General features: G+C 40.7%; 1 protein-coding gene across 2 annotated transcripts; it reads right to left on the bottom strand.

The window, feature by feature from the left end:
* Positions 1 to 91667: 91667 nt before the first annotated feature.
* Positions 91668 to 219288, bottom strand: LOC126254853 (nonsense-mediated mRNA decay factor SMG9). 2 transcript variants are annotated; one of them, XM_049955344.1, is made up of 9 exons: positions 218928 to 219272; positions 205670 to 205854; positions 185126 to 185184; positions 184195 to 184390; positions 163533 to 163826; positions 137495 to 137642; positions 129988 to 130135; positions 104548 to 104668; positions 91668 to 91883 (listed from the first exon to the last, which is right to left on the bottom strand). In XM_049955344.1, the coding sequence occupies exons 1-9, from the start codon at positions 218985 to 218987 to the stop codon at positions 91805 to 91807; spliced, it is 1290 nt and encodes a 429-aa protein (XP_049811301.1). In that variant the 5' UTR covers positions 218988 to 219272; the 3' UTR covers positions 91668 to 91804. The 2 variants fall into 2 exon arrangements, with proteins under 2 accessions (XP_049811301.1, XP_049811302.1); XM_049955345.1 differs by lacking the exon at positions 163533 to 163826 and having other exon boundaries at positions 218928 to 219288.
* Between the last annotated feature and the right edge of the window lie 33738 nt (positions 219289 to 253026).

The following is a 253026-nucleotide window of genomic DNA, read 5'->3' as shown; positions in this document are numbered from 1 at the left end:
CCGGACAGGACCAAGGGCCGGGCATCGGATCCCCTTCGCAACTACCATGCCTTGCGCCTTCGTCTGTCTGTTCGTGAGGGTGTTGTTCTTCTGGCCACGGATGGCGCATCTCCACGGGTCGTGGTGCCAGCCTCTCTTCGCAAAGATGTTCTCAAACTATTGCATGAAGGCCATTGGGGGATTTCTCGGACTAAGTCCCTGGCACGTTTATTGGCCTGGTATTGATTCGGACATCGCCCACATGGTCGCTGCGTGTGGTCAGTGTGCTCAACAACTGGCTGCACCCTGTACAATGCCCTCTCCGTGGCCTGATCCGGCGCAGCCGTGGGAATGGGTGCACGCTGACTTTGCCGGCCCCTTCCTCGGCACTTATTGGCTACTGTTGATTGACGCCTTCTCGAAGTTTCCGTTTGCTGTTCAATGTCCGTCGCCCACCACTGCGGCGACGACGCTGGCTTTGTCCAAAATCTTTGCGCTAGAAGGTCTTCCATCCACGATTGTCACGGACAATGGCCCTCAGTTCTCTTCGCAGGCCTTCCATGATTTTTGTACTGGACAGGGGATTCATCATGTTACAGCACCGCCCTTCCATCCGCAATCGAATGGGGAGGTCGAGCGCCTTGTCTGCACTTTCAAAAGCCAGATGAAAAAATTCCTTAGTGATTTTTCCACAGATGACGCTCTGTTGCAATTTACGAGTTCTTATCGCTTCACGCCTCTGGGTGATCGCAGCCCTGCTGAACTCTTGCATGGCCGCCAACCGCGCACTCTACTGCACCTGCTTCACCCTGTCTGGCCTTGTACTGTGTCCCCTAGTGCGGGAAAATACTCGGTGGGCGCCGACGTGTGGGCACGAGGGTATGGATCTCGCCCTAAATGGATTCCAGGGGTGGTCCAGGCTCTTCGCGGCCGCCGGCTTTGTGAAATACGTACGGACGCCGGCATGGTTGTTTGCCATTACGACCAGATGGGCCCATGAGTGGTGGCCACGCCAGTGCCACCGCCCCTTCTTTCGTCTCCATCAGCCCGAGAAGCCAGTCCTGTTGCTGCTGCCGATCTTCCGGGCGTGTTGCTGCAGCCGACGTCGCTTCCGAGTACGCCGGAACCGGCCCCAGCCGCGACGCCGCCTTCTCCGGGACCCATCTCACTGGAGCACACCACCAGGTCCACGACACCTATGGATGCTGCTCCGGAGTTTTCACCCATCATCTCGTCCAGGAGGCACGTTCCACACGCAAGCTTCCGTCCTGGACACTTTCGACCATACTCTCGTGTTTCTCCGCGGGATCTTCTCGGGGCCTCCCAAGAGGCCATGGATGTCTCCGCACTGTCCGTGTCTCCAAGGAAGTGAGTGTTTTTTTTTTCAAGGGGGGAAAAGTGTTGTGACAGTGCCACGAGATTTAAAAGTGCCGCTACGTCAGTATGCGAACACGGCGATAGAGGCGCTCCGCAGCTCGGCCGAGCGCGGGAGCGCCACCTGGCTATGAACGGCGCCGGCCGCATGTCACGGCACGGCACGGCAGTCGAATGACAGATACGGAGTTAATAGCATGTAACCCGCTATTGTTTCTACTTTTGTATATCCACGCAATTTATTAGTGATTAAAGGTTATAACAGGTAATACTTGGTTCATTCCAGCAATCGGCAGAGAATGTCTGATTCTGATCAAGTGGAAAGCTTGAAGCACAAACTTTGAAGGTTATGTAACAAGCTAGTATACGACTTCCTGAACTTCTTCCATGTGGCTGAAAACTGTAGGATGCCCCAAAAAAGTCAGAGGTGTGCTAAATTAGACACAAGAAGTTGGTACCCTGCTGTTTGGCAGTGTGTGGAGTGCATACAAAACTTTTTAGAGTAGGTGACTACATCCAGTCCAGATAATGATTGCTGCAGTAAACTCCAAAGTATTAGCGTAAGGCCCAAAGAAATGTCCCCCTACTATCCACACTAAAACCCTAGTGATCAACTGCTGAAGTATTCACAACAAAGTGCCAAAGTTTAAAGCACAAAGGTAGTATTTATGTAATTCTAGACACAGATAGGTGCCTAAATCCTGAAACTGATGCAGTGAAATTTTTTGGGTAAATCTAAGTGTACATCAAAATCATAGGTTAATGTGAAATTGAGGGGTGTATTCACTGCAGTAGACAAAAAAATCAAATCTACTGAAACAGACAGGGAAGCTACACGTAAGGATGTTTGGACAAGAATCAGTGCCAAGGGTGGGCAGAAACCTATAATCAAAAACTTTAGAGAAACTCTTAACAAGCTAATACATTGATTCCCCAATCATATTGTCATCACTGGCAAAACCTTTAATCATCCAACAATCAGCTGGGATAATTAGTTTCTAAGTGGCAGGCATGAGAAGACGTGCAGCAAAGTAGTACTAAATGCCTTCTCGGAAAACTATGCCAAACAAATAGTTCAAAAACTCACTCGAAGTGGAAATATATTACACTGGATGGCAACAAATAGACTTGATCTCTTTGAGGACATCTACATTGAAACTGAGGCAACTGCAACACTAATGATTACTGAAGTACAAAGGGCAACTAAAGGAAATGAAGCAAATAAAGGGGCAGAGAAATGTGAAATACCTCCAGAATGAGATTTTCACTCTGCAGCGGAGTGTGCGCTGATATGAAACTTCCTGGCAGATTAAAACTGTGTGCCCGACTGAGTCTCGAACTCGGGACCTTTGCCTTTCGCGGGCAAGTGCCCTACCATCTGAGCTACCGAAGCACGACTCACGCCCGGTCCTCACAGCTTTACTTCTGCCAAATGTGAAATAATTGACTCTGGGCAGGAATACCTAGGAGAACTATGGTTAAAGTTTAAAAGAATCATAGACCAAACAGTTGATCAGAATGTGTTTAGTAGTGCAGTTCATGATGATGGTAGGGATGCTCCATGGCATACAGTCACTAAAGAAATAGACCACTGCTAATAGGTGTAAAACAAAAGCATAGGATTATAGATAAGAAAATCTGAAAGAGATGCATTAGTTTTTTAAAAGGGCAGTGGGTGAAGCCTTCACTGTTAACTGTGGTAGTTATGTTTCGAAAGATATCTTCCAAAATACAAAGAAATTCTGGTTACATGTGAAAGACTGTTGGTGGCGCCACAGTTAGTGTCCAGACAGATCTGAAAATGATAGTGTCTCGCCTCATTCTCTCGCAGGCATTGTAACACGTTTCGAAAGTACTATGAATGAAAAGTTTGTACCACTGACACAAATTCATGACAAACTAATCCTCAAAGTCAAAGAAAACTATCAGCATGTTTTGACATTTAATCTTACCTAACAAGCTTTCTTTGGTCCTGGAAAACCTTTTCCCACCCTTTGTGAGAACTGAACCTTGGTCTCAACATCATAACTATAGACCTACATCTCATTACCAGTTATGATTCTCTTGTGGAACATCTCGTTGTCATTTGTGCAATCTAAAAGCTCTTCACAGATTGTGGGGCGAAGGTGTTTCTGGTCTTGATTTGTGAGCCGTGGGACGAACTTGGTGGCAACATGATGCATTCCAAGTTGCTGTGTCAGGATTTCATGACATGATCCAACTGTTATGTTACATTTTTCTAAAACCTTTCGGACAGTCAGTCTTCGATTGGCACGCACAATGTCATTGTGTTCGTGACATGAGTGTCATCAGTAGATAGTGAAGGGTGTCCTGAATGTGAGGGTATTTTCAACTTCCATCCGGCAATTTTTAAACTGTGTGAACCATTTGTAACACCAAGTAGAGCTTAAGCACCTATCACCGTAGAATTCCTGCATTATTTGGTGTGTCTCTGTAAAGGTTTTCTTGAGTTTCACACAAAATTTAATGCAGGCGCATTGCTCCTCTAACTCTTTCCATCTCGAAATTTGCAAACTGTGCAATACAATGCAGCAATAAACAATAACTAACAGACGTGCAACAGTGAAACTTCGGGCAGCTACACGTTAAACACAGGTATGTGCAAGGATGCCAACTGCATTTTATTCCAACACACCATTGGTGCAAAATTACTAATGTTACGGATTTTTTTGAAGAGACCTTGTACTGGTGCCAGCAGGAAAAACAGCTGAAATCATTGAAACTGGACGAAGCTCTAGAGCCCTGATGAAATTGCTATAAGATTCTATACCAATTTGCAGCTGAGTTAGTCCCTGTTTTGAGCATAAAGTACTGAAGAACTTTGAATAAAAAAAACAGTGCCCAGTGGTTGGAAGACCCACATATGGGAATGATAGCAGAAGTGGTCCACAAAACTACTGTCCAATATGCATGATATACATTTGTTGTAAAACCTTAGAATATATTCGGAGCTCAGATATAATGAAGTACTTCTGAGTGAATGACCACCTCCGTGCCAACCTGCACACTGAAGCTATTGCATAATAAGTGTAAAACAAAGTATAGGAATATAGGTGGGAGATGGTGTGTTGGATTTTTATCAAAAGATCTCTCACAAAAGTGATTATGGAATTCTAAATAAAGAACTTCCAGGAATACACAAACTTATAATTCTATAATGAGTTCCACATTGGAAGAGTAAACTCCATTGTCTAGGCAAGGTTCTGTGACAACCAGTAATGACACATTGTTGGCATTAATAATGATATAAATGCATCAAATGACGGAAGAAGTTAAAGACTGATTCAAGATACCCACCAGAGAAACTAAATACGCACTTAAAATCTTTGGTTAAAGTCAGGCTGAATTTTGTGGTTCATACAAATACAACAAAGGAATTCAATAAATTACTTGAAACAAAACAAATGAATGGCAGTTAGAGTTTCAAAACAAGTAGCTGTTATAGCTGAAGTCAGAAGACAGCGTTCTGATCATCAGCCACAATTGATCTGAAATCAATCAATAACATTGCAGGCCAAATGAAAATGTACACTGTTGCACATATAACGTAAAAGTTAATTATTTTTGAAGTAAGGATGTGTTAGTTAAAATGGTCAGTGATGTCCACCAATTGTGTAAAAGTCTGGAAATAATTGTTCAAGGAATACAAAAACACTGTCCAATTTATCAGAAATCATAAGCAAATTATTACACGAAAAGGTTGATTCATTCTTAAAAAGTAAATGATAATTCTACATCTACATACAAACTTAGCAAGCAGCCATGTGGTGCATGGCAGAAGGGACCTTGAAGAACTTACTAGTCTCTTCTATTGCTGTTGCACTCATGATAGAGCAAGGGAAAAATGACTTCTTGTATGCCTCCATGGGTGCCTTCATTTCCCTTATCTTCATGTACGAAATGTACAACAAAGTTAGGAAACTACTGCGAAAGCAAAGAGAGCTTCACTCCAAGTTTAAACTCAGCCAGACAAACAGAAGCTAAACGATGTCAAAGTTAGCGTAAGGAGGGCTATGCGTGAAGCGTTCAGTGAATTCGAAAGTAAAATTCTAGGTACCGACTTGAAAGAAAATCCTAGGAAGTTCTGGTCTTACGTTAAATCAGTAAGTGGCTCGAAACAGCATATCCAGACACTCCGGGATGATGATGGCATTGAAACAGAGGATGACACGCGTAAAGCTGAAATACTAAACACCTTTTTCCAAAGCTGTTTCACAGAGGAAGACCGCACTGCAGTTCCTTCTCTAAATCCTCGCACAAACGAAGAAATGGCTGACATCGAAATAAGTGTCCAAGGAATAGAAAAACAACTGGAATCACTCAACAGAGGAAAGTCCACTGGACCTGACGGGATACCAATTCGATTCTACACAGAGTACGCGAAAGAACTTGCCCCCCTTCTAACAGCCGTGTATCGCAAGTCTCTAGAGGAACGGAGGGTTCCAAATGATTGGAAAAGAGCACAGGTAGTCCCAGTCTTCAAGAAGGGTCGTCGAGCAGATGCTCAAAACTATAGACGTATATCTCTGACGTCGATCTGTTGTAGAATTTTAGAACATGTTTTTTGCTCGAGTATCATGTCGTTTTTGGAAAACCAGAATCTACTATGTAGGAATCAACATGGATTCCGGAAACAGCGATCGTGTGAGACCCAACACGCTTTATTTGTTCATGAGACCCAGAAAATATTAGATACAGGCTCCCAAGTAGATGCAATTTTTCTTGACTTCCGGAAGGCATTCGATACAGTTCCGCACTGTCACGTGATAAACAAAGTAAGAGCCTACGGAATATCAGACCATCTGTGTGGCTGGATTGAAGAGTTTTTAGCAAACAGAACACAGCATGTTGTTATCAATGGAGAGACGTCTACAGACGTTAAAGTAACCTCTGGCGTGCCACAGGGGAGTGTTATGGGACCATTGCTTTTCACAATATATATAAATGACCTAGTAGATAGTGTCGGAAGTTCCATGCGGCTTTTCGCGGATGATGCTGTAGTATACAGAGAAGTTGCAGCATTAGAAAATTGTAGCGAAATGCAGGAAGATCTGCTGCGGATAGGCACTTGGTGCAGGGAGTGGCAACTGTCCCTTAACATAGACAAATGTAATGTATTGTGAATACATAGAAAGAAGGATCCTTTATTGTATGATTATATGATAGCGGAACAAACACTGGTAGCAGTTACTTCTGTAAAATATCTGGGAGTATGCGTGCGGAGTGATTTGAAGTGGAATGATCATATAAGATTAATTGTTGGTAAGGCGGGTACCAGGTTGAGATTCATTGGGAGAGCTTACAAAACACTCGTTCGACCTATACTTGAGTATTGCTCATCAGTGTGGGATCCGTACCAGATCGGGTTGACGGAGGAGACAGAGAAGATCCAAAGAAGAGCGGTGCGTTTTGTCACAGGGTTATTTGGTAACCGTGATAGCGTTACGGAGATGTTTAATAAACTCAAGTGGCAGACTCTGCAAGAGAGGCGCTCTGCATCGTGGTGTAGCTTGCTCGCCAGGTTTCGAGAGGGTGCGTTTCTGGATGAGGTATCGAATATATTGCTTCCCCCTACTTATACCTCCCGAGGAGATCACGAATGTAAAATTAGAGAGATTAGAGCGCACACGGAGGCTTTCAGTCAGTCATTCTTCCCGCGAACCATACGCGACTGGAACAGGAAAGGGAGGTAATGACACACCGTTGGGTGGCTTGCGGAGTATAAATGTAGATGTAGATGAATGTACATTACATGTACGTTATCAGGAGAAAGAACACTGGCGTTCTACGGATCGGAGCGTGGAATGTCAGATCCCTTAATCGGGCAGGTAGGTTAGAAAATTTAAAAAGGGAAATGGATAGGTTAAAGTTAGATATAGTGAGCATTAGTGAAGTGGCAGGAGGAACAAGACTTTTGGTCAGGTGAATACAGGGTTATAAATACAAAAGCAACTAGGGGTAATGTAGGTGTAGGTTTAATAATGAATAAAAAAATAGGAGTACGGGTAAGCTACTACAAACAGCATAGTGAACGCATTATTGTGGCCAAGATAGACACGAAGCCAACGACTACTACAGTAGTACAGGTTTATATGCCAACTAGCTCTGCAGATGACGAAGAAATTGATGAAATGTATGATGAGATAAAAGAAATTATTCAGGTAGTGAAGGGAGACGAAAATTTAATAGTCACGGGTGACTGGATTTCGTCAGTAGGAAAAGGGAGAGAAGGAAACATAGTAGGTGAATATGGACTGGGGCTAAGAAATGAAAGAGGAAGCCGTCTTGTAGAATTTTGCGCAGAGCATACTTAATCATAGCTAACACTTGGTTCAAGAATCATAAAAGAAGGTTGTATACATGGAAGAACCCTGGAGATACTAAAAGGTATCAGATAGATTATATAATGGTAAGACAGAGATTTAGGAACCAGGTTTTAAATTGTAAGACATTTCCAGGGGCAGATGTGGACTCTGACCACAATCTATTGGTTATGAACTGTAGACTAAAACTGAAGAAACTGCAAAAAGGTGGGAAATTAAGGAGATGGGACCTGGATAAACTGAAAGAACCAGAGGTTATACAGAGTTTCAGGGAGAGCATAAGGGAACAATTGACAGGAATGGGGGAAAGGAATACCATAGAAGAAGAATGGGTAGCTTTGAGGAGTGAAATAGTGAAGGCAGCAGAGGATCAAATAGGTAAAAAGACGAGGGCTAGTAGAAATGCTTGGGTAACAGAAGAGACACTGAATTTAATTGATGAAAGAAGCAGGCAAAAAGGAATACAAACGTCTCAAAAATGAGATTGACACTTCACTTGATCAGTACTGGAGAATGGGTCTCTTCATGTTCTATACAGATGGACTACACTTTCCTAAAATACTCGTACTAAAACGAGTCAACCATTTGCCATTATTTCCCTACTACCATTCTGTGCTCATTCCATTTCATCATAACACTTAGACACTTAATTGATGTGACTGTGTCAAGCAGTACACTACTAATGCTGTATTCGAATGTTAAGGGATTGTATTTCCTACCCACCTGCAGTAACATACATTTTTATACATTAAGAGCAAGCTGCCATTCTTCCCATCAGCTAGAAATTTTGTCCAAGTCATCTTACATTCTCCTACAGTCGCTCAACGAGGCAGCCATCCCTTACACTTCAGCATCACCAGCAAACAGCCGCAGATTGCTGCTCACCCTATCCATCAGATCACTTATGTATATACAGAATAAGATCGGCCATATCACAATTGTCTGGGGCACTCATGATGATACTCTTCTCTCTGATGTACATTCACTGTCAGGGACAACGTACTGGGTTCTGTTGCTTAAGAAGTCCTCAAGCCACTCACATATCTGGGAACCTATTCCATATGCTCATACCTTTGTTTCATTAGCAGTCTACAGTGGGGTGTCATGCCAAACACTTTTCAAAAACCTAGGAGTATGGAATTGTGAAAATAAACATCCTCTGGCACTTACCAAGCAATTTTGAAATACATCCTTCAGGTTGTACAATGGAAAATTCAGGATGGAATAATGACAATATTATGAAAAGGATAGATAACTGCTCACAATAGCAGAGGTGCTGAGTCACAGATAGGCACAACAAAAAGGACTGTCAAACAAGTAAGCTTTTGGCCAAAAAGGCCTTCATCAGAATTTGACAACACATACAAACACCAGTGCGCGCAAGCTGCCAGTTGGTCATGTGTTTGAGTTACATTTTGTGTGTGTGTGTGTGTGTGTGTAGTCTAATTCTGACGAAGGCCTTTCTGGCTGAAAGTGTCTCCTCTTTATGGTGAATAGTAATGTATCCTTTTCATAACACTCTTCAGATTGTCCTGGAGCTGCAAAGGATTGATGTTCTGAGTATGGCGTTACTTCAACTTGAATAAGAGAAAGACTTCATAAAGTTTTTTTTTTTTTTTTTTTTTTTTTTTTTTTTTTTTTTTTTATAACATAAAAGTCTGAGAGACTGAACCTTTCAGAAGCAAAAGGTATCCTGTTCCTCTGATTAGAAGAAAGACAGTTGATGAATAGATTCATTGTATGCTAGCTAATGATGGTTTAGGCAGTATATGTTACAATTCAATTCATGTCATGACAATAAAGGTGGATCTATCTGAACTGCATCCAGAAAGCATGAAATACACAGTCTTTTTGACAATGATAGATTCTTCCTCAAAATATGCATCTTAATTTATATATATATATATATATATATATATATATATATATATATATATATATATATATATAATTTTTCAAATGAACAAGATCAATTCACATGAAGACTGAAAAATTTTATCTAATAAGTGTAACATTTTTTATTATAATACAAAACAAGCTGCCCTTCTTTGAACTTTTTTGATGTCCTTCATCAATTCTATCTGGTAAGGATCACATACTATACAGCAATAATCCATAAAAGCATAGTGAAGGCAGTCTCTCTAGTAGATTTGTTGCACTGCTAAGTGATCTGCCAATAAAAGTCTTTAATTGATTCGCTTTTCCAATGACAATTTCTACATTATGATTCCAGTTTAAGCTGTTTGTAATTATAATCTCTAGATAAACACACACAGAGATAGAGAGAGAGGGGACTTGGCACTTCATTGTCCAAGGTAAATTTCCACTTTCCTCATCATGCAGATCTCTCGTCTAAATATTTTGTCATTTTTTTGACCTTAAGATGACTCTAATACTAGGTTGGAACAACATCATCATCTGCAAGCAATCTAAAAAGGCTGCTCATACTGTCTGCTGAATTGTTTAGACTAGAAGCAGCTAAGGGCCTGTAGTGGCCAGGGCTCAACATTGTTTGAATAGAGATTGCATTAAAGACAGACAGATTTGTAGTTCCTTCTGTATCTCTAGATATTTCTACATTCAAATCTACTGTTAGCAACTTCAGCAACAAAGTTGTGTACAGTAATACTTGTTCAAAATGAAATCACCTGGGACTAAAATAATTTTCCAAATTGGGCAAGTTTCCGGATTACACAAAACTCACTAGGCTACGTAAAATTTGTCAGGTACCATGCACAAAAGCACAGTAAAAATTTCTAGTTATGCATATACTGTATTTACATATCTTCACTACAGTGTAGTAGATGTTCATTTACTGTATACTTGACAATAGAACACTGGACTATTACACTAATTGATAAATAACACGGCATTTCTATATATTTATTTGAACTTTAAATTCGTTTATTATTGTCTGTACATACATATTATTCTCATGTTTATTTGCTTTACATTTCACTTTTTTCACCACAAATCAAGGAGGGAAAATTGTTTTTTCTAGGCAATTTTTTTTACCACAGAATAGTTACAAGTTGGGAGAATTTGTGTGTGCTGCAAATTGCATAACATCATTTATGCATGCAATGGCTTCTTTAGGCGTATTAATTTTTCTAGGGACATTATTTTGCTCCTCTTCTTCTTCCTTTGTTTCTTCATCATCATGCTCTTTGTTGCAGATTTCTATTAAATCTGTTGCTGAAGTGAAAGTGGAGTGAGTTGACAGAAAGTCATCACTTCGAATGTAATCATCTGCACCACATGAAATATTTCGCATTTTCATTAATTCAGCAATTGCTGCTGCATTTTCTGGAACTTCAATGGTCACAGAAGCATCTTGCTCGTGACCCCCAAACCCCGCTTTGCTGAAGCACTTGGTGATAGTTTCGGGTTTTATTTCCTTTACTGCCAAGCCAATCCAATTTACTGCATCCAGGACAGAAACTGATCCTGCAAGAGCAAACACACTCGGCTTCTTCAACACTAAGAAGAAGAGATTGCATCAGTAATCCTCTATAACAACATTTGAATTTGTAAATAACCCCCTGGCACATAGGTTGTGTGAGGCTGGTTGAACCTGGATGGAACCAAGCAAGTTTCATGTTTGATGGCGGCATTACTTGTGGGTATCAGGATGCATTGTCTAGGAAAAGGAGAATTGGCGATTTCCTTTTTTCATTTTGCCACTGAAAGAGCCCAGCCATTCTTCCATAAGACCACTCACCACACCTTTTTATTGCTTTTCCATGTGACTGGAAGCTTACTGATGTCTTATGTTTTTGAAATAATGTGGTTTTGCCGCCTTTCTAATCACTGTTGGCTTCTCCATTTCACCTAACATGTTTCCACACAATAGTAAAGTGAGTCTTTCCTTGGACATTTTTCCACTGGTGCACTTTTCACCTCGAATTGCTAGCGATTTTGAAGGCAGCACACGATAAAACAGTCCCATTTATCAGCATTGAACACGTCTTTCGGGTCATAATTCACAATGAAGTTTGACAGTACTGTCTTCCATTCTGTTGCTACACTTTTCTGCACATCCTTAGCTTCCTCACACACTTCATTCCACACCATGATGTGCGTAGCTTTGGAACTGTCCAGCCATCCTGCGGATGCCTTAAACTCTGTAATTCCAAGCTGTGTAGTGACTTTCAGAGACTCACTCTGCAATATGGGTTCAGATAAAGGTAAGTTTTTAGCCTGCACACTTATGAACCATTCCCACACCATTTTGTTAATTTCTTCATTTCTGGTCTACTTTGCCTTTCTTTTCATCTGCCCATTCCCTTTCATGCATTCATCTCGAATCTTATCTTTGTTTCTTAAAGTCTAATAAATTTGTGTTTTACCGCATTTGAAATGCAACATAACTTTGCGCAGAGAGAGTTTGCCTTTCTCACATTAGTCTTTTTGTTAAGTGTTAATGACTCATACTGCTTGTTCGACATCATGTTACTGTATCTGTTAAAAGTGCTACTAGTCAACTGAGACAGGCAGAAAATAATGATGTTGCCAAGTAAAACCATTGTTTAACTGAACAATACCCACCTGTTTCACTGTGCACATTGCAGCAGAATGTTGGTAGATGCACAACAATATTCCTGTACGAGCCAGCATGTGTCAATACTGAGGAAAACAAGAAAGCCGCCAAACAGAGTGCTGACAAACGAACCGTCTCCTTTTATGTGCTGTACCGACACTGAGCGTAATGTATTCATTGTTGCACAGAGCGGTGTCGTTTTAGGTCTACACCAGCAGCACTGTGTTGCACTGGACCTCTTTTTCTTGGTTTTGCGCTGCTTAACAGAGGTCATGAATAACTAATAAACTGTAATACAGAAGTACTGTATAGGCTCTTTTCCGCATTATACAATGAATTATTAAGTATGTTCAAAGATTCACTTTCTGTTTCCATGTTAGGCACATTCTGCCTTATATAAAAATGCACTGAATGCATCGGGACTGAAATACTTCTATGGTATGGGAGATTTCTGAATTATACAAATGCCGATTTGAGCAAGTTTTACTGTATTATTTTTACTATTTGATGTTAGACGTTCATGACCAGCGTCAGTTCCTCACTCCTGTATCCACTAAAGAACCACACAGCATGCAAAGGAAGAAATAACAATACCCTATGATAACGTCCACTATACTACATGAAATACAGCAGTGAAATATAGAAGTGCTGTTAATTTCCCTCACGGATACTACAGTGCCACTCCTGCTAGCACACAATAAGATTTGCCAAACTTTTCTGGAAATTGCACCTCATTTCAGTCACACCAAGGACAGGAAGAAGCCCGAAGACCATGAGATGTTCAACCCAAGAAGAGTATTGGTAGGTGATGGTCAGTTCTTAATTTTGAATAAATTTTTCCCCTCGTAGTGTCATATCATAGTCAGCTTCAACCTTCTTATCAGTGTCAGTCTAAGGATAAAAGACTTCTCCAAAATGAATACTTTATTTTGCAGCTAAGATAAATGAAACTGCAATTGAAAAATAGAGGGGATGGCTGCTACTTACCTTAAGGAGCCAAAGTTTGTTGTACTATCAACTGACAGACAACCAGCACAGTCTCCTTGGGGAAATCCATATTGACTTTGGTTCCACTTGCAGACTTCACATCAATTACTACAAACCATGATTCTTCTGACAGGTAATCACTAATCCATTCACACAGCTGAGACAATACTCAACAGACAGCGAAATTTAATGGAAGCCATTTGTGAGGATCAGTGTCAAATGCCTTCTGAAAATTTAGCAATCTACTTGTGATCCCCTGTCAATAGAACTGATTACTTCATGTCAATAAAGAATCAGTTGTGTTTCACAGGAACAGTAAATTCCGAAACTGTGTTGATTATCTGTCAGTTGGTAGTACAACAGACTTTGGCTCCTTAAGGTAAGTAGCAATTGCCAGAAAAGTTTGGCAAATCTTATTGTGTGCTAACATGAGTGGCACTGTAGTATCCATGAGGGGAATTAACAACACACTTTTATATTTCACTGCTGTATTTCATGTACTATAGTGAAGGTTATCATAGGGTATTATTATGTCTTCCTTTGCACGCTGTATGGTTCTTTAGTGGATACAGGAGTGAGGAACAGACGCTGTTCATGAATTGAGAATTCAGATATTAATTTATTCTACATCTAATATCAAATAGTAAAAATATACAGCAAAGTCCAGCTAATCCGAACCCCGGTAATCCGAACTTTTGGTTAATCCGAACATGAAAAATGTTAGTCTATGTATGGAAAACTGTGTGGTAAACTGCTGTACATACACACTATTTTAATTTACATAGTAAGTAAATGTGTATTAGAAAAATTGGCATGAAAAAATTAGGTCTAAACAATGCATAAGAGTGAAAAAAAGGTGTCAAACTTACTAAAATACAGCAGACATTTTACCCCTGCTTTTTAGATGACAAAAACTCAGTCATTGTTTTTTTGGTGTAATGAAGACAGTCTGTTATATGACGCATAGTTGTGCCATTGCCTCATAAACATCAAATCAGCAGGTGTAGCAGTGGGCCGTTGCTGCAAATAACGTAGCGCAGGGTCAAGGGCTTCTGCTGCATCACTGTGTGGCACCAGCTCTCCTGTATCACTTTCAGGCTCATTGTCACTTCCATCACAGTAGTCCACTTCTTTCTGGTCTTGAGTCACAGCAGCAACAAAATCAGCATCACTAAGGTTCTCCACACATGCCCCATCCGCTGCCATCCTCTCATCTGCGTCTCCTTCACTAGCTTCTTCACATCCAGGGATTGTCTGTATCATTTGTAGTAGATTTTCCTCTTCATTTTCAGCTAAGTTGTCCTAAAATTCAGTTTTTTCCACAATTTTCCCAGAGTATTTTCTGAAATATTCTGCCATGCCTCAGCGGCCCAATAAACAAAATCCTTCACATTGGTCTTTTTTATTTTGTCCACTAGAGGAATGCTATCATCTTGGATCAGCATTCTTAAAAATTGTTTTCTGTAAATCAGTTTTAATGTTTGCAGTATGCCCTGGTCCGTCATCTGTAGAAGTAGTGTAACATTCAGCGCCAAAAACTTTGCCACAACTTCTCCATCACATAAGTGCTGGGGTGAGATGGCGCGTTATCAGTCAAAAGGATTGCATGGGGAGACAAATTATTTTCCTTAGAAAACCATCGAACAGAGGGAACAAATTGGCCTTGAAACCATTCTTGAATAGCTTACCATCCATCCATGCTTTTTTCTGGTTGAGATAATATATGGGCAGGAACTTCATGTTGCAGTTTTTAAAAGCTCTGGGCCTAACAGATTTGCCAATCAGCATTAAAGGCAGCTTGTGATTACCAGCAGCATTCTTGTTGGCAATCTCATACAATTAAGGCCAGTCTTGTCAGCGTTATAAATTTGTTGGGGGGAATACTTTCCCTCTCTTATCATTTTTTCAAACTCACCCAAGTATTCTTTCACTGGTGCATCAAGGTCAGAAGAAAGCTTCTCTCCATTAATTATTAGGCGACGGATTCCATGACGTTTTCTGAATCTATCCAACCAACTCGTACTTGCACTAAAAGACTCATCACATTCATTAACTTGTTCAGTTAAACAGCCTTCTCCTGAACCAGTACTCCACTCAAAGGAGTTTTCCTTTTTCTTTCCTGTGTAAATCAAAGTAAAGAGCTTCATCCACTCTATTGTACTGGGACTGTTTCAAAGTCTGCCAAATTTCGAGTGTTTTTTCTGAAGACATTGCACAGGACTGTTCAAGCTTTACTCGGTTCTTCTTCCAACCACAAATGGTTGCTTTACCAACAACCAGTTCCATTGCCAGTTTAGATACATTCTCACGATTGTCTATCCACTTCAAAGCATTCAGCTTTTCTTTGAGAGTTAACATTGTATGTTTCCATTTACTCATGACAAAAATACGTACACCTCTACACCTGAACGAATACAATATAACTGTTACACATGCCAGTGATCGATAAGTAACATAACCAAGCACTTTGCGAGTCAACTGGCGCAGTACACTGACCTGAGACACTACAAAGGTCTCAACAATGCACAAAAATAAGGGCAGGGAGTGAGAGTGAGCCATTCTTCCCACACTTGTTCCCATTTGTTACCATGGCGTACCTACTTATCTGTTTGGTATACTCCATTCTAGAAACTTGTCACCATAATTTTGGCTAATCCGAACAAATTGGTAATCCAAACAAGGTCCAGTCCCAATTAGTTCAGATTACCGGGACTCTACTATACATAACTTTGTTGCTGAAGTTGCTAACAGTAAATTTGATGTCAAAATATATACAGATACAAAAGAACACAAATCTGTCCGTCTTTAATACAATGTCTATTCAAAAGATGTTGAGCAATGGCCACTATGAAAGTCTGTAAATGTTATTCAACTGGCAAACGCACAAAATGGGGTCAGTGCATGAAAGCTCAAATGTACACCCACTGCTTGAGCTCCGGAGATGGGGTGCTTGCATCTCATTGACAGCAGTGTAATTGTTTGTGGCAGCACCCTCGTGCCCTGTTGGTGGCTGTAGGAAACACAGCGGTGTAACTGACAGCTCACGTATTTGAAAGTAGGGCCGACCAGATAGTGGCCAATACTGCGCACCTCCCCACCCAACTTGGAAGGTACAGGAGGAGGCCTATGTTGTGGACAGTGATGAGGCTGATTGCTTGGCTGGGGGCAGAGCAGACCAACCTACCTCATGGCATTGCGCCTTGTGAGCACCAGGGAAACTGCCCTGGAAAACCTGGCATAGGATGCATCCAGCGACACAGGTTGGAGCATGGATGGTGCTGGCAACTAGCCAATAGTGACAGTGTCAATTTGCATGGGAGAGGCCACTTGTGGTGTTGGCGGCATCGGCGCCACACGGAGGGCAGGCGGAGACTTCCATTGGTGAGACAGCCGTGGGTGGAGGTGCCCACTCTGTAAGCTGCGCAGGAGGCTGTGTTTCAGCAGGTGGATGTGGTTGCATCACGGCAGCTAGATGTCGTGTAATGAAGAAATCTGAAACAGTTTTATCTACAGCAGGATCATTGAATTTACAGAGCTGTAGCTGATTTTGGTGGCAAAGATGTGTGCCCAGGCTGCTGTGAATAGTGTAATGTGTGCTGCCAGCTGATCTGAGAACTACACCAGATTCCCATAAATGTGGCTTCTTGTATACTCGATATTGAACTCTGATGTTCAGGTGAAACTTTGTGGTGAATTCTGAAGCTGGAGCAGAGCAATAAGTATGAAGCATGGTCTGATGGCATCTCTCAAGCAAACATTCTGCCGGTGAAATGTCAGAAGCAGGCAAAGTATGATATGAACTCAGAAACATCTGTAAAGCATCTCCATGTGAAGATGCCTTTTGACATTTGTATCTTGAATGTCCAAACAAAATGTTCAGCCTCGCTATTAGACTGTGGTGAGAATGGGGCTGTCCTGATATACTGTATCCCATTGTGTTTGCAAAATTGTGCAAATTCCTTTGAAAGAAAAAGAAGATCCATTGTCAGAAACAATTGTTTGTGGCAAGCCTATGAGAGAAAATACAGAAGTGAGCACCTTGATAGTGCTGGCAGCATTTGTCAAATGCATTGGGGTAACAGAAGGATGCTTGCTGTAGATACTGACAATAATCAACCGTGTTTGCCAGAAGGGATAGTGAAGTTTGTATGGAGGCATTGCCATGGAGTATCAGAATGTGACAGGAGAAAAATTCCTGGTGCAGAGCGGCCTGATTGTCCGTGCAAGCGCTTAAATGTGTCAACACATGTTCTGTTTGGTTATCTAAACCACACTATGTACAATGTTGGCATGACAGTTGTTTAGTGCAAACTGTTCCCCAGTGGTCACTATGTAGAAGACTTAACACTTCCTCTTGCAACGATGTGGGGATTAACATTCTTGTCTGTTAGGCATGTGAAGCAGAATCACATCATTCAGGAGAGATAAACTGTTGTGGTGCACAAAGTATCTTTGCACTAAGGGATCATGAATACATTTCTGAGAGCAAATGTAACTTTTCAGCAGTTGTAGTGATTGGTCATGCTCTATGAGTTGTGGAATATGTCATGAATCAATAGGGAAAGAATCTAGTTCATGCGAATAAGAAGAATCAATAAGCATACAAGAAACATCCGATGCATTGAATGCTGCATCTATGACAACAGGTAAACAAGACAGTGTACTGGCGTTTGCATGTTGTACCTTCAAGCGATACAGAATTTCATACTTGTAATTTGACAAAAATAGCAACCAGTGTTGAAGCTTTTGTGCCGTTCAGTTGGGAACTTCTTTCCATGGATGAAACAGTGCATTCAAGGGCTTATGGTCTGTGACCACGAAAAATTTTCTGCCATACAAGTAATTACGAAATTTTGTGACACCATATATTATAGCCAGGGCTTCCATCCGCAGCTGACTATAATTAACCTGAGCACTGTTCGAAGTTTCAGAAGCAAATGCAATGTGGCATTCTGTTTTGGCAATTTTGAGGGATGAAACTGCCTTGAAGCCATGGGATGAGGCATCGACTGCAAGCACAAATGGTTTGAACGGATCATGGTGCAAGGCTGATGAAGCAATGCATTTTTCAGTCTTTGAAAAGCTTGGTCACATTCTTTTGTTCAATGGAATGGAACATTTTTACATCTGAGGCAGTTCAGAGGCATGGCAGTTTGCACGTATTATGAATGAACATTATGTAGTAATTCAGTTTTCAAGAAAAGTTTGCAGTTTATGTAGATTCTTAGCAGATGGCAATTGCTGAATTAGTCGAAGGATGAGCACCGCTGGCATGGTGATATGTCCTATGTAGTCAATCATTGTTTTGAAAAAAAGACATTCCTACAAGTTATGTTTGAGGCCTGCCTCAGTTAAAACTTGAAAGAGACCAGATTTTTAAGGTGTTGCTCCAGTGTTTGTCTGGAGGCGATTATGTCATGAAGATAATTAAAACAAGAAGGCAAACTTGTTCAAGAAATTTTTGAAGCAATGAAGGCACTGAAACACTTCCAATGGCTAGGCATTAATATTCAAACAGGCCGAGATGAGTATTCACAACAAAAATCTTCTTTGTCTCCTCATCCAATAGTAATTGAAAATAGGCTTCTGCAAGTTCAATTTTTGAGAAGAACTCTCCTCCCACTAGGCGATCCAAAACTTCCTCTATGCAAGGATTGGGTAGGAAGCAATGCCTGTCTATGAATTTACTGTGCATTTGAAATCGGCACAAAGCTGAAACTTCCCATTTGACTTATGAATGATGATTAAGGGTGATGCCTACCAACTAGCTGAAATAGGTTTTAAGACACCAAGATACTCCACTCTCTAGATTTCTGCAGCCATGTTGTCATGTAATGAATACAGCACAAGCCATGCATGACAAAATTTTTGTTATGTTCAGCCCTCTACCTCAGATATGATAGATTCTGAACAATAGAATCATAAAGCATTTCATGGTGATAATTTGTGCCACTGACGCACTTGAATTTACAGTCTCTAGTCATGCCCTGCAATTCTGCAATCCATTCTGTATAGGACTGATCACAACATTGTTGCGTGCAGAAAAATATATATCATGCAGCAGCAGCATGTATCTGACTCTAAGAAAATTCATCTAATCTTGCAGTTATGACCTTGTGGGGCTAGGTTTGGGGCTCACTGAGGGGAAGCAATTTCACTAGGAGGCGGCAGGTGTACACTCCTACACATGAAAAGAAAAATGCACCACATGATTCACCATTGATTTTGTAGGCATTGAAACGTTGATGCAGCTGTGTTATGTATTCTTTCCATGTTTCCTTTGTCTCATCAAACTGTCAAAAGGGTGGAGGCGGCAGCTGAATTCCTTCTTTAGTTTCTGGCACCTTTTGCTGCTGGGCCACTTGCACTTGTGTAAGGCAAGAAACTGCTGACAGCAGTTCTGTTATTTGTTGACTGTGGAACTGAACAAGAGATGTAAGACGCTGCTCAGTAGTTAGATGTTGCTCTCCCTGGTTTGCCATGATTCCTAAAATAGCTTAAATATTTCAACTTAATATATGCACACACACACACACACACACACACACACACACACACACACACACACACACACACACACACACACACACACACAAAACATTCAATATAGGTAAAAAAGTTGTCCCGCTCTGCTGTCCAAAGTTCCTTGTTTCACTCTCCTTTTGCTTGTTGTAATCTGTTACATCTTCCTTTGCACACTGCATGGTTCTTTAGTGGATAAAGGAGCGAAGAATTGATGTGGTTCATGAACAGAGTGTTCAAATATTAATGAATTCTTCATCTTATACCAAACAGTAAAAATAATATGTAAATTTGTTGCTAGGTAGTATCAGTTACTAACAGCAGATCTGAATGCAGAAATATGTACAGATACAAAAGGTTTGTAAATCTGTCACTTTTCACTACAATGTCTGTTCAGAAGATGTTGAGCCCTGGCCACTGTGAAAGTCTGTAAATGCTATTCAACAAGCAAACACGCAAAATGGAGTCAGTGCGTGAATGTTCAAACTTAAATACACCTGCTGGTGGAGCTCTGGAGAGGGATGCTGCATCTCATTGGCAGCGGTGTAACCATTCATGGCAGCAACCTTGTGCCACTGTAGGAAGTATGGTGGAGTAACTGGCACACATATGTGAAATTATGAGTGACCAGATAGTGGCCATTATTGCAGGTATAATCCATTGTAGACGTTATTAGATTTAATGTGTCTAATATAAAAAAAGTAAGGAATCCATATCTTTTATTTTGTCTAAAGAATTTCTAGCCTGAGATACAGGCTACAGAGTATGGCAACTTACTTGACATTTTTCACATTTGTTTTTTGACAAAATACTAAAATGCTCTCTCTCTCTCTCTCTCTCTCTCTCTCTCTCTCTCTCTCTGGAATAATCATTCAAGATATTTTATTGTTTTTTACTTTACTTGAAAGAGAAAATTTGAAAATATTTCTTTTCCAGGAATACCATTGCTAAAAATTTTGATATTACATTCACTGACTCAATCAGCTATAAAGGTTGATGTTAGCCCAGATAAGAAATCATGGTCAGTTAAGGCAAGTCATAAAATCATAGGCATTCAGAAAGCATGTAGAATTTAATGAATGTGGATAATAACACCAAATAAATACTGACCACACTGTTCAAAGAAGAAATTTCATCTACAGAAGAAAATAAAAATATAATAGAGGGAAACATTCCACATGGGAAAAATATATCTAAAAACAAAGATGATGTGACTTACCGAACGAAAGCGCTGGCAGGTCGATAGACACACAAACAAACACAAACACACACACAAAATTCAAGCTTTCGCAACAAACTGTTGCCTCATCAGGAAAGAGGGAAGGAGAGGGAAAGACGAAAGGATGTGGGTTTTAGGGGAGAGGGTAAGGAGTCATTCCAATCCCGGGAGCGGAAAGACTTACCTTAGGGGGAAAAAAGGACGGGTATACACTCGCACACACACACATATCCATCCACACATATACAGACACAAGCAGACATCACTATTTTAGAAGGGCATTTTCTCTCTGCCTCACTGCCAACTTCACTTCTTCTAACAGACCAAACAGCTTTTGATTTGTTTTTTGCATTTGAAATGAAGTTATTATTCGCAGTACATTTTGCTAGTTTAACTAGTTTGTTGAATGTTTTTTTGTATGTGCTTACATACTTAAGAAATTCCGGGCTTCAATTTACTTTCGCCTCCGTATGCAGTTTCCTCTTAGTAGCACTACACACTCTAATTCCTTTTGTTACCCATGATCTACTTTTATGGGACCTGGTCCTCACTGTTACAAATGGAAGCATTCATTGAATATACCAAGAATTCAGTTAAAAAGTTATTGTAATTGTCATTTGTGAAAGTGTGTTTGCTGACTGTCCACTTGGTGTGGCTTAGTTTTGTACAGAATACTTCCACATTTTCTTGATTGAAATTCCTACATCTTTTTGTTGTGCAGACTGAATTTTGCTTTGGTAGTGATACAAACAGCACTTTATGGTCTGATACTCCTAAATCCAGAAGAAACTTTTCTTTTACATAATAATTATAAGTACTTACAATATTGTCAATACATGTTGCAGAGGTTGCTGTAATTCGAAATTGAGATTTAGCCCATTTGTGGCTACCAGGTTCTATAAGTGTGAAGAAAATTCGTCATCAGTCCTTACATCTACGTTGAAGTCAGCACATATAACCACTTGTATCTCTTTGTATTTTGTTTCCAGTTCTTAATATTTCTGCTGAAGTTCTTCATATTTCACATTTATAGTCATTAAATCATCTGTAAGCAGACTTATTATTTTTTTCTTTTGATTTTATCATGTCCATTACCTCGTTTTTCGTGTCACTCGCAACACACTGACGGCATTTACAGTCATGTTCATCTTTTATATATTTTAGAATCACTTTAACACATTTATCGTGATACCACAACCTACACTTGATGCAGAGGATACCTCTCTTTACCTTTTTTGCACAGATTTTATACACATCACTATCACATTTTAAGGAAACCGAGACATCGTTACAGAAGAAAGTTTCATTCAGCACCATCTTTTCCATTGAAACTTCCTATTTGGTTTGTAAAGGCTGCTGGTTTTTTTTCTGATTTCAGACAAAGAAGAATAACAGCCCCTTTAATTAAAGACAGTAACATACGTCTTGGCAGATCAGAGAAAGAAAAAGTTATATTAACTGCAGGAGCATACATGGAAAAGATTCACAACTAGTCATGCTTATAAATATTAATAATGCCTACTTAGTCCTAGAGACAGAAAACTGGCTGAAAGCAAATATTAATAGCAATGAAATTCTAAATTCTGACTGGAATGTAGATCACAAAGATCAGCTGAACACCAATAGTAGAGGCATATTTATGGCCATAAATAATGAGGTAATAACTAGTGATGTTAATACAGATTCTGAATGCAAATAATTTGGGTTAAAAGTGGATCAAACATGGTAATATGGTGCTTTTTAGAACCCCTACTCAGGAGAAGTACAGTCAGAACATTTTAGGAAAAATTTTGGGAAGGTTGAATGTAAATTTTGTGGCCATGTTGAGATCTCAACTTACCAGCTGTAGATGGGGAGACTCAAGTGATTATGGTGGGTAGTAAGTACAGGGAATCATCTGATATTGTTCTAATGCTTCATCTGAAAATTTCCTTCAGCAGTTAATCATATAATTGACTTGTGAGGGTAACATCTTAGATCCAGTAGGCTTTAATTTTTCAGTTTGGTAAACATTTTGCCTTCTATAGACATGCTCAATGCATTCTGTGCTGAGCACTGCTTTGTCATCACCTAATACTGCTACCTTTGCTGGAAGACCACATTACATCTACTGGTTATGCTGCACAGCCCAGCTTGCCTGTGCTGAATATTTCTGGAACACTCGGCATGAAAGTTTTGCCACCATCACTACAATTACTCTGACACCTAAAGTTTTTCATTTTAAAGCTCCTCTATAATTGAATTACTGCATACACAGACACGCATTTATGTCAATATTATTTTGTGCCAAAGAATTAGATCTTTGCTCTAATTTTTGGTAGGATTTTAGTAGCTTACGATGAATGCGATGTCTCACTTTGGATTCCCCTCAGTAACTTTGTATTCTTTCACAGTTATTATCTCATAATACCTGCTGTTCTCCATATATTTGTAACTATAATAACTCAAGGAAAGGATGAATACATCTGTGATATGATTGGTTCAGGTATGATACCAAACTGAACACTATTTCACAGGAGGGCAGATAGCATGCCCGTTGTACACTTTCATAGCCAGTTAAACTGTTTCATTAACGCACAGTTGCTCATGCCTCCTGTTGTCATTTGACAAATAGCATGTTAAGATTTTTTCTAACAAAGATAACTTTTACATCTTTGCTGTGTGTTTCACAGAAAGATACGTTTGTAGCAACACCAACCACTGAGATCCATATGGACATACAAAATCGATACCATGAACAATGTATGAGTTTATGTCTTTGAATATTCAGTTGACTTTGTTCTTCTCTCTCATTATTGTCTTGCTGTGTGCTTGGGTTATTGAAGAGTGTCTCTCTAATCGCATATTGATTCATTCAATAAAGTGGTGGCTTTTGTGGCAAATATCCCCATATTATTCTGTATACTCACCACTACAAAACTCCCACACTGGTGAACCTCGACAACTGTACATTTTCAATAAAGTCAGGAAACATGCTTTGCTGCCATCCTGCCAAGACAGTGGATATCATGGAACATCAGAGGCTCTTAGAACCTTTTCTTGCCAGTACTGATTGATTCTAATAGACTGCGTAGTGCAATGAACAATGTGGAGCTATACAAGTATGACTCTACTAGTGAAAATGATTAAACCTTCTCACATGTGTACAAAAATGTATTACCTACCACAGATATGACCTCTTTCCAACAGAGGAGCATTAGAGACTGATATCAGGAAGTGTTACTGGATTTACATAAGATTTTAGTGCCTAAGCACAACCTCGTGTTCACACTTCTCCCAGTTCGGCATATGCTTTTAATCTGTTTCTAACCTTGGTGAAACTCCACTGGCTGAGGTACACAAGAAGATATCCAAGTCTTCTACCTCATCATGGCCAATCTGGGATTATTTTTGACAATACCCCTGAATCAGCTCAGTTAGTGTTATTAGTCAAATTTCCAGCAATGTTTCTACAGTACAGTGTGCGTTACCAAAATCGCCTAAGTTCCTACCATAACCAAAACTTGGTTTAACATCATGAAATCTGTGTTTTATGTTCACAACATTAGTAACAATGCAGTGAAATATTCTGCATTAATATTTTACATAGGTGAGCACACTTCCATCGTAAGCTATGCAATCCTATCACCACCTAACTTTCACAAATTTGAGATGGCTAAGGTGGCTTTATTAGAACGATTATGCAAATCATCTTAGCAACAAATCCGCCAGATATCTGGATATTACAGAGCCCTTAATGCTTTATGGATTGACACCCTCACAGTTTTGGTGCTATCTACAAACTTTAGTGGATCATAAATTAACTTCAAACAATATGCTGTGCACCATATGGTTAGTAAAATGCCTCAAAGGATTCAGGTGTCCTTAATAACTAATGAAGGACTTATGCAAGAGGTTAAACTACAAACAGCTGACATGTTTTCACATTGGAAGAGGGACATACTTGTTACCCAGCAGCCACTAGTGGAACATGCACCCGGCAGCGATACTGTGTCAACATGGTAAGCAGCAAACGAACAGAGGTGAAATGTTTCCGGTGATTCACAACACGCTGCCATCTTGGCCTCCACCACATCTGTATCTACATCTATAATCTGCAAACCACAGTGAGGTGCATGGCAGAAGGTGCATCTCATTTTACCAGTTATTAGGATTTCTTTCTGATCCTTTCACATGTGGAAAGTGGGAAGAATGATTGTTTGAATACCTCTGTCCATGTAGTAATTATTCTAATCTTATCCTCACAATCCCTATGTGAGTTATACATAAGCAGTTGTAGTACATTCCTGGAGTAATCATTTAAAGCTGATCTTGAAACTTTGTTAATAGACTTTCTCAGGATAGTTTAGTCTTCCAGTTCAGTTCCTTCAGTATCTCTGTGACACTTGCCCATGGATAAAACAAACCTGTGACCATTCATGCTACACTTCTCGGTATAAGTTCAATATCCCCCGTCAGTCCTATCTGGTATGGGTCCCACACACTTGAGCAATATTCTAGAAATTGTCACATGAATGATTTGTAAGCAATCTTTTTTTGTAGTCTGATTGCACTTCCCCAGTATCCTACCAATAAACTGAAGTCTGCCACCTGGTTTACCCATGACTGAACTTATATGATCATTCCATTTCATATCCCTACAAAGTATTACACCCAGGTATTTGTATGAGTTGACCGATTCCAGCATTGACTCATTGATGTTATAGTCATGGGATTCTACGTTTTTTTCATTTTGTGAAGTGCAAAATTTTAAATTTCTGAACATTTAAAGCAAGCTGCAAATCTCTGACCACTTTGAAATCATATCAAGATCTGACAGAATATTTATGCAGCTTCTTTCAGATAGTACTCAGTATAGATAACTGCATCATCTGGAGAGAAAAAAACTGATTTTAATATTAATCAAGTCTTGCCTGTGTACAAGTCTTTGAAAGCAATAGACATTGCTCTTGCTGGCCAATTCAATAAGCAACAGCTTACTGGTGGTCCAAATGTCTTTTGTGGACTGAGAATAGAGTTCACATGTGATGTTACTGCTGTCTCTGGAGGCAGTACATGGTTGACCTTGGCTGTTATATGGGGGAACCATGCAGATTACAGTGACCTTGAAGCTTTCCCTGATGCAAATATTCTTTCATGGAAGACATTTTTTGTCTGGTGACGAGGCAGTTGGCTACCTGAAGAGAGCATACTTCCATGCCGCCTCATGGCACAGTGCCTCTAGTTTTCTGAGGCATTGCACATGCTATTGCTCTGGGACCAGAAGTAGAAAGCATCACAAATTGCTCTGTTGACAGCCACATGCATTTCATTCAGCATCTCTCTGTCAATAGCCCTATGCTTTGTTTTGCACCTATCATGAAGTAATCTCTGTTTCTTTAGTAGTTTCTTTACAGTGACTGCATACCATGGACGTTTCTTCCCTTATGAACTATTCTACTGGGCATATATCTATCCAATGCATGGTCAACTATTATTTCAAACTTGAGCCACGTTTCCTCTACATGGTGCTGCCCTGTGCTGAATGTTTCAAGTTCCTTATTGAGACACGACACTTCTGATTTATCTGCAAGGTCATTAGTATACAACATGAACAACAAGGGTCCCAACACACTTCCCTGGGGCACATTTGAGGTTACTTCTACATCCGACAAAGACTCACCATCCCAGATAACATGTTGCGTCTTCCCTGCCAAAAAGTCTTCAGTCTAGTCACAAATTTCACTTGATACCCCTTATGATCATACTTTTGACAATAAGTATAAGTGTTGTACTGAGTGAAATGCTTTTTTGGAAATCAAGAAATACAGTATCTACCTGATTGCCTTGATCCAAAGCTTTCAGTATGTCGTGTGAGAAAAATGCAACCTGGATTTCACATGATCGATGTTTTCAAAATTAATGCTGGCTGCAGTGAGGAGGTCATTCTGTTCAAGATACCTCATTAGGTTTGAGCTCAGAATATGACCTAAGATTCTACAACAAATCGCTGCCAAGGATATTGGTCAGTAGTTTTGTGGATCACTTCCACTACCCATCTTGTAGACAGGTATGATCTTTGCTTTTCTCCAAGAAATGGGCACAGCTTTTTGTTTGAGGGGTCTAAAATAGCTTATAGTTAGAAGAGGGGCTAACTCAGGTGCAAATTCAGTATAGAATATGACAGAGATCGCATCAGGTCCTGGAGCTTTGTTCACTTTTAATGATTTCGGCTGTTTCTCAGCACCACTGACACTATTACTTATTTCATTCATCTTTCCAGTGGTACATGGATTAAATTGCGGCAATTCTCCTGGGTTTTCCTTTGTAAAGGAACATTTGAAAATGGAGTTAAGCGTTAGAGCTTTTGCTTTGCTATGTTCAATTATAGTTCCTGTCTCATTCATTAGGGACTGGACGCTAACTTCAGTGCCATTAACAGCCTTTACATATGACAGGAAATTCTTTAGGTTCTGTGACAGGTCACTTGACTACTTGGCTACCTTACTGAATTTGCCAGCAAGATCAATGTCTATTGCTTTCAAAGACTTGTACACAGTCACAATGCGCTACCAACGGCAACGATAATAACATTGCCCAGGCTTTGCAGAGGTATGTTAACAATACCTGGGTGACATTATTATTGTCACCATTGGCAGCGCATTGTGCCTGTGTACAAGTCTTTGAAAGCAATAGACATTGACCTTGCTGCCCAATTCAATAAGCAGCAGCTTATTGGTGGTCAAAATGTCTTTTGTGGACTGAGAATGCAATTCACGTGGATGTTACTGCTGTCTTTGGAGGCAGTACAAGGTTGACCTTGGCTGTTATATGGGGGAACCATGCCGACTATGGTGGCCTTAAAGCTTTCCCTGATGCAAATATTCTTTCGTGGAAGACATTTTTTGTCTGGTGACGAGGCAGTTGGCTACCTTAAGAGAGAGGACTTCCGTGCTGCCTCGCGGCTCGGTACCTTTATTTTATTACACACTACGCACACTATTGCTCCGGGACCAGAAGTAGAAGGCACCATGAATTGCTCTGTTGGCAGCCCAATGCATTTCATTCAGCATCTCTCTGTCAATAGCTCTATGCTTTGTTTTACACCTGTCATGAAGTAATCTTTGTTTCTTTAATAGTTTCTTTACAGTGACTGCATACCATGGAGGTGTCCTCCCATTTGAACTACTCTACTGGGTATATATCAATCCAGTGCATGGTCAACGATTCTTTTAAACTTGGGCCAGGGTTCCTCTACATGCTGCTGCCCTTTGCTTTATGTTTCAAGTTCCTTATTGAGACATGACACTTCTGATTTTATATCTAGTTTACCAATCATATATACTTTCAGCTTGTTTTGGTTGTCCTTTGTACTTTGGTTATCATTGTTGCCACAAGTACATCATGGTCACTGATACCAGTTTCAATGTGGACATCCAGAAAAAGGTCAGGTCTATTTGTTGCCATTAAACCCAATATATTTAAATCATGAGTGGGGTTCCTAACTATCTGTACTAGGCAGTTTTTAGAGAAGGCATTTAGTAAAGCTTCACAGGCCGTCTTATCGCACCCACCACTAACAAACCTGTAATTTTCTCAACTGATTTTTTAGCAATTAAAGTCTCCACCAATGATTACAATATCATTAGGGAACTTACATACAAGTGAACTGCAGTTTTCCTTAAAGTTTTTGGTTATATCAGGAGAGAAGTGTGGTGGGCAGTAGAAGGATTGAATTATCACTTTATGCCCACTTCTGATGCTGAGTCTTGCTGGCAGTAACCAAGCAGGACCAAGAATTTCCAGCGATTCACAATGTCCACACTGTAGGTTAATGCCTCCTGGCTACTGAGATGCTCCACAGTCAGCTGACAATAACAAACTGGCCAGCACCACACATTACTCTGAGTGCTACCAGCAACTGACAGATCGCACGGTGGTGCTGGTTCCACATGCATTTCAGTGTATCTGGACACAAGTGCAAATCTCCATGTGAGCACTCAACCATTCACAATATCCATTAGGTGTCAGAGGTCATGAAATTATTAAAATGTGCCAAGCCTCCAGAAGTGTGAATCAAACTAGTTTGCACTGCAATGGCTACCTGTATGTACTTGACGTTAGTATCAACCAACATTTTCTGGTCATCTCATGTTCTAAGACAAGCAAAATCCCAAAAAAGTCTATCCTCATACTTCTGATCCCTTGCTTCAGGTCAATGTGGAAAATGCCTCAGTTAATTAGTTGTATGGCTATGCTACCCACAACATTGACTTTGTTCACTGCACAAAATTTGTGCTTTTCTGCCAGCAGATGTTAAAGAACCCCTGTTAGGGGCAGACATTCTGCACTATTTTCACTGATGCCCTGATCTGAGGGAGGGAGTACTTTTCAACTAAGTGTTGGCAACAGCATTCGAGGTACAACTGGAAAGCCTTCAAGCACCAAGCTGTCCATGGCATGCAGAAGCATTCAAATCTCCTGTACAAAAACTTCAATGGTTACAATGTTCATTTAATTATCAGCTGGCTGCAACAAAACAATTGTACATGGGCAACAAAAAAGAACATCTGGCATTGCAAGAGGAGAATTCCTTGGTGTGCGAGACACTACACAACAGGTGCAACAAACATCAGTTATCATCATTGAAAATCTCCTCATGTACCAAGATTAACCATCAGCCATCACTTGATTTCCTCCTCATGGGCATTTTGCAAACCATGGAAAATACAGACAATCATACAAAACTTTAACAATCAAGGAGACAGCACCGAATATAAAAACATAGATGAGTTGCCCACACAGACTTTATTGACTTTGGATGTGGCTGATACTAAAGGTGATTAGAAAATGCATCGTTCCCAAAGAAAAGCTGTATATACTATTCACAACTGTGTCACAACTGGAAGCATCATAGAAGACACCACCTACTCTTCACAACAACTTTCCTTTAAGATCAATGACACACTCACCGGTTAGCGACAGTGCACTCAGTGACAAAACCTCCCACATGTCTGCGCTTAGTGCTTCTCAACTCCTTACCCACCACAGCATTAATGGAAATACTATGAATAAGATAGAAACTAATGCTGAGCCATCCACCTTTTACAAAGCATAGTGGCTATGACCTGATAAGTTGCAGACAGTGAAAGGCGCTGTGGACAAATTGTAGGAAAAGGGCATTGTGTGTTCTTCCAACAGTACATGGGCTTCCCAATAGATTTGGTTCTGAAGAAAGACAGTTCATTGCAGATATCTGGATATTACAGAGCCCTTAATGCTTGGACTATTCCCGACTGGTGTCCCATACTGAACACACAGGACTTCTCTTATTCAGTATCAGGTACTTTAGTCTTCAACATCACAGGTGGCCAAAAGACTTACTTAAAGATACCCATGGCTGTAAAGGATGTCCCAAAGCAGGCTATAAATACCCCTTTGATTTGTTTGAATTTTTATACATGCAATTTGGGTTGAAAAACACTGCACAGACTTGGCAGAATTTTATTGGTACCACTCTGGGTAAGTTTTTGTTCTGCTTCCCTCACCTCGATGATGTGTTAATTTTTTCACCTTCACCCAACAGCATGAGAAAAACCTGCAGCAAATTCTTAATGTGCTGTATCAGTTAGGCACAGTGGTGAACCAGAAAAAATATCAATTATGCCAACAGTCAGTGACATTTTTTGCTCATTCCATGTTACATGCCAGGATCAGACCAATCGAAGAGAGACACAAACAAATACAACTGATGCCTCGGCCTACCACACCACTAAGAAGGTTTTTAAGAATGATAAACTTTTACAGGTGACATATTCCACCACTAACTCAATTCCAGGCACCACTAACCAATGCCCTGACTAAGAAAAATACTAAGGGAAAGCAATCTGTACACTGGACAATGGAAATGTTCCTAGCTTTTAAACAGTGCTTACAGAATGCTGTGGCCTTGGCCCATTCCTTACCCATGGCACATTTGTCTATTAAGGGTGAATTAATTAAGACTGATATAGTCACAGGTTTGCAACTGACAGTCAACAGTTCCCAACAACACTGTGGTCCTTTTCCCATAAGATGATGGAAACCGAGCACTTATGGGTTGCTTATGACTGCACATTGTTAGTATTATATGAGGTTGTAAAATACTTTAAAGAAGATACATAATCCGAGTCTGAGGTTTCCCCTTGTTGCTTCAGACATTTGGACTATGTTGCACTATTTACTACTGATATCCAGCATGTAAATGGGGTGCATAACTTATTAGTAGACAGCATGTTTCATATTCATGCCCTTATTGCACTGATCAACTTCAGCAAATTAGCAATGGAGCAGGAACGAGACAGACAACTACCGTTGCTCTTACAATATACCACCAGGGCTGTGCAGTTGTAACACATTCAGATTTGTAACTAGTACACATCTATGGTGCTTCTGGTGAAATTCTGCAAATACATCTGTGGCAGCTTGCATAATCTATTGCACCCAGCAGCTTGTCCACCACACTCATAATGGAGCATTTTGTCTGGTTATGGGTAAAAGCTGACTGCAGAAAATGGACAAGTGCCTGTCTTCCCTGCCAATTCAGTAAGACAGAATGTCACCCCTTTCCAACACAGCGCATTTTCAGCACATGTCCGTGGACTTGATTGGGCCACTACTCAAATCAAATGGTTTTGTATACAATCATATTTTTTTTCATTCTTTCCTTTGCTTATATATAAGCTACATGTAAACTGAATGAGTTGTAGGCACCGACAAAGAAAAATTAAAAGTTGTTTTGTGGCAAGGATAATGTTTTGATACATTGTTAAATATCTGTATGAAACAAAATCCTACTAATATTCAAATAAAGTTTGAAGGAGATTTTACTCTTGATAAAACTCCCGTATTTGTATGTTCTAATATTGAATATTTCAAAGGGGATGTATGGGAACAAAGGATTTGTAAATATTATTGGACTACATGGGATATAAAATTAGAAAAACAATTAAATCCATTTTCTTTGTACAATTTGTTTATTGAATATAAACTGTTACAAAAATAATACATAGTCTTTTATCGTAAATCCTCAACATCCTTTTCACCTAAAATAGGTGATCTACTACGATCACGATTCCTACCTTTTTTTTCTTTATTTTTTGGTACATTTAAATTACTAGAAACACATGCAGAAGACCCAGGTAATATATCAGTACTATACATTGTATTAGAATCAAAACAAACACCTCTAAAATCATCTACAAATGATTTAGTAGAAGAAGTCGTCCACATTTCGTCAGTATGACTTAATGTACGTGTTTGAGAATTATATGTTTCATAGTTAGTGCCTATAGTAATTCTAGTTGTCATCTGAATTACCATTTTAGCATTTACAAATGAATTTCCTTCTGTAGGAGTATTATTTGGTACAGGATTAATACCTAAACTGAAACTAGGTATTTGAGGTGCTTGATGAATTTCATTTAACTTACCTATTTCCTGACCTTTTTCAATACACTGGTCATACACAAATAATGTTATATTATTAGATATTGGTTTTAATTTTTCGTTTTCTTCTTGCATTGCAAAACCAGATGGACTTACATTTTTCATTACAGTTGAAAAAGCAGGTGTATTTATTGAACCTAACATATATGTATCATCTGCTAAACCAATACCATGAGCACGCTGTGCTGTTTTAATTATACCTATTTGTGGCTTGTAATTCCATGAAAAAATTTCTGAATTATCAACTGCCCGACTTGCTAGACCTTGTGAATATATTTTATTTAATAATACTGGTCCTCTTACTTCATTCTGTATACTCCACATATTCTTTTTTCCTGAACCATTATTATCAAATGGTATGATCCATGAATCATAATTAGGCCAATTACGTACTACTGTTGTACAAGAAGGATAATCGTTATATCCATCTCCCCACATAATTTTTGATACATCTTTCTTTCCCTTAATACCACTAATTAACATTGGATTAGTACATGTGCTACTTATTTCAACTATTTCATGAGCAACAGCTAAATTTCCACCTTTATTATAAATAATAAATGGTACATGTGTTATAGATCCTGATCCACTTAATGTACTACTTGTGGAAAATGAAGCTTCTAATCCAACAGGACTTAAATCAATAGATATAGATTTAACATAACAATAATCAGGTAAACTATGAAATTGAGCTTTAGATAAAAATTGACTTAATTGATTAGAAAACCATCGAGCTGCAGACGTTACATAACGTTTACCATAAATATTACCTTGAGCATCTTTAATATCTTGCCAGCTGTGTCCATAGCCCCATACTTGGAACAAATGAGTATTAATAAAATGTATATCACCATTTTTAATAACATCTACACTTTTCCACATAAAAAACTTTGATGACTGATCCACACTACTAGTACCACCATCAGTACCATTGTCACTATTTACAGAACGAATTTGTGCAGAATATTCTTCAGCCATTTCTATTTCGTTACCTGAAGTTTCCTCACGTGGTTGCTTATGTTCTGCTGAATCAGGCCGAAGATCTTCTTCTGCTTTCCGTTTTATTCCAAAATGTTTATCTGTTTCCTCAATAGGTGGAGTGTTTAATTCGCTACTATCAGACGCTTCTTGAATAACGTCTCGTGGCTCTTGTGGTTCGTCGTCTAAATTAGAAAACAAATCAACAATGGCGCCAAGCACCTCATCTGTATCAATAGCAGCACATGTCGCAGATGTAGCTGCTCTTGAACCATTAATTCTTCTTATTGCAGCCCACGGTAAAGAACGAGTTGCACCTGTCTTTTTGTCCTTCCATGTTTTCGACTTAGGCATTATGTTTCCATTGTCACTGCAATTCAACTGAACATCTTAGGTCTACTGCAGTCCTTTTATACCTACATCTGTTTGGATAGCCTTGACTGATCACTTGCCAACAGCAACCCACGACCCCCCCACCCTGCGGTTTCCAGTCAAAAGACCACTGAAAATTATTATCATTGGGATATATATCATAAGTTGTTTTTTCATTAACTTAACGAATGTGTGAATTAAAAACACATTTAGGCCACGTTAATTCAAAAGAATACACATCAGGTCGAGATGTAGTTCTATAGTTCAATGGATTTATACTTCGTATATCATTTGTACATTTGAAAGAAATATGTTTCAAACGTTCTTTTATTTGTGAATCAGTGATAGTTCTATTTGATTCTTCATCTGAGTGTGTAATAATATCATCAGATTCATCTGAATCCCATTCTAACATTGCCCTTGCGTCTGATATAGATGGAAGAGAATCACTCGAATTGGTGTCCAAAGTTTCTACAGCTTCAAAGGATGGATTGTATGACATTTCTAGAAATAAAATTAATAAATAAGTTAAGTATAGTAATAAATACCTGTTAGTGCTGTTACATAACATAAAGACTACTTGCCAGAAGAGATGGAGATCAGATTACTCCGTGATAGTAGTACTGAACATCTGCGGTCTACTGCAGTCCTTTTATACCTACATCTGTTTGGATAGCCTTGACTGATCACTTGCCAACAGCAACCCACGACCCCCCCCCCCCCCCCTGCGGTTTCTGACGTCAGCAAGTGTTCGAAGAACGTGCAAAGCAGCATTGCAGTGACAATGGAAACATAATGCCTAAGTCGAAAACATGGAAGGACAAAAAGACAGGTGCAACTCGTTCTTTACCGTGGGCTGCAATAAGAAGAATTAATGGTTCAAGAGCAGCTACATCTGCGACAAGTGCTGCTATTGATACAGATGAGGTGCTTGATGCCATTGTTGATTTGTTTTCTAATTTAGACGACGAACCACAAGAGCCACGAGACGTTATTCAAGAAGTGTCTGATAGTAGCGAATTAAACACTCCACCTATTGAGGAAACAGATAAACATTTTGGAATAAAACGGACAGCAGAAGAAGATCTTCGGCCTGATTCAGCAGAACATAAGCAACCACGTGAGGAAACTTCAGGTAACGAAATAGAAATGGCTGAAGAATATTCTGCACTAATTCGTTCTGTAAATAGTGACAATGGTACTGGTGGTGGTACTAGTAGTGTGGATCAGTCATCAAAGATTTTTATGTGGAAAAGTGTAGATGCTATTAAAAATGGTGATATACATTTTATTAATACTCATTTGTTCCAAGTATGGGGCTATGGACACAGCTGGCAAGATATTAAAGATGCTCAAGGTAATATTTATGGTAAACGTTATGTAACGTCTGCAGCTCGATGGTTTTCTAATCAATTAAGTCAATTTTTATCTAAAGCTCAATTTCATAGTTTACCTGATTATTGTTATGTTAAATCTATATCTATTGATTTAAGTCCTGTTGGATTAGAAGCTTCATTTTCCACAAGTAGTACATTAAGTGGATCAGGATCTATAACACATGTACCATTTATTATTTATAATAAAGGTGGAAATTTAGCTGTTGCTCATGAAATAGTTGAAATAAGTAGCACATCTACTAATCCAATGTTAATTAGTGGTATTAAGGGAAAGAAAGATGTATCAAAAATTATGTGGGGAATTGGATATAATGATTATCCTTCTTGTACAACAGTAGTACGTAATTGGCCTAATTATGATTCATGGATTATACCATTTGATAATAATGGTTCAGGAAAAAAGAATATATGGAGTATACAGAATGAAGTAAGAGGACCAGTATTATTAAATAAAATATATTCACAAGGTCTAGCAAGTCGGGCAGTTGATAATTCAGAATTTTTTTCATGGAATTACAAGCCACAAATATGTATAATTAAAACAGCATGGCGTGCTCATGGTATTGGTTTAGCAGATGATACATATATGTTAGGTTCAATGAATAGACCTGCTTTTTCAACTGTAATGAAAAATGTAAGTCCATCTGGTTTTCAGTTTAGGTATTAATCCTGTACCAAATAATACATATTCTCTTCAATTTATTAATTCATGTATCTTAACCCTTTTGTTTCGATAAGTGGTAGTGTACAGATTATGCTCGGATCTGTCGTACCAGCATTGTTAAATATGTGTATTTCAACTGTACACTAAAAGTGTTATAAAAAGTTATTAGAAAATTAGGTTACGTCATTGTGATTGTGCCATATACCTATTCAGTTTCCAATATATTTGAAATACTGTATGGCAAATGTTTGATGCTTCCTGTAAACTTCCTATTGCCCTCTGTGCTGGTGGCAAACTCAATGTTACCTTTGGTAAATAAGATCAGAGGCCACATAGCTCACATCCGTATACTACCTCCTCAAGCTCACTGTGTACAGCGAGTTTTTGTGCGTAGGGCACTAAGTGGCAGCACTATGATGCCCCAGGATAACTTCATCCTTGCTGCATTCCAACAACATTGTTGCAACCTCCTAAAGTACTCTGCTGTGGAGAACAAATATTTTCTATCTTGCTTCATGGTAAACCATCAATTATATCTGTCCAGCACCTCAAGCCAGCTTGTGTGTTGGGGGTCTGGAAGCTGACAACCTATCACCACTACCAGGAGATCCTTCCTCCACTTCTACAACAATCAATATGGATCTCTGACTGACCATCCTAGCTTCACCGAGGAATTGAATGACCAGCCATCACCTTCTAGTATCACCAACAGAGATTAATCCTGCTCTCCCGATGGCAGACCCCTCTACCCTCTCACCTTTCTGTAAGATTATGTTCAGAGTAGCATTCTCCTTGAGGGCAGCAGTGCCGTCTTTTACTTGCTCTTGAAAACTATGTTTGTGGTCACCCAGAAAGTGATAGAGAACATACTGACCACAGTTTCCAGTCTACAAGTCCACATTCTTCTTTGTTCACTGAAAGAAATGTTTCTACTCTCTGTTTACTCAGCAGGATCAGAAACTATAATTATAAATACAAGTTTGAGTTCTAACTGATCCAATTATATTCAAGAAAATTTCACATGCACAATGCAGCAATATTCCTGATAATGATAATAATAATAATAATAATAACAATAATAATAATAATGTCTATCATAAACAGCACAATGAGCAGTTCTACGATAAGTTCCCAATAAATGGTCTTTTGCCCTGACTTCTAATAATCTAAGTTAATTGCTCGCCACAAAAGTGGAAAATAACGTCACCACTTGCTGCACACCACACAAACAGCTACTTCTGCGAAATCTAAGTTCCAGAATGGTGTACAGAACTCGGGAATTCACTTCCTATTTGTGCCAAAAACATGTGTTTAGCCGCAGCATAGCTGTGATGCAATCCGAGGCAGCACATAAGCCAGTGTTTAACTGACATGGACCATTAGCTGGGTGCAAAGTAAAGTGAAGTCACACTGCCTGTCAGGCCATATTTATATAGGGGTGTGGCAGGAAACCGAAGAGAACACTTGTAATCATCTGCTCTACGCCTGGGTAGTAACCTCTAAATGGCCGCTTTCTTGGACACATATTATTTTATAACACTGTCATGAATCAATTTAGAATCTTCATAATTTTTTTATGAGTGGAGTTAAGTTGGCTTTAATCAACGAAAAAGTTTTAGCTCACCTGCTTTTTAACTTTGCCATCTAGAATTATTAGAATGGAACTGACAATAGAACATGAACTCTGAACTACAACTTTAAGAGACCTTGTATTGATGGTTTCAAAGTTTTGAAATTTATTATAACTTTATTATTTAATGGGTTTAATCACATGCCATAAGTAGAACTTTCTAGCATTGACATAATTGATACTTAATCTACTACAAATAAGGACAATTTTGTTCCAAATTTAATTTTCAATAAATTATTCAAAAACTGTTAGAGGTAGCTTAATGGGGTCACATAGTTTAGGTTTTTATCTCAAACTGCTGCTTCGTACCAATTTTTTACTGTCTAGCTTTATTATTTAGTGCCACTTGTTTTTTATTTAAAACGATGTATCTTAACATTTTGAACATTGATATACTGAAGCATGTGTTGACAAAGTTCGGAAAAGGTCCTTTAATTTTTAATTTAATCCTTAGAATATGGCGCAATAGTTGTATGCTATGCGCAGATGCTTTATAGTGACATGGCGCTAGTAGTAGTGAAGTGGGTTAAGTCCTGGCACACTCGCCTACTTCTGTATATCACAAATGAAATTTTACAGATCATGTACATAAATTACATAGAAACATGAAATAAAGGTATTGATTATTACAAAATTACTTTTTTATATTCTTTTTTAACTCTTTACCTGAAAGAGAAGCACACAAAATGTTCACTTTTAGTACTCACTTATTTATCACAATCGTAGGCACCACTGTGAGCATCCATACAATACTTTAACTAAACCAGTAGAGGTAGGTGGTTGGAAGTCGCTTCTTCATTATATTTTATTACAAAAAGGAAAAGGAAAGGGGAGGATTCACTGTAAATCATGTTATTCTCACCTCCTTTTCCACTATAGCTAGCAGGCTGCCTTTCATGAAGTCTCCACATCCCTGAGAAACAGGTAATGTAGCCTAAGCTTATGTTCTTACTTACATCTGAGGGAGGACAAAACACATTTTATAGTCTATTTTCCTTCAATAATTTAAATAAACAGGTAAGTAGTTACCAGAAAGAATTTCTTTTCCTTTTTTTTTTTTTTGTATTTGGAAAATTGCTATCAACATTTTTTCAAAATGATTGTCGGCAATATGTTACTTCATAAAATCATGACATTTTACTTCGTCATTGTTGTTGTTTTTGTTGTTGTGCTCTTCAGTCCTGAGACTGGTTTGGTGCAGCTTTCCATGCTACCCTAATCCTGTGCAAGCTTCTTCATCTCCCAGTACTTACTGCAACCTACATCCTTCTGAATCTGCTTAGTGTATTCATCTCTTGGTCTCCCTCTACGATTTTTACCCTCCACTCTGCCCTCCAATGCTAAATTTGTGATCCCTTGATGCCTCAGAACATGTCCTACCAACCGATCCCTTCTTCTTGTCAAGCTGTGCCACAAACTCCTCTTCTACCCAATTCTATTCAATACCTCCTCATTAGTTATGTGATCTACCCACCTAATCTTCAGCATTCTTCTGTAGCACCACATTTCAACAGCTTCTATTCTCTTCTTGTCCAACCTAGTTATCGTCCACGTTTCACTTCCATACATCGCTACACTCCATACAAATACTTTCAGAAACGACTTCCTGACACTTAAATCTATATGTGATGTTAACAAATTTCTCTTCTTCAGAAACGCTTTCCTTGCCATTGTCAGTCTACATTTTATATCTTCTCTACTTCAACCATCATCAGTTATTTTGCTCCCCAAATAGCAAAACTCCTTTACTACTTTAAGTGTCTCATCTCCTAATCTAATTCCATCAGCATCACCCGATTTAATTCGACTACATTCCATTATCCTCGTTTTGCTTTTGTTGATGTTCATCTTATATCCTCCTTTCAAGACACTGTCCATTCCATTCAACTGCTCTTCCAAGTCCTTTGCTGTCTCTGACAGAATTACCATGTCATCGGTGAACCTCAAAGTTTTTATTTCTTCTCCATGGATTTTAATACCTACTCCAAATTTTTCTTTTATTTCCTTTACTGAAGAAGGTGATAAAACTTGAAAGGGAAATAAAGTTTCATCGAGCTGGGACTGCACGGTACACCAAATTGTGTACCCGCCAAAGCGTGGCAGACTCCCTACAGAAACTAGTTACTGTTGCTTTTGAATTTCTTAAGATCTATAATGTTTCAGGTATTCCAAGCAGTATTCATTTGCATAAGTCTTACTTATTATCCTGAATGGTCCTTGATAAACATGCATAAAACTCTTTCTTAAATTTTCTTAGATTTTTCTTTACTTTTGATTAAGACAAGTTCACCAATGCTAAAACTAGTGGGGGAAGCTTTTCTTTTTCTATCCAAGGCTCTTTTATGTATGTTTGCCCTAGCCTGTGCCTTCTTCTCATCTAAAGAGCTCTGAGTTAGGGCTGGAAAATCAACCATGCTCAAAAGGATGTAATGGGGTTCCTGATTAAGTGTTAGTTCACAAGGAGCAAAGCGTTGGCATCATGTGTAAGATTGTGGATCATTCCTTCAAAGTTTTTATATGATTGGCACAAGTTGAATGCTTCCTGGCACAGTAAGTTCTACACAATCTGTTTAACTCATGCATAACTCTCTCGTTGATATTCCTCTGTAGAAAATACACCGAGACCCTTACATGGCGAGTTCCGGCCTGTTCAAAACATACCTTACATTTTTCAGGTACAAACTGAGGACCAATGTCTGATAGGAGACTCTTAGTGTTGCAAATCTTTACGAAACAGTCCTTTTATAGCTTGTCACCAGCGTTTGGCATTAGCTCTCTTTATTGGATATAATTTGACATATTTGCTAAAACCGTCAATCACCACAAAAATGTGGGTACATCCTCCTTTAGATGTTGGGAGGAGGCTAAAAAGAATGGCTGCACATAATTTCAGCGGTGCCCTTGACTCTACATTGTGCAAATCTCTGTGCACTATACCACTTACTGCACATACCTTCTGACATTCTTACTACTCTACGATGCATGTTATCGAAAATGACTTTCTCACTTAATTTGGAAACGCATTTCTTGGTCCCATAATGGCCATATCATAGATGCATGAAATCTATCAGCAGATCTGCATGTTGTGAAGGAAAAAATATTTTCCATTCCGCTGAATCTAACTTTCTTCTATGGAGTAAAATTCCTTTATGTAAGCAATAGTATTGTGCTACTTTTTATAATTAAGGACTCCTAAATGGCTTTTGACTAACCTCAACTGATCATCATTTTGCTCCCTTCTTGAGATTTTAAATATTTTCTTCGAGGCCCTTTCCTCCTTGAGCTCATGTATGGCCAACATTCTCACTTCATTCCTATCCGTTAACGGAATTTCTGATTCCCTGCACAGTTCAGCACTCCTTGATAACCCATCTGCTACCAGAGTGTTCTTCTCTTGAATGTATTTAATTTCAAGGTCGAACTGCTGAAGATACATAGTCCACCTGGTTAGTCTTGGATGTCTCAGTTTACAGGTTTTTGAAAATGTAAGTGCCTTGTGATCACTATAGATTATCACCTTGTGCCCTAACAAATAATGCTGAAACTTCTGCATACCAAACATGATGGCCAGTGCCTCTAATTCTGAAATTCCATAATTTCACCCAGCAGGTTGCAGTGAACGATAATGTATCTCTTGATTGCCTTCTGTTTCTATCTGAACTACTGCAATCCCAAAAAACTTGCATCAACTGACATGCAAAAGGGTTTCGAAAAATCTGGATGGTGTAAAAGCAGACTATTCATCAAACAGTTTCTTAATTCTTCAAAAGTGGAATGGAACTCTTTAGTCCTAACCCATGAGTTATTCTTCTTCAACAAGTTGAGTAAACAAGGTGCATTAAACAAATGATCTTTAACAAAACAGCGATAGAATGCAAATACACTGAACACTGGCCTGAGTTGTTTTTTATTTCTGGGTGCTTCAAATTTTTCAGTGACTGATAATTTGGAAGGATCAGATGATATACCTTCTATGCTAATTTGATGGCCCAGGAATTTTATTTTGTTTCTTACAAACTCAGCCCTTTCTGATTTTAATTTCATTTTCTACAGCTTCTAGCACCCTGTCTAGTAATGAAATGTTCTTCCCTTGTGGGAGTTGCCAATAGTATATCATCTACAAAAATAGTTACCTGATTAACAATTCCTGCCCCAATATACAAGCCATTACTCTTACAAAGGTGCACACAAAAATACTTAATCCAAATGGGATTACTTTATATTGGTAGCACACTCCTTCATACAAAAAGGCTGTATATTTAAGTTATTCTTTTGCCAGGGGCAAATTCCAGCATCCACAAGTTATGTCCATAGATTAAGATACCTAACTCCTCAGAACTTTTATATTAGCTTGCCCATATTCTGTGGACGGTCACTCTCTCTGATTACAATTTCATTTAACCAGCACGCGTCCAATACTAATTGAACACTTCTGTCACACTTAGGCACAACTACAAGAAGATTATTATATTCACTAATTGTTTTCTCAATGACACCCCATGCCAACATGCATTGAATTTCTTTCTTAACCACTGGCTTTCTTGAAATATGTACAGTCATACTCAAAAGTATCCGAACGACCTTAATTGCATTTCGCCTGATTCGCATGCAACCAGCATAACGCGGCTGTGTAGCAGGTCCTCTAATCGCTCTTTGGTACAGTCGTTGACTATTGAAAATGGTTCCAACATGTCACCACCAGAAAACACTGCTCTGTATTGCAGTAACTCAAGATGTAAAGTAATACCACGATGCTACAAATATCAGGGAACACCTTATCACAGATAAGACTGTCCTTAAGGCTTGTAAGCTCACATTTATTACAATAAATGACATACCTGAAATATTACCACTCTCATTATTACGTCAGATAGGTAATGCACGTAGTAAGTTCATCGTATTCATGATTTCCTCTTCAAAGTAACATACAGTACTTACTATTTAACACAAAATGACATTAAAAATTTAAGTTATCCACAAGCAGCTAGTTGAGAATTTGTATGAACTTCAAATGACACGACCAACCGTCTCGTTCTGCATATGGATTCAAACCCAGGTCAGGCAGACAAAGCAAAGATTTTGTGACTGACGCAAATTATTTTGTGACTGACGCAAACTAACAGTCATTCCTGATTAGGCGTACAGAGAGTGATATACCTCAATTATAGACAGTATCAGTTAGCAAATATCAACTTTAAATGACATAACACAAACCTTTTTAACAGACGCGAATTCCTGCCCAGCATCTATTGTCCCTGCTAGCGAACTACGAGAGATGTTAAATATTGCTTCTTCACAAGTAACTTTCATGAAAGGCCGTGAGGCAAAGCTGTGTGTTGGACAGGGATTCGAACCCAGAATCTAATCGGATTGATATCGAAGCACAACCAACTGTGACATATCGGATTTTCTTGGCAATAGCTAGATGTTTTAACTGAAATGATGAGACGAAACATTAATTTTTTCCTTCCCAGGACTCCAACCCGGCACCTATCGCTGTTATATTCTAGAGAAAACGAACGTTAAATATGGGGTTGTTGCACCAGCAGCAACATGTGAGCATGTTTGAACTAGAAATAATATGACGAAGAGTTCAGTGCTCACTGGGAATAGAGCCCCACACATATTGTCGTTGACTACGCAGAAATAGGCGTTAGTTACCGAATTTTTCTCCACCAGCAGCTCGGAATAACATCTTGAACTTACAGTGATCTCGCAAATAGTGTGTCCCAGTGTCCCACTGGGAGTGAAAAACGTCAGATATCATTAGTGTTGACAACGAATGAAAAAACATTAAAAATCAACATTATTATCCACCAGCAGATAGGTGTTCTCATGCTAGAGCTTGATAATACATAATGAAATCTTTAGTGCCGGGCCAGGATTCGAACTCATTCACACGTAATATGTGGAGATGTTGAGGAATCTGCAGTTTTGAACAAACAACAAATTGTAGCCGAGCTGTATTGTCACGAAAGGATCAAATTCCGCGTTAAGGGCGGTCTGAGTTGCATTCTCAGTTCAGAACCAATTTTATCAACATACAGAAGCTCAGATAAAAGATGGAATAAGTGTCCCGTGACCCTACATAGTGTTTGTTTCGTCACTAGAAATAAATAACTAGTATAAGAAAGGTTACTGGTGATAGAGTTTCTACATGTCGCCACTCTAAACTTAACTGTGGTTCAACCTAACGTCTACTTGGCAGAGAAGGAATATCATCTTTAATGTGAACTTCAGACCACACTGCCTTTATATCTTCTTCACTTAGTGTACTCAGCAGAGAATGGAATCTTTCTCTCCCTATCTAAAATCACTGACAGAAGTGGGAATCGAACCCAGACCATAGGTATAAGAACCTACCATCATTCCAACAGACCACCAAACCCTCTTTTCTGTGACTCATGTTTCTAGCATAATGCCATTGCGCCACACTGGATGAGAATTCTTACACACAGCCTCCCTGTAGTAAATTACCGCATGTTCAGTAAATTCATTCACTTGGTTGACCGAATCACCATGAACTAGCTGCCTCTGCTACCCAGTGCATACATTCGACTCTATTCTGTAAGCACCGAAATAAAATCAGGTAACTGCCACCTACACAGAACTGCCAACAGTGTAGGATGCAGAAATTTAAACAGGAAGTGTTACCTTCCACTTGAGCTATTCTATTGCCCTATCTGTTTGTAAAAAACGTGGTGCAGCGCAAAAGAAAAGTTGTAACTGTTTCTCTCAGAAGTCTAGACCTGGCCATTTGCATTATCTCGCAGCGCTGTGGTATGCAGAAGTTCTGGAGAACTTGTTGTTCAGCTCTGGAGCTGTTGTAGCCGTATGTTAGCGAGTAGCGTAATGGCAAGTGTCGTGCACCATAGATAAGATGTCGCGAGCCCGAATACATTTACTACTAATTTTTTTTAAAACGCAATTCTGCTGTCTGCTGAAGTTACCAATCTAATGGAACTTTGAACATAATTCCCTTCACTTCTCAACCCAAAATAGTCGCATGTGGAAAAAGGGCTAACTTCTGTGACATTTTGTTCTTTTCAGGTTTAATATACAGCCAGGCAGCAGATGCATCTCGAAGCTTTTTTATTATGTATGGGGAGAGCGCATCGTGCCCAAATACTTCAGAAAAGTATTTTCTACATTAGCTGTCGCGTGGTAGTGGCATTTTATTCTTCTTCAAACATTTTTTGACAGCTTTAACTCAGAACAAGTTTTCTACATGCATGTAATCAATAAACTGCACGTGCATCGTCAGACTGTTATAGATAACATCAGAGAATTCACATATATCGTTGATGATTAATTTCACTCTCATGTTTACTATTGTTTCAAAAACACTAAAGGAAACCTTACGAAAATTGTACACTGTATTATAAGAAATGAAATAAAACTACACACGAGAACCTTACGACGAAAGTCTGTTTTAATAAAACTGAGTATCTGTACACAAGCATGCCTCTATCGACACGAATTAGTAAAATACTACTCACTTAGATTTTGATTGGGTCTGTGTTTAATTGGTATGCTGTGTCATACTCAAGAGGTATGAAAATGTGGCATTTCATAAATAATAGTTATGTATTTCTAGAACCCAAAATTTGCTTGTCAGCAGCGGAAAGAGGCGTTACCTGTTACGCAGCATTGTAAGTTTTTCAGCATTGCACTATCAGCCGAAAGTATTTTCTTGCGATTGCCTTATTGATGTTTGATCTGACTACTTGTAGCTCTTTTGCAGAAGGGGTAAAAACATTGAAGTCAGTGAGACTGGAATTGCGAACCATAACAGACGCTTTTTCATAGGTCAGCACGTTACCAGAACTGGCGAAGAGGTATGCTTCTTGGCTTCCTCTTACGAGGCCAATAGTGGCTAGAAATCATAAACCGCTATTTAAAGGACGAGATTAGTTGCGATTTCCACCTGCAACGACTTTCCTGCGCTGAAAACCGTAAGTTTACAATCTTTTGTTACACCTCAAGCGATAATAACTGAGATTATTCAATGGAAATGACAGGTAAAAATCAAGTGAACTTTGAGGCTTAATTCCGTGCACACAAGGAAGTAAATCGTCAATCACAGAGTTGCCAAACATACGTTGCCTTGTTGCCAAATCTCAGTTACAGTACCAGCAGGAGAAGACGAACCAATGAGATCCTACAGCGGGCTGGGAAGTGACCATAGCTGGTGTCTCCAAGTCACAGCTGCTACGGTCTGGAATACGTAATGCGACTGATTCGCATTTCTGTAACTAGGTTTAGGGACTGGAGCATAGTTACTAATAATACTCAGAATTGACTGCAAACTAAGCATCATAAATCAGTAACCCTCATAGTTGTTTTTATATTTCTTTCGTAAGTGTACTCAAAACTAAGAAACTCATTCACAGGTGTTTTCGTGCCTCGCCGATAGTCGAGCACAACAAAAAATAAATAAAAAAGGAATGTGTGTGTGTGTGTGTTATATATATATATATATATATATATATATATATATATATATATATGGTTATAATAGAGGGAAACATTCCACGTAGGAAAAATATGTCCAAAAACAAAGATGATGTGACTTACCAAATGAAAGTGCTGGCAGGTCGACAGACACACAAAAATACACACAAAATTCAAGCTTTCGCAACAAACTGTTGCCTCATCAGGAAAGAGGGAAGGAGAGGGAAAGACGTAAGGATGTGGGTTTTAAGGGAGAGGGTAAGGAGTCATTCCAATCCCGGGAGCGGAAAGACTTACCTTAGGGGGAAAATAGGACGGGTATACACACACACACACACACACACACACACACACATATATATCCAATATGTGTGGATGGATATGTGTGTGTGTGCGCGAGTGTATACCCGTCCTTTTTTCCCCCTAAGGTAAGTCATTCCGCTCCCGGGATTGGAATGACTCCTTACCCTCTCCCTTAAAACCCACATCCTTTCGTCTTTCCCTCTCCTTCCCTCTTTCCTGATGAGGCAACAGTTTGTTGCGAAAGCTTGAATTTTGTGTGTATTTTTGTGTGTCTGTCGACCTGCCAGCACGAGAGAGAGAGAGAGAGTGTGTGTGTGTAAAAAATTGTTGTAAAGAAATTGAATCATGGTATGTAAAGAAATCTTTCATTTAAAATGACATGTTCCACATCATTACGAAATGTCATATTCATGATCTATGGAACAAGAACTAATCTAATCTAGTCTAATCTAATCGAATCACATCATATTGATGACTAGCCATGAAGAGTCATGAATTACCAAAATTTTTGCCAATACCAGTAACCAAATCTAAACTTGAAAATAAAAGACAATTTTTGTAATAAACCAGGACTCCTATCAAGACCCTTTTGTCCCTGTTAGCTAACCACGAAAGATGTCTGATATACTTCCATTCTGAAGTAACAAAGTGTGCAAGCGTTTAAAGATGAAGTGCATGATGTGAAGTTCTGTGACGGAGATATGAACCCAATAGGTAATCGAATTGTTAACTAAGAAAAATCAAACGTTACTTATCGATTTTTCTTATGAGCTGCTAGGTGTTTGAAACTAAAAGAAGGACACAAACTTTTGTGCCTAAGCGACAATCGAACTGCACACCTACCGTGCATCCATGAATATAGCTTAAGTATCAGTTGCTTACTCACCAACAGTAAGATGTGTGCGTGTTTGACCAGAAATAATGGGAATCTGTACGAGACTCAAATGGCGGTATGTTTGTACGATCCTCCTCCGTGAAAGATTTCTCAAATGCTAAATTTAAAATTTCAGCTTTCGTTTTGCTGTCTTCCATTGCCAGGCAAGACTGATCAGTAAGTGACTGGATGGAAGCCTTCGACCCGCTTACCGATTTTATGTAAGACCAGAATTTCTTTGGGTTTTCAGCAAGATCTTTTGCTAAGGTATGACGGTGGTAGTGGTTGTATGCTTCACGCATCGCTCTTTTTACAGCAGCATGAATCTCTACTAACTTTTGCCTGTCCTCATACTCCCAATCTTTCTTTTACTGCGAGTGCAACTGTCTTTTCTTCCTGAGCATTCTCCGAATTGTGCTGTTAAGAATACTCTCCTAGCTTTCTTGACTGACTTTTTAACTTTCATAACCATAGTCGTAATGACAACATCATGATCTCTAATCCCTGTCTCATCACTGACACCATCGATGAGGTCTGGTCTGTTCATGGCTACAAGATCTAAAATATTTCCATTATGCGTTGGCTGTCGATTTAGCTGCTCAAGACAGTTTTCAGATAATGTGTTCAAAAGTAATTCACACGACGGCTTGTCTGTACCACCTGTAATGAATCCACAGACATCCCAGTCTATACTAGGTGGGTGAAGTCGCCTCCGACTAATATAGCATGATCCGGGTACTTCTGCGATACAGAGTGTAGACTCCCTTTGAATGATTCTAAAACTGTCACGGTAGAACCTGGTGGCCGGTAATAACACCCAACAATTAATTTTATTTCTCCTAGCCCTGTTAAACATGTCCAGATAACTTCACAATCACACTCTACTTCGACCTCAGAAGACACAATATTTTTGTCAACTGCACTGAAGACACCACCTCCGATACACGTTCCAATCCTCACTAAAAATATTTCAGAACTTCCTATCTCAGGGTTCAGCCAGGTCTCAGTCCTGAGAATAATTTGCATGCCACACGCTTCCTGGAGGGTAGTAAATTCAGGAACTTTATTACGAACGCTCTGAAAATTTACTGCTAATATCTTGATAGCTGAAGTGTCTTTACACTGAGCGCGTCCTGATTTCCCTGCCTGCATGTCGACTTGTTAGTGTTCATCAGGACACCTCGCACTACTGCCTAGCATAAAAAAAACCCCATGTGCACGCCACAAATGACACCTGACAAATGACTTCTTATGAAAAAAAAATCTCTCTTGTCTGACCATGCATTAGGCAAAACATCCTCAAAATCATCCCAGAACTCTAACAGGTGAATTTGTTTGCCTGGGTCAAAATGTAAAACTGAAGCAACATGCTGAACAGTAATATCACAGGAACTATCAGAGATTATTCTATTTTCTGCGTTAGTAATACTAGTATATAGTTCTTCAGCTTGTAATTCTATTGCTTCCACCCTGTCAGAAAATCTTTTATCAACATCTTTACAAAATTTCACACAGTAAGATTTTACTTTCTTAATATCTTTCTGAGAAGCATTTACTTTAGTGGTTACTTCTTCAAATTAGTTAGAGCAAAGTTTGGATTCCTTGCCTGTTCCTTTTGACAACCTCCCTTCCAAAAGTTCATCTGCATCTTTGAATTCTTTGTGAACTTTTCCAGTTTTCATTTTATGCAATTTACTTAGTTGTTGTCCTACTTTCACATGCAGATCATGGTGGTTAGCATCAATTTTACAATTTAAACTATTCAGTTTTGAGGTCATTTCATCCTTTAATGCTTTATTACTAGACTCAATCTTACTTTTCATTTCTTAATTACTATCCTTCAGTTCTTTATAATGTGATTCAAGTTTAGCAAACAGTAATTGCATCCATTTTGTGCCTCTACATTACCACTTGGCATTTGCACTGATTTTAATAGAGTTTCTAGCATTCCCCGACCTGGCTGAACTTCAGACATTTTGAGCTCCGTTTCACGATCTGATAACTTTATTAATTCTACCTTTTCCTTCTTGACCTCACTTTCAATTACCTCATCATCAGAAAATGGTTCTAACTTTGCAGTACCAGTCAAATTCAATTCAGATTCTACTTTTGACAACTCGCACTCAAATTTTCAATTAATTACTTTGATGGAACCATCCTCATTAATTTCAGTTTCTGATTCTGAGGATTCATCATCAGAGACTGGTTCCATCTTAACTTTCACATTATTCTCATCAATATTTTCCATTTTAGTAGCCTATTAGCAGCAACTAACAAATACTTTAAATATTCTTGACTTAACTGCTGGACCTTAACAAATAATGCTGGCACTGTGTACCAGCAAACATGATACGACATGTCGCAACATAATGCAGGCAACAGCAGCAACAGTGGCAGTGAGGATAGTGGCGAGTATCGCCTACTACAGTAGCTTCAGGAAACGGAGAGGGGGGGGGGGGTGCCAGGCACCAGTGAGCGCTGTGAAGGGACAGCCTCCTCTATCACTACCTTTCCCTCAGCAGAAGCAGTCAACACCAGAAATTTTTTTTCAAATTTTGTACGGGTCAGTATTATCTCAGATGTTGCTGTTCTTTTTAAATTTTGTACACTGTGTATTATATTTCGAGCTAAAATCTATGAAAAGAAATTACTTTACTTTAGTTGTTACAATCAATGTGTACTAGATCTGAATGTACAGTTAAAATCACTTTTTTAGAAACATTTGAAATTACAAAATATTTGGCACACTTAAAATTTTTATTGTTAATTACACAATTTAGTACTGTCCATTATATTTATTTCTGGATTCATTTATAAAATAATAATAATACACTAACAGAAATTCATTTGTCAAGAAAGATTGTTAACCCTTTGGAATATTGTTATTACCATAGAGTGAAGTAGGAGTGGGCATGCCTCTGATGTGATTGGACGTGCTTTTGTATTTTAGACGAACAACGTAATTTAGGCTTTGTTAATGTGAAAATCCCCCCCATGAACCATTGACCTTGCCGTCAGTGGGGAGGCTTGCGTGCCTCAGTGATACAGATGGCCATACCGTAGGTGCAACCACAACGGAGGGGTATCTGTTGAGAGGCCAGACAAACATGTGGTTCCTGAAGAGGGGCAGCAGCCTTTTCAGTAGTTGCAGGGGCAACAGTCTGGATGATTGACTGATCTGGCCTTGTAACATTAACCAAAACGGCTTTGCTGTTCTGGTACTGCGAACGGCTGAAAGCAAGGGGAAACTACAGCCGTAATTTTTCCCGAGGTCATGCAGCTTTACTGTATGATTAAATGATGATGGTGTCCTCTTGGGTAAAATATTCCGGAGGTAAAATAGTCCCCCATTCGGATCTCCGGGCGGGGACTACTCAAGGGGACGTCATTATCAGGAGAAAGAAAACTGGCGTTCTACGGATCGGAGCGTGGAATGTCAGATCCCTTAATCGGGCAGGTAGGTTAGAAAATTTAAAAAGGGGAATGGATACGTTAAAGTTAGATATAGTGGGAATTAGTGAAGTTCGGTGGCAGGAGGAACAAGACTTTTGGTCAGGTGAATACAGGGTTATAAATACAAAATCAAATAGGGGTAATGCAGGAGTAGGTTTCATAATGAATAAAAAAATAGGAGTGCGGGTTACCTACTACAAACAGCATAGTGAACGCATTATTGTGGCCAAGATAGACACAAAGCCCATGCCTACCACAGTAGTACAAGTTTATATGCCAACTAGCTCTGCAGATGATGAAGAAATTGAAGAAATGTATGACGAGATAAAAGAAATTATTCAGGTAGTGAAGGGAGATGAAAATTTAATAGTCATGGGTGACTGGAATTCGTCAGTAGGAAAAGGGAGAGAAGGAAACATAGTAGGTGAATATGGATTGGGGGGAAGAAATGGAAGAGGAAGCCGCCTTGTAGAATTTTGCATAGAGCATAACTTAATCATAGCTAACACTTGGTTCAAGAATCATAAAAGAAGGTTGTATACATGGAAGAACCCTGGAGATACTAAAAGGTATCAGATAGATTATATAATGGTAAGACAGAGATTTACGAACCAGGTTTTAAATTGTAAGACATTTCCAGGGGCAGATGTGGATTCTGACCACAATCTATTGGTTATGAACTGCAGATTGAAACTGAAGAAACTGCAAAAAGGTGGGAATTTAAGGAGATGGGACCTGGATAAACTGAAAGAACCAGAGGTTGCAGAGAGTTTCAGGGAGAGCATAAGGGAACAATTGACAGGAATGGGGGAAAGAAATACAGTAGAAGAAGAATGGGTAGCTCTGAGGGATGAAGTAGTGAAGGCAGCAGACGATCAAGTAGGTAAAAAAGGCGAGGGCTAATAGAAATCCTTGGGTAACAGAAGAAATATTGAATTTAATTGATGAAACGAGAAAATATAAAAATGCAGTGAGTGAAGCAGGCAAAAAGGAATACAAACGTCTCAAAAATGAGATCGACAGGAAGTGCAAAATGGCTAAGCAGGGATGGCTAGAGGACAAATGTAAGGATATAGAGGCTTGTCTCACTAGGGGTAAGATAGATACTGCCTACAGGAAAATTAAAGAGACCTTTGGAGAGAAGAGAACCACTTGTATGAATATCAAGAGCTCAGATGGCAACCCAGTTCTAAGCAAAGAAGGGAAGGCAGAAAGGTGGAAGGAGTATATAGAGGGTTTGTACAAGGGCGATGTACTTGAGGACAATATTATGGAAATGGAAGAGGATGTAGACGAAGACGAAATGGGAGATAAGATACTGCGTGAAGAGTTTGACAGAGCACTGAAAGACCTGAGTCGAAACAAGGCCCCGGGAGTAGACAACATTCCATTAGAACTACTGATGGCCTTGGGAGAGCCAGTCATGACAAAACTCTACCATCTGGTGAGCAAGACGTATGAGACAGGCGAAATACCCTCAGACTTCAAGAAGAATATAATAATTCCAATCCCAAAGAAAGCAGGTGTTGACAAATGTGAAAATTACCGAACTATCAGTTTAATAAGTCACAGCTGCAAAATACTAACGCGAATTCTTTACAGACGAATGGAAAAACTGGTAGAAGCGGACCTCGGGGAATATCAGTTTGGATTCTGTAGAAATGTTGGAACACGTGAGGCAATACTAACCTTACGACTTATCTTAGAAGAAAGACTAAGAAAAGGCAAACCTACGTTTCTAGCATTTGTAGACTTAGAGAAAGCTTTTGACAATGTTAACTGGAATACTCTCTTTCAAATTCTGAAGGTGGCAGGGGTAAAATACAGGGAGCGAAAGGCTATTTACAATTTGTACAGAAACCAGATGGCAGTTATATGAGTCGAGGGGCATGAAAGGGAAGCAGTGGTTGGGAAAGGAGTGAGATAGGATTGTAGCCTCTCCCAGATGTTATTCAATCTGTATATTGAGCAAGCAGTAAAGGAAACAAAAGAAAAATTCGGAGTAGGTATTAAAATTCATGGAGAAGAAGTAAAAACTTTGAGGTTTGCCGATGACATTGTAATTCTGTCAGAGACAGTAAAAGACTTGGAAGAGCAGTTGAACGGAATGGACAGTGTCTTGAAAGAAGGATATAAGATGAACATCAACAAAAGCAAAACAAGGATAATGGAATGTAGTCAAATTAAATCGGGTGATGCTGGGGGAATTAGATTAGGAAATGAGACACTTAAAGTAGTAAAGGAGTTTTGCTATTTAGGGAGTAAAATAACTGATGATGGTTGAAGTAGAGAGGATATAAAATGTAGACTGGCAATGGCAAGGAAATCGTTTCTGAAGAAGAGAAATTTGTTAACATCGGGTATAGATTTAAGTGTCAGGAAGTCGTTTCTGAAAGTATTTGTATGGAGTGTAGCCATGTATGGAAGTGAAACATGGACGATAACTAGTTTGGACAAGAAGAGAATAGAAGCTTTCGAAATGTGGTGCTACAGAAGAATGCTGAAGATAAGGTGGGTAGATCACGTAACTAATGAGGAGGTATTGAATAGGATTGGGGAGAAGAGAAGTTTGTGGCACAACTTGACTAGAAGAAGGGATCGGTTGGTAGGACATGTTTTGAGGCATCAAGGGATCACAAATTTAGCATTGGAGGGCAGTGTGGAGCGTAAAAATCGTAGAGGTAGACCAAGAGATGAATACACTAAGCAGATTCAGAAGGATGTAGGTTGCAGTAGGTACTGGGAGATGAAGAAGATTGCACAGGATAGAGTAGCATGGAGAGCTGCATCAAACCAGTCTCAGGACTGAAGACCACAACAACAACAACAATGTGAAAATTCAAAAGACAGTGTGATATAGTGAAATGTGATTCAAATCAACATTAAAAAAAAATTCTGCGCAGATTTTCCTCAAATTTATTATTCAGATCAATTGGACCATGAGAACCTAAAATGTGAAAATTTCAGCTTCAAGAATCAGACCCTTAGACATGAAGAACTGGAGCCAACTACATGACAAAAGAAGTAAAAAGTTAATTGTAAATCTTATTCTTCTCGAATCTCATGAACAGACTTAACCATAAAGAGAGTTGCAACAAAAAATGGGTTTGGGCATCGTTTGGGATCAATTGACTAATAATGAAGTTTTGTCTGTTGCGGAACGGATGGTGATTTGTGTTATTTGCAGTTTATGTATGAATGGGTTTCCGATCATACGAAGCAAGAAGACCAAGGGCTTCCCAACGAAGCAAATCATAGCAACAGTGATGAGGTACTACCAATAATGACGGACTGGATTAAATGAAAAAGGACTTCACAACTGCAACCAGGAACATCAAAAAGGAAAAAAGTACAAACTATTTGTGAAGTTAATTTGTTTGTGGACTTGTGAGCTTGTTAACAAAATGAATAGGGACGAGGGTAGTCGTGAGGTAGAAATGAAAGTTGTAGTATCCAGTCAGGACATGTCCGAGCTGAGTGAAATCGTAATCAGTAAAGAAACAGTCAGTGGGAAACATATCACAGATTTGAGAAAAGTTTTTAAAATAAAGCAGAACATGAGAGAACCAAAAGTAAATTTTTGAATGGTCCTAATTATAGGAATAGGGATGGCACTTTGAAAGAGTTTTGTAAGAATCAACTTAAAAAAAGTAGCACACCTTGACCAACTATCTAACGAAATGACCTTGGTTGATGCACTTAAAAGAATATTACCAGAATAGTTCCAGTGAGATTTAGTACATGGACCTGACGATTGTCTTGAACAATTTTTACGATAGGAGGAAAGAGTTAAGAGAGAGAGAGAGAGAGAGAGAGAGAGAGAGAGAGAGAGAGAGAGAGAGAGAGAGAGAAATTTTGAACATCAGCAGGATAGGAATAATAGGGATAACCACGGGCATTTAATAGACAAAAATCATAGAAGTAACTACTTGGGAAATGGTAGTTCACCTCAATGAAGGTCCACAGTTTCAGGATGAGGAAACAACAAGCGCAGGATACCCAAGTAACACTTACAATTAAACAATAATAACAGTGTTAATGATATGCCACATGCATCTGAAACCAATCAGAAGGAATATCAGATTTATCATTTATGTTTTAATCAAAAGTTTTGGGATACTATGTTTAATTATGGTGATTTAGGTGCTAATTACAAACCAGAATGTGTGAGTAGTGAGAACTTTGGTGTAGTATGTGCTAATGATTTCTTCTCTTGGTCAGAAAACAGTATTATTGATGCGTGTAAATCAAGTGATGACTGTATTGGATCTGAACTAGGTGAAATATTTGATGTGGATGTAAATAAGAGCAGCGAAACAACTGAGTTTGGTAAGTCTGAGATTGGTGGCTTATTGCAAATGAATGTTGGTGAGGTAAGTGACTTTGATGGAGATGAGATTTACATTGTTAGTGATGTTATTGTTGAAGTAATTTTGGAGGAATATTATGATGATGATGATGATGATTATCAGGTATTTGTGGAGTTTAAGAATAATGAAGTTTCAGAGTTATTTGTGAATGATGTTGACAATACAGGTAAGATAAGTGATGTGTGTGATGATTTAAGTGAGAGTCATGGAATATCAGTCCAGTTAAAACAGTTTTTCATTAATGTCATGCAAAGCGGTGATCCAAACACTAAAGCTGAGTTATCTGTGAGCCTAGAGAATAAAGGTAAAAACTTTTTGAAGTTTCCAGAATGAGATTTTCACTCTGCAGCGGAATGTACGCTGATATGAAACTTCCTGGCAGATTAAAACTGTCTGCCCGACCGAGACTCGAACTTGGGACCTTTGCCTTTCACGGGCAAGTGCTCTACCTGATACTGGCAGAAGTGAAGCTGTGAGGACCGGGCGTGAGTCGTGCTTCGGTAGCTCAGATGGTAGAGCGCTTGCCCGCGAAAGGCAAAGGTCCCGAGTTCGAGTCTCGGTCGGGCACACAGTTTTAATCTGCCAGGAAGTTTTTGAAGTTTGTTTGGGAACAGATTGATCATAACATAGATAAATGTGCAGTCTGGAATAAGTTAGCTGCGGTTAGTAAGAATTTGTATCCAAATTGGTTGAATGAAGTAAAAGAGGATCTAAGAAGCAAGTGTAATTTTGACAGTAATGTATTTGTGTTCCTTCTGTAACAAGTGATGTTAGTTGTGCCATGGAATCCATTCATTGTGTTCAATATTTACCTGACAACTTGAGTAACCAAAGTAATGTTATGATACAGTAAAGTTGATAAAACCCTGTAAAGACAGTGTGGATGTAGCATTTGATGAAACTGAAAGCAATCTTTTGCATGAAGTGTCTGACAACAGAGAAGATGTTTCCGATTTTGGATGTCCTTATATTAAAATTAAGTTTGATCAGTGGGAAGGTAACTGTTTGATTGATACAGGTAGCCTGGTTTGTGGTATATCTGAACAATTTAGAGACAAGATCAAGTGTATAAGAATTTTGTGGAAATGTCCGTTGTACGTGTAAAGATAAGAGGAGCTACTGGTAAGCAAAGAAAATTGGTAAAATCTCAGGTACTGTTAACCTTTAGTATAGAGGACAAGACGTTTGAACATGGATGCATAATGATTCCTAGTCTGGAAGAAAATATACACTATGCTTGCAGATTCATACAACTATATAACTGTGTTTTGCTTGTCAGGAATGTAGTATTTAAGATGATGTGATTTCTAAAGTTCTGTCTTATCTATTGACTGAGTTTAAATCTGTGCTACATTATATTTACAGGTTCCTGCAACTATAGAAATTTATGTTTTGTAGTACAATTGTACTTTAGAATTTGATACATATAAGCTATGATAATGAGTAGATCTTTTTACAATTTTGAATGCCATTAAACAGCTAGCAATAAATTTTCATATCTTGTACTTCAAAAATTAGGAATTTTGAATGCCATTAAATAGCTAGCAATAAATTTTCATATCTTGTACTTCAAAAATTAGGAATATTATATTACTATATCTGTGTTAAATCACCTTACTAGTTCATTTTTTCATTGCATTTAGCTCTGTTTATTAAAGTTTCACATGTGAACACTTTTTAATCCTTTCTGATGTAAATCCCATATACTTGTTTTCTCCATATAAATAGGCAGAGCATATGCTGTGTGATTGTGAGGGAGGTATTGAATAGCACACTTAGCACACAAAACAATGTTTCAGTATTTGATGTGAAAGCTAGACAGGAAGTTACCTATCCATTGGAGCGTGTGATGTGAAATCTACAGAGGAAACTGAAAGATGTGGGTAAATCCACTCCCACACTCCTGTATGGCTCCACCTTTGCTGGTCCAGTCGATGTACAAGAGATCGTAGATGCTGGGTAACATACTCAAGCATCTGCCAACTACATCAGTGTTGTGACAGAGATTTACATATCTTTCGTTAGCCAATAAATTATCCTATATGAAGAATTCATTTAACTATTGGTTTAGAAATGCCTTCACTGCCATGTGCAGTGTTACTCCACGTAAATGTTTGGTTTTTCAAGTAGGGGATTAACTTCCCAATACATTATGTATTTTTTTACCAATTGTAAATGAATCTTCTAGGCCTCTATGTAATAATTAGTTTGTATGAACAATTAGCAAATAGTGTGGAAGACATTTATACTAGTATAGACAGTATAACAAGATGTATACATTTCTGATTTCACGCACTGATTTTGGTCCTCAAGCTACAATGTAATCTTTCAAAGCTATTTATGATTAATGGAAAATCTCATATAAAGATGTGAAACAAATACTAACAAAGAGATAGATGGGCTGACCAGTACTTACCTCAGCTCAGTACAGCTGATAGATAACACAAAACAGAACAGAAAATTTACATTCCTAGCTTTCGGAACTTTGTTCCTTCATCAGGGAGGAGAGAGGGGAAAAATGGGAAGAAGGGAAAGTGGATTTAGTTACTCACAACCCAGGTTATGAAGCAACAGGGAAAGGTAAACAGGGAGGGTAGCAAGGATGGAGGCATGGTTGTCAGAGGGAAGCCAAAGATATTCTACTGTTAAGTACTGTGCCAGCTTCAAACCAAAGAGGATGCATACAGAAGTAAAGAGGTATATAGCATAAAGATAAACACAACTATGTAGGATGAAAAGATGTGTGAATGGCTAAAGAGGAGAGGGAAAAAGAAGAAGACTGAAGAGTAAATGGGAGTGAGGTTGGTTCATGTAGGTTCAGTCCAGGGGGATGGCGGGATGAAAGGATGTGTTGGAGTGCAAGTTCCCATCTCCGCAGTTCCGAGGGACTGGTGTTGGGTGGGAGAAGCCAAATGGCACATACGTTGCAGCAGGTTCCCAGGTCCCTAGAATTATGCTGGATGGCATCCTCTGCTACTGGGTATTGCGTATCTCCTAGGCAGACAGTTCGTCTATGCCCGTTCATGCGCTCAGCCAGTTTAGTTGTCGTCATACTGATGTAAAAGGCAGTGCAGTGCAGGCATGTCAGCTGGGTTTCCATAGGCTTCCATAGACCTACTCACTCCACCTGAGCCACGTATCCCTACCTTCTACCTATTACCCAAAATCCACAAAGAGAACCATCCTGGCCGTCCAATTGTGGCAGGCTTCAAGGCCCCAACAGAAAGTATCTCAGCTCTGGTAGACCAACACCTCCAACCTGTCACCTGCAGCCTCCCATCCTACATCAAAGACACAAACCACTTTCTAGAATGTCTCAAATCCATTCCCACTCCCCTCCCACCTGAAACCTCTCGTCACCATAGATGCTACATCCCTTTATACAAACATCCCACATACCCATGGTCTCTCTGCCCTTGAACACTACCTCTCCCAACGACCACCTAAAGATCTTCCACCAACTTCATCCTCACCCATAATTACTTCACTTTTGAAGGCCAGACCTACAAACAAATCAGGGGAATAGCCATGGGAACCAGGATGGCTCCGTCATATGCCAACCTCTTTATGGGCCGCATGGAGGAGGCTTTCCTGAAGACCCAACAGCCGCTTCCCCTGGCCTGGCATAGGTTTATAGATGACATCTTTGTGGTCTGGACTCATGGTGAAGAAACACTCCTTAATTTCCTCCATAACCTCAACTCCTTTTCGAGTCTGAATTTCACCTGGTCCTTCTCCAAAACCCAAGCCACCTTCCTGGATGTTGACCTTCATCTTGTTGAAGCTCACATCCACACCTCTGTCCACATCAAACCCACAAACAAACAACAGTACCTTCACTTTGATAGCTGCCATTCATTCCACATCAAACGCTCCCTTCCCTACAGCCTAGGTATTCATGGCAAACGTATCTGCTCCAGTGACGAATCCCTCAACAATTACACCAATAACCTGACCAGTGCTTTCCTCTCCCGCAACAATCCTGCAGACCTTGTCCACAAACAGATCTCCCGAGAAATACATTCCTCCCCGTCCAACAACAATGTTCCTACCCCCAGACCACACACAAGCATCCCCCTTGTCACCCAATATTATCCTGGCCTCGAATACATCAAGAAATTACTCCACCAGGGATATGACTTTCTCAAGTCAAGCCCTGAAATGAGATCATCCCTTGACAATATGCTCCCCACACCACCCAGAGTTGCCTTTCATCGCCCCCCTAACCTCCGTAACATCCTTGTCAAACCCTGCAATGTTCCCAGACCGCCTTCTCTACCCAGCGGTTCCTACCCCTGTAACCGACCCCACTGCAAAACCTGCCCCATGCATCCCCCCACAACCACCTACTCCAGCCCCACTACTGGTAAAACATACACAATTCAAGGCAGGGCTACATGTGAAACAACACATGTCATTTATCAGCTGACATGCCTGCACTGCACAGCCTTTTACATCGGTATGACAACTACACTGGCTGAGCGCATGAACGGGCATAGACAAACTGTCCGTCTAGGAGATGCACAATACCCAGTAGCAGAGCATGCCGCCCAGCATAATTCTAGGGACCTGGGAACCTGCTGCAACATATGTGCCATTTGGCTTCTCCCACCCAACACCAGTCCCTCGGAACTGCGGAGATGGGAACTTGCACTCCAACACATCCTTTCATCCCGCCATCCCCCTGGACTGAACCTACATGAACCAACCTCACTCCCATTTACTCTTCAGTCTTCTTCTTTTTCCCTCTCCTCTTTAGCCATTCACACATCTTTTCATCCTACATAGTTGTGTTTATCTTTATACTATATACCTCTTTACTTCTGTATGCATCCTCTTTGGTTTGAAGCTGGCACAGTACTTAACAGTAGAATATCTTTGGCTTCCCTCTGACAACCATGCCTCCATCCTTGCTACCCTCCCTGTTTACCTTTCCCTGTTGCTTCATAACCTGGGTTGTGAGTAACTAAATCCACTTTCCCTTCTTCCCATTTTTCCCCTCTCTCCTCCCTGATGAAGGAACAAAGTTCCGAAAGCTAGGAATGTAAATTTTCTGTTCTGTTTTGTGTTATCTATCGGCTGTACTTAGCTGAGGTAAGTACTGCCAGCCCCTTATCTCTTTGTTAGTATTTGTTTCAAAGCTATTTATGAGTCTGATAACCTGTATTTATCCTGAGTACTGCAATATTGTATCTCATCGGAACTTGAGTTGTGGGCAAACTCGTGCCTAACTCTGTTTTGAATACCCCTCGTCAGCGAGACTGAATATGTGAACTTAAGGAGTCTGTGCAACTACTGATTGACGCTAAATGCTTCGTAAATTACTCTTTCCATAAGATTGAATTTATTGATATATGATTATGAACTTTGTTCATTTTGATGTGTCGAAACATTTTTGCTGGAGTATACCCGGTGTGGTTTGTATTCATGGGTCGGTCCCCACATTGTAAGCTTAGGCTCTAATATGTTTTCATTATTTTTTCCTTTCATGAGTCAACATATCCTTAAATACTCTGGTTTATGTGGCTACATTCCTACTTATGATTGAGTATATTCTTCTGACATTGAGAGTTTTTCGAGTCGGCTCACTCATTGTACACTTAGGCTCTGAATTTTTTTCTTCTCTTTTGAAGATTTTGAAGGTGTGATGTCACAGATGTAAACTTGTAATTTGTAATTCTAGTAATTTACATTGTCTCTACACTTATTTCCACAGTTTAGTGTTGTAAAGTTGTAGTTTTGACTTTGTATCATTTGTCTTGTGACAGAATATTCCACAGATTTGAAAATCTGAATGCCATCTCCTGATATATTTATAAATTATGACTAGTATAGTAGACATTTTTCTTATGTTTTCTTCAATATGTTATGTATCAGATACTTCTGTACATCTGTATTCTGTGTTTTGGCATCATTTTTTAACAAATAGTAGGTCACAAAATATTGTAAACGCATTGTTCCCAAATTTTGTGAGGGGGATATTATCGTAAAGGGACATCTTCCTCTAGCATTACTTTTCCTCAACAGAAGTAGCCAATACTAGAATTTTTTTCAAATGTTGAACAAGTCAGTATTATTGCAGCTGTTTTTTTTTCCTAAAAAAAATTCATATGACTTTGTACGTGATGTGTTATATTTTAAGCTAAAATCTATGAAAAGAAATTACTTTATTTTCATTGCTACAATTGATATGTACTAGCTCTGAATGTACAGTTAAAATAATTTTTTTTAACATTTGAAATTATGAAATATTTGGCACACTTACAATTTCTATTATTATGAGCAATTACGCAATTTAGTACTGTTTATTATGTTTATTTCTGGATTCATTTCTAAAATAATAATAATAATAATAATAATAATAATAAACTAAAATGAATTCATTTGTCAAGAAAGATTGTCAACCCTTTGGAATATTGTTATTACCACAGAGTGAAGTAGTAGTGGGCATGCCTCTGATGCGATCGGACGTGTTTTTATATCTTAGACGAACAAAAATTCGGCTTTGTTAATGTGAAAATTCAAAAGACAGTGTGACACAGTGAAATGTGATGCAAATAAAAAAATAAAAAAACTCTGTGCTTATATTCCTCAAATTTATTTATACCAATTCGACCATGAGAACCTAAAATGTGAAAATTTCAGCTCCAAGAATCAGACCCCTAGACATGAAGAACAGGAGCCAACTGCATGACAAAAGAAGATAAGTAAAAAGTTTATTGTAAATCTTACTCTTCTCGAATCTTATGAAAAGACTTAACCTTAAAGACAGTTGCAACAACAAAGGAGGGAAGGCTTGATCTAGTGTCGTTGTCTGCACTCCTTCAGTCACGATCAAGATCACTGTGGCTAACATTCCCAGCTTAGTTTCCACACTCGCAAGTAAATCTTATCACTGTTCTCGCACTGGTTTCTGCCTATTTCACTTCTGTATCCTGTTAGTGCCTACCGAGTTCATTGTTTTCTACTGATCACTTTCACTGTTCAATTCCCCGGCCAATGCACCATATGTGGGGCAGTAATGCCATTTTTTACTTGCTTCTGAAAACTATTTTGTGGTAAGCCAAAAAGCAATGGAGAACATACTGACCATAGTTTCCAGTCTGCAAGTCCACATTCTTGTTTTGTTCACTGAACGAAATGTTTCTACTCTCTGTTTACTCAGCAGGATAAGGAACTATAATTACAAATACAAGTTTTGAATTATAACTGATCTAATTATATTGAAGAAAATTTCATATGCACAAACAGTAATAATAATAATGATGATGATGATGGTGATGATGATGATAATAATAATAATAATAATAATAATAATATGTTCTGCCAGTCGTAAAAGGCGACGAAAAGAACAAACCACTAATAGGGCTAACCCCCCTTTTAGTGTGATTACTTGGTTCAGGACAGAACTAAAGAAGCCTCGGACAAGCGCCGTCATGGTCGGGGACGACGCTTGAACCCTATGCCCGCCCACAATGGTAATGGCGCTGCTAGCCAACTGGAAAATGATTTAAATCCAAATAGAGGTGTTTTGCAGGATATGCTTCCTGCAACCACCCTAGGAGGAAAACAAAGACAGAGGATGAGATGGTCAGATGAAGTTAATCGACACCTCATGTTCTGTTATTACCAAGCAACAAACCTAGGAACCAACACAACTGGATACAGATCACAAGTATACACAACATTTATTACCAGATACCCAGAATTAAAATTTTTAACAGAACAGCGACTAGCTGATCAGATCCGTGTAATAATAAAAATAACAGGATACCCCAGTCAGAATTAGAAAACATCAAACAACAAGTACAACAAATACTGGAACAAAATAATGTGCAATTAGAAGAAGAAGAAAATACAGTAATGGACTCAAACATCCCAGAGCAAACAAACAAAGAACAACATGCATCAATTAAACAATCACAGGAAAACGAAATCTTAAGACAGCCACCAGAACAAGCACAAATAGAACATGAAGTGACACATATGTTAGATATAGAAGAAAAATTTCAGTTGACATATATTGAATACAAAGACACAAATACAGATATTAGACCATTCTTGCATAGACCACCAAATAGCCCACAAGTCGAAACAACAATAAAAAATATCAACACAATCATACACAACAAAATAAATGAATACACAACTATGGAAGAGTTACAACTACTGGTTTATGTAGGAGCACTCACTACACTAAATATACACACTAGGCAGAGATCAGAACCAACCAACACACAGAAGAAACCCACAAAACCAGCATGGCAACACAGGCTACAGATCAGAATAGAAAAACTGAGAAAAGACATCGGACAGCTAACACAATTTATAAGAAATGAAATATCAGACAAAAAACGAAAAAGGTTAGGTAAAATCTCACAACAAGAAGCAATAGAGCAATTAGATGAAAAGAAGCAGAAATTACAAGCATTGGCCAAACGACTTAGAAGATACAAAAAAAAAAGTGAAAATAGAAGGAAACAAAACCAAACATTCAACACAAACCAAAAGAAATTTTACCAAACAATAGATAACACACACATAAAAATAGATAATCCACCAAACATAACAGACATGGAACACTTCTGGAGCAACATATGGTCAAACCCGGTACAACATAACAGGCATGCACGGTGGATACAAGCAGAAACAGACTCATACAAGATGATACCAGAAATGCCTGAAGTTATAATTTTGCAACATGAAGTCACCCGAGCAATTAATTCTACGCACAATTGGAAAGCCCCTGGAAATGATAAAATAGCAAATTTCTGGCTAAAGAAGTTCACCTCAACACATTCACATCTAACTAAATTATTTAACAGTTACATTGCAGACCCATACATATTCCCTGATACACTTACACATGGAATAACTTATCTGAAACCTAAAGATCAAGCAGACACAGCAAACCCAGCTAAATATCGCCCCATAACATGCCTACCAACAATCTACAAAATATTAACTTCAGTCATTACACAGAAATTAATGACACATACAACACAGAACAAAATTATAAATGAAGAACAAAAAGGCTGCTGCAAAGGAGCATGAGGATGTAAAGAGCAACTGATAATAGATGCAGAGGTGAGATATCAAGCTAAAACTAAACAAAGGTCGCTACACTACGCATATATTGATTACCAAAAAGCTTTTGATAGTGTACCCCACTCATGGTTACTACAGATATTGGAAATATACAAAGTAGATCCTAAATTGATACAGTTTCTAAACATAGTAATGAAAAACTGGAAAACCACACTTAATATCCAAACAAATTCAGATAATATCACATCACAGCCAATACAGATTAAGCGTGGAATATACCAAGGAGACTCATTAAGTCCTTTCTGGTTCTGTCTTGCTCTGAACCCACTATCCAACATGCTAAATAATACAAATTATGGATATAATATTACTGGAACATACCCACACAAAATCACACATTTGCTATACATGGATGATCTAAAACTACTGGCAGCAACCAATCAACAACTCAACCAATTACTAAAGATAACAGAAGTATTCAGCAATGATATAAATATGGCTTTTGGAACAGACAAATGTAAGAAAAACAGCATAGTCAAGGGAAAATACACTAAACAAGAAGATTACATATTGAATAACCACAGCGACTTCATAGAAGCGATGGAAAAAACAGATGCCTGTAAATACCTAGGATACAGACAAAAGATGTGAACAGATAATACAAATATTAAAGAAGAACTAAAAGAAAAATATAGACAAAGACTAACAAAAATACTGAAAACAGAATTGACAGCAAGAAACAAGACAAAAGCTATAAATACTTATGCTATACCAATATTGACCTACTCATTTGGAGTAGTGAAATGGAGTAACACAGACCTAGAAGCACTAAATACACTTACACGTTCACAATGCCACAGATATAGAATACATCACATACATTCGGCAACAGAAAGATTCACATTAAGCAGAAAGGAAGGAGGAAGGGGATTCATCGACATAAAAAACCTTCATTATGGACAGGTAGACAATTTAAGAAAATTCTTTCTAGAACTAGCAGAAACTAGCAAAATACACAAAGCAATCACTCATATAAATACATCGGCTACACCACTGCAATTTCATAACCACTTCTACAACCCTTTAGATCACATAACATCAACAGATACGAAGAAAGTAAATTGCAAAAAGAAAAAACTGCATGGCAAGTACCCATATCATCTAACACAGCCACGCATCGATCAAGATGCATCCAACACATGGCTAAGAAAAGGCAATATATACAGTGAGATGGAAGGATTCATGATTGCAATACAGGATCAAACAATAAACACCAGATATTACAGCAAGCATATTATTAAAGATCCCAATACCACAACAGATAAATGCAGACTTTGCAAACAACAAATAGAAACAGTAGATCACATCACAAGCGGATGTACAATACTAGCAAATACAGAATACCCCAGAAGACATGACAATGTAACAAAAATAGTACATCAACAACTTGCCATACAACATAAACTAATAAAACAACACATTCCCACATACAAGTATGCACCACAAAATGTACTGGAGAATGATGAATACAAATTATACTGGAACAGAACCATTATAACAGATAAAACAATACCACATAACAAACCTGACATCATACTCACCAATAAAAAGAATAAATTAACACAACTAATCGAAATATCCATACCCAATACAACAAATATACAAAAGAAAACAGGAGAAAAAATTGAAAAATACATCCAACTGGCTGAGGAAGTCAAGGACATGTGGCATCAGGATAAAGTTGACATTATACCAATTATACTATCAACTACAGGAGTCATACCACACAATATCCACCAGTACATCAATGCAATACAGCTACATCCAAACTTATATATACAACTACAGAAATCTGTAATTATTGATACATGTTCAATTACCCGAAAGTTCCTAAATGCAATATAACATATACCGTACAGTTAAAAGGAAGTGACGCTTGATCAAGGTCCGCGTCACTTTCCATTTTTAACCAGACTTTACGTCTGAGAAAGCAAAGAAATAATAATAATGTCTCTATCATAACCCGTGGAGGCTCGGGAAAAGAATAGGCCTTCGGTATGTTCTGCCAGTCGTAAAAGGCGACGAAAAGAACAAACCACTAATAGGGATAACCCCCTTTTAGTGTGATTAGTTGGTTCAGGACAGAACTAATGAAGCCTCGGACAAGCGCTGTCATGGTCGGGGATGACGCTTGAACCCTATGCCCGTCCACAATGGTAACGACACTGCTAGCCACACGGAAAATGATTTAAATCCAAATAGAGGTGTTTTGCAGGACACGTTTCCTGTAACCACTCTAGAAGGAAAACAAAGACAGAGGATGGGATGGTCAGATAAAGTTAACCGACACCTCATGTTCTGTTATTACCAAGCAACAAACTTAGGAACCAACACAACTGGATACAGATCACAAGTATACACAACATTTATTACCAGATACCCAGAATTAAAATTTTTAACAGACAACGACTAGCTGATCAGATTCGTGTAATAATAAAAAATAACAGGATACCCCAGTCAGAATTAGAAAACATAAACAACAAGTACAACAAATACTGGAACAAAATAATGTGCAATCAGAAGAAGAAGAAAATACAGTAATGGACTCAAACATCCCAGAGCAAACAAACAAAGAACAACATGCATCAATTAAACAATCACAGGAAAACGAAATCTTAAGACAGCCACCAGAACAAGCACAAATAGAACATGAAGTGACACATATGTTAGATATAGAAGAAAAATTTCAGTTGACATATATTGAATACAAAGACACAAATACAGATATTAGACCATTCTTGCATAGACCACCAAATAGCCCACAAGTCGAAACAACAATAAAAAATATCAACACAATCATACACAACAAAATAAATGAATACACAACTATGGAAGAGTTACAACTACTGGTTTATGTAGGAGCACTCACTACACTAAATATACACACTAGGCAGAGATCAGAACCAACCAACACACAGAAGAAACCCACAAAACCAGCATGGCAACACAGGCTACAGATCAGAATAGAAAAACTGAGAAAAGACATCAGACAGCTAACACAATTTATAAGAAATGAAATATCAGACAAAAAACGAAAAAGGTTAGGTAAAATCTCACAACAAGAAGTGATAGAGCAATTAGATGAAAAGAAGCAGAAATTACAAGCATTGGCCAAACGACTTAGAAGATACAAAAAAAAGTGAAAATAGAGAAGGAAACAGAACCAAACATTCAACATAAACCAAAAGAAATTTTATCAGACAATATATAACACACACATTAAAATAGACAATCCACCAAACATAACAGACATGGAACACTTCTGGAGCAACATATGGTCAAACCCGGTACAACATAACAGACACGCACGGTGGATACAAGCAGAAACAGACTCATACAAGATGATACCAGAAATGCCTGAAGTGATAATTTTGCAACATGAAGTCACTAGAGCAATTAGTTCTACACACAATTGGAAAGCCCCTGGAAATGATAAAATAGCAAATTTCTGGCTAAAGAAGTTCACCTCAACACATTCACATCTAACTAAATTATTTAACAATTATATTGCAGACCCATACATATTCCCTGATTCACTTACACAAGGAATAACTTATCTGAAACCTAAAGATCAAGCAGAAACAGCAAACCCAGCAAAATATTGCCCCATAACATGCCTACCAACAATATACAAAATATTAACTTCAGTCATTACACAGAAATTAATGACACATACAACACAGAACAAAATTATAAATGAAGAACAAAAAGGCTGCTGCAAAGGAGCACGAGGATATAAAGAGCAACTGATAACGGATACAGAGGTGACATATCAAGCTAAAACTAAACAAAGGTCGCTGCACTACGCATACATTGATTACCAAAAAGCTTTTGATAGTGTACCCCACTCATGGTTACTACAAATATTGGAAATATACAAAGTAGATCCTAAATTGATACAGTTCCTAAACACAGTAATGAAAAATTGGAAAACCACACTTAATATCCAAACAAATTCAAATAATATCACATCACAGCCAATACAAATTAAGCGTGGAATATACCAAGGAGACTCATTAAGTCCTTTCTGGTTCTGCCTTGCTCTGAACCCACTATCCAACATGCTAAATAATACAAATTATGGATATAATATTACTGGAACATACCCACACAAAATAACACATTTGCTATACATGGATGATCTAAAACTACTGGCAGCAACCAATCAACAACTCAACCAATTACTAAAGATAACAGAAGTATTCAGCAATGATATAAATATGGCTTTTGGAACAGACAAATGTAAGAAAAACAGCATAGTCAAGGGAAAACACACTAAACAAGAAGATTACATATTGAATAACCACAGCGACTTCATAGAAGCGATGGAAAAAACAGATGCCTGTAAATACCTAGGATACAGACAAAAGATGTGAACAGATAATACAAATATTAAAGAAGAACTAAAAGAAAAATATAGACAAAGACTAACAAAAATACTGAAAACAGAATTGACAGCAAGAAACAAGACAAAAGCTATAAATACTTATGCTATACCAATATTGACCTACTCATTTGGAGTAGTGAAATGGAGTAACACAGACCTAGAAGCACTAAATACACTTACACGTTCACAATGCCACAGATATAGAATACATCACATACATTCAGCAACAGAAAGATTCACATTAAGCAGAAAGGAAGGAGGAAGGGGATTTATCGACATAAAAAACCTACATTATGGAAAGGGAGACAATTTAAGAAAATTCTTTATAGAACGAGCAGAAACTAGCAAAATATACAAAGCAATCACTCATATAAATACATCGGCTACACCATTGCAATTTCATAACCACTTCTACAGCCAATTAGATAACATAACATCAACAGATACGAAGAAAGTAAATTGGAAAAAGTAAAAACTGCATGGCAAGTACCCATATCATCTAACACAGCCACGCATCGATCAAGATGCATCCAACACATGGCTAAGAAAAGGCAATATATACAGTGAGATGGAAGGATTCATGATTGCAATACAGGATCAAACAATAAACACCAGATATTACAGCAAGCATATTATTAAAGATCCCAATACCACAACAGATAAATGCAGACTCTGCAAACAACAAATAGATACAGTAGATCACATCACAAGCGGATGTACAATACTAGCAAATACAGAATACCCCAGAAGACATGACAATGTAACAAAAATAGTACATCAACAACTTGCCATACAACATAAACTAATAAAACAACACATTCCCACATACAAGTATGCACCACAAAATGTACTGGAGAATGATGAATACAAATTATACTGGAACAGAACCATTATAACAGATAAAACAATACCACATAACAAACCTGACATCATACTCACAAATAAAAAGAAGAAATTAACACAACTAATCGAAATATACATGCTCAATACAACAAATATAAAGAAGAAAATAGGAGAAAAAAATGAAAAATACATCCAACTTGCTGAGGAGGTCAAGGACATGTGGCATCAGGATAAAGTTGACATTATACCAATTATACTATCAACTACAGGAGTCATACCACACAATATCCACCAGTACATCAACACAATACAGCTACATCCAAACATATATATATATATATATATATATATATATATATATATATATATAAATCTGTAATTATTGATACATGTTCAATTACCCGAAAGTTCCTAAATGCAATGTAACATATACTGTACAGTTAAAAGGAAGTCACGCTTGATCAACGTCCGTGTCACTTTCCATTTTTAACCAGACATAATGTCTGAGAAAGGAAAGAAATAATAATAATGTCTCCATCATAAGCAGCACTATGAGCAGTTCAGGGGTGACCTCTAAGGTAAGTTCGCAATGTATGGTCTTTCGCCCTGACTTCTAATAATCTACGTTAATTGCTTGTCACAAAACTGGAAAATAATGTCACCGTTTGCCACGCGGTTTTAGTATCATTATGGGTAGCACACAAACAGTTACTTCTATGAAATCTATGCAATCCAGGACAGTGTAAAGTCCTTACAATTTCACTTCCTATTTGTGCCAAAAACACGCATTTATCTGCAGCATAGCTGTCATGTCATCTGAGGCTGTGCGTAAGCCAGCGCTTGACTGACCTGGAGCGATCAATAGCTGGGCGTGAAGTGAAGTGAAGTGAAGTGAAGCCACTGCCTCTCAGGCTACATTTATATAGGAGTGCCGTGGATGGCTGAAGAGAACACCAGTCGTCATTCGCTATATGCTTCAATAGCAACCTCTAAATGGCCGCTTTCTAGGAAACAAATAATTTTATAACACTGTCATGAATCAATTTAGAATCTCCATAATTTTTGTATGAATGGAGTGAAGTTGGCTTTAATCAAAGAAAAAGTTTTAGCTCGCCTGCATTTAAACTTTGCCATCTAGAATTTTTAGAGTGGAATTGACAGTAGAACATTACCTCTGAACTAAAACTTTAAGAGACCTCTTACTGATGGTTATTTACATCAGAGTTTTGAAACTTGTTATAGCTTTATTATTTAATGGGTTTAATCACATGCTGTAAGCAGAACTTTCTGGCATTAACATAATCTACTACAAATAAGGACATTTTTGTTCCAAATTTAATTTTCATTAAATTACTCAAAAACTGTTAGAGGTAGCTTAATGGTGTCACTTAGTTTTATATCAGACTGATGCTTCATACTAATTTTTGGCTGTCTAGATTTATTATTTAGCATGCCACTTGATTTTTTTATTTAAAATGATGTATTTAGGGAAACATATTCATCTGATCACTCTGAGATTAAACAATTTGAACATTAATATACTGAAGCATATGTTGACAAAGTTTGTAAGAGCTACTTTAATTTTTAATTTCATCCTTAGATTAAGCTGCAATACTTGGAGGCTACGCACAGACGCATTATGGTGATGTGGCACTAGTAACAGTGAACTGGGTTAAGTCCCGGCACACTCTCTCGCCTTTGTATCTCTCAAATGATACAGCGCTTGGTTCGCCACACACCCCTATCGTATCCCCTGTGCTCCTCACTGGAAAGAGGGGGTAGGAGTGGGGTTCAGGTCTGCGTTGACATAAACCACCGAGATTGAAATGGACATACAAAATGGATACCAAGAACAATTTGTGAGGTTGCATCTCTGTCTTTGTTGTACTCTCTCTTTATTGTCTTGCTGTGAACTTGTGTTATTGAAGTGTGTGTCTCTTACTGTATATCAATTCATGTCAATAAAGTGGTGCAATTCATGGCAAGAATAGCTGTTTATTATTCTGCGTACTCACCATATATTTATCAAGTATATTACTTCTTTATTACTACCAACACAATATAAATACATATAAACATAATATGCAACATATATATTGCTTACACTAAAAAAATTTCAAAATGCAATAGTTACAAACAGTTTATTATCACATACACAACATCTGGTGTAACAGCACCTCGAAATAATCATAATAAATGACCAACTAACGTTAACTTCAGTCCCGTTTTACTAACCTGAATCAGTTCCAGCTTCTTGTGATGCATACACATGGCAAGTAAGAACAGTAGTTTCTACATGTTCTTTGCAAATAGCACTGGAACAAAAATGGCAGCAATGCTGTGTGTATCTGATTTTCCTGCCAAGGCAGTAGTAACATAGTTTTTCTCTTGGTTCACTTGCTCCTTCTGCAGTAGGCAGGTTGTGGATATATACAAAACCTTATACCTTCTCCTTCAAGTGGTGCGGTACACTAGGAATTTATGTACGCTTGGCCATTTGTGCTTTTGTAAGCACCATACTCATTTCTGCCTGTGTTTTCATTAGGCCACATTAGTAGCAACAACACATTCCACACACCATTGGGTACTTGAATTAGATCAGCAGGCTGTTTGCCTGCATATACTTCCATTTTTAACAAGTAAAAACTTCTACCATCACAGAATGCATATACTTTTACATCATATTTTTTCTGGCTTATTTGTAGTATATTGCCTGAATCTGGAACTCCACAGAATTCTTCCAGCCTCTTGTCTATTGTTGTCAATGCTCTTACACATCCACAAACTAATCACATTGTAGTGGAACAAAACTATAGGAGAACATGGAGCAGAAGTCAGAGCCCAGAAATACAGTAAGCCTGCAGCCCGATAGCAGATGCCTATCACTGAACTACACGAACAGCTCCCACGTCGTCAGAACACAAGCACTGAAATCAGGCCGCAACACACAGACATCGGCAGCAGCTGGCCGTCACTCCTGCTTAATCGGCATCCCTCAGCAGCAGCAAGGCTTCTGTGAAACTGTCCTGGGTGTCAATGCCAGCCTTCAAGTAGCCACTCTGGCTTGATTGACTTCCATGTCATTGATGATTACGCCAGACCCCAGTCGTTGCCCTATTCCAGATGCTTCACAGTGGCCCACAAATGCAGCCCTTCTGTGAATTCAGTGCCAAGAGTCAGAATTTAAATGCTGGCCAGCCGATTACATCACATTCCCTTCTGGCATGGCCACACCTGGCACCTGCCATGTGTCAGGCGGGAACCCTTACTGTGATCTCTGGCACCACCAGACCTTGAAGGAGGGATTTCTGTCTGTCTGTCCAGCCTGGGCAGGCAACACCGCGCCATCCGCCCGCCACTGCTTCTCACCGTTGATCCAGACTTCGACTCAGTGCAATGTCATTGCAGTGCCACTGAAACAATGCAACCTTTCGCATTAGAGTAGACCTGGTGGCTGCACATGACTGCAGCACAACTGCATCCTGCCATCTCAGCTCACCACACATACCAGAAATGCCAGCATAGTGCTTTGTCTCCTGAGCAGCGCATTCACATCGCCTGCCCTACATCGTTCATCTGCAGCTAAAACATCGGAATATTATGAGGGAAATCTGAACCACACCAGAGAACGGAGCACAATCAGAAAAATGTCCGAACTGTATGAATTAGTAAAGAACTAATAAAGAGTTTTTTTATCTTCACCAGGACCTGCCTCTGCTGCTGTTCACATCCCCCATCTTCGACAGTGAACCCAGCCCACATCCAGACGGTCTACTGCTGTCTCACCTTTACATTGGTGTCAGACAATCTGTTGAAGATGGACATGAAGGTGGACAACCTGGAAGACAGCAGTCAGTACCATGGTTCCATAGAAACAGCTCTCTGAAGGGCAAAGGGAAGTCGATAGATGGAAGACAGAGATCTCAAGAATGTGGGACAGCAAGATATGTAAGTATCAACACAAAACTTTTTACTTTCACTTGTGGGACTCCCTACGTCCTTTAGTGTGACTTTTCCCTACTTTTTTCCATAATGTCACAGTTAGATACTGTTGTGGTGTTCGGTAACGGACTGAGGGCTGAAACATTAACTCCAGTAATATGCATCCAATGCAATTTACCTGAGCACTCCACGCTGCGCACTGAGACTCATCCCTTAGTATATTGGATTTGCCACAAAAAAGGGCATTACACCAGCCAGTGCAAAGAATGTGCCTGGCTGAGATGTGGAAGATGCTGTGTGCCCCGTACCTTCGGTGATTTCTTAAGGTTAAGCCAGAAGAGATATACAGCTTGTTGCTGTAAATAAGAAATTGTATAGAGTAAATGCTTTAGGATGAGAAAGGATGACAGGAGTAACACTTATACAAGTAATTAGAGATAAACGTCATGCAAGAGCCAAGATCATGGCTAAGCCAGGAATATTAGGAGATGTAATCTGGAAAATATGACGCCCAAAGAAAACAGTTAGCAGGTACTACTTATTTCATTGACATAGGTTGAAACTGTGGTACAGTGCCAATCAATTAGAAATAAAAATCTGCCAGGAAGTTTCATATCAGCACACACTTCGCTGCAGAGTGAAAATCTCATTCTGGAAACATCCCCCAGGCTGTGGCTAAGCCATGTCTCTGCTATATCCTTTCTTTCAGGAGTGCTAGTTCTGCAAGGTTCGCAGGAGAGCTTCTGTAAAATTTGGAAGGTAGGAGACCAGGTACTGGCAGAAGTAAAGCTGTGAGTACAGGGCGTGAGTCGTGCTTCGGTAGCTCAGATGGTAGAGCACTTGCCCGCAAAAGGCAAAGGTCCCGAGTTCGAGTCTCAGTCGGGCACACAGTTTTAATCTGCCAGGAAGTTTCATATCAGCGCACACTCCGCTGCAGAGTGAAAATCTCATTCTGGAATTAGAAATAGATTAAAGAGTCGCACAGATATTGTTTGGCTAGGTATCACTGTCTTCACATCACATGGCATTGTCTCAAAACAACCAAAGCACTGAAATACCATGTGGTGGCAAGACACATCATTGGCCGTGGGGTCATCAGTTAAACCACTCCTGGTTCTTGAAAAGCAACCTTCATGATAGCTGTAGAACCAACAGGAATAGCAAACTAAGCAAAAGAAGTGACACAGCGGGACAATCTATCAGATGTTGGAAGAGATGTGCATATAAAGGAATTAAAAGGATTTTTTATTGTACAGCACAGGTGGGGTTGATATAGAGCCTGTGGCTGGGAAGTTGAGAAGGACATCACAAGCGAGGCTGATATAGCACTTGTGGATGGGAAAATGTTAGGTTTTTGTACAACACAAGCAAGTCTGTTACAATGCCTGTAGCTTGATCAGTGGTATCAGAGAGCTCTTGAAGCGAGGCCACTGGATTAGCTGTTTTCTCTCGGAATGAGAGGTATCTGTTTGTTGAGCTACTGAGTTTTATTGTGATGTATCGGAGATTTATTGGAAAAATGAGAAGTTAGAATTCTAAGTATCATGGAGTATTACATACATTTATTGATGTATTGTGAGGAACTCATCTGGATAGATTCTGAAGTGATGATGTCTTGAGGCTGCAACTAAAGCAACATTACCATGGATCCCCTTCTGTTGTAAATACCGTTTTTACTCGAATCCAAGCCGCACCTGAAAAATGAGACTCGAAATCAAGGAAAAAAAAAAAATTTCCCGAATCTAAGCCGCACCTGAAATTTGAGACTCGAAATTCAAGGGGAGAGAAAAGTTTTAGGCTGCACCTCCAAATCGAAACAAAGTTAGTCCATTGTAATATGAGACACAATTTAGGTCGAATGAATGACGATACAGCTACAGTAGTTTGGTTCGAGTCGAAAGCTTAGTTATGCTTTACCAGGTAGCCATTGTTATACATCAGGCGCTCCGTCCGTATTTATACGGGTACGCTTCCTTTTTCACGTGCTTCGTCTGGTTTGAATCGATTGCTTATTTTTCTTTGATCTGATAAGAGCCGTTCTCTTTGTTATAGGTGCTTACGTCACTGTAAGCTGAAAATGCATTATTGTACTGTGTCATGCATTGTTTGTCGCCTTTTGATAACGAGTGTTTACGACCTGTCGCCGCTCGCGGCATGGCTTGGTTTTTGTGCGCGCTACCGCCGCTTCTAATTTAAAAAAAAAAAAGAAAGAAAAGAGATGAATCGTCTCATTATCGAAACAATGGCAAGAGACTGCTATTTATTGTTACTTACACTGCTGCTTTATTTGATAATAATCAACAAGAACCAAATAATAGACTGCGTGTGATAGAAGATGTTGGGAAGGAAAGTTTAGCGAAAATTTTTCTCCGTTTGAAAATGTTGGCAGACGCCTCTTTAGTACATTACATTCTGCGCATAAATTAGAGTCATCTTAGAATTAAAAATCTAGTCAGTTGTCGTGCTTCGTTTCTGACTATCACTATTCGGCGTAATAATAATACGAATATAAACATGGCATGATATGTATATTCTTCCGCGTTTGCTGTTGTCTCACTCCAGTTTCGCAGTTTATTAGGCAGACAGGATTTAAATGAGATAGCAGCAAACACGAAAGAATACATGGGAAAATGTTTATATTCGTATTATTCTTATGGTGAAGAGAATACTGCATGTGATTCACAATTCATAAAAGTTCCTATTAGCAACCATCTCGTCACAGGTAGGAAAAATTCAGAACATAGAGTTGGCCTTATTTACAATCGTCCCAAACAGTCTTGCCAGTTTTTCGTAGTACATTGAAAGGCTGTTACATTCGAAGGTGAACAATACGGAATTTGTATTTACTTCGTTGGATAACGTATGAAAATGCATTGGTCGAAACTCGGGGCGGAGAAAAAAATCTCGTCTTCCACTGTTTTTTTAAAATTTATTTACTGACGCAGAGGTTTCGGCGCCAGTATTTATCTTTGTGCCTGCAAAGCATGCCTCTGTAGTGCTACATATATTCGACGGCAGAAGTTAGTTGTGGCGGTACCTACCAACATTTTACAGAACTTCCACTTACGTTGCACTCGATTCTAGGCCGCTGGCGGTTTTTTGGTTTACAAAAACCGGAAAAAAGGTGCGGCTTAGATTCGAGTAAATACGGTAAACTTTTCTGAGTTGCTGAGTTGTAAGAATTTGGAGCAAAAGGACAGTGCGCAAATCAAGGAGTTCACACAGTTCAGTATTAACAAGCAATAGGGCAGTGCAAAAATCACTCTGTTTGCATAGGTCACTTCTGTTCCACCTAGGTTAGATTTCATTATTTGCTAGGTCACAGTGATAAAGTAACAGTATAGCTTAACTGAAAGAGAAGTGTACAGGTCATGAAGAGTGTGGCTTTTTAAATGTTAGCACTGAATAGTGGGTCATATTGTTTGTGTATGTTGTGTTATAGTTGAATGTGACATAACTTATAGGCGAATGTGCAAGACACGAATTTAGCATGCAAAAAGTAAAATGCCTTCCTGATTCTCATTATCCCCCCACATGAGAAAAGACATACCTGCTAACAGGACTGAAAATGAACTAATTTAACCAATGTGCAAATGAGAACACGTGGACTCAGTGGTTGTGAAAAAGTGTATTTAGTTGCTAGTGAAGGTAGGCAAATAATGAACCATGTGACACCATAAATGGAGGAACAAATATAAAGTGTAAATTACCTAGTGCTTTTATTTCAGTAAAATTCAAGGGCAAACTTTCTTCGCAGAGGGGAGGAGACTGTAATGGGACAAAACTACTGGAGAACTTAGAGCAGAAGTCAGAGCCCAGAACTGCAACAAGGCTGCAGCCAGTGAGCAGATGCTGATCACTGAACTATGTGATTGGCTCCCATGTTATCGGACCACGAGCACTGAAATCAGGCCACAAGCTATGGACGTTGGCCACAGCCAGCCATCACTTCTGCCTGATCATCACCCCTCAGCAGCAACAAGATGTCCATGACGCCGTCCTGGGTGTCAGTGCCCTGGCGCTAGCCTTCGAGAAGCCACTCACTCAATTGACTTGCACGTAATTGATGATTACATCAGACCCAGGTCACTGCCCTGTTTCAGATGGTTCGCAGTGGCCCACAAATGCAGCCCTCCCACTAATTCAGCACTGGAAACTACCATTTTAACACTAGCCCAGCCAGGTATGTCACTTTTGGGCATGGCAGGGCCACATCCAGCACCTGCCATATGTCAGTCAGGAATCTTCGCTGTGAACTCTGCTGCCATTGGACCACGAAAGAGGGACCTCTGCCTATCTGCCCAGCCCAAGCAGGCAACACCACACAATCTGGCCATCCCTGCTCCTCATTGTCAGTCGAGACTCAGTTCTGGGCAATGCCATTGCCATGTCATTGGCATGATGTGACCTTCTGTATTGGAGACCTGGTGGCCACACATGACCATAGTGCAGCCACACCCAGCCACCTCAGCTTGCCTCACATACTAACCGCAGTACAGTGCTCTGTCTCCCAAGCAGTATGTGCACACCGCCAGCACTTTCATCAACATCTGCAGCTACGATACCAGAATATTACAAGGGAACTCTGGGCCCTGCCAGAGAATGGAGCACAATCAGAAGAATGTCTGAACTGTATGAATTAGTAAATAACTAATAGAATTGTTGCATCTTCACCAGGTCCCACCTCTACTGTGTCCACAGCCTCCATCTTCAACAGAGAACCCAGCCCAGACCCAGAGAGCCTACCTCTCTTACCATTACAAAATATTTTATTGGTGCCATAGTAACTGTTTCCTTCTTCTGCACCCTCGTAGACTTGTCATCAAATCAAACAGCTTGGAGAAGAGTATCAAACATCTGTTTGCTTGTTGACAGAATAGAGAAGTCTGGTGGAGTCTCATCAGTGGCCCCTGGTTCATCAGTACTGAGACTCTTTTATACCTGCAAGATATAAAACACCAGAGAAAGCAGATAATTCTTCAAAAACTGGATGTGGCCAATCTCAAGCAGTTCATGAATAAGTTGCTGCCATTCTGTCTATACAGTCAAGTACGCTGTCTGTAAAAAAGTAGTTTGCAGCAATCCAAAACCGTTTTAGAACTCTTGTCTTCCCCCTTTACTCCTGGATCCTGTGTCACAATATTCTGAAAAGTGGTTTTTGCTGGAGAGGCTGAATGCTTGAACTATGTTGCTTTTCCATCCCAACCTTGGTACATATCACGATTTGCAGAAGCTGGAGCAACTATAGATGCCGTTTCAGTATCACTTTCAGACTGCTCCGTTGCTGTGTCAATCCCTTCAGGCCGACTGCGCATCAGTTCCTGAAGACATGCCCTCTATGTGGATATTCTCATCTAGTGGTTTCTCTTGCCATATCAAGAGCAGTTCATCTGACATGTCTCCTTTCTCATAAAATTTTACATATTTTCATATCTAATAGAGCACGTCATGTACTCAGTGCATGTAACTGCTTCGTTCAATAGCTAAAACCCAAAAACAATACTTTGTTTATAAAAGATGTAATATACTTGTAAAATGTAAACTTTAACAGCCAGAAATGTCACACTTAATAAAATGTTTCATGCTATTATGCTGTAGGCAAATGGATTTCACATTTAAACCCAATGTTTTGCCCCCACCTGTGGAGCAAATGCTCAAGGGGGATCTTAGCATCTCTGAATGTTCAATTCACATTCTGTCTCATTACCAGTTGCAGCTTCTGCATAGTGGCATGACATCACATTTTGGATACCCAAGTGCATTGGCTGTTGTCAATTGCTGTTGTCCACAGATGTTTTCATCCCAGGGTGGAAGACTGGTACACATCTTTTTCAGCACCAGGATCCAAATGTCATTCAGTTTCACGACCCCTTCCTCCCAACTGAAATTCCTGGAGTGTTTCACAGTCTCTATGGCCTCTCCATATAGCCTTTCATGGTATCTGCCTGTGGCTGCCAGTAGTTGAATCCTATCAAAATGAATGTGGTGGTCTCCTGGTTGCAAAGCACATTATTTCACGACAGCTGATTTGTCAACCTCCCACCTACTGCAATGCCCTTGTGCTCTACTAGTTGTTTTTGACTCTTCTTTTTGTAGTACCCACATACACCTCTCTGCAACCACATGGAATTCTATAAATCCCTGCTTTTTCCAGCAGTTTGCATGCATCTTTGGCCAGTTTTGGGTGATCTTGTATCTTCCGCGTGGGTTTGTAGATTACCGCAGTGTTTGGATATTTTCTATGCATTTGGTAACATCCTTAACTGAAAGGCAAGAGAACTTTGGATTTCACAGGTGCTTGTGCATCACCATGATTTTTGTGCAGAGGTCTTAACACACTTTTTACCTCAACAGATGAATAACCATTCTTGAGCAATGCATTGGTGAGAGTTTCAATTCTGCAGCAGCTCTGGTTCACAGATGTTCCTTGCTTTATTGCCAATGTGTTTATGATGCCTTGCTTTTGTTGTGGGTGGTGGTTCAAATCCCAGTGCAGGTAATTGTGTGCATTGGTTTTCAGTAATCTGTGTGGCCTATTCGACCATCTTCTTTCTTTTAACTGAAATGGAACATACACAGAATACATCCCGGAGAAAAAATAATCCAGTCACACATTACTATCATAAAGGAACACACTAGAAGAGAAGCATGGCAGTGTTTCAGGAAAGCACATAAAATTTCTTACATAATAACTCCTGTATCACACTGCTTCAAAGCCAATAGGAGCACATTTTACTTATGTTTGACTGACAAAAGACCCACAGAGTGCAGTTAGAGATATCAAAGAAAGCACTGCCATATGAATGCTTTAGCATCTTTAAAATATGTTGATATGTTTCAATAAAATCATGAACGTTAATTTTTTTCCTCGGGCGTGAGTGATCAGGGGTAAATTTCTATTTACTTTTTGTGCATCGGAAACAGACATCTGCTTGCAATTGACATCTAATGCAGTGATGCATAAGTCTTTAGTTTTCTTTAATAGAAGCTGTGAAATAAATGCTGTAGAGGTATAAAATACAAATTTTCCTGGGCTGGTACAATAGCTCTTCTGCAAGCAGAATTCTGTGTACTGGAGAACTCTTTGGAAGTTTACCATTGCATTTCAAGAACATGAATGCAACAAAATTTCTCTAGGCAACCTCCAAAACCAGGTAACTAAAGTTTCTGAATAGCTTTCTTTGGTGTCTCAATAATAGTTGCATTCTGGGAATAGGTGATTAAATATAATTTTCTTTCATTGATGGAATAAATGTTGTACTTTTAATTTTTCTACTTCTCGAACTAAATAGATATTATACCACCTGAAATCAGTGAGTGCAGTAATTAATCTGGAGAGAAGTTTCAGAGTCAGGATCTTTAAGTGTTTGAGTACCTTTCACACCTTCTGTCTATATTTTTCATTCATCGTTCAGATCCAGCTTTTGATTGGCACAGACGAAGTTAAAAACAAATTTTTGTTTATTTGTTTTTCTTTTTCATATAGTTTTAGAGACCTATCACTGTACTATAGTTGGATAATGCCTCAAAGTAATGCCCTCATCCTCAAAGCACCTTCCTCTGCCAACTTTTCACTATTCTGTGGCATAAGCTTCAAGAATTTCTCTATCATAGACAGATGAAACTCTACTTTGTTGCCCTGTTACTACTCGGTGGAGAGCATGAGCATTTATAATGCACATGCTGAGTAAGTGAAAAAGAAAACTTTTTATATAGCTTCACAGTCATCCACACTGATTTGACTGAACTCAGTAGCATGTCAGCATGGTCAACTGTCCCATGCTCAAGTTATAATGACAATACATTGAAGTTTCTTAATTCTTTCACTAGTACTTCTATCAGTCTTTGCAGTCTAAAACATTTCTGCAGTATTAGAGGTGTCAACATCCACCCTTCCCTCCTGTCACAACACTTTACAGCAAGCATTATATCAGTGGACACAAACTGGGTTTCTCCTTCTTTCAGGTCATCTTGTAGTTATGGCATGTTGTGCTTGTCCCTGCAAACAGTATCACATATTGTTATGAAACCAAAGGAACAGGTCTGGGCTTGAATACCAATTGTCAATATAAACAGTGTGTCCTCATTTCAATTACGGGTTCATGGGTGTTGCCACTTTTCCCCAAATTGTGGAAGCCAAATGCAGTGTTTTTCATATGGATGAAATGCACTCTGGAATGCTGTGAAAACTTCACCCACAAAGTTTCTAATTTTGAATAATCTGTCTCCTTCATTGCTGGCAGAGTTGTCACTAAAATGGAGTATTCTCAAAATTAAAAGAAGACAGTCTTTGGACATAACTTTGCTGAAAACTGGTGTGTTCAGGCAGTGTCCATGGGCCAATAGTACCTAATTTCAGCTTTCTCACATGAACCATGAGCAGACAAATAGCAAGGAAGGGAAAGAGTTCCTTTGATCCCATTTCTTTCTAACTTTTGACACATGAGAATGCACTGATTCTGGCATATTTGCCATGGTGTATAAATAAAATCTGTTTGTTTCATCTGCAATACAGTTCGCCAGGCTTTTTGTTAAAAATATCAACAAAAATGGCAGAATACTGGAATTCTGACCTAATCCACACTTGTGTCCTGAAGCTGAGTCATGATGCATGTACAAATGGATGAAAATAACTTTTTTTCCAGTCAGATATGTCACGAAAGCATGGTCTGCCAACAAACAATTAATTCATTCTCACCCTTACAGACTTCCAATTCTGAAGAATTTTCATCTCTTGTATAGACAGAGGGAGGTGTTGCACCTGGTGTACTTGGCTGAGGACTGTTTCTTCGAGATTCTGTTGAAGAGTCATCACTGTCATAGAGTTCATTGTCATTGTCACTTCTTGTTAGAATATCTGTGATTTCCCGCTCTGTACAACCACGACAAAGTGTCATTTTCTCAGTCAAAAATGAAGGTGAAAATGGTACGCCATAAAATCACAGCAGCACACGCACAAAGGCTAAATGTTGGAAAGTTACCAAGCACTCAAGGTGGCTGCTCTTCCTGACCATATGTGACTCGTGCATTAAAGCGTCCGGAGCACACACAGACCCAAGCATTAACCCATCTTCAGACTTCAGGAGCACAAAAGCACCAGCAAGAGGGTGCACACAAACATGTTTAGAGCATCTGACAGATGGAGTAAATGCATGCATAATCACATCCAGAGCAACTGGGACAGGAGCAGCAGTGCATGTTAACATGTTTATGGAGTCAAAGGGTTAATGGAGAACAAGGAATCAGTAATTATAGGGCTGTTATATCATCACTGAATATTACTGTAAATAGAAATGTGAAGATAGGTAAGAAGATATTTCTGCTTACCAAGCTTGAGATGAAACTGAATTCAGATTATCTAAGCAGGCAAAATGAGATTTTTATCTTCAAGACTGAAAATTTTGAGCATAAATGGATGCAATTGAGGAGCCACAGTTTAACAGCCATAACATAAATCTGCTACAATATCAAAGATAGCTTCGTTGCAAATTCAAACATAGTCAGTGCATCATAGACAAACAAAAACTGAATGAAGTCAATAAGCATAACAAGAGCCCCTGCATGAAGTGCTCAAAAAATTCAAAAGTAAAATTCTGTCTACAAATGTGACAGATATGTTGGTCATGTTAAATCAGTAAATAGATAAAATGTTAGTGAAGGATTGACAGGTGGCTCTCAACATAAACAACTTCTAAAAAAATTAGAAGCAGTCACATCTATTAAATACCTGTGAGTCTGCAACAGGAACTACTTAAAGTGGAATAACCACATAAAACTAACTGCAGTTAACATAGGCTCCAAACTGAGATTCCCCAGAAGAACCCTCAGGAAGTGTAGTGCAACCAACCTCATTCAACCAATATCAATATTTGAGTACTGCTTGTCAGTCTGGGATCTTTACTGTATAGTATTAATAGAAGAAATAGAAAACATCTTAAGAAGAGCACCATGTTTCATTACCAGTTAATCAAAAGCACTATGGAGGAGCTCAGCCAACTCCAGTGGCAGATGCTTAAAAAATTTCATTCTGTAGCATGGCATGGTTTACTGTTAAAATTCAGAGACCATACATATCTAGAATACTCAACTGATATATTGTTTCTTCCTACATATATTTTGTGGAAAAACCATTAAGGTAAAATTAGAGAGATTCAAGATCACATGAGGGCTTGCAAACAATCATTCTTCCTGCAGACCACTCAGAACTGGAACAGGGAAAAATTGGAGGGAGGGAGGGGGGGGGGGGGTGTACTGATGGTGATACACTAAGAACCCTCCACCACACATGATAGGATGGCTTTTGGAATACAAATGTAGATGTAAAATGAGCCAAAAGAAACAGTTATATTCCAGTGTCCCCTCCAAAGGAAAATATTTTGCACTATATATCATCTGCAAAACACACAGTGGACATTGCAACAAATCTGAGGAATGTAAAAGAATTGTTTGGAAAACTAGATTGTTACAATTGTCATTCTGTGAATTAAGGAAACCTACATATCACAGTCATTTTATATGAAAAATCAATGGGACTGTGCTCATCAGAGTGCCAACAAAACAAGACACCCAAATTTCATAGCCTGTGCTGATTTGAAACTTTCCAAAACTGCGTACCAGACCAGCACTCCAACCTGGGACCTTTATCTTTCACAGACAAGTGTTCTACTGACTGAAGTATCCAGGCAAGACTCATGACCCACCCTCACAGCCCACTTGTACCAGTACCTCATCTCACACCTTCCAAACGTCACAGAAGTTCTCCTACATATCATGCAGGACTAGCACTCCTAGCAGAAAGGATATTGCGCAGACCTGGCTTAGCCACAGCCTATAGGATTGCTCCCAGAATGAATTACGCCTCTGTAGTGGAGTGTGTACTGGCAATTAAAACTCTTTGCCAGACTGGGATCTGAATTTGGTCCTTTTGCCTTTTGTGGAAAAGTGCTCTACTCTTACTTCACTTGCAAATAGAAAATTCATTCTGGAAACAGTCTGCTAGACAGTGGCTAAGCTGTGTTTCTGCAATATCCTTTCTACAGCTCAGTCAATAGAGCACTCATCTGCGAAAGGCAAAGGTCCCAGGTTGGAGTCCCGGTCTGGCACACAGCTTTAATCTGCAAGGAAGTTCCAAAACCGGCACTATCACTAACGCAGTTGCAGGATGAAAAGTGATAAAAATGGAAGGTCACGTGTTCTGCAATATTAAATACTTTTTCCATATATAAGAAGGAAATACAATATTCCATATTAGATCAAAACGTTATGCCATTTGACTGAAGTGGGTAGTTCCACAAACACCCTTTGATGTGTATGTCTTTCTGCTTGTATATGTGTGGAGGGTGAGGGGGTGGGGGGAGGGAGTAGGGCATGCGTGTGTGCGTGTGCTCGTACTATGGAAATTTTAAACTTTTCACAGACTGAGTAAATCATTTGAAGACACGACCTTAGCTGGACACGTGAAATTGTTAGTAGTATGTGGTGTAGAGCAATAGACTGTAGAGCAACAGATCCGTTTCTTTCAGGAATGTGGTGACAACTGGGAAAGGGGGTATCACAGTACAGAATTTGGGAAATGAGCAGTGGAAGCAGAAACACACTAACACCTGAAGAAATTTCAGCAAAATATTGCAAAAGTGAAGGAATCTGTGGAAGCCTGAACAACTGTGTTTAGTGATTCACTGAGAAATGGTCTGTGATTCTGCACAGGAAGTGCAAGGTTATGATTGGAGTAATGTCATGTTCCAGTTTTTATCTGTATGGCATATTTCCAAAACAAGACCAAAAGTGTTGCAGTTATGAGTGAGACAGAGGATTTGACTCAGTACTTGCACTGTTAGCAATACATAACATTTTTCAACAGCTGCGTTCACAGGTGTAGAAGATCATCAACATCATTTCTGATGGTTACCATAATCACTTCAAAAACTGATACAATTCGCAAAGTCACTTGGGTCAATGGAGGGGACACACCTGGTCTTGGGATGGCGTCCTGCAATGGCACAGGTGGTCTGCTGAAGTACAAAGCAATTTTTCCAGCCCAAGTACAGCCGCTATTCAGAATGCAATGGATTTTACAACAATGTTGAAATTCACAACAATAGCTCTCATCATGTTGCCCAAAGAGGAAGTTAACATTCCACTAAAAGAAAACAGAAGAATGCTTCAATCAGATAACCCCTGTGAAAGGAATCCAGAAGACATGCATGCCTGGACTCAAAGTAACGGGCAAACTTATGTTGCCTGAACTTCAAGCAGATTATTCAGATCCACAAATTACAAAGAGGGATGTTTAATAATAATGGAAATTCATGGGTAGAATATAGGTGAGTGGTTTCTGTTTCCTTATTTTATGGACAGAAGGATGTCTGTGAATTGCATGTATAACTGTGACTGATAGATTGCAAATGTTATAGATGTCAGTGAAAGTTAAATGAAATCATCTTGAACATTATGCTACCACATAAACTGACTGCTGGATACAGATTTCCAGATACAAGACAGCAACATTACCACCAGTGCTCACTTCCAGTTATGTAACGTTTTGATGATTGTGTGTTACCACAGTTCTTACCAGTTCAACAGGAATGCATCAAAGAAATGTACTGATGTACCACATTGAGGAGGCGTTAAGTCGCAGACTGGCACAATGGAAAAGACTGTTCAAATATTAAAGCTTTCAGACAAAGTTCTTCTACTACAGGAGGAAACACACACACATTCACACAAGCACAAGTCAAATACACATGGTGCTTGGGCCCAACAGCATAACATACAGGGCGTGCAGAGTTGCCATAACTTATACAGAAAACAGACTGCAGTTACAATGGTCAAAGGACATGAAAGGGGATCAGTAGTTGAGATGGGAGTAAGGCAAGGCCATTGCCCATCATGAATGTTGTTCAATCCATACAATGAGCAAGCTGTAAAGGAAACCAAGGAGAAATTCGGAAAGGAAATTAAAGTTGAGAGAGAAAAAATTAAACCTCTAAGGCTTGGCAATGACTCTGTGATTCTGTCAACAAATGTAAAACAAGGATTAATGGTAACTTTTTGAATTACATCATGTAATGCTGAGGTAATTAGATTAGAAAATAAGACATTGAAAAAGACGGGGTTTGTTACTTGGGACATATAAACTGGAGATGCTACGATCTACAAATGTCAGTCTTAAAGTACAAGCCAAAGTTTGGCACAGATGCATCAGTATTATTTTATTTAGGTGTAAAGGAGACCTTTGCCTGTCGGCTATTCAAGATGTCTTCTATTCAGTAGAATTGTAGACATGTTGAATAGCCAACAGGCACACAAAAAATGGAAAAAAATTGCTAGCTTTTGGAATAAATCATTTGACAAGCTAGAGTACAAATTTGTACTCTAGGTCGACAAAGGATCTATTCCAAAAGCTAGCAGGTTTCCTTTTTCTTTTGTGTGGGCACCTGTCAATGACTCAATACTTCTGCTATTTGGTGAGCTATCTCCTTTCTCCCTAAATCATTTACATTCAAACAGAACTTTCCTACTATACAGTATTATTTTAGCATTGAATAAAAATGGATAATTTGTCACTGAACTGTCAAATTTTAAGGATGTTCACACAACCTACACTATGTATTCATGACTCTTGTCTCCCACTAATGTTGGGCCCTGTTCTTCATTTGTTCTTTGGCTATGCAGACATGCTTCTGGTTGTGGCAAGTGCTTCCTCAATTTTCACTTCATTATTCTCAAACAACTGCTGCGCTGTACTGTCCAAGTAAAAGTAGACAATGATGAGATGCATCATGAAATCCCAAATGTTGTGTTTAGCGACACGGTCAAATTGCTTTAGGCTCTAAACACTGTTAAGTGTCTGATGAGCATCTGACTCATTGATCCTTTTGTATCCAATGGTATCTTCACAATTTTGGCTGTAGGAGGAGTGTATTGTTTGCATTAATATTCTTGCCCATGAAGGTGACTGCTTTCACTCAGCCCTATTGGAGCCAATGCAGGGTTGCCATCAAGCACTAACACTTTTCTCTTACAGGATGTTCATTAAGCACATATCTACTAAGTACAGATATAACTGAAATGCTTGCTTCAGCAGAGTGCTCCTATTTATATGTATACAGTGATAATAAGTCCTAGAACCTTCCACAAATTACAAATCTTAAATGATAAATAATTGCAAGAGGCAGTAATAGAACTGAAATGATAATTAAATAGACACCCTAGCTGCAAGAAGGCGTTGATACACTTCATTGGGGACATGTTGAAAATGTGTGCCCCGACCGGGACTCGAACCCAGGATCTCCTGCTTACATGGCAGATGCTCTATCCATCTGAGCCACTGCGGGCACAGAGGATAGTGCGACTGCAGGGACTTATTCCATGCACGCTCCCCGTGAGATCCACATTCCCAACATGTCCACAACACTACATTCCTAGTGCGCCTAACAGATGTTTGCCCATCATACTCATTACTCGTGGCAGATTAATCTACCAAGTCCCGTACGAGTTCGGGCATAGCGTGTGCGTTCGCACAAGAAGGTCAATGGCCGGGAACCCATATTTTTTTAACTATATATATGACGGTAATATCTGTTCCCGAAAGAACAGTTACCGTGGATGACCATGCAGCTTTGCTAGAAATGAAATGATAATTAAATAGACACCCTAGCTGCAAGCAGGCATTGATACACTTCATTGGGGACATGTTGAAAATGTGTGCCCCGACCGGGACTCGAACCCAGGATCTCCTGCTTACATGGCAGATGCTCTATCCATCTGAGCCACCGCGGACACAGAGGATTGTGCGTCTGCAGGGACTTATCCCTTGCACGCTCCCCGTGAGATCCACATTCCCAACATGTCCACAACACTACATTCGTAGTGCGCCTAATAGATGTTTGCCCATCATACTCATTACTCGTGGCAGATTAATCTACCAAGTCCCGTACGAGTTCGGGCATAGCGTGTGCGTTCGCACAAGAAGGTCAAAGGCCGGGAACCCATATTTTTTTAACTATAACTATAACTATCCTCTGTGCCCGCGGTGGCTCGGATGGATAGAGCGTCTGCCATGTAAGCAGGAGATCCTGGGTTCGAGTCCCGGTCGGGGGCACACATTTTCAACATGTCCCCAATGAAGTGTATCAACGCCTGCTTGCAGCTAGGGGGTCTATTTAATTATCATTTCATTTCTAGCAAAGCTGCGTGGTCATCCACGGTAACTGTTCTTTCGGGAACAGATATTACTGTCATATATATAGTTAAGTAATAGAACTGGTGATCTGCACATCACCAGCCAGTGACTATAATTACTAAACCACCTAAATGACATTCAACATGTGGCAATATTAAAACAGTACAATGTAATTGTATGGAACAAATCCACAATGGACCACAGAAAATCCTTTGAAGTGTTGAATAAAATGCTCCAATACTTATGAGTGTATTTGAGTCTAACATGAGGCTCCTTACTAATATGATTGGGCAACTTTCATCAAATACTGGCTGCTTTTCTGGGATGATGAGCAACTAATCACAACACTTGACTATCTGACACCATGTGATGAAATCAAACTAACTACAAATATGACAGCACAAATCTTAGGAGCCAAAACAGCAATGATATATGCCAAAAATTTCTCGGCAAAGGGGGAGGGCACCTACCCAGTGGATAAAATATGTGGCCGAATTTTTTCTAGGGACTAAAAATAACATGGTCAATGACATTAATGAGACTGTCCCAAGGCCATGCTGATGAAAAAATTTGCATTTTGGTTGACACCCTGACTGGGGAAAACCAAAGTGAAACTTTTCTACTAAATTTTTGAATTCATTGAGCTTGTGCAGCTTGAAATGTCACTGCACTGTCTTAAACTGAAGACTGGCTTGCTGGTCATTTCACTGAAGAATTTGAACTCACCAAATATGTGCAAAGGATTAGACTCTCCAACAAAAATCTACAGAATAACATCATTGAGCCCAATATAATGAACAGTAAAGGAAAAGAGAAGACAGTATTTATACTGTGAATACCTTTAACCTTTATTGACTTGCCCTCGAGTTTTAAATGAGTGTAATTTCCAGTGAAGTTGGTCTACAGTATGACAATCAACAGAGCACAGGGCTAAACATTCTGATATAGCGGCATCAACTTGAAGGCATCATGCTTTTCACATGGTCAAAATTATGTCAGGTGCTCATGAGTTGGATCTCCTGAAAATTTATTCATTTCCATTCCCAACAACAATGCTGTTATTGACTGTGCAGAACGCCGTAGCCGGTAGACACTCATACAGCAGAGCACACGTGGGCAGAGCAGTAGTGGTGGGTGTTATGGGCAGGCGTTGTAGGAGAAATACCAAGTGCTGGAGGGGAAGTGATATTCTAAACTGAAGCCCGCACTCACATTTTTTGTAAAAATTAAGTGAGGACCCTTCACTCCCACACTTGCATGGTGACCACTCAAAAAAAATGTACTGCCACGCCCGCTTTCATTAATATATAAAAGGGTTCTACCGAAAATGCAGTGATTTTTTTGCCTGGTTTGTTAACCATATGTAACTTTCAGAGAAGCACCAGGAATGGCGAATTTTGAGTAAAACTTACACATTTCTCTGATTGCCATGTTAAAATTTGCTTCTTTTGCCGAAACACACCAGAGGTTATACAGTCGCACCTCACTAACATGTTGAGCAGACACAATTGAGAGAGAATTCTGAAACAGTGATTTATTAAGTGAGGAACTGAGAAAAAGTAGGGCCATTAGCTTGTGAAAAATCATATCCTTGGTATAAAAGTAAATGTGTAATGTCTTCACTTATGTTGTTCCAAAACCCAGAGCATTTCTCGTTTCACCAGCTACTGACGGCCCTTAAAAATTACATTCTTTCATGAAAAAAGTCTGTAATTATTGGAATAACATGGTAATAATGAAGTTTTACATAATAATGATATGGTAAAATACTCTCCTCTTTGTATGCTATCATTTGCCAAAATCTAATTTTGATATCTGAAGCTGTTTATGAACTATGAGGAATGTTGTAGATTTTCACTCTGGCTTTATCGTTTACATGACGTGATGATAAATAGTTGTTCTACATGAAATCAATTTGCTCAAGATTAGCAAGACAGATAACTCTACAGGGGTCTAAAGAAAAGCTACATTTCATACACAACAACATATTATGTAACAAGCACTAAACACAAAATCATAGCAACCAAGTATGAAGAAGAGCAGATAGAAGAGGTTGACAGTCTTAAATTCCTGGGATTACAACTTGATAATAAATTCAGTTGGGAGGAGCACACCACAGAACTGCAGAAACGCCTTAACAAATCTGTATTTGCAATTCGAGTGTTAGCAGACATAGGAGACATAAAAATGAAAAAGCTTGCATACTTTGCCTACTTTTCCATAATGTCATATGGTATAATATTTTGGGGAACTCTTCAAGTCAAACAAAAGTTTTCAGAGTCCAAAAGCGTGTAATACGTATTATTTGAGGAGTAAATTCACGGACGTCCTATAGAAACCTCTTCAAAGAACTGGGTATACTAACTACTGCCTCTCAGTATATTTACTCCTTAATGAAATTTGTCCTAAATAACATATCTCTTTTTCCAACATACAGCTCAGTTCATACATACAATACCATGAACAAAAATGATCTGCACAAGGACTTAAAAGCACTTACTTTAGTTCAAAAAGGGGCCCACTACTCAGGAACACACATCTTCAATAATTTGCCAGCAAACATAAAAAATTTTGTTACAAATAAAAATCAGTTTAAAAGGAGCCTGAAAGACTTACTAGTGGCCTACTTCTACTCCATTGACGAATTTTTTAATAGAAACAAATGATGTATTGTATATATTCATACTATTAGTATTGTTATTTCAGCTTAAAAAAAATTGACATGTTCCACATCCACAAGGATCTATGGAACAAAAAACTAATCTAATCTAATCTTACATGTAAGTATCACAATAACTATGATCATTAACAAAATGGGCACATCATCATGAAACTGACATATAAAGCAATTAGTAAAGCAAAATTGATTTTTTTTTATCGAATAGTTGCTGTAAAATTGTTTGAGAAAAATTTCAGGGCATGTGCCTTGATTCTGTCATCACTGAATGGGCGAAAGTTGGAAAACACTTGTCAGCCTCCCCTTCTGAATAAATGAATGAACTTGGGCAGTGCTTTGTACAAAAATTGGTCACTGTGCATCGGCCACTGTATCCTGCACAGGCTATAATAGAGTGTAAAAGCTTGTAGCAAAAATGTAAAAGAGTGACTGTGATGAAACAAAAATAACTCTTTTGTTTAATAACAACCAAAAATACTCTTCTTTAACAGTAACCCTTAACTCTACTCACACGAAACCAGGTACATGCTGATAGTTAGGTTAATAATAGCTATTTACGTACAGCAAAACTGAAAACAAATAGCACAAATAGTGCTGTCATACTGGTAAAAAATTATTTAATGATCTGTTAATATGACCTGCTCAGCAAGTAACATAAGTCACATAAATTCTTCCTGAAATACAGATACTGCCAAGTATATACATGTCCAAACTTCAATAAAATTATATCAAGAATTTCATGGCAAGAGCCTGTAATATTCCAGAAAGAATGAATTCTTTTTTATTACATCCCACATCCTTGATGCATACTGGAACCTACAAAAGAAAGGAAAGTAAATTTCAGCTGTTGTATGACAGTTACTTTTAAAGTAAGTTGTAACACAGATTTTTGACAAAATTTTGCAATGACACAGCTAAACAAAGGTAGCACAAAATGTTTTGTGTGTTGAATATCTTACTGATAGCATCTCACTATGATAAAGCATGCAAGCAGTCATTGAGACACTGGACATGTATTCAGGAGGAGAAAAATTTAAACAACTGTCTATCAACACACTGTAAGTTTTCTGCAGTTTCTCCAAATTAAATCATATTGCAAGAGAACGTACTATCCTTACTGATACTCTTTTAAAACATTTAAGTGTAAATCTGCTCTCTAAGAAAATATTAGGATATTTGAGTACTTATTTACTTGAGACAAGGAGCATACACATAGGATTCTGTAAATTTACAATTTTGGGTAAGGAGAAAGAAAGAATTTATACATATGCACACATACAAAACTGAAATCAAAAAGTCTTTACCCAGAAATGAGCAGCTGGTACAGCATTTTCTTGTGCCTTGAAAAACTTCTCCTCACTGCAAAAATAAAGGCAACATAAACACTGATGTTTCATTGTCTCTGCTTCTCCAAACTTCCACACAGTGGCTCTTGCAAGTATCCTGTTTCACTGGGTTGTCCTTAGATTTGCCAGCAGCTGCTCATAACCTGTCCAGTGATCTCCGTGTGGTCCAGTGCAAGTTGCGTCTAGCTGGCAATCATTCTGCTGGATTTACTACTGGTTGGAGATGACTTACTTTGGCTGCCAATACTTTTTCTCTGAGTTTCTTGGATGATGTATTTAGTGCAGATACTGACTGTAAAAATCTCTTCTTAGACTTCAACCTAGGTCTTGATTGAGTATGTCCATGCAAGGGTTGAAACTAACATTCTTTGACTTTTTTCCTTTTGGCATTTGGGGCTACGACTCGGGGTATGTTAGGAGGAGCATTGCCTGCCATACTGTACAATTTGTCAACAAGAGTTGGTTTCAAGCATCTAGTAATTAGCTTTGAAACTTCATTATGAGCTATGTCTACTTCTTTCATGTAGGTGGATTAAAACCATAATGGGCAGGCAAATTCACCAGCCAAGAAACAGTGCCACAGCAGAAATGCAGACCGTCTGGCATTGAACATCCCAACTACTACCAACAAGTTTCCAGATGAAGATGTTTCAGGCTGTCACCTTATATTTGGTATTAAGATAGTACTGCCACCAAGTGCGTTATCTGTCGAAGTGCCTTCAGTTGGTTCTCATTATAGTAACCAAAAAAGATTTTCAGAGCTCTTTCCGCCTCCTATTCTGCTTCTTCAAAATCATATGTCAACGCATATATGAAACTCTTGCATGTATTGAATCTTGGATGATCATCTGTGTAAATGTTGAAGACCATGACAGACGATAGAATTCCTTGCAGTACAATTTCTTTGGTTCCTCCAAGAGTAGTGTCTCAACACAGAATGTTTAATTGTACAGTAAAGTACCATTTATTCTAGTGAAACTGTAGTTCTAGATCAGACTGTAGATCTTTGAGTAAGGGCGCAGTATTGTCGAAATACTGGACGACTGAATGCGTGCATGAAGTGTGGATGGAGCACTGAAACACACACTCTGTTGGTGGATTCAGGAGGTTGTAAGATGCATGCTAGTGCAGTGAGAACTTAGGTACATTTCCTGAAAATGTTAGTTTTGAACTTTTTGATGGATAGACAATTATATCAAAAACATTGAATTTTTCAGTAAAGTTTGTGTTAATTAAACACAGATTAACAAGCTGCAAACAAAATAACTTTAACCAGCAGTAGTTACACAGTGCATAGATTCATTAAGCAGGCATTATTCTTACCACAATACATTGAAGAGCCAAACAAAATGGTACACCTGCCTAATATCATGTAGGGCCCCCACAAGTATGCAGAAGTGCCGCAACACGACTTTGTATGGACACGACCAATGTCTGAAGTAGTGCTGGAGGGAACTGACACCACGAATCCTGCAGGGCTGCCCATAAATCTGTAAGAGTACAAGGAGGTGGAGATCCCTTCTGAATGGCACACTGCAAGGTATCCCAGATAGCTCAATAATTTTCATGTCTGAGGAGTTTAGCGGCCAGTGGAAGTGTTTAAACTCAGGGGAGTGTTCCTGGAGCCACTCTGTAGCAATTCTGGATGTGTGGGGTGACACATTGTCCTGCTGGAATTGCCCAAGTCTGTCAGAATGCACAATGGACATGAATGGATGCCGGTGACCAGACAGGATGCTTACTTACATGTCGTCTGTCAGAATCGTATCTAGACGTGTCAGGGGTCCCATATGCTTCAACTGCACACACCCCACACCATTACAGAGCCTCCACCAGCTACCAGGTTAAACAGTCCCCTGCTGATACACAAGGCCCATGGATGCATGAAGTTGTCTCCACTCCCGCACACATTTGTCTGCTTCATACGATTTGAAATGAGACTTGTCTGACCAGACAACATGTTTAGAGTCATAAACAGTTCAAAGTCGGTGTTGACGAGCGCAGGCGAGGTATAAAACTTTGTGTCATGCAGTCATCAAGGGTACATGAGTGGGCGTTCAGCTCTAAAAGCCCATACTGATGACATTTCATTGAATGGCTCACACACTGACACTTGTTGACTGATGGCCCAGCACTGAAATCTGCAGCAATTTGTGGAAGAGTTGCACTTCTGTCACACTGAATGGTTCTCTTCAGTCATCATTGGTCCCTTTCTTGCAGGATCTTCCTCCGGCCACAGCGATGCCAGAGATTTGATGTTTTACTGGATTCCTGATATTCACAGTACAGTAATGAAATGGTCGAATGGTTGTATGGGAAAATCCTCACTTGATCACTACCTCGGAGATGCTGTGTCGCATCGCTTGTGCGCCCACTATGCACCACGTTCAAATTCACTTGAATCTTGATACCTTGCAATTGTAGCACCAGTAACCGATCTAACAATTGTGCCAGACATTTGTTGTCTTATATAAGCATTCCTGACTGCAGCACTGTATTCTACCTGTTTACATATCTCTGTATTTGAATACGCATACCTGTACCAGTTTTTTTGGTGCTTCATTGTATAACATAGAGTCAGATTTTCTTTACAACGTCAAATTTTATGAGTTGTGAACATTAAAAGAACATCTACAGCTAATATTTTTGCATTTTGCAGTTTATAATCTTGTAACTGTTTTACATGAGTAATTGTCAAATGCGATTGTTTTCAGTAGAGGGACTTCATATTTTAAACTAATATTAGAGGTACTTTGATTTATGAAGCTAATTTCTGTAGTGTACACCTATTAATAATATTTAAGCTGAGCAACATTACACACAAAAGCAATAGAATCATACTACCTGTTGTTAATTAGAGTTGGACATGAAGTGCCTCCTCCAAATTTAGTTTTATGCACCTTAGAAAGAAACTTGCACACAAAAGCTAAAGAAAAACAACAATAAGAAGAAATTTTACCATAGGAGGAGAGAGCTTACAAAGTGATGCTAGGCTAGTTCCTTCAGCAGGATGTGGAAGGGTTGTAAATTACAAGTCACGGGTAGAAAATGTATGTAATAATCATTTCTCAAACATAGTAGAAAGCATATGGACCAACAGTTCAGGAGAAAGATCACAGCTATATGTTAAAGAAGTAACCCTCACAAAATTACATCATACGTATGTACCACCAACTTCTACTTCTGAAATCAAGAGGGTCATACATTCTCTCAATAATAAAAGCTCTTCTGGTTTTGATGGTGTTTCCAATAGAGTATTAAAGATTTGTTCCCATATAATAAGTCTGGTATTGTCCGAAATATGTAATGCATCGCTAATGCAAGGCATTTTTCCAGAGAGACTAAAATATGCCATTGTTAAACCCGTCTTTAAGAAAGGTGATAAGAGAGATGTCAGTAACAACTGACCTATTTCACGGCTGACATTTTCCCAAATTTTTGAGAAGGTGATGTATTCTAGAATAGTATCTTACCTTGGCAACAATAATATCCTCAGCAAATCACAGTTTGGGTCTCAGAAGGGTTGCTCTACTAAGAATGCCATTTACATGTTCACACACCAGATATTACAAGCATTAAATAACAAAATAGCACCGGCAGGTATTTTCTGTGACCTATCCAAGGCATTTGATTGTGTGAAACGTAGTATAATCCTAGATAAATTGAAGTTTTATGGGATTGATGGTATAGCCAACCAATGGATCATGCTATATCTAACCAAAAGAATGCAGAAAGTTATACTTAGTAGTAATTCAATCAACAGAATCCAGGGACATAATTCTGACTAGGGAGAAATCGCGTATGGGATTCCCCGAGGCTCAATCTTAGCTCTACTACTATTTCTCATACAATGTATGTAAATGATCTACCATCTAATGTACAACAAGCAGAATTAGTTCTTTTTGCAGATGACACTAGTATTGTAATCACTCCCAGTATATATATAGGAGTGGAACAAATGGTGAACAAAGTTCTCAAAAGTATCATTGACTGGTTTTCTGCCAATAGTCTCACCCTGAATTTCACACAAAGACACATGTTCAGTTCTGCACCTGTTGGGGTACTGTACCAGTGATAAGTGTAGCACATGGTGATGAAATAATACCTTGTGTGGAAACTTCAAAATTCTTAGGTTTCCATATTGATGAGAATTTAAATTGGAGAAAACACATTTTGGAACTCCTAAAACAACTTAGTTCAGCCACATTTGCACTTAGAATCATAGCAAATTTTGGGGAGAGAGAAATCAGTTGCTTATCTTCATTCAGTAATGTCATATGGAATAATGTTCTGGGGTAACTCATCTTTAAGAAAGAAGGTCTTCATTGCCCAAAAACATGCTGCGAGAACAATATGTTCTGTTCTCCTGCAATCATTTTGTTGACATCAGTTTAAGAAGTTTAACATTCTGACTACTGCTTCACAGTATATTTATTCCCTCATGAAGTTTGTTGTAAATAATCCACTACAGTTCAACAGGAACAATAAGGTACATAATTACAATACTAGAAGAAAAAATGACATTCATTTCTCAACATTAAGGTTGTCTTTAGCACAGAAAGTGGTGCACAACACTGCAACAAAAATTTTTGACCCCTTACCCAGTGATATAAAATGTCTAACAGACAGCAACATAAAATTTGAAAATAAATTGAAACAGTTTCTCCTTGACAACTCCTTCTATTCTGCAGAAGAACTTCTGTTTTGTAATGTGTAAATGTAATGTGTAGGAATTGCTAACTCAATCTGCATATCCTGTTTTCATTTGGGGGATTTGCAGGGGGGGGGGGGGGGATAATTATATGGTGATGTTCAGAGCACAAATAGATGTACAAATTAATTTGCAATACGAATGTAAAATGACTCATTCCACATCATGATGATTTATTGTGCAAAATGATCCATGGAACATGACAGTAACTATCTAATTAGTCCTTACATGGCCATGCAAATGACCTGGGGCCTGTAAGGTGCAGAAGTTTGACCAATTACCACTACCAGCTAATGGACAGTGCAGACATGCCTGGGTTTGCAAAGGGCATGAAGTGTGACATCACTGGTTTTATGAAACTTTACAATTGCTTGACTCTGAACAAGAGTAAATGACATCAGACTTGAGGCCCACAAAACTGGGCATGCATGAACTAAATTGCACATGGAACAAAGAAACATTATGAACCACTAACAACACAGTGAAGGTCAGTAGCACCATGTTCAACATCTGAGAGAGGAGACCTCTCTGGTACAAAGAAGTTCTCTGAGTGATTTGTGGTTTGGTAATTATTGGCATCAGAAGGCATTAATAAAAATCATAAATTCAGTATAACCACTTCCACATAATGCAAATTTTATAAACAAAGTATCATTTGACTGCACCAGAGCAGTGTTACCAAATGACAGTTTCAAACACTGTCCCTTAACTAATTAGTTAGTTACAACTTCCATATGGACTAACCATCAAAGATTGTACCATATAAAAGATATTACTATTTAACATCATTTAATAATAGGCATCACTGAATAACAATTGTTTAGTTAGGAGTAAATCAAATTTTTATTAGTGAACCAATTAATTACCAGTTGTATACCAAATCCTATACCCAATCAAAAGTCCAAGAACACAATGTAAAAGCTGGCGAGAAAACAATCAAAATTCAGCTATAACACTTTCTGTAGCAACGAGATTTATATTAATTTCATTCAATACTAACCTTTTCCTTGTGGCTTAACTTGCTTTGTGTTTGACACATGTATTGCATACTTCTCCTTCACCCCCTCTATGTCCGCCTCTCCTGTCCTTGTCTCTTTTGTGGCTTAAATGTATGTTTGTAAGGGCCCGAAGTTGTTCAAAAATATGAAACCGTAGGATATAACAGAGTGGAAGAAGGAAAGCAGAGAATCTTTACTGTTCAGGAGTAACAGCATTGGAAGTTAATATTGTATTAAACACAACAGCACACACAGAACAATATCCTGAATATGATATGCCCAAGAAAGCTTTTTTATCTACCTAAGAATTAAAGAGCAATTATACAATTTTTACGTGATTCTATAGAAAAAGTAAAGCCATCATCAACACAAGGACTGTACAAAAATTTTTCCAGTTCACTTGCTGCATGAGAATCAGATATAATTCCAAGCTTTCAATGATATCCACCATCATCTTCATCAGGGACTAAAACTGATGGTGGATATCACCAAAAGCTTGTAATTTTATCTGAATTTGATATAGCAAGTGAACCAGGAAATTTTTATGCAAGGACTCCATCACAAAAAGCTTTCTGGCAACATGAACATCAGACTGAACACCACAGTGCATGATCCTACTGGAGGCAGTATGCTGTCGTCTTCCTCCCCTTATCCTGCTAGTTATGCGGGGTTGAACATGGACTCTAAAGTACATTTAGCATTCTTTTAATTACCAACTACTGTTAGAAGTGATAAGTGACTGATAGGAATCCTAAGAATGACTGGAGAAGTCATTTTTTTGAGCATTAGAAACTGCATGCATTATGGTTTGCTACAGTCAAGCAACAATCTGTTTTCAGTAAGGCACATGATATTACTCATTGAGCAATTTGCTCTATTGTTTACATATTTGGGTCATCAGCAAATGCATTTTGAGAATCAGCTAGGCTTTTTTGTGGTAGCCCACTTATATCACAGCAGGCAGTGAACAAACACCAGAACCCCACAGATTTTCAGTCAGATTCAAAATTGTGTCTTGCATGTAAGCATAGTGGGATAAGCTTCTGCTTCTCATTTTATTGAAATACGTGGAATCATTAGTGACCTATTTCTCAAGCTGTATAATACTCTGACATAACACGGTCCACACTATCAAAGGGTTATGTCAATCCAAAGAATATATTTATTGTTCTCTACAAGTTATAGTTTAGCTTTTGAAGAGCCTGACATGCCAAAGAATAAACTTCACTTCCAGATGCTCCTTCCCTAATATCAAACTGTGAGTCTACATGGAAGAGTAGTAACACAATGCAGTGTGCATAAATAAACCTTTGAAAACACAGATTGCAAGGAAAAATGTTTGTAATTGTTTCCACTATCTCTTTCTCTCTTTTTGTAAAGTGGTGCCTGTAATACAAATAACTCAGGTGCAGAGTAAAGCATCAGTATATGGTTTACTGATCTTCAGTAACCTGTGTGATATTCCATCTTACCCATGTGAGTCTATTCTTTAATGACTTAATATTTAATCCAGACTACTACTCACCTGTTTACTGTCATGCAACAACAGCTTGTAATTGTTCAGAATACTTGGCTGCACCAATAAATGGAATACGCAAACTGGCAGTGTACTAAGATTACTGAACTGTTTAATTGCATTTCACCCTTGATAAAAGTGGTACAGGGTGCTTTTTTATAATTTTTTTACTAACACCACCATAGGTTTGATGATGGTCTTGTAAGCTGAAAGCTGGATTAACTAAATAAATTAATCCTGTAGAATACAGATAATATCATGCTTTTCATTTATAGAAATGAAGAGACAGACACTGTGGCCAACTTTCAGTTCTTAGGTACGATCCTCTCTTCATATAATATCATATGCTGAGATATAGACAAAAGAATACAAAAAGTTTCCAAATTATGTTATGTATTAGGCCACGTGAAATGAAGTACCTCCATTCTTACATACAAATAAAGATTAAATACATCATAGAACAGATAGGACTGGAATGAAAACCTGCAGAAGATTCTTCAAGCAAAATTATTACAGTAGTATGTTCACATGAAGAGAATGGCTCCCCATACAACACTAACGTACACTTGCAATAAAATATTTTTAAAAAGAGATCTAGACAAAGACCCCATAAGGGCTAGATGAAGAAGACCAGCAAGGACGTCAAAAGTAAAGATGGCAAAGGGCCTCAAATACATGATCAAGAACCACACTCCTCCCTCCCTCCTGTTAAGGACTGATTACTGTGCCACCTATTTTGATCTGTGTGTAAATTAGGACTTTCTGCCAGAATAATTTCCGGCTTATCAGCAGCATTTTATTATTATCTTCATCAAGTATTAGTCTTGTTAAGTCAAAATTGGTCTCTATATCTTTTTTGTAGTCTTCCTCTACTAATATTTCCAAGGGCTTTGTATTTACAATCATACAGTATTTTTCTATGTATATTGTTGGTTACCCTTTTAAGATAATTTAACAATATTATCTGAATGTACTTCAGTTAATTCAAATATGCTCTTTACATCTAATGAGAATTTTATATCTGCATTTCAGATGCAACTGCCTCTTTTTTTTATCTCAAAGTGGAGTACAGAAAGTAGGTTTCCGATGGATGAAGTCTTCATTATTGTTTTTCTGTCAGGTTCGAATACCCTGCTATTTAAAGTATTGTAGAGACTACCATGGTTCAATAAAATTTTATCACTGACTCAACAATATAGCCTGATTAAAATTACTTGATAGTTGACGTCTGTCACTTGATGCAACAGTGTTGCCATATCGGCTGCTGGCTACTGCTCAGTCACGAATGTCACAGAAACATGGCAGGTCACTTCACAAATGCTGTTAATGTGTAACGCGGAGCAACGTTGGAAGCAGCCACCATGAGGTAATACAGAAATGAGTTATGTGACCGATGACTAAACTGCGGCAAACAAAGCATATTGTAGCCCTGAATTTTAACTCGTGTCCTAACCTAACCACAACCTCATGATTTGCAATGTATCTGAGAAAACAGTGGTCAACAATCTGTGGCAGAACTAAAATCATGATCTCTTTGTTCACAGTGATTAAAGCTAAACTCTACAAGCAAACTCAAGACAGAAAAATTTCAGTTTTAGCACTGAAAAAGAAACTGTAATTTCTCATTATCATTCACTGGCTACCTGAAACTATCCTTACACTGGCTAAATGAACTGTTGCTTTACCAGACGATGAGCAGTTCTGTTTTGTACTTGGTTGTAGATTGTACACAATACTGGCAGATTCCAAGCAAAACAATAATGATAGGAAGACAAAAAGATGGTGAACAAAAAATTAGCATAATCAAAATGGTGCAGCAAAGTAGTAGAAATTAAAAACTTGTATTAAAATGGATTAACTGAATAACGTAATAATGAAAGCCTTTTGATTAGATTCAGAAATGATACAATTTCGCTAGCTTTCACGAGTTTCAAACCTACGACCTTGTGCATGACAAGTTCACACGTTAAACGTTATGTTACAATACGACCATGCATCCCTTTGTTACATTTATGACACATATTATGGTAGCAATGATGAATCATAGCCTTCAAAAATTTGCCTTGACATAATGTTGTGTGAAACTTTTCTAATGTAAGAATCTCTGTGATTATAATAACTGTATATGTGATGCTGAATCGTGTCTTGTGCGAAAGGATCCAGTAGGATTTGGTTAGTTCTGTGTGTGAAATATGTTAGGACTGTTGATATTTTTATAAATATTGGGAATACAATATATTGATGTTTAAAAAAAATCGTAATCAGCCCACGATACATATATTAAAAAAATCATTGATATATCAATGGAAAAAATATCAACGTACCAGCCAAAAAAAACATTGGCTGCACAGTGTACATATACTGCCAGTTTTAGAGTTGTATATTTAAGTCTGCTTATCCCTCTTAGAGCAAGAACTGAAAGGAAAACGATGCATGCTCATAACTGACGATAATCACAATGCTAACAATGGTCTCGACTTCCCTGTTTTATCAGTTCTGCAAACGCCACCAAACTAGCAGTTGTGTCAGAATTGCATGCTGAAGTTAAATGTTGCAGTTTCTGTTGGTAGCACTCAGTGTCGATAACATCAGCATTTCCCCTTACATGTCTCTGCCCACCGCAAAGACCAATCTTGTCATTTAGATTTTTGTTCATCAGTTTCAGCACCTGTTTTTTCATCAGTTTCAGCACCTGTTTTTGCAGAATGCTGATGTGAAGCAATACCACAGCAGTTGCATTAAAAAACATGCAGTAATCGCTGTGCTACAACACTACCATACTTCATACTAAATTAATAGAGGGAAACATTCCACGTGGGAAAAATATATCTAAAAACAAAGATGATGTGACTTACCAAACGAAAGTGCTGGCACGTCGATACACACAAACAAACACAAACATACACACAAAATTCAAGCTTTCGCAACAAACTGTTGCCTCATCAGGAAAGAGGGAAGGAGAGGGAAAGACGAAAGGATGTGGGTTTTAAGGGAGAGGGTAAGGAGTCATTCCAATCCCGGGAGCGGAAAGACTTACCTTAGGGGGAAAAAAGGACGGGTATACACTCGCACACACACACACACACATATTCATCCACACATATACAGACACAAGCAGACATATTTAAAGACCAATTAATTTGAACCCAACAATTACGTTTGTTATTGTCACTGTTGCATTTCGAAATCTTTTCTGTCATCTTATTTTCTCTTTTTGTTTGTGCCAGTAGTTTCACTTTGTATTCACCTTCTCCTTTTTACCGTAATCTACTATACAATTTTATCCCGCCTATATAGACTCAATAATACGTCACCCACTTCCAATCCATAACCAAAAATTTTTTTCCGCTTTCAACACTACCACTGCTATAAAATCCACCATTCCAGTCCACAAACAGTTCATTTCACCTATTAAACAACCTTTTCGTCTAGTTCTGATAACTTTCGCTTTATTTCCATTTCCGTTCTTTCCACATCACTGATAATTTTTAGCCGCTTCCCACAGGTTTTAACGTCATTATTTCTTCGCCAGACAATTTTTAGCCTCATTTTCATAATCTGCCACCACAAAACCACTCTTTTTAATACATTTACACGCCGTTTTTTCGAAATTTTCCCAAATCTCTCCATCCGGTCTTTAAATATGTCTGCTTGTGTCTGTATATGTGTGGATGGATATGTGTGTGTGTGCGAGTGTATACCCGTCCTTTTTTCCCCCTAAGGTAAGTCTTTCCGCTCCCGGGATTGGAATGACTCCTTACCCTCTCCCTTAAAACCCACATCCTTTCGTCTTTCCCTCTCCTTCCCTCTTTCCTGATGAGGCAACAGTTTGTTGCGAAAGCTTGAATTTTGTGTGTATGTTTGTGTGTCTATCGACGTGCCAGCGCTTTCATTTGGTAAGTCATACTTCATACTAATTGTGTTAAAAAAATTTTTTAACGCAATTGGTGTGCTATTTCTTCACATCGGAAATTTTGTTATTCCATTCACACCGCCACCCTGCAGTTCAATTGGACTACTTCTCTGTGCCATCTATACTTGCTTCACACAGTCAAAGAGGGAGACTGGATGTAATGGAAACTCAAAAAGTAGTAAGACTCTTTCATATACTGAAAGTAAAATTATGTTCTACTAAAATTTCAAAAGAACAATTTCAAATGTTCACTGAAAATTGTGAAAAAAATATAATATAAAATAAAAATATAGGCACTCGATGTTGCTCTTTCGATATTGATATAAGTGTGTGTGTGTGTGTGTGTGTGTGTTTTTTTTTTTTTTTTTTTTTGCTTTCTGGTTATCACATATGGTGAAATAGAAAATTCAAGGGCCAGATCCATGATTTGGAATCCAAACACAACAAGAAAAAAAGCCAGACAAGGTGATCAGACCAAGTGCTGAGACAGTTTGGCCTTGACGTTGAGCACTCTGATTGGAGGAAACCCGCTCCAACCCATGAAGTGTCGGCTATCAACTTATTTTAATCAGATTATATCATCATCATCAGAAATTCTTTTAACTGCGCTGTGTAAACTAGGGAAAAATTTAATTATGGTGCCAATGTCACTGGAACTGTCTAAATCAGTGTCATTTTACCTAGAATTATTTATTTTGTAAGCAATCATTTGGTACATGTTGTCTTTTGGGTTGGTGTAACATTAAGGTTCATTCTATAAAATAAGACCAATAAGAGTCTTTATTGTGCTGGCACAATGATCTCATTCAAACACAGATTCACACTGTAGCTGCAGCTACGAAAGGTTATGCGAAACAAAAGGAAATGTGTCACTTAATCCATAGGCAGTGTATTGAATATCTACGAAACAATATCCGAGTGATGCTCTGGATGTTATAAATCCTACCCTTCACCTATATCCAGTTTATCAATAGCTTTATTTTTCTTAAATCTTACCAGTTTTTTTCCGTAAGTGGTGAGTGGGTAAGTGCATTGCGCTCCACGCTCAGTAGTTGACTACGTAGATTATCAATCAAGGTAGTGAGGCCAGGGTGTCCATGATACAGCAAACTTGATTCTGTAGAATTATGCAAAATCAGTTACCAATTATCAACATAGTTCAATGTGTCCTCATATAAGCAATACAGGCTCATCATTCCACCTAATTCTCACAGTACGACATACCATACAAAACAAAGGTGAAAAATGATTTTCATTTAACATTTTGTGAACAAAGTTAATTAAAATCAATGAAAAATTTTTTTATATTACGTAGATTCTGAACTGTGTAAGGTTTTAGTGAACAGAAGTGAATTTCAGATAACCTGAAGACACATTATTTCATTTGTTATATCAAAAGGTAGTAATAGATGCATCATGGGTGATTTACCTAGGAAATAGTGATGAGAAAAAGTTACTGAAAATCAGATAGTTATTATAATTTAAAATTAGCCTTTAATTAATTAAAAACATTCATTTGATTCTATTTTCATTCTAAGTCTTCAAAAAGTTTGTGAAGCGTTACTCTTTTTAGCACTTTGCATCTAGTATTTTCTATTACTTTTACTATCTTTAGTCTACCCACTTCTGTTACTTTCTAAAGTTCTCCATATCCAGAACTCTGTGACTTATGTGTTTTCTAATGGAGCTGTCTCTACTCACTCTCAACTTTCAAAAGACTGTAAATAGTGATATGCAAGTTATTCCTCATTTTCGGAAAATTATTTATGTATATTAGTGGAAAATGAGAAATGAATACCCTGAAGCGGCAGCTCCACACAAGCAAACTCTTATTCACACATTATACACATAGTACATCATAATCACACTTTTGGCAGATTGTCTATGACCACAATTTCAATCTAAAAAATGCAGTCCAGTAACTGGTCTCAGAAGATAGGTCCTAAACTATTATGTCCAGAGTACTTCAGTGTAACTATCCAGCACCAATGGAATGGAAAACATCCCAGTGACATCTATATGGCAATGTAATTCTGATCAGGCTTAGTCTCTGCAACTCAATCTTGCTGACAGAGGTGCTTACTGTGAGACTTCTGTAATACTGCATCACCTCTGTGTACATGTTTTCGGGACTTTAGCTACAAGGCACTAACCAGTTTCAGGAATCCAGTCCTGGTACAAACAGGATAGAAAAATTAGCCTGTTGGCACTTACATTGATTTTAGATTATGTAGATCATAAAATTCTACTACAGAAACTAAAATGTTATGGCACTGTAGGCATCTCCTTGCATGGATATAATTGTTTCATTAACAAATGATATTACAGGAACAGGAAGTGAGGCAACATTAAGTATGGAGTCCTGTAACATTCAGTGCTTGGCTCATTGCTATTCTTGACCTGTAAAAATGATTTACCTAGGATTTTGAACCACTCTTCAAAAACTGTGATGTCTGCAGTTAACACAAGGACACTGATAAAGGGCCCAAACATATCCATAACTCACACAGCCAAGAAAGATACAACTGGTTCACCAATCTGTTTAATTTTACAAAGACCACCTATAAGCTGTCCATATACCAGCAAAATGTGCTCTATATTGAATATTTAGAGTTATGGGTCCAAATATTCCAATATATTGTAAAGCAGCTAATGAATCATTCTTTTACTTTATTTTGAATATTTGATGATTGTCTATTTCCCATCTGAGTTCTGTTAGTAACCTGTCATACTGCATTGCACCAGCATACACTGATCAGCCAGAACATTCTGACCATCTACCTAATGCCAGTGTGTCCACCTTTGCTACAGACTACAGCAGCAACACGTTGTGGCATGAGAGCAATGAGGCCTTGGTAGGTCGCTGGAGTTAGCACCACATCTGCGCACACAACTCATCTAATTCCCATAAATTCTGGATTCGGAGAGGGGGGGGGGGAGGGGGGGGGATGAGCTCTGACACCACATTCAAAATCCCAGATTTATTTGATTGGGTTCTGATTTGGCAAGTAGGAGGGCCAGCACATCAGTTGGAACTCACCACTGTGTTCCTTGACACACTCCATCACACTCCTGGCCTTGTGACATTGCACATTATCTTGTTGAAAAATACCACTGCCGTTGGGAAACATCATCGTCACAAAGGGGTGTATGTGGTCTGCAACCAGTGTACGATATTGCTTGGCCATCATGATGCCTTACACAAGCTACACTGGATCCATGGATGCCCATGTCAACATTCCCCAGAGCATAATGGAGACACTGCCAGCTTGTCTCCGACCCACAGTACAGGTATCACAGAGCTGTTTCCTTGAAAGACAATGGATTTGCACCCTACCATCTGTATGACGAAGAAAGTATTAGAATTCATCATACTATGCAACACTCTGCCACTGTGCCAATATCCAGAGCTGGTGGTCACATGTCCATTTCAGTCGTAGTTGCCTTTGTCGTGGTGTTCACATTGGCACATGCATGGGTCATGGGCAGCAGAGGCCCATCGTTATGAATGTTCGGTACACTGTGTGTTCAGGCACACTTGTATCTTCCGAGCATTGATGTCTGATGCTAGTTCCACCACAATTTGCTGCCTGTCCTGTTTTACCAGTCTGCGTAGCCTATGATGTCAGACATTTGTAATGAGGGGTGTCGACCCAGTCCCACGACATCTAAACATGGTTTCAGCTTGGTTTTGCGATATTTTGAAGATGGTCACCACAGTACTACTCCAACAACCAACAAGTTGTGCAATTTCCGTAATGCTTGTGCTGAGCCTCCAGGCCATCACAATCTGACCTCAGTCAAACTCAGATAGCTCACTAATCTCCCCATTCTACATGCGGACAGCACATTCACTGATACTACATGCACTGTGTGTGTCTGGCTTGCAATTATTCCTTGCCAGATGACGCTGATATCACCTGGGTGGGTTTACGTTGATAGCAGGTTGGCAGTCATAATGTTCTGGCTGATTAGTGTATAAAACTCCAGTTTAAAATATAAAGAGGTATGCACAGTCTATATGGAAATCACTTTTATGTCTTATATTGTGGTTGTGAACTGCAGAGTCCTAAATAAATTCTTTTTTGTTATTAACCACAAGTATCTTTAGAGAATATATGTATTGGCACTTAAGTATAATAATCTGCAGGTTTCTGCGAGATGTTTGGTTATCAACTTTAAAAACAATATCCACATAGAACACTTCTGTAGAAGAAATACTTTTTTGATGTTAGCTACATTGCTCCAGAAGAATATGACATAGGAAAGTATTCAGTAAATACATACAAAGTATGCTAGCAATTCTGTCTGCAGGTCAACATATTGAGTTCAAAGCAGGCAGAACTGAGCTTTTCAGTTAATTTATCCATGTGTGGTGCCATTTCAATTTATTATCCATCTTGATGTCTACAGATTCCACATGTGGAATTCAATTCCATGTGTGCCCATTGATTCCTACTTCTGGTATCTGTGAATAATTTTGATTTGTTTAGAAGTGTAATGTAGGTCTTTAAAAGTGTGATAATGAATTGCTGGTAGTCCTTGCCCTCAGGAGGCTGTTGAAACACATATATAAGAATACATACACCAGCCTAGCATTCGGAACTAAGATTTTGTTCCTCAGGGTGGTAGTGGTGGTGGTGGTTGTGTGTGTGTGTGTGTGTGTGTGTGTGTGTGTGTTTTGTGTGTGTGTGTGTGTGTGTGTGTGTGTGTGTGTGTGTGTTTTATGGGCATTCAACAGTGAAGTTATTAGCACCCTTACAAACATTAATTGGAACAAATGTGATTAAAATGTCATAATACTAGGCAGAGTACGTCTTACGCAAATATACACACATTCAGGATCATCCATACCTGCACACTAGCTCACATCTATTAAGACAGCGTAAAAGTTGGCAGATATTGAAAAACTGGCAATTGAAGTTGAAAAAAGATAACAGGACAGTTAAATAATTACACAGGGAACATGACTGGCTGATCACTTACAAAGGAGCCCGGATGGGACAGCCACCCTAACACCACACTGAAAACCTCTTCCTAAAATTTTAGGTAGCAATTCGAATGTTTCACAAAACTTTAAAATTCATACCACATTCATTTGATTGTCAGTTAAAACAGGTGGCAAATCTGTTGGTAGATGAGCTACTGCTTTCTTGTCTGAAAATAAAACACAGTCTACTATATAATGTAATTGGAGAGATGATAAATCTTCTCACCAAGTGGCAGCAGAACAATACGCATATAGAGGTACCGTAGTTAGCAAGCTTTCGGAGCCAGTGCCTCCTTCTTCTAGCAGAAGGGTTGAAGGGAAAAAAGAATGATGAAGAAAAAGGACTGATGAGATTTAGGAAAATAGGTAGAGTTTGGAAAAGTTACCCTGAACCCTAGGTCATGGGAGACCTACTGGATGGGATGAAATGGAAAGACTGATTGTTGGGGACAGCACAGGACAAGGCTTGAAAACCTGAGAGCTTAAAGGTGGAAGATAGGGTAATACAGAACACAGAGATTACTGTCAGAACATCGTGCATGAGTTAATAAGAGCTGAAAGCTCAAAAGCATTGTATGTGATAGAGGTCGGAAGAGGATGGCAAAAAATTGACAGGTCTGCAAATGAAAGCTATGGGAGTAAAGAACAGCTGAGACCAAAGAAACTAATGTAAGAAGAATTATGTTAATTAAGAAATTAACATAAATTGAGACCAGGTACGTGGCAAGAAAATATGACATGTTGTGTCAGTTCGCACATGTGGAATTCTGAGAAACTGGTGTCTTAGGGCAAAGAATCCCAATGGCATGTGTGGTGAAACTGGCATCAAGGTCTCAACTGTCATGTTGTGGAGCATGCTCTGCAACAGGATAATGTATGTTGCTAGCAAACATGCTCTACCTATGCTCACTCATCCTAAATGATAACTTGATGCTAGTAACGCTGATGTGAAAGGCCAAACAGTGTTTACACAACAGCTGTTATATGACATGTCATTTCACAGGTGACTCTCCCTTTGATAGTATATGTTTTGCCAATACAGGACTGGTGTAGTTGGTAATAGGAGGGTGCATAGGGCAAGTCTTACAGTGGGGACAATCACTAGGTAGGAAGATAGGTGCAGAAGGAGCACAAGGTCTCGCAATAACATTGCGGAGACTGGGAGGGCAACAGGAAAATACTCACCACAACTAGAATGGCCTCAGTTTGTCATGAAAGACTGGAGGTGAATTCAGACCGATGAGGCTCTCGTGCACTTGACACAAAATTGAGGAGTTGAATGGTGAGTGGTGGTTCTCCAGCCTCATCACAGAGACTGGGTGTGGGGCTGCTCCTGTAAGCACCTGTGGTCAGTATTATCCCTTATTGGTAGGTATCATCAATGATATTCAGGTACGATGGTCTCTCTGATTGGTATACAACGCACCCATAGTCCAGCCACAATTGCACGAAAGCCTTATACAACCGGAGCAGATGCTGTATGCTCCCCAAATCTGTGGCTAAAGCACTTTACTACGAGGGCAGTTCAATAAGTAATGCAACACATTTTTTTTCTCGGCCAATTTCGGTTGAAAAAACCGGAAATTTCTTGTGGAATATTTTCAAACATTCCCGCTTCGTCTCGTATAGTTTCATTGACTTCCGACAGGTGGCAGCGCTGTACGGAGCTGTTAAAATGGCGTCTGTAACGGATGTGCGTTGCAAACAACGGGCAGTGATCGAGTTTCTTTTGGCGGAAAACCGGGGCATCTCAGATATTCATAGGCGCTTGCAGAATGTCTACGGTGATCTGGCAGTGGACAAAAGCACGGTGAGTCGTTGGGCAAAGCGTGTGTCATCATCGCCGCAAGGTCAAGCAAGACTGTCTGATCTCCCGCGTGCGGGCCGGCCGTGCACAGCTGTGACTCCTGCAATGGCGGAGCGTGCGAACACACTCGTTCGAGATGATCGACGGATCACCATCAAACAACTCAGTGCTCAACTTGACATCTCTGTTGGTAGTGCTGTCACAATTGTTCACCAGTTGGGATATTCAAAGGTTTGTTCCCGCTGGGTCCCTCGTTGTCTAACCGAACACCATAAAGAGCAAAGGAGAACCATCTGTGCGGAATTGCTTGCTCGTGATGTGGCTGAGGGTGACAATTTCTTGTCAAAGATTGTTACAGGCGATGAAACATGGGTTCATCACTTCAAACCTGAAACAAAACGGCAATCAATGGAGTGGCACCACACCCACTCCCCTACCAAGAAAAAGTTTAAAGCCATACCCTCAGCCGGTAAAGTCATGGTTACAGTCTTCTGGGACGCTGAAGGGGTTATTCTGTTCGATGTCCTTCCCCATGGTCAAACGATCAACTCTGAAGTGTATTGTGCTACTCTTCAGAAATTGAAGAAACGACTTCAGCGTGTTCGTAGGCACAAAAATCAGAACAAACTTCTCCTTCTTCATAACAACGCAAGACCTCACACAAGTCTTCGCACCCGAGAGGAGCTCACAAAACTTCAGTGGACTGTTCTTCCTCATGCAACCTACAGCCCTGATCTCGCACCGTCGGATTTCCATATGTTTGGCCCAATGAAGGACGCAATCCGTGGGATGCACTACGCAGATGATGAAGAAGTTATTGATGCAGTACGACGTTGGCTCCGACATCGACCAGTGGAATGGTACCGTGCAGGCATACAGGCCCTCATTTTAAGGTGGCGTAAGGCCGTAGCATTGAATGGAGATTACGTTGAAAAATAGTGTTGTGTAGCTAAAAGATTGGGGAATAATCTGGTGTATTTCAATGCTGAATGAAACAACCCCTGTTTCAGAAAAAAAATGTGTTGCATTACTTATTGAACTGCCCTCGTATGTTTAGTGCTTTCTGCACCCTTGCCTTCATGTCCTTTAGGTGTGGTAACCACAACAGTTTGGAATAAAAAAGATGAGTCCAAGAAACTTCACCAAGTCTTTAAAAAGGTAGAATGATGTCCTTCATATGGAAGTCAGATAAATTAAAAATTTGATGAGAATGAATAAAACTATAACACACTCATGCGCACGTGCTCCCACGCTCACCCCCAAGCATGTGCACACTCCCACGGTTGTCCTCAAGCGCGCACGCACGCATGAACACCCACACACACTTGCGCACATCACACACGCAGGCACTCACAAGCACACATCCATGCACGGGCACTCGCACGCACGCACAAACCTATGCGCGCGCGCTCACACATGTGCACACACACACACACACACACACACACACACACACACACACACACACACCTGTGTAAAATGTTGCTGCCCAATCCTCCAATCTCCTCATGTAAGTTGCAACTGACGAGTCACCATTCCTGTGATGGTGAAGGAACACAACACTGCAAAATCATCCACAAATAAGGATCACTGCACAGTGCTTCTTACCATACATTTTACGCTGTTTACGGCTATGGCAAAGAGGGTAAAACTTAAAACACTTCCTAGTGAACACTATTCTCCTACTCAAAACTATTCAACGGCATGTTAACAACTTGGTGCCTAAAAATGTGCTTAGATAAGAAGGACTGAATGAATATGGGGAAGTGGGCACAAATCCCCACGATGGAGCTACCCTAGGATACTGTATCTCCAACTAGTGTCATATATCTCACTAATGTGAAATAATATACCTATACAATGAGATTTGTGTGGGAAGCTTGCTGGATCGACGCGCCTCTAGCAAGGTTAGGTAGTCAATAGTGGATCGAGGTCTCCTGAAATCAAACTGAGAGCAGCTATGGAACTGTCTAGTCTCTTAATATCCAGAACAGATGATGGTTAATCTTTCACTCCAAGGTCTTCCCTACACAGCTTGTTAAGGCAACACTTTGATAACTACAGGAAAAGTTCAGTCTTTTCCTGGTTTAAGGAGAGGTATCAAAATTGCTCCCCTCAAGAATTGGGACATTGGCCTGTCTACCACATTGAATTAACCCACTGTTAGAGGATTTCCTGTGACACTGATTTCAAGTTTCACAGCACGTTGTACCATATTTGGTCATGAGCAGGCATATCAGGAGCCTCAGACATTGCTGATACCAGCTCCCGCATGGAGAATGGGCAGTTATAGGACTCAGAATTGTTAAACCTGAAGTCCAACTCACCCATCTCCATGGTGGCAAGGTAATGACAGAACTCTGGATCTTGGGTGGCAGTGGCAGTAGTCATCACAAAATGGTTAGCCATCATCGGCATTATGTCTCCGGGTGTTGTTCTGGGTGTGTACACAGACAAAATTAATTAATTAATTAATTAATTAATTCCCAGATTTTACCCGGAATTCCTGGTTAAATTTTTTTTTTTTCCCCACAAGAAAATACCCTTTTTCCATGTTAAGTGGTAATATACTTTCCCTTGGATCTGAAAAAAACACAAATCCTTTTAATGGTAAAAGTATTATATACCAGCACAGAACTTAAGGAAATGAAACCCACCAAAAAACAAAACGTTTTGGAAAGATCTTTCATGTGTGGCAAAATGTACACTGCAAATTTTTGTTTTACAGAAGTATAAATATGAATTCCACCAATCACAGCGTGGTAATTTCCAAAGTATTGAAATCGAGACTGTGATGCATTTTCATCAGCCAATGTCAGCAGATATTCAGAGCAGAGGACTTCTGATGTAGTCAGCCAATGGTAACATCACTGTTAAGTATTGCGAACACACAAACAGGAAAAATTAATGGTTTAAATTCATATACATTCAATTAATTCTGGTCATCAAAACTTCTTTGCTGTTTCCTCCAAGGGTGTGGTTAGGCTTGATCCTATGAGGAAAGCTTAAATTGCAGCAGCTGAATTTTCTGACAAGCCCGATTATAAATTTCACTGCTGTGCACCGAACATTTTGTGGGTTATCTGGCTGAAGAAAGTTCTGATGAGCACTTCAGCTTTTCTACAAGAAAGTCAGTTCCTTGTCAAATTTCTGAAGAATTCACCTTGCACTTTTTGTCAAGGATAATTATAGTTTCCGTCTTTGTTATTGCATAATTTTTAATTTTTGAAAGAACTAAAATAAATATGAAAAGCTTATCTTGAAGCTTGGTCTTTTTCAGCATGTTAACCTTTAAAATAATTCCATCAAACACAAATATGCTGCTAAGTTATAAATAATGGCATAAATGGCTGGTCTTCTGGGCCCAAAATTTTTCTAAGCAGCTGATCCTCAAAGTGTTAAACTTTGAATGAGAGTCAAATGCTCCATGACTTAAGAAATTCTTCCACGTAACATAAAACAACTTGCGTAAAAGGAAATTTACTTTGAAAGTAATGCTCCTCAAATGATCAATCGCATTATTTTCCCATGACCTGTTATAAAAGTAAACAACTGTGATGTAACGTTCAACAAAAGCAGTATTTTGTTATGAAGTGTTGCATAATCTTCATCCTACGGCCTTTGCCCCATCTTGCTGTTAGCAGACACTTGGATGTGCAGTTTGTTTTGTTGTAAATGGTGTATTTTCTTGCAACTGAAATTTTATTTTGGTGTTATTCTCTCATTTATGTTTCCTTGCTGCAGTAGTGCGGCAAAGTAAAATCCTTTGTTAAAGTACCAGTTATTACCAGTCAAAATTAGAAAAATTGGATGAAAAAATTCCAAGGTTTTTCCCCGGTTTCCTGGAGTTTATAACCCTGACTATTTGAAGGCACCCCTGTTTCAACACTGCTGCCATAGATAACTGATTGCTTCTGCCAGAAATTTTCCTGATGGCTTCCCATACTTCCACAGAGCAAGTGGAGTGGTTGAGAGTCCACAAACACTTGCCATGACCTTTTACTGCTCTCCTTGGTGCAATGAGCTTTGACTCTTGTTGATCAAAAGCCTGCGAGGTTTTCTGCCATTGGGCAGCAGAGCTGCAAGTTTGACCTGGATTGCTGAGTGGCACTCATTGGTCCACCATGGTACAGGTTGCCTCCTAAGGTGAGCTGAGGACTCAGTAATTTTCCACTGAGCCAAGTCTGCAAGGGCCAGGGAACAGAAGAAGAGCTCTACGGCTGAAGATGACCCAGTAGCAATTTTGAAATGAGTAGGATTCCCTGTGTTGAGGATGCACAGATCCTGAGGCATCATGAAGCACTCTAAAACTTGACTCCTGGCACAAGTAAAGTGTGAGCCCCATAATACATTACAAGCACTGGAGTCTTCCAGTTGGAGAAAAGGACAGGGGAGTTGCTCTATAAGTCTCAGAATATGTAACTATCTGTGGTGGTCAACAGAGAGCAGATTGTATTCCATTGACCCCGTCAGGAAGGTCGCAGTTCGTAGTAATAGACGGCAAATCATCGAGTAAAACTGAAGTGATATCAGGTGTTCCCCAGGGAAGCGTCCTGGGACCTCTGCTGTTCCTGATCTACATAAATGACCTGAGTGACCATCTGAGCAGTTCTCTTAGGTTGTTCGCAGATGATGCTGTAATTTACCGTCTAGTAAATTCATCCGAAGACCAGTATCAGTTGCAAAGCAATTTAGAAAAGATTGCAGTATGGTGTGGCAGGTGGCAGTTGACGCTAAATAACGAAAAGTGTGTGGTGATCCACATGAGTTCCAAAAGAAATCCGTTGGAATTCGATTACTCGATAAACAGTACAATTCTCAAGGCTGTCAATTCAACTAAGTACCTGGGTGTTAAAATTACGAACAAGTTCAGTTGGAAAGACCACATATATAATATTGTGGGGAAGTCTAGCCAAAGGTTGCGTTTCATTGGCAGGACACTTAGAAGATGCAACAAGTCCACTAAAGAGACAGCTTACACTATACTCGTTCGTCCTCTGTTAGAATATTGCTGCGCGGTGTGGGATCCTTACCAGGTGGGATTGACGGAGGACATCGAAAGGGTGCAAAAAAGGGCAGCTCGTTTTGTATTATCACGTAGTGGGAGGGGGGGGGGGGGGGGAGTGTGGCAGATATGATATGCAAATTGGGATGGAAGTCATTACAGCAAAGACGTTTTTCGTCGCGGCGAGATCTATTTACGAAATTTCAGTCACCAACTTTCTCTTCCGAATGCAAAAATATTTTGTTGAGCCCAACCTACATAGGTAGGAATGATCATCAAAATAAAATAAGAGAAATCAGAGCTCGAACAGAAAGGTTTAGGTGTTTGTTTTCCCCGCGCGCTGTTCGGGAGTGGAATGGTAGAGAGATAGTATGATTGTGGTTCAACGAACCCTCTGCCAAGCACTTAAATGTGAATTGCAGAGTAGTCATGTAGATGTAGATGTAGATGAACTCCAATGCAGGTCAGTAACCAGGGATGTATGTTTCCTGTAAACCTACACGTCAGGTGATGTTACTGAGATAGGAGTTTCAGTTCCTCCACATTTATTGGCATGTGTGTTTTAGCGGGGGGGGGGGGGGGGGTGTTACTTACCCTGTCTCTCCTGTGGGATGAGTGAGGAGTCTGCTATAGTTGGAGCCTCAGTCTGGTGACAAAATGGTTGCCTCAAGCAGAATTCATACTCCATTGACTCTGAAGCCCAATCATAAGAACCATCAAATAGAACGGGTTCTACATGGTCTGACAGTTTATGACCTGTCTTCTTCTGAGGCTGATGCTTCCTGTTTGGTCTGCTCACCACAGAAGGTGTTATAGCAACAAACATGAGAGGGGTAGTGTCAGTGTTGGTCTGTTTACTGGAGTCTGTCATTTTGAGATGCTGAAAGACCCTCAATGCCAGCAATCATGGCCTTTTCTGATGTTCTACGATGGAGCCATGGTTTCCAAAATAAGAGCCCTTTTAAAACAGCACTAACAAACACATGTAGTAGTACCGACATTAGCAACCTCCATTTATGTAGAGGCATTGTGTTTATAACATTATTGCATGGAATGATATACAATGTGCTACTTGATGTATATATTCATTCTTGGAATGACATGGTTATAGTGGGTGGGGCAGGTAACAGTATTGACAGAGATCCTGGGTACAGTATAGAGTGTGACCTGGCGAAGATTGCATCAGCATCGAAGCATACTAGTGTTGAGTTTGTATCTGTTCTTGGGCGCCATGACCGACCTCATTTGAACTCTTCTGTCAAGAGAGTTAATTTGGAGCTGGAACGGCTGCTCATGTCGGGTGCGGGGTCACACATTGGTGTGGTTCCTGTTGATTCTCTCAGTAGGTGGGATTATACTAGGCATGGCCTTCACCTCAACAGGAAGGGGAAGGGTAAATTGGCTGGGGAAATAGCAGGAAAGTTAAAGGGGGGAGGCACTGTCATGAGTGGTAAAATACCAGTGGTTATAGGATTCAGAAAAGACCCTTTTTTAGGGTAGGGAGGACAGAAAGAAAGCAAATTTTAAGAGAGGTTAGAACTGAGACAAATCTTCAGTTTGAGAAAGAAATCAAAAAACATAATTCCAGCTTATTACATCAGCATAAACAGCCATTGGTTAAGAATTTTCAACTGCCAGCAGATATTTTAACTCCACCCAATCTTAACTCAGTCAATGAGAAATGTCAGCTATCTTTATTGCATCAAAATATTCGAGGACTGAGAAATAAAATTAATGAATTAACTATCTGCATAGATGAATTAGAGTCTTCAAACCCAGCTGACATAATCTGCCTCTCTGAACATCATGTGACCACTGGTATAGAACTTTTAAGTGTTACAGGGTTTAGGTTAGCATCTCACTTTTGTAGATCAGAAATGGAGAAAGGAGGAGTTGCCACATTCATCAGGAACTGTCATAAATTTAAGAACATAGACATTCATAAATTTTGCCTAGAACAGCATGTGCATGTGCAACAGAATTAGAATTTCACAAAAAATCCTTCATAATATTAAGTGTATATCGAGCACCTGCAGGTAACTTTAATCTGTTTGTCAACCACCTTGAAGCTGTACTGGCCCATTTAACAACCAAAAACAAAGAAATAGTGGTTGCTGGTGATTTCAATGTAGATTTCCTTAAAGACTCTCCCAATAAGAACTTGTTTGAGTTAGTAACACTATCATTCAACTTAATTCCCACAGTAAAGTTCCCCACTAGGATAGCCACTTGTTCACAAACAGCCATTGATAATATCTTTATAGAAAAGTCCAATGAACAAAATTATATTACAAAACCAATAGTCAATGGCCTCTCAGACCATGACATGCAGTTCCTTCTGTTAAATGTTAATACTGAACAGGATATAAAATCTGTTAAATCTGAGCTCAAAAGGGTAATCAGTAAGCCAAAAATTGATTATTTTAGGACACTACTCAGCGACATTCACTGGACTGATGTTTACAGCGTTCATGGCATGAATGAAAAATATAACATTTTTGCTAATAAAGTGCTTACCTTATTCGAACACTGCTTTCCCCCAAAACTTACCAGGGTTAGAGCAAAGTCTACAAAGAAGCCATGGATTACTCGGGGAATAGGGGTATCTTGTAAAACAAAAAGAAAACTGTATCTGTCACTCCGAAACATTTCCAATGTCGATGCTATAGCACATTATAAGAAATACTGCAAAATATTAAAGACTGTAATACGGATGTCAAAGCAAATATATTACAAGGAAAAGATAGTCATATCAGATAACAAAATAAAGACAATATGGGATATAGTGAAGGAGGAGACCGGTAGAACCAGACATGAAGAGGAACAAATAGCATTAAGAGTAAATGATACATTGGTGACAGATGTGTATAGTGTTGCAGAACTTTTTAACAAACATTTTATAACTGTTACTGAAAAGATGGGGTTGTCAGGTTCGGTAGATGCTGCTATGGATTACCTTAGACCAGACATTTCAAGTAACTTCCTTAATATGAATTTGACCCTCACTACCCCAACAGAAATAATGTCCATCATAAAATCTTTAAAATCAAAAACATCTAGTGGGTATGATGAAATATCAACAAAGTTAATTAAAGAATGTGATTCTGAGCTAAGTAACATATTAAGCTATCTGTGTAACCAGTCGTTTATTAGTGGAATATTTCCTGAATGGCTGAAATATGCTGAAGTTAAGCCACTGTTTAAGAAGGGAGATAAAGAAATAGCATCAAATTTCCGTCCAATTTCACTGTTGCCAGCATTCTCAAAAATTTTCGAAAAAGTAATGTACAGTCGTCTTTATAACCATCTTATCTCAAATAACATACTGTCAAAGTCACAGTTTGGATTTCTAAAAGGTTCTGATATTGAGAAGGCTATCTACACTTACAGTGAAAATGTGCTTAATTCATTAGACAAAAAATTGCAGGCAACTGGTATATTTTGTGATCTGTCAAAGGCATTTGACTGTGTAAATCACAATATCCTTTTAAGTAAACTAGAATATTATAGTATAACAGGAAATGCTGCAAAATGGTTCAAATCTTATATCTCTGGCAGGAAACAAAGGGTGTTATTAGGAAAGAGACATGTATCAAGCTATCAGGCCTCATCCAACTGGGAACTAATTACATGTGGGGTCCCACAAGGTTCCATTTTGGGGCCCTTACTTTTTCTTGTGTATATCAATGACCTTTCATCAGTAACATTACCAGATGCCAAGTTTGTTTTGTTTGCCGATGATACAAACATTGCAATAAATAGCAAATCAATTGTAGTCTTAGAAAGATCAGCCAATACAATATTTGTGGACATTAATCACTGGTTCCTAGCCAATTCTTTGTCACTAAACTTTGAAAAAACACACTACATGCAGTTCAGAACTTGTAAGGGGTGTCCCAAGAGTATATGTCTAACATACGATGACAAGAAGATAGAAGAAGTGGACAGTGTTAAATTCTTGGGATTACAGCTTGATAATAAATTCAACTGGGAGGAGCACACCACAGAACTGCTGAAGCGTCTTAACAAATCTCTGTTTGCAGTGCGAATTTTGTCAGACATAGGGGATATAAAAATGAAAAAGCTGGCATACCATGCTTACTTTCATTCCATAATGTCATATGGGATTATTTTTTGGGGTAATTCATCAAGCCAAGCTAAAGTTTTCCGGGCACAAAAACGTGCAGTGAGAGTTATATGTGGTGTGAACTCAAGAACATCCTGCAGAAGCCTGTTTAGGGAACTAGGGATACTAACTACTGCTTCCCAATATATTTATTCCTTAATGAAATTTGTCATTAAAAATATATCACTTTTTCAAACCAACAGCTCAATTCATGGAATCAATACTAGAAATAAGAATAATCTTCACAAGGATTTAAAGTCACTTAGTCTTGTACAAAAAGGTGTGCATTATTCAGGAACACACATTTTCAATAACTTGCCAGCAGCCATAAAAAGCTTAACAACCAATGAAATTCAGTTTAAGAGAAGCCTAAAGGATTTATTGGTGGCCAACTCCTTCTACTCCATTGATGAATTTCTTAGTAAAACCAACTGATTTGTATATAAGTACAACATAACTTCTGCACAATTTCAGTGCAGTAATGTGTTCATTGAAAATTTGTGTGTGTGTGTGTGTGTGTGTGTGTGTGTGTGTGTGTGTGTTAGTATAATCTAACTTCTGCACCATTTCAGTGCAGTAATGTGTTCATTGTAAATAAGTATTACAGTAGTTGTATTACCTTATAAATAAATAAAAAACTTTTTTATTTTAAATTCAGTGCATTAGTATTTGTAAAATGACTCTTAGTGTTCATTAAAAAATGACGATCATTCCACTTGGGACCTGTGGAATGGTACATTAGCTTATTTGTTTTAGTTGTAAATATTTGTCATGTATTGTTGTTTTTCTGACATGTTCCACATCCTGGAGGACCTCCTCACTACGGATCAATTGGAATGAAAGTAAATCTAATCTAATCTAATCTAATACAATTGTACAAAAAATGACGATGTCCAAAACTGTAAAGTTAACATGGACAAATAAACATTATTATTATTATTATTATTATTATTTGTATATGCTGATAACAGTCCTCTTTCTCAAGAACATGGTGCACAATGGTGAATGAGGCTCATAGTTTTATATGAAACTTTGATTATCTCAAATGTATTTGCTACTTGGTAAGTGGTGTCCTGGCAATCTTTCATGCACATTTAATACAAAGGAACCAGTGTAAACTGTTATGAAGTTTGTTAATGTAATGTTTCTGTGGTCATGTAATTTTTAAGCTTTCACTGTTAAATGAGTTAAGTAATCATACAAAATAAATGAATATGATTGTGAGCTGTTCTGTTTAGTTGACGCAAAAATCTGTCCACTTCTTAATAAATACCAGTAGTTACTTCTAGTTGGGCCTGCTGATGCCTGCCCCATTCTAATCACAAAATACCTCGCTGACCACACAGTTGTAATTATATGACTGAGGCTTCCACAGCCATATTTCACCAAATTTGCAAGATTTCATTGTTGCCAGGAGCATGTCAAATGTGTACCAAAGTTTCCTACTCTCTATTAGTATTCATGAATGATAATATGACACAGCACAGTTAAGTTGGCAGATATTTTTCTCACTGAGTGCAGACAGTGTGTTGTTTGGTGTTGGGAATGAGACAGTTATTTATTTTCTTAGGGCACTCATTTTGATTAAAAGATGAATACTTGTTGGCACTGTAATAAAATGGAATCATAGATCAGGCTTCTAAGGTATTACTTTCCAATGTATTTGACAATCTACTGAACAACATTAAGTGATAAGTTCGCCTGGTTCAATTGTGATGCCACTGTAGTTAAAGATTAATTTGACAATGCTGCTACTGAATATATACAGTGGCTTTGCTTCATGAATGCTTTTTCAATTCCAGTCACTCCATAGTATTGTGACTGCATGTACTAAGCAACCACTAACTAATAGGTCATGTTTAACTGAAACAATACCACACTGTCAATATACTCTCTTGGAATCTTCTGTTACAATTACTGTGATGTCTTAGAGAATTACATATTAAAAGTAAATCAAACAATGGAAAATCCAGGATGGAATGTAACAATATTGTGAAAAGGAAAGTTGCACCGTATAGTGGAGATGCTGAGTCACAGATAGGCACCACAAAAAGACTGTCATAAATATTGCTTTCGGCCAGTAAGGCCTTCGTCGAAATTAGATGACAAACACACACATACACACTCATGCAAATGCAACTCACACACACGGCTGCAGTCTCAGGCAACTGAGGCCACACTGCGAGCAGGAACACTAGTGCATGATGGTAGTGGCAACTGGGACGAGGTAAGGACGAGGCTGGGTCAGGAGAGGGGGGGTTGGGGGTGGGGTGGGGGTGGATAGTAGGATAGGGGTGGCAAACAGTGACGTGCTGTTGGGGACCACTTAGGAACAAGGTGGAAAGAGGGTAGGGCAGCTATGTGCAGTCACGAGGTTACATGGAGGGGAGCAGAGTGGGGGGTGGGGGGGGAGATAGCGTAAAATGAGAGAAATAAAAAGACTGGGTGTGATGGAGGTATGAGGGCTGTGTAGTGCTGGAATGGGAACATAGAAGGGGCTAGATGGGAGAGGACAATGACTAAATGAAGGTCGAGACCAGGAGGGTTACAGGAACATAGGATATATTGCAAGGAAAGTTCTCACCTGCGCAATTCAGAAAAGCTGGTGTTGGTGGGAAGGATCCATATGGCACGGGCTGTGAAGCAGTTATTGAAATGAAGGATGTATATTTGGCAGTGTGCTTGTTTCTTGGCCACAGTTTGTTTGTGGCCATTCATGCAGACAGATAACTTGTTGGTTGTCTTGCCCACATAGAATGCAGCACAGTGGTTGCAGCTTAGCTTGTAGATCACATGACTGGTTCCACAGGTAGCCTTGCCATTAATGAGATAGGTGATGTCTGAGACTGTACTGGAGTAGGTGGTGGTGGTGGTGGTGGTGGTGGTGGTGGTGGTGGTGGTGGTGGTGGTGGGAGGATGATGTATGGGACAGGTCTTGCATCTAGGTCTATTACAGGGGTAGGAGCCATGAGGTAAGGGGTTGGGAGCAGGGTTGTGTAAGGACGAGCATGTAGGTTCGGTGGACGGTGGAATACCACTGTGGGAGGGGTGGGAAGGATAGTGGGCAGGGAATTTCTCATTTCAGGGCATGACAGGAAGTAGTCGAAATGTAATTCATTTGCTCTAGTCCTGGGTGGTACTGAGTTACAAGGGGAATGTTCTCCTGTGGCTGGACGGTGGGACTTTGTGAGGTGGTGGGAAACTGGAAAGATTGGAAAGATAAGGCACAGGAGATTTGTTTTTGTACAGGTTTGGGAGCATAATTACGGTCTGTGAAGGCTTCAGTGAGGCCCTCGGTATATTTCAAGAGGGACCTCGTCACTGCAGATGTAATGACGACGAGTGGCTAGTCTGTATGAAAGGACTTCTTGGTATGGAATGGGTGGCAGCTGTCAAAGTGGAGGTATTGCTGGTGGTTAGTAGGTCTGATACAAATGGACGTACTGATGTAACCATCTTTGAGGTGGACGTCAACATCTAGGAAGGTGGATTGTTGGGTTGAGTAAGACCAGATGGAGCACATGAGGGAGAAGTTGAGGTTCTGGAGGAATCTGAATAGGGTGTCCTCATCCTCAATACAAATTACACAGACGTTATCAATGAATCTGAACCAGGTGAGGGGTTTAGGATTCTGGGTGTTTAGGAAGGATTCCTCAAGATAGACCACGAATAGATCAGCATAGGATGGTGCAATGTGGGTGCCTACAGTCGTACCCCAGATTTGTTTGTAGGTAATGCCTTCAAAGGAGACAAAATTGTAGGTGAGGATATAGTTGGTCATGACGACTATGAAGGAGATGGTTGGTTTGGAATCTGTCAGGCATTGGGAAAGGTAGTGTTTAATGGTGGTAAAGCCATGGGCATTAGCGATGTTAACACGTTGCCATCCACGCATCTCGTACAAACTGATTCACCTGGTGCCGGCAGCACTAATTCAGATTACTTGGTTTGTCGCCGGCCGTTCTTGACGTTATCGGGAGATTATAAATTGTTAAGTGATACTAATCTCATAGTTAGTTCTCATAAGTTGTCAACCCTGTGCCCCTACTTTTGTGGAATTTCGAAGATATTCATAAGTAAATAAATACAAAAATTCTTTGGTCAAATATTTGTTTATTTGAACTTTTTGGAAAAATAATCAATTACGAATTGCATTTTGAAAAGCCAGTCGGGATTATCCAGTTTATTGTTGTTGTCGGAAAAATGTAAAAATGATAATATTTGACTGAATCGCATGCGGGACATAGTTTTGCGAAATCGGTGTGTCTATCTATTCATTGACCAATAATTATTGATCCTTGCCTTTTTTACAATTCCCATACAGATAGCAAGCCCAAACCATTTTCTATGTTCGGGTGCCGTAATGTCGACAAATTTGGCATTTTTTATTCAGTTTTCTTCTATTGCAATTTTGACTGTAGTACTTGTTGGTTTCGTTGCTAATATATTCAAATAGATTGTTCCTAATATATAATTTTATGATATCCTCGACACTCTCTGTATCTTTGGGAAATATGTTTGGACCTGAAGATCCTTCAAATTTATTATTGGTTCTCAGTAAATCAAAGTCTAAGCACTGTGCACTGTCTTCTTTGTCTGAATCAACTGAATCAGTTGGCAAGCGTAGAGTTTGCTGAATTCTTCCTGGACATATTTCACTATCTTCCAACGCTTCTGCTTCACTTTCATTTTTTCAATATCCAATGTCTTGTTCCCAATTGGCCAAGTCGTCCAGAACGTCAGACAAGATGTTCACACATTCATCGTAAATAATCGTATTGTCTCTTTCGTCTGCCATTATGAAAGGGCACAACTACTTATAAAAACAAAAAACTTGTTGATGTGTGTAACTTATTGTTACCTAAACAAAACATCAACATAATGCAAAAGATACTAATGTGCTGTCGCCGGCCACTGCACGATACTATGCTCACGACACCACTCTGGTGTCGCCGGCCGTTGACCGCTATTTCGCGCACGAGACCACTATGGTGTCGCTCGATGGCATAATGTTAATGTAAAGGTGGTGGAATCAATAGTGATGAGCAGGGCATCATGTGGTAAAGGGACAGGAACTGTGGAGAGTTGGTGGAGAAAATGGTTGATGTCTTTTATACAGGAGGGTAAGTTCCAGGTAATAGGTTGAAGGTGTTGGTCTACAAGAGCAGCAGAGATTCTCTCAGTAACTGGCCACAAAGGGGCATCCTGGGTGGTTGGGTTTATGAACTTCAGTAAGCATGTAGCAGTTGGGAGCGCAGGGAGTGGTAGGGGTGAGAAGAGGGATGGGCTCCTGGGAGAGGTTCTGGGATGGGCCTAAGGATTTGAGGAGTGACTGGAGAACCTGTTGGATTTCTAGAACGGGGTCACTGTGGCAAGGTTTGCAGGTTGATGTATCTGACAGCTGGTGGAGTCCTTCTGCCAGATAATCCTTGCAGTTCAAAACAAAAGTGGTGGAATCTTCATCCGCAAATAGGATTATAAGATCAGGATCAGTTTTTAGATGGTGGACTGCGGTTCTTTCAGCGGATGTAAGGTTAGTTTGCATGTTGAAGGATTTGGGGAATGATGGTGAGGTATGGTTCAAGGTTAAGAAATTCTGGAAAGTTATTTTCAGGGGGAGATTTGGGGGCAGGGGGGATGGACCACGATTGGATGCAGGAGTGAACTGAGTTAGGCAGGGTTCAACATTGGTCCTTGGTTGAGTCTGATTGGTAGGGTTGGTGGCGAAAGAGTTTTTCCACTGTAGGGACCGGGAGAAGGAGAGAAGGTCTTTAACAATCCTGCATGATTGAATTTGGTAGTGGGACAAAAGGCGAGGCTTTTGGAAAGGACTGATATTTCTGTGGGGGCTAAGGATTCTGGAGGAAAGGTTTGCGGCTGTGTTTCAGATCTGTTTAAGTTCTGGATTCTGTGTGGTGGTGGGAGGAAGTTTTGGAGGGTTGGGTAAATGTAGTATGTCTGCGAGACAGGGTTTGTCAGCTATTGGGGGGGGGGGGGGGGATGTGGAGGAGGTTTGGAGGTTGTTGTAAAGCGGATGGACAGTGGTACTCCAAGACAGGAGTAGGAAGTGAGCAGGGTGGAGAGATTTTTGAGTTGGCCTTGTAAGTAGAAGCAAAAGTATCTTGACCCTCTCATGGCTCCCAGTACAGTGCGATGGAGTATTTTACTCTATCCTTTCTTGCATTATTTTGCAAGGGTCACTCCAAAAGAAATGCACACTATTTTTTTTTAAATCCATCTTTTATTCTACATGTTTGAAAGTTTTACAGTGTGTAGATACATCCTTTAGGAACAATATTTTCATTTCTCCACACAATTTTCATCCGTCTCAACTGCCTTATGCCATCTTGGAATCAACACCTGTATACCTGCATGGTAAAATTCTGGACCAACCTGTTGGAGCCACTATTTGGCAGTGTGCACAAGGGAGTCATCACCTTCAAACTTTGTTCCATGAAGAGAATCTTTCAGTTTCACAAAGAGATGATAATCACATGAAGCAGGGTCAGGACTGTAAGGCAGGTGTTTCAGTGTTGTCCATCCAAGATTCGTGATTGCTTCCATGGTTTTTTGACAGACATGTGGCCATGCATTATCGTGCAACAGCAAAATATCCTGCTTTTGCTGATGAGGTTGAACACGACTCAGTCAAGTTTGAAGCTTCTTCAGTGTCGTCACATATGCATCAGAATTTATGATGGTTCCACTTGACATGATGTCCACAAGCAAGAGTCCTTCGGAATCAAAAAACACCATAGCCACAACTTTTCCAGCGGAAGGTGTGGTTTTAAATTTTTTTTCTTGGGTGAATTTGCATGATGCCACTCCACTGATTGCCTCTTCATCTCTGGTGAAAAATGATGGAGCCATGTTTCATCACCCGTCACAATTCTTCATAGAAATTCACCTCCACCATTTTCGTACTGTTCCAAAAGTTCGCTGCATACCATTTTTCTTGTTTCTTTGTGAGCCACTGTCAACATCCTGGGAACCTACCTGGCACAAACCTTTTTTAACGTCAACACTTTCAGTATTTTGCAAACACTTCCTTCTCCTATCCCAACGTAGTGTGACAATTCGTTCACTGTGATGCGTCTGTCAGCAGTCACCAGTTCATTAACTCTCTGCACATTGCCTGGAGTGTGTGCAGTATGAGGCCTGCCGCTGTGGGACAATTCTCAGTATCACGTAACCTGCTTGCCTGCCGGCTAACTGTACTGCGATCGACAGCAGCATCACCATACACCTTTTTCAACCTCATGTGGATGTTTTCCACTGTCTCGTTTTCACAGCACAGGAATTCTATGACAGCACGTTGCTTCTGATGAACGTCAAGTGTAGCAGCCATCTTGAAGACACGCTGTGACAGTGACACTCACAGGAACAGGTTGAACTAAGTTTGAAAACAAGTGGGAAGGATGTATCTACACACTGTAAAACTTTCACACATGCAGAATGAAAACTGTATTTTTACAAAAATAGTGTGCACTTCTTTTGGAGTGACACTCGTAGCTTAGTTTATTCATGAACCACCAATATGTCATCACCTTCAGAGCACTGAGTGAGTGCCCGAAATGCAAGTGGTTCGAATTTTTTAGGCAGTCAGAACACTAACAATCTCCCTCCCACCCCTCCCCCTCACCTCTCTCTCTCTCTCTCTCTCTCTCTCTCTCTCTCTCTCTCTCTCTCCCTCCCCCCCCCCCCCTCCATCTACCACCCCCAAATATTGCTGAAAATACTTAATATTGCAATAAATGTCTACACTATTGTTTATTTCACAGAGCTACTTGCACATGGATCATATTTTTCATCATTGGGTAATTCCGTGAGAGGACACAGAACTATATTTTATTGCAGCAATTATTTTTAAGGTTATGTCCAAATATAGTATAGCGTTTATCACTGTCCTCATCCCACAACATGTTACAAGGAATTTTTATTGTTCACTCCACATCTTATTCGGCATAATTAATCTGAGACAGCAGACACAAATTGTATTATAACATAATATATTTGCAATTTTTGAGGATTAATTTACTTAAATTGTTTTACAAATTTTAGTTTTGTGACACGAAAATGCAAATTTTTCTCCAACTTGAACAATCTATAATTTACTAAAGACATTGCATTCTCTATATGTGGTTTCGATGCTTAAGTACTGAAAAAGGGTCTAGTCCACAGTAAACAAGGCCCCCTTGTGTGTGACGGCTCCGTGACATTACCTAATACCTGTTACACAAGTGTCCTAAACCTGCAATCCGGTCTCCTCATCGCCGGGACTCATCAAACCACACTACCATTACACGGGGCCCCAAACCTCTGCACAAGCAAGAAATAACCATTATCTTTTAACTCGTTACTAATTATACCATCTTTTTGACTAAATTATAGGATTGTTGAATACACTTAATATCCCCAGCAGTAAGCCTCCCCACCTCATGGTTCTTTGGAATTGTAACTTCATCCTACCCCCAGCTGTTCTGTGATCTTTAGGTCCCCAATTTGGACAACACATCTCTACATGAGTGTGTCATAATCTTTCGTCAATGTAGTCACCAGTTCCATGGAATGGGGAAGCTTTATACAAGCTACCATGCACTTAGTGGGTTACTAGGACTAGTTCACACATAATTAAAAAACAATCTCACTACTGGTTTTGCAGTCTATACCTGGCACACTTTCCGATGGACTAAATGCCAAAGTCACCCTGTGTTTAAGGCTAGAAGCAGTTAATTCTAGTTGGGGCTGCTGACAGGCAACACTTTTCCAAGTAATATCTGTAGGCAACCATAGGATGTGTGGGAAGTGACTCATGTGCTGTCTGCAGTGACATGGTCATAGCAGCCAGTAAGAGGAGCTTGGTCCTTCTGAACTTGGTTTCCAGGCTGGCAGGATGTGCTTCTTCCTCTTGCTCCTTTCCTACTTTTTAGACTTCAGTCCATCTCCGTACAGCTGCAATGGCTCTTCCAGGTGGTTTGTGGCTAATGTACCTTCCCTAGGATGTGCCCCTTGCATTCTATCTGCTGAATATATTAAGATTTTAACTGTCAAAATTCATGTTTAATTTTAATAGAATTTGGATGCCTACATCCTTCAGTATGCTATCAACTATTATTACTCAGCTCCCCATGCACTGGTTCACTAGCAACAAAAACTGGAGTGTAAAATCTGACCCACAAACAAGGAAACAGCTGTATATATGGCTGTTTCTGGTTATGCTTATTCAATACAGATGCAGATATCAATGAGTAGAACAATGGTACTTTGCTGTGCACCATCATAATAAATATGACAGTAACTACTGATTGCTAAACTGGAATACATATTCAACAGATTTTTTAAAGAATTTAAGAGAAGTGGCCTAGGGCAGTGCTGTATGGAACTCTTTACACCACATTCATGTTCCTGAACACAAAAGAGCTTAAGCATGCCAAACAGCGACCTGTGATTTCTCTTTCTTATGGAAATGAAATGATTGTGTGGCACTGTCGACTGGGAGGCCCTATCCACAGAAGTTTGGTCGCTGGGTTGCAAGTCTTATTTCAGGTGACGCCACATTGGATGACTTGCGTGTCAGTGATGATGAGATGATGATGATGATGACAGCATAACACCCAGTCCACAAGCAGAGAAAAATCTCCAACCTGGCCAAGAATCAAATCCGGGCCCACTGCATGACACGCAAACATGTTACCACTCAGCTAAGCAGGCAGACACTTTCTTAGGGAAAAAAACAGTTCATAGTTGGGAACCATTTGGAGTCCTCGGAATAAGCTATGAAGGACAGAATCATTACATTGGGTGTATCAGGAAGGACTTCACAACTTTGAAAATTCATACAAACTTATTCATATGACTTACAGCCTTAGTCTTGGTGTCATCCTGAAGGAAAATACATCAAGTTTTGATTCATGTAGTACCCTAGTACAGAATTTTGTGTCTCAAGTGGTAGCGGCAGTTGCAGCAAAGACGATTGCCTCTAACATGCCCAAGCATGCTCACTGTGTGTTTTGGATTAGTGTGCTCAGATATGCTGGAAAACCTAATGCTGATGACCAAGAATTGAGAACACAAATCGTGCAAGATGTAGAACTCCACACTACCTCTCTAAAGTCCGGGATTTCCTAAATGTTCGCTTTCCAGGCCAAGAGGGCACCAATTGCATGGCCCCCCACAGTTACTGGACCGAAAAATTTGACTTTTTCTTTTGAGGATTCATCAATGATACCATGTTTGTTACCACCCTTATCGGCTTCTCTACCAGAGATCAGAGCTAGAATCTGTCTTGCAATTGAACAAGTCATGCCTGACATGCTGCACCAAGTTTGGCAATAAATCTGCTTCAGATGGTAGGTGCACCACATGACCAGTGGAAGTCACACTGAAACTTGATATATTCACTATAAAATGACAATAAAACTATTTCTGCAAGTTAAATGACTAAATCAATATGAATTTTCATAGTTGTAAAGTCTTTTTTGACACAGCCTTCATAATTAAAGTATTACCTTCTTCACCAAGATCTGGCAGAAGAAACATGTTGATTGGTTCCCCACAGACCTCAGGAGACAGTATATTGATGACGCTTCCATTAGCAATACCCAGGCCACTCTGCAATTGTAAATTGGACCTGGCAAAGGTTTGGCTGTATACATCCTGAAACAAAAAAAAATGTGTATGTAGGTCTTTAATTTTCAATATTCTTTTCTGTTCAGTAGCTCAGTGCTAGAAAACAGAACCAAGATTAGGGGTTCAATCCGAGTCACTCTAGAATTTTCCTGTGTCATTTATCACTTATTTCACCTCTGGTAATGTTTATTAATGTGAAAAATTCCCAGTTGCACCACAGTTTGGAGTTCACATTATATCGTATGTCTCTCTACCAATGGCACAATAAGTCAGTTCAAATGTCAGGGGGAGGCAATGGCATACCATTAGCTAAAGAGCCACATCTAGTAAAGCACTGTGATGTTCAAGCCAACCTTCAATTTGATGACAGATTTACTTTATACAGAGATGCTTCACTCAAACATGAGAGAACAGATATTACTGTCTATTTTATGGATCTAGGCTATTTGTATGCAATTCATTTATTTATGCCTTGAGCTACTAACCTCCCTCTTTTTTTTTACACTGTCTAAATTACAGTCGGTACAAACAGTCAAATTTCCAAAAGTACTGCACTAATGCCTGGCACAGTATTTTCTCCTCCCTCCACCTATACTCCCAAATAGTATTTCTGGAAACTCTTACTAAAATTAAAATAATATATAATATAGCATTTGTAGTACATGTATTATGTTGTAAAATTACATAATTAACCTTCATTTCCAACATATATCTACCACACATTATTATGTCAAACAGTCAATATAGTGATAAAATTGGTGGAATTGTGTAATATGGTAGAATCCATGGGATCTGCATTGAAAAGTTGTTCTTTTCAATCAACTTTTTTTCCTCAGTGCAGCTTCAGTAACCTATGCTGCTATTATTATCTACATCACTATATCAGAATGTTAAAAAGTATGTAATAAGTCAAGAAAATAGATAAACCTGTTCACAACTCAAAGTCTAGTTTGAACATTGCAGTACTTTACTAGGTTTCATCCAAATAGAAGTGGTACCCAAGATGCCACTACTTAGATAGTAAAGTGAATTTACTCCCCCACTTTTCATGGGACATTAGATGATAAAGGTAAAAAGAAACACAACAGCAGAGCTCCTCAAATTTCCTTGTCTTGTGCAACATCAAAATGAAACTGCAATGAAAACTCAATGATTATAAAATGTAAGATTGTGACATGTGATGTGCATATAATCAAAGTTAAAGACATTGAAACTACTCAGTTGTTGGAGAAAGTTGTCCTCAGGTTTATGAAGGATGACTCTTTTGTCATCTGTGGTTGTTAAAATGATGTCATTATCAATGAAGGTTTCCATGCTGTTAATGCCTTAAGAAAAGCTCCACAAAACTGAAACATACAAATGCAGTTTTTGACATGCTCCACAGTATGATGTAATTCAAACTCCATGTGTTGACAGGGCAGTAATAATCGCAAAGAAAACATTTTTCAGGTATCTCCAATAGTTTTTCAAATTTTTAGTTGACAGATATACAGAAATTTAGTGGTGAACTTCACACTAATCATAGCCTTCACCTTACAAGGCACAGAAAAAACTTAATTAATTTAGGTAACAAGTGTCTCAACAGTAAACATGTTTTGAACAGATGGCTCGTCAAAAGTCAAGAAACTTTTTAGAAAAAGGCAAGCTATCTTGGACAGGTGGCTAATGAGAAAACAGTGTAATGAAACTTTTTACCATTCTTCCACTACATGCTAACAGGCAATTTCAACAAATGGTTGACAAGAAAAAATAATACAAATACCCCTCTCTAGTCACTAATCGAGAGTTTTGTTTAGAACATTAGAAGCATTTGCAGTAATCTCAATGAACTTACAATAGATGTCAATGTTCAAGAAGATTTTGATTGCACCCATATTCTACATTTCAATGAGCAACACGTTACTCATGGTCTAGGAAAATTAGCACTAAATACTTCCAACATGACAACTTCATTCTGTACAAAAACTGAAGAAACAGATGGTGTTGCTATTTATGCCAGGAACAGTAACAAGTGTAGTGCACAAAGAGCAACATTTCGAAGTGTATGCCATATAGCATACAAATACTCTTATTTACTGAATGTAATAGTGTATGAGACACTTTCAAGACATTTTAGCCTCTTTTTGAAGCAATTAGACACACTACTTGTGTGCATGTATAGATGTGACAGGTGTGATGATTCTTGGGTATTTTGTTGTCAATTTTCTCACACATTCCAGTGGCAGATCAGACTCAGAAAATTTGATGTCCACATTTAACCTTACTTCCACGGCCAAATTGTATACCATAATGTAACACTGTGGTACACGAATTGACACTGTATATACAGCTAATGTAAGTGTTAGTCAAGTTCTGAAATGTCTTTCTAATCACAATGGACTAAAACTCATTATTAATTATGTAGATATTAGGAAGAATCTAACTGAGCCTACTGGAACATAATATGGAGGATAACTGAGGAAACTATCCAAGCCTTTAAATCATATATACAAGATGCATATTGGATGCTTGCATATGATGAACACAATACCAGTTCCAAGTACTATTTCTTCAGTGATTAAATGGCATTAATACTTGAATGCACTTTTTTTCAAAAAGGATGTGCAGGGTACAAACCAAAGAATCCACAAATAAGTCAGGGAAGAATACAAGAATACAGACTTCACATATAAGAAAGTAGGATGTGAATACCAGAGCAACAATTTCAGACAATCCAGCATAGCTAAATCACTACAAAAAGTATTGCAAAATACTAAGTCAGGTTATTAATATATCTCAAAGTTTGTATTTAAGCTGAAAAATAAATAACTGTATCAATAAAATCAAAATTATATGTAAGGTAATAAATAGTCAGATTGGTGCTGCCCCTTTAAAAAGAGGTGATGCTGCAAATGTTACAAATTATTGTCCTATCCACCTTCTTGCAGTATTATCTAAGTCCTTGAAGCATAGCTGTATTCCATGATTATGAGACCTCTTGACAGCTTAAACATTACTAGTAAAAACCAATACAAGTTTCAAAAAGCCATCTCTACAACTGAAGCCATAAATTCATTCAAAAATGATGAGCTGGAATGCCTAAACAAGCAGGCATTGCCAATTTGTATATTCTGAGATTTTCCAAAAGCTTCCAACTGTGCTGGTCATAGGATATTTCTTGAAAAAACAGGTCACTTCAGATTCAGATGACATGTGGATAACTAACTAAATTCTTACCTGCAGGACAGTCAGCAAACAGTAGTTTTAGATGTAAACAAACTGATGGAAGGGTAATCTGACTGTGGAATGGTACTTTTTTTCAGTCCCACATGGATTTGTCGTTGGTCCCCTACTATTTATCATTTATGTTAACAGCTATCTTTGTCCTCCAACAAAGCACATAAGTTTGCAATGTTTAGCAACAAAATGAGCATTGTGACTGACAGCAAAATATTTGCTAACTTAAAATACCACGGACAACCAACTGCTTACTAATATTCAGAAGTGGTTTACAGTACATCCACTAGCAATAAACCTATATAAAACTGATTACATCTAGTTCCATTCTGACCATAAAAGCTCCCAGAAGACTGTTATTGCACATGGACATCAGCAGACACAGTGAGCATATTGTTCAAAATTCTTAGGTGGCCATATAGGTAGCAAACCTTAGCTGAGACATCACATCGTATCTTGCAAGGACTGGGCTCATCAATATTTGCGATCAGGTTAACATCCAGTGCAGGGATTTCAGTATCTCAAAGACTGCTTCTTTTCATTAATTCCACCCACTTCTGAGAGATTGTCATAAAGTTTTAATCATCACCACAAAAAATTAGGCTGAGACCGTGAAACATGATGATAGTGTTAGTCATGCTACATGTTCACCGTTCAATGCAGCACATCTTTTGCAATGATGGACTACTTGATGGAGATCTCAGCTGTGGAAATCTATGTCAAGGCTGTTCAGGAAACGTTCCATCGCAAAAATCACCTTGTTCTCGAAATGCCTGCTACATGAATGGTTTCTCCATACTAGGAAAGAGAGAAAAGTTGATGGGTGCCAGGTCAAAAGAACATGAGGAGAAAAGACTGTGTGCTTTGCAGTAAGAGCTGGGGAATTATTGTTGAGCAAAAGCAACCCCTTGGACAGCTTTCAATAACCCTTCATCTTGATAGCCTTCCGTAACGTCATCAGGAGATTTCAGGAGCATGCTACTGTGACGTTTTGCCCCTTGTGAGCATAGTCTGTTATCATTACATCATGGCACTCACAAAAAATACTCAGAATCAATTTGCCTGATGATGGTTGGGCCTTCATGTCTTTGCTGCTTGTGAATCCACATGTACCCATTGCTTGTTTTGCTCCTTGTCTTGGTGTCATAGTGATGCACACAGCACTCGTCCATGATGATTAGGTGGGGGCTAAAGAAGTCATTTGGATTGGTGTGACGTTTCACTGCTGCTTTGCACCCTCCCAGACATTTTAGAACTACTAGTGACAGTTTCTTTCATTTTTTATCATCACGGAAAGGTTATCCAGCAAGGAATGATATAAGATGCAGACAGAGGTACAAGATGAAACTTCCTGGCAGATTAAAACTGTGTTCCAGACCGAGACTCAGACCCTTTCATGAGCAAATGCACTCCTGATTCAGCTACCCAAGCATGACTCATGACTTATCCTCACAGCTTTAAGTTCACCAGTACTTAATCTCCTACCTTCCAGGCTTCACAGAAGTTCTCCTGTGACCGTTGCAAGACTAGCACTCCTGGAAGAGAGGATATTGCAAAGACATGGCTAAGCAACAGCCTGGGGCTTGTTTCCAGAATTAAATTTTCACTCTGCAGGTAGGGAGGTAGGAGACGAGGTATTAGAGGAGTTAAAACTGTGAGGATGGGTTATGAGTCATACCTGAGTTGCTCAGTTTGTAGATAACTTGCCGACAAATGTCCTGAGTTTGAGCCTCGATCCAGTATAAAGTTTTCATCTTCCAAGAAGATGCAGAGTGAAAATTTCATTCCAGAGATACGAACTTTTGACACTCAGATCTGCATTTTTATCAGAATAATGAAAGTTCTGCCTCCAATGGTTATGAATAATTATTCCAATACATGTATGGTATACAGCTAAGCATTATTGTGCATCTGATGAATGTTTTCAAAAACATGGTTATACTGACTGCGGCACACAATTCTACGACACATTTGTGTAAATAATATTGGATTTGGGCATGCATTTTATAATCAACACTCACTGCCTGCCGCAAAAACACAATACTTATGATCTATGTTCCAATACATTGTCACAGCATTGTCTTTTTTGACAACATGAGTACTTTTACTCCACAGACTTGCTTTTCATTTTACTTATCAAGGACCACATCAATGTCCCATTCCTCACTAACAACATGATCCAACAATTTGTAACTATGAAACTTAAAACTGTGTGCCCGACCGAGACTCGAACTCGGGACCTTTGCCTTTCACGGGCAAGTGCTCTACCATCTGAGCTACCGAAGCACGACTCACGCCCGGTACTCTCAGCTTTACTTCTGCCAGTACCTCGTCTCCTACCTTCCAAACTTTACAGAAGCTCTCCTGCGAACCTGCAGAACTAGCACTCCTGAAAGAAAGGATATTGCGGAGACATGGCTTAGCCACAGCCTGGGGGATATTTCCAAAATGAGATTTTCACTCTGCAGCGGCGTGTGCTCTGATATGAAACTTCCTGGCAGATTAGACGAGATACTGGCAGAAGTAAAGCTGTGAGTACCGGGCGTGAGTCATGCTTCGGTAGCTCAGATGGTAGAGCACTTACCCGCGAAAGGCAAAGGTCCCGAGTTCGAGTCTCGGTCGGGCACACAGTTTTAATCTGCCAGGAAGTTTCATATCAGCGCACACTCCGCTGCAGAGTGAAAATCTCATTCTGGAAACATCCCCCAGGCTGTGGCTAAGCCATGTCTCCGCAATATCCTTTCTGTCAGGAGTGCTACTTCTGCAGGTTCGCAGGAGAGCTTCTGTAAAGTTTGGAAGGTAGGAGACCAGGTACTGGCAGAAGTAAAGCTGTGAGTACCGGGCGTGAGTCGTGCTTCGGTAGCTCAGATGGTAGAGCACTTGCCCGCGAAAGGCAAAGGTCCCGAGTTCGAGTCTCGGTCGGGCACACAGTTTTAATCTGCCAGGAAGTTTCATATCAGCGCACACTCCGCTGCAGAGTGAAAATCTCATTCTGGAAACATCCCCCAGGCTGTGGCTAAGCCATGTCTCCGCAATATCCTTTCTTTCAGGAGTGCTAATTCTGCAGGTTCGCAGGAGAGCTTCTGTAAAATTTGGAAGGTAGGAGACCAGGTACTGGCAGAAGTAAAGCTGTGAGTACAGGGCGTGAGTCGTGCTTCGGTAGCTCAGATGGTAGAGCACTTGCCCGCGAAAGGCAAAGGTCCCGAGTTCGAGTCTCGGTCGGGCACACAGTTTTAATCTGCCAGGAAGTTTCATATCAGCGCACACTCCGCTGCAGAGTGAAAATCTCATTCTGGAAACATCCCCCAGGCTGTGGCTAAGCCATGTCTCCGCAATATCCTTTCTTTCAGGAGTACTAGTTCTGCAGGTTCACAGGAGAGCTTCTGTAAAATTTGGAATGTAGGAGACCAGGTACTGGCAGAAGTAAAGCTGATAAGTGGAACACAGTATATTCTCTCAATCTGTCCTACCCAATTCTCACTCACTTCTGATAGCACTTAACATACATTTTTATATACTCAATTAAAAGTTCACATCCATTTACGGACTAATGAGCCACTAAATACCTCGTCCTTGTAAATCTCTGATATTTGATGAAAATTTCTGTTTATCACGTATTTTACATATTTTTTGGTTCATATTCACAAAGACACAATCATTACACATTGCTCAAACCTACATGTAAATAGTGTATAGTTCTTGCCAAAACATTCACTTCTGTGTGGCAAATGCCCAAAATGGCAATCCTACTGTAGTCTCTCATGTTTCTTCAGTTGTATTAGCATCACTGATCTATTCTTCTTGAATCTTTTTGAGGTGATTTAGAACAAGGGATGGTAATCTCAGTCTGAATGGGAATACTGCCACTGAAATCAATACACTCCATATGACCTACCAAATACAAATTACAAGCATTCATTGGATTGGGGAAATTAAAGAAAAATCTTAGATATTCAAAAAGAATCAAGAACAAAGATTTCTCAAAATAAACAGTTTTTGAGATACAAAAAAATTAATTAAATAGAAACACACAAACACACACACACACACACACACACACACACACACACACACACACAGTGTAGTTCTGATTCATGGTTGATCCATTATTTAAGTACAAACTAGATTCAGAAAGTTTTGTGAGTGGCACATGAATAAATTGATTATTACCTGCATCAGGCTTACATTCCCTGGATTATAATCATCTGGGGATGTTTTTGTATGAACTAGCAAGAGATGAGGATAATATTCTACTAGCTCATCATCAGCATTGAAGACTGTTGTTGAAGGTTTGAGCATCTCTGCTGTCTGTATAAACCTAGAAATATAAAAATCAGTACTGCACTAGAGGTATAAGAAAATATTAACTGAAACATTTAATTTTCATTTATAATGATAAATACACTGTTCTGAAAAACTTAAGGACGAGATAGATAAAGTAACATAACACACTAATTATTTTCTGGAAATGAACAAAAGTTTTCGAGTATGCTGCCAGAAGTCTTCCAGTCATGTACGGATAGCTGGGTGTCACATGGTGTGAGATGGACGTGTGTCCACGTGTGACTACAGCACCAAATGGGGCTGGTCCCACAACACAAGGCAGATGAAGGAATGGGAAAAGACAATGGGTGTAAATTAGTGAGAGGTTTTGGTGCACTGGGGTAGTGTTCTTAACTACAACATTGCCCGGAGACAACATATGGATGACTTCATGTGGGGAAGAATCATAGAAAATTGGTCACAATAAATTCCATGGTATACAGTCACTGTAAAGAAACTTCTAAAGAACCAGAGATTACTGCATAATAGATGTAAAACAAAGTGTATGGCTACAGATAGAGATATGCTGAATGAAATGCATTTGGCTGCCAAGAAAGCAATGCATGAACCTTTGTATGACTACCATAGCAGAATATTGTCAAATGATCTTTCATAAAAGCTGAAGAAACTCTGGTCATATGTAAAGGCTATTAGTGGCACTAAAGTTAGTGTCAATACACTCTCAGACAAGGCAGGAACTGAGATTGAGGGTACCAAAGTAAAAGCAGAAATACTTAATTCTGTTTCTAAATGTTCCTTTACAAAAGAAAATCCAGGAGAATTGCCCCAATTTAATCCTCATAGCAGTGATAAATGACTGAAACAAGTGTTTGTGTCAGTGGCATTGAGCAACAGCCAAAATCATTAAAATTGAGCAAAAGCTCCAAGGCCTGACATAATTCCTATCAGATTCTATACTGAATTTTTGCCCATGATAGCCCCTCTTTTAAATATAATCTGAAATGACCCAAGGTAAAGAACCACTTATGTGCAGGGTGGGTTGCGGCAACGAATCATGGCGAGGGTGCAGCCATTGTTATCTCACAAAAACAACATCATGAAGTTAAACATTTCATTGAGATACATGTTAGTACATTCGCAGCACTGCAATGTGGCAGCGATGCCCCCTTTTGCACTTGGCATGGTTTACTCTTGTTGTGCTGCAATTGCCAGCTTTTGGCCAAGAAGCTGACGGTGATGTCTGTATCCATGAATGCTGATGCCCAGAAGCCCACTTGGCAGCAGGTGCCCTAGACAGGGCAAGGTGTGGCTTCTCGCAAAAGGTGCCAATGGCATAGAAGCCTGCTGGGACTCTTGCAGGGGATCACAGCCTCCAGGAGAGGAACTTGCCCCTGCGAGTGAAGGGGCAAGGTGCCAGGTTACCCCCACCAGTATAGGAGTGTGGCAGCTGTACCACCACGAACTCAATCTGCTGTCCCCCAGGGCAGGAGACTGGCTGCTGCTGAAGTAAGCCTGGAGGCAGCTCACCTATAGAAGGCACCACGAGTAGTGAGGACGACTTGTGCTAGAAGACAGTCTGGGAGTGGCGGAAGCTCAAACTTGGGATGGCTGTTAGCTCACCCATTGCACTTTGGTACCTAGCATAGTCCTCTCATCATAGTAGCTGCTGCAGGATGATACCTCTGTGAGGATTGAAGCTTATTTATACTGGTCGTGTCAATGTACAGCTTCCAGCCACAAACGAATTACAAATCTGTGGTTTGACAGAGTAAAAACTGCTTGACCCATCCTTCAAGAGCCTCTCCTCTGCATCAACAGGATTAGTGCTCAGGCTGGTGTGCCTTGCAGTGCACAAACAGCCTCAATTCTGCAGCCAGCATATCAACGCTATGGCGTCAGCTGGCTGCTTATGGCTTCTTCAATTGTTGTGTCTGAGCTGCCATTTTCCACAGCAATGCCCAAAAAATTATGATGGCACTACAAATCTGTTGCAGATGCCTTGAACAAAAAACTGTGTCCTGTAGTTGGAAAAAAATACAGGTCACACCCATTTGCTAGAAAGGTAGCAGAAACGATCCACAAAACAACCATCCCACATCTTTGACATCTGTTTACTGTGACATCTTAGAACATATTCTGTGCTCAAACATAATGAGGAATCTGGAACAAATGAGCTCTTCCATGGCAATAACAACTCAGACTTTTCAAAGATGATCAGTTTTCTACAACAAAGTACTATCTGTAAGAAGGTGCATAAATATTCAGTCAGATCTTGATAAGATTTCAAAGTGGTGCAAAGATTGGAAACTTGCTTTAAAGGTTCAGAAATGCAAAACTGTCCACTTCACAAAATGAAAAACATAGTATCCTATGACTATAATATGAATGAGTCACTGCTGGAACTGGTCAACTCATACAGATAGCTGGGTGTAACACTTTCTAGGATGCAAAACGGAACAGTAACATAGGTTCAGTCACAGGTATAGCAGGTGCCACACTTCGGTTTATTGGCAGAATACTACGGAAATGCAAACAGTCTACAGATGAAATTGCTTACAAATCACTTCTGCAACCCATCCTAGAATACCACTCAAGTACGTGGGACCCATACCAAATAGGACTAGCAAGGGATACTGAATATATACAAAGGGCAGCAGGAATTGTCATAGGTTTCTTTCACCCGTGGGAGAGTGTCACAGAGATGCTGAGGAAACTGAATTGGTAGATTCTTGAAAATATATGTATACTTTCGCTCCGGTAGGGATTGTGAGGACAAGATCAGACTAATTCCAGCACATATGGATACAGCTATTCTTCCTGCACTCCATATGAGAATGGAATTGGAAAAAGCTGTAATAACTGCTACAGTGGGATGTACTCTCTGCCATGCACTTCACAGTGTTTTGTAGAGTACATAAGTAGCTGTAAATGTATGACTTCTTAGTCTTTCCCAGCATAATAAGTCTTGAAAGTCTCAGAGGATTTGGGTTTGCTGCTGAGTCCTAAAATCAAATCGATTCAATATTTTGGCAATCCAACTGTTCATCATCTTCAGGACAATGCTGCTGCTGCCGCTTCTGAGTGCCACCGAGAACTGATCAGTTCTCAGTGGGACCCCACAGCAGCAGCAGCAGCATTATCCTGAAGACGATGAACAGTTGGATCACTGAGTATTGGATCGAGTTAATTTTAGGATCCGTCAGTAAACCCAAAGAGACTTTCAAAAGCTGTGGATGTAGATTTAGTTTCACACAAGGGGCTTTTATTAAATCTGTGCTGATTCTTTGAGAGAAGTCCGTTTTTCTCCAGGAACCTCATGATGTTTGTGCTTAGAATATGTGCTAGGAGCAGCAAACACTTTGATATCAGAGCTGTTGCTCTGTAATCCTGTGTATCTAGTTTTTACCTTTTTTTGTAAACATGATTGACCTGAGTTCTTTTTCAGTCACATTGAGTATGGTTCGTCTTAATCAGAACATCATTTATTCTGTTAGTATGAGATTGGTGCATAACTTCACTCTGTTTTTAGTTTTGCATGTTGGTATTCTGGCTGCTATGAATTTATTTATCAATTGTAGTTCACTGTTGCTATTTTGGTTTACATATTGTCATTTTGTCACCTGGAGATAGTGAGTGGAGCTATGGATGCTAGAAAATGGAGAGCCAAATAGAGAAATCACAATATTTCTGCGTATTTTTCTATTTGAGTTCAATAGAGGAGTGACAGCAGCGGAGACAGCCAGAAACATTTGTGCTGTGTATAAGGATACTGTTACTGGAAAGAGAGCATGGCAAGGAAATGGTTTACTCATTTTGAGGAGGAGCATTTTGACATTAGCGGCTCCATGTTCAGAAGACCTTCACAGTTTGATGAAGATCATTTAAACACATTAATCCACAATTATCCACATCATTGTACTTGAGAACTGACAAATGTGATAAATCCGCCATTGTGTGTCATCTGCATGCAATGAGAATGGCTCAAAAATTGGGTGCATGGGTGGCGCATGCTCTAAGCCAAAATCACAAAAATCTGTGGGTGGTCATATGTGCACCTCTGTTTGTGCATTATTAACTGGCTTGTGGACAATACCGACCATTCCTATCTTGTACCATTACTGGTGACGAGAAATGGTGTCTTTAGGCTAACATAAGGAAAAGAAAGAATGGTTGAGCCCAAACAAAGCAGCAACTACCTGCACAAAGACCTGTGAACATCCACAAAAGATAATGTTATGCATCTGGTGAAACAGCAATGGTGTGTTGTACTATTAAATGTTTCCCCAAGAAGTAACCATCACTGCTGACATTTACTGTCAATAACTGAGACATCTTACAGACGCAATCCAAGAACAATGAGTAGGAAGACTGCGTGAAGTGATGCTACTCCATGATAACACCTGCCTGAATTTGGCTAGACCAATGAAAACCACTATGCAGGAGTCTGGTTGGGAAGTCATTCCACACCCACTTTATTCATCTGATCTTAGGCTCCATGATTTTCACCTTTTCCACATTCTATCAAACAATCTTCAAGGAACTTCCTTTCCAGATGAAAATGCTCCCCAAACATGACTTGATGAGTTCTTGCCTCAGAACCATGTGATTTGTACAGTCACAGAATCAAAAACTTACCTCAGTGTTGTAAACAGTGAAAGAGAATATATTATTCATGACTAAAGTCTCTGTCATGTGTATTAAACTTATAGAAAAAAAACTATGAACTTATGCACAAACTCAATATAATATTGTATTTGCGCACCAAGATTAAGATTAATGCTCTTAGGCAGCAATATAGATTGCTATTGTGGTGAGTAAGAAAGCAGTACACACAACTGGAATGATGGTTGCTAGGCTGGCAATACCATATGGTGCTGAAAGTATGCCAGTGGTATGGAAAGACTATGCGACTCGTGATGGTGAATATAACTTGGTAAGTCTAAATGTTGGGGAGCCATCGAGACTTATGTGCGGTGCTGCTACCTTTCTTAGAGAGTGACAGTTATTGAACCACACGAAAAAATGTAAATTAGTTACAAACTACGGTGTGCACATGCTATTCAACATGTAAACAACACTATACATATTCAGATTTTGGTTATGACATGTTCAATATGCCTGCCATCATTGGTGATAATTGGTGCAGACAAATAGCGAAATTCTGCATGACCCGCTGAAGTGTCAGAACATCAATGCCGTCAATGACCTCCTGAATGGCGGTTTACAGCTCAGCAGTGGTTTTGGGGTTATTGAAGTACACCTTGTCTTTAATATAGCCCCACAACATGGAGACATGTGTTCAGATCCGGAGAATAGGCAGCCAATCAAGGCCCATGCCAGTGGCCTCTGAGTGCCCCAGAGCCAGAATGCGGTTCCAGAAGTGCTCCTCTAGGACATCATCAAACACTTTTCTGCTTTGATGGAGTTGACCTCCGTCTTGCATGAACTACATCTTGTCGAAATCACCGCCACTTTGGATAATGGGGCTGAAATCATCTACCAAAACCTTCATGTACTATTTGGTAGTCACCATGCCATCAAGGAATATCACACTGATTATTCCATGACTGGACACTGCACACCACACAGCCACCCGTTGAGTGTGAAGAGACTTCTCGATCGTGAAATGCGAATTCTCAGCCCCCAGACGCCAATTTTGCTGTTGACTAACCCATCCAAATGAAAGCAGGCTTAATTGCTAAACCAAACCATACGCAAGTGCATAATAATTCCCATCATTCCTCATGGTCAACCATGCAGTTTTTTATTTCATAAAGTTCAATAATTGTCACCCTGTATGTTAAATGTTGTTGGAAACCAATACTGACATAATAATTGTTACGTGCAGTCCTAAAGTGATTAAAGCTTTGCTTCTATATTTTTATTATGCAGTAAACTATATTAAGAAGCAAATGATATTTAATATTCTACCAACAATGTACAAATAATTCCTAAGTTATGCAAAGTTTACTAGAGCTTTCTATTGCAAACCAGGCATTTAAGTCAGCAATAGGAGATCTGATATCTGTCTCTCCAGTAGGGAGGGGGGCATTCCCCAATTTTCCATTATCTTCGAGATTAACTGTAACAAACTGTGTCATTTTGTTATATTTTTACAGTGTGTGTTAATAAATGCAGCAAAATGGCATTCCGGAATATTATTTAAAGTAAAGTACTGACCTGATTCCTATTAATAGTCACATAAGCAGACTTTGCATCTCTGATTGACTCCAATCCACTATAAGATTTGCTTTGGGAGGCTACATCTTTAAGAACAATGCACAGATTACGTGGGAAGAAGTCCTACATGACAATTCACTAAGGTAACTCAGGGAAGATTAGCCTTAAAACTTCTGGTTCCAGGTGAATAACACTGACCAGTTCCACTGTACATTGTCTCTGTCACCTCCTACAGACATGTAGTTAAACTGAGAATTATTTACAGAGGTTTAGCATGATTGGGGGATCCTGCAACACAGCACTGACTTCAGGAATAATTTTCAAAACATCTATCTTTAGGATAGGGGATGTGTTTTTAAAATACTTATGCTGAAGATAAGAAATACGAAAAGTGTCACAATACATTGGAAAGTTAGGACTGTACAAGAAGTGAACTTTGAATTAAAAGTGAATGTAATAGATGGCTTGCAGGCAGAAACACAAAAAAATAATGGCATGTGTCACGGAGTATAGTACGTTCATGTTGCGAAAAATTTAAGTTCATGTGCAAGGGTTATGAACATTTTGTGGATGAAATATCATGAACAATCATCATGAAGGCAACATGAAGAAGAAGACAGATAGCAGCAGCAGATGTGGTGAAGCCAGTCATGGACCCTGAGGTAAGAATCACATTTTGTAGAGACATCATGGAAGGTAGTTCAAAGTCAATGAAGAGTCACATGGGGGTGCACATGAGGCACATAATGCAGAGAGCCGGCATGCAGGCATGGTGCCGACACATCCTGAACCAGCTACTCCACCCAGAAGGTGCAAAAACTTACTGAAAGCGAGTCAAGGATCATATTAGTCACAAGAGGGGATTAAATTATTAGAATTAGATACTGTGGCATATGCTCTTACTCGGAAGATCTAAGAGGCAAAGGGGACACAGGATGAGTGATTTAGAGTAAACTGAGGAACAGGATGGCAGAAGAAACCGTAGACTCTACAGAAAACATTGCTGAAGCATGTACTCAGCTAGTGAGTGATGGAAAGGAAACTAACAAAAAAAGAAGGCATAAACAGTAACTCGCAGGAAATGTTACAAGCTCTTACGAGTGAAAAATTGACAAAATAGAATCATCTACCAGGAAGACTAACAATAAATTGGAAGATCTTTTAGGGACACTTAACAGCAAATCTGATGAAATAAGAAGGGATATCAAAGATAATAATGACGCAGTTTCTCAGGATACGAGCAGCAAATTGAACAAAATGGCAGCACTTCTCACAGGGGAAAAATCTTCAAGGGAATACTAACAGTAAAATACATAACATGATTGAAGAGCTTATTAAGAAAACTATCAAAGAGTTTACAGCATTAAATGAAAGGATTTAATGGCTTCATGGAGGAACAAAAATAGTTACTAATGAGTTATCCAATAAAATAAGTTCAGTGATGTCTTTCTAATTAAACTTAGTACAGATAAGATAAATTTAGAAATTCTTTAAAACCTACTTTCAGTGCGGAGACAGAGAAATGTGAAAAGACAGTCTCTGAAATTCATAATTAGATACACACAGCTAAATCCCCACTATTTGTCAAAATACACTCCTGGAAATTGAAATAAGAACACCGTGAATTCATTGTCCCAGGAAGGGGAAACTTTATTGACACATTCCTGGGGTCAGATACATCACATGATCACACTGACACAACCACAGGCACATAGACACAGGCAACAGAGCATGCACAATGTCGGCACTAGTACAGTGTATATCCACCTTTCGCAGCAATGCAGGCTGCTATTCTCCCATGGAGACGATCGTAGAGATGCTGGATGTAGTCCTGTGGAACGGCTTGCCATGCCATTTCCACCTGGCGCCTCAGTTGGACCAGCGTTCTTGCTGGACGTGCAGACCGCGTGAGACGACGCTTCATCCAGTCCCAAACATGCTCAATGGGGGACAGATCCGGAGATCTTGCTGGCCAGGGTAGTTGACTTACACCTTCTAGAGCACGTTGGGTGGCAGGGGATACATGCGGACGTGCATTGTCCTGTTGGAACAGCAAGTTCCCTTGCCGGTCTAGGAATGGTAGAACGATGGGTTAGATGACGGTTTGGATGTACCGTGCACTATTCAGTGTCCCCTCGACGATCACCAGTGGTGTACGGCCAGTGTAGGAGATCGCTCCCCACACCATGATGCCGGGTGTTGGCCCTGTGTGCCTCGGTCGTATGCAGTCCTGATTGTGGCGCTCACCTGCACGGCGCCAAACACGCATATGACCATCATTGGCACCAAGGCAGAAGCGACTCTCATCGCTGAAGACGACACATCTCCATTCGTCCCTCCATTCACGCCTGTCGCGACACCACTGGAGGCGGGCTGCACGATGTTGGGGCGTGAGCGGAAGACGGCCTAACGGTGTGCGGGACCGTAGCCCAGCTTCATGGAGACGGTTGCGAATGGTCCTCGCCGATACCCCAGGAGCAACAGTGTCCCTAATTTGCTGGGAAGTGGCGGTGCGGTCCCCTACGGCACTGCGTAGGATCCTACGGTCTTGGCGTGCATAGGTGCGTCGCTGTGGTCCGGTCCCAGGTCGACGGGCACGTGCACCTTCCGCCGACCACTGGCAACAACATCGATGTACTGTGGAGACCTCACGCCCCACATGTTGAGCAATTCGGCGGTACATCCACCCGGCCTCCCGCATGCCCACTATACGCCCTCGCTCAAAGTCCGTCAACTGCACATACGGTTCACGTCCACGCTGTCGCGGCATGCTACCAGTGTTAAAGACTGCGATGGAGCTCCGTATGCCACGGCAAACTGGCTGACACTGACGGCGGCGGTGCACAAATGCTGCGCAGCTAGCGCCATTCGACGGCCAACACCGTGGTTCCTGGTGTGTCCGCTGTGCCGTGCGTGTGATCATTGCTTGTACAGCCCTCTCGCAGTGTCCGGAGCAAGTATGGTGGGTCTGACACACCGGTGTCAATGTGTTCTTTTTTCCATTTCCAGGAGTGTAGATTCACTTCAAAATTTTGTTGATAGTAACACAAAGGAGATATTTGAGAAGGTAAATGGTATTCAGCAAGAGGTCAGTGATTTTGCTAACAGTGGCACTGATATTACTGCTGAAAACATAGAGAAGAAATTAGATTAAAAAATAAGAAGTATGGTCATAGCAAGTAGTAATACTACTGGAATGTTGTCAATGGGAGCTACTAGAGTGTGTACTTTCCACAACTTTGTTGCAAAAAGGAAATTACAGGAACTTTTATTAAACAATTTAACAGATTATTACCAGAGGAATGGATGGTAGGAGGAAGGTAGGGCGTTTTATCACTCGGTTGGAAGGTGACACTCTGTCTTGGGGAATGCCAGGAGGCGATACTTGCCACTCCTGGAGAGGGAGAGGGGGGGGAGAGAGAGAGAGAGAGAGAGAGAGAGAGAGAGAGAGAGAGAATACTGGTTGAGTAGTACTTAAGGTAATGTCTAAAACAGCATTTTTCAGGGAAGAAACTACTCAAATAGTGGGTACATACATAATGTTGGAGGAAAGAGTAAAATAGTAAAGAGAAAAGTGTTATTCAAAGTGATGAGTTTGGAAACATTGATGGAGTGATGGAGGTTTCTGCCACGGGTGTATCAGATCCATGTGTAGGTTCTTATCATAGGAATAGATCTGCTGGTAAATCACGTGGCTATTACAGATTTTGAAAGAGGTAACGTGACCACGACAGTAAGTGGTACCAGAAATGAGATAAACTTCTCCTACTCAAAGTTCACACTCACGTAGAACTTTTTGGGCATCATATTCACCATTGACTGAAGAAATTATTTATTTCACAGCCTTTGGACCATTTTCAAGTGGTATAGCAAAAGAGTTTGCTTCGAAATAAATAATTTCTACACTCAATGGTGAATACAATGTTCAGAGACAGAGACAGAGAAAGGGGGGGGGGGGGGGGGGAGACGAGATAAAAATAAAATTTGTTAATTAAAAATACTTCATGAAGAACCACTTGTTAGATGTTACTTAAAGGTGAGGCATGAATGTTGTCAATGGGAAGCCAATAACAATGAAAGTGCCTCATAGAAAAGAAAGAGTGGTCATAACAATATTGAAACTGAAGTGGTGGGTGATGAAATAAGGTCTAAGGTAAGCAAAATGAAAGTAATTAATAAAAGACAAAAAGGAAAATTTGAAAATTTGGTTTTGAATTATTAGAAAGTGTTTTCAAATAATCCAAGCTTAATGGGAAATAACCGTTTCAAATTCAAACTGCACCAACCTTTTAAATTAAAACTTTATCCAAAACCTTTAGCCAAAGGAAAGAAAACTCAAAAATGCTGGACTTGCAAATAACCAAAAGACTGACAAGCCAAAACTGCACACTGTTAGCATTTGCAACAAAAGGGTGACTCAGTAAGGGTAATGCCAGATGCTAATGGCGTAAATAAGACGAATGGAACCTCAGAATGACAGGTCAGAAGCTCTTGAAAAGTTAGGACAAAACTTTGAAGGAGTTAGCATATTATCCAGTCCTGACCTAACAACTTGTTATTGGCAAATTCGGTTACCAGAAAATTGCTGGTAATGCATAGCTTTTGTTTATGGATACGGGTGCTACCATTTCAGGGTAATGCCTATTGGAAAAACATCTTGGTGTCAGCATTCATCAGGGTGCAGGATTTTATACTGGGGAAAGAGCTGTTGGGTAAAATCACAGTTTATGTTGAAAACATTTTAATTGCTTCCAGTGATTGGCAAGAGCATAACAGGATTATGGACACAGTATTGACTGCTTTCCAAAAGGGAAATGTTACTGTCAATCTGGCCAAGTCCAAATTTGAAAAAAGTGAGATCCAATTCCTATAAACACACAATTTCAGAAACAGTGTTACTCAAAGTTAAGAGAAACTGGAAGCAATAGGATGATTTCCATAACCAAAAAATAGGTTTATGTAATTCTGTAGGAAATTCGTAAATGAACAATTTTGGAATGCAACTGCTTTCCTTAATTTAATGAAAAAGGATGCTCTGGGAATATGGATGGAACATTATAAGAATAATTTGAAAAAATTAAGGAAGCCCTGTCTATGGGGAGTACATTGTTTCACTCTAAATTGAGTCAATAATTTTGTCTATGAGTTGACAGTTCAGAATTTGGGATCAGAACCCACATATTCCAATTAATAGAGATGGATGAGAGGACACAATACAGAATGATCAGTTTCATGAGTAGAATGTTGACCAAATGTGAGAGAAAGTATATAGTTACTGAGAGGGAAGCATTAGCTATTGTATGAGATTTCCAAATATTTCAGTATTATCTGATGGGTGGGAAAGTCGTGTAACATAGCATAAAGCCTTAGCTCTCGTAAAGAATTGTTAATTGATACATGGTAGGCTTATCAGGTGGGCTATACAGTGTTACAAGAATACCAGTTTGATCTACAGTACAGACCAGGCAAAGAAAACGTTGTAGCAGATGCAGTACATCATCTACTAATGAGAATGAGAAAGAGAGTTCAGGTGAGTTCTGAACCAAGCGAAATCCCTTTACTCTACATAAAACAATTAGAGCATGGAGAGTGTATTAAAGAAACTATAATAAACCTCAAAAACGAACAGGAACAAGACTGAATTAGCAATGATCAAGCAAAGTTGTGTATTGTTTTATACCTCAAGAGGATGGGAAGTTGGCCGCTGTAGTTTTATTCAGGCCACTACCAACAAGCAGAGAAGGTTTTAGTTGTGTTTCAGTGATCAAGGAAGCTTTTTGAATCTTTTGAGAGTCTATCCCTTACAGAAAAGTACTGGGACTAGTCAACTGAGGAAAAATTACTTATCCACTGTACACAAACCTATGAAAATAATTAGTGATAATGGGCCTCAGGCTAAGTCCAAATCTTGGAATGACACGCTGGAAAGGTTAAACATAAAGGCCATATACAAGTAAAATTAATTCAGCTCCATTCTTGTCAGGTGATACAGTAACTATTTTGAATTATTTAAAATTGAAAGATTGTCTGGATTGCAAAGTTATTTAATTTCAATCACACTTTTGGGGTATCATCAGACTGTGCAAAAGTAACTGGTTATGAAACCTATCCATCATAGAGTCAAAAAGAATGAGAGGTGGACCTTAAGCACACCAGCAGACACTGCCACAACAGCACAGCCCACGACCGCTCTTACAAAGGGATAAATGTTGTATCAGCTGTGCACATCGCAATTGATCCATTTAGTAACACAAATGTGACAAATATGATAGCCTAGAAACACAGAAAAAGGCAAGGCCCCATGACGAGATGACTGTGTGTGTGTGTGTGTGTGTGTGTGTGTGTGTGTGTGTGTGTGTGTCAGGGTGGGTAGAGGGGGAATGCTTGGGGAAGGGGGGGGGGGGGGAATGCCTTCCCATGTGAACAGGGTGGGTAGAGGGGGAATGCTTGGGGAAGGGGGGGGGGGGGAATGCCTTCCCATGTGAAATTTTATGTGTGTGGCATAAAAACCACTGAAACCAAGGGCACTGTGGGTGATAATTTTGTGTTTATGTGTAATAATAGTAGATTCACATGAATTACTATCAGACAATACCCTGGCCACAGAAAAATGTGAATGTAATGTTCGTCTGCAATTATAAAGAAAGAAAGAAATGAAGGAAGATTAAGGATAAATGTACTATGATAATGAGGTCATTAGAGACTAAGCACACGCATGTACTGTTTCATGGATGAGGAAGAAAACTGGCGGTGCACTTTCTTAAAAGAAGCATTTCAAAATTTGACTGGAGTGATTTGGGAAAAATCACAGAAAACTTAAATTGAAAACCTAAATCAAGATGGTAGAATGTAGATTGGAGCCATCGACCTTCCTGATGCAAGTCCTATGTGCTAACCACTGTACCATCTCACTTGGTTCTGCAAGCATAAAAGGGTATCTAGGTAAAGGGTATTGTGTTAATGGATGAACTTGAAATACTAGATACTCTTTGTTATTCTCATTATATTATTTGTTTATTATGCTAAATTATGGTAATGGATATTAATATTGTGAAAGCATGGTAAACAGCAATTGAATTTTATCATAATCTGAAGAAAAAGTAGTTAGTTTAAATTTATGTATTTTTGTAATTTTGGAAGCTTTGGTTATTTTGTAGCAATGCACCAAAAAAATAAATTAATGAAGAGTTCATGTTCAAGGAAATCAGTGGTGAAAATCTACTTCTTAATTAACATAATTCAAGGAGCAAGCAGAGAGTTTCATTTAAAACTGTTTTTGATGCTTGGGAAACAAAGTTTGCTGCACAGAGACAAATGACAAAAATATATACAGTGCCCTATGTACCATAATTCAATGACCATACTAATTTCAAAATTGGAATTTGATATCCGAAATCTCAATTGTGAAAAAAGGGGATATGTTTTTTTTCTCCTATTTTGAAAACCTTTTATTTTGTTAGTTCAACACTGTATGTGAGCACTACGGTTAAGATGAATTAGTCACTCTCCTAATCAACAATAGAGATTATGCTATGGCAAGTAAGAAAGCAGTTCCCATGACTGGAATGCTGGCTGCTCGGGTCAAAATGCCATAGGGTGTTGAAAATATGCCATAGGGACACTATGCGACTTGTTAGTGCAAATCTAACTTGGTGAGTCTAAACATTGGGGACCCACCGACATTTAAGCGTGGAGGTGTTACTCTTCTTATATACTGAAGTGCCAAAGAAACTAGTACAATCATCTGCATTCAAATACAGAGATATGTAAACAGGCAAAATACGGCACTGCTGTCAGCAATGTCTATGTAAGACAAGTGTTGGCACAGTTGTTAGATCGTTACTGCTGCTACAATGCCAGGTTATCAAGATTTAGTCAGTGCATGAGCAATGGGACACAGCATCTCAAAGGTAGCAATGAAGTGGGGATTTTCCCGTACAACCATTTCAAGAGTGTACCGTGAATATCAGGAATCCAGTTAAAACATCAAATCCTCAACATCGCTGCGGCCAGAAAACGATAGTGCAAGAACGGGACCAGAAATGACTGAAGAGAATTGTTCAACATGACATTAGTGAAACCCTTCCACAAATTGCTGCAGATTTCAATTCTGGGCCATCAATCAACAAGCATCTGCATGCAAACCATTCAACAATATATCACTGATATGGGATTTCGGAGCCGAAGGCCCACTAGTGTACAATTGATAACTACATGACACAAAGTTTTATGCCTCGCCTGGGTCCATCAACATCATTTGACTGTTGATGACTGGAAATATATTGCCTGGTCAGACGTGTCTCGTTTCAAATTGAATCAAGCGGATGGATGTGTACAGGTATGGAGACAACCTCATTAATCCATGGAATCTGCATGTCAGCAGGGGACTGTTCAAGCTGGTGGAGGCTCTGTAATGGTGTGGAGCATGTGCAGTTGGAGTGATATGGGACCCCTGATACATCTAGACACGACTCTGACAGGTGACATGTACTACGCATCCTGTCTGATCACATGCATCTATTCATGTCCATTGTGCTTTCCAACAGGCTTGGGCAATTCCAGCAAGACAATGTGACACCCCACATGTTCAGAATTGTTGCAGAGTGGCTTCAGAAACACTCTTCCGAGTTTAAACACTTCTTTTGGCCACCAAACTCTCCAGACATGAACATTATTGGGCATAACTGGGATGCCTTGCAACGTGCTGTTCAGAAGAGATCTCCACCTCCTCACACACTTATGGATTTAAGGAGAGCCCTGTAGGATGCACGGTATCAGTTCCCTCAAGCACTACTTCAGACATTAGTTGAGTCCCTGCCATGTCATGTTGCTCACGGGGACCCTATTCGATACTAGGCATGTGTACCAGTTTCTTTGGCTCTTCAATTCACACCGTGAATTCATTGTCCCAGGAAGGGGAAACTTTATTGACACATTCCTGGGGTCAGATACATCACATGATCACACTGACACAACCACAGGCACATAGACACAGGCAACAGAGCATGCACAATGTCGGCACTAGTACAGTGTATATCCACCTTTCGCAGCAATGCAGGCTGCTATTCTCCCATGGAGACGATCGTAGAGATGCTGGATGTAGTCCTGTGGAACGGCTTGCCATGCCATTTCCACCTGGCGCCTCAGTTGGACCAGCGTTCGTGCTGGACGTGCAGACCGCGTGAGACGACGCTTCATCCAGTCCCAAACATGCTCAATGGGGGACAGATCCGGAGATCTTGCTGGCCAGGGTAGTTGACTTACACCTTCTAGAGCACGTTGGGTGGCACGGGATACATGCGGACGTGCATTGTCCTGTTGGAACAGCAAGTTCCCTTGCCGGTCTAGGAATGGTAGAACGATGGGTTCGATGACGGTTTGGATGTACCGTGCACTATTCAGTGTCCCCTCGACGATCACCAGTGGTGTACGGCCAGTGCAGGAGATCGCTCCCCACACCATGATGCCGGGTGTTGGCCCTGTGTGCCTCGGTCGTATGCAGTCCTGATTGTGGCGCTCACCTGCACGGCGCCAAACACGCATATGACCATCATTGGCACCAAGGCAGAAGCGACTCTCATCGCTGAAGACGACACATCTCCATTCGTCCCTCCATTCACGCCTGTCGCGACACCACTGGAGGCGGGCTGCACGATGTTGGGGCGTGAGCGGAAGACGGCCTAACGGTGTGCGGGACCGTAGCCCAGCTTCATGGAGACGGTTGCGAATGGTCCTCGCCGATACCCCAGGAGCAACAGTGTCCCTAATTTGCTGGGAAGTGGCGGTGCGGTCCCCTACGGCACTGCGTAGGATCCTACGGTCTTGGCGTGCATCCGTGCGTCGCTGTGGTCCGGTCCCAGGTCGACGGGCACGTGCACCTTCCGCCGACCACTGGCAACAACATCGATGTACTGTGGAGACCTCATGCCCCACGTGTTGAGCAATTCGGCGGTACGTCCACCCGGCCTCCCGCATGCCCACTATACGCCCTCGCTCAAAGTCCGTCAACTGCACATACGGTTCACGTCCACGCTGTCGCGGCATGCTACCAGTGTTAAAGACTGCGATGGAGCTCCGTATGCCACGGCAAACTGGCTGACACTGACGGCGGCGGTGCACAAATGCTGCGCAGCTAGCGCCATTCGACGGCCAACACCGTGGTTCCTGGTGTGTCCGCTGTGCCGTGCGTGTGATCATTGCTTGTACAGCCCTCTCGCAGTGTCCGGAGCAAGTATGGTGGGTCTGACACACCGGTGTCAATGTGTTCTTTTTTCCATTTCCAGGAGTGTAGATTCACTTCAAAATTTTGTTGATAGTAACACAAAGGAGATATTTGAGAAGGTAAATGGTATTCAGCAAGAGGTCAGTGATTTTGCTAACAGTGGCACTGATATTACTGCTGAAAACATAGAGAAGAAATTAGATTAAAAAATAAGAAGTATGGTCATAGCAAGTAGTAATACTACTGGAATGTTGTCAATGGGAGCTACTAGAGTGTGTACTTTCCACAACTTTGTTGCAAAAAGGAAATTACAGGAACTTTTATTAAACAATTTAACAGATTATTACCAGAGGAATGGATGGTAGGAGGAAGGTAGGGCGTTTTATCACTCGGTTGGAAGGTGACACTCTGTCTTGGGGAATGCCAGGAGGCGATACTTGCCACTCCTGGAGAGGGAGAGGGGGGGGGGGGGGGGAGAGAGAGAGAGAGAGAGAGAGAGAGAGAGAGAGAGAGAGAGAGAATACTGGTTGAGTAGTACTTAAGGTAATGTCTAAAACAGCATTTTTCAGGGAAGAAACTACTCAAATAGTGGGTACATACATAATGTTGGAGGAAAGAGTAAAATAGTAAAGAGAAAAGTGTTATTCAAAGTGATGAGTTTGGAAACATTGATGGAGTGATGGAGGTTTCTGCCATGGGTGTATCAGATCCATGTGTAGGTTCTTATCATAGGAATAGATCTGCTGGTAAATCACGTGGCTATTACAGATTTTGAAAGAGGTAACGTGACCACGACAGTAAGTGGTACCAGAAATGAGATAAACTTCTCCTACTCAAAGTTCACACTCACGTAGAACTTTTTGGGCATCATATTCACCATTGACTGAAGAAATTATTTATTTCACAGCCTTTGGACCATTTTCAAGTGGTATAGCAAAAGAGTTTGCTTCGAAATAAATAATTTCTACACTCAATGGTGAATACAATGTTCAGAGACAGAGACAGAGAAAGGGGGGGGGGGGGGGGGGAGACGAGATAAAAATAAAATTTGTTAATTAAAAATACTTCATGAAGAACCACTTGTTAGATGTTACTTAAAGGTGAGGCACGAATGTTGTCAATGGGAAGCCAATAACAATGAAAGTGCCTCATAGAAAAGAAAGAGTGGTCATAACAATATTGAAACTGAAGTGGTGGGTGATGAAATAAGGTCTAAGGTAAGCAAAATGAAAGTAATTAATAAAAGACAAAAAGGAAAATTTGAAAATTTGGTTTTGAATTATTAGAAAGTGTTTTCAAATAATCCAAGCTTAATGGGAAATAACCGTTTCAAATTCAAACTGCACCAACCTTTTAAATTAAAACTTTATCCAAAACCTTTAGCCAAAGGAAAGAAAACTCAAAAATGCTGGACTTGCAAATAACCAAAAGACTGACAAGCCAAAACTGCACACTGTTAGCATTTGCAACAAAAGGGTGACTCAGTAAGGGTAATGCCAGATGCTAATGGCGTAAATAAGACGAATGGAACTTCAGAATGACAGGTCAGAAGCTCTTGAAAAGTTAGGACAAAACTTTGAAGGAGTTAGCATATTATCCAGTCCTGACCTAACAACTTGTTATTGGCAAATTCGGTTACCAGAAAATTGCTGGTAATGCATAGCTTTTGTTTATGGATACGGGTGCTACCATTTCAGGGTAATGCCTATTGGAAAAACATCTTGGTGTCAGCATTCATCAGGGTGCAGGATTTTATACTGGGGAAAGAGCTGTTGGGTAAAATCACAGTTTATGTTGAAAACATTTTAATTGCTTCCAGTGATTGGCAAGAGCATAACAGGATTATGGACACAGTATTGACTGCTTTCCAAAAGGGAAATGTTACTGTCAATCTGGCCAAGTCCAAATTTGAAAAAAGTGAGATCCAATTCCTATAAACACACAATTTCAGAAACAGTGTTACTCAAAGTTAAGAGAAACTGGAAGCAATAGGATGATTTCCATAACCAAAAAATAGGTTTATGTAATTCTGTAGGAAATTCGTAAATGAACAATTTTGGAATGCAACTGCTTTCCTTAATTTAATGAAAAAGGATGCTCTGGGAATATGGATGGAACATTATAAGAATAATTTGAAAAAATTAAGGAAGCCCTGTCTATGGGGAGTACATTGTTTCACTCTAAATTGAGCCAATAATTTTGTCTATGAGTTGACAGTTCAGAATTTGGGATCAGAACCCACATATTCCAATTAATAGAGATGGATGAGAGGACACAATACAGAATGATCAGTTTCATGAGTAGAATGTTGACCAAATGTGAGAGAAAGTATATAGTTACTGAGAGGGAAGCATTAGCTATTGTATGAGATTTCCAAATATTTCAGTATTATCTGATGGGTGGGAAAGTCGTGTAACATAGCATAAAGCCTTAGCTCTCGTAAAGAATTGTTAATTGATACATGGTAGGCTTATCAGGTGGGCTATACAGTGCTACAAGAATACCAGTTTGATCTACAGTACAGACCAGGCAAAGAAAACGTTGTAGCAGATGCAGTACATCATCTACTAATGAGAATGAGAAAGAGAGTTCAGGTGAGTTCTGAACCAAGCGAAATCCCTTTACTCTACATAAAACAATTAGAGCATGGAGAGTGTATTAAAGAAACTATAATAAACCTCAAAAACGAACAGGAACAAGACTGAATTAGCAATGATCAAGCAAAGTTGTGTATTGTTTTATACCTCAAGAGGATGGGAAGTTGGCCGCTGTAGTTTTATTCAGGCCACTACCAACAAGCAGAGAAGGTTTTAGTTGTGTTTCAGTGATCAAGGAAGCTTTTTGAATCTTTTGAGAGTCTATCCCTTACAGAAAAGTACTGGGACTAGTCAACTGAGGAAAAATTACTTATCCACTGTACACAAACCTATGAAAATAATTAGTGATAATGGGCCTCAGGCTTAGTCCAAATCTTGGAATGACACGCTGGAAAGGTTAAACATAAAGGCCATATACAAGTAAAATTAATTCCGCTCCATTCTTGTCAGGTGATACAGTAACTATTTTGAATTATTTAAAATTGAAAGATTGTCTGGATTGCAAAGTTATTTAATTTCAATCACACTTTTGGGGTATCATCAGACTGTGCAAAAGTAACTGGTTATGAAACCTATCCATCATAGAGTCAAAAAGAATGAGAGGTGGACCTTAAGCACACCAGCAGACACTGCCACAACAGCACAGCCCACGACCGCTCTTACAAAGGGATAAATGTTGTATCAGCTGTGCACATCGCAATTGATCCATTTAGTAACACAAATGTGACAAATATGATAGCCTAGAAACACAGAAAAAGGCAAGGCCCCATGACGAGATGACTGTGTGTGTGTGTGTGTGTGTGTGTGTGTGTGTGTGTGTGTCAGGGTGGGTAGAGGGGGAATGCTTGGGGAAGGGGGGGGGGGAATGCCTTCCCATGTGAAATTTTATGTGTGTGGCATAAAAACCACTGAAACCAAGGGCACTGTGGGTGATAATTTTGTGTTTATGTGTAATAATAGTAGATTCACATGAATTACTATCAGACAATACCCTGGCCACAGAAAAATGTGAATGTAATGTTCGTCTGCAATTATAAAGAAAGAAAGAAATGAAGGAAGATTAAGGATAAATGTACTATGATAATGAGGTCATTAGAGACTAAGCACACGCATGTACTGTTTCATGGATGAGGAAGAAAAATGGCGGTGCACTTTCTTAAAAGAAGCATTTCAAAATTTGACTGGAGTGATTTGGGAAAAATCACAGAAAACTTAAATTGAAAACCTAAATCAAGATGGTAGAATGTAGATTGGAGCCATCGACCTTCCTGATGCAAGTCCTATGTGCTAACCACTGTACCATCTCACTTGGTTCTGCAAGCATAAAAGGGTATCTAGGTAAAGGGTATTGTGTTAATGGATGAACTTGAAATACTAGATACTCTTTGTTATTCTCATTATATTATTTGTTTATTATGCTAAATTATGGTAATGGATATTAATATTGTGAAAGCATGGTAAACAGCAATTGAATTTTATCATAATCTGAAGAAAAAGTAGTTAGTTTAAATTTATGTATTTTTGTAATTTTGGAAGCTTTGGTTATTTTGTAGCAATGCACCAAAAAAATAAATTAATGAAGAGTTCATGTTCAAGGAAATCAGTGGTGAAAATCTACTTCTTAATTAACATAATTCAAGGAGCAAGCAGAGAGTTTCATTTAAAACTGTTTTTGATGCTTGGGAAACAAAGTTTGCTGCACAGAGACAAATGACAAAAATATATACAGTGCCCTATGTACCATAATTCAATGACCATACTAATTTCAAAATTGGAATTTGATATCCGAAATCTCAATTGTGAAAAAAGGGGATATGTTTTTTTTCTCCTATTTTGAAAACCTTTTATTTTGTTAGTTCAACACTGTATGTGAGCACTACGGTTAAGATGAATTAGTCACTCTCCTAATCAACAATAGAGATTATGCTATGGCAAGTAAGAAAGCAGTTCCCATGACTGGAATGCTGGCTGCTCGGGTCAAAATGCCATAGGGTGTTGAAAATATGCCATAGGGACACTATGCGACTTGTTAGTGCAAATCTAACTTGGTGAGTCTAAACATTGGGGACCCACCGACATTTAAGCGTGGAGGTGTTACTCTTCTTATATACTGAAGTGCCAAAGAAACTAGTACAATCATCTGCATTCAAATACAGAGATATGTAAACAGGCAAAATACGGCACTGCTGTCAGCAATGTCTATGTAAGACAAGTGTTGGCACAGTTGTTAGATCGTTACTGCTGCTACAATGCCAGGTTATCAAGATTTAGTCAGTGCATGAGCAATGGGACACAGCATCTCAAAGGTAGCAATGAAGTGGGGATTTTCCCATACAACCATTTCAAGAGTGTACCGTGAATATCAGGAATCCAGTTAAAACATCAAATCCTCAACATCGCTGCGGCCAGAAAACGATAGTGCAAGAACGGGACCAGAAATGACTGAAGAGAATTGTTCAACATGACATTAGTGAAACCCTTCCACAAATTGCTGCAGATTTCAATTCTGGGCCATCAATCAACAAGCATCTGCATGCAAACCATTCAACAATATATCACTGATATGGGATTTCGGAGCCGAAGGCCCACTAGTGTACAATTGATAACTACATGACACAAAGTTTTATGCCTCGCCTGGGTCCATCAACATCATTTGACTGTTGATGACTGGAAATATATTGCCTGGTCAGACGTGTCTCGTTTCAAATTGAATCAAGCGGATGGATGTGTACAGGTATGGAGACAACCTCATTAATCCATGGAATCTGCATGTCAGCAGGGGACTGTTCAAGCTGGTGGAGGCTCTGTAATGGTGTGGAGCATGTGCAGTTGGAGTGATATGGGACCCCTGATACATCTAGACACGACTCTGACAGGTGACATGTACTACGCATCCTGTCTGATCACATGCATCTATTCATGTCCATTGTGCTTTCCAACAGGCTTGGGCAATTCCAGCAAGACAATGTGACACCCCACATGTTCAGAATTGTTGCAGAGTGGCTTCAGAAACACTCTTCCGAGTTTAAACACTTCTTTTGGCCACCAAACTCTCCAGACATGAACATTATTGGGCATAACTGGGATGCCTTGCAACGTGCTGTTCAGAAGAGATCTCCACCTCCTCACACACTTATGGATTTAAGGAGAGCCCTGTAGGATGCACGGTATCAGTTCCCTCAAGCACTACTTCAGACATTAGTTGAGTCCCTGCCATGTCATGTTGCTCACGGGGACCCTATTCGATACTAGGCATGTGTACCAGTTTCTTTGGCTCTTCAATGTATTAAATATTGGTAGCTACAAGATAATATTATTTCTCAATACATGTGGTATTTATATAAATATCATTCACAAGTCTGTCTGCTGGTGAAACATTGGCTCAGAAGTATCCTCACACATAAATACATTTTTAAACTTGGTATTTAACGTTTCTGATTTTCATCTACTGTATTCAGTTTAAACATCAGAGGGATCCACAAGAGATTGAAAGGAAGGTTTAAACTGATTCACTGACCTTATATACACTCCTGGAAATTGAAATAAGAACACCGTGAATTCATTGTCCCAGGAAGGGGAAACTTTATTGACACATTCCTGGGGTCAGATACATCACATGATCACACTGACACAACCACAGGCACATAGACACAGGCAACAGAGCATGCACAATGTCGGCACTAGTACAGTGTATATCCACCTTTCGCAGCAATGCAGGCTGCTATTCTCCCATGGAGACGATCGTAGAGATGCTGGATGTAGTCCTGTGGAACGGCTTGCCATGCCATTTCCACCTGGCGCCTCAGTTGGACCAGCGTTCGTGCTGGACGTGCAGACCGCGTGGGACGACGCTTCATCCAGTCCCAAACATGCTCAATGGGGGACAGATCCGGAGATCTTGCTGGCCAAGGTAGTTGACTTACACCTTCTAGAGCACGTTGGGTGGCACGGGATACATGCGGACGTGCATTGTCCTGTTGGAACAGCAAGTTCCCTTGCTGGTCTAGGAATGGTAGAACGATGGGTTCGATGACGGTTTGGATGTACCGTGCACTATTCAGTGTCCCCTCGACGATCACCAGTGGTGTACGGCCAGTGTAGGAGATCGCTCCCCACACCATGATGCCGGGTGTTGGCCCTGTGTGCCTCGGTCGTATGCAGTCCTGATTGTGGCGCTCACCTGCACGGCACCAAACACGCATACGACCATCATTGGCACCAAGGCAGAAGCGACTCTCATCGCTGAAGACGACACATCTCCATTCGTCCCTCCATTCACGCCTGTCGCGACACCACTGGAGGCGGGTTAAAATGGTTCAAATGGCTCTGAGCACTATGGGACTCAACTGCTGAGGTCATCAGTCCCCTAGAACTTAGAACTAGTTAAACCTAACTAACCTAAGGACATCACAAACATCCATGCCCGAGGCAGGATTCGAACCTGCGACCGTAGCGGTCTCGCGGTTCCAGACTGCAGCGCCTTTAACCGCACGGCCACTTCGGCCGGCCTGGAGGCGGGCTGCACGATGTTGGGGCGTGAGCGGAAGACGGCCTAACGGTGTGCGGGACCGTAGCCCAGCTTCATGGAGACGGTTGCGAATGGTCCTCGCCGATACCCCAGGAGCAACAGTGTCCCTAATTTGCTGGGAAGTGGCGGTGCGGTCCCCTACGGCACTGCGTAGGATCCTACGGTCTTGGCGTGCATCCGTGCGTCGCTGCGGTCCGGTCCCAGGTCGACGGGCACGTGCACCTTCCGCCGACCACTGGCGACAACATCGATGTACTGTGGAGACCTCACGCCCCACGTGTTGAGCAATTCGGCGGTACGTCCACCCGGCCTCCCGCATGCCCACTATACGCCCTCGCTCAAAATCCGTCAACTGCACATACGGTTCACGTCCACGCTGTCGCAGCATGCTACCAGTGTTAAAGACTGCGATGGAGCTCCGTATGCCACGGCAAACTGGCTGACACTGACGGCGGCGGTGCACAAATGCTGCGCAGCTAGCGCCATTCGACGGCCAACACCGCGGTTCCTGGTGTGTCCGCTGTGCCGTGCGTGTGATCATTGCTTGTACAGCCCTCTCGCAGTGTCCGGAGCAAGTATGGTGGGTCTGACACACCGGTGTCAATGTGTTGTTGTTTCCATTTCCAGGAGTGTATGATCAGCACTTCCTACAATTTTTGACAGATCTCTCACCAAGATCTGAGTGTCAATGTGAAAATTATTGTAAGTGCAGATAAGGAAGCTTGTGCGTGCAAGATTTATTCTTGTGCATCTGCCACTCAGGACCTTTACTAAGTGGGGAGTAGTGACCTATTCTTACATACACTGTTTTGTTTGCAATAAACAATCTGCAGCTCAGTGAATTTTCAATGTAGGTCATTAATGTAATGAATATGAGACTGTATCATCACCTGCAACCACAAAAGAGAAGTCCACTTAAACTTAATACTACCTGCTCAGCTTTCCTTCAGTGCTAAAGGCCCTTGTTCTGGAAGGTTGAAGTTTGAAGATTTGGGTCCACTAGTGTTTCTTCTCCACTGATAACGTGTCACACAATACTGTGTGCAACACCATGTAATGGATCTGGGAGATGTGTTATTTTCTACCGAATTTGTCGACACCAAATCTAATGAGGGAGGTTGTAAATGTTTTTTTATATTTTTGTCAGAATATATATATATATATATATATATATATATATATATATATATATATATATATATATATATATATATATTTTGTGTGTGAATTGTAATTTGCCTTATTTTATGCTAATTTGCTTATATGTTTGAGAGTGACAGCATATTGATTAATATTAGGGATGTGACGAAGAATATCAAAGAGACTGGTTACAACTGGAAGTTTGTGTGTTGTGTGAAATGTCTTTGACACTGGAGTCGTCTTTGACCATAGTCAGTCGGCAGTGAACTCTCGGTGTGTGTGACAGTGGAACAATGTGCAGGTCGCCGTAATAATAATTTGCTATTGAACAGGAAAAATGAATTATGTTACTAATTTTTTTTATATAAACATCAAGAAGGAACCACATTCGAAGAAATGGTATTTGAAGCACCAAAAATGAGGCAAATGCATTGAACCAGGTCATTTCTGCAGCCGAAGAAACAGCATTGTGGAATCATACTTTCACTAGACGACTTAAGCCAACACAGAAAAGTCAAATATCATCTTATAAACATTTCACGGAAAAGTGAGTACTGTCACGAAATATGCTAAATTCAAGTATATAAAAATAGTGAGCATATTTCAACCACAGTTATAGCCATTATGAATGCTGTGTTGTGGTGTCAAATTTTCTTATGGTGAAATGTGTGATGAGACTGCCTTCTGTCCATTGCAGGTGCAAACAACAACTTCTTTCCAGAGAAGGAAGTTGTTATAGTAACTTTCATAGATGATCAGTTCAAAGAATAAAATGTAATTATAGAGACTGCTCTGCTGAAGGAAGACAAAATTTTCTCCATTCCCAACACTTGCTTCTTTGCTGCAGTGTATATGCTGAATGGAGCTTGCTTCCTTCAATCTTTGCACCTATGCTGTTCGTGCTCAAGAAAAAGATAAACACATAGTATACCTTTTCCTCTTTCATATGTTTATAACCACTTTCTTAGATCTACAAATGCAGGAGGAACTGTCAGACTTTATTGAGGTTTGATGTGGCAGTTTGCTAAACTAAGAACATGGGTAATTTGAAGTAATGTATTCAGTATGCTCCTAGAATTGAGGCAAAATCATACATTTGTTTATTATGTGTTATACCAAAAGTTTATTTCTATACTTTTATACAAAATCCAGAAAATCTGAGAAAATAAGTTATACTACAAAGAGTACAACAAAGAATTAAATGAGCTTTTTAACTTTACAAAAGGATAGAACATTATAAGAAACATTTTCACAAACCTGACAACAGTTGGATCAAAGAACCAATCTTGAACTAAAATTACAACATGGCAGACAGTCATTAGAAATGCCGTAAGCTGCAATGACTGTGTCTCAACAGCACCCTCAGCTGAGATGAAATCATGTCGTTTCGTAGGATCCTGTGCAGCTAAACGATCTGCTGCTGCTGGTGATAACATTGGTTGTGTGTCAAGAAGAATAAGACGATCTGGTGTAACAAAGACATCCACTCCAAGTGTGCCCTGTCCACCCAATTCTTGCTGCTGAATACGCTGTGGTGCAAATGGTTTTGATCTAAAGTACGGAAAAAAAGACAGGCAAAATCTATATTCAACACAGTAACAGCACATTGTAGGCACATGTAATCATCTCATATGTTGCTAGGATACCATCATACTATTTTTCAAATAGCCAATCCTGTAGGTATGAATAAACATCCACCTGAACAAGGGAACCCACCCTGCATGCTAGAACTTTGTGGGAACTTACTCTCTCTTTGGTTTCAAAGTGTGAACCATTGCCTAGAAGTTCCTGAGTCTGAGACATCTTACTATATCCGTATGTTATCACTAGTTGCTGTCAGTCTTCAGCCAGCTGCCTAGCACTTCCTCTTAACCTTTACCTGCTTGCCTAAGTGAGGCTAACACAACAAATTAATTGCTTTAACTGACTCCATAGAAAATGCAAAATGGCACAAATGTACCATTTCCTTTAAAGTTAAGTAATCTATGAATTGCTTTCATGATCCCTTCCTCACAACACTGTAACTCCAACAGTGAGGCTCACCTTGATCAAGACTTCTGATGTCTGAATAACACTATCATTAAGAGGTTAACTGAAACTAAAAAAATCATCATCACATTCCTCTTTCACTATATGGAACCAAATGAAAACTAGAAGTGTTGTTAGCAAGGTGTATAAAGTGTATGTCATGACAAATCTGTACTGCAAGGACCTCTGTTCAATAGCAAACTGCAATGCATCTTCTGATTACCAAAATTTACCATTCCATCCATCTTTTGACTATTTGATAAAAGGGGGGGGGGGTCTTTGGGATCAACATATTGTTTGGAAACATTCATCTGACATTTCATTCTTTTTCATATTTTCTGCAAGATTCTGAAAATCCACTTCATATCTTTGACTTCAAAGAACATTAATTATCCTATAAAATTCCAATTGTTCCTTTTATGAGTAACAAGAACAAATTTTAGTATTTTGCATTATTTGATTCCATTCCAAAATTATGTTAAAAACAAATAATGATAATTTTTCTATATTTTTTATATACTGAATACTGTTTTCTTCATAAATGTTAACTCAGGCTGGCAGTGAAAACATATCACTGATGTTCAGCATCATGGAGTTATAATGTCTTTGTTTAGTTTTTCAAGGGATGGTTTTCAGGCAGTTGTGTTGAATCAAGTCCTGTCAATGACGTGGACTGGAATTTTACTTTTTGGACTGATTGCTGTGAACACTGTGTGTAACATGAATGTCAATTTTTTACAATCCTACAACTATGAAAAGCAATGTCATCATCTGTGAGACCAATGTCTATTAAAAGGGACTCTCCTCCTCAAGTTTACAAAAATTTAAAACAGGAAGTCAGTTGTTGGAAAAGTTGAATAACACAATGAACTATTGTGTCTTTTTAACTGCAAATTAATATCTTCACTGAAACTACACAAACCTGAGACCCCTAAAGAATCATACCCCAAAATACATTTTCACAATGACCTGGGCCACAGATTCTTCAAATGATTGAGACAAGTATTAAAACTGTTTATGGTTAAGATAACAACCATTTTGGAATTTCTATTCTACAATGCCGTTTCCTATCACATACTGTTATACATTCACATGTCAGATAGTTCTGACAAATAAATTCAAAAACTTCGATTATATCATTTTTATATTTTCTTGTTGACTGGACAGTTGGGATGGGGCTGTTAGAATGTCTTCAGCTCAAATACAAATCTCTGATTATTTGGCATAGTGTCAGGTGCTTTCTTTAGAGTGATTTCAGAAATGTACTCTCACCACATACCCTCTAGACTGTGGTCACATGTACTGTGATCACACATACCTCAAACATGACAGAACTTGATTTCATCATTTTACTTAATGATAACAGACTAAGATGGTGTTTCATTCACACACACTGTCTTACAGACACATGTTCTCCACAGATGTCAGATTCTGGTTAAATCATGGGGAAAAATATTTATATTTCTGAAAGAGTTAATTAATGTCACAGGCATCACCTAGCACTGGTTTTCACCACTTTCTACAACAAATGTGTGGGTCAATAGTCATTCTACCCTTGGAAAGCTATCACTTTGTTTTGAAAATACTGCAGTAGCATTCTCTCTTCGTATTATAGTGAAATAACCAGCATCTATTATGTAGTAATGAAGGCAGGAAATATTTTTGAGTTGGCTATTGGCTCATGGGTTATCAATTCAATGCAGAAAAGTAACATTTTCAACCTGACCATCTCAGATTTCTCTCAAACTTGTTGCATCCAGTGAGACAGACAAGAGATGCAAAACTACCAATTTGCAGATGTATATGACAGTTGTGAAGAAAGTTACAGGTCTGCAAAGTTTGGAAATTGTTTAAAATTTACATGTGTCTCTCTCAACATAAGTGACTACAATTCTGGTTCTAATCCACATACAGCAATGAAACTTTTGTCATTGAAAAACTTATAAGTAGAGCTTTACATTAATATGCAACATGGTGGATTTCTAAGAATTTTCACAGTCAACGTCACAGATCTTAACCCTTGATCTCAAGTACTTCAAACAACCTACACTCAATTTTTTCGGAAAAAAAGTATTGTATTGCTCCAATGTGCTACTATAAACATGGTAAACATCAAGATGGCACATCAAAGGCATCCTGCCCAAAAATGTATTTTATCAACACCAGTGCACTATCAAAATCCAAAAGATAGCACAAAAACAAAGAGCACAGGAAAAAAAAATTGTCCACATAAACAATTTGTTCAGGAGAGCAATTTTAAAGTTTGAAACTGGATTTCATGGATACTAATGGACAAAAGTAATGAATACAAAAGTCATTTGGAAGGATATGTAATACACATTAAATTTTATATTAAATGATGTGTTAAATATTTAAATTGTGGTTTTATTGGTATAATATTTAAAGTTATTTCATGCATCACCCAGAAAAAATGTGCTACTTTTATATAGCAGAATAGAAGATACTGCAAGTAAAACTGTTTTTTGTTAAATATTATGGGTCAGATTATTTTGTAATGAAAAACAATCTTTGAAACAATAAAGATACTTCTTGATAAGCAGTTTCTCTTTGCAATTTTAATTTCATGTGATAAAATGCTAAAAGAATAAAGTACAATGTCACTTTGTCCCAACATGCAGTTCTCTGACTAGTGCTAAAAGTTTATATAAAACAATCTAGTTTCTTGTCTGCAATACTCCTTTAAAACCTGGAGGTACTGATACTTTTCTTTTGATGCTGCCACAGGACTCATAAAGACAAATTACTACTACTATTATTATTATTAAACATCATCATCATCAGCAGCAGCAGCAGCAGCAGCACCAAGCAAAATTATTCTAAAATAATATTTTATTGTATTTTTTATGTTTTACCTCTGTAAGCTGGGAATTGATATTCTCCAGGCTGCTGCTCTTGAAGTCTCTGTTGAACTCCCACTACTGATAAAACTCAAGCTCCATTATTAGTTTCTCAGTACTGAATGAGGCGGGGATATTTTTTGTGATGACTATCTCTCTGATGGGCCTTGTTAGGAAAGGACTTTTCCTCAAATATTTCTTCCTCAGAAATCATATCTTGATTACCCACCATAACATCAAAAAACTTAGGTTTACATCAAGCCTCAATCACAATCTCCACCCAGTCCACTGGAATGACTGTTACTGCTTAGGAGTTAATCGGTCCCATATTATTATCACAACTCACAAGAGTGTCTTCTAAAAGTGATGTTACTTTCACTGCCTCCAAAAATTTCAGTTCACTCACAAGACAATTAAGATACCTTGGTACAGTGTAATTCTTGTTCTGTGTTGAACACAAAACACAAAAAACTTCTTAGAGGTTTCACTTCCTTGTGTAATAATTCTGTCACAAAGTGATTTAAAAAGGAAACAACTTGATTGGCCCCTTTTGTTCCAATATCTTGAGTATAAATGTAGTACACTGAAGTTGCATTTGAAAGTTGAATAGTGAGAGAGCAAACAGACAACTGCCTTTTGCAATAGATGTCATTAGTACTTATATTTGGCAAACATGCATTTTTTGGAAGTCAATGCAGATTGCTTCTGTTTATCAGACTTTTGGCTTCTTAAATGAGCGTTTTTCTTTCTGGTATAAAATGTTTCAGCTTTCACTTTGTGTACTTTCTTGTCAATGGCAACCTTTCTAATTTCTTTCAAGATTTGTTTCTTCATGTCATTGTTTAAATTTGAAGATAACATTGCAATCACGACTTTTATCTCAGCATGTCGACCATGTATCATTCCTTGGATACTCCAAAGCTATATTGAATTTGGTGTTGAATGCTGTTCTATGTATTTCTTATGAAATGAAAAAATGGGTATTTTTCATGGAACATTTGAGGCAATCTTTTTCACAGAAAGTTCTTCTGGGAGATAGTTCTTGGTCTTGTCGTTGCTGTAATGACTTTATCTACCCTTAAATGAATGCATGTGATCATGAACTGCCATTCCTACTGCTTCCTTAATTTTCCGTGACCTACTTCAATGCTTACCCCTCCACGTACTGCCCTGCAGGCTTTTCTGCATACAGACTTTGCATGTACGATTTTGTCACCTTTTATTCTTACTCTGCAGTTGAAATTACACTCTTTAAGTTGTGCTTCATCTTTATTATTTCTTGGTCACCATCTGAAGTAAAAGTATTGTAACGAGGCCACTCGGATACAGTGATTGCTCATTCCAGTCTACCATATCACTAAATTTTTGTAGCATGTTTGATCTCTCTTCAGCACATACTACCGCAATACACTTTAACTTACATTGCAGTCTTCTCAAAGTCCATGTGACTGAACCATTAATTTCTTCATGACTGTACTCATTCACCCTTGTACACACCTTTTCCTAACACTGTTGGAATCTGCAGGTCTCTGTCTTCCAACCTAGATGAAGTACTCATCATTCAATGTAAATAACAAACTATTAAAGATGAAATGAATTACTTACAACATCTGCATTACTAAACATAGTGTCTCAAACTAAAGTTCTCACTAGTACCAACATTGCACAGTAAAGAAACATTCTCTGTTCCTTTGCTTCAATATTGTTTGCCAACCCATAAGGAATCTAAAACTCAATACACTACATTAGACAAAATAAATTTATTCCCTGTAGCAGAGACATTAGCACATCCTTTCCCTGCACGCCTATCAAAAAATGGGTTATAGAACATGGGCTATTCATATCGTCAGACTGGCTGATTAACAATTTTAAACAAAACAGAATCCTACATTGCCAGGCATACATACACCATTTTTGAAGGACAAAGCACTTTCTTTTCCTCTACTCTTCAAATATGAAACAAAAATTGTTCAAATATACAATTAAGTAATGTTGCACAGAAATAAGTTTTATATTACTGTAGGGATCGGTTGGTAGGACATGTTTTGAGGCATCAAGGGATCACAAATTTAGCATTGGAGGGCAGTGTGGAGGGTAAAAATCGTAGAGGTAGACCAAGAGATGAATACACTAAGCAGATTCAGAAGGATGTAGGCTGCAGTAGGTACTGGGAGATGAAGAAGATTGCACAGGATAGAGTAGCATGGAGAGCTGCATCAAACCAGTCTCAGGACTGAAGACCACAACAACAACAACAACAACAACAGTGATATTATGAACCATTTACAGTGTAGCTTCAATGAAAGGGCAATAAAAAGTGGCTACATCTTGTTTCACAAGTCTCCAATTAAATCGTTAATATTCACCAGATTGATGCAAGGAGAGAGTATGTCCTTCCAGAAGGTGTCACTCTATTCAGTCTTGTGGGAACGTCACACCTTTCAGTAACATAAGTGACAGGTTTGGCAGAAGAAACAAATTTTGAAGAGGGTCCATCTAGATGCAAGAAGCAGGCCTCCACTTTATCTGGTTCTTCATAAGTTTGTAAGACATATGCTACCTGTCAACCACAGTCATACATACAGGCAACAAGTCCATTTTTGTCTGTTAACAGCACTTCTCTCTACATAGCAATCACTGATTCCCCTCTGCTCACTAAAGAAGCAGAATATGTCTGACTATACCTTTGTTAATATGTATTATAGAATGAAGCTTATGAGTACATGGACTCAGTACTTGTATCCTTGAAATGTTGCTTCTGCTTGACAATATATAAGTCACAATAGAAAACGGATGTATAGTCGAAGACACATGAAAGAGTTCAAGTCTCAGTCCAGCACACAGTTTTAATCTGTCAGGAAGTTTCATATCAGCGCACACTCCACTGCAGAGTGAAAATCTCATTCTGGAAACATCCCCCAGGCTGTGGCTAAGCCATGTCTCCTCAATATCCTTTCTTTCAGGAGTGCAAGTTCTGCAAGGTTCGCAGGAGAGCTTCTGTAAAGTTTGGAAGGTAGGAGACAAGATACTGGCAGAAGTAAAGCTGTGAGGACGGGACGTGAGTCATGCTTGGGTAGCTCAGTCGGTAGAGCACTTGCCAGCGAAAGGCAAAGGGCCCGAGTTCGAGTCTCGGTCCGGCACACAGTTTTAATCTGCCAGGAAGTTTCAACTGTCATTGTGTCAAAATATGGTTTTCATGAGGTCACATGAGCCTGACTAGTGTGGCTGGTCTCTTCATAGCCACTGCACCCACAGCACAGGGTCTTGTACCATGTGCCACAGCAAAATAATGCCATTCAAAATCTTCCTGATGGTAGAACAGATTCATGAAATGTTTTCTGTTTTGTTACCAGGCAGTAATTGCATCCGAAATGTGGTAAATGTACTTTGAATTTAGAAAGTGACATTTTAAAAAACTGATGAAATTGTACTGGAAAGTACACACACACACACACACACACACACACACACACACACACACACACACACACACTGTATAATGAAGAAGGCAATCATATTTCCACATACAACACATGGAGTATTTAATTATTATTTGTGTCTCTGTACTAAGCTACAAATGGGTGGCTTGTAACCTGTGAATTATTCCAGTGAAATAACTGTACTTCATCCTGAGTGGTGAAGGAATAATTCTCTACAAAATCACAGACAACAAACTATTCATTTACTTTGAGTTCTTCTTTAGTGATTTTAAAGATCTGTGACTGCTGCTGAGTGATAAATTAGGGTGATAGGAGCTGCTGTAGACTTAACGCAAACACTTCAATGAAATCGTCTCTTGATTTTGGCATAGTCTCTGGGACTATCCTGCCTGAAACTAACCAACACTTCCCCATAATTTCATCAACACAGTTCATACCAAACAGTTTGAACAGACCATCATCAGTCTTACCAAACTTGTACAATAGGGACATGCGCAGGGATGCTTGTAGCAAATGCTACACAGTACTTATATAACTGTAATATGTGTTCTTCATACTTTATTAGTTCTTTCAGTTTAGATCTTTCAACCCATCATCATAAAATTCTGGTGTGCGACACACAAAAGGCATTTATCCTGTTGGCATAGACAAGAACATGGTACTTTGGCCGCAATTCACAAAATTTTGGGAATCCAATATTAACAGCTGGGTATGTATTTTTTAAATATGCATGCAATTCATTGAACAGTTTTTTCCACATTTCTTACCTGGATTTAGACTTGGTATCACTAAGAACAATAGACAGATACCTACATATTTATGCCACAATGGGAAAAGCACCACTGATATTACATTAACTAGAGGAGAAATAAAAGGAAGTATTCAACCAATATGGCATGACTTCATCATTCCTATACGAAAGCACATTCCAATGAAGATAATAATAAATAACGTCACATCACTGCCAGCAAGAAAGACCCACCAAATCACAAAGAAAAATAGATAAAGGAAATTAACAAACCAGCAAGAACAAATAACACTAATAGAAACTTTAATACAGGAAGGAGACCTTGAAAAAGCAACAGACAAAATAGAAGCCCTCCTAAAAAATTCAGTGATACAAACAAACCAAAAAACAGGGACAGCAAAAAGATGGTTCGATGCTGAATGCTACAGCAAAAGGAACACTGTTCTAAGAACGGTCCACAGATTAAGAAACCAGCATGACGAAATATAGAAACTGTATGCAGAAGAGAGGAGAATCTACAAAAAACTAATAGAAGAGAAGAAAAAAGAATACACAGAAAGAGAGGCAAAAAGAGATGCGGATGAAGCAGAGAAAGACCCACACATAGCAGCAAGACCAAGAAAACTGGCTCATACACCAAATATAGACATGAAGGAATGGGAACACCATTTCAGTAAGATACTGAACAAATGAGGAATCAAAACACCCCCAAAGAAAGAGAAACAACATCAAACTAAGGAAAAAGACAATGTATGGGAACCTCTAAATGAAGAAGATGTAAAAGAAGTAATAAAAGCACTGAAGAACACGAAAGCAGCAGGACCCAAAAATATGTACAATGAACATATAAAAGATGCAAAAGAGGCCCTCCAACAGGTATGGATCAAATTATTCAACAAATGCCTGGAACTTGGAAGAATTCCGACCCAATGGAGACACTTGACAATAAAAGTTCTCTACAAATGTAGAGGAGACCCAACAGACCCAAACAAGTACAGAGGCATAGCCTTGGAAAATACTCAGTTCAAGATGTTTTCAAAGATAATTACACAAAAAATCAAAGCCTGTGTGGACAGTCATCTCACAGAATGACAAATGGGCTTCAGATCTGGAAGATCAACACATACGGCAGTCAGGCTTCTTCTACACAACATCGATGAAGCACTACGAAAGAAACAAATGTTCTACACATTGCTCATAGACTTTACCAAAGCTTTTCACCTACTGGAAAGAGATCTTATAATCCAAAAACTGGAAGTAGATAGCATATGGGCAGGAATAATTAAGTCAATTCTCGAATACAACTTAATCAGAATATCAGACAACCTCTCTTTTTCTAACCTCATTCTGCAATCGAACGGAATCTTACAGGGTGGCCCAATGAGCCCTTTGCTGTACATTCTTGCCACTGAAGAAGTACTGCGAACTGGAGAAAATGAAGAAGATGTACACGTATATGCATACGCTGATGACATAGCCGTAGGTTCAACAGATATGCAGAAGCTGCAGAAAATCATTGAGAAAATAGACAAGTGGTGCAGTGAACACAAACTACACATAAACATAACAAAGACAGAAATGGTGATTTTCAGAAAAGGATGCAAAACACCCAAGAATGCATAAATCAACATCAGAGGACAAAAAATAAAAATCTCATCAGATTTTAAATGCCTAGGGGTGACATTGCAACCAACAGCCAAATGCTTCACAAACACATACAACAGAACGTGCAGCCCAAGCAATAATAGCAATACAGGACATCAAAAACATCCGCCTACTCAGTCTAGAAATGGCCATGAAATTATTCAATGCAAAAATCTTGCCAATCCTGGCCTATGGGTTCGAAGTTATATGGGACCACCTGACAGAAAAAAAATCTCGAAACATTAGAAAAGATAAAATCGACTTATTTACAAAGAGTACTAGGTCTCTCAAATACAACAAGTTCTAGACTAGTGTACCTGCTAGCGAGAGAGACATTGCTAATTGAAGACATCAAACTTTGCTATATGATGCCACACACCAGGGCTTAAAGAAATCAACTGAAGATCATGGAGGACAAATGAGAAAAAGTATGGCCGGAGCTCTATGGCACCGAAGCAATGACAAACCACTCATGGACAGCACCAAACTTCGAACTGCGACATGTCATAACTAGATTTTCTATTCATGACTTTCATCATCTAATTTGCAAAAACAAAACTTATCACAACCCACCACAACATGTGTATGTGACCTGGGTAACGAACCCTGTGAACGATATCACATAGAAATGTGCAGTGAAAGAGTGAAATCGATAAATGAATATGCAAAAATGTAAATGTAAATGTAAAATGTTAAGCAAAGTAACCGTATATAGCTATTTGGCTGCAATTTTATTAAATAAAATAATATATCATGTTCTGCTATTAACTGTTTTGCTCTTTATACCATGTATCATGAAGTGGAAAATTATTTCACAGTTTTCCTTATACTCCAGCTCTTTGGAAGTAATGTCAAAATTCATATTTTGTCACACATACATTCTATGTAGTGAAACTTAATTTCATTTTGGCTATCATTTCTCTGTCTCCAATTCTGACACACTTTTTTTTTTCAGTCATGACCATAAGTGTGCTCCAACACTCAGACTACCTTTTTCAATTTTTGATCTGAGTACTTTTTCTCATACTGAAGCCTGTTTCTCTTCAAAGGAGATTCACCATAAAACCGAAGGCTAGTGCTTAAACAATCCAGTGCAGGTCCAATGCTATTTCATCTTCACTTAACATCTACTCGAGAAGTACCTAGCTGAGGAAACATCTGCAGGGATTGATGGCTTTTGTGATACTTGCTTTCTAAATTTACTGCAATTTTTTTTCCACCTGGCATTACATTAGGACACTTTTTTCACCATTCACTCTTGAACGTTCCTTAAATTCCTATGTAGACATGCATGAGTTTCTCCTTTAAATGGATTGCAATGGTACAGTTCTGACTTGAAATCCAGTTTTTACAAACTCTTGCGGAATACTACACTGCACACAAACAGTGCAGTTTGAGTTAACAAGGAACAGCCATGAAACAAGCTAACAGTATTTTGGTTGAAATAAAAGTATCTCTGATTACCTGTTAACAGCTAGAAATTTTCATCCATTTGTCAGAATATTAACTACTATTATCTGCAGCTCTAAAAAAATGGATACACAACTGCTTACTGCATTTTGTAACTGTAGTAATGCAGACAAAATAAATTTTTGGTCATGATGCCTTTGGGCGTCATCTTGATATTTACCATGTTTACAGTAGCATATTGGAGCAATACAGCACATTCTTACAAAAAAAATTGAAGGTGGGACATTAAGAGATATTCAAGGTCAAAAGTTAAGGTCAGTGACCACAAATGTGGAAATTCTTAGAAACCACCATTTTGCTTATTAATGTAAAACTCTAATCATTAACTTTTCAATGACACAAGTTTCATTGCTGTATATCAATTAGAACCACAATTATAGTCATTTATGTTGAGACAGATGCACATCAATTTCACACAATTTCCAAATTTGCAGAATTGCAACTTTCATCACAATCATCAACTACCTCAGCAAATTGGTAGCTTACTGTCTCTTATCTGGATCACTGGATGCAACAGATTTGAAAGAAATCTGAGATTGTCAGGTTGATTACTACATTAAACTGACAAACAATCACCTTGATACCAAACCCTGAAATAGTGTCACACTCCTGATAAGGAACCAGGAATGGAGCTTTTACTACAGTTATCATGTGACATACAAAAGTATCTCAGGAAGAAAATTATGATCACATTACATCAGCAAGAAGTAGCTCTGAGTTTCAGTTTAAAAACTATTTTGGAAAGTAGCTAGTGTTTTACTTTAACTTATTGTGTACAGAATAAATCAATAAGCCAGCAGACTTACTCAATACATGACTTGCTTTTGGGCCTGCTCAGCAACCTGTAATCCACACTCAACACTTCTTAGGTGCTAAAGAGGTAGCCAGCTGACTTGCTAGCGACACATTCCCATAAGGCAAACCTGACTCAAATGCAATTAGAAGCTGTAAATATTTCAGAAGTTAACATAATCTGGATGAAAACCATTCAATTATAACTAAAGTGGGAGCAACATGTTAATGGACAGTTAAGAGGTTTGCAATGGTTTATACCACATCAGAAGAAGTGGCTTAGCAAAGAAAGAGCAAATTAATTCCTAGTGAGCTACACAAGCACAAGTGAGCACCACAATGATGGGAAAGAGGATTTCACAATGAGGCCTAGAAGATCAAAAGGTTACACCAAGCAAATATCTGAATGCTTTACAAGACACTTCAAATTTTTAGGTTTTAAATCTTTAGTGACTATTAATTCATACTACAGAACCAGCTGATTGGCCACTGTTAAACTGTGGCAAAGCACAAACGTGATCATGCACTTGCTGAAAAAGCTTAATGACTTCAACAGATGCTTCACTACATGGGCCATTTGAATACTCCTTTCCATCACAAGTTTCTCTGGACGATGTAGGTGAAAGTTGTCTCTCCAGCATATCCTGCACTCTCGCAATCCCCCTAGCGTAAATCTCCACTAACTTGTTTACCACTACCTTACCTTACCTTTCCCCATCCACCACTTCTTTCCTCTTGTGCCTATACCAATCCTTTCCCATCCAGATCATGTACTGCCTTCTCCCACCTTTCACCGTTCCCATCCCCCTCTTCCCCTGTGCACCCCCCCCCCCACCTCTCTCTCTCTCTCTCTCTCTCTCTCTCTCTCCCTCCCTCCCTATCACCACCTTCCTTTTCTTTCCTACGCTGTACTCCCTCTCTCTGTCCCTCATATGCTCTACTCTCTGAACTGGACTCCTTTCACCTTGTTGTGCAGCAGCCAAGTGATCTGGAGAAAGACATGCCTCACACTACCTTGCTACTGCCTCCTTGCCTCATGTGTCCTTTTCCCACCAACTCTTCACCTCCATCTACCCAGGCAACTACCTTTGATGTTTGATACCAAACAATCAATCTCTTCCTCCTCATCAGCAGCTTCCCCTCCTTTCCTACCTCCCTCTCCCCCTCCTCCCTCTCTCTATCCCTTATATACTCTTACTCTCTGAACTCCTTTCATTTTGTTGTGCAGCTGCTGAGTCATCTGGGCAAAGACCTGCCTCACCCGACCTTGCATCATGCGTCCTTTCCCACCCGCTCGTCACTTCCATTTACTGAGGTAACAACTTTTGATAATCGACATTCAATAATCAGTCTTGTACATTTAGGTAGCTTGTGTCGTTCTGGGTGTGTAAATGTGTATACTCTTAAGACCAAGAGAGCTAGAAAGTTAAATGTTATCTATTATATGTTTCTGTGTGCCACACACAAGTCCTCTATCAGTAAGTGGTTGCCTTTCCCTTATTTTACACAACTGCTTATGTTAATATTTTACTGAGGTTCCCCATTATAGTGAGACAACTAGTAATTTCATGAATGTGATACATCTAGGACTAGAGTTATTGAATGTGAAAAGTGTATACAAATAATGTAATATAACAATAACACAGTTGGCAAGTTGCTGCCCATTAAAAACAACCGATAAATCATAAAAAAACCAAACAATGGAAAATCCAGGATGGAATGTAACAATATTATGAGAGGAAAGTTGCCACTCACCATATAGCAGAGATGCTGAGTCGCAGATAAGCACAACAAAAAGACTGTCACGAATAAATAAAGCTTTCGGCCAGTAGAGCCTTTGTCAAAAATAAAGGACACACACACACACACACACACACACACACACACACACACACACAAATGCAGTCTCAGACAACTGAAACTGTGAGCAGCAGCACCAGTGCATGATGCGAGTGGCGACTGAGTGGAGCTTATTTGGCGTGCTCAAGACAGACCATTCAGAGCTCCAGACATCGCGGACCTTGCGATGTAGGGCTAATCGGAGGTCTCTTTCCATGAGACCAAGCTCCAGGGGTGGCAAAGAAGTGGCCTGCTTGGCCAACCGATCAGTACGTTCATTTCCTGGAATGCCGATGTGGCCCAGGGTCCACACAAACATCGCTGAACGACCACACTCAGTGAGAGCAAAAACAGCATCTTGAATACCATGCACCAAAGGGTCCCGAGAAAAACACTGATCAAGTGCTTGCAATCCACTCAGGGAGTCACTGCATACGACAAATGACTCCCCAGGGCAGGAGGAAAGGTGAGCGAGTGCATGATAAAGAGCAACCAGCTCAGCAGTGAAAAAACTGCTCCCACAAGGCAGGGAATGCTGCTCAATGTAGTCGCCATGGATGAAAGCAAACCCAGTGCATCTATCGACCACAGAACCATCGGTGTAGACTAGATCTGCATCGCGAAACGAGGCAAGAAGAGCCAGGAATTGTTGACAAAGACTGGCAGGTGGAACAGAAGACTTGGAGTCGCAGGACAAATCTTAGCAAAGCCGCAAAAGAGGGAGGGACCAAGGAGGGGTAGAAGAAGAGGGCAGAAGGATGGAGGAAGGGGAAATGACTCTAGTGACGAGAGAAGGAAATGAACGCAGACCCCTATCGGGAGACCCGACCTACGCCGCTGTCGTGGGGAGGGGAGTGCAGAAGATGGAAAAAGGAGCCTGCGATTTGGGTGGTCGGGCGAGGCATGGACGCAGGCGATGTATAACACAAGCAACTGTTGTCAGCGGAATCGTAGGGGAAGGATTCCAGCTTCCACAAGAAGGCTAGTCACCGGACTAGTGCAGAAGGCACCTGTTGCCAGTCTGACGCCACAATGGAGAATCAGGTCGAGGATCTGCAACATTGAAGGTGCTGCTGAGTCGTATACCACGCTCCCGTAGTCGAGACGGGACTGGACTAAGGCCTTATAGAGCTGTATGAGGGTTGTTCGTGCAGCTGCCCAAACGGTGTGGCTGAGGCAGCGAAGGATGTTGAGGTGCCGCAAGCACCGTTGTTTAAGCTCGCGAAGATGAGGTGTCCAAGTGAGCTGAGCATCAAACAGCATGCCAAGGAAGCAATGCATCTCCTCAATACGAAGGAGTTCACTGGCAAGGTAGAGCTCTGGATGGAGGTGGACCGTTCGACGACGACAGAAATACATCACTCAGGTCTTAGATGCTGAGAACTGAAAACCATGGTTGGATGCCCAAAAATGTGCCTTGCGGATAGCTACCTGCAGCCGCCATTCGGCGACACTGATGCTTGGGGAACTGTAATAAAAACAAAAGTCATCGGCATATAGAGAGGAACAGACTGATGAGCCCACTGCAGCCGCAAGACCATTAATCGCCACCAAAAAGAGGGGAACACTGAGAACCGAGCCCTGTGGGACACCGTTTTCCTGAATATGAGCAGAGCTAAAAGATGTGCTAACTCTAACCCGAAAGGAGCGATTGGAGAGAAAATTCCGTAGAAAAATCAGAAGTGGACCCCGTAAGCCCATTCATGCAGTGTAGCAAGGATATGATGGCGCCAGGTGGTATCGTACGCTTTCCGAAGATCAAAGGAAACAGCAACTAGATGTTCTCGCCGAGTAAAAGCTGTACAAATAGCCGACTCTAGCAAGACTAAATTGTTGATCACTGAGCGGCCCTGACAGAAGCCACCCTGTTGCTGGGCTAGGAGGCCCTGAGCTTCGAGGATCCATATGAGCGCTGACTCACCATCCGTTCCAGGAGTTTGCACATAACGATTGTAAGGCTGATAGGGTGATAGCTATCAACCACCAGCGGATCGGCACCAGGTTTCAGCACTGGGATGGTAACACTATCTTGCCAACGAGTTGGGAAAACGCCCTCCGTCCAGATGCGGTTAAACAGGGCGAGTAATTCACCCTGACAGTGCACCGAGAGATGGCGAAAAAACTGGTTGTGAATTTGGTCTGGGCCTGGAGAGGTATCAGGGCAAGCTGTAAAGGCACTTTGGAACTCCCATTCACTAAACGGGGTGTTTTATCGTTCCCAACGGTGCGTGCGAAATGACAACTGCGTATGCTCAGCCTGCTCTTTAATGGCACGGAATTCTGCGCTGTGGCCTGCTGTCGCGGAAATACGAGTGAAGTACTCTGCCAGATGTTCGGCGATGGCGATTGGGTCAGTGCAAAGTGTACCCCGAAGAGAAAGGCAAGGGACAGACGCATGAGGGCGAAAGCAAAAAATGAGCCGAACCCGCGACCACGCCTGAGATGGGGAGGTGCAAGAATCTTGGTGGCAACGTATCGTTCCCAGCAGTACTATTTGCTCTGCCGGATTAACGGCCGAGCCCGGGCCCGCAGCCGTTTAAAGGCAACCAGATTCTCTAGGGAAGGATGATGCCGGAGTCATTGCAGGACTCACCGGTGGTCCCAAATAGCTTCTGCAATCTCTGGTGTCCACCAAGGGACTGACGTATGCCTTAGGGTACTTGAAGAGCAGGGGACAGTTGCCTCGGCAGCAGAAACAATGGCCATAGTGACCTCGTCCACTGCCAAATCACTGTCACCAGGAAGCGGAGCAATGGCCATAGTAGTTGAGGTGTAGGCTACCCAATCAGCTCCATGAAGAGACCATCGTGGCAGCTGGTCAGAGGGTTGGGAGTCAAGAAGAGAAACCAGAATAGGAAAGTGGTCGCTACCACAGAAGCCATCGTGGACCCTCCCTGAGGTATGGAAGAAAACCTGGGCTACTAAAAGAGAGGTCAATGGCCGAGTATGGGCCATGAGTCAAGCTAAAATATATGGGAGCACCAGTGTTAAGGAGGCAAATGTCCTGCTGTGCCAAGAGAGCCTCAACGTTCCTACCCTGGCCCGAGATCTGGGCCCCACCCCATAAAGGGTGGTGGGCATTAAAGTCCCCCAGAAGGAGGAATGGCGGGGGGAGCTGAGCGAACAAGGCAGCTAGGTCGGCAAGACGGACAACCTCATCTGGCGGAAGGTAGAGGGAACAGATGGTAAGCTCCATTCCTGACTGGATTCTAACAGCCACAGCCACAAGAGCCGTGTGCAGTGGCACTGGGGCACTAGTAACAGTGGCAAGAACATAATCACAGACACAGTCAGACACACTGTCGTATTCTACATGGTTCTTATAGTAACCCCGGTAGCCATGGAGGGAGGGGGTCCGCCTAACAGGAAACCAAGTTTCCTATAGGGCCAGACAAGTGGCACAAAAGCTGTTTCAACACAGCAAGGTGGTGGAAAAAACCACAGCAATTCCACTGAAGGATAATGGTATCCAACTGTGAAGACAAGAAAGAATGTGTGTGCGTGGGGGGGGGGGGGGGGGGGGGTTAGATTATGCCATAGAAGTGCTCACCGCCACCAATTGCGAAGTAGCCTGATCAACTTCCATAGGAGCTGCGGGGCGAGCAACATCTAGCTCCTGAGGGGACGCTAGATGCTCCACATCATCTTCAGGGGCAGTGGTGATCTCCTTTTCTGTCTCTATGTCCTTCTTCTTTTGCTTTTTCTTCTTTTGGTAGGGTCCCATTTGTCCTTCAGTTTATCAGGCTGGGTGGGCTTTTCCGACCCAGTCTCATGGACCGAGGAAGACCTGGAAGCCCTACGGCCCTCAGGTGGTGGCTTTTTCAGCCACTGGGTGACATCTGGAGGGGCAGTAACCGTGGAAGGGAGGGCACCAAGTGATCCCTTCCACGCGAGGGGAGCCGGAGGAGGCAGGCACTTCTCCGGCTCAGAGGTGGGGACTGAAGTCCCCAAAGGAGGAGGGATTGTTACTCCCAATGTTGATAACAGGGGAGCAACAGAAGAGGGTGTTTCCCCAACTACCTGGGGGGCAGAAATAGACGGCCGGGCTGGAGGGTCCACAAAAAGCAGCTGAGCTAGGGGGCTCGTTGCCAGGGATAGCGGCATCGAAGCTGCTGCAGCAAACGTCGAGGAAATGCGCACAGAGTGAAGTCGGTCGTACTTGCGTTTAGCCTCTGTGTAAGTGAGCCTGTCCAAGGTCTTATACTCCATAATCTTCCATTCTTTTTGATAAACCGTGCAGTCTGACGAGCAAGGTGAATGTTTCTGTCCGCAGTTGACACAAACAGGGGGCGGCGAACACGGGACGTTGGGGTGGGAGGCACGTCCACAATCCCGACAGGTAGGGTTGGCGTCACATCTCGATGACATATGCCCAAACCTCCAGCACTTAAAGCAGCGCATGGGAAGAGGGACGTAAGGCTTAACATCACATTGATATATCATCACCTTGACCTTCTCGGGCAGGGTGTCTCCCTCAAAAGCCAAGATGAAGGTGCCGGTGACGACCCTACTATCTTAAGGTCCCCTGAAGACATGTCGTACAAAGTGGACACGGCGGCATTCCAGATTTGCACGGAGCTCGTCGTCAGACTGCAACAACAGGTCACCATGAAATATAAGTCCCTGAACCATATTGAGGCTCTTATGAGGCGTAATGGAGACTGCAACATCACCGAGCTTGTCACAAGCAAGCAATACCCGTGACTGTGCTGGGGATGCTATCTGTATGAGGATTGCTCCAGACCTCATTTTAGACATGCCCTCAACTTCTCCAAACTTGTCCTCTAAGTTTTCCACAAAAAACTGTGGCTTAGTGGTTAGAAATGATCCCATCTCTTCGGCTGCAAACCAGAAATCGAGGAGAATACGTCTCACCAGGTAATTTAGATCGCCGTTCCTCCCCTGGTGTGGACAGGGAAGGGAACGATTGGGAGTCATACTGTAAAGCATTGAACTTTCCTTTCTTAGAGACTCGTGCTTGCGCACTATTCGTATTTCATTTCATGGTGGTCCCACAAGCACCTAGGGGGAGGAATGTCCACCCAGACAGAGCAGTCAGAGCCCTGCTTACCTGGGTAAGCCTAATACAACCGGGGGGCGGCAGGTTCCCCAGAGGTCGCCCACTAGCAACTGTTCTACCTCAACAGCCATGCGTCTCCTCGGTGCGCAGCACACCTTGAGATTGAGGTTTTTTTTATAGAGGTTTATACCATCCTCGCAACCCAGGCAGTTAAGCCAAGATCCCCGGGCTCTGTACCGTACAACGTTCCACCGTTGCGCCCTACGGTGGTTGTTGAAGCAGGCTCAGAGCTTACGGTATTGAGGACTGGTGGCGCTTCCCAGTCCCCAGCTCAGGGACCCCGGGGTCGCCAAGCCCATACCCAGCAACTAAATGCTGAGCCCCCTGAGAGGGTGGGGGTGGGAGGGGGGGGGGGTGAGACAGAGAGAGAGAGAGAGAGAGAGAGAGAGAGAGAGAGAGAGAGAGAGAGCGGGAAAGCAAAGGGAGGGGGAGCTAATGCAGATAAGGACATAGAAGATATATCCTTGATGGACAACACCAGCAACACCTCAGTACTACATTGGCAACTACCTGCCTGTTCCATCAGCACTATTGTTCAACCATACCAGAATACTGCCAATTATAGCTGCCATATTGCAGCTACATTGTTGGCAATATTACTATGGCCACAAATTGCCGAAAAATAAGACCACATAAATGCACCTTTAATGGCTTCATGATGGGTGAGGAGCGGATGTTAAAGTATGTGCTACATGCACTTAGTATAGTACAAACAGAGTTTTGGAGATCCACTATCTGAAGCAGAAACACTATTTTCATCAACAGCCTGTAAGTTCAAGGACATGTTACAAAGGATTAATAATGGGTTGTCAGATCACAAAGTTTTAAACCTGGAAACAAGGTATGAAAGCCTAAAAAATAAACTTATACAAAGAAAAAGACTGCACAGCAACATTATCATACAAACATCTTTAGATTAATTTGTTCGTATACATATTAATCCCACAATATAAAAATTATAGTAAATTCCATAAACTGCTGAAAAATTATTGTCCATTATCTACTAATCACTTCTCGCAAATCTAATCAATAAGTGTTTCATTACAATATGATACGTTAGCTGCAGACAAACTACAATTCTTGATGACAGTGCAAGAAAGAAGTCTTTGTTTTTGCACCACAATTGTGGGTTGGGTTGTTTGGGGGAGGAGACCAGACAGCGAGGTCATCGGTCTCATCGGATTAGGGAAGGACGGGGAAGGAAGTCGGCCGTGCCCTTTGAAAGGAACCATCCCGGCATTTGCCTGGAGCGATTTAGGGAAATCACGGAAAACCTAAATCACGATGGCTGGACGCGGGATTGAACCGTCGTCCTCCCGAATGCGAGTCCAGTGTCTAACCACTGCACCACCTTGCTCGGTGCACCATAATTGTGCTTGAAATCTTTATTATTTGTAAATTATATCTAAAAACAAAGATGATGTGACTTACCAAATGAAGGTGCTGGCAGGTCGACAGACACACAAACAAACACAAACACACACACAAAATTCAAGCTTTCGCAACAAACTGTTGCCTCATCAGGAAAGAGGGAAGGAGAGGGAAAGACGAAAGGATGTGGGTTTTAAGGGAGATGGTAAGGAGTCATTCCAATCCCGGGAGCGGAAAGACTTACCTTAGGGGGAAAAAAGGACGGGTATACACTCGCACACACACACACACATATCCATCCACACATATACAGACACAAGCAGATGTAAATTACAATTACGAAACTCACCACGCTATCAGAATTATTTATTTATGATAAGCAGTCTCGTTGTGATCTTACTTAGTTGCTATCAATGAACTGGAGATCAAATTTTTGGTACACCTTATACATGTTTCCTTGCAAGATATTTATTTATTTATTGCACACTATTATATGGTTCCCAGGCATTTCAGAGCTAAATTAACAATTCTGAGAAAAGGTTATTGGTACTATATTGTAGCATAATGTAAATAAAGTCTCACAGCACATCATGATTAACACATATGAAACTAAATTAACTCTTTTAATAAAAAAAAATCTGTCACCTACTGTCCACCAGCTAACAGCGACATGAGGGTAGATTTACCAACACCCAATGATCCCACAACACCTACAACAAGGAACTCATTATTGCCCTGGTCCAAAAGATATTCCAGTATGGCATCCTGCAGTACTTGCAAATTATCATCCAATAACTTCACGGACCCTCGCATTTCAGGAGGCTGAGATAAAGTATTGCTTATGTCTGAAACAAAAATAGCTTGGCAAATCAGAGACACTAGACAAACTTGTTACACGAAAAAGTGATGCACTTCTAATTCAAAAACATAATTTTATTTCCATAGGTGTTTCAAACTGTTGTGTTTGTAAAAGACAAATTACATCATATGCCATAACAGCAGTAGTAAAGTATTTTATAATACTGAAAGTAAATGAAATATATAATGATCACTCACATCCACACTATATGTTGTTTATCAAGGTAAACTGAAACAACAAATTATTTCTAAGAACTAATATCCTAAATCATGAACCACAGCACCTGTCGTAATAGTTAAGAGATGAATTATGAGAACTTACAATACTGAGTAAAAGCAAGTAATAAATAAAATAAATATTGAAAATCTAAAATGATTTAAAACCAAAACAAGAAAGTTTGATAAAGGCAACAGAAGAACTGTTCTAACTAGGAACACAAGGAAACACATGGCCATAAAACAGGTACAAGTTATTGGGGCACAGACTGACATCCCCAAGAATGTAATGAAAGTAGTTTACATGTCTCAAATATATTCAACAACTGAGGTCCCGGAGGTATGTGAATGCCCATTTTGAGAGCAATTGCAACAATGCTTATGATCATATGAAAGGTTGCTACTGTATTATCAAACATGAAAGCAGGTTTCAAAGGCTTAATTTACAACATTATTTACATAATGTGATTGTAATTTATGCAATTCTACCACACAAAAGAACTCACTTTCTCCTGGGGCATGTTTTGCAGCCAGCTGGTACAGCGGTTGAATTTCAGTTTCCTTTCTGCAAAGCATAGAAACAACATAGTCAAGTGCAATCCTTGTAATAAATGAAATGAACAGTTTTATAATTATAAAAGAACAAGTTAGAAAGAGAGTCAAAATTAGAGTATCAAAAATACAATGATGACAAGTGTTCTTTTGAACACACAGTCTTTATTCTCCATTTAAAAATGGTCAGTTAACACAGACAAATTTACAACTAATACTTGGGATGGAGGGCTGCTGATATGTATAATTCTTAAATTTGAATAAATTTCACTGTGGTCATCTTGATCTGAAACCCTGCTCAACCATTCAGCTAGGGATGCAAGTGATATTGCGCACATCTCAGAAGTATCAAAAAAATCTTCTATCCCTCAAGAAAATAGAGGTGCATTACACCATGCACCTGCACTTGCATCATACACAGAAAGAGGCATATATTCTCTCTCTCTCTCTCTCTCTCTCTCTCTCTCTCTCTCTCTCTCCATCTCGTCCTCCTAACTCTCTCTATAAATCTCATCCTCCAGCTCTCCTTATGCCGATACCAGCATCCCCCTCTCTGTCCAGCACTTCCTCCCCCCTCACTTAGAGTCCCTCTTTTCCTCCCAGTTTTCTCTGTCCACCTTATCCTCCCACCTCTCTCGCTATCCATCTCCTCCCCTCTCACTGCTCAGCTGTAGTTATCTGGATACCTAGCCCCTGCACGCAGTCAAATACTACCCGTACAAAGCAACTTTCACGCAGACCAGCCTAAATATCAGGGGTAGGAAACACTTTTTCCCATATCTCTGCTCCTGTCAGAGCTATGTTACTCAGCCATCTCTCTGTCCACCTAATCCTCCTCTCTCTCTCTCTCTCTCTCTCTCTCACTATCCATTCCCCCCCCCCACCCCCACCCCCACCCCATTCCACCGTCTCCATCCACATGTGTAGCCCCTGAAAGGCCCACACAACATGCATCCTTCCCTCCTATATCTGCAGATTTGTTGTAAATGTCTCCACAGAAATGTGGGTAATACAACGGATGTTTCTATTCTCATATTACACGCCCCTTTGAATAGCTGACTACGTGTTAGGGACAGAAAAACCATTGTTTGCCTGAACACACACACACACACACACACACACACACACACACACACACACACACACACACACACACCCCTTTCCTCCATCGCTTCGCTTGCATACATGTTCGACACACATTTTGCCCACAAACCCTTCTCAACTTTCTCTCTGTCCATCTAATCTCTTTACCTCTATCTGTGCATCATCTCCTACCCCCTCCCTCCTTGTCCATTTTCTCCAGCCTCCTCCCCAATTCTCCACCTCTTCCTGCCAACATCTCACTTTCCATCTCCATCCTCTCCCTATCCACCTCCTCCTCCCCACCTCCCTCTATTCATCTCCTCCTGTCCATTCCCACAATCTCCTCCTGCCTGCATTTCCCTATCCATCTCCTCCTCCCTCTTTCTTTATCCATTGCCTCATCCCTCCTTTCCCTATCCATCTTCTCCTCCTGTTCCTCCCTTCTTTCCATGGCCATCTCCTCCTCCCTCCCTCTTTCCCCACTTCCACACTCCCCCTCTCTTCCTATCCATCCCCTCATGCCCCATTGTCTTCGTCCATCCACTCGTCTATCCATCTCAGCCTCCCCCTGTCATTCCATTTGCACGTGCAGTGGCCGATATTACTTTCACAACATGCCTGTCATTCCGTGCAGCCTACACGTCCGGGCTATCAAAACTCTTTCTTGCCCATGACATGTAGGATACAATGCTTTTAGGCTATAAAGCAGACCAATACTACTCTCCCCACAACATGCCTGTTGTGCAAGCCAGCCTATACAGCAGGGACAGTGTTTAGAAAGGATAGATTGCATGCAACCGGTGGTGGCGTGTTTGTCACTGTTAGTAGTAGTTTATCCTGTAGTGAAGTAGAAGTGGATAGTTCCTGTGAATTATTATGGGTGGAGGTTACACTCAACAACCGAGCTAGGTTAATAATTGGCTCCTTTTACTGACCTCCCGACTCAGCACCATTAGTGGCTGAACAACCGAGAGAAAATTTGGAATACGTTTCACATAAATTTTCTCAGCATGTTATAGTCTTAGGTGGAGATTTCAATTTACCAGATATAGATTGGGACACTCAGATGTTTAGGACGGGTGGTAGGGACAGAGCATCGCGTGACATATACTGAGTGCACTATCCGAAAATTACCTCGAGCAATTAAACAGAGAACCGACTCGTGGAGATAACATCTTGGACCTACTGATAACAAACAGACCCGAACTTTTCGACTCTGTAAGTGCAGAACAGGGAATCAGTGATCATAAGGCCGTTGCAGCATCCCTGAATATGGAAGTTAATAGGAATATAAAAAAAGGGAGGAAGGTTTATCTGTTTAGCAAGAGTAATAGAAGGCAGATTTCAGACTACCTAACAGATCAAAACGAAAATTTCTGTTCCGACACTGACAATGTTGAGTGTTTATGGGAAAAGTTCAAGGCAATCATAAAATGCGTTTTTGACAGGACGTGCCGAGTAAAACTGTGAGGGACGGGAAAAACCCACCGTGGTTCAACAACAAAGTTAGGAAACTACTGCGAAAGCAAAGAGAGCTTCACTCCAAGTTTAAACGCAGGCAAAACCTCTCAGACAAACAGAAGCTAAACGATGTCAAAGTTAGCATAAGGAGGGCTATGTGTGAAGCGTTCAGTGAATTCGAAAGTAAAATTCTATGTACCGACTTGACAGAAAATCCTAGGAAGTTCTGGTCTTACGTTAAATCAGTAAGTGGCTCAAAATAGCAAATCCAGACACTCCGGCATGATGATGGCATTGAAACAGAGGATGACACGTGTAAAGCTGAAATACTAAACACCTTTTTCCAAAGCTGTTTCACAGAGGAAGACCGCACTGCAGTTCCTTCTCTAAATCCTCGCACAAACGAAAAAATTGGCTGACATCGAAATAAGTGTCCAAGGAATAGAAATGCAACTTGAATCACTCAACAGAGGAAAGTCCACTGGACCTGACGGGATACCAATTTGACTCTACACAGAGTACACAAAAGAACTTGCCCCCCCCCCCCCCCCTTCTAACAGCCATGTACCGCAAGTCTCTATAGAAACGGAAGGTTCCAAATGATTGGAAAAGAGCACAGGTAGTCCCAGTCTTCAAGAAGGGTCGTCGAGCAGATGCACAAAACTATAGACCTACATCTCTGACGTCGATCTGTTGTAGAATTTTAGAACATGTTTTTTGCTCGCGTATCATGTCGTTTTTGGAAAGCCAGAATCTACTATGTAGGAATCAACATGGATTCCAGAAACAGCAATCGTGTGAGGCCCAACTCGCTTTATTTGTTCATGAGATCCAGAAAATATTAGATACAGGCTCCCAGGTAGATGCCATTTTCCTTGACTTCCGGAAGGCGTTTGATACAGTTCCGCACTGTCGCCTGATAAACAAAGTAAGAGCCTACGGAATATCAGACCAGCTGTGTGGCTGGATTGAAGAGTTTTTAGCAAACAGAACACAGCATGTTGTTATCAATGGAGAGACGTCTACAGACGTTAAAGTAACCTCTGGCGTGCACAGGGGAGTGTTATGGGACCATTGCTTTTCACAATATATATAAATGACCTAGTAGATAGTGTCAGAAGTTCCATGCAGCTTTTCGCGGATGATGCTGTAGTATACAGAGAAGTTGCAGCATTATAAAATTGTAGCGAAATGCAGGAAGATCTACAGTGGATAGGCACTTGGTGCAGGGAGTGGCAACTGACCCTTAACATAGACAAATGTAATGTATTGCGAATACATAGAAAGAAGGACCCTTTATTGTAGGATTATATGATAGCGGAACAAACACTAGTAGCAGTTACTTCTGTAAAATATCTGGGAGTATGCGTACGGAACAATTTGAAGTGGAATGATCATATAAAATTAATTGTTGGTAAGGCGGGTACCAGGTTGAGATTCATTGGGAGAGTCCTTAGAAAATGTAGTCCATCAACAAAGGAGGTGGCTTACAAAACACTCGTTCAACCTATACTTGAGTATTGCTCATCAGTCTGGGATCCGTACCAGATCGGGTTGACGGAGGAGATAGAGAAGATGCAAAGAAGAGCGGCGCAATTCGTCACAGGGTTATTTGGTAACCGTGATAGCATTACAGAGATGTTTAGCAAACTCAAGTGGCAGACTCTGCAAGAGAGGCGCTCTGCATCGCGGTGTAGCTTGCTGTCCATGTTTCGAGAGGGTGCGTTTCTGGATGAGGTATCGAATATATTGCTTCCTCCTACTTATACCTTCCGAGGAGATCACGAATGTACAATTAGAGAGATTCGAGCGGGCACGGAGGCTTTCCGACAGTCGTTCTTCCCGCGAACCATACATGACTGGAACAGAAAAGGGAGGTAATGACAGTGGCACGTAAAGTGCCCTACGCCACACACCGTTGGGTGGCTTGCGGAGTATAAATGTAGATGTAGATGTAGACTAATAAACACATTTTTGACCTATCTACGGTCCTATGAGAGATAAGTGGTTATGAAACTCTTAGTGCTAATACTCATAGAATTTGCTGTTTGTGTGTCAAATTTAGTTTACACAGATCCAGGGCTTTGGGAGGAGATCCCCCCCACACACACATTTCAATGTGCATCACCAAGTGGCTACGTGCATATGTCCACAGATGTGCTGTGATCAAGAGCTCGAGTACCTCAAATCAATTTGCCACAAATATTGATCAGTTGATATCAAGAGACATTATAGCTGAAAGAAAAAAGGGAAAAGACTATAAGTTTTCTGATAGGTATCTCCCTGGGGACTTTTAAAGTAACAGTTTGTTTAAAATGTTTAGAAAATCATCCATTTCATCAAATGGATACTTTATTTCTCCCTCCATTAATCAATGAAGAAAATGTTATGCAGCATGTAAATTGTTGGTGCAAGATCAGTTTATGTATCAAATCAAGAAACAGAGGAATGCTTTTCTTTGCTGAAATTTAGAAAGTCTTTCCACAAGGACATTTTAATATGAGGAAACTTTGTTATTTGCAGAAACTACATTCCTTGACAAAGAGACAAAATTGCACATTGTGCCAATGGCGAAAAAAAGAAAGGAAGGAAGGAAAGAAATTGTGCATATTACTGTGTGAGTAGCACAGCTACAGGCAATTAAATTTGGTTTCATTATGATAATATTCCAAGCAGATTACTACATAAGTAGATAAGGATGCACGTTTCCAAATTTGAAAATTCTAGTCTTTGAGGAGAGAACAGAGACCTTATTCTTCAGTGCAGTAAGTCAACAATTTGTCCACATTATTTTCCTTTAGAAGGCCTCCAAATCCTTAAGAACTACTCCTACAGCTCTGTTGTCACCACAGGTGACTGACTTGTTTTCACATAAAGGGACTGCAATCAATAACAATCAGCAGAATATACGATCTGTAGTAATTTTTTACAGCCAGAAGATGAGAATTTATTTCACACATGCATACAGACATCAGTGGTTGCTAACTGACATTACAATAAATTTAGTCCAGAAAGATGCAATAAAAATCAATAATTTTGACTATTTCAATAAAAACTGTGTAAGAATAAAGTCTGTAAACAATTATGTATGAAATGAGACAAACAATCAAATACTCAATGAATGTGAAATTAAAATGTGCATTTGTTAATGCCTAGTGTAAAAAACTCATGTAACAACGTTTGTATTGTACAAATAACAGAGTCCACTGATGGTGGTGCAACAGTACTGAAACACTTCTGAATGTTAAGAAGAATTTTCTTACAAGTATAGATACGTTTACACTGAAGAAACTGCAGTGGGTGATGGTAACATGTTGCCAAACCAGTTTTATTAGGTGGTGGAGGTGGTTGTAGTAGCAGCAGCAGCAACTGTGATAGGGTTAAGTGGCAATGACATTTGTGCAGGTGGTTAGGGCCTCCCGTCAGGGAGACCAATAGCAAGATGCCACCCCGCCAACACGTGTGTCAATGAGGATTAAGTGATTATGAAGAGAAGACAACACAACACCCAGTCTCCGAGGGGAAAAATCTCTGACGTGGCTGGGAATTGAACCTGGGCCCTTCACATGGCATTCTTCCGTGCTGACCACTCAGCTATGGAGGCGGTCAGCACTAGCATATCAAATGCACAAATATTTTTGATATTAACAATGTTCCCCAAGCATTATTCAGAATCAATTTCACAAATACTAGTATTTCTTTTATCTGCGAAGTCCAGTCCTTGCCTCTTAATGAGCATTTTGAGCAGGAGGTAGGTGGGAATGAGGGAGAGTGGGAGGAGGCAAGAGGGTTCAATATGGTCATGTTCCTCACAGAGATCTTGTAGTTGAATCATGAAATTATGTAAATACATTATGCAGATAACTGCAATAAGTGCTTGTGCAGATCAGTGACCTACTTGTGACATCATGAATTGCAGACAAAGAAACGGCAAAATTCAAACAACTAGACACTATGAGTAGATGCCTCCTAAAAGTCACCAAATGGACCAATGGGCTCAACATTCCCCTACGACAAATGAATCACCCTCAATAGTTTCTTACGTCCTTAATCTGCAGCAGACTTCATAAATATTTGGATTTTAGTTGAATACTGACACAAGATTTGGTGAACATGACTTCTCCCCTTCCCTATAAAATTCACATTAGAGGTTTATTTTCACTCTGAGGATTTAGAAAACCCACTTCAGTGTTGAATATCACAATTATTTAATGAGTCTGGGCAAGGAAAGAAAGTTTAGCCTCCAATAATGATACAAATTCTGAGGCACTCCTCTGTTTTTTACAGTTGTAGAATGAGTATGATTCAAACATAGCATTAACCTATTTTAATGTTTTTGATGACTAAGAGTGTGTGAAGTGTATGTGCAAACTCCCCACTTCTCTTACACGAGTTGACTTATTTGCGAACGTGCAGCCGATCTTCTTCTCTGGATGCCGGCTTCTGGAATCTCTACAAACTTCTTCTCTGAAGAATGATGCTAGTCACAGGAACCTTTAAGACTCTCTCTCTCTCTTTGTGAAATAATGAGGTACTCGAAGAATACTTTTCAACAACTATCGGTATATTTGAACTTCCACAAAGAACAAAATTCACACTTCTCACATAAACAACTGACTTCTTGTAAGTCATCCGTGTCATCTCACATTAGAAACAATTACGTTACATTTACAACAGAGTTGGCTTGATAACCACGACTCCATTACACAGGAATCATACACATGTCTTGCCTCTAGCAAGTTCAAGTTAAAAGTTACTTAAAAGTCTTCTCAACTAAAATGTGCTTTTGTCACTAACAATAGTCACAGTTATTAAACAGCACAGAATAACACAGAAGTTCCTTGGTTCTGCCGTGTGCTTTCATTACAACTTCCAAGGCACGATCAACAAGTACTTGTCAGTGCCATTTGACCGCCGTATCTACCATCTTCTCAAGATAAACCTCGGACCTGCACACACAGACAGGTGACACGCAGTAGATAGGGTTCCTTTCTCCCACTCACATCTAAAATATCACGTGTTTGAGATGGTGGACGGCCAAGTGGTTCTAGAATTTATGCGGAAATTCTCGAAACACTACATTCCCCCCTCCCCCCCCCCCCCCTCCCCCGATCGGACATGCGATACTTTATACATAACCACACTCACAACATTTCATATCATAACAATATACTTTCCTCATAAATGTTTCTACATACATCTTTCACTTCAACAACAATCTTTTTTTCTCTCTAGAACAATCTTTAGCTGAGTGTTCCTTTATTCTATTATTATTTCACCTTGACATCAAAATCTCAACATTTTTTTCATGTTTTTAGTCATCTTTTCTAATATTTAAGAATTTTGAGGACTCTTTCCCTATTTCCAATCGTAAACTGCAGGTGTTCATGACACTTGAGTATTCTATAATTTCTATCCTTTGTACTACCTTTTCTTTAGTATGTACTAGCTTCATTATCTGTTGTAGTTTGGAGGAACTCTGAGCAAAATGAAAGTCTTCTTTTTGACACTTGTGAACTTACATAAAACGTTATAATGCTTGTTGTGCCTAGAATTCAAACTTTCCAGAATAATCCCTACAAAATTTTGTGACTTTTGTCACAATACTGTCCCTTTCCCCTAGGATCAGTACCTATACCTTGCCTGTGGGTTGACCATATGAGAGGAGTTCCTCTTTCCATTTTGGTAGGTAAGCCTCTTTACAAAACATTCCTATATTTTCAGGCCACATTGTCCTATCTCCAAATAGGTACGCCTGCCCCATGATGTTGTTGTTGTGGTCTTCAGTCCACAGACTGGTTTGATGCAGCTTTCCATGCTACTCTATCCTGTGCATGCTTCTTAATCTCCCAGTACCTACTTCAACCTACATCCTTCTGAATATGTTTAGTGTATTCATCTCTTGGTCTCCCTCTACGATTTTTATCCTTCACGCTGCCCTCCAATACTAAATTGGTGATCCCTTGATGCCTCAGAATATGCCCTACCAACCGATCCCTCCTTCTGGTCAAGTTGTGCCACAAATTTCTCTTCTCTCCAATGCTATTCAGTACCCCCTCATTAGTTACCTGATCTACCAATCTAGTCTTCAGCATTCTTCTGTAGCACCACATTTTGAAAGCTTCTATTCTCTTCTTGTCTAAACTATGTATCGTCCACGTTTCACTTCCATACATTCCATACAAATACTTTCAGAAACGATTTCCTGACACTTAAATCTATACTCAATGTTAACAAATTTCTCTTCTTCAGAAATGCTTTCCTTGCCATTGCCAGTCTACATTTTATATCCTCTCTACTTCTACCATCATCAGTTATTTTGATCCCCAAATAGCAAAACTCCTTTACTACTTTAAGCGTCTCATTTCCTAATCTAATTCCCGCAGCATCACCTGATTTAATTGGACTACATTCCATTATCCTCATTTTGCTTTTGTTGATGTTCATCTTATATCCTCCTTTCAAGACACTGTCCATTCCGTTCAGCTGCTCTTCCAGGTCCTTTGCTGTCTCTGATAGAATTACAATGTCATCGGCGAACCTTGAAGTTTTTGTTTCTTCTCCAAGGATTTTAGTTCCTACTTCAAATTTTTCTTTTGTTTCCTTTACTGCTTGCTCAATTTACAGACTGAATAACATCAGGGATAGGCTACAACCCTGTCTCACTCCCTTCCCAACCACTGCTTCCTTTTCATGCCCCTCGACTCTTGTAACTGCCATCTGGTTTCTGTACAAATTGTAAATAGCCTTTCGCTCCCTGTATTTTACCCCTGCCACCTTTAGAATTTGAAAGAGAGTATTCCAGTCAACATTGTCAAAAGCTTTTTCTATGCCTACAAAGGCTAGAAACGTAGGTTTGCCGTTTCTTAATCTATTTTCTAAGATAAGTCGTAGGGTCTGTATTGCCTCACGTGTTCCAACATTTCTAAGGAATCCAAACTGATCTTCCCCGAGGTGGGCTTCTACCAGTTTTTCCATTCATCTGTAAGGAATTCGTGATAGTATTTTGCAGCCGTGGCTTTTTAAACTGATAGTTTGGTAATTTTAACTTCTGTCAACATCTGCTTTCTTTGGGATTGGAATTATTATATTCTCCTTGAAGTCTGAGGGTATTTCGCCTGTCTCATACATCTTGCTCACTAGATGGTAAAGTTTTGTTAGGCCTGGCTCTCCCAAGGCTGCCAGTAGTTCTAATGGAATGTTGTCTACTCCCGGGGCCTTGTTTCGACTTAGGTCTTTCAGTGCTCTGTCAAACTCTTCACGCAGTATCATATCTCCTATTTCATCTTCATCTACATTCTCTTCCATTTCTTTAATATTGTCCTCCAGAACATCGCCCTTGTATAGACCCTCTATATACTCCTTCCACCTTTCTGCTTTCCCTTCTTTGCTTAGAACTGGGTTTCCATCTGAGCTCTTGATATTCATGCAGGTGGTTCTCTTCTCTCCAAAGGTCTCCTTAATTTTCCTGTAGGCAGTATCTATCTTATCCCTAGTGACATGCGCCTCTACATCCTTACATTTGTCCTCTAGCCATCTCTGCTTAGCCATTTTGCACTTCCTGTCGATCTCATTTTTGAGACGTTTGTATTCCTTCTTGCCTACTTCATTTACTGCATTTCTATATTTTCTCGTTTCATCAATTAAATTCAATATCTCTTCTGTTACCCAAGGATTTCTATTAGCCCCATATATTTAGCAAATGCCGGGTATGCCCCACTATCCTGTCTGAGTAGGCTCATTACCACAGTATACGTTCCTATGTATACTATAATTAAATATTTTCTGGTAAAGTTACAAATCTACTCTACATCTCGCATATACTTCTTAGAACTTTATCTAATCCCTAGAGTCCTCCTCTACTTCTCAACTTCTATACTTCCAGTAGATACCATATCTATAAACACTATTCAGTAGATAGTATGCTTACTTAGGCAATTCAAGTCCCACTATCCTACAATTCGTCACTTTATCAGAGTATTTATTACACTGACTTTTCTTAGATGAGTACCATGACCAATTCCACAGTTGCTGGCATTTATTTATTTTTTATTTTTTTTTTTCCACCCACGCCTCCTTCTTATGTATACTCCGTGCAGAATTGCCCTAGTTTTTAGATACTTATGTATATGCATGATAGTTTTTTTTATATATATTTCCCACATTGCAACAGGTTTCTAGTCTGTAATTTCAATGTTTATGTTTAAATGTCTTCTTGTGTGTATGCAGATGTGTGTTCACGTAGTCTGATCTGATTCTTCAGCCTTCTTATCTAAAGATAAGATGTATGTTGAAACCACGGAAACCAGGAAGGACTTCAGCAATAGAAGTTAGTGAAAATGGAAAGATAGGTCCTCAAATGAGAAGTAAGACAGGGAAAAAAAAAAAATAGGTGTGGTTGCTAAGATCGAAGAAGAGAAAGGAGATAGCCTCAAGGACAGGAAACCCTTCCCGCCCCCCCTTCCCTAGGACCCCTACCTCGCAGGTACTTGAGTGAGACGCCAGAGGAGGTTCGGTGTTGAATCATTTCCTACAGAATGGGTATTCCTACCTTTACCCTTGAGGTCCCTGAAGGAAATCTTAGCAACCCTATGGTTGGTTGGTTTGTGGGGGTAGAAGGGACCAGACTATAAAGGCCATCGGTCCCTTTTTCCATGACCTGAAACACCCTTAAGGATGAAAAATAAGCAATGGAGATGACAAGGGATGACACAGAACAAGAAAGACGTAGACAAAGACCAAAAAACACACACAATGTTACAGTGGTTGGCTGACCATGGAAAAAAAATCCAGCCACCAAGAGAGACACTAGAAACCCCAATCTAAAACTGTAGGCCAAAGGCCACACTCAACACAAAAAAGACACAAACTCTCAGATCGAGCAATAAAAGCCCCCTGTGCGAATAAAACTCAAAACTAAGCCTGCCATGGCAGCATCATCTATTAGAAGTGCAGGGAGAGTATCAGGCAGTGCAAAAGTCTGCCTGAGCGCAGTTAAAAGCAGACAGTCCAACAAAATGTGGACCCCTGTCAATGCTGAACCACAGCAGCAGAGAGTTGGATCCTCACGGTGCAATAAATAACCATGCGTCAGCCAGGTGTAGCCCATGTGTAGCTGGCAGAGGACAACGGAGTCTTTGCAAGAGGCCCGCGAGGAGGAGCGCCACATACTGGTATGCTCCTTGACGACCCATAGTTTGTTGGGTGAAGGCAGGGTGCGCCATTGAGCACCCCAGGTACCAAGGACCTTCTGCTGCAAAACTGACTGGAGATCACATTCTGAAAGGCCAATCTCCAGGGCTGGTGCACAGACAGCCTGATTGGCCAGCCTGTCAACCGTTCATTACCCGGGATGCCGACATGACCCAGGGTCCACAAAAAAAACCACGGAGCAGCTGCAATGGGCAAGAGTATGGAGGGACTCCTGGATAGTCATCACCAGACGAGAGCGAGAAAAACACTGGTCGATAGCTCGTAAACTGTTCAGGGAGTCACTACAGCTCACCTGGGCAGGAGCAGACATACTCGAGGGTGCAAGAGATGGCTACCAGCTCTGCAGTGAAAACACTGCTGCCATCTAGTAACGAGCATTGTTCAGAGCGATCCCCAAGAGTGAAAGCATAACCAGCTTGACCAGCAACCATTGAAACGTCGGTATAGACTATGACGGAGCCGGCGAATGCAGTAAGGATGGAAAGAAAGTGGTGGCGAAGGGCCTCAGGAAGGACTGAATCTTTCGAAATTTGCACCAAATCCAGCTGAAGACATGGACAAGGCACACACCACAGGGGTATACAGACATGGGCCCAGAAAGGAGGTGGGACAGGGAAAAACTCAAGCCCAGAGAGAAGACACTGGACGCGAATCGCAATCGGACACCCCGACTGGGGCCGCCATTCCAGAAGACAGGCGACCAAGTTGGGGAACAGGAGACAGTAATTGGGATGCCTGGGCAAGCTACAAACCTGCACAGCATAAGAGGCCAGCAGTCGTTGGCACCGGATCAGCAACGAAGGGACACCAGCCTCCACAAGTAGGCTGGCAACAGGGCTCGTGTGAATAGCTCCAGTGGTGATTCGGATGCAATCAAGAAACTGCAACGCGGAAGGCGATGCTGAACCATAAGTCAGACTCCCATAATCGAGACAGGACTGAATCAAAGCGTGATACAGTCGGAGAAGGGTAAACTGATCGGCACCCCAGCTGGTGTGACTCAAGCAAGCAAGAGCATTAAGATGGTGCCAGCACGTTCGTTTAAGCTGCCTAATATGAGGGAGCCAAGACAACCAGGTATCAAAAAGCAAGCCTAAAAACCAATACATCTCCACTACGGCAAGAGGCTTGCCATCAAGATAAAGCCGTGGCTTAGGGTGAATAGTGCAATGCCAGCAGAAATGCATGACGCAAGTCTTGGCAGCCGAGAACTGGAAGCAAATGTCATACGGATGGCAGACTCCAGGCAGACCAGATTATCGGTGGTAGAGCGGCCCTTACGGAACCCACCCTGAGACGGAGCCAGAAAGCCCCGAGACTCAAGTAGCCAACTCAACCTCCGGCTCACCATGCATTCGAGCAACTTGCACAGAACGTTGGTGAGGCTAATGGGGTGGGAGCTGTCCACCTCCAGAAGGTTCTCGCCAGATTTCAACACTGGCATGACGACACTTTCCCACCATTGTGATGGTAACTCGCCCTCAACCAAGATAAGGTTGAAAAGGTCTAGGAGGTGTCACTGGCAGTCCACCGAAAGGTATTTGAGCATCTGATAGTGGATGCAATCTGGCCCGGGAGCAGTATCAGGGCAGGCGGCTAGGGCATTTTGGAATTCCCACTCACTGAATGGAGCATTGTACGATTCCGAGTGGTGCATATGGAATGAAAGGCTCCGACATTCCAACTGCTCTTTCAGGGAGCGGAAGGCCAGCAGGTAATTCGTAGAAGCAGAACTCTGAGCATAATGTTCTGCTAAGAGTTTGTGTCTGATTCAGTACAGACTGCTCCTTTCAGGGAAAGCCCTGGTACGCTGATGGGGGTCTGATATCCATAGAGTCGCCTAATCTTGGTTCAAACCTGCAATGGAGACGTACAGATGCCAATGGTGGAGACATACCTTTCCCAGCACCCCTGCTTCCATCGGCAAATAAGGTGACGGGCTCAGGCACACTTAAAGGTAATAAGGTGGTCCAGGGATGGGTGCCTCTTATGACATTGGAGGGACCACCTGCGATCTCGAATCGCCTCAGAGATCTCCGGTGATCATCAAGGCACAGTCCTCCGCCGAGGGGACCCGGAAGAGCAGCGGACTGCAGATTCCGCCACAGAAACGATGCCAGTGGTTATTGTGTGAACCATTACATCAATGGCGTCATGAGAAAGAGGCAAACGAGTCCCAGTCAGCCTTATTCAAAACCCACCCGGGGAGGCACCCAGAAGAATGACGCTGAGGCAGCGACAGAAAAATCGGAAAGTGGTCACTACCACACAAGTCGTTGTGCACCCTCCAATGGACGGATGGTAGAAGGCCAGGGCTGCAGACCAAAAGGTCGATGGCCAAGTACGTGCCATGTGCCACACTGAAATGTGTGGAGGCATCATCATTTAAGAGAGAAAGGTCGAGCTGCGCCAACACCTGCTCAATAACAGTGCCTTGGCCCGTTGCCATCAGTCCACCCCACAAAAGGTTATGGGCATTAAAGTCGCCCAACAACAGAAAACGTGGTGGCAGCTGGGCCACCAGCGCAGCCAATACATGCTGCAGGATATCACCATCCGGTGGAAGATAAAGGCTAAAGACAGTAACAGCCTATGGCATCCACACCCTAACAGCGACAGCCTCTAAAGGTGTTTGAAGAGGGACAAACTCACTGTAAAGAGATGAATAACGTAAACGCAGACTCCACCAGATAACCTCTCAGAAGATACCTGATTCTTATAATAATGCCAATAGCCACGAAGGGCGGGGGTTCGCAAAACCGGAAACCAAGTTTCCTGGAGAGCAATGCAGAAGAAAGGGTGGAGGCTGAGAAGTTGTCAGAGCTCAGCAAAGTGGTGGAAAAAACTGCTGCAATTCCACTGGAGTTGGGTTGGGGTTGGGTTGTTTGGGGGAAGAGACCAAACAGTGAGGTCATTGGTCTCATCGGTTTAGGGAAGGATGGGGAAGGAAGTCGGCCGTGCCCTTTCGAAGGAACCATCCCAGCGATTTAGGGAAATCACGGAAAACCTAAATCAGGATGGCCGGATGTGGGATTTAACCATCGTCCTCCCAAATGCGAGTTTAGTGTGCTAACCACTGCGCCACCTGGCTCAGTAATTCCACTGGAGGATGACACTGTCCGCAGCCGAAAAAGGCGTGAAGGAATCAAGGAGGCAGATTACACCACTGGGTAATCGACTGCCACTGAAGGAGAGCCAGAATCTAGAATCAGTGCGTCTGAGGTAGGGCGAGATTGAGGTCGTCGGGGGCACCAAAATCTGCAAATCGTCCTCAGACTCAGAGCTGGTAGGAACAGGGAGCACACAGGCAACCTGAACCTCGCCCATCTGACCCAGCATAGTCTTCTTCTTCTTCTTCTTCTTCTTCTTCACCTCCTCCCGCTGCTCCTTAGGAGCAACCTGGGAGGGAGACTCGTAAGGAGCATCAGGAACAGACGAAGAATGGGAAACTCTTCGATCCGCCACTCATTGCTCCTTGAGCCACTGACTGATGTCAGCTGTCGCGCTGGATGCAGCCTTAGAAGGCAGACTTCCAAGGGACACTTCCTGCGTGAGAGAAGCCGGAGGAGGCTGGTGTACCTCCGGCTCGGGAAGGGGGAGGGGTTCCGATATCCCCATCAGTTTGGGGGGTTGGTCTCCTGAAGGAGGTACCTTGGGAGTGCCAGAAGAAACAGCATCCCGCAAGGAGAGCTGTCGCCACCGGGGGCAACAAAGTTGCAGTCGCAGCATACGATGTAGTCATCTGCACAGGATGAAGTCATTCATATTTCATCTTTGCATCCTGATAGGTGAGCCTGTCCAGAGATTTTACTTCCATGATTCGTCGCTCCTTATGTAGAACAGGGCAGTCAGGCGAGCAGGAGAAGTGGTGCAGCCCACAGTTGACATAAGTGGAATGTGGTACACATGGAGTGGTTGGTTGGTTTTGGGGAAGGAGACCAGACAGCGTGGTCATCGGTCTCATCGGATTAGGGAAGGATGGGGAAGGAAGTCGGCCGTGCCCTTTCAGAGGAACCATCCCGGCATTTGCCTGGAGTGATTTAGGGAAATCACGGAAAACCTAAATCAGGATGGCCGGACGCGGGATTGAACCGTCGTCCTCCCGAATGCGAGTCCAGTGTACACATGGAGTGCCCGGGTGCAGATGACGACTGCAATCCCTGCATGTGGCGCTGGAAATACGATGAGAAGACATGTGATCAAACTTCCAACATTTGAAGCACCCCATAGGGGGAGGGGCTTATGGTTTCACGTCACAACAATAAACCATCACCTTGACCTTTTCAGGCAACGAGTCACCCTCAAAGTCAAATATGAAGGCACCAGTAGCAATCCTGTTATCTTTGGGTCCCCTATGCAAGCACCGGACAAAGTGGACACCTCCTCACTCTAAGTTGACCAAGTTAAGGCTTTTATGGGGAGTAATTGAGATGGGGATATCACCCAGCTTGTCACAGTCAAGCAACGCCCGCGACTGGGCTGGGGAGGCCGGTTGGTACAAAATCGCCCCGCTGCACATTTTAGACAGCACCACCGCTTCCTCAAATCTATCTTCAAGGTGGTCTATGAAAAACTGGGGCTTCATTGCCTGAAAGGTCTCTGCATCAGTCCTGCAGCCGAGGCAAATACGGCTCATGAGACTGAGTCACCCTACGGTCCTCCCAAGGTGTGGACAGGGAGGGGCACGCTCGAGAATCATAGGTCACAGTATCCAACTCATTTTGTAAGTGCTCTGAGACTGCTGGGGCCGAGCGACCACCAGCTTGAGTCTATTTAATCCGTTTCATTGCGGGTCATCCTCTGAAGCCACCCACTCCGATCAGGGGCTCTCCCCACAAGTGCCACCTAGCCGCAGCAAGGGCAACCTGGTAGGATGGTCATTGCCGGGAGTCCCGGTGCCCCAGAAAGGATGGGCACCTACTCATTGGCATATGTGGGGAGGTCGCAGCTCATGCATCAGCGGTGCAATCCCTGTGTTGTCAGGGGACTACCACCAAGAGGGTACTGGACAACCCCACCACAATGGACTGCCTACCGCACTGGATTTCAGGTGCCAAAATGGTCCAGAATTATTGGAGGCGTAAAGGATGCTACGGCGCAAGAGACGAGAATTAGGCAACCTACAAGACTGAGGGGGTCAAGCCTGCCACATGACAATAAGCAGCATGCAAGATCTCAGCGCATGATGGACAAACAAAGAACACCATGTAAGGCGTCGTTCTCCAAATGGCACGCACTATCAACAGAAATTTAGAGAAAGTGGAGATCAAACCCAAGAGGGGACCATTACAGGAAAGCCGAAATGTTGGAGACTCCTTTTAGTCGCCTCTTACGACAGGCAAGAATACCGCAGGCCTATTCTTACCCGGATCCGCAGGGGGTAACAACCCTATGGAAACGGCAAATGGTGTAGAATCAGGCACACTTGTTTGCGAGGGTTGTCTGTCTGTGTGTTTTGTGTTAGTAATGATTTATCTGTTGGTGTAAATCATGCTTTACAATACCCACCCCTTTCAAAATTGATACAAACCCTCCCATTTACATCACATCTCATAAAAAGTATCAAATATTCTATACAAAATATAAAAATCTATATGCTACTGTAAAATAATTATTTAGCTCTTCACATTATATTATATTTTATACACATATAAAATACTCTATTCATGTCACTTCATTTCTATAGATCACTTTCTTCCTTATTCTGTGATTCTCGAAAGTTGTAGTCATATCCAGTTTTCTAGGTAATAAGATAATTGAAGGGAATTCGGTGTGGGAAAACTATTTTGGAAGAAACACCAAAAACAACTCAGGATCCAACAATCATCACTCCGCCCGTTAACTCAGAATGTCCCTGGGGGATAAATGCCTCCGCCCGGATCCCATGGACCTGATATTAACTTCACTTGAGCACTTGCAGACCAATACTCTTTAAATTTCTTTTGAAAATCTCCCCAAGAGGAAAAGTTCTCAATATTTATGGTTCCCCATTCGGATGCTTCTCCTAGAAGGTAACCCACAGCAAATTCAAACTTTTTAGAGTCCTCCCAATTTTTTGGCAAAGCTTGGTTAAACCTCTTCAATAAATGTGTTGGGTGCACATCTCCATCGGGATTGAATTTAGGGAATTCTCTCGATAACCCTGAATTCGCACCCCATTGCAAATCATTAACTACTTCACTGGTTAACACAACATTGGACGAAGTTACCCGTTTTTCCACTTTGTCCTGGATAAGTTTAAATTCTTCCTACAAGTCGTCTATAACCTTTCGGGTATCTGAAAGTTGAGAAGAAACAATAGGCGACATGTTCTCAGATGTTATTCTCTTGTCGACTTCTCGATCTATAACCCCTTCAAATTGTTCCTCCAAACTACTTATATTTACTATATCAGAGTTTGCTACCTTCTCTTGGAAGCTTCTTTCTACATTATCCACTTGTGTACTTACACCTGTAATTTGTGATTGGATTATTGGCATTAACTTATCTTGCTTTTCAATACTCTCTTTTAAAGTATTCAATCCCTAATTTACTGTATTAAACTTAATGTTACATACATTTTCAAATGATCCCAACTTTTCATTAATTTCGGATTCGATCATATCAAATTCTAATTTTTTTGTCAAATTCTGAAATTGATCATTCTGTTTGTGATTAAAGTCAGTGAACAGTTTATTTAATGAATATCCAAGGTATTGGTTAATTCCTTCTCTAAGTGTTAATTTCAAATCCTCTACTTTACTATTTAAGGTGTCAAATTCAGTCCTTAAAGCATCCATCCCTTCGCATAGATTACCAAATTCTTTGCTCTGTGAGTCCACTTTGATATTTAACAAACTTGGATTTGTTGCTTGACTATTCAAGGTGTCACTCTGGTTATTTAGAACTTCACTCTGAGCATTTAAACTAGAATGTATCAAACCTATTTTTTTTTTTTTTCCTTACAGTTTCATTCTGAGCATTTGACTGCTGACTCTGGTCATCTAACTTAGCATTTAAAGTTTTACTTTGATAATTTAATCGACAATTCAGTAAGCTTAATTGTATACTCTGAGCTTTGATCAGATTTACTAATTCAGACCAGTCATGCCCTTCTTTAGAATTTCTCATAGACATGGCCGGTTCTGACGCCTCTCCAATTTGCTGAACATGACCCATGATTTTACAAGCTTCAGACCTTGTGAGCATTTAAAAATTAACTGTAAGTGTAATAACTACACTAATGAAGTCCATTAAATGGTTTGTATCACTTATTTCTACGGTACTAAAGTTTTGTTTTGCGCTCACCCGGCGTAGAATTCTTGCAGCTTAGGTGAGCGGATATGATGGCAGGTCAGGACCGGTGAAAAGCAGCTGGTGCTGGCGGCGTCAGTTGTTGGTTTCCATGTAGGTGTCGGTGAGTGGAAGTGGAAGCAGGTCAGCACCGATGAACAGCAACTGTCGCCGGTGGCATCACATGTTGGTTTCCGTATCTGCGTCCCCACGATGCATGTGAGAGCTGTATACTTCCTACGCCAGATCATCTTAATCAGAGTGATCTCGGCGTATTTCTTCTTAGAGAAACACACTGGAATCTTCTTCACTATTTCTCAATTCAAATTTTTCTCTTGTGAATAATTGGTCATGTTCTGATGTCTCAGAGCAAATTTTTTATCACGTTTGGTTTGGTTGCTATGACAACATACAACATCCACCTTTCTTGTTTTTGGTCTTAAAATTCCTGTTTTTCAAGTCTTTTTTCACCAGTCACCACGTTCTAACATTTTTGATGACTAAAAGTGTGTGAAGTGTATGTGCAAACTCCCCACTTCTCTTACACCAGTTGACTTACTTGGGAATGCGCAGCCGACCTTCTCTAGATAGCTGGCTCCTGGAATCCCTACAAACTTCTTCTCTGAAGAATGATGCTAGTTACAGGAACCTCAAAGACTCTCTCACCACTTGCGAAATAATTCGGTAGTCTAAGAATACTTTTCAATAACTATTGGTATATTTGAGCTTCATAAGAACAAAATTTACACGTCACACATAAACATTTAATTTCTTGTAAGTAACTCGTATCGTCTCACATTAGAAACAGATTTAAGTGCATTTAGAAAAGAGTTCGCTTAACAACCATGTCTCTACTACAAACATATCGTAAAATATGTCTTGCCTCCAGCAAGTCCAAGATAAAAGTTACTAAAAATCTTTTTTCACTCAATTGTTCTTTCATCACTAACAATAGTCACAGTTACCAAACAGCACAGAATAACACAGAAGTTCCTTGATGCTGCCATGTGCTTTCATTACAGCTTCCATGGACCAACCGACAAGTACTTGTCAGTGCCATTCAGCCGCCACGTCGACCTTTTGCTCAAATCTGATTTGATTTCACACACACACACACACACACACACACACACACACACACAGACATGTGACGTGCAGCAGATATGGTTCCTTTCTGCCACTCACATCTAAAATATCGTGTGTACTGTTCGAGACAGTGGAAGGCCGAGTGATTCTAGAATTTGCGTGGAAATTATTCTTGAAACACTACACTACTAATGACTTTCTTCCAATGTGAACTTAGGAAATTAAATTAATCATTATAACAGCATATTATTCATTTTGTAAAGTTAAATAAATGTAACAAAAAAAACTCAATGAAAAAATAAATAACAAATATTCAAAGCTACATCAGTTACTTCAAACAGGACAATGCTGTATTGGTGACCGTTGTTACAAAAAATTCATACCTTACAGCGTTGCTGGAACTGGGTCGCTGGGTAGGAAATGAGCTACCCTCCCTGTTTCGAAGAATAATTGTCGTTTGATGCTGCTGTTGTGTTGGCTGCTTATTTTTTTCTGGCACAGAGTCCCGATCAGGATTTGCCAATATAATAGGTGATCTTCGTATTCCTGGTCCATATTCACGTTTTTCCTATTACAGGGACAACATTGATTCACAAGAATGCACTAATACTTACAAAGAGAAGACATAATTACACATTAAACAAACATTTTTAATGTACACTTTAAATACGGAAAGCATACACAAAGCGATTTCCATCAGATACTTCTACAACATAGCTGATTCTATATGGGGTGCACATGAGGTTTGTTTCATTTTTATACACACTTTTTTTTTTTATTAGGCAGCACTCCATCCAGTCCTGATAATGACAGTTGTAAGAGACTCTGAAGTATTAATGTGATACACATGGAACAGCTGTCCACAAATAAGAATATTTAAATTCTAGAGATCAACCAGTGAGGTACTTGCAGTAAAGTGGCAGAATATGGAGCACAGCTAAACAGCATGGAGCTCACTTAATACTAGATACGGAAGACAGACTAAAACCCAAAATTGATAGAAGTAAGCTTTTTTGGTAAATGTAAGCACATATGGACATAATAGGATAATGCGAAATGGAAGTGGTATATTGTTTCAAGCTGTACTGCATCTGTTGTGGAGTAGTGGTTAGCGTGCTGTGGATCACCAGTTCGAACCATATCACCAGTAAATATTTGTTATTTAATTTTTATGATTTCCAGAAAGTTCCTGAAATTTCGTATGTTGTAACATTTGCATATTTTGGAATATTCCATGTCTGAATAAAAAGCAGCACTCCCCAGCCAGGAATTCTGTTCTGGCTGTAAGTTGATGGCATCTGTACTAAGTTTGGTACTTTACTGAAGACAATGCTTTCAGATTAGGACTCAATTGTGGTTATGGTGTGACACTGTTTGGTGGATAATTGGGTACTTCAAAATATCTACATCACTGTATCTCCAATTACGCAATATAAAATCCATCACTGACATGAGCAAGAACTGGAACATAAGCAGTATATCATTCCATTGTTCCACACATTCAGGAGACCAATGAATTTCAAGCCAACAGTAAGTCAGCTGTGCATCAGGAATCCGTCAATATTTTCCAGAGGGGCTAGTCAGGATGCGATGAAATGGCTGACACGATATGATTAAGTCACCAAATACAACAGGCAAATGTGTACTGTTACTTAGATGGCACAGCCCAGCAATGGCTCGAGAACAATGAAGAGAAGCTCAATGTTGTTGTTGTTATTGTTGTTGTTGTTGTTGTTGTCTTCAGTCATGAGACTGGTTTGATGCAGCTCTCCATGTTACTCTATCCTGTGCTAGTTTCTTCATCTCCCAGTACCTACTGCAACCTACATCCTTCTGAATCTGCTTAGTGTATTCATATCTCGGTCTCCCTCTACGATTTTTACCCTCCACGCTGCCCTCCAGTACTAAATTGATGATCCCTTGATGCCTCAGAACATGTCCTACCAACCGATCCCTTCTTCTGGTCAAGTTGTGCCACAAACTCCTCTTCTCCCCAATTCTATTCAATACCTCCTCATTAGTTATGTGATCTACCCATCTAATCTTCAGCATTCTTCTGTAGCACCACATTTTGAAAGCTTCTATTCTCTTCTTGTCTAAACTATTTATCGTCCATGTTTCACTTCCATACATGGCTACACTCTATACAAATACTTTCAGAAACGACTTCCCGACACTTAAATCTATACTCAATGTTAACAAATTTCTCTTCTTCAGAAACGCTTTCCTTGCCATTGCCAGTCTACATTTTATATCCTCTCTACTTCTACCATCATCAGTTATTTTGATCCCCAAATAGCAAAACTCCTTTACTACTTTAAGTGTTTCATTTCCTAATCTAATTCCCTCAGCATCACCCGACTTAATTCGACTACATTCCATTATCCTTGTTTTGCTTTTGTTGATGTTCATCTCATACCCTCCTTTCAAGACAATGTCCATTCTGTTCAACTGCTCTTCCAAGTCCTTTTCTATCTCTGACAGAATTACAATGTCATTGGTGAACCTCGAAGTTTTTATTTCTTCTCCATGGATTTTAATTCCTACTCTGAATTTTTCTTTTGTTTCCTTTACTGCTTGCTCAATTTACAGATTGAATAACATCAGGGATAGGCTACAACCCTGTCTCACTCCCTTCCCAACCATTGCTTCCCTTTCATGCCTCTCGACTCTTATAACTGCCATCTGGTTTCTGTACAAACTGTAAATAGTCTTTCGCTCCCAGTATTTTACCCCTGCCACCTTCAGAATTTGAAAGAGAATATTCCAGTCAACATTGTCAAAAGCTTTCTCTAAGTCTACAAATGCTAGAAATGTAGGTTTGCCTTTTCTTAATCTTTCCTCTAAGATAAGTCATAGTGTCAGTATTGCCTCACGTGTTCCAACATTTCTATGGAAAGCAAACTGATCTTCCCCGAGGTGGGCTTCTACCAGTTTTTCCATTCGTCTGTAAAGAATTTGTGTTAGTATCTTGCAGCTGTGACTTATTAAAGTGATAGTTCGGTAATTTTCACATCTGTCAACACCTGCTTTCTTTGGGATTGGAATTATTATATTCTTCTTGAAGTCTGAGGGAATTTCGCCTGTCTCATACATCTTGCTCACCAGATGGTAGAGTTTTGTCAGGTCTGGCTCTCCCAAGGCTGTCAGTAGCTCTAATGGAATGTTGTCTACTCCCGGGGCCTTGTTTCGACTTAGGTCTTTCAGTGCTCTATCAAACTCTTCACGTAGTATCATATCTCCCATTTCATCTTCATCCACCTCCTCTTCCATTTCCATAATATTATCCTCAAGAACATCACCCCTGTATAGACAATGACAGGGACAAATTCCAGGCTGAAATTATGGAAATATTTGCTGAAAATCTACAGCAAGTCCACTTAGCAGAAAAACAACTGAAGAACAGGGCCCAACATCACGGACATCATGGTGAAATGACACAGTCTATAGAGAATGTTTGGGATGTGTGCAACATTGTGAATCCAAATTTGACGGAACCCAATAAAATCTCATATTTGATGAAGAATAATTGTACTAAGCTCTTCTCATAAATAATGTCACAACAGCAGAGGAATTCATCAACTGGCACTAGTAAAAGACAATTCAACAGAAAGAGTCAGACAAAAGAGGTATGATCCGAGTCCCAAAAGTTGTCTCTGTGGCAGTCATGGAAGAGTACCATGACCTTGCCTCTCCCATGGACTAAGTAGTAAGAGAAGAGGTAGAGTAGTTTATAGCAGCCAGAAATGTAAGAGCAAGAATACAAGAGATAGATGCCATGAATGTTGACCCCATATATCAGCAGGTAATGGAGAATGTCAAAGAAGAGGTGCATCAATCTTCAGCACCAATCTCATCCACCAGTTGAATCTGCTATGAAGAATGGAGTCTGCCAACTCAAACTTGTGCTACAGCCACCACATGACAATCCAGGTTGTGACCAATGCAAGTAAAACCAACACAATACAACCAACTCCTCTGTCAAATGTAATGCACCATCAAAGGGCAGACATTTGGAGGACAGAGAATAATATTCCAGTTTGTTTCAACTGTGGATGCCCTGGATATGCTGTGTACTGCTTCACAGAAAGAAGACAAATGTTCAACGACTATTATGCCCCGAGACTTCAACCATCACAACCGCTCCATTCACACCAGCCAATTGCCGATGATTATAATCAACCTGTGGGATGAAGCCCATTCTTGTACCCTGGACGAGGTCATGCCCCAATGTGCCATAACTGCATCCTGTTATCATGCAAAAGTACCAGCCACTCATGTAGGTGCTGAATTCAGGAAATCTAAACATGAGGTGAGGCCACCACAGATGATAATCCACCTTGGACAACAGTTAGTAAGCTATCAGGAAATCTCATTGAAATTATCATCAATGGACATCCACCCCATGTGCTAGTCGACTCAAGGGATTTCTTTTCTCTTAATGTTGAATGCTTATGTATCACCGGCTACAGAAAACTACGCTCCATGATATGAAAGTAAGTATCATGGTAAATACATCCAACTGACAGGAACATACATTGCAAGGATAATTATCAATGACAGAATTTTGTCATTTTAACAGACTGTAGTCATAATGTTGCTCTTGGATGGGACTTCTTGGAGGTGTCACAAGCAGTCATAGACTACAGAATTTCAGAGCTCCACATTGATGAAGCTATTCCAATAAGAACATGTAGCAAAGGTTCCGCTAGGCATTTCTTTACCATTGAGGATGACGTTACCTTGCCATCATCAATGAGGCGAGTTATAGCCATCAATCTAGATACTCAGTTAAACTGTGAAGCTTTTGTTGACTGAAAAGAGCTACTCAGGCTCACAAAAAAAAATCTACATACTACCGATAATCGGAAGTATTGCAAAAGGTTTTGGAGACCCTTGTATCACTAGCTGCCATGACCAGCCACATCTCATTCCTTAAGGTATGTGACTAAGAACACATGAAGTAGTCCAGGATGGGCAGCTCAGTGCTATCAATGAAGAATTGTGCTCAGCAACCACTACAGACAACACAGTGAAGAAGCTACTATCAAACTATCAAACTGTCAACTAGCTCTGGCTTCACTGAGGAACACTGTTGGCAATTGTTAGCCAATCTTCCCCAATTTTTGGATAGTTTCTAATTTGGAGTGGGGAAAAGACACACCAAGTGTCAAAACATAAAACACCAAATCAACAAGGGGATCATCCACCAACTAGCCAGATTTTGTATAGGATGTCACTGGCTGAACAACACTGAACTCGGGAGGAAGTAAAGAACATCCTGCAAGGTGACATAACTGAAACTTCAGAGAGTACTTGGTTCTTCTCTGTGGTCCTAATGAATAAGGACAGAAAATGGCATTTCTGCATTAACTACTGACAGCTGAAGAAAAGCATGAAAACAACATATCTATCAACTGCTGTGCAATGAAGACAGCCTAAACAGTTTGAAAGGGTCTAAATATTTCTGAACTATCAACATGCAGACAGGCTACTGGCAGAGTGATGTTGATGCAGCAAGCCGAGAAGGACTGCCTTCCGCAACATCTGAAGCACTCTATGAGTTCAAAGTCACACCATATGGACTATGTAATGCCCCAAGCCACCTTCAAGTGTACGATGGTCAACTTGCTCCAACATTTTAAATATGTGATTGTCTTTGTTATCTTAATGACACTGTCATTTTTTCCAAGACATCTGAAGAATTTTAAGAACTGAATTATGCAATACATAGCTGTAACAGCATATTTTATTAGAGACAATCTATTTTAGTCTAGGATCAGACCATAATTGGTTCCATTGCACCAAAGAAAAATGTGATGATATGTAAATGCTCTTTATAAATTTGGTATGGTAGAATAGAGGCATCCTTTTCAGTAATATAATATATAACTCAGTACTATGATAAACAGAAAAGGTTCTAGAATTGTCAGTTCTAACAATGAAAATTGTTAATAATGATTATTAAACTATGTATCATATGTGAATACGTATCCATGTGGGAGGCATAAAAATATTTTTTAAAAAAGTAAAAAAATTAATTTAAGTTTTAGTTGACACTGCATGTCATGACAATGTTATCTGCATGACTAGTACCTCTATTACTTCCAGAGTTAGTTAGACGTGTGTATGTCAGTTTTTCCATTATTATTAATGCTGATGTTAATAGATGCATTTTGTGTTTGTTATTATGTGTAACATTAACACCTGTGTGGTACGGAGAGTTGATCTAATCAGTAACGGGCATATCTTTGCAATGCTTCAAATGCTTTAGTGAATAATCATTGAACTACTCTGTTCAGTACATAAGTATACACACATGAATGTCAGTGAGGTTAAATGGATATAATGTTACATACACACAGTTACTGTCAGTGATGGAACAATGTACTTCTGATATCACAAACAATAGAAAATCCAGGATGGAATGTAAAAATATTATGAAAAGGAAAGTTCCTACTCACCATATAGCGGAGATGCTGAGTCACAGATGGGCACAACAAAAAGACTCTCACAATATAAGCTTTTGGCCATCTAGGCCTTTGTTGAAAGCAGATGACACACACACACACACACACACACACACACACACACACACACACACGACTGCAGCCTTCGGCAGCTGAAGCCACAACTGAGTTGCATTTTTTTGTTTTTGTGTGTGTGTGTGTGTGTGTGTGTGTTTTACATAACAGCTGCATACTATAACAGTACACACTTCGTTATTAGTGTTTTTGTTCCTCTTTGGTACAGGGGATCCTATGATGGTCTGATCCTAGACCGAAATCAATTGTCTCTAATAAGATATACAGTCGTGTATTGCATTATGCATCTCTCAACATTCATTAAAGCGGTACAACACCACCTCCATAAAATACAGCTGAAGAACATCTAAGCAGCCTATCTGAAGAACATGTAATCAGCCTGTCAACAATGCTGAAGTGCGTTTAGATTGCAGGGCTTTGTATGAATCCAAAAAAGTGGCCCTTCATCATCCAACAAATAAAAATCTTGGGGCACCTAGTTAAGGGCAATGGATTTGGCCTCAATCCAGAGAAAATAAAAGCAGTCATCGATTTTCTGACTCCCTGGTTCATTTGACGTGTGTAAAGCTCTTTCTGGAAGTGCTAGTACTACTGCCGATTCATAAAGGGCTTCTGTACCAAGGCATGTCCCCTGCAAGAACTACTGCAGAGAGGCACCAAGTCTTCCTGCAACAAGGTGCAAGGAAGTTCATTCCCTGTCCTTAAGGAGGTACTGGCATCTTTCCTAGTTCTAGCACTTTGTAATGAGAATGCCGAGACAGAACATCACATTGACACTAGCAGGTATGGGATAGGTGCAGTTCTAGTATAAATTTAAGAAAGTGCTGAAATGGTGGTAGTTTATGCTTCCAGAGTACTCTCCAAGTCAGAGACGAACTACGCTACAACCGTGAAAGACTGCCTTGCAGTTGTTTGGGCCATCCACAAGTGCCAGCCATATCTATTGATCGAACCATTTACTGTTGTATTGGGCCACCATCCTCTAAATTGATTGACTAGCCTGAAGATCCATTGGGTCAACTGGAGAGATATGTACTGAGGCTTTGGGAGTATGACATCACAGTGGTATACAAAAATGGATGCATACAACAATAAAGCCACCTGCTTTTCAAGGAAACCTTGGCAGCACAAAGCATCATGTACGAAACCTCAGTCATTGCTGCATTAAATGATGATGTTGCTGAGCAGAGCGAATATCATGCATTGATGAAAACTGTAGTGGCCTTGAAGGAGGCTTTCCACGACTGTCCAACATCAGGTCACCAGAGATTCATACAGACTCTAGACAGAATCAGACACAGGTATCACAAGTCAGGTGTATTGTGATCTATCAAGACACTGTGTGAGCTAATGTACGGAATGCCAGTGGCAGAGGCATGTGCCACTATTACCAGCGGCGCACCTGATACCAATTCAGACTGCAGCAGTGCCTTTTCACTGGTTTGAAAACGACCTCTTGGGGAGATTCCTGAAGTTGACAAATGAGAATTGATGGATATAGTCTCAATTTACTACCTGACCTGCTACAGTGTCACCGAAACTGTGCTTACGGATGAAGCTCTGGTAATTGAAATGTTCCTTGCAGAAGACATCACGGAGCACCGTGTATGGTGATCTCTGACTGTGGCAAAGTTTTGCTATCAAGACTAGTGTCACAGATAATTTCATGTTGTGACACCCTCCACAGGACAGCAACTCCCAACCACACACAGAAGAATGGCCTCCCAGAATGCTACAATTAGACTTTGGCAGTTGTGCTTCCAATGTACGTTTATGTCAGACAGAGAGAATAGAATACAGTACTGCCCATAGTGGCATTCACATACAACAACAAAGCAAAACACTATAAGTTTCATGCTGTTCTTTCTGCTCGATGGTTGTGAAGCCAAAATGACAATGGACACACTGTTCCTGTTTTAAATGGATGCTACTCTGGATGACTCCACAAAACACCTCATCACCAGAAATGAAGAAACAAGACAGCTGGCTTACATACAATGTATTACATATTACATACATCAGATCTACTGCACACAAACAGGGTTGAACTCTTTGAGGATGTTCACACTGAAACTGGTATCAGTGAAAATGAGGCAGTTGTACAGATAATGATAACCTAAAGGACAACTGAAAGAAATATAAAAAAAATTGTTTGTTCATTCAGCTTGACAAACAGAACTGTCATGTCTCAAGGAAGAACTCATAACATTTACCTTTGGCCACAAGCATGTAGAGTTATGGCTTAAGGTTATAAAATAGTTGACTAAGCACTGGAAATGTATTATCTGGGGAAAAAGTCATGATGGGAAGGATGCTACATGGTAAATGGTCTTTGCAAAACAATTTTTAAAGCAATAATAACTAATGCTCAAGGTGTAAAACAAATTTAGAGTTATAGAGATATAAATACTAAAAGTATGAACCCTAGTGAAGCAGAATTTTATCAAAAAAACCTCTTATGTAATCCATCTAAATTTTTGTCATATGTTAAGTGACACAGTTTGTGGCCAGGCACTTGGGTGCAGCAGGGATCAAAATTGAGGAGAGAGTAGCAAATGCTGTAATGCTGAATGTCATTTTCAAATTTTCCTTTACAAAGAAAGGTCAGAAGTACTGTAGGCCCCGCCAGTTTAATTTTCACAACACTGTGAAGATGAGTGATACAAATAGTGTCTCTGGCACTGAGAAAGAATTGAAACTGATAGAACTGAACAAGGCACCATGTCAAAGTTAAATCCCTGCCAGGTTCTATATGCAATTGATAACTGAACTTGGCCCTCTCTTAACCATAATATAACGTAGAACACTCATACAAAAGACTGTCTGGAGACTGGAAGAAAGCAAAGCTCAAGCCCTTCTGCAAGAAGGGTAGCAGAAGTGACCTGAAAAACTCCTTTTCAGTATTGGTGACAGTCAGCTAATGTAAAATATTGCAACACATTATGAACCTACGTACAATGTGATGTCTCAAACATAATGACTTCCTCCATGCTAACTCAATGACTAAGGATTCCAAAAACACACACATCTTCTTGCAAGACATCCTGAGAACCTAAGTGGATCTCGGGTTACCAATGATCAAATTCCTGTTGTTAGAGATAGGAGAACAAGATCAGTTTTAGACTGAAAGCAGATAATAGCACCAGTGGCATAAACATCAGAATCAAAACAACCAGTATGAAGGCAACCACAAGTGCAAGTGGTAATGACCAGCACATGAGAGAAGAGCAATACTTCAACCACATTTGGAGGTGTTTCTTGTGTCAACCATCACAAAGGAATTACTAAGATAAGCAGAGGGGAAGGGATAGATTGAATAGATTCTTTAACATTCCTGCACAAAAAAGTACAAATTTTAAAAAGAAAAAGGGTGAATTAAAAATACTTCTAAATGACATTCGTAAGGAAGTCCAAGTTCTTTGCACCAACAAACCATGATTGAGGGAAACAGAATCAAGCACTCCCACAGTTACGGATTCTGAAATGAGAAGCTGCTTCTGCAGGCAAAACTATACACTTGGTGGAGCATGTGTATTTGTAAGAAAACTAAAACAGATGAAATGCATTGAGAAAGACTGAATACAATCCTTGTGAAATAGCAAAAAAGATAACTATGATTACACATCATCAACAGTTAATTTTTCTTTGCTTTAGAAAAATATGAAGCTCCTTTTAACATACTGCCAACCCCTTCAAAACAGCAGAGAAATGCAAGATGATTTCAATGTAAATTTTAGAATTGGCAAGTAGTAAAAGCAATCAACTAATAAACTTTTAATCTCTTACGACATGTCTGTGTTGCAGGACTAGTTGTATTTACTTAATTGCAACATAAAAACACACCGTAATTCATACGATGCCTTTACTACCAAATTAAACAACAGAACAGCATAGAAACAAATGAGGCAACATAAGTAAGAGACTGTGCCAGAGATAATAATTACAAATAGCAATCACTTGCACACAGCATTACACTGCATGTAACACTACACTTCATCTGTAACAGTACAAGGAACCCCCAGATATGGTTAGTAAAGTAAAATAATTGAACAAATATTTTACTGGCACACACATATATGCTTAAGGTTTGAGATGACGGGGACTGGTTCTTAAGATAACAATGCAGTTAAATTTGTGCTTAGAAATGTGCTTCATAATAACAGTAGAAACATGTCACAGAAATCATTAATAAAAATAACAAGAGGATTTTCAATTGTTTGCTACAAGAAGTAACTAGGTATAAGGTATCCCAAGACAATGAAAACAATGTGTGTCACTCTGCTTTCTGTAACTATAAACCAGCTGTCACACTCCACCTTTTCCAAAAAATTTTGTCAATCGAATATATTCATGCCAGTTTCAAAATGTGACTCACCTCTCACTCCCACCAGCTCCCCTAACTGTAACTCGCTCACACTCAGTAGGCCATCACTGTAAGCCATTCATACCCATCCACTCCAAATTGCCCATGCTTGCACACTCATTCAGACCAACACATTCTTGTTATCTCATTCTGCTTCTCTTAACTGTCACAGTCACCTTCATTCTGTCCTACTACTACTACTGTCTCCTCTCACTGTTGCTCCCTCCCTCTTGCTCTCTTTCACAGCTACTATCTCATTCATTCTTTCTCACTGTTGCTCTCTCTCCTCATTCACACTATCCCTTTTCCTCAGTGTCACTGTCACAGATTCTGTCTCTCACGGTCACTAGCACACCCACTCCCACTTTCCCCTTCTCTTTTTTCCTCTCCCACTGGCATCATCTCCACTTTTCCCCTTGCACTGTTCTGTCACAGTCAACTATGTTCCACTGCCACTGTATCTCTTCATGTTGAACCAGGACTCAAACCTGGATTTGCAGCTAATCATGAACTCTTGAATCTTGAAAACACTTGAGCTATACATGCACAACCCCTAGACCAATTCAAACTTCCATATGCCACACTGTCCACATCCCCTAATACTGGCACATCATGGGGTTCCCACAACAGGGAGACAGCAATGTTATTAGCATCGTTTGTAGCTCATCTAAACATGTAATACTATTTTATTTTGCATGTCTGAAGGAATAGACATTGCTGACGATCCACAGGTTTTAAATATTAGGAAACTTATTCGCATATTGAGAATTCATTTGATGTCAGTTGTACTAGCTATAGATATACAGTCTACAGGAGAGACACAAAAATTTGTGCCAGACCAAGACACTTTCATGTGTCAATAATAGATTGTGTATCTATACCTACTACAGCTGAAGTCAAATGAATTTGAAATTAGTGAATAAGTTCCGTAATATTTAATACAGCTGTGGATCATCATCAATGTCTGCTCCTTCATATATGCAAGTTAAAAGGGCAGAAATGAGTTAGTAGTAGTTTGATTTATTTTACATTCAAAGCTTTTAGGAGTGTATATTGATCAAGACAAACTGGAAAGACTATGCAGCACAATTCTCCCAGAGATTCTATTCAACATCTTTTGCTCAGAGACTCATTCCAAAAGTATGCCCCTCAGTAGTTGCTAGAATGGCTTACTATTGTTACTTCCAGTTCTTGTAGATTATGAATTTGCTTTTTGGACTAAAATTAATAATAGATTAGGCCTAAATGAAATTTTTACATTGCAGAAAAGGGGTATCTGAATTTTGTCACCTATGACTCATTGCAAGCCCAATTCAAAAAGTTGTGCACACTTACTATACCCTTCTTATACATAAACAAATGTGTGCTCATGACAAGAGGTTATAACACTTGCAACTGTACGCCCTCCATAGAGCATACAAAGGACAGCTCATTCTCAAAGCTATGTGAGCCACTTTGGTGTCATTCTTTGTAATGCAATGTCAACATACATAACAATGTTAGAGATGGAAACAGCTTTTAGAACAAAGTTAAAGACATTCTTTGTTGAGAAGTGTTGCTACAGTGATGTTTTCTCTTTTCTCCACCTCAGATGCAGTGCAATAACCCCCCAGGGTAGGAAACCAGTTGCAAGAAACGTAATGATGGATGTAGTGTAAGTGGGTGTTTGTGTGTTTATATTTTTCAGATGTGTGATAAAGTGATCTTATTTTTGGAAAGGTAATATAACATAGTTTTATATTCTAGTCATATCACTCATCACACTTCTTGTGCATGATGTTAGCCCCTTGTTACCTTTTGTTTTGTTTTCTAACCATATGGTGAGCAGTGTGTCAATGCACTTGACTCACATTCACAAGGGATTGGGTTCTTACCCCATCTGACCACCCTGACTTGAGTTTCCCACAGTTTTTCCAAGTTTCTAAAGTGAATGCTGGAATGGTTCCTTTCACAAGGCCTTAATTCAGGTGTAAAGGAGACCACTCACTGAAAATCAGAAGTATCGAGTTGCCAACGGGCACACACAAAAGGGAATGAGAACTTTGCTAACACACACACACACACGCGCGCGCGCGCGCGCGCGGCTGTTGGAGCTGGTGAGGTATGGCACATGAAGAAGATGACGTGGAGGTGCGGATTTGGAAGGATGATTCCATAGAGCTGTTCAGTAAAAGGTGTGGGGACAATGGGTTTGCAGAGATTGAGGCCAGGAGCATTACAGTTGCGAAGTATGTGTTGCAACAGTAACTCCCATCTACGTAGTTTTGGAAAGTTTGTGCTGATGGCGAGCAGCCAGATGGTATGGGCTGTGCAACAGACATTGAACTCAAGCATTTTGTGCTCACAATAAATATGTAGCATTGGGTGGTTAACTTCGTTCTTGGTCACAGTTTGGCAGGGACCATTCATTCTGGTGGACAGGTGGTTGGTGACCATGCCCACACACAATGCTGCAAGGTGACTGAAGATGAGCTGGTATATGACATGATTGCTTTCAGAGAAGGCATGCCATTTTTTATGGGAACCATCCCTTGCATTACCATCAACTACTACGCCGTCCGACGAATTCATCACCGAATTTTTGGATTGTTTCGGTAATCATTGGTGGATTTCAAACGCGGAGGTCATGAAATTACATCAAAGCATTCGTGGCAGTAGTTGCTATAGTTTTACGCCATGCAATACAATGCACGCCAAGATCAGACTAGAAATCTTAATAAACTATATACGTACCTTGCTCACAGAAAAATATCTCTTTGGTCTGCCTTCACGTCCTTTCTCAAAATCTGACATACTGAGCCGTCAAGCACAGCTCGCATGTGCCAATTTACACTGAGCTGGTAAAAGTTGAGAAAACGATGTTTACATGTGTATATATGTGACTTATTGATCACATAAAATAACGTGTTGGGTGTTATGCTTTCTTCAGAATGGCAAAAAATCCTCTCTTTAAAACGTATTTCTTGGTCAAATTCTCCGCTTCTTTTGAATGCACTTTGTTTACAAACACACCAAAGATAACTATGCACAATATGCTTGAGGTCTGATGTCTCAGCATACATGTGATGAAACGTTAAAGAGAGTATGACACAACCTGCGTTCGGCTGAAATCGGTCCATTTGGTTGCGATGACACACTGATCTGTAGAGTATGCAGAGGACTAGGTTACATTGAGCGTTACTAATTTGGTTTTTGGTTGGCGAAGCTAATATGTGAATGCCAAATAAAAGTTATGATAAGATTCTGACCAGTAGCGTAGCGTAACGTTTACGTTCACTCCATATTTTATTTATTTATTTATTTTCGAGTTCCGTGGATCCTTGACGTGACTGTATCGCTAGGATGTAGAACTTGTCAGATTATCACAGTAATAGCCACATGTAGATGATCATGAGGCAATCAATTTTACATATATAAGCAGATACCGTAGGTGCAATCACAACGGAGGGGTATCTGTTGAGAGGCCAGACAAACGTGTGGTTCCTGAAGAGGGGCAGCAGCCTTTTCAGTAGTTGCAGGGGCAACAGTCTGGATGATTGACTGATCGGGCCTTGTAACACTAACCAAAACGGCCTTGGTGTGCTGGTACTGCGAACGGCTGAAAGCAAGGGGAAACTGCAGCCATAATTTTTCCCGAGGGCATGCAGCTTTACTGTATGGAGGTAAAATAGTCCCCCATTCGGATCTCCAGGTGGGGACTACTTAAGAGGATGTCGTTATCGGGAGAAAGAAAACTGGCGTTCTACGTATCGGAGCGTGGAATGTCAGGTCCCTTAATCGGGCAGGTTGTTTAGAAAAATTAAAAAGGGCAATGGATAGGTTAAAATTAGATATAGTGGGAATTAGTGAAGTTCGGTGGCAGGAGGAACAAGACTTCTGGTCAGGTGATACATTAAGCAGATTCAGAGGGATGTAGGTTGCAGTAGGTACTGGGAGATGAAGAAGCTTGCACAGGATAGAGTAGTATGGAGAGCTGCAGCAAACCAGTCTCAAGACTGAAGACAACAACAATAATCAGATACATGAAAAAGGACATCCACATGTCAAATAATTACACGCAAAAATTCAGATAACAACACAGATAATAGTACAGTAATGACATAGATGATTGCATAAATAATAGTGCAGTAATGACATAGATGATTACATAAACAAATTTAAACTAATTCATCTAAAAAATATTCTGCCAACAAGTGATATGCTAATCTACATAATCATTTCTATTAGGAATGCATGAAATTAAACACAAATTCAAGAAATATTAAACATTATCAAAGAATTCCTACAAAGAATAAAAAGATTTATCCAAAAGATAAAATTTTTGCTCTGTTTTGAATTTAGTAAGATCCCCAATGACTGATTTGATATGGACAGGAAGTTTATTGAACACTTTTATGCTTGAATAATGAACTCCATTCTGTATCATGCTGAGATTTTTTAAATCTTTGTGAAGGTCACGTTTTCTTCTAGTATTGTGATCATGGTACGCACTATTCATTTTGTAAATTGCATAATTTTTGTTCACGAAGCACATGTATTGACAAGGCATGGTGAGGATCCCCAGCTGTTAGATTAAATTTCTGCAAGAAGATCTAGGATGCACTTTACTCATAATCCTGATAACTCTCATCTGTGCAACAAAGACTTTATTTGGTTGTGGTTGGTTTCCCCAGAATATAATGCCATATGTCATAAGTGAATGTAAATAACCAACATATGCAGTTTTGATTGTTCCCATGTCACAAACAGATGCAATTGAGCGAATGGCAAATGCTGCTGAATTCAGTCTTTTACATAGGTCAGTGATGTGGACAGATCAGTTTAGTTTGTTTTCAATATGTAAACCTAGAAATCTGGAAGATACAACTTTCACTATTTCTTTGTCTCCACATTTTATTTCAACATTTTCCAATTTTTTTGTTTACTGTTTGAAACTGAATGAAATGGGTCTTATTAACATTGAGGGACAGACTATTTGCAGTGAATCATTGTAGAACTTCTTGGAATATAGTGGTCGCAGTGTTCTACAGACTGCAGTTGGGTACCTTGTCAATCATAATGGTTGTGTCATCTGCAAATAGGGTGATGTGTGCTTCTTGGGTCACACACCATGGGAGGTCATTTACAAAGATTAAGAAAAGTAAGGGACCAAGCACCGACCCCTGCGGCACTCCACATTTTAATGTACCCCAATCAGACCTAGCAGGCACCTTTGCACAATTGTTTAATACTACCTTCTGATTTCTGTCATCTAGATATGACTCAAGCCACTTTCCTACTTTTTCAAAAAATGTTCAAATATGTGTGAAATCTTATGGGACTTAACTACTAAGGTCATCAGTCCCGAAGCTTACACACTACTTAACCTAAATTATCGTAAGGCCAAACACACACACCCATGCCCGAGGGAGGACTCGAACCTCTGCCGGCACCGGCTGCACAGTCCATGAGTGCAGTGCCTTAGACCGATCGGCTAATCCTGCGCAGCCCTACTTTGTCTTTTAAGCTATAATGCTCAGCCTTTTTTTAGTAGAATCTTGTGATCTACACAGTCAAATGCTTTTGACAGACCACAAAAGATTCCAACTGGTGACATTTTCTTGTTTACTGATTCAAGGAGATGGTTGACAGATTAGAAAATGGCTTGTTCAGTTGAAACACCCTTTTGGAATACAACCTAATTTTTATTAAGGATGTTATATTTATTAAGGTGAGCCATGATTCTATTGTACATAATTTTCTCAAGGATTTTTGAAAGACTCGTTAACAATGAAATTGGGCAGTAGTTAGAAACCTCTGCTTTATCATCCTTTTTGAAGAGTGGTTTAACAAGTGCAAATTTTAGTATATTAGGGGCAGTACCTTGATTTAGAGATTCATTAAATATGTGACACAGAACTTTAAGAATATATTTGTGGCAAGTTTCAGTACTTTGATAGATATGGTATTGAAACATCAGTTGATTTCAGCTGAATGCAACTAGAACTGTACTAATTTAGATGCCGCTGATTTTCTTTTTTAATTGTAGCCCCCTCATTGCTTGTGATTCCTGATTTTCGATGACAGGTAAAGGTTTGAAGGTGCACATTATTTGTTATTCAGGCAGAGAGGACTTGTAAGGGCCAGGTTATCAACTCGTAAGACTCTCCCTGGATGTATAGTTCACTTACTTTTTCACTTGTGTGTAGACTTTGGTTCCCTATTATGTAGAGCCTTGGGACTTCAAACTGATGCTATTCTTGTACCTGAGAAATGCCTAATCGTGGATGTGCCTAAGTGTTTTGTGCAGTTGATTCAGTGTCGTGTGTAATTTTTCAGAACGTCGTTTGATAAGATCTGCTAGCGAGTGGACATTCGCTCTTTCACGCAATGTATCGAAAGGCGCGAAATATTCACCTCAATCTCTATTCCTGAAGGCTTGTAGATTGTGCAGTTGGGTCTTGCTGTAGAGGCCCCAGACTGTGCTGTCATAGCGGAATTTTGCGAGGACAGTGGCTTTGTAGAGCCTGACCTTTGCCAAGATGGTTATTTCTTGGTAAGGAAGAATGGTGTCAGCTCTTTGGCCACGCCATAAGCCCTTTGCTAAAGATCTTGTACGTGTCGATGACAGAACAACTGCGCGTCGAAAGTCGCCCTCAGATACCTGACCACTTGGTTCCAAGGATAGTTCCTCCTGTAGATGATAAGTGACTCTCGTAATTGCGGCCGTTTTCTGCTTAAGTACATTGCTTTGGTCTTATTCCTCCTGCACCCTAGTACGATGGCATCAAATTGTGCTTGCAACCTCCTAATATTTGCGTTGTGGCGCCGTCCATTGGTGAAAAACACGGTATCGTCGACAAATTCAGCCAAGTGTACGTGAACTACAGTTGGCATGTCGTTAACGTAGCTGGTGAACAGCAAGGGCGAGAGTATGGAACCCTACGGTATTCCTGCCATTGCTGTTTTCACATTTGACTGTAACCAACCCACCTTATTCGTCTCTTATCCAAAAATTTCGCTATCAGCTTGAAAACACTCGTCTATGGTTGTGTCTTCTCGAATTTTCCGCTGAAGGTTTCCTTCCAGACCTTGTCAGTTTTAACAACGAGGAAGACGGCAGCAGTCGACACCATAGTACTGAAATGTCTGGTAACAAACTCAGTGATCCTCAGTACTTGCATGTCTGCAGAAATTTTGCTTTGAAACCCGAACTACTGAGGCCCGAGGGTTTCGTCATACACAAGAGATTATTGAAGTCGAGTTTTGATCATTCTTTCGAAGTTCTTTCCTGTGCCCCTGAGAAGACTTACGATGTAAGCCGAGTTTAGGCGGAAAATACGAATTTCAATGATTTTAGCGAGGCGCACAACACGAAGCCAGCTCGAATTTTAGCGCCGACAAATACGTTGTGTTATTATTGAACGAATATGTAAACTCACAGAAATTAAATACACATACAAAAGAAAGTTCTTTTGGGTAGCAGAAGTGATCCACAAAACTACTGCCTAATGTCCTTGACATTGTGAGAAGCATCGAATCAGAATAATTATTCCATCTGTCCACATCTTTAGCTGCACTGCTCCCAACACCAACCAGGGACGATTACATCCAGCCTTATTAAATAGCTTCGGTACATATTTAGTGAGCAAAGGTGGCAGCCAACTCACAGAGTCCAGTAGAAACATTCAGACCATGATAATATGCCCCACAAAATTATTATTGTTATTACCACAATTATTATCATTGTTATTATCATCTATAAATGTAACTGCTTTTGTACAGGTTCCTCAGAGCGCGAGTCCTACAGCACTTGTCCAGATTTTTTGGTAAATTTTGCACAAGTGGATTACATACATCATGACTCTTCATATAACATGCTGCATAAGAAACAGTAACTACGCTCTCATCTACATAATTATATGACACGAAATGCGGTTTGAAAATGTAAAGTTAAGTTGGGGCTCGTTATCGGGGTTTTGCGTTAACACTGCGCCATATTTATGAGTAGACCATAAATACATACATCATCACAGAATCACAAATGGAAAGCGACACTTCCATCAGGGATTTCCGGATTCTACCACGTTGCCTGTGCGTGCAGCTGGCTGTTACGTGATTTATTTCAGTGATTAGAAATCATGTCAAAAGCACGCACTGGGTAGACAAGGCAGCTAATGAAACGAACAAGTAAATGAATGTATCGAACAGGTTGTAATTAACCTCCAGGGACACAGAAATCTCTTTCTGTGTGGAGCTTCACTCTTCATGATACAATTAGGCACCTATGCTCTGTGTATTTTTGTGGTCTTTTGGACTGATTTTAGCTACGTATTCTGAAAGTCTGGTTTCGATTCCTGCCTCAGGAAGCCGTTTTTAATGAAACACACAGACCATCTCCACCCCTTGTAATTTCAGTCGAATAAGGCAGGGTTGCATGATGGTACCATATTCACATTAAACTTGATGTCAATTCGCTAGCTACTGGAGGAGAGTCGGTGTAAGTTGGGTCATGATAGAGGCGGAAGTCGCGACAGGTCGAGACCCTGTCACCAGTACTGATGAGCTAATTGCCATGTAAGGCCACAGGATACTTCATTGTTGTTGTGTCTGAACTTGAAATGTTTAAAATATTGATATTGGTCTGGGATTCGAACTCGATCTCTTGTTTGGCCAAGTTTGACCACTTTGAGATGATATAATTACACTGTTTCATTGTTTCCCGAAGATTCCAGCGCCGTTATGGTCTCCAAGAAAGGCGCATGTCTGAGTTCGAAACATTTGCTGCCACAGAATTTTCAGTCATGTCATTTCAAGCTGTAGCATGCGCACACCAAGCTACAGATAACGAATAATTATTATTTTTAAATATGTGCTTTTGAACAGTAATGACTGGTGATAGGTTTGATTCCTAGTCAGACATAGAACTTTTTGTCATATCATTTCAGGTTCAAACATTCGAGTGTCAATGCTCCTTCATGTGCAGTCAACAACGATGGTACGTGCAGGGTTCACCTCCTAGTCAGTAGAGAATTGTACAACGTGTTATTTCCAGTTCAGACGTGTGCACATCTCGCTACTTGTAAAATAAAGTGATTTTTTAACGTTGCTGACTAGAAGTCAACGACAATAGGTCCTGGTTCGAGTCCCAGTAAGACAAAACATTTTTGTTTAGTCATTACAGTTTCAGTCATCGCGCTATTGGTCAAACATGACGATTTCTGACATTTGATTGTGCTAGTTAACAATGCGATTAGGTGCTGGATTCGAATCTCTGTCCAACGCAAAACTTTATGCCGTGTCATTTCAAGTTTAAACCAGTGTACACTTTATTACTTGTGATTCAAACCATATTTAAGGTCTCTTGTGTTTCGTTAACAGAAACAATAGTTGCAAAATTGGAGTCCCAGCCCAGTACAAAAATATTCATAGTGTAATTTCATGTCGACATTTGCTTTCTGAAATATCATTTACTTTAATAAATTTGGGTTTACAAACATAATGGCTGCATCATATCTAATAGCATGTTTTCTGATATTTACATTGTCGTGATATTAATTTACATCTGGATTGATAGCCATACAGAGCAGTTATCTCTTGTGCCCAGTTCTAATAACCATTTTCTATAGTCAAACGACTGTACTGAAAAGAGGACCAGCAAAACAGTTATATCATCTGGGTTGCATACAAATCAGGTGAAACCTATTTGTATAATTCCTTCATGGTGCGTTTCTTTTCTTGTCTAGTGCATAAACAATAGGAGCATCACAATCTTTTCGATTTTGATTTTACATAAGTTATTCACAATAATATACATTCACATGGATTTAATTTTATCAGATTTTGAGTCCGTAAGAAGATAGGAAATTTGTTTTTTAACAGGAGAATAAATAATTTGATTATGGAAAATGATCAAAGTCAGTGATGTATTTCAAAAGATCATATGCTAAATTACATACCGTTTGTAGGCAGTAATACAGAAAGAGACTTTAAATTTGGGTAGCAAGCTGTTACTCAAACCATCAGAGCTCATTTATTGGGGATAAACTAAATCAATAAAGACTAGCATCTCACAGGAATACAAATGTTTATAAAATCTCTAACTTCTGCGAAGTGAAGTTCATTTTCTTATTCATGCCCTTATGGTAACGTGTTATTATCACAATATTATAGTCCTAGAGGCTTACTGGAACTGCTTAGACAGTGCTTGATTAATTTTCAAATGTGTGTCAATTCCTAAGGGACCAAACTGCAGAGGTCATCGGTCCCTAGAGTTACACACAACTTAAACTAACATACGCTAAGAACAACACACACACCCATGCCCGAGGGATGACTCGAACCTCCGGTGGGAGGGGACTCACAATCTGTGACATGGCACCTCTAATCGCACAGCCACTCCACACAGCAATGTTTGATTTAAATACGAGCAAGTGTAACCCAGAGTTGCGCAATGATCCCAGAACGGTATTATTACATCCAGGTTCCTATAACTAGTAAACATTCGAATGATACCAAAGAAACCCAGAACCGACGAATCTCAAGTGTATATACACTGATCAATCAGAACATTATGACCTACTATTGACACAAACCCGCCCAGGCGATAGCAGCGTTACCTGGTGAGGAATGACTGCTAGTTAGACACATTCATGTAGTATCAGTGCTCGTACCATCTGTGTGTAGAGCAGGGAAGCTGTGCGTCTACCAGAGTCTGATTGAGGACAGACTGTGATGGTCCAGAGTCTCTGCACAAGCATTTAAGAAAGTGTACAACTTTTAGAGTATTCAAGGAGTGGTGTGATGAGTGTCTTAAACAAGTGGCGAAACTATGTTCAGATATTGTGGAGTTCGGGAGGCCACTGCTCATAACAGATGTTGGACATCGTAGGCTAGGCAGACTGGTAAAACAGGACAGGTGGTGAACTGTGTCAGAGCTAACATCAGACTTTAAGGCTGAGCAGAGTGCAAGTGTGTATGAACACTTAGTGCACCAAACACTCCTAACAATGGGCCTCCACATATAACGATCCATGCATGTACCAATGTTAACACAACGACATCAGCAGCTACGACTGAAATGGGCATTGGATGTTGGTGCAGCTACAGAACGTTGCATGGTCTGAGAATCCCAATACCCTCTTCATTATGCCAACAGAAGGGCACAAATCCGTCTTTTCCCAGTAGAACAGCTCCTTGACTCCTGTACTGCGGGATGGAGACAAGCTGGCTGCGGCTCCATGATGCTCTGGAGAACATTCATATGGGCATTCATGGGTCCAGTGGAGCTCTTGCAAGGCACCATGACGGCCAAGGAGTGTCATACACTGGTTGCAGACCATGTACACCCGTTCCTGACAATCCTGTTTCCCGAAGGTAGTGGCATTTTTCAACAAGATAATGCGCTATGTCACAAGGCCAGGAATTTGATGGAGTGGTTCGAGAAACGTTGTGGCGAGTTCCAATTGATGTGCTGGCCCCCCAGCTCGCCAGTTCTGAACCTAATCGAACACATCTGGGATGTGATTGAACATGGCATCAGAGATCATCACTCCCCACCCCAGAATTTAAGGGAATAAGGTGACTTTTGTGTGCAGATGTGCTGTCGACTGCCTTTAGGACCTACCAAGGCCTCATTGCTTCCATGGCATGTTGCATCGCCTCTGTTATCCATGCCAAGGGTTGACGTACTGGTTACTAGCAAGATGGACATAATGTTCTGACTGATCAGTGTATAAAAATGCAGTCAGGTACATTAATAGGTCATTCAAATGCATGGTTAAAGAATTTGTACCAGTAAGTGGTCAGTAGCAAGAATTCAGCTTACATGCTCATAACTTCTAGTTTACTGGTTCTTTTAAGTAAAGTTTCGTGACTTAAATCACCCACAAGCTGTAGTACAAAATGTATAGAGTAGCATGCTGCACCTTAACAGTTCTATCTTCTCTTTTTTTCCACTATTTTATTATCTGAAATCAACTTATCCACCCTTAGTTGAGCTACTTGATTTACTAATGACTATATAGCCTCCTGTCTGGTGACACGTTGTCTCTGATTTACCATTGCCTCACTGTAACTCAGTTTCATGACAAAAAATTAATCATCCAAAAACAACACAGAAATAATAATCCAACAATAATGCAGATAGAACACTTCGCTATAGACTCAGCACAAGGGGCAGGAAGCCTAAGCAAACTGCACTATGTACAACACATGGGTTCTAACAATTCATCTCTAGAATTACCCTTGAACTCTCTAGTTTTACAAAAGTAACGATACTATTATCATGTCATATAATCCCCAACTCCCTGTTTGCCACCACAAAAGAAGAAAGTAGCCTCACTCACCTCAAACAACAGTATTGTAGGCTCTGGCTTGGACATCAAACTGTGGGGAAGTGGTGGCATACCCTAAGCTGTTGACTGCAGTGACATCAGATGTCAGCTCCGCTGGCACCACTCTGAAGAGAGCAGATGCACTCAGTAGGGTGAATGGTTAGTGGTGATGAGCTGGAGGCCCAAGTGGAAACCCTGCTGACAGTAAAGAATGTTTTATTCAGCTTCGGTATGTGCTTCATCATGGCACAGCAATGTAGAACACCCCCTCACTCTGTTGACACTAGAGGTGCTGATGTATAGATGTATGCATGGTGGCTTCCACCCTATTGAGAGGATGCTGCATAGGTGGCTTGTGTTGCTGATGGTAGGCCCATGGGCGGCTGGTGGTTTCTGTAGGTAATGGCCGTGACATCAGTGGTGCACTATCCTCTGTCCACAATGTCGTCAGGAATGGATGGCAGGCTGATGGTGCTGTGGCACAAACTCAGTGCAGGCAGCGATAGGTGCAGCCCAGTCTTGAACCCTTGGCTGCTGTGTCATGGTGGCACAGCTGGACTAAAAGCTCAAACATATTTATATCGCTCTGAGTCACATATATTTAACTAAAACCTGGTACCTAGTCACATCACCCATTACGAGACAGTTGCCATGGTCTGGTGACATTGACCTGCCTGTACAGTTTTACTGCTGCATGGTGCAGTTTTCCACTGAGTGCAGCTAACCTCGTTTTGTAATCCACTTACATGCATGTTATTCTGACCCACATGTTGTCAAACTGCAGCCACTAGCACGCAGCTGCCAATGCAGTACTTCAAGGGCTAGCTTTCTCACTCTTCTTATTTTACTTTCCCTAACAGACTGGGTAAACGACACTGTGATGTGGATACAGGCAATTTCATCTACTAGGTGGAAGGCTGTGATCAATAGGAAGTAATAAGATGCGGCAAATAATCCCTATGGAATTGCACCTCAGCACAATAAGGTTAGCAGCCTGATGAGAGACAAGTTGAATGGGTTGCAAATTGTGTTGTTAGTGGGACTCAGACCGAAAGTGTATGCATACTATAGAGACACTGGCGCCTCCCAAAGATGGGCTAAGGGTGTATATAATGCAGCGTCAGTGGCTCTAATGGTCAAAGATTATAAGTGTGCTGAATGGTGTCGATGGTACCCCACTTCAACCTCCACATTTGGTAGTCTTTCGATTGTGATACAATGTGGTACGTACTGTATTGCAGCTGAAAGTTGGTCTGTCATGTCATGATGACAAATGGTTCGTCTGTGGGGACAGGACTGGGATCCTCCTGTTTGCACATTATTCACTTGACTGGTTGAGTGTAGATGGATATTTACAGTGTATGTGTACATGGAATACTAGTATGAACATTTTGTCATACGTGTGCATGCATATATGTGTCTGAGTTAATTGATAGCACAGTCTGCCTCGTTTCCCACATACTGTATACGTCTTGTTAAAAATGAAACTGCACAGAAAAAAATGATTGTTGTAAGAAGAAGAAAAAATTAATTGTGTAGAAAGCTATGTAAATAGCCAATCAGGAAAGATAATGATAAACATGCTTCACTAGTATTAGTGTAAATAGTATCTCTCTCTGTACATAAGATATACCTGGCAGCAGTATTAATATACTAAGTGATTATAATTAAACTGGCGATGTTCTGAGTGCTGTAATGCTGACTTTTTACACTGCAGCATTCTGAAACATCACAGATATGTTCATTAATCGTTGCGCTCATGGACTATTCTACAAAGAGTAATTATTCCACTTTCTGACGTCAGGTGAAAATATATGTACAGTAAAATCTGCACATTATAAGGACCTCCTTGCGCAACATGTGATTCCAGCTTTGCAAGAATACAACTACGTCCACACCACAGTTTTCATGCAAGACAGGACAAACCACACGTCGCTTGGCAGGTGAAAGATTTGCTTTGAGAAACCTTTGGTAAGAACTGAATAATCTCAAGGAAATTTCAAGATGTGTGGCCTTCCAGATCCCCTGACCTAAATTCATGTGACTTCTGGTTGTGGGGATGTCTAAAAGATCGTGTTTGTCAGAGACATATCCAGACTCTTCCTGAACTGAAGGATGGCATACAACAACATATATCTCTGATTACATTGGGTATACTGCGAGCAACTGTCGATCATGCCACATTACGGATTGAGTTGAGAGACCATACCGAACACATATTTTAACCTGTGACCATACCTTAATTAATGTGCCAGAACCACAGTTATATTTTGTTTGATCATTCCTCCCCTTTTCCTGCACCCACACTACATTCTGACTGTACTGCTTACAATGTGGTACGTTTGCCTGATGGCAGAAAGTGGAACTATTATTTTTTCAGAGTACTCCATGAGCATACGATTCTTTTGTGTCCTGCGATGTAGGAAAAAGTTATTGGTAAAAAAAGTTATCAAAAACGTGTTGTAAAATGGCGTTTAAAAATTACTGTTAATGAACTAGAATTTTGTTATATATCAGTTCTTATTAACAAAGAAAGACCCAAACAAACCTTATCCTTTCAGCACAGAGTATGGAGCACAAATCACAGGGTTCTTCACTTGCTCCGGAATGAGAAAAGGGGGGGGGGGAGGGAGAGGTTTTCACCTTTTTAAACAGACACAATTGGTCTAGATCCTTATCTGATCTTAAAGTCCAACAGTGAGTGGGTAACCTTCATTTTACCGCCAATTTGGAGCATGGATGTAAATTCTACATTAGATTCTTATCTCGTCAGCAGACTTCTCATCTTATCATGCAGACTTGAACTTACCACTTGAATTTGTACTGATACACTACATACACTATTCATAGATAGACACAAGGTGTTAAATAACAGCCCAGCTAAATGTGCAAGAAGTCAGGACGTCATGCACGAAATTCACATAGTGGATGTGGAAATGAAGTTCGACAATCGATGCTTATGATAGTCATACATAAAAGATGGAAATATCCCTGAAATACCAGTTGCATCTCAGGTCATCATTTCACATGGTCAAAACCGATTATCGCCATTGTCATATTTAATGAGAAAATTTCAGCTATAAAAATAGCACAGTACTGTTATGAGCACATGACGTGTTTTGAGGTTCTGACAGACACGGAAGTTTGATTATTTTTTAATGTATTTTCAGTTTAGTGTGAAGCAGGCATTATACTACAGGAAAGCCATATTGGAATTAAATATGGAAGTGGTAAACAGACGTGGCAATCGATCTATGTATGAAGGGAGGCCTTGCGTGCAATCTATTGTAGACATACCAATAATTAACATGCATGTGGTCAGGAAGATCAGAACCTGGAAAGTCGAAAGAGGCCTCACCATGAGTTTCCACCCAACGAGTTAGAACCAGAGTGACATAGGCTGGCATGTGGCCACCCTATTCAGAGGTGACAACGATGCTCCCTCAAACCAGGGCAGTTGTCCACTGCATGCACTGTGGACTGTGGCAGACGAGAAATGATGTTATTATAATAGTAGGAGACAGCTAAATTTTGTAGAAGGTAGAGTTTTTATTAATGGTAGAATTACTTTTGGTGATGGGAAGTATAACCGTTTTGTATGTAATAATGTAGATTGTACAATTAGTTGCCAATGTATAGAAAAATATATTTGTTGATAGCAATAATTTGAGTAAGTAATTTAGACACAGCCTGTGTCTAAATTTTAGGTTACAGGCTACAATATAATAAATAAATAAATTCATTAACATTGCCTTAGATTCAGATGTAAGTATGCTCCACTTTATTGCAGCCAACTCGCCCATTATAACATAAGGTGAATGTGAAGTAACAGTTGACCTGTGTTTCAGTCAACAGTTAAATGTGTGTTTGTACTACCAAGTGTTATTGGGCCAATATTGGGAGTGGATTCATTCGTTATCAAGAACTGCAAATAAACCTACCTACAACACACATCAAGATGGGCAGTGGGAAGTACATAGACAATATAGACAAAAGTGCTACAATTGCAACCACTGTACCCTATAATTCTGTTATACCAGAGGCCAGACAGGAAGTTATCAGCCGCTTAGGCAGAGTACTGCATACCACAATGCACTACACTAAACCGACACTTAGCCAACCAGTCTCTCAACAGCCATGGACATTGACACCCAACTGTTTCTCCATGGCAAAAGCAGAATTTGAGGAATTTTTACAAACGGTTGTCATGTACATTCTGACAGTCTGTTGGCATGATTATTACATCCGGAGAAGAAGAAAGACGTTCGATCTCCAGCAGGAATCTACAATTAGCGAGTATGAGGACATGCTGAGAGGCAGTGCTAGGTGGGCATGTAAGTCAGCCATTCCTTTCTTTTCTCCCCCTCCACCTCCAATTTACATAGAATGTAAAAGTAGTGACATATTAGCAACATAGGGGCCTACCAATCATATGGAACTAAATTACAACGATAGAGAACCACATTAGGAATAGTGTGCAGTGGAGAAAATGCACCAGTTGTGTGGCCGCCATTGATTGAAGACCAGATGTACAAAACGAACAAGCTGTTGCCCATAGAATGCGACCAGTGAGGGAGACGTTCTGGCCAGGCAGTAGTAACATGCTTAAAAAAAACTTATAAGGCCACAGAGAAACTTTACATCAACGACACAAATGCAAGGCTTAAGCAAAATATTCTAGCCAATCAGGAGTCTGATGGTGTGAAAACACACAACAGCATCATCAGTCTGGCTAAACAGAGGACATAGAAAGTACTGACACTATTTCCGAACTAAGACTTAAAATAAAATCTGTTCCTAATTTCTAAATCGTAAATTGTACAGAGGAGTGGAACCTAAAGGAACTTGTCAGCTGCTGTGTAACAGTTTTACTATGTGTTGGTTTTGGTCCTGAATGATTCTTTCTGAGTTTTGCTGTATCTACTACAGGATATGGTATAAGGCCATCTTTATACTTGGATAAGCGGTCAAAATAAACTACAATGTTCTGATCTGGGAGCTGTAATTCGATTTTGACAAGTGATGACATATGCTGTATCTAAGATTGTCCATCCCTGGGCCAGGTGAATTTGTTACATCTACCAGGTTCCAGGGGAGTGTGTCATAACATCACATAATATCCTACTTGGTATAGCGACATTCTAGCATTCTTTCAATTACAGAACTGTTGTCTCCACGTTACGACTGCACTGTTCAGCTTTACATTGTTCCAAATAAACTTAAATGTTTTGCTGGAATTCATTTCAGGTGGCAACTTCTCAATCTCGAAAGTTAAACGCATTTTGTAACTTAAACAACCTCAAAGGCTCTCAACCCTGTCTCATGGTGTGTGATGAAAAACTTTATGGTAATAGACGATACCTGTTTGAGTGTGAGCTGTTCACGTGAGGTTATAGTGGCCAGTGGACTCTCAAATGGTGGTGCTAAATGAGTGACAAATGCTTTTACAGCTGTCTCTGTCGCCACGTCGTCAATTGATATCATAATATGATAAGATAGTGAGAAAAATGGTCAATGATAGATAAAGCGTATCTACACTCCTGGAAATGGAAAAAAGAACACATTGACACCGGTGTGTCAGACCCACCATACTTGCTCCGGACACTGCGAGAAGGCTGTACAAGCAATGATCACACGCACGGCACAGCGGACACACCAGGAACCGCGGTGTTGGCCGTCGAATGGCGCTAGCTGCGCAGCATTTGTGCACCGCCGCCGGCAGTGTCAGCCAGTTTGCCGTGGCATACGGAGCTCCATCGCAGTCTTTAACACTGGTAGCATGCCGCGACAGCGTGGACGTGAACCGTATGTGCAGTTGACGGACTTTGAGCGAGGGCGTATAGTGGGCATGCGGGAGGCCGGGTGGACGTACCGCCGAATTGCTCAACACGTGGGGCGTGAGGTCTCCACAGTACATCGATGTTGTCGCCAGTGGTCGGCGGAAGGTGCACGTGCCCGTCGACCTGGGACCGGACCGCAGCGACGCACGGATGCACGCCAAGACCGTAGGATCCTACGCAGTGCCGTAGGGGACCACACCGCCACTTCCCAGCAAATTAGGGACACTGTTGCTCCTGGGGTATCGGCGAGGACCATTCGCAACCGTCTCCATGAAGCTGGGCTACGGTCCCGCACACCGTTAGGCCGTCTTCCGCTCACGCCCCAACATCGTGCAGCCCGCCTCCAGTGGTGTCGCGACAGGCGTGAATGGAGTGACGAATGGAGACGTGTCGTCTTCAGCGATGAGAGTCGCTTCTGCCTTGGTGCCAATGATGGTCGTACGCGTGTTTGGCGCCGTGCAGGTGAGCGCCACAATCAGGACTGCATACGACCGAGGCACACAGGGCCAACACCCGGCATCATGGTGTGGGGAGCGATCTCCTACACTGGCCGTACACCACTGGTGATCGTCGAGGGGACACTGAATAGTGCACGGTACATCCAAACCGTCATCGAACCCATCGTTCTACCATTCCTAGACCGGCAAGGGACCTTGCTGTTCCAACAGGACAATGCACGTCCGCATGTATCCCCTGCCACCCAACGTGCTCTAGAAGGTGTAAGTCAACTACCCTGGCCAGCAATATCTCCGGATCTGTCCCCCATTGAGCATGTTTGGGACTGGATGAAGCGTCGTCTCACGCGGTCTGCACGTCCAGCACGAACGCTGGTCCAACTGAGGCGCCAGGTGGAAATGGCATGGCAAGCCGTTCCACAGGACTACATCCAGCATCTCTACGATCGTCTCCATGGGAGAATAGCAGCCTGCATTGCTGCGAAAGGTGGATATACACTGTACTAGTGCCGACATTGTGCATGCTCTGTTGCCTGTGTCTATGTGCCTGTGGTTCTGTCAGTGTGATCATGTGATGTATCTGACCCCAGGAATGTGTCAATAAAGTTTCCCCTTCCTGGGACAATGAATTCACGGTGTTCTTATTTCAATTTCCAGGAGTGTATTATTTTAGGCCAGTATGGGAAACGGTCCCACGATATCGACTGCTACGATTTCAAAAGGTCCTCCTGCTTCAGATAGAACATATTTGGTCTTCATCCTTGCTCCGTCTCAGTGCAAGGGAGACAATTTTGAAAGTATTCTTCTACATATTCCTTTTGTTGAGGCCACGAATAATGGCCTGCAATGAGTGTTTGTGTGGCGCTTTTTCTGTCATAACATGCCTGTGTGCTATCATGGCTTTGTCGCAGTGTTTGCTTGCGGTAGCCTTTGGCTCGATCTATTCTCCAAGAGGTGTTTTCTTACATAAAAAGTCGTCTTTTGTTATAAAATCCTCTGAGATAGCTAGTGTCTTACCTCAGCATCAGATTCTGGTGCGTTTTTTAATTTTTTAACAGGCACATCGTCTATTTGCATGATCTTAAGTTTCCCTCTCAAGGCACGAACATTCTGATTTAACCCGACAGGCTTGTGTATGACTATGTAGTCATACTCACTGGGTTTGAGGCCTGTCTAAATAGTCTACTGCTGGGATCTTCTAAATTCGAAAGACATTGTAAAGCCACATGATCTGCAATGATTGTAAACTGTCGTCTGTATAGATAACACTAAAGTAGTAGGTGGCAAAAGTAAGTGCCAGAAGTTCCTTTTCTGTGGTGCTGTAGTTTTACTCAGGTTGATTGGGCTGATGTGGTGTGTAACCAACTGGCTTTTGTTCACTGTTTATTATTCGATCTAAAATGCAGCAAACAGCGACGAAGCTAGCATCATAATGACAAGATAAAAGATCATGCAACTTCCAGATAAACAGGGACAGACGAACTTGTAAGAATGTATTCAGTTTCAAAATGGCACTCCAGTCCGCTGTGATTGGATGAAAGTGCACTTTTCTAGTTTCATGCTTAGATTAGCGCCACTAGCACAAGTTAGTATGTTCCTTAGACGCTCTGAATGTACTCTCATCATACTTGAAAAGACAGTTATATCATCCAGTTATAATGGGCACATGGTTGGCTTGAAAACTCGTGAAACTAAACCAGCAAAACGTTGAAATGTAGCAAGATCGTTTAGTAGGCCAAAGGCCATCCTAAGGTTTTCATAATACCCAGATGGTACAATAAAACTGTCATTTGCCAAGGTGATCCAGAGTGGCATCAGCGCTTAGAAGGGGATAAGTATCAAGTCTCATGAACTTAGTGGTTGTTCTCATGTCCACACAAATAATATAAGCCTTTTCTCCAAGTGGTTTTCTTGGGGACAAACACTATAGGTGAAAGCCAGGAACTAAAAGAATATCGGTGTGCTTGTGCCGCTAGCAAATCTGAAATATTTTTCTCTACTACAGGACTCAACTGACATGGATAAAATATGGTTTCTGGGCTACACTGATCGACGCTCTGGTGTCGGATCAGGCGACAACGGAGACGTTTTCTGTTCTATTGCCATCTCTATCACTGTGGCATCCACCCCTGCCCCTCCAGCACAGCCTATTTCCAGATCAACATTTTGCGAAAGTTTTGGGTAAATTACCTTCTTTCCCAATCCGCACAGTCTAAAATGCGGCTGTTTTAATTCTCGACTGCGAGTAAATTTTAAGAACAAAATACTTATTTGTGAATCTGTATCAGTGATAAAGGTAGTCTGTCTATCGTTGATTTCACCTTGCGACGTTTAAGTTTTCCGCCTGAGCGAGGCCTTCCTCTCTTACTGGATTCGCTTAGCAGTAGGGGAGCGACGCGCAGTGGCAGAGTCACTCCTGTATGTGCTCCCAACATTTGTGTTCCTTTGAACACATTGGTAACCTATTTGTTAGGCCAAACAATGCAATAGAGATGAACATATCGCTCTTTTGTGTCCGACCTTTCTACAATAGGCACATGCCAGTGTCAAATACATAGGAGATTTGTTACCTGGGTGTTTGTAAAGAGTGCAGCACGTCTAGTGGTAATTTACCTTGGTGAAAGACTGGACGGATTACTGGGCCTGCACACGTATAAATGCAAGTTGTACAGCCTCCCTAAGTATGCTCATCAAAGCACACTTCACCTCGACAATCGTGGCATCAGCGCTTAGAAGGGGATAAGTATCAAGTCTCATGAACTTAGTGGTTGTTCTCATGTCCACACAAATAATATAAGCCTTTTCTCCAAGTGGTTTTCTTGGGGACAAACACTATAGGTGAAAGCCAGACGTGCGTTACTATTGGCACCTCTTTCATTAAACTAGAAGTCGTTAATTTGCCTAAGTACTATATTGTTATTCCCAACTGCTTCTATTACAGTTGACTGGTACTGATGCCTAGAGCAAGTGATCCGTAAGACCCGTGTTTTATTACATTTTAAGTGCCATTTGCGATCAGCAGCCTCTACTCTGCTTGTTCACTGCCATGCATGAAAACGCATAATACATGCGTTGGGACAAACTTCTTGTCTGGTTTGTCGCAGAAGGCCAGGGAGAGCTTTAGAGAGACAATGGCAGGACAGGACACCTGCACATTCCTTTAATGATCTACGTGACTTGTGAGGCATACAAGAGTGGAAAATCTTTCCTTCCGAATTTTTGGGCGAGAGATTTCATTGGCTCCGATGGAGTCTCGGTGGAATCTTCGAGAAGGTTCTTGTATCTTTCTCCATCCACAAGGGCACCAAAAGTGTCTTCCTCCCTTGCCTTTTCTCGGGGTCTGGTTGGGCCTATGGAGACACCTTTTCTTCTGCCACCCCAGACACTGGCCGTGAGTATTGACGAGACTCCGTATGCCAATACTGCTGCCCCTGCCATCACGCAGCTGGCTCCTCAGCCGCCGTGACAGCCATGTCTCCTGTAATGCCAGCCTGGTCGACGCCAGGCCTGTCCGTGCCACCCTGTCAGTGCCTGCCTTATCGACGCTCGGGTGTCAGGTCAGGCGACGAAGGAGACGTTTTCTGTTCTAGTGCTATCTCTATCACTGCGGCAGCCACCCCTGCCCCTACAGCACTGCCTCCTGTGCCACCAGACCTGCCGCGGCTGGCTCTGTCGACGCTGATGACAGTCCTTTCGCCGCTGACTCTTTCAAGAGACCAACATTTCGGCCACGGTTACAGTGGTCTTCTTCTGAGTTTACTGATCTGTTTTAGCTGAGGATTCGCTTATATTTTGTCACTGCTGATCACTGACCATGGAATTACGTCATAATTTTAAAACGTCATAATTATGATTGGTCATTTGAGGCGGAAGGAGTGGGAACTTCATTATAATAAGTTGCTACAGTAGAGGGAGTGAGGATCAGTTGTTATATATTGCTTCTTGAATTGTTTGCTATGATTGGCGCTCATCAGCGAATGAGGCGTAGGCTCCTGTTTTCCTCTGCTTGACACAGGCCACACGGCAGCAGTTACTTGCCAGTAGCACACACATCACATGTTGTTGTTGCGGCCATTTTTAGTCTGAGAGCTGGCTACAAGGTTTGTACAAGGTTGTATCCATCCTTTCCCTTCATGTTGTTAGGTGTTTTATTATTTCTATGGCTTCTCTGATCTTCTTTTTTGTTCAAGATGCCTGCTTAGCAAGTACATGGGTTTCAATAAATTTGAATTCATTCCCATAATCTTGTCGGTGTTTATCCACAGCAGACTTCTGCGCTGCCCCAAACGAATGTATTCTTCATGTTCTTGTATGCACGTTTCCATAGACCAGAGTGCATCAAGGAAATCAAATTTAACGAAACTCACCTACTAGCTAAGCAGCCGGCTTTGACGAAACGCAAGATCAGACAAGCCATAGAAGTAACAAAACACCTAACAAATGAACAAGGATGGATACAAGCTTGCCCCTTCCTGATTGCCAGCCCTCAGAGCCCAACAGGTTGCACCAACAATACATGACGCGAGTTCTACCAGTGGGTAACTGCCACTGCACTGCCTGTATCCAGCACGAGGAAAGCAGGAGCCCACTCCTCATTCGCTGGTGGGCGGCAGTCGTAGCAAACAATGCAATAAACAATAGACAATAGCTGATCCCCACTCCCTCCACTGTAGCAACCTATTATGATAAAGTTCCGTCTCGAGTGACCAACCACAGCTAAGACACATCAGTGGAGCCAGAAGAAGGTCACTGCAACCATGGCCAAAACGTTGATTTCTCCAGTATAGTATTTTACTTTGCGACATGGTATGATAATCTAAAAAACCTACACAATTATATCTTTTATGTATTTTAGACATAGAGATACCATTGTTACACTTGATATAAACGTTGTATTTGTTGCTGACGTAATTTTTTTCATGGACAAGATGGGGAAATAACACTGAAATGCTGGTAATATAGAGTCTTGCACCGCAAGGAAGCAAGCGAGAGGATGCTGTTATGCGTGGCCGGTATCCTCTTTCTACAACACAAATGCACACATTGATTAATACGGTTCTTCATTTACATGAACTGGATGTATTTACTAAAATTGAATAGCCTCCATGTGTTGTGGTACAAGCTCATCAGTAATAGTCATCTTGTAGACAATAACTGTAATCCTGCTATTACAAACTGCTGGTAAAGTACAAGTCCCTCTATAGTCACTAATGTGGTTGCTATGCACTCTCATAGCCTGTGATGAACTGAGCCCACTCTGCGAGTATACTGACAGACGCCAAACAGGAAGAGTGAGTCTGCGAGGCCCTCCGGTCAACAGCAGAGGCCTAAATACTTGCTGTTGAGAGGGCGTTGGCGATGTGTTCCTTGTTGGTGTGTCTCTAGCCCCTCTCATAAAAGCACACTTGATACAGTGCCTACTAATCGATCTTTGCCAACCGGTGTACCGACGACAGCTTATGCCAACACATTCCTCCCCCCTGAAATGCCACACCATTGTCGTGTAGGGAGGACACGAACGACAATGGCGGGGGGGGGGGGGGGAGGCAGGACGCTAGGCATACAGATGAGCTTGGAGCTGTGACTGTGGAGCATACTCCTGACTGTACCCCACCATCTGACTTGTGCACCAATAGGAACATCCTCCAGAAAACTGCTGCCAGGGCAAACGTCCAGACATGAGTGAGTGTCATGGGGTGATGACGGCGACAGCAACGACAGGTCCACGTCCATCATGTCAGCAAGTGGGAAAGGCATGAGCGAGGGCTCATCGTCCATCCGCTCCTCCTGGGGTGCCCTGCTGGCACCAGAGGCTGTGAATGTGGGGGAATAAAAGCAGTAGAATCGCAGGGCATATGACATGCACAAATTTGGTTCTGGTGGCGGCACTGCAAACCATCGGGGCCTGCAATCAAGTACATAAAAGAGCCAATGCGTTCCTTGATCACACCTCTTTCCCAGCGCCCACAATTGCCATAAACGCTGAAAAGAAAAAGATCGCCCAGCGCAAAGCGATACTTGCAGACCCTTGGCGGTGCCAGATTCTGCGGTGGGTGTAGCAAGTGTAGCAGCGTCCGATGGCGGCGACCATGCAGAAGTTCTGCCATTGATGGTCCATCTCGTGGGTGGGAGCAACAGGAGGCGACAAAAAGTTGCAACGCCTGTTCCCATACGTGGGTGGTGGGAACCTTTATTGATTGGTTGATTGATTGAGAGGGGTTATTGAACAAAATGGTGAGTTCATCAGTCCCGCGATTCCGAGGTTAGTAACAGAAGAAAGAGGGTCCACTAAAAGTGTGCGGATCCAGTCAGGGGAGTGAAATTATAAAATAATAAACATTAAACACACACAGTAAAAGGCATAAAAAGTGAGACCAAATCTAAAATCTTGAAGAAAGGGACGGTCATGGAGTCACAGGCCAAGAAGACTGGAAAAAGAAGTCCCAATCACAACCATTCTGCTCGTCTGCTAATATTAAATTTAAGGAATCAGGAAGACGATACTTAGCACAAAGAGCCAAAAGAAGGGGACATGCCACCAATATGTGGGATACCGTCTGTCTGACTCCACAACCGCAGTGTGGGGGTTGGTCGTTACACAGGAGGAAACAATGAGTGAGCCTGTTATGACCAATGCATAGACAGCATAAAACAGTGGACTCCATTCGAGAGGAGCAGAAGGAAAAGCGCCGAACTGCAGTAGACTCCTTGACTGTGTAGAGATTATTACTGTGAGGATTAGCATATCAGATGTCATTCCATTTTTGGGCAAAGAGAGATTTGTCGCAGATTCGCATATCCACAGCTGGAATTATGTAAGGAAATGGGGGTAAATATCTGTTTCTCTAGGCAAATGGTCAGCAGTTCATTCCCTGGGATGCCCACATGACTTTGAGCCCAGAGAAAGACAACGGAGCAGGCGGCATGGCCAAGGGAAGAGATAAGGTCCCGGATAGCAGAGGCCAAAGTGTGATGAGACTAGCATCAGTCGATAGACTGCAGGCTGTTCATTGAGTCTGAACAAATTAAAACACTGTGGAGAGAGTCCTGAGAAACAAAAAGGAAGGCTCTGTGAATGGCTAAAAGCTCCGCTGTGAACACACTACATGATATCGGCAATAAATGTTCTAAGCCAGTAGGAAATATGAAAGCGTATCCCACATTATCGATTGTCTTAGAACCATCAGTGTAAAAGATGGTGGCACTCTGGAACTGTGCAAGGATGGCACATATAAGATACCAGAAAACCATAGGAGTGACAGAGATCTTAGTAGGACCCTGCAATAGATCACTCCTAATCCGTGGTGTAGGCACCGTCCAAGGGAGGGGGGGGGGGGGGGCGGCGGTATGAGAGGAAAGACATTTGGTGCATACCAGTGAGTGGAGATGAAGATCCCGATAGAGGGTAGTGAGATGCATGCCAACCAGCAATCCCACCCATGGGCAGGTGTCAGGAGGGAGATATCCGTCGTTGGCACAGCATACACATGATGGTCAGGGAATTGGCAAATGGCGATTGTGTAAGAAACCAGGAGTTGGCTCTATTGTGTGTGTAGAGGGGGGAATCCCTGCTTCTGTGAGAAGACTATCAATGGGACTTGTGTGAAAGGCACCAACATTCAGGTGTACCCCACAAATGGTGAACAGTTTCAAAGTGGAAGGAGCTGCTGAGCCATAAACCTGACTACCATAATCTAGTCTGGACAAGACCATAGCAAGGTAAAAAAGAAGAAGAGTGAAACGGTCTGCACCCCAAGATGTGTGGGCCAGGAGGCAGAGAGCATTAAGCTTCTGCATACATGTAGTCTTTAGGTGGCGAATGTGGGGCAGCCATGTCAGCTTGTTATAAAAAGAATGGCTGAAGGAACGAGACTGTGCTACAACATCGAGGAGCTGGTCGCCTAAATAATGTTCCGGACTGAGGTGTACTGTGGATTGACGACAAACATGCATAACTCGTGTTTTGGAGGGAGAAAGCTGGAAGCCATGGGAGGCGGTCCACGCAGAGAACCGTAAGATGGCGCCTTGGAGCAGGCCCTCAGCAGATGCTACCGAATGGGAGCTGCGCCAGATGCAAAAATCCTCGATGTACAACGCCAGGGTAACCACCAGAGGTCAGAGGCCCACTGGTGGCAATGAGGAAGAGAGTGACTCTTAGCACAGAACCCTGTGGGATGCTGGTATCCTGAATCTGAGGGGCGCTGAGTGAAGTGCCAACTCGAACACAGAAGAGCTGGTGAGATAAAAAGTCTTGAATGAAAGTTGGAAGGGGTTCATGGAACCCCAGTCATGGGGGGAACTCAAATGCGATGGTGCCAAGTCATGTAGTATGCCTTATGTAGGTCAAAGAAGACAATGACAAGGTGCCGGCAGTGAGTAAAAGCATGTCAGATGGCTGATTCCAATCAGAGTAAATGGTCACATTGATACAGGGACAAAAGGCCCCGAGATTTGAGTACCCAACATAATCTGAAACTAACCATCCTTTCGAGCAGTTTACAAAGTACATTCGTCAGGCTAATTGGGCTTAAGGACTGAATAACTATACTGTCTCGTCATTGTGACAGAAAAGCACCCACGAGCCAAATGCAGTTGAAGACCCTGAGGAGATGTGGCCTCTGGGGAACGTCCAAGTTTTGGATCGTCTGGTTGTGGATGAAATCTGGGCCTGGGGCCGTGTCTCGTGAAGACCTAAGAGCCTGCAACAATTCTCAATCAGTGAAGTGTTCATTATAGGGCTCAACATGGTGTGGCATGAAATAGAGAGGGGGGGGGGTCTGTTCAGCTCTGTGTTTCTGCTGGAAAAAGGTAGTAGGGTAGGAAGAGGACGCCGATGCCACAGCAAAGTGTGTCGTGAGGCGTTCTGTGAGGCTCAATGGATCAGAGCACAGAACACGTTGGACGTTAAGACCATTGACAGTTGACTGTCACTGGCAGCCCAGAAGGCTACGTAAATTGGACCAAACCTGCAATGAAGAGGCACACGTCCCCAGAGAGGAAACACAGCACTCCCAGCGTTCCTTTTTACTCCACTTAATAAGTTAGTGAGCCTTAGCATGGAGACGCTTAAAAGCGAGAAGGTTGGTCTGTGAAGGGTGTCACTTAAATCGCTGCAGCGCCCGTCGGCGGTCCTGGACAGCAACTGCGACATCCTTGGTCCAGCATGGTACAGGTCGACGACGAGGGGGACCTATGGATAGGGGGAGAGCAGTGACAGCAGCATGAAGAATAGAGGCAGAGATGCCTTGCACGACTACATCATTGGAATTCGAGTGGGAGATGTCTAAGTGCACAGCAGACATATATAAAGGCCAATTGGCCTTGCAGGATGCCCGAAGTGGAGGCTTGTCTGCCTGTCGGCAGCAGGGGAACGATACAATCACTGTAAAGTAGTCACTGTCACAAAGGTCATCATGGGATGACCAACATAGGGAAGCCATGAGGACAGGGGATGATATCGTGAGGTCAGTAGCTGAGACTGTGTCATGAGCAGCACTGAAGTAGGTAGGGGAACCATCATTGAGGAGACACAAATCGTGGTCCATGATAAGTTGGTCAATTAGGATACCCCTACCCATTGAAGTGACACTCCCCCACAGTGGCTGGTGGGCATTTAAGTCCCCAAGGAGGAGAAACGGGGGTGGGAGTTGTTGGATTAAGGTAGACAGTGCAACGTAAGGAGGTAGGTAGATATTGAAAATGGTGATTGCCAGAGTCGTTTGCACTCCAACCACTATTGCTTCCAAGTTGGTACACAGGGGGATCCAGTCACTAATGATATCAGAGCGAACCAAAAGTGCAGACCCCACCATATGCTACCCCAGGGCCAGCACAGTTCCGACAGAATATCCGATACCAAGGAAATGTTGGAGAGTGGTCATCACGGAAATGCGTTTCTTGAAGAACAAGACAGAACAAAGAATGGGAGGAGACAAGACATTGCATTTCCAGTAGGTGATGATAGTGTTCTTTGCAATTCCACTGGATGATTGTGTGGCGATAGTCCAAGTTAGACGTAAAGAAGCTGAGAGGAGCTCATGTCACTCGGTCAGTAGTTGTCACTGACAAGGATCTACATCTACATCTACATCCATACTCCGCAAGCCACCTGACGTTGTGTGGCGGAGGGTACCCTGAGTACCTCTATCGGTTCTCCCTTCTATTCCAGTCTCGTATTGTTCGTGGAAAGGATTGTCGGTATGCTTCTGTGTGGGCTCTAATCTCGCTGATTTTATCCTCATGGTCTCTTCGCGAGATATACGTAGGAGGGAGCAATATACTACTTGACTCTTCGGTGAAGGTATGTTCTCGAAACTTTAACAAAAGCCTGTACCGAGCTACTGAGCGTCTCTCCTGCAGAGTTTTCCACTGGAGTTTATCTATCATCTCTGTAACGCTTTCGCGATTACTAAATGATCCTGTAACGAAGCGCGCTGCTCTCTGTTGGATCTTCTCTATCTCTTCTATCAACCCTATCTGGTACGGATCCCACACTGCTGAGCAGTATTCAAGCAGTGGGCGAACAAGCGTACTGTAACCTACTTCCTTTGTTTTCGGATTGCATTTCCTTAGGATTCTTCCAATGAATCTCAGTGTGGCATCTGCTTTACCGACGATCAACTTTATATGATCATTCCATTTTAAATCACTCCTAATGCGTACTCCCAGATAATTTATGGAATTAACTGCTTCCAGTTGCTGACCTGCTATTTTGTAGCTAAATGATAAGGGATCTATCTTTCTATGTATTCGCAGCACATTACACTTGTCTACATTGAGATTCAATTGCCATTCCCTGCACCATGCGTCAATTCGCTGCAGATCCTCCTGTATTTCAGTACAATTTTCCATTGTTACAACCTCTCGATACACAACAGCATCATCTGCAAAAAGCCTCAGTGGACTTCCGATGTCATCCACCAGGTCATTTATGTATATTATGAATAGCAACGGTCCTATGACACTCCCCTGCGGCACACCTGAAATCACTCTTACTTCGGAAGACTTCTCTCCATTGAGAATGACATGCTGCGTTCTGTTATCTAGGAACTCCTCAATCCAATCACACAATTGGTCTGATAGTCCATATGCTCTTACTTTGTTCATTAAACGACTGTGGGGGACTGTATCGAACGCCTTGCGGAAGTCAAGAAACACGGCATCTACCTGTGAACCCGTGTCTATGGTCCTCTGAGTCTCGTGGACGAATAGCGCGAGCTGGGTTTCACACGACCGTCTTTTTCGAAACCAATGCTGATTCCTACAGAGTAGATTTCTAGTCTCCAGAAAAGTCATTATACTCGAACATAATACGTGTTCCAAAATTCTACAACTGATCGACGTTAGAGATATAGGTCTATAGTTCTGCACATCTGTTCGACGTCCCTTCCTGAAAACGGGGATGACCTGTGCCCTTTTCCAATCCTTTGGAACGCTACGCTCTTCTAGAGACCTACGGTACACCGCGGCAAGAAGGGGGGCAAGTTCCTTCGCGTACTCTGTGTAAAATCGAACTGGTATCCCATCAGGTCCAGCGGCCTTTCCTCTTTTGAGCGATTTTAATTGTTTCTCTATCCCTCTGTCGTCTATTTCGATATCTACCATTTTGTCATCTGTGCGACAATCTAGAGAAGGAACTACAGTGCAGTCTTCCTCTGTGAAACAGCTTTGGAAAAAGACATTTAGTATTTCGGCCTTTAGTCTGCCATCCTCTGTTTCAGTACCATTTTGGTCACAGAGTGTCTGGACATTTTGTTTTGATCCACCTACCGCTTTGACATACGACCAGAATTTCTTAGGATTTTCTGCCAAGTCAGTACATAGAACATTACTTTCGAATTCATTGAACGCCTCTCGCATAGCCCTCCTCACACTACATTTCGCTTCGCGTAATTTTTGTTTGTCTGCAAGGCTTTGGCTATGTTTATGTTTGCTGTGAAATTCCCTTTGCTTCCGCAGCAGTTTTCTAACTCGGTTGTTGTACCACGGTGGCTCTTTTCCATCTCTTACGATCTTGCTTGGCACATACTCATCTAACGCATATTGTACGATGGTTTTGAACTTTGTCCATTGATCCTCAACACCATCTGTACTTGAGACAAAACTTTTGTGTTGAGCCGTCAGGTACTCTGTAATCTGCTTTTTGTCACTTTTGCTAAACAGAAAAATCTTCCTACCTTTTTTAATATTCCTATTTACGGCTGAAATCATCGATGCCGTACCCGCTTTATGATCGCTGATTCCCTGTTCTGCGTTAACTCTTTCAAATAGTTCGGGTCTGTTTGTCACCAGAAGGTCTAATATGCTATCGCCACGAGTCGGTTCTCTGTTTAACTGCTCAAGGTAGTTTTCAGATAAAGCACTTAAGAAAATTTCACTGGATTCTTTGTCCCTGCCACCCGTTATGAACGTTTTAGTCTCCCAGTCTATATCCGGCAAATTAAAATCTCCACCCAGAACTATAACGTGGTGGGGAAATCTACTCGAAATATTTCCCAAATTATCCTTCAGGTGCTCAGCCACAACAGCTGCTGAGCCCGGGGGCCTATAGAGACATCCAATTACCATGTCTGAGCCTGCTTTAACCGTGACCTTCACCCAAATCATTTCACATTTCGGATCTACGTCAATTTCCTTCGATACTACTGCACTTCTTGTCGCTATAAACACGCCTCCCCCTTCACTGTCCAGCCTGTCTCTGCGGTATACATTCCAATCTGAGTTTAGGATTTCATTATGGTTTACGTCTGGTTTCAGCCAACTTTCTGTCCCTAGTACTATATGGGCGTTGTGACCGTTTATTAATGAGAGCAGTTCTGGGACCTTTCTATAGACGCTCCTGCAGTTTACTATTAGCACATTAATATTGTTATTCCCTGTTGCATTTTGTCTACTTCTACCTTGCCACGTCTCAGGAGGCGTCTTGTCGGGCCTAGGGAGGGAATCCTCTAACCTAAGAAAACCCCATGTGCACTCCACACGTACTCCGCTACCCTTGTAGCCGCTTCCGGCGTGTAGTGCACGCCTGATCTATTCAGGGGGACCCTACATTTCTCCACCCGATAGCGGAGGTCGAGAAATTTGCACCCCAGATCTCCGCAGAATCGTCTGAGCCTCTGGTTTAAGCCTTCCACTCGGCTCCAAACCAGAGGACTGCGATCGGTTCTGGGAACGATACTACAAATAGTTAGCTCAGATTCCACCCCGCGAGCGAGGCTTTCCGCCTTCACCAACTCCGCCAACCGCCTGTATGAACTGAGGATGACCTCTGAACCCAGACGGCAGGAGTCATTGGTGCCGACATGAGCAACAATTTGCAGTCGGGTGCACCCAGTGCTCTCTATCGCCGCCGGTAGGGCCTCCTCCACATCTCGGATGAGACCCCCCGGTAAGCAGACAGAGTGAACACTGGCCTTCTTCCCCGACCTTTCCGCTATTTCCCTAAGGGGCTCCATCACCCGCCTAACGTTGGAGTTCCCAATAACTAATAAACCCCTCCCCCCGTGTGCCTGCTCGGCCCTTGCTGAAGGAGCGGCCACATGTCCACTCACAGGCAGAGCGGGCGATGCCACACGGCCAGCCTCCACATTTACCCTCCGCCTCGTGCGCCGCGAACGCCGCTGAACCCGCCACTCCCCTTGGGGAGACGGTGGCCCAACCGCGCCCGGTACCCGCGAAGATGTCTCGACAGCAGGGACAGTGGGTGAAGCACGTAACACCTGGGGTGTACCATGCGACGCATGGCAGCAGCCTGAAGACGGCTGACCGCGGCCATCAACACGTTCAGCTGTTCGCGAACAGTGGCCAGCTCCTCCTGCGTCCGTACACAGCAGTCACACATCCTATCCATCCTAAGGAATCAATTTACTGAAGAGAGTTAATCAACTTTTAACTAGACTGCTAATTCAGTAAAGGCGGCTGATTATTGACTAAACTGTGATTGCTAGCCACTTCTTGTAGAAAACAATGAAATTAGCACTACCTGTCTCTGGACTGTATTGAAAACAAACACTAGCATTACTGGCACTATGGTTAACCAAAGGGACTCTCTCTGACTGTATTCAAAACAGACACGAAATCTATGGAACACTATTAATAGCACTCGACAATTAAAGCTTCCTAAAAGCAAAAACACACGGAAGAAGAAGTGACAAGTAAGAAAAATACAGTTAATACTTAAATTAAGGTAGCTCGCTGCACAGCAGACGTGAAGCGGACGGCGATTAGGACGACACTGACACTACTGGCACTATGGCTGACCAAAGGGACTCTCTCTGACTGTATTCAAAACAAACACGAAATCTACGGAACACCATTAATAGCACTCGACAATTAAAGCTTCCTAAAAGCAAAAACACACGGAAGAAGAAGTGACAAGTAAGAACAATACAGTTAATACTTAAATTAAGGTAGCTCGCTGCACAGCAGACGTGAAGCAGACGGCGGTTAGGACGACATCCATAAATTAAGATGTCAGACTCAGTTTTGTGAGGGGGGAAACGGCACCTCCGGGGCCTCTGGGAGGGCCTTGTCTTGGGATTTATGTTTCTTCTTCTTCTCTTTCAGAGGTGGAGCAGGACAGGGCACAGGGGGAGTGCAGGCTTCTGCAAGATCTGGAATTGAAAGACAGTGGGTGACCTTTGGACGCACAGATGGTGCGTCTCATGGCTGAGTGGTGGTAAGAGTCTTCCGGCCTGAGAGATGACGGGGAGAGAGGTCCCAGGAAGGAGCCTGATCACCGGCAGGTGCGGAAGTATGGGGGGCACTCCTTTGGCCAGGGAGGGGGAGCGGCTCCCGGATGGAAGGCCGTGGGAACTGCAGGAGGTGGGGAGGGGAGAGGGGGATGGGCCTGGGGTAAGGAAGAGGTAGGAGGAGGAAATGAAATAACAGAGGCAAAAGACATGTGATCCAGGGACTTGTATTCTTGGATCTTCTTTTCTCTCTTGTAAGGCAGGCGATCCAGTGAGCGAGGTTAGTGGCAGTCAGCACAATTGACACACATGGGTGACGGAACACAGGAGCTTCCATCTTGGCATGGGTGGCCACAGTCACCACACAGAGGGTCCCCCCTTACAGCAGGAAGGCATATGCCCAAACCGCAAGTACTGAATGAACCACATAGGTTGAGGGACGTATGGCTTCACGTCGCATCTATAGCACATAACCTTGACCTTCTCAGGGAGGGTATCCCCCTTGAGAGCCAGAACGAAGGCACCAGTATCAGTGCGGTTGTCTTTGTGATGCTTCTGCACATGTCAAACAAAATGAACGCCACACTGCTCCTGATTGGCCTGGAGTTCCTAATCTGCTTGCAGCATGAGGTCCCTACGAAAAATCACTCCCTGGACCATATTCAGAGATTGGTGAGGCGTAATAGACACTAGGACATTGCCAAGACGATCACAGGTACGAAGAGCTGCTGATTGGGTGCTATCAACAGGGAGCCCGACTGCATCTTACTAAGAGACTCCACTGCACCAAACTTGTCCTCGATATTCTCCACAAAAAACAATGGCTTTTTGGCGATGATTGTGTCCCATCTGTCTTAATACAGACTAGGTAACAGGGAAAGTGTTTCCTTCCAAGATGGTGAGCCTGGCCCTCCTCCCATGGTGTAGCCAGGGAAGGGAATGTCGCCGGGTCATACGAAGCAGCATTCAACAATCCTTCACCATTCTACATCTACTTGATTACTCTGATACTCACAGTAAAGTGCCTGACAGAGGGTTCAATGAACCACCATTCAAAGAGACGGCCATTTGCGAACAGCCAGATTTTTGCAAGTTGATACGCTTCATGCTCCAAACATCTGTCCTGATACCACCCACTCCAACCAGAGGGTCTCCCCATGGGCGCCACCCAGCCACAGCAAGAGCCGTCTGGCACGGCAGCCATTCCCAGGAGTTCTGATGCTCCAAAAAGATAAGCAACCACTCCTTGGCATACATGGGCAGGGAACAACTCAGGTATTAGTAGTGTGATCCCTGTGTTGTCAGGGGGCTCAGCCATATGTGTACATAACAGCCCCACTACACGGACTGGCTACACATGGTGGTGACCTAGCAGGGTGGAAGGGGGCTACAGAGGGGAAGGGAGAAGAGAAGGAAGGAAGGGGGGGGAGGAATCCACACCTTAGATGTTAGAGAGGGAGTTCTTCCCCAAATTGCTCACACTAAAAACAGAATATTTTGAAGTGGAAGTCAAACATGAAGTGGAGACATAAACGAGAAAAAATGATTAAAGAGCAGACAAAAGGAACAAAATTGCAATCAGTGCAGGAAACCAGGTGGATAGCCAGGTTGACATAAATCAGAATACCGAGAGAGGGACAGGAGGGGGCAACGGAGAAGGAGCGAGGAGAAGGAGGGAGGGCAGGGTGAAGGAAATGCAGCCAGGAAAGGAAGCACTGGCTGTAATAGATAGGGGACCTGTATGCACCACCCACGAACTCAAGAAAGAATCGTGAGCCCCCTGGGGGGAGGGGGGGGGGACATGCGAAGCTTGCCCATCTGTTGTATAAAAGTGTGTATGAAGAAGAGTTCTGCCTCTCCGCTGGGCTGGGGGTGAAACGGAGCACTTGTTAGATGATGATGATGAACGACATTTCGTTTATAAAACTGTTCAAAATCACGTGAAGTGAACTGTGGTCCATTGTCCTACACAAGTACTTCCGGCAAGTCTTCTTTGCTATATGGAAGACAGTGCTTGAATGGTGCTACGTGATATGGTAGAAGCCATAGGCACCACAAATGGGAACTTGCTAAAAGAGTCTACCACAATAAGCCAACGAGTGTACCAGAATGGTCCTGCAAAGTCAATGTGCACTCGTTTCCATGGCGATTGAGTCTTAGGCCAAGCAGTGAATGTCTATGGGGGAGTCGACTGGTTGTCCGCACACGCGCTGCATTGTGGCATCATCTGTTCAATGTGGGCGTCCATGCCCTGCCAAGTACAGTGCCGTCGCGCTAACTGTTTAGTGCGAACTATCCCCCAATGTCATTTGTGGAGAAATCGCAACACATCCCTTTGGAACACTTTGGGAATAAGCACACGCGATTGTCCACCGTCATTTTGAACTGGAATCACACCCTGATGAACTGAAAGATTATGCCGACGTGCAAAATATCAGTGCACTATTGAGTTCTGAATATTGTTTAATGAATGAGGCCAACACGTGCGAATGTAATGTAACAAAATCTTGAGATCTGGGTCTGCTTCCGTGGCCCGTGCAATTTTTCTGTCTTCCAAGAGAAAAGATTCCAGCAACTCAGAGTCCTGTGCATCGATTTGGCAACATAACAGCCCCACTACACGGACTGGCTACACATGGTGGTGACCTAGCAGGGTGGAAGGGAGCTACAGAGGGGAAGGGAGAAGAGAAGGAAGGGGGGGAGGAATCCACACCTTAGATGTTAGAGTCTGGGCCAGTCGGAAGGTGAGGTAAGCCGTCTGCATTGCCATGCTTTGCCGTAGATCTGTACACAATTTCATACTGATACTGTAAAAGTAACAAATCCAAACGTTGCAATTTTTAGCACTGCGTGTAAGAACCGGCTTTGACGGCTGAAACAAGGACTGCAAAGGCTTGTGATCTCTCACTAAATAGAGCTTGCGACCAAACATACAGTGATGGAATTTTGTCAACCCATACACAATAGCGAGAGCCTCTTTTTCTACTTGAGAGTAATTACACTGAATTTGAGTTAGCAACTTTGAGACAAAAGCAATACACTTGTCCTGCACCAATTCTGTTATTGGCTTGCAATAGGCTTGTCCTGCACCAATTCTGTTGTCGGCTTGCAAAACTACTGGCTTAGCAGGGTCAAAATGCACCAAACATGTCACTACGCAAAGCATTTTTGAGTTCCGGAAAGGCGCCTTGACAATCTTTAGTCCAGACAAAAGGGTACATTTTTGCGACGCAAACGATGCAATGGAGCCGCCATGTGAGCGGCATTTGGTATGAAGCGAATGTAGTATGTCATCTTGCCTAGTACTGACTGCAATTCAGACACATTGCGAGGAACAGGCAGGTCACGGATTGCAAGCAAATGAGGTTGGAGGGGTTACACACTCTGACTGTTTATCACATGACCTAAGTACTGTAGCTCAGTTTGAAAAAAGTCATACTTTTCGAGACGACTCTTGAATCCTTCTTCTGAAAATCTCGAAAAAGAGTACGCAAATTGGAAATGTGTTCCACTGGTGTACGACGTGAGACGAC

This window comes from Schistocerca nitens, chromosome 1 (genome assembly GCF_023898315.1).
Source record: "Schistocerca nitens isolate TAMUIC-IGC-003100 chromosome 1, iqSchNite1.1, whole genome shotgun sequence".
Taxonomy (NCBI): domain Eukaryota; kingdom Metazoa; phylum Arthropoda; class Insecta; order Orthoptera; family Acrididae; genus Schistocerca; species Schistocerca nitens.
Note: the sequence above shows the minus strand (reverse complement) of the source record. Positions and strands in the feature narration are given on the sequence as shown.

Excerpts from the sequence above, each read along its gene's own strand:
- LOC126254853 (XM_049955344.1), bottom strand. The coding sequence starts at position 218,987 with ATGTCAGATTTTGAGAAAGGACGTGAAGGCAGACCAAAGAGATATTTT. Across the intron at positions 185,185-205,669 it reads AGTTCCAGCAACGCTGTAAG|AAAGGAAACTGAAATTCAAC; the intron begins GTATGAATTTTT and ends TATGCTTTGCAG. Across the intron at positions 91,884-104,547 it reads CCACTTACGGAAAAAAACTG|GTTCCAGTATGCATCAAGGA; the intron begins GTAAGATTTAAG and ends TTTCTTTTGTAG.